Below are 245586 nucleotides of genomic sequence, written 5' to 3'. Positions count from 1 at the left end.
CTCACTGTCTCCTGGTGATTGGTCCAAAGTCATCCCGTCAGCTTCCATGCCGAAGGGAGAACCAGAACTCGCGGTCTTCCTGCTTTGTATTCTAATACTTTAACCATTACACCAAACTGATTTTCTAGATTTTATTGAACATTTTTTTCTTGAGCTGATGCTACCTCAGAATCCTCTCTGGTAGTGGTAAAATTCAATTTTTTTTACTACCGGTTCTGTGGGCGTGGCTTGGTGGGCGTGGTGTGGCTTGGTGGGCATGGCAGGGTGTTGAATGACCACACACACAAAGGTTGAGGACATATGTGGTATATTATTGCTTTACAAAATGACATTATATAGTTTGTTATTTCCAGTCACAGAGTACTTGGCAGCATATCATTGGCTCACAAAAGTCTTCCAAGTAACTAAAATCTTTGGTTAACCATTACTGCTTGCTTAAGCGCTTATAATATTTAGCTATAGTTAAAGTATAACATATATCCCACTTCCTCTTCTCTTACTCCTCTTATTTACAGATTTAGGGTCTTATTTCCTAATGCCATTTCCTGGCGCCTACGTGCATGTAACCTTCCTTATCTGAGGTTTGCCATCCAAGATAGGAAAATTCCTGCACGTATGCAGACTCCTACAGCAGGGGAAGGATACTGCAAAATTCCCATTCCCACCCCACTCCTGGGGGAAGGATATTGCAAAATCTCCATTCCCACTCCACTCTGGGACCAGCCAGAGGTGGTATTTGCCGGTTCTCCGAACTACTCAAAATTTCCGCTGCCGGAAATCTCCAGAACCTGTCAAAACCTGCTGGATTTCACCCCTACTCTCTGGGCAGGAATCATCATGAATTTAGAGAACCGAATGAAAAGGAACTTTCTGAAAATTACAAGATAAATCACCCCTAGTCCTTCTCTTAGTTAGAATAGACCCGTGATGGTGAACCTATGGCATGTGTGCCTGAAGTGGCACATGGAGCCATGTCGCCAGGGGTGGGTTCTAAATTTTTTTACTACCGGTTCTGTGGGCGTGGCTAATTTTGTGGGTGTGGCTTGGAGGTCATGTGACTAGGTGGGCGTGGCTAGCTGGTCACAGTCATTTCTGGAAGGTCCTCACACTTACGACCAGTCCTCGCACTTATGACCCAACTCATTTGTTTGCTTTTAACACTGATCAGCTGTAGGATGGCCCTTTGAAGCCCCGCGGCAAGAGTTTAAACAATTTTTTTTCCCTCTAGTCATCAGCTGGGACTCAGGAGGCAGCAATAGATTGGGGGTGGGACCAAATAAAAGGTAAGAATAATGTGGGAGGGCAGGGGGGGTAGGAGAACCGGTTCGGTGATGTCATATCGTCACCGCTACTGGCTCGGCCGAACCGGACCGAACCGGGAGGAACCCACCACTGCATGTCGCCTGGCACACCAGCCGTCGCCCCAGCCCAACTCTACTGTGCATGCACACGTGCCTCCCGTCGGCCAGCTGGTCTTCAGATCTCTGCCGCGCATGCATGGAAGGGTGGGGTGCATGCGCAGGGGATGCTCACATTGCATTTTGGGGGTTTGTACATGTGCCTGTCCCCCCCCCTGCGCCCCATTTTGGGTCTGGAAGGCCTCCTGCACCAACCTGGAAGCCAAAACGGGAGGCCAGGGTGCATGTGCGCGGAAGCTCTCACATTGCATTTTGGGGGGGCTGGGCACACGCGTGTGCATTCACACATGCATGCGTGTGCTTTAGGCACTCAGCACCAAAAAGGTTAACCAACACTGGACTAGACAGTCCCAGTTCCTGCAACTGCCCCCAATTTATCCTATGTTTTAGCCTCCAGTCCTCTAATCATCTTTGTTGCTTTTCTCTGCACATCCTTTTTCTGTCACGGTGACCAAAACTGGATGTGATAGTCCAAGTGTGATCTAATGGGTGCCGTATAGAGGGGTACTAATACTTTACACGATCTTGATCTTATTCTACATTGTTTAAAAACATGTTTGTGTCAAAGCTGGCCAGGTTCTGGAACCCAGAGGTATGAGCGTGTCCAGAAAACACTGTGATATTTCTCACACTTTCTGTGATTGAATCGAGCTTTTTGCTAATCATAGCTCAGCAAGCCAGCGATGTGTTACCTGCATTGCCTATTCATTGCCACCACTATTTCAGATTCCTGCAGATTGTACATATAGGTGTGTGTGTTTGTGTATGGTGGGATGCAGTGGCTCAGTGGCTAAGACGCTGAGCTTGTCGATCGAAAGGTCGGCAGTTCAGTGGTTCGAATCCCTAGTGCCACGTAATGGGGTGAGCTCCCATTACTTGTCCCAGCTTCTGCCAACCTAGCAGTTCGGAAGCACGTAAAAAATGCAAGTAGAAAAATAGGGACCACCTTTGGTGGGAAGGTAACAGCGTTCTGTGCGCCTTTGGCGTTTAGTCATGCCAGCCACATGACCACGGAGACGTCTTCGGACAGCGCTGGCTCTTCGGCTTTGAAACGGAGATGAGCACCGCCCCCTAGAGTCGGGAATGATAGCACATAGGTGTGAGGGAAACCTTTACCTTATATATATATATGTATATGCACACACAAACATATTCTGAAGGGGTATTTGCTTCTGTAATTACTTAATTGCTTCTAAGAACAGAAAAGGGAGTTTACAAAATGTCCATTACAAAAAGACTACCCATCATTAAGTAAAAGCTAAGAAAACTTTTAAGGTTTTTGAGGACTAGAGCTTTGGTTTTTTAAAAAAAGAAAACAGGACACATTTCAGTTGATCGATGAAGCCAGTGCCAGACTTTCGAAACTTTTTCGTTTTATTTTTAGTACTGTTTATTTTTTTTTATTTTTCTCTCTTTTCTGTGGTGGAAAAGTAGGCAGTTCACACCAAGATCTGAAACTAATAATTGCTGAATTTCTTCAAGCTGTTCAACTGAGTTACCCTAAAATCAATTACTTTCTGGAGCCCAAAAGTTATAAATTTCATGGAAAACAAGCAACTAAATATTAAAGGGTAACATTTTCACTGTATTGGCTGATCCAATCTTGGCCCTCATGCAGCAGAATTGTAATAAATATGCAACCTTCATTTAAAAAGATTGCCAAAAAAGAAAAGAAAAAAGAGTCATGGGCCAATTAATGATCTGTATTCGGGGGAATTTTTTTTTTTCTTTTTGCTGGAAAAAAGAGCTAATGTCACACTCTAAGGGTTGGAAAAGATTCATCCCAGGTGCGGAGCAGCTGAGTATGTTTTATGCAGGCTGGTAGCGGGCGAGTTCATTAATGCACCAGAAAAGCTGCCTCCTGCTTGGAGGATGCTGCAGCATAATGAGCAGATCGTGGTTAACGGCCATCCATACAAAACATCCAGCAACCTCTTTGACAGCTTGGCATCATTAGTCGGGCTTCGCTGAAGAAGTTCAGTGGGAAGTTCACTGAACTCTAGAAGAGGCAGGGAGCAAAAGCTGATCCTGGCCCAAGTTGGCTTGGAAGACGGCTCCCCTCTCTTTCCCCTCTCCCTCGTTCCTCTTTTTTGGTCCCTCCCTATCTCTTCAGCTCCTTCTGCATCCATCCTGCATTCTCTCCTCCCCAGGGGTGGGCTTCAAAATTTTTAGCAAGGGGTTGCTGGGTGGGCGTGGCCATGGTGGGCGTGACCTAGTCGGACTCCTGCAATATTGCAGGGGGGGCATTTTTGCCCTCCCTGGGCTCCGAAGGCTTTTCTTGAGCCTCCGGGAGGGTGAAAATGGCCTTCCCAGGCTCCGGAGGCCCTCTGGAGGCTGGAAATGGGCTTCCCGAACTTCCGGTAGTCCTGTTTTTCGCCCTCCCTGAACCTCTACGTGTGCCCTGCACTTACCCGCATCCAAAACGGGCCGTGTGGGGACTCTTGGGAGGGGTGGGGCAGGGTGGACGAGGCCAGTCAGGAGTGGAATTTGGGGGTTCTCCAAACTGCACAGAATCTTAGTTAGAGGTTCTTCTGAACCCCTACGAAACCCCAGCAGCCCATCCCTGGTCTCCCCCTCCTTCTCTCCCCATTTCTTCCTCCTTCTCCTCTCTCCCTTTTCTTTACTCTCTCCATGTTACTCTCTCCATATTTCCCTCGTGCTCTTCCTTTTCTTCTTTCTCCTCTCTCCCTCTTTCCTTCCCTCCGTTGGAAGAAATATCCATCTGGTTCAGTTCCAAGCGAAGTGAAAGACACTGGAAATATGGAGGCTGATTGGAAAGATGGTTTATTGATGAACAGGACCACATGGGTTTGAGGTCCTGGGCAGCTGACCACATGGAGTTGAGGGCGAGGGGTATTTATACCCTCTCTTGGGCTTTGAACTTGATCTAGCGCAGGGGCAGGCAGGCTCATCTGATCATCGGAGCTACCAGTTTTCCCAAACCGGTCTGAACCAGCTGAATCCCATCCCTGCCCATGGGGATTTTAATGCAGGGGTCATAGCTGAGGTTGTCTGGTTGAAGTGTAGGAAGTTAGCACCCACCCATCTCCTAGAAGAATGAAATATTCTAGGAAATATTAAAAAGGCAGGATATTATATTTTCTCTAAAGGAGAAACATGTTTCTAAAGACATAAACTCAGAGCCTCAGCTCCTTGCCCACCAGCAGATATTTTGGTGCCAACCTATCTACAAGACAAAAGACCTCAGCTCCAGGATGATGGGATTATCCTTCAGGGCAAAACCATTCAGCCACAATAGGAAATTGCCCTTCATTGAATCACCCAGCAAGATTCAACCAAGCCTAAAACACAGACAATCTCAGCTATGACTGCATATAGCCCCACGGGAGTCTGACTGCAACCAATAGGAAAAGCTCAAATTCAAAGCCCAAGAGAGGGTATAAATCTCTCTCTCTCTCTCTCTCTCTCTCCCTCTCTCTCTCTCTCTCTCTCTCTCTCTCTCTCTCTCTCTCTCTCTCTCTCTCTCTCTCTCTCTCTCTCTCTCTCTCTCTCTCTCTCTCCCATGTGCTCAATTGCCCTTCAAACCATGTGGTCCTGACCACCATTAAACCATCTTTCCAAACAGCCTCCATGTTTCCAGTGTCTTTCTCCCCACTTGGAACTGAACCCAGATGGACATTTCTTCCAACAGAAGCTTGCTGGGTGGTGCAATGTCCTTAGATTTTGCAATGCAGTGAGCCCTGCTGCTAGATAATCCTATAATGTCCTGGAGGGTGATGTCTTAATCCCATCACCCTGGAGCTGAAGGACTTTTGTCTTGTAGATGGGTTGGCCCAGTCCTCCTGGGGCTATTAAGAAAGGTGGGGGCTGCTTTCCAAGAGCATGTTTCTCCTTTAGGGAAATACAATATTCTGCCTTTTTTTAAATATTTCCCAAAATATTTCATTCTTCTAGGAGAGGGGTGGGTGCTAACTTTCTACACCTCTTTCCCTCTCTCCTTCTGGCTTCCTTTTCTTTTTCTTCTCTCCTTCCCTCTCTCTGTTGTCCTCTTCCTTTTCTTCTTTCCCTCTCCTCTTTCCCTCCCTCCTTGTTCCTTTTTTCTCCCTCCCTCTTTCCCTAGCTCTTTGTTTCCCTTTCCTTCCTCTACCTCCTGCTTCCCTCTGTTTCCCTCCCACCGGGGGTGGGATTCAAAAATTTTAGCAACCGGTTCTCTGCCTTGTTGTTGGATGGGCGTGGCCATGATGGGCAAGGCCTACTAGGCTTCCTGCATCACGGTGGGAGTGTTTTTGCCCTCCCCAGGCTCCCCAGGCTTTCCTCAAGCCTCTGGGAGGGTGAAAATGGGCTCCCCCAGGCTCCGGAGGCTCTCCGGAGGTCAAAACTGGGCCCGTTTTCAGACTTCCGGTAGGCCCATTTTTTTCCCTCCCCAGGCTCTGGAGGCTTCCCTTGAGCCTTTTGGGAGGGTGAAAATAGGCTTCCTCGGGCACCGGAGGCCCACCAAAGGCTGGAAACTTCTGGAACTTCCAGGAGGCCCATTTCTCACCTTCCCAGAGCCTCCATGTGGGCCCTGCACTTACTTGGCTTCCAAAATGTCCTGCGTGGAGACTCCTGGCAGGGGTGGGGTGGGCGGGACCAGCCAGTCCTTACAACTACCGGTTTGGTGAACCAGATGTAAAATTAGCAACTGGTTCGCCCAAACTGGTCCGAACTGGCTGAATCCCAACCCTGCCTCCCACCCTCCCTTTTCTTCTTCCTCTCTCTCCCTCTTCTGGTTTCCTTCTCTCTCCCCTCCCTCCCTTTCTTTCCTTTCCCTTCTTTCTGTGTCATCCTTTGGCGTCTATAAGTCTATCTGACCACATGTTGGACAAATGGCAACAGGTAGAGAAGGAGAGGAGTTTGTCTGTTTCTCACCTGCACTGTTGTTAGTCAATCGATCTCAGTCTTTAAGGCATGAAAGGACTAGCTTCTCTCCATCCAACCTCCTTCTGTTTTTGTTAGTTCTCCCAAATACAGTCGATTTCTAAGCACTGGCTTCTTGATTGGAGATTCCAGGAATGTTTTTAACACGTTCCACAGTTTTTTAAAAAAAAAAAAAGGTTGAAACCACATGATCTCTATTATCAGACAACCCCAGAATGGGTCTGGTTGCAATTTTTCCAACTAGCACCTTTTATTACAGTTTGCAGCTCACAAAAAGCTTTTGCTTTTGAATAAAATGTGTTGGAAAAGGTGCTTGCAGCCTCTATTAACCTTCAAGCGGTACACTAAATTATTCTATTCTAGTATGCCTGTGTGAACATCTACCTGGTCAGCTCCTCCCGTGAAATGAAACGAAGCAGCTGAGAACAGCCAACAACCTGGGACCAGATATGCATCAGTTGCCCCCCCTCCCCCCAGATCTGCTATCAGAATGACTGTTTCCTCACATTTTCCTGAATTCAGTGAATTTCTTCATGGCGATAAGATGGCAAACCTGATTAGTCCCAGCAACAATAATAGAATAGTAATATCATGGGGTTGGGAGGGACCTTAGAGGTCTTCTAGTCCAACCCCCTACCCTGGGAGGAATACAGACAAATGCCTGCTGAATTTATGCTCAAAAACCTCCAGTGATAGAGGTCCCATGATTACAAGAGGCAGACTGTCCCTCTGCTCCATAGCTCATAGTCAGGAAATTCTCCCTTATAGATCAGGAGTTTAGATTATCCCTTTTTCAAGCTTCCGGCTGTTTGTTCTTAAATTACCCTTGACCACTGAGAATAATTCCATTTCCTCAACATCCTTCTTGTAGTATAGTGACCGTGGCCAGGGGGGCTTTTTATCAGGTTCGCCTGATACGCCAGTTGCGCCCCTTTCTAGATCGGGACTCTCTACGCACAGTCACTCAGGCACTAGTCACTTCCCGCCTGGACTACTGTAACGCTCTCTACATGAGGCTCCCCCTGGGGTGCACCTGGAGGCTCCAGCTGGTCCAGAACGCGGCCGCGCGGGGGATTATCGGGGCGACAAGGCGCTCCCATGTGACACCTCTCCTGCGCGAGCTGCACTGGCTCCCGGTGGTCTACCGGGTGCGCTTCAGGTGTTGGTGACCACCTTTAAAGCGCTCCATGGCTTAGGGCCGGGGTACTTACGAGACCGCCTTCTGCCACCAATAGCCTCCCACCGGCCAGTACGCTCACACAGAGTGGGCCTCCTCAGGGTGCCGTCCGCCAGACAATGTCGGCTGGCGACCCCCAGGGGGAGAGCCTTCTCTGTGATGGCGCCCGCCCTCTGGAACAACCTTCCCCCAGAGTTACGTACAATAACAGACCTCCGGATTTTTCGTCGGGCCCTGAAAACCTATTTATTTCAACTAGCTGGGCTGGCTTGAGTTAAATTTTAAATTGATTTTAAATTGGGTTGTTTTAATTTACGGCCAAAATATTTAATTATTTTAATACTGGTTTTAAATTTTGTATGCTCTGTTTTTACTTTGGCTGTGTCCTATTTGGAGAAGGGCGGTATAGAAATTTAATAAATAAATAAATAAATAAATAAATAAATAAATAAATAAATAAATAAATAAATAAATAAATAAATAAATAAAAACTGGACTCTGTTCTAGGAGTGGTCCCATGATTTCAAGATTATACCACTATTGATGCAGTCCAGAATCGCATTGGCCCTTCGGGCAGCTGCTGCACACTGTTGGCTCATGTTTTAATCTGTCAGGGATAATGCCTCCATTATAAAAACTGTCTTGAGAATGTAGAGCGCAGAAGATCTTCCCCATTCACTAAATCATGTCCAGTTCTTCGTGACCCCGTGGATCATAGCACGCCAGGCCCCCTGTCCTCCACCGTCTCCCTGAGTTTACCCAAACTCATGCTCACAGCATCAGAGATACTAACCGTCTAATCTTCTCATCCAAGAAGCTTCTTCAGCTCTGACAGGATGGTGGGGAATGGAAGGATTTATATTCCTTGCAGACAGCTGGTCATTTGCATCCTTTTAGAGGGTCGTTGAAGCCCTTGGAGGTTTATCTGTGTCCTCAGGGTCACCTGAGTAGTACTCCTAGTTTCTATAGTTTGCAATTTAATCAGCTGTCTGTAAGGAATATAAATCCTTCCATTCCCCACTGTCCTGTCGGAGCTGGAGAGGTTTCTTGGATGGGAAGCGAAATGTCTTCAAAGAAAGGGACAGGAGAGTCTAGTAGCCTCCTGAAAAAGCACCATTGGGACAACCATGACCTGGACTATGGAAAATTTCTACAGGCTCCCTTAAAGTGCCAGTCTGATCTATTGGATAAGCCCCCAATAACAGAAGGCAAGACAAGAAAGAATGGATAGAAAGTCACCAAGGAGAGAAGCAACCTAGAACTAAGGAAGCATTTTGTAATAGTGAGAACAATTAACCAGTAGAATGATTTGCCTTCAGAGGTTTTGAGTGCTCCATCACTGGAGGCTTTTAAGAAAAGACTGGATAGCCATTTGTCTGGAATGATATAGGGCAGTGATGGCTAATCTTTTTGCCGTTGGGTGCCAAAAGCAGGGGGAGCATGGTGGGGGGGGGTCGAATGCTTGTGTGCCCACACCCATGATTCATTGGGCCCCACCCCTGCGCATGCGCGCGTGACCCCCCGTGCTTCCCCCGCTTTTGGCATGTGATGGCACAGTGGGCCTGATAGGCCCATTTTTCACCCTCCCCAGGCTCCAGAGTCTTTCTTGGAGTCTGGGGAGGGCAAAAATGGCCTTCCCCACCCCCCGAGGCCCTCCAGAGGCCGGAAATGGCCCGTATCTCGACTTCCGGTGGGACCAGAAGGCCAATTTTCCCCCCTCCCCAAGCTCCAGAGGCTTTCTAGGAGCCTGGGGAGGACAAAAACGGCTTTCCCCATTCTCCTGGAGGCCCGCTGGAGGCCAGAAATGGTTTGTTTCCCAAATTCCAGAGGGACTGGAAGGCCAAAAATCAGCTGGCCGGCACGCACATATGCGCTGGAGCTAGGGCAACACTCATGTGCCCACAGACATGGCTCCGCGTGCCACCTGTGGCACACGTGTCATAGGTTCACCATCACGGGTATAGGGTTTCCTGTTTGAGCAGGGGGTTGGGCTAGAAGACCTCCAAGGTCTCTTCCAACTCTGTCATTCTGTTATATTCTGCTAAAATCTTCTGCCTTCCCCTTCTCCTTTTGTCTTCCAACTTTCCCAACATCAGGGTCTTTTCCAATGATTCCTCTCTTCTCATTGGGTGGCCAGAGCATCTGAGCTTCAGCTTCAGTGTCTGTCCTTGCAAAGGACAGTCAGGGTTGGTTTCCTTTAGGATCGACTGATTTGAGCTCCTTGCAGTCTGTAGGACTCTTGAGTTTTCTCCAACCCCACAATTCAAGAGCATCCATTCTTTGGCATTCAGCCTTCTTTGTGATCCAGCTCTCACAGCCATACAAAACCAGTGGTGGGTTTCTGCTGGTTCAGACTGGTTCGGGTGAAACCGGTAGTTCCGACAACCAGCTGGCCCCACCTACCTGCCTATCCTGTCCCCTATTTCATTCTTTCTTGCTCAGCTGATTCGTGCGGCACAGCTGATTTCTGCACCTCCACTGTTCTACTTACCGGGGCTGCCTTAGAAGGTAAGCAGCTGAGCTTCAAATTGCTGTATTTTGAACACTGCGTGCAAGCGCATTAGGCACACGTGTGCGCAAAGCGCATGTGTGAACACGAAGCACACAGTTAACAACGAACCAGTTGTTAAACCGGCTGCAGCTCACCACTGTACAAAACCATAGCTTTGACTTTGTCGGCAAGGTGATGTCTCTGCTTTTTAATATGCTTTTGCCATAGCTTTCCTCCCAAGGAATAAGCATCTTTTAATTTCATGACTGCAGTCTGCAGTGATCTTAAAGCCCAAGAACATAAAATCTGTCACTGCTTTCATTTCTTCCCTTTCTATTTGCCAGGAATGATGGGACCAAATGCCATGATCTTAGTTGTTCAAATGTTGAGTTTCAAGCCAACTTTTGCACTCTCCTCTTCCTATGATGGAAGACTCAAAAACTGGCTCAGGCTTGTGATATGGATCCTAGAAAGAGGGTTTGCCTAGATTTCAGATTCTCTCCCCCCTTTCCTCCACTTTTTGAGCTCATTTTCCCAAGAGTTATTTGCTTATCCATCTTTTGCAATTCATTTCGCTTCCCCAATCCCTGGGACTGCATTATGCCAAATAATGTTTGCATTGGTAACCCTAATCAAATCCCACGTAAAAATGATTTGCAGGCTGCATTGCTGTTTTCTCATTCTTGTCATTTATTATACTTTAAAAGGGACATTGGTGGGAAATGAGTTTCATTGCCAGCCGTGTCTTGCAGACAGATATGGTCCTATATGTTTTAAGTCCATTAAGCCCTGGCACTTTTCTGCAGGAAACGCAGCTCGTGTGCACGTTTCACACAACCGCCACTTTTAACCTGGAGGCGAATCTTCTGGAAGAGATAGTGATGATGGAAGAAAGCAGACCGCGGTCTTAGGAACTGTTAAAAATTTTTATTAAAATGTCCAGCAGTACAGAAACCGCAAGGGGCCTTGTTTTCTCTCCCCCACTTCCCCCCCTTTTTTTGGGGGGGGGGGAAACCACCCAAGGGGCAGGAGGGAGGGGTTACACACAGAGGAGGACTGGACACTGCAGTTATGTTGAAACAGCAGAGGTTGGAAAGGTGCTGACTGCACACAACCACACTCACACTTTTTGTGTATCCACACATCCACACATGTACATACACCCACAAGTCAAACCCAGCTTCAGATGTGACACATTTCGCTTGTGCAGGGAAAACAGTTCAAAAAAGCAATTGCATTCGCTAAGGATGTGGCTGGCACAGAAGTCTTCTGGGTTGTGCAGATGGCCTCAGGAACAAAAACACCCACCAGAAGCTTCCAGCAAGATCATTTTAAGGGAACAGGATTAGATTTCCTGCTTCCAATTCCTGGGTTGTTCCTCTCTCTAGTATTGAGGGGGACCTCAAAGGTCATCTAGTCTTAACCTTCTGTCAGTGCTGGAAAACAGTTCCTCCAGTATGACTGCTCAGTAATTCTATGGTCTGCTTTTTTGAAAGCCACCAACAAAGACATGTCCACCACTTTAGGAACTCTGCTTTTTCCACTGAGTGGACTACAAAAAAAAAATTGAGACAAATAAAAAGATTTCCTCAGTTGAAATCCTTCCTGTCAAGGGCATCCCTGTGGTCAGAAAAATTAAGATGGCAGCCATGGCTTCATGGCACAACTACGAGTGTGGCCACCATTTTGACCCCTTCTTCTCTGCAGCTGCCACCCGATACAATTTTGCTTCACCAGAACTTTATATTCATTCTTTAGGCCAGGGGTGGGGAACGATGGCCCATTTATCATTTGTGGACATCAACTCCCAGAATTCTTGAGCCAGCACAGGGAATTCTGGGAGTTGAAGTCCACAAGTCATAAAAGGGCCGTTGTTCCCCACCCCTGCTTTAGGCCTTGACTTGGAAGCAAGCCCCAACTGAAATCAATATAGGTGGGTACAAGGAGTACAGGAAGACCTAGTCCTACACCTACAACCATTTAATGATTGAATGACGTTACAATGGCACTGGAAAAAAAAGTGACTTACAACCAGTCCTCGCACTTACGACCACTGCAGCATCCCACAATCACGTGATCAAAATTTGGGAGCTTGGCAACTGCCATGTATTTACAATAGCTGCAGCATCCTGAGGCGATTTGACTGTGATTTGCAAACTTCCCAGGGGGCTTTCAACAAGTAGAGCCAATGGGGGAAGCTGGATTTGCTTAACAACTATGGTGATTCGCTTAACAACCATGGCAAAAAAATGACGTTAAAAATGGGTCTGGCTCACTGAGCGACTGCATCTCATAGCGAAGGAAGCTGCAGTCCCAGCTGCCATTGTTAAATCGAGAACTACCTCTACTCATTTTGGAAAATCTATCCTGTACGTAGTATAATTTGTGGCAAAGGAAGCCTCCCTACGGGGTGCCTATAAAACTTTGTACACTTTTTATTTTTACTAACTTCAATTCCATATAAAATATAAGCCATCTCTGGAACGCAGAGGAGGAATTTTAGCATTTTTATTTGCAGGAATGTTAACTTTCAACATCTCTCCCACCCTTTTGGAGGCCAAACTTAGCACAATTTTGACTATGGATATTCTCAGTCATCCAGGTCACAGTTGTCCCAAAGGTGCTATTTTTCAGGAGGCAACTGGACTTCCTGGTTTTTTCTTTGAAGACGTTTCACTTCTCATCCAAGAAGCTTCTTCAGCTCTGACTGGATGGTGGGGAATGGAAAGATGTATATACGTCTTCAAAGAAAAATCAGAAAGTCCAATTGCCTCTTGAAAAAAAGCACCTTTGGGACTGCACAATTTTGAGGTTCTCCAAACACGTTCTGCAGTGGTGTTTGATCACATTGCTTAGCCTAAGTTTTGGTTCAATCCGCATTTTATTGAAATCGTGAACAAATTCTTGTTATACCTTACAGAGAGGTGAGTAGAAATGGAAGCTGCCAAAAGCTTTTATAGATATCTTCCATTTCACAGCAACCCAGGGACAGTAGAATCCAATTTCATTTTGCCCCAAAGAATTTGGCCAGATCCCAGAAGATAATTAAATCAAAAACAGCTGAAAGTGTCCTTGATGATCTGGAAGTGCCCTGAATAGCCAAGATATGGGGGAGGGGAGAAATCTCATAAAGACTGAAGAAAAAGCATTCCAATTTTTAGAAGGGGAAGGGGTTCTTTAACACTTCCGGTGATGGAGAAGCTCTGGAGGTTCACCCAGAAACCTTATCTTCCTCTCTTGTATTTATCTGATCTCCTTTACAAATGCTTCTTTCCTTTTTCCAATCAGAGAGATGCAAAGTATTTCAAAGAATCACAGATGTAGTGATATTGAAACCCTAGGAGGAACGATGAAAAGGCTGACTTATGTTTTGCCCGCAGGGGTATCTGATCCAAAGGACCTGTGAGAATGCTTTTCTTCCCACCCACCCAAATTAGCATTGTAGATGTTGGAGCAAAACGTGGCTGATGATTGCAGGGCCACAGATTTTAATGCTCCAAAAATGCCACGCGGACAGGGCCACCTTCCAAAAGTGGTATCCATTAAGGGAAGGGGACAAAATGGATTCCTTAGGCCTTTGCATCACTTAAGACGTGCATTTTGCCCGTTGAAATCCTCCCCAAACCCTCCAGCCACCTCCCCCCCAAAATGGGGACATTTGGGGTGGGTCTATTCTAAAAGGTATTGCTGCAACCTGGGACAATAATCTTTTGCATCGTTTTGTTAGAGGGAGATTCCTAATTGCGAGTCCTTTGATGGAGGCATACATTTTTTCTGGGGCTGGCAGAAGCTCTTTTCAGTGGAAAACAGTTAAAGCCATCTCCTTGAATTCTGCTTTGATGTTCTTGCATGGAGAAGGCCCAGGGTTGGACTAGATGACCTCTACGTTCCTTCCCACTCACTGCATCAATATCAAGGTGGGTGGGTTCTCTGCTCTTATTGCTCTGTAAATCTGCTGGAAATCCACAGCAAGAGACCAGGAGTTAAATATCTTTTTTTCCTCCCCTGTTGCATCTTGTTTCCTCAACCCAAAAGTTATTTTCCAAAATGCAACTGGACTTTCTTGGTTTTTCGCCTTGAAAACATTTCGCTTTTCATCCAAGAAGTATCCAAACTGAAGAAGCTTCCTTGGATTAGAAGCAAAATGTTTTCAAAGGAAAAAAAAAAAACCCCAAGAATGTCCTGTTGCCTTCTGGAAAAGTACGTTTGGGACGTTATTGTTGTGAGCTGCCCTGAATCCATTGGAGATAGGGCGGCATATAAATCGCATTAAACTAAAAACCATGACTTGGATGATTGAGAATTTCCATAAACACTTGTTCCCTCAACTACACATCCTTGCAAATGTGTCTCAGCCAAAGATGTCCAGATTGAAACATTAAGAGCCATTTTAAAAAGATAAAAAAAATGAAATGAACTTTCAATCCATCCTGACACACACATCCCCATCCCACCCACCCCCGCCATCCTGTCCCTCAACTTTCCTCTTTGACTCTGAATGAGCACCGAATGGGGCTACTGATAAGAGCAATGATAACATTGAGTATCGGCATACCGTTTTTCGAGGGTTCAAAGGCATAGCCTGACAACTGTCCTGTAAACTAGGCCAAGACCAGAATTAATCCTGTTCTGAAATTGAGGCTGAGAGAAGATGGCTTTTCACCTGGTAAATCTGGGATGAGGTTTGAAACAGGACATGGCCCTCCTGGTCACTTTGCTCAGAGACATGTGCTGAGGGCAGAGAAAGAGTCAAAAAAGTCAAAATGGCATCTTCAATTAAAGCTGCCATCTTCATTCCCCCCCCCCCTCAGGTGTCTCAGACTTTCCTGCAACACATTTTGATCTTGATTAAGTGTCAGAGGATGATGTGTCTTGAATTAAAGCAGAGTTTCGATACCTTGGCAAGTTTAAATTGCGTGGACTTCAGCTTTCAGAATTCCCCGGCCAGCCATGCTAGCCGGGGAATTCTGGGAGTTGAAGTTCACAGGTCTTAAAGTTGTCACGGTCGGGAAATCCTGAATTAAAATGTACTTTGCAGCCAATTCAAACACATCTCTAGGGCTGTGCCCTGCTCACAAAACACCTATCGACTGAATTTTATTTAGTGGCCACCGATGATGGGAGTTGTAGTGCTCACAGATCTGGATGGCCACAGTTTCACCGTTGTGGCCTTAGGATGCAGAGCAGGGGTGAAATCTAAAATTTGTTACTACCAGTTCTGTGGGTGTGGCTTGGTGGGGGGGGGTGTAATGTGACTGGGTGGGCATGGCCAACTTTTTTTTTTTTTTACTTTTAAAAGCATTTTTTCTACAACCTTAAAAGGTTGCAGAAAAAAATGCTTTTAAAAGCCTCTGACGATCAGGCAACTCAGCTGGGATCGCCAGAGGCTTTTAAAGGCATTTTTTGTTTCTACAACCTCCTTAGCCGAAGAGGTTTCAGAAAAAAATGCTTTTAAAAGTTTTTAAAAAACAGCCTCTGATGATCGTGCGGCTCAGCTGGGCATGAAGGGGGGGGGGGCCGGCAGGGATTTTTGTTACCGGTTCTCCGAACCACCCGCTGCCATCGCTACCGGATCGGGCGATCTGGTCCAAACCGGAAGCATTTCACCCTTGATGCAGAGGCCACTGAGAGATTTTTGTCAAGGCTGGCCTACATCTCCTTGTAGAGAAAGCCATCACGGCAAACAAGCTTCTGATTAACGCATGCAGCAACAACCACCAAGGATGTCCCCAGGGAGGGTCAAAAAAGTCAAGATGGCAGCAGCAGCTGCATGATGCGTGTAAAAAGTTATGTCTACCATTTTGAATTTGTTTTTTTTAATCCTCCTTGTGGACAGAGCCAGATGCAAAAATGGATGGAATTATAGGTATAATGAGGCAAAAAAAAAAAAAAAAGAACAAGGGGAAGGAGAATCAAGATCTTCTATTATAACCTATAACAACAGAGTTGAATTTTAGCATGCCTTGTGGCATCTGGTTCCTGACCTACAAGGAGTCCTCATTTAACAACTGTTCAATGTTACAACGGATTACTTATGACCCATTCTCAAAGTTATGACTATTGCACCCTTGTTGTTGTCACGCCTGACATTTGGAGAACTTGGCAATCAGCTTGCATTTACAACCTTTTACAATGTCCTGCACTGCATGATTACATTTTTTATCCTTTTTTTTTTTTTGCCATTTTCCAGCAAAAAAGATGCATTGGATATGCTGGATTCGCTTAACAACTACTTCATTTGCTTAATGACTATGGAGACTCACTTTACAACCACTGTAAAAACTGGTTGTAAAAATCAAGTTAGATCACGTGTTAGTCCATTTAACAACCTCAATGAACAAAATCCCGGGCCCAATTGTGGTTGTTAAATGAGGACTACCTATAGTCTACCTCAAAGGGCTGATGTCGAGGAAAGTGGGCTGTGACACAGAGAAAAATTAGATATTTTGGTTCAAAAGATTCATGTTTGATTTAGAGATCTGACTCAGCAGTGTCACCAAGGTCAAAAAAGTCAAGATGGTGGCTACACTTATGCTATTGAGCCCCTTCCTTCCATTTTATTGCCTGTAAAAAGAGCCAGGGCTTTGATCACAGACTTCTCTGCAGATTGAATCCTCTGGATTGAAAGTTTCCCATTTCTGATTTAAGGTGAAAATATTCCTTTCCTTCCATTGGTTTATTCTGGGCATATTCAGTTTGCCTTTCAAAGCTGCATCCAGCCCCAGACAAATGTTAACAAACTATTATTATTATTATTTTAACGTGACCAAAAGAGACATTAATAAATGCTTGGGGAGTTTTAGTCAGGTAATTTAAATTATGTTTGAATGAAAAATAAATTTAGATTAAGGGGACTTTGCTGACAGGGGGGCCTTGTGCTTACGGGGGCGAAGAGAAGCAAACAACCAGGATTAGTATTTATATGGGTTGCCACATCATTCATGGCCATCAGATGGCAGCAAACAGCAAACCCAAGCATCTTCCTGCCATCTAGTGGGTTACTTGAGTTTTGCAACCTATATATCCTAGTCCTAAGAACAAGAACAATACAGAATTGCTAATATCTGCAAAATTTGAGCAAAAGAAGAATTGAGGAGAGGTGGGAAAGCATTGCTAAATCTGACATCTTCACGACCTGTTTTAAGATCATGCTCCAGGCTCAGATTTCCTAAAGCCAGTTATGCATGTGAATGTAGCTGCTGGGCTGGGCAGCATCTGTTTTAATCTTCCACCAGTAGCCCAAGATTGTGCTATGTCAGAGCTGTGGGACATGATGGGAAATTCATGACACCTTGGAGCAGTGCTTGTCAACCTTGGCCATTTTAAGATGTATGGACTTCAATTCCCAGAATTCCTCAGCAACCAGCCAAGCTGAAATCGATGAATCCTAAAGCTGCCAAGGTTGAGAAACATGTACTATGTTCCTTCCCCATCCTAACGATGCTTCAGAAAAGCAATAGAATAAAAATGAGATCAGAAAATGGGGGGTGGGTGGTTTCTGGGGAAGAGACCTAGTTCATGGAGAATCCCAGATCATGTTTGAAGAAGAGCTCTGTTTCCCTGGAAGTATTTGCAGCCTAAGGAACTTAGTCTCCTAGGTGGTTTATGCAACTAGCCTGTGATGGTGTGTGAGAATGGCTTTGGGAGACGGGAGAGGGAGCTGCAGAAACCATTTCCCAAGGTTTCTGTCCTTCTGTGGACTGAGACATCTTTTACAACCTGGTTATCCAGTCTGTAGCTCTCCCTGCGGTCTGCCAAGGTCATTCCCACATACCAGGGGTCTCCAAACATGGCAACTTTAGGACTTGTGGACTTCAACTCCCAGAATTCCCCAGCCAACCATATCTCAGGGCACCTATTTCCTTAAAAGTGGGAATGACAAATATCATCCATCCCTGGAACAGATGCCAATCAAATAGAATCAGCCTCCCTCTTTCCCCTTGGATAAATCCTTTCAGAAGCTGGCTAAAGTAGTAGCAACAAGAGAGAACTGGCAGCAAAGAAAATGTCTTAAACCAGTTATGCTCAATTCAGCTGCCTCCAGGTAGTTCGCACTACAATTCCCATCACCTGATCAGGCCCATCCTGGTGGGACACCAAAACCTTCGGCAGAGGCAAGATAGGCTACCTGAATCTTGTGCTGAGAAAAAATGTCTTCCTTTCTCTCTTCTAAAATTACGCAAAAATTTGCAAAGCATTGTTCTTCTTTTGTTAATTTTTAGAAGGTTCTAATGTGGGGAAGGGGGAGAGGTTCAGGGTGAGGTGGGGGGAGGCTGAGAAGACCAAAGCAGAACCAGTCAACTCTCCTCCAATCACTGGGCAATTTGATTGCCCCTCTGAATTTTAAGGCCCAGTGGTGGGATTCAGCCGGTTTCTCCAAATTGGGCGAACCGGTAGCGGCGACTGTGGGAGACTCCGCCTACCCACCCTGACATAATGTGCACCTACTGCTCATGCGCAGAAGGCCACACGCATGTGTAGATGAGGCATGTGCGCACGTGCGCTCACATTTGCGAACCGGTAAGGAATGTAAGTGAATCCCACCGCTCTTAAGCCCCCATTTTCCAGAAGATCTTTGTAACCAAGACGAGCTTTTGCAACTTCTCTTTTAAAAATGAGAGTTAATTCTCAGAAATCTGGGCTTTGCGCCCCAATTTTGCTAGGGTGGGGGGGGGGGTGAGGCGGGAGGAACATGTCAACCTGACTGGAATCAATTTTTTTTTTTTAAGTGCCAGGTTTTCAACATATCTGCATAAATGCCTAGTGGGTATGCGCTGCACGCAACTGTGCCATCCTGCAGTGGGCCCTGGGAAGAGATACGAGAGGGGAAGAAAAGGCGATCAGCCATTCCCATCACACATGGAAACCCCGTCACATCCTGGATGGTCGGGAGGAAGATGGGGGAGGAAGGGGCTGGAGATACGGGAAGGGGGAGGGGTCAAAGCTTGTGCTTCCATTGGGGTCAGAGGTTAAAAGTAGTTGCTGCCATCCTCTGCCCAGTCCAGCTTTGGACGCTGCTTCTGGTGTTTCCTCCGGTCCTTGCGGGATTTGCGATGGTGGTGCTGCCGGCGTTGGCGGTGGTGACGATGGTGCCGCCGGGTTCTGTGGGACCGTCTGGCTACAAGGAATCAACAGCCAGGAAAGATGGAGGCATTAGTCACTCAGCCCAGACTAGGTGGTAAATGCAACAAGGAGTAGTTCTACATGCAGATAGTCCTCGTTTAACAATTGCCTCATTTAGTGACCACTTGCAGTTACGGAGGTGATGAAATAAGTAACTTTGCAACCAGTCTTTTCCTTTATGACCTTGGCAGGTCTGTAAAGCCACAGAAAGCTGAACTACGATTATAAACATAATTGCGGTTTCACTTAGCAACCATTTCATTTAGTGACTGAGTAGTAGGTGCCAATTGGAGTTGCTAAACGAGGACTGCCTGTACTCAACTTTTATAAAAGGCATTGCCTGCACAAACATTACCCGTCCAGAGCCAGTTTGACAGAAAGGCAAAAAACTGCTGGACTAGCAACCAGTAGATTCTGAGTTCTAGTCTCTCCTTTGGCAGGAAAGTCAGCTGGGTGACTTTGGGCCAGTCCCTCTCTCCTAGCCCGTCCTACCCCACAAGACTGTTGTAGTGGGAAGAAGAGGCAGAAGCCTTATGAGTGCCATTTGCAGCTGTTCAAGCAAAAGTGGAATATAAATCAAATAAATAAGAAACTCACTGATCCGTACCACATATTCATTTATCCTCCTATATTTCTCCCAATGCCCTCTCCCTTCCAATATGTTCCTTCCTGACCTAGGTGTGAGTACCCAGCTGCCCTTGGCTAATCTTGAAGGCAAGTCAGACTTGGTCACACCTTGAGAATGGGAGACCACTAGGAAATCCCATACTTATTGCAGCAAAAGTGGAGAGAAGGACGGGGCAAGGCAGCGAAGGGCAGGGAGGGAGGGAGCAGTGGCGGGATTCAGCCGGTTCGGGCGTGTTCGAGCGAACCGGTTGTTAAATTGCTGGCTGGCCCTGCCCTGCCCCTTCCAGTAGTCCTCACGCGCCCCATTTTGGCTCCCAGGTAAGTGCAGGGAGGCCTACTAGGCCCAAAATGGGGCACGGGGAAGGGTGCAGCATGCCCCCCCAGCCTGTTTTTGCTCCCAGGAGGCTGCAGGGAGGCCTACTAGGCCCAACATGAATCCTACCACTAGGAGGGAGGGAGGGAAGAAGGATAAAAAGAAGAAAGAGGGAGGGACAAAGGATAAAAAAGAAGAAAGGGAGGGAGGGAGGAAGAAAGAGATAAAAAAGAAAAAAGAGGGGAAGTGAGGAAGGAACATGTTCATTTTTTAAACAAGAATTGAGCTGGTTTATCTGGAGGATATACTTTTCAAGAACTTTTCTCCCTGTATCGACATATCCTGGTGCCCTTCTCCCATTCGTTCCCCCCGTCCCCCCCGAATCCCACCTACCCAATTCTTTTTTCAACCCAAGGAGCAAAAGAGCTCTCCCAGTCCGACCCCGGGAGGTGCTGGTTCTTAGCGCAATTCAAAAGGCACCGTGAGCCCTTTCCCAGGTTTCCTTCCCCAGACCACCTGAAGTCCTGCCCAGCCAAGAGGGCAAGCGGGAAAGGGGAAGAGAAAAGGAGAGATTTCCTAGCCATCCGTTTCCACCCTCATCCCTAAAAGTGACTCACGTTTTGTGCAGAGGACTTTGGGGTTCTCCCACAGGCCGTTGACGTGACATTTGATGGTGGGCATATGTCTTTGGAGGAAGCCTTCTGCGCACTGGTATCGGACGGTCGAGTGAACGCTGTACCTCTCCTTCTTCTTTCCGATGGGGGAAGCGTTTTCCACCAGAGGGGGTGGCCCACACAGCACTACAAAGACCATACAAGTTGTAGACAGGGAACAGAGGTAGGTTTCAGCAGGTTCTGACCAGTTCTGGAGAACCGGTAGCGGAAATTTTGAGTAGTTCTGAGAACCGGTAGTAAAAATTCTGACTGCCCCCCCCTCCAATCTATTCTCTGCCTCCCAAGTCCCAGTTGATTGGGAGGAAATGGGGATTTTGCAGTAACCTTCCCCTGGAGTGGGGAGGGAATGGAGATTTAACAGTATCCTTCCCCTGCCACACCCACCAAGCCACACCCACAGAACTGGTAGTAAAAAATATTGAAACCCACCACTGACAGGGAAGGCATAGAAAAGCCCCCCTTTGCAACATCCGGGGGGATTGATTTCGTTAGGCATTTCAAAAAGGCGGCCTTCTTGTTACTGTTTTTTTTTCCCCTTTCAATTTTTCAGTTTTTAGGCTTATGGTTTCCAGCCCAGGACAATTTATTTTTTTCCCTTGGACATTTTCACCCGATTTACTAGGAATCACAATTTAAATCATCTCAGCATCCGTGGGTGCCATAAGGCAACAATTCTGCAAAGCTCTATTTAACCCTGGAGCAAGCGCTGTGGGGCGCTGAGTGAGCTATTGCCGCTTATAACTTCAATAAGCTGATAGTCACGCAACTCGCTCGCTCATTACCTCCCTGATAGACCTTTGTTCACTCCGGTAACATGATCAGTTTCCTGAAGTCCCCGGCTGTAATAATAATTCCTTTTTAGTGACTCGCAAGGTCTGATTGTTCACTGCTCAACTGACTTTTGTGGAGACGATGTTCTTGAAAGGTGTAGAAAGAAAACGTTCTACAGCAACGAGCAGACATGATCAAATTTTATACTCATCGTGTATTTCGGAAGTCTTTTCAAACTGATGCACGACCCTCTCCTTTGAGCTGAGGGGAGCACCGTGTCCCCCCCTGAGAATTCAGTTTAATTATTTAAAATAATTAATAGGTTATTTTAATTTTTGTCATTCACATTTCGTATTGTCCTTCCTTTGGCACTTTTTCTTTAACAATTCTATTCCACCATTTTTTTTTGATATTAGTGTAACTCTTGTCCCACCATGAGTTGTCCTGTGGCGAGTTGGCCATGGCAAGTTGGCCGCAGCAAGTTGGCTGTGGCGCGTTGTCATAGGCCCCCTATAGATAGTCCTCGGCTTACGAGCACAATAGAGCCTGGAATTTGGCTGTAAGTCATTCTGGTCATTAAGTGGATCACCATGTGACCAGGGGTGCTATTCAGCAGGTTCTGACAGGTTCTGGAGAACCGGTAGCAGAAATTTTGAGTAGTTCGGAGACCCAGCAAATACCACCTCTGGCTGGCCCCAGAGTGGGGTGGGAATGGAGATTTTGCAATATCCTTCCCCTGGAGTGGAGAAGGAATGGGGATTTTGCAATAGCCTTCTCCCAGGAGTGGGGTGGGAATGGAGATTTTGCAGTATCCTTCCCCTGCCACGCCCACCAAGCCACGCTCATCAAGTCACACCACACCCACCAAGCCACGCCCACAGAACCGGTAGTAAAAAAATTTGAATTCTACCACTGCATGTGACTGTTTTTACAGTGAGTAACTGCAGTTGTTAAGCAAATCACATGGTTGTTAAATGAGTCCAGAATAGCCAATGAGCGATTTTTGTCATCTTCTGCCAGGAAACAGCAAAAAGAGACTGGAAAACGTGGTCAAATGACTTCAAGATGCTACAACCGATCATAAATGCGAGCTGGTTACCAAGCACCTGAAATGAGATCACATGACCAGGGGGGAGGGATGTGGCAGTTGTAACTTCGAGGATGAGACGTTAAGTACAAATCGTCAACTTACCACAGTTCATTTAGTGACTGTTCAAAGTTACCACGGCATTGTAAAAAGTAACTTATGACTGTTTTTCACACTTACGACTGTTGCAGCATCCCCATGGTCACTTGATCAAAATTCAGTCACTTGGGACCTGACTCATAGTTATGACGGTTGCAGTGTCCTGGGGTCATGTGATCCCCTTTTACAACCTTCTGACAAGTAAAAGCCAATGGGGAAGCCAGATTCACTTAACAACCATGTTACTAACTTAACAACTTCAGTGATTCACTTAACAACTGTGGCAAGGTAGGTCTTAAATTGGGGGGGGAAATCACTTAACAAATGTTTCACTTAGCAACAGGAATTTTGGACTCAATTGAGGTCATAGTCAAGGATTACCTTTAACATTTGTTGAGTCTGTCATAATTTTGAACGGTTGTTAAGCCACCAGTTGTTAAATGAGGACGACCTGCTATCACTGATGAAATAACCTAGTTGGGTAATGAAATGTCTGCCAAAAAAACAGCCAAGCTCAGAGAGCACCAAGAGACCCCACATATTCATGCTGTTGCCCCCTAAAAATGACATTGAAGTGTCCCTGTAAGACACCAGAGATGCTGGATTTGATGTTCCCATCACTATTTTCCTCCTGAATTTAATCAGACTCTCTGTGGATATTTCCACGTTCAATGACGCTGATTCAAATCTGAGATTGCTCGGCTTTTACAAATACAATAAGGGAACAAATTGAATCTCCTCAGAAGGTTTACAATCTGTGCTTTATCACTGTAAGAGATGCAAGGAGAGGGAACTGCATCCTTTACAAATCTGGCATTAAAGGAAGCAACAATCTGAATTCTGAAGATACACTCAAGGGACTTTTTTTCTGCTGAAGCAATTTATTTATATCTTCAGATGTTCTAGGAGGACCTTTTATAAATCCAACCGATGCTAAAGGGCCCATTTGGGGATGAAGTTATACTCCAGCACTTGGGGTACATGGGAAAGTGAGATTTCTATATTTAATTAACAACTTTTATCAGAGCTAATATATTGTTAGGATATGGTTTGAGCCTAACAAGTTGTCCAGGCAATATATGTGTACTGTAACTTTAATCTGTAAATGTATTGTGTTACTTTAAAGGTTTTCTTGTTGATTTATTGTAATGCTGAGTCATGCTGTAATTAGATAATGACTGGTTGTGAGAGTATTTAAGCAAGGTATTGTAACGTATTCAGTTTGATGATGAAGCTGAGGTGATATGCTACCATTGTGTATGGAGCTGAGATGATATGCTACCATTGAGAGGAGTTGATATCTGCTAATCATCGTTGGATGGATCTGCTACCATCGTGGTTGGTGAACCAGAGTGAGTTTGTTATTCTAACCAACTACTGTTTGTGTGGTAAGAAGCTTTTTGTATCACTGGACTGATTTAACTGGCAAAGACTTGGAATTTGTTTAAAGACTATGAGACTGTTTTTCTACTATAAAGTAAGCTTTTGATAAACCAGTTTGCATATCTCTTATTCATTGCTCTCAGCAACGTTTCCTTGTGCATTTACTCTGCTGGTTGGTAACACAACACCAATATCCTTAACATATATCATTAGCCCTGGAAAAGGAAGACCCATTTCTCGAGCCTGTCACAAACAGCTGGAGGTTAATGTGACTTTTCCAACAAGCAACTTGGAGGGTCTTAATAGTTTTAATGGGAGAATTTCAAAGGCAAATTAACGAAAGTGGGAGAAAAAAATGGCCCCAAAGGGACTCATTTCGTTCCTGCCTCCTCCAGCTGGAAAACAGAGAAATTAGGATCCCTGAGTAAGAACACTGTGGTTTTTTTAAAAAAAAAAAATCTCTGATGTGGGGAAAGCCACAGCTTTAGTTACCTTTTCTTTCTTTCTTTCTTTTTTAAAGAAGCTGTTAAGTATGGATTAAGTACAGTATTAAAAAAAATCTCATTTCAACTAATCCAAGTTGGGGTTTTGTTTTATATTTCCTTCCTTCTAGAGCAGCGGTGAGTGACAATGACCACTTTACAACCTGTGGACTTCAACTCCCAGAATTCCTGAGCCGGCTGGCTCAGGAATTCTGGGAGTTGAAGTCCACAGGTTGTAAAGGGTCCATAGTTGCCTACCCCTCTTCCAGAGACTCTTTTCAACAATCTGAAACAGTGGCCTCTTGAATACACACACACACAACTTTCCACAAGCACAGGTTGAATAGAAATTAGAAGGTAAGACAGGCAAGCTCAGAGACTGACAATATTTGCTTCTAATACGGATAGTCCTCGAATTTACAACCGGTCGAATTTGGCCTCGACTTACGACCTGTGAGTTTGAAGTTACAATGGACATCCCTGGCGGATATTTATGATCTGGATTCAAAGTTACGACAGTTCCTCATCCCCTGCCCCCCCCCCAGTGTGGTCACTTCGGACAGTCAACAACTGGCCTGCATTTATGGACATTTGCAGCATCCCACAATCATGTGACAGTGTTTTATGAGGGTTTGGCTGAAAACCAGCCTTGACTTCCAGTTTTTTGCAAAGCCGCACCCATAGCGAACCATCGGTTCCAGTGGTGAAATCCAAATTTTTTTACTACCGGTTCTGTGGGTGTGGCTTGGTGGGCGTGGCAGGGGAAGGATATTACAAAATCCCCATTCCCTCCGCACTCCAGGGGAAGGATACTGCAAAATCTCCATTCCACCCCACTCTGGGGCCAGCCAGAGGTGGTATTTGCCGGTTCTCCGAACTACTCAAAATTTCCGCTACCAGTTCTCCAGAACCTGTCAGAACCTGCTGGATTTCACCCCTGATCGATTCGCTTAATGACTGCAGCATTCACTTAATAATCATGGGTTTGTTTAACAATTGCTGTAAAAAAAAATCGTGTTTAATCATGTTGGTCATAAGGGAGACCTGATTTATGACCATCATGAGTTATGAGCACGATGGACAGGCTCTATTACGGTCATAACTTGAAAACTCCCTCTATTTGGATCCAGGCTTTTTTTTCGCCCAATAGCTGATTGGAATGTAGGACATGGGGGTAAGATTGAAGAAAATAGGTGATAATATGTGAAACGTAGCCCAGGAAAACAGGAAGTTGTGAAAAAGAAACTCTGCTTTGATTTTTTTTGATACAGGTAATCCTAAATGTACGACTGTAATGGAGCTTCCCGATTCAGATTATAAATTGCGGACAGTCGTAAAATAAGTCACCACATGACAGGACCTGTTTTTAACAACATTTTTAGGGACAGTTGTTAAACGGACGCTACAGTTAAGTGAACCCATTGTTCACTGTGGGCTATTTTTGCTGGAAAGTAAGAAATTGAAAGACGCTTGCTCCTGGGGAGGAAAGCCATGGCAAATCTGGCAAATAAAAAGAGCCGAGGTGGCGCAGTGGTTAGAGTGCAGTACTGCAGCTACTTCAGCTGACTGCTAGTTCAGCAGATCAGGGGATCAAATCTCATCGGCTCAAGGTTGACTCAGCCTTCCATCCTTCCGAGGTGGGTAAAATGAGGACCCAGATTGTTGGGGGCAATATGCTATTTAGTATACTGTCTTTGATGTAAGCCGCCCAGAGTCCTCGGAGAGTGGGCAGCATAGAAATACGAATAATAAATAAAAATAAATAAATAAATCTAAACAGCATACTAAAAAGCAGAGACATCACCCTGCCAATAAAAGTGCGCATAGTCAAGGCTATGCTTTTCCCAGTTGCAATGTATGGCTGTGAAAGTTGGACCATAAGAAAAGCTGAGCGACAAACAATTGAGTCCTTTGAACTCTGTTGCTGGAGAAGACTCCTGCGATCCCTTGGACTGCAAGGCGATCCAACCGGTCAGTCCTAGAGGAGATCAACCCTGATTGCTCTTTAGAAGGCCAGATCCTGAAGATGAAACTCAAATATTTTGGCCATCTAATGAGAAGGAAGGACTCACTGGAGAAGAGCCTAATGCTGGGAACGATTGGGGGCAAAAGAAGAAGGGGACGGCAGAGAACAAGATGGCTGGATGGAGTCACTGAAGCAGTCGGCGTGAGCTTAAATGGACTCCAGAGGATGGTAGAGGACAGAAAGGCCTGGAGGAACGTTGTCCATAGAGTCGTGATGGGTCAGACGTGACTTCACAACGAACAACAACAACAACAAAAGTAGAAGAAGTAAATGCTATTTTGGGACAAAAATATTGTAAATTGCAATCACGTGACTGTGGGACACTAGAAACAGTAAATGCGGGTTGGTCACTGAATACCCAAAATGCAGTTATGTGACCACAGGGAGGAGGACCAAAGGGACCCTAACAGAATTGGGTCACAAGAACCTTTTGGGTGGTACGTCATAACTTCAAACAGTCTTTAAGTGACCAGTCATAAATGGAGGACTACCTGTTTAAGGAGGGAAAAAGAAATGAAGGGCTGACAAAAAACACAAACATGATCCTGTGAGCAATAGCCAATGGGGTTTCTTCAAGCTGGCCTTGAAGAAAGAATTTAAAAAAAACCCAGAATGGATGCGTATCTGTATCTTTTTTTGCAGACGTACAAGGTATTTTACCTGTATCTTTTTTGCAGACGTAAGGAAGTTTGTAGTTACATGGGACATCGTTCCATTTCCCAGTCTCGTGGGATACCAACACCACGCAGTCCTCGCCGCCGGCAAAGAAATTATCTGGCTGGTTTTCACGCCAATTCTCGTATTGCTAGCAAACAACAAAGAACGACACGGAAATTTTAAAAAATAGTTTCCAAGATTGCACGTTTGTTGCCTCTTCCTTTTAATTTATTTGTTTTTATTTTTGGATCAGGGATGTCCAATCTTGGCCCCTTTAAGACTTGTGGACTTCAACTCCCAGAATTCCCCAGCCAGCCATGGCTGTGAGTTGAAGTCCACAAGTCTTAAAGGAGCCAAGATTGGACGTCCCTGATTTAGATCATGCATGCACAAAAGGAGTGGAGCTGGCATTGCATTGGGACAATGCTGCTTTTATAATTTGCGGCTTGGGTTGTGTACCTCCTCGGACACCAGCGGTGGGTTCTAAAAATTTTTACTCCCAGTTCTGTGGGGGTGGCTTATTTTGTGGGCGTCGCTTGGTGGGGGCGGGCTAATGTGACTGGGTGGGCGTGGCCAACTTTTTTTTTTTTTACTTTTTACTTTTAAAAGCATTTTTTCTACAACCTCAAGAGGTTGCAGAAAAAATGCTTTTAAAAGCCTCTGACGATCAGGCAACTCAGCTGGGATCGCCAGAGGCTTTTAAAGGCATTTTTTTTCCTACAGACTCTTCGGCCGAAGAGGTTGCAGAAAAAATGCCTTTAAAAGCCTCTGACAATCCCAGCTGAGCTGCGCGATCATCAGAGGCTTTTTTTTTTTTTTTTTTACTTTTAAAAGCACTTTTTTGGCCGAAGAGGTTATAGAAAAAATGCTTTTAAAAGTAAAAAAAAAAAAAAAATCCTCTGATGAAGTGGGTGGGGTAAGCGAGCGGGGACTGGGCCGGGGACCGGTTTGGGGGCGTGGCCAGCCAATGTTATTACCGGTTCTCTGAACTACTAGAAATTTTTACTACCAGTTCTTGCGAACCGATGCGAACCGGGAACAACCCACCACTGCTGGACACCACTATTCTAGTGGGAAAATGTGTGTCATTTCCAACACTTAGTGATTTCTACAGGGTTTCAGCAAAAAAGCCAAGCTGGCAACTCGAAGAGTAGGATTGAAACTTTGCCTGTTTTTTTGAATGTGCGTTGCACATAAAACATGCAACTCACATAAAAACCGGCAGATCATACGATTGCGTCTGCCGCCTGGACTGTTTCACTGCACACCTGGCTTCATTGCGGTTTCCATCTTTTATTTGGATTGATTTTATTGTAGTATCTTTGACTGTTGCGAGCCACTCAGAATGGTTGACAGTGGAAAAATCAATTTTTGCCATGCATTCCAGTATTCTGTCCATTGATTGCAGTTTGCTACTGATTCAGGTAGAGAAGAGCTTTTTCGTGGCCCTTTTTAAAGCTTAAATCTAGGGACAGTTATCTGAAAGGGAGGAGTCTAGCTTGGTGTGATCTGTTGCCTGTTGCAACAGATGTCAGGCACACATATTATTTTGATTTATTGATTTATAAAATGTATATGGCTGCCCATTCACTTTCAGTGACCCTAGGCAGTTTACAAACAATAAAAACCGTATATGCAAAGAGTAAAACCAATACCCCCCCCACCTCCTTTGAAAGGAGCTCTTCGGGATAAGATTAAAAATTACTAGGAATTTATTTCATGCTACCCATGCATAAGAATCTAAACTACTAACAGTCAAAGTGAATTGGCACCAGATTAAGAGTCATTGCAGAATAACAGAGTTGGAAGGGACCTTGGAGGTCTTCTAGTCCAACCTCCTGCTCAAACAGGAGATCCTATGCCATTCCAGGCAAGTGACAGTCAAGTATCTTCTTGAAAACCTCCAGTGTTGGAGCATCCACAACTTATGGATGCAAGTCGTTCCACTGATTAATTGGTTTCACTATTGGGAAATTTCTCCTTAGTTCTAGGTTGCTTCTCTCCTTGATTAGTTTCCATCCATTGCTTCTTATCCTGTCTTCAGGTGCTTTGGAGAATAGGTTGAACCTCTCTTCTTTGTGGCAGCCCCTTAGGTTTTGGAAAACTGCTATCAAGTCATCCCTGGCAATCAACAGACTTCAAGGGGGTCTGGATTTAGGTTTCTTACAGGGGTGTAGAGATTCCAAAGTCATGATGTGTTTGATCCTGCCCTTGGGCTCAGCCTGGTCATCTCCTATTTGGAAGAACTGGGAAAATTTCCCAGCTCCAGTCTTGGCTGCTTGAATTGGCAAGAATCAACCCAGAGACCTTTGGCACTCAAAAAAGGTTGCACCGACTCAGACCGAATCTCCTCTTCCACAGACTCACCAATCCGGTGTTGTCCGTCCACTGGAAATCCTGTTCCACGATGCGATCGTTGAGGCCGATCCAAGTGTTCTCGTGGCCAAAACCTGAGGGAGAGAAGAGCTTGGCGTAAGAAAAATGCATTTCTTAGAGAGGCTTGAGTCCTTCTTGGATTATTGATTTCCTTCATTGATCAGTAGCTATCTATAGGTTGTTCCAATATTCCAAATGGGGTATGGTGGATTGGGGTGGGATTTTGCAAGAAAATGGCCTTGTGGGATTGGGGTGGGTGGGTGGGATGGACAACATGCACAATTGCTAGGACTGCATATCAGGATTGCAAAACAAGACAAGTACTAGATGGCAGCAAAGAGAACCTCCTAACTCTTTGCTGCCATCTGGAGGCGATTGGCCTCATCACTCAGTACTGCTCTACAAAAACTTTTCTCCCTCCCTCCCCTCTAAGGTGTGATAGCATGTGGGAAAGACCCTGGGACACAGGGTGGAGAGGCCACTTCCAAGGGAAGAGTAAGATTATAATGAGCCTTGGTGGCGCAGCAGACTAAAGTGCTGTTAAGTAGCACCAGCTGACTGCAATTACTGCAAGTTCAAATCTCACCAGGCTTAAGGTTGACTCAGCCTTCCATCCTTTCGAGGGAGGTAAAATGAGAACCCGGATTGTGGGGGCAATAAGATGACTTTGTATAAAAAAAAGAACACTGCTTGGGGGGGGCGAAAGCCCTACTAAGCAGGTATATACAAAAGTATGAAGGCTATTGCTTAACGCATTGTAAGCCGCCCTGAGTCTCCGGAGAAGGGCGACATATAAATCGAACCAATAAATAAATAAATAAATAAATAAATAAATAAGATTAGTTATTTCGGTGTGTGTGCATTTTTTTCTAAAATGAGGGTCCTTTCTTTCTGTTTGTTGGCAAAATGGGGTTATCAACCCACACGTTACTTCCTGGTGTTCAATTCACATGAAACTTCAACCAGCTGAGTTAAAAACGTAGGAGCTGCACTTAATACGACCTGCTAAGCTTGGTTAATGAAGTAAAGTAAGTTGGTAGCTTAAATTTGCCTGTTCTGCAACTTTAGACTGTTTGGTGGGTTTAGGATTTCATGTCTTAATGTGAACCTGAAGTAGTGGCAATGCGGAAGACTGTTGTTATTTCGAGAAGTTTGGTGACTTATTTTGATTTCTCCTTCATATTAAGAAACGTCTAGAGATTTAGAACTCATTCTGAGCTAGATTGCTTGGGTTTTTTTTCTTCTCTTTAACTCTTGTTTACTGAATAAAGTGGGGGGTGGGAGCAGGGGTGGGTTCTAAATTATTTTACTACCGGTTCTGTGGGTGTGGCTTATTTTGTGGGTGTGGCTTGGAGGTCATGTGACTAGGCGGGCGTGGCTAGCTGGTCAGAGTCATTTCTGGAAGGTCCTCACACTTATGACCAGTCCTCGCACTTACGACCCGACTCATTTGTTTTCTTTTAACACTGATCAGCTGTAGGACGGCCCTCTGAAGCCCCGCGGCAAAAGTTTAAACAGTTTTTTTCCCTCTAGCCATCAGCTGGGACTCAGGAGGCAGCAATAGATTGGGGGTGGGACCAAATAAAAGGTAAGAATAACGTGGGGGGGGTGGGAGAACTGGTTCGGTGATGTCATATCGTCACTGCTACCGGCTCAGCCGAACCGGATCGAACTGGGAGGAACCCACCACTGGGTGGGAGGGATCTTCACATAGCTTCAAAGTTTTTTTTCGCTGTGAAAGCCTTAGACTTTTGAGTCCCATCCTAAAGTCATGTGCCACTCAATCTTGCAGCCTCCTGACCAGTGGTGGGATTCAAATTTTTTTTTACTACTGGTTCTGTGGGTGTGGCTTGGTGGGCGTGGCTTGATGGGCATGGCAGGGGAAGGATATTGCAAAATTTCCATTTCCTCCCCACCCCACTAATCTGCTTTCCAGCTCCGTTCTCCTGTGCAGGGCAACAAAAGGAGACCCAGCCAATCAGCTGGGACTCGATCAGCTGGGACTCAGGAAGCAGCAAATAGATTGGGGGCAGGGCCAGCCAGAGGTGGTATTTGCCAGTTCTCTGAACTACTCAAAATTTCCTCTACCGGTTCGCTAGAACCGGTCAGAACCAGCTGAATAACACCTCTGCTCCTGACCATAGCAAAGCCACGGTGCCAGTGTTTTTAGATAAAAACCTTCGGATGGTTGTTGCTCATTGGAAGCTTCTGCACAGAACCTGCTAGCATTAAGTATGGTGGAAACTGCCCACCCATTGGGGTATCTCTGCTATCGTTATTAAGGCGTTCCTGGGCAGCTTGCAAGAGGTTTGGGCTTAAATCCTTTCATTCACTGGAGTGTTAATTGTTTCTGGATCCAAAATAACCAGTTGCCTGGGCATTAGATTACCGCCCGGACATCTGGCAAAACTCCCCAAAAATTACTTTTATACAGACTTAATACAGACCTTTAGCTATATACAATAATTTGGGATTATCACCCTTGGAATGGTATGGGAGTAGGAATGGATTTCCAGAGGAAAAATTTCAGACTACAGGAACCAGGAGCATCACTCAGGTGACCCTGAGGACACTGATAAACCTCCAAGTGCTTCAATGACTCTCTAAAACTTAACTTTCGGGCCAAAATTTATATATATTTTTAAATGTTTTAATATTTGTATTCTATGTTTTTTATCTTGGCTGTACACCGCCCTGAGTCCTCAGGGAGAAGGGCGGTATATAAATTGGAAATTAAATTAAATTAAATTAAAACAGAGGTCTTCAAACTTGGCAGCTTTAAGACTTGTGGACTTTAACTCCCAGAATTCTCCAGCCAGCATAGCTATGCATAGCATAGCATAGCTGGCTGGAGAATTCTGGGAGTTGAAGTCCACAAGTCTTAAAGCTGCCAACTTTGAAGACCTCTGCTCTAAAAGGATGCAAATGACCAGCTGTCTGCAAGGAATATAAATCCTTCCATTCCCCACTGTCCTGTCAGAGCTGAAGAAGCTCCTTGGATGAGAAGCGAAACGTCTTTCAAAGAAAAAACAAGACAGTCCAGTTGCCTCCTGAAAAGCACCTTTGGGGGGTCCCCGGAAATGGGCGATGCAATGAACACATTCTAGGTTCACACATCACAAGAGCCGTGGTGGCGCAGTGGTTAGAATGCAGTACTGCAGGCTACTTCTGCTGACTGCCAGCAAGTTTGGCAGTTCGATTCTCACCGTCTCTCCTCTGATTCTCACTTTCCATCCTTCCAAGGTCAGTAAAATGAGGACCCAGATTGTTGGGGGCAATATGCTAACTCTGTATACTTGTGTAAAGAGGGCTGTGAAGCATTGAAGCGGTATATAAGTCTAAGTGCTATTGCTATTTTGCACTGTCACTCGGCCTTCCTCTCTTGCCGTGGCTCCCTTCTTCCCTTCTTCTCCCAGAGTTCCAACTTACTGCTAATGAAATTATGTTCTTCCCAGGAATGGATGCTGGTGAGGTGTCCTGACCGACGTCGGCAATCCCTCTCCGCGTCTTCCCATGCGCGCCGATGGGCGAAGTAGCGATAGCAGTGACCCTGGAATTTACGCCACATGTGGTCGCAGCCTTCTGTGTCTGAAGGGAGGAAAAAGCATCTAATGGGGCGCAACCAAAAGGTCAGCTTTAACTTCTTTTTAACGAGCATGCCAATTTACTTATTATTATTATGTTATTGCTTATTATTATTATTATTATATTATTATTATTATTATTATTATTATTATTATTATTATTATTATTATTATTATTATAAGAGCCTTGGTAGTACAGTGGTCTAAGGCACCCTGTTATTAAGCTGGTTATTAAGACCAGATGCCTGCAATTACTGCAGGTTCGAATCTCGCCAAGGCTCAAGGTTGACTCAGTCTTCCATCCTTTCTAAGGTAGGTAAATTGAGGACCCAGTTTGTGGGGGCAATAAGCTGACTTTGTATAAATATACAAAAGGATGAAGGCTATTGCTGAGCACATTGTAAGCCGCCCTGAGTCTCCAGAGAAGGGCGGCATATAAATCAAATTAAATATATATATATTAATATATAATATATAATATAATAGTTAATAGCTCAGCAGCTCTAGTCCTAACCAAGGATCTAGGAACTGTTAATTATTATTATTATTATGTTATTAGCGGCCTCCAAAGGCTGCTTGGGCGGGAAGGAAATAGGCTGTCAAGGGCCACGTTGGATTAATGGCGTTCTTTCTCTCCGGCTGCTGAGCTGGTAGTTTCCCACACAAAGGGAATTTCTCAGCTGGAAAGCAGAGCAGGAAAAAATATGGAGGCTCCCATCCTTCACTCTCAACATCCCTCTGAGTTTGGAAGGAGTGAACGTGTGTGCTAGGCACACTTGAGTGTTCTCACAAAAAAGCCATGTTTTCTTTTTATAAAAAAAAAAACCGGATTCTGGGTTCAATAGGCAGCTTCTGTCAGGAGAAATGGATGCAATATTCACGATGTTTGATGTCTGTTTGGATTCCTAGAGCTGACTTAAACCACGTTGGTTCAAGAGGCAATGGCTGCCTTTGCGCAGAGGGCGAAGTTTGGCTGATGGTCAATATGGTGTAGTAGTGTGATGTGCCTGCTTGATTAATTTAAGATTCAGTGAACACAGAAGGTGGACTAATTAATTGACCAAGGTAGTAGTGTGAGGTGAATTCAGCCATTTAGCATCCTTGCCAAACCTATTAAATGCAGAGTGCAGTTAAGAAAATAAGATTCACCCAGACCTTCTTGAATGAATTTTAATGCTAAGAATTAAGAGTTAGAGTACAGAATCTGGAGAATCCGTGATAGGAACCTCTCCTGTCCTCTTATAGTGAGTTCAGTAAGGTGAAGCTTTCAAAACTTTTCAATCTTTTTTCCCTCTGGGATGATTGATTGATGGACTAAAGAATAGAATAGAAACGAAACAAACAGAAACAGAAACAATAAAATAGAATAGAATAGAATAGAAGAATAGAATAGAATAGAATAGAATAGAATAGAATAGAATAGAAAGAATAGAATAGAATAGAATAGAATAGAATAGAATAGAATAGGAAAAGAACAGAATAGAATAGGAAAAGAACAGAACAGAACAGAACAGAATAGGAAAAGAACAGAACAGAACAGAATAGAAAAGGAAAAGAACAGAGTAGAATACAGTAGAATAGAATAGAATAGAATGGAATGGAATGGAATGGAATAGAATAGAATAGAATAGAGAAAGAATGGAATGGAATGGAATAGAATGGAATAGAATAGAATAGAATAGAATAGAATAGAATAAAGAATGGAATGGAATGAAATAGAATAGAGAAAGAATGGAATAGAATAGAATAGAATAGAATAGAATAGAATAGAATAGAATAGGAACAGAACAGAACAGAACAGAACAGAACAGAACAGAACAGAACAGAACAGAACAGAATAACAGAGTTGGAAGGAACCTTGGAGGTCTTCTAGTCCAACCCCCTGCTTAGGCAGGAAACAATTAGTTTATGTCAGCCTTCCATCCTTCCGAGGTGGGTAAAATGAGGACCCAGATTGTTGTGGGGGGGGCATATGCTGACTCTGTAAACCACTTAGAGAGGGCTGTAAAAGCACTACGAAGCGGTATATACTGTAAGTCTAAGTTCTAGTGCTATTACTATTACAGTCAGTCCTCAAGTTACAACCACAGTGGGGACCACAATCTGTACAGGTAGTTGACTGATGACAGTTCACTTAGTGACTGTTTGACTGTTTGACACAACAGCACTGAAAAAAAAAAGACTTATGACTGTTTTTCGCACGTACAGTATGAATATTGCAGCATTCCCATGGTCACGTGATTTACATTCAAATGCTTGACAACTGACTCACATTTATGACGGCTGCCATGTCTGGGGGTCATGTGATCACTTTTTGCCCCTTCTGACAAGCAAAATCAACGGGGAATCCAGCTTCACTTAACAACCGTGTTACTAATATAACAACTGCAGTGAATCCACTGAACAAACGTTGCTAAGCAATACTGAGTAATGCCTGATTTTATGGTCTCTTCTGACATGACTGTTAAGTGAGTCACATGGATGTTAAGCAAATCTGGCTTCTCCTATTGACTTTCCTTGTCAAAAGCCGGCAGGGAAGGTGGCAATTGGAGATCACACGACCCCAGGATGCTACATGCCGGTTGCCAAGCAACTGAATTTAATCATATGGAACAGGGATGCTGCAGCAGTTGCAATTTTGAGGACTTTTCAGTGGTCTTGTAACTTTGAAAGATTGCTAAATGAATGATTACAACTTGAAGACTCGGTGTGTTTATGTATATACACATGTACACACACATACACATACAATTGTGTGTGTGTGTGTGTATCAAATTTATATTTCGCTGATAAAGAAATAAAGGGAGACTAGTATAGATCTATTTCAAGCTATTTAGCTCTCATCAACTAGCCATACCCTTACTCGGATTCGAGTATGGCTAGCTGATGAGAGCTAAATAGCTTGAAATAGATCTATACTAGTCTCCTTTTATTTCTTTATCAGCGGAATATAAATTTGATATAAAATGGTTTGTCGTGAATGCGACTGCTTGAGGGCTCCTGGATTGGAGCTGAAAGGCAAAAGGGAAGCAGTATGCTCCCTGCCACATATTGGGATAGACCAGGTGCTTCAATAGAAAAACACTTTATATATATATGTATATATATATATATACACACATATACATACAGTATGTCACAGAAGTGAGTATACCCCCTCACATTTTGTAAATATTTACTGTAAGTATATCTTTTCATGTGACAACACTGAAGAAATGACATTTGGCTACAATGTAAAGTAGTGAGTATACATAAGTGCTTGGTCTTATTTTTGGGGAGGTCTTATTATTTTGGGGTGCGTGGAGCAAGATGGGGCTCCTCTTGCCATCTTACCTGATTTTCAGCTCTGTCTCCCTAACCCTAACCAGACCAGCTGTGGATGCTTTTAAATATTTTCGGGAAGGGCTTATTTTCAGGGGAGGGCTTATTTTTGGGGAAACACAGTACACACACACACACACACACACACACACACACACACACACACACACAAAGGTACTGTCCTTGCCCACCTTCTCTGAGCTTGAAAAACAAAATAGGACCCCATTTGACGAGCGGTTGGATGGGAGACCACCAAGAGATCCTCTTAGCTGTGGACTACACTGGGAAGTTAAAAAAAAAGCCATCCAGGTAGATGGTGGCCTCCTCCTCCTTCACTATTACATCTCCACGGAGGCATCAGGATGGAGCTCCACTTTATTTCAATGGCCACGAGTATCTACGGGGTTGGGGAATGCGACAACCTGCGTGTCCTTGCATCGGCAGCGCAAGTTCTGCATCTCTGTCATTTCATCTCACGCCGCAGTCGACTCACTGCATAACGGTGTGATTTGCACAGTGAGGCCACGACATGCATGACATCGTTTTGACATGGCTGTGGTTTTCGGCCAGACACACCTAGAGAAGCTGAACCTGCTCTGGGATGCTTTATTCCTCCGTGGGAATGATTTTTGGAAAAAGTTGTAGAGGGCCCTTCTCACCTCGGCTGCATAAGCTCCCTCCGTAGCTGGGCAAGCACAGGCAGACAAAGGCGTTGATCTCGTCAATGCAGGTCCCGCCATTTTGACAAGGGTTGGATAAGCAGTCATCGATATCTGTGGGGACAAGAGCATGCGTGAAGGTGGGGACTCCGTCACATTATGGATGCTGGAATTCACAAGTCCCTCTTCCGACTGTCTGGGTTCTGTTTATCAGGAAACCCCAATACACTTTTTATTTATTTTAATTTATTTATATCCCGCCTTTACAAGTAGTCCTCGACTTACAATGGTTCATTTAGTGACCGTTCAAAGTTACAATGGCACTGAAAAAAAGGTTGTAAAATGGAGCAAAACTCACTTAACAAATGTCTCACTTAACAGACATTTTGAGCTCATTTGTGGTCGTGAGTCGAGGACTACCTATATTATCTTTACAAATAAATCTAGGCAGTGAACATATCCAACACACTTCCCTCTTCTTATTTTTCCATTACAACAACAACCCTGTCAGGTGGGTTGGGCTGAGTGAGAGGGACTGGCCCACCCAGCTGGCTTTCATGCTTAAGGCAGGACTAGAACTCTCAGTCTCCTTATGATTGGCCCAATATGATCCAGTTGGCTTTCATGGCTAGGGCGGGATTAGAACTCTCAGCCTCCTTATGATTGGCCCAATATGATCCAGTTGGCTTTCATGGCTAGGGCGGGATTAGAACTCTCAGCCTCCTTATGATTGGCCCAATATCACCCAGTTGGCTTTCATGGCTAGGGCGGGATTAGAACTCTCAGCCTCCTTATGATTGGCCCAATATGATCCAGTTGGCTTTCATGGCTAAGGCAGGACTAGAACTCCTAGTCTCCTTATGATTGGCCCAATATGTCCCAGTTGGCTTTCATGGCTGAGGCAGGACTAGAACTCCCAGTCTCCTTATGATTGGCCCAATATGATCCAGTTGGCTTTCATGGCTAGGGCGGGACTAGAACTCTCAGCCTCCTTATGATTGGCCCAATATCACCCAGTTGGCTTTCATGGCTAAGGCAGGACTAGAACTCACCTCTCCTGCTTTCTAGCTGGGTGCTTTAATCATTAGATGAAATTGGCTTTTTGCATATACAGTAGCAGGCAAAAAATGAACTTACGATTTATGGTTTTGTTGATTAAAAAAACAAAATACTATAAAAAGGGTGGATTTTTTAAAAAAATTACCATAGTATAAGAGGTAACTTTGTGTTTGTACTTATAATTGCTGTAAAGAAAATCAGAAACTATTTTTTCTATTTCATGGCTGGCTGGGGAATTCTGAGAGTTGAAATCCACACATCTTCGAATTGCCAAGGCTGAGCTACACTGCCCTAGAGAAATAATACCAATGGATGCACTGAACTCTCGCGGGAAATATAGTCTGTGCATATGAGTTGGCTCGGAACACAGACAAGCTCAGGGCTGGGGATGAATCCTCAGGGCTTATCTGGGTTGGAGGAACAACAGCCAGCTGCATCTGAAGCAAAGATTAAAACATAGCAATCCAGCAGATAAATGCAGCTACATCCATCTGGGAGCCCGACAGCCGAGCATGTGCATAAAATTAGTGTGAAACTTCATGTCTCGCTCCTTTGGCTGACTGTAGCCATTCTGGTTCTTTCTCAGAACCTAGAATGAAGGGAGGATTGTATCAAAAAATATCTGCAAAAATGATACCTTCCAAAGTATTTGCCAACAATTTATTGTTAATTGTGAAGTTGTGTCCGACCCATTGCGACCCCATGGACAATGTTCCTCCAGGGCTTCCTGTCCTCTACCATCCTCTGAAGTCCATTTAAGCTCACGCCGACTGCTTCAGTGTGTCAAGTTTCGAGGTCGTCTCAAATAAATTGCACTTCAAACAAAGTCTTTGAAGAAAAACTCCTATTTATTAAGCACGGCATTCTAAACCCGACTCCATCGAAGCCAACACTGACTTCCAGCCCCAAAACCCTCCCTTTCCGTTCCCCACTCCCCGGCACTCATTGGCCATCTTCCAAGTCATTCTACCCCTAATCTACTCCAGCTCAAAGGAATTTCCCCCCTCCCATCCCATCTCCTAGGGGATATTATCTCCAGGGAAAATAAGTAGGTGAAAAGTCAAACGTCCCTTTCCAGACACCTTCGCTTCTCCTTCTTATGTCAGCACTAGAGTAAATGCAGCTTGAAGTGCTGACACAGTGACTCCATCCAGCCACCTCGTTGTCTGTCGTCCCCTTCTTCTTTTGCCCTCCATCTTTCCCAGCATTAGGCTCTTCTCCAGTGAGTCCTTCCTTCTCATTAGGTGGCCAAAGTATTTGAGTTTCATCTTCAGGATCTGGCCTTCTAAAGAGCAGTCAGGGTTGATCTCCTCTAGGACTGACCGGTTTGATCGCCTTGCAGGCCAAGGGACTCGCAGGAGTCTTCTCCAGCACCATCCTTCAAAGGCCTCAATTCTTTGGCACTCAGCCTTTCTTATGGTCCAACTTTCACAGCCATACATTGCAACTGGGAAAACCATAGCTTTGACTACATGCATTTTTGTTGGCAGGGTGATGTATGCTGTCTAGCTTTGCCATGGCTTTCCTCCCCAGGATCAAGCGTCTTTTAATTTCTTGGCTGCAGTCCCCATCTGCAGTGATCTTGGAGCCCAGGAAAATAAAATCTGTCACTACCTCCATTTCTTTCCCCATCTATTTGCCAGGAATTGAGAGAGCCGGATGCCATGATCTTACTTTTCTTAATGTTTTGCCAACAATAGCAATAGCATCTAGACTTAATGCAAGTAGTCCTCGACTTACAACAGTTTGTTAAAAAAAAGTCTACAGAGATTCTCAGTCATCCAGCTCATGGATATCTGAAAAGTGCTTTTTCAGGAGGCCAACTGGGCTTTCTTGTTTTTTTTTCTTTTGAAGACATTTTGCTTCTCATTCAAGAAGCTTCTTCCGTCTTCCTCTATCCTGTCAGAGCTGAAGAAGCTTCTTGGATGAGAAGCGAAATGTCTTCAAAAGAAAAAAAACAAGAAAGTCCAACTGCCTCTTGGAAAAAAAAAAACACCTTTGGGACAGCAGTTTGTTTAGTGACCGTTCAAAGTTAAAAAAAGCGACTTATGGCCGTTTTTCACAGTTACGACCTTCGCAGCATCCCCTTCTTGATCGTGGGATCAAGATTCAGGTGCTTGGCAACTGTTTCACATTTATGACCGTTGCTGTGTCCCAGGGTTATGTGATCCCCTTTCGCGAACCTTTTGACGAGCAAAGTCGACGGGGAAGCCAAATTCACTCCACAACCAGGCTACTAATTTATTGACTGCAGTGCTTCATTTAAGAACTGAGGCAAGAAAGGTCATAAAATGGGGCAAAACTTACTTAACAAATGGAGGAAGGAAGAGAAGGGGAGGAGAAAAGGAAAGGTTGTGGTAAAATAAATAATAATAATAATAATAAGTTAATAATAATAATAATAAATAATAAATAAATAAATAAATAATAATAAAAATGCTGAGTACAGCAAAAACCACTGGGAACATCAGATTGAGAAAGTTTTAGAGAATGAGAAACTCAAGATCTTGTGGGACTTTAGGATTCAGACTGACAGGCACTTGGTCCACAACACACCTGACATAACAATAGTTGAAAAGAAAAAAGTATGGTTCATTGACATTGGAATACCTGGTGATGCACGAATTGAAGATAAGCAGCAAGAAAAAATCACAAAGTACCGGGACTTACAAATTGAAGTTGAGCGACTGTGGAAAAAGAAATTGTGTGTTGTCCCAATTGTAATTGGAGCCCTTGGAGCAATACCCAAAGGGCTACCCCGCTATTTAGAAATTCTAAAATTGCCGGACTTGAACATTTTGATTCTACAAAAAACCACCTTACTCGGAACAGCTTACATCCTCCGACAATACCTTAACAGTTCCTAGGTCCTTGGTTAGGACTCGAGCTGCTGAGCTATTAACCAGCCTCAAAGGCTGTGAATCTCACTAAAGATTAACATCATCATCATCATCATCATCATCATCATAATTTTATTTCTATACCGCCCTTCTCCTGAAGGACTCAGGGCGGTGTACAGCCAATTTAAAAACACAAAACACAACAATGATTAAAAATTAAAATAATAATTAAATAGATAAATTAAAAAATAAAGGAGGGTAAATGGTAAAAGAGCATCCCCGAACAACTAAAAATGAAAGTTAAAAGATAAGATGAATGGAAAATGATGGATAAAAGATTGTACATTTAAATATGTTTATGAGAAATAAAAACTCTTTGAAAAAGAAAAACTCATTTAACAACAGAAATTTGGGGCTCCGTTGTCGTCGTAAGTCGAGGACTACCTGTATACCGCTTCACAGTGCTTTGCAGCCCTCTCTAAGCGGTTTACAGAGACAGAATATTGCCCCCAACCATCTGGGTCCTCATTTTACCCACCTCGAAAGGATGGAAGGCTGAATCAACCTTGAGCAGGTGAGGATCGAACCGCTGGCAGTCAGCAGAATTACGGAGGCTCCCCACCCCATCTCCTCACCTATTTCACAGTTTTCGCCTGTGAATCCTGGCAGACAGTGGCAGCTGGAAAGGTTTCCACTCGACTGGCAGGTGCCCCCGTGCAAACACGGATCGTTATCGCAAGGGTCAGTTTCGGCTGCAAAAAAGAAACGAGGAGATGAGGAGAGAGGGACATGTGTTTCATGCCCACGGCATGAAACCTACGACATGTGTTTCATGCCCACCGCAGGACTATAATTCAGTCTCCTGATGACTGGCCAAAAGTCACCCAGCCGGTTTTCATTTTATTATTTACTAGCTGGATACCTGTGCTTCGCTACGAAACTATGTAATCAGGCTTGATAAATCGACACTTATAGCTTGAAAATTAATGAGTAGTTATGATTGGCCTCTCTTCTCCCCTTCTCTCCCTCAGCCTTGCCCTACAGAAACATCTCCTATCCTATCCTCTTCTCTCCCTCAGGCTTGCTGTACAGAGGCCTCTCCTGTCCTATCCCCTTCTCTCGCTCAGCCTTGCCCCACAGAAGCCTCTCCTATCCTATCCCCTGTTGCTGCTGTGAAAGTAAAACTGAAAGTGAAACTCCTCTCCTCTGCTTGTGTTTTGTATTTGGAACAGATTTCTTTTCAGGTGGGGAGGGGCATAGAACTCCTTAGCATCAGAGCGTGGAACAGATTTCTTTTCAGGTGGGGAGGGGGAGTAGAACTCCTTAGCATCAGAGGGCTGTTTGGAAAGTGAAACAGTATTTGCTTTGTGAGCAAGAAAGAGACAGGAAGGAGCCTGGCCGTGGCTTAGCTCAAGTGTTCTGTATTAAAGCTGCTTCCTGCTGTGAAAGTAAAACTGAAGGTGAAACTCCTCTCCTCTGCATCATCCCTGTGAGGTGGGTTGGACGGAGAGAGGGTGATTGGCCCAAAGGCTGGCTATCATAGCTAAAGCTGGACTTGAACTCACTTCATGTCCATGGCGGGACTAGAACCCACACTCTCCTGGTTTCTAACCTGATGCCTTAACCTCTAGACCAGACTGGCTCTCTGTGTTTACTGATTTTCATTGTACAGGTAGTCCTCGACTTACAACTACAATTGAGCCCAAAATTTCTGTAAAGTGAGACATTTATTAAGTGAGCTTTGCCCCATCTTACGATCTCTCTTTACACCATTGTTAAGTGAATCACTGCAGTTGATAAGTTGGTAACCCGGTTGTTAAGGAATCTGGCTTGCCCCATTGGCTTTGCTCATCAGAAGGTCACAAAAGGGGATCACGTGACCTTGGGACACAGCAATGGTCATAAATATGAATCAGTTGCCAAGCATCTGAATCTTGATCACATGATCATGGGGATGCTGCGAAGGTCATAACTGTGAAAAATGGTCCTACGTCCCTTTTTTAGTGCAGTTGTAACTTTGAACAGTCATTAAACGAACTGTTGTAAATTGAGGACTACCTGTATTCCTTAATTTGGCTAGTGAATTGTAGGGAGCAGCCAGGGGTGGTATTTAGCCAGGTCGGACCGGTTTGGGCAAACCGGATGCTAATTTTACATCTGGTTCGCCGAACCAGTAGTTGCAAAGACTGGCTGGCCTCGCCCACCCCACCCCTCCCCTCCTGGGAGTCTCCATGCGGCCCGTTTTGGATGCCAGGTAAGTGCAGCGCCCACGTGGAGGCTCTGGGAGGGTGAAAAACAGGCCTCCCAGAAGTTCCAGAAGTCCAAAAATGGGTTGTTTCCGGCCTCCAGTGCCCGGGGAAGGCAGTTTTTGCTCAAGGAAAGCCTCTGGAGCCTGGGGAGGATGAAAACGCTCCCCTCTCCCCCCTGCCATGGTACAGGAGGCCGAGTAGGCCACGCCCCCATGGCCACGCCCACCCAGCAACCAGGCAGAGAACTGGTTGTAAAAAATATTCAATCCCACCCCTGGGAGCAGCTATGCTAGGAGGTCAAATGAAGGAGATGCTTCAGGGGCTGGGCCGAGGTTGGCGTTGAATTGCACTCAGTTGCTTGTTTCCCTCTTGCCTGCTTGACATAGAATAACTGTTCCAGCCCTCTGACCCAGATTGGCACCTCTCTGCCCCCCTCCTTTATTGGATTCCCATTATATCTAGGCAAGCACTTTGCTCTGATGAGTGACATTGCGGCTGAGTGGGTTGCTTTGCCCTGCCTCAATTGGCCCTCTCTTGCTCAAAGGCCTTTTTTGATTTTTTTGCAAATGCTGGTGGAGCAAACAACGCGAGCTCAAGTGCTCTGCTGTATGTGCCAGTGTGTCCCCTCTTTGCCTCAATGAAAAGCACAACATTGCTTCCACCGTGTCAAGTGGTCTTTCACAAGCCCAATTTCCACCGCAATGCACTGTGAAACGGCCATGGCATCGGTTTGGAGAGTCAATTCCAGGTGGTCACCCTGGAATTCGTTACAGATTGTCCTAAATTTACCACTACAGATTATCTGATTAACAGAATTGGAAGGGTTCTTGTAGGTCATCTAGTCCACCCCCCCGCCCTACACTGTCCCGACAAATTGCAGTCCAATCTCTCCTTGAAAGCCTCCAGTGATGAAGCTCCCATAACTTCCGAAGGCAACTTCTGTTCCATGGGTTGATTGTTCTCACTGACAGAAAATTTCTCCTTATTTCTAGGTTGAATCTCTCCTTGATACGATTCCATCCATTATTCCTTGTCTGGCCTTTGGGTGCCTTGGAAAATAGGTTGACCCCCTCCTCTCTGTGGCAGCCCCTCAAATATTGGAAGACTGCTATCATGTCTCCCCTGGTCCTTCTCTTCACTAGACTAGCCATGCCCAGTTACTGCAACCGTTCATCGTATGTTTTAGTCTCCGGTCCCCTCATCATCCTGGTTGCTCTTCTCTGCACTTTTTCTAGAGTCTCAACATCTTTTTTATAGTGTGGTGACCAAAACTGGATGCAGTACTCTAGGTGTGGTCTTACTAAGGCTTTATAGAGTGGTATTAGTGCCTCAGTTGATCTTGATTGTATCCCTCTTTTAATGCAATTTAGGATTGTATTGGCTTTTTTGGATGCTGCTGTGTACTGTTGGCTCATATTTAATTGGTTGTCCACTAAGACTCCAAGATCCGTCTCACAGTTATTACAATGGAGACCAGAATTGCCGTTGCTAAGCAAGGCAGTTATGTGAGTTTCAAGCCCGATCTTTATTACTTTTTTGTCTTGGTTTTCTTAATTGTTAATTGTTAAGAAAATCATAGGTCTCTATGGAGATTCCCAGTCATCCAGTTCATAGTTGTCCCAAAGATGCTTTTTCTAGAGGCAACTGGACTTTCTGGTTTTTCTTTGAAGACATTTTGCTTCTCATCCAAGAAGCTTCTTCAGCTCTGTGAATCCAAGAACTGAAGAAGCTTCTTGGATGAGAAGTGAAACGTCTTCAAAGAAAAACCAGAAAGTCCAGTTGCCTCTTGAAAAAGCAGCTTTGGGACAAAAATCACAGTTCACTAAGCGAATCTGGCTTTTCTTAATGACTTTGGAAGCTGGCTGGGAAGTCCCAAATGGCAGTCAGATGAACATGGGATGGTGCAATTGTCATAAATACATACTGATTGCCAAGAGCCCAAATTCTAATCTCATGACTGCGGAATGCCACTATGGTTGAAAGTTGAGGTCACTTTTTTCGGTGCCATTGTATCTCCGAGCAGTCACTAAAGAAATGATAGTAAGTTGAGGATTACCTGTACTGGGATCTTTTAAAGCAATTGCAGTTGTGTGACCAGAGAGTGAATTATGGCACTGTGATTGCCAGAGAAAGGGTAGAAGGGAGGAATCTCATGGAAATAGATCTCCCTGTTTCAAGTAACAGGTCATAAGAACATAAGAAGGAATCTGGAACTACCGTGTTTTCCCAAAAATAAGACCATGTCTTATATTTTTTTGAACCCCGAAATAAGCGGTTGGTCTTATTTTCGGGGAGGTCTTATTATTTTGGGGCACATGGAGCAAGATGGGGCTCCTCTTGCCATCTTACCTGATTTCTAGCTCTGCTTTTGAATATTTTTGGGGAGGGCTTATTTTCGGGGGGAGGCTTATTTTAGCGCATGCGCTCAAAAGCCCAATTGGGCTTATTATCAGGGTTGTCTTATTTTCGGGGAAACAGAGTAGATCAGACCAAGGATCCACCCACTTTGGCATTTGGCATCTCATAAGGATCACCAGATGTATCTCAAGTATAGGTAGTCCTCGACTTACAACAGTTTGTTTTGTGACTTTTCAATAGCAATAGCACTTAGACTTATATACTGCTTCACAGTGCTGTTACAGCCCTCTGCAAGTGGTTTACAAAGTCAGCCTCTTGCCCCCAACAATTTGGGTCCTCATTTTACCCACCATGGAAGGCTGAGTCAACCAGTTACAACATCACTGAAAAAAGTGACTTATGACTGTTTTTTACACTTACAACTGTGGCAGCATCTCCATGGTCATGTGATCAAAAATCAGATGCTTGGCGACTGATGGGCTCACCCGCTATTTTAGGCGGCCCGGTTTTGAACAGCTCACAACCCGGTAGTGGCCCATGGCCTGGGGACCTCTGCTCTACCATGTTTCTCAAAAAATAAGACCCTGTCTTATATTTTTTTGAACCTCAAAATAAACGCTTGGCCTTATTTTCGGAGGTCTTCTTATTTTGGGGCGCTTGGAGCAAGACGGGGCTCCTCTTGCCGTCTTACCTGATTTTCAGCGCTGTCTCCCTAACTCTAACCAGAAGAAATTTATTTTATTTTATTTTATTAGTCATATTTCCATGCCGCCCACTCTCCAAGGACTCTGGGCGGCTTACACCAAAGATAATATACTAAATAGCATATTGCCCCCAACAATCTCGGTCCTCATTTTACCCACCTCGGAAGGATGAAAGGCTGAGTCAACCTTGAACCGGTGAGATTTGATCCGCTGATCCGCTGAACTAGCAATCAGCTGAAGTAGCTGCAGTATTGCACTCTAACCACTGCGCCACCTCGCAGTGGCACAGTGGTTAGAATGCAGGGGACTGGCGGGGACTGGCTGCACATGCATTTAAATATTTTTGGGGAGGGCTTATTTTGGGGGGAGCTTACTTTCAGGGGGGCTTATTTGAGCGCATGCGCTCAAAAGCCGATTGGGCTTATTATCAGGGGATGTCTTATTTTCGGGGAAACAGGGTAGTACCTTAACCATTGCACCGAATTCTAGGTTTTTCCTAGAATTTGCAGGACTAGAACTCACAGCCTCCCAGTTTCTAGCCTTGTGCCTTAACCACTGGATCCAACTGGCTGTGTAGTATCTTCTTTCGGCATCGCACAAAGTTGTGGAAATCCAGTGGAAAAAAAATTCCTTTTAGTTAAAGTCTTCCAGGCAGGGGCTCGATGGGGCTACGTCTGCCCTGATTCACATTTTGCCCTGAATCCCTCCAGAGTTGTACAACTTCTGGGTAGAAGCTGTGTCGTAATTCCTGATGCACCAGCAAGAGGCAGGTTATTCAGGGCTGGGGAGATCATTTTATGCAGATTCAAAGGTGTTTTACTATTTTCCTGAAGCAGGTCATTCCATCCTAACAATCTAGGGCAGACAGGGGCATTTTACAGATCGTGGGCCACAACCCACAGGCTGTTCCTATTGCTGCCTGTGGCAGCGTCAGTGTCGGCAGAATGGCAGAGTTGGCAGGCGCTGGAGTGGTGTCATCAAGGGTGGGGGGGCAGCCCTCCACAACATTCCCAGTTTCTCATGTGGCCCATTGAGGATATTAATTGCTCACCCCCGATCTAGGGAGTAAAGCATAAATTCTTACTTTTGCAATGCAGTCTTAACGTTCCTATCGAAGTTAAGTATGTAATCATTGCTCTCATGACACACATGCATTTTGCAGTACAGGTAGTCCTCGACTTACAACAGCTTTTTTAGTGACCATTCGACAGCACTGAAAAAAATGGACTGATGACCATGATGACTTATGACCGTTTTCCACACTTACGACCACTGCAGCGTCCCCATAATCACGTGATCAAAATCCAGACGCTCGGCAACTGACCCGTATTTATAACGACTGGGGTGATCCCCTTTTGCGACCTTCCTACAAGCCAAGTCAAGGGGGAAGCCAGATTCGCTTTACAACCAGGTTACTAACCTAACAACTGGTGTGATTCACTTAACCACCGTGGCAAGAAAGATCGTAAAATGGGACAAAACTCACTTCATAAATGCCTCACATAGCAATAGAAATCTTGGGCTCAATCATGGTCGTAAGTCAAGGACTACCGGGACTCCCAGCTCTGTGGTCTGAAGAAATACAGGGGAATTTCGGGGTCTCTGGGGGGGTAAGGAAACTGTGGGGAAGCATTTTGTATATTTAGCTGGGGGGTGGGGCAGTGGTGAAACGCAGCCGGATCTATCTGGCTCGTGTGAGGCGGTAGAGCTGGCAGTGGAAGGCTCCGCCCACCCGCCGGGACATCATCACCAGTGGTGGGTTGCCTCCGGTTCACAAGAACCGGTAATAAAACTGGCGGGAGGCTCCGCCCACCGACCCGGATGTCATCAGGAAATTTCTGTGCATGCACAGAAGTGTGTGCGTGAGCAAAATGAGCGAACGTGTGCAGTCCCATTGCAAACTGGTAGTAAAGATAAATAGAACCCACCCCTGGTCATCACGACCCGTTTTTGACCCTCTGCGCATGTGCAGAAGAGGCACGCGCACTCACATTTCCAATCCAGTAGCGAAGGTAAGTGCATTTTACCCCTGGGGTGGGGGAATCTATGGAGTCGTGTTAGGCGTCTGGGCTGCGTGAGGAGGACATGCTCTGCTTTGTAACCACATTAGGAACAAGAGAACAAATCCAGTTAATCAATACCCCGAATGTATTTTCCGCAAAAGTGCATTACAACGAGCTTTGCAAAATACAAGTTAGAGCCTTTAGGATGGTTGTGTCAAAAGCCCCGTTTCGAATCGTCATGAGTGACAGTCCCAAGGGTTTAGCTGTTCGAAGCCTTTGTAGTTAGAGGGGGGAAAAAAAGTGACATCCAAAAAATGCTTTTGGGGGAACAGGATTCAGTTAGCTGCAATTGTTGCTTGACACAGTGGGGAGCCTTGAATAGCGCAGCCCTTCCAAGCGAAGAACACATTATGCCAACTGCCAATTTTTTCTCTCCTCTCCGGCTCTGGAAAGGAAGGGAAGTCCCCCTGTTCCTTCCTGCAGCTGGAGAAGACGTTGCAACTCAACTTGCAACCATTCGTTTGGTCGCTGTTCAGGGTTACAACAGCACCGAAAAAAGTGATTTATGACCTCTACTCACAGTTACTACCATTGCAGCAACTCCATGGTCACATGTTCAAAATTGGGGACTCTTAGTAACCACGCAGTTGCTCAGTGGCAAAGACGCTGAGCTTGTCGATCAAAAGGTCAGCAGTTCAGCGGTTCGAATCCCCAGTGCCGCGTAACAGGGTGAGCTCCCGTTACTTGTCCCAGCTTCTGCCAACCTAGCAGTTCGAAAGCACGTAAAAAATGCAAGTAGAAAAATAGGGACCACCTTTGGTGGGAAGGTAACAGCGTTCTGTGCGCCTTTGGTGTTTAGTCATGCTGGCCACATGACCATGGAAACATCTTTGGACAGCGCTGGCTCTTCGGCTTTGAAACGGAGATGAGCACCGCCCCCTAGACGGAAACGACTAGCATATAGGTGCGAGGGGAGCCTTTACCTTTACCTAGCAACCATGTATTTTCGATAGTTCCAGCATCCTGGGGTAACATGATCACATTTTACAATGGTTTTGCCAAAAACTGGCGTTTACTTCCATTTTTTTGGCAGAACTGTACTCACAGCGAATCATTGGTTCACTTAACAATCGCAGTATTCACTTAACAACAACAGCTGCTTTACTATCGTAGTGGCTGCTTAATAACTGCGTGAAAACGGTTGTAAATTTTACAACCATCAGGACTTACGGCTGTGATGGACAGGCTCCGTTACAGTCGACAGTCGAGGAATTTAGTCTTTGGAATTCTTGTTCAAAAGGATCACATAACAGGGATCAGAAAAGACCCCTGCTTGCCTAAGATCAGAGCGTGGTAAGTTGTATCTGTGATCTATTTACTAGGATCACCAGGTATCTCAAGGGCTTAGTGGCAGGACATTAGCTTTGCATGCTAATCAGTTCCATCCTGAACTTCACCAATTTAAAATAACAGAAACAATCCAAGACCATTCTCGTAAAAGTACCTCCGTTCTTGAATTCAGGTATTCTCCTGACCTTGGGTGGGCCTTCAACTTCCAGAATCTCAGTAGCTAGCTAGTATGGCTGTGGCTGGGATTTTTGTGAGTTGAAGTCTATTCATTTTTTTCTTACCTCAAGCACAAAGTCCAGAAGTGGTTTCCAAGTGAAGGTAAAAACAAAGTTACTGTATTTTTCGGACTATAAAATGTACCTGACTACAAGACACATCTAAATTTAGAAGAGGAAAACAACAAAAAAAAGATTTTGGCTTCCCTTTTTTTGGCCCTTTTCCAGCCTGTTTTTGGGGCTTTTTTCGGCCCATTTCCCCCCCCCAAAAAATGGGCTGAAAAAAGTCCCAAAACAGGCCGGAAAAAAGCCTCAAAAACAGGCCAAAAAAAGCCTCAAAAATAGGCCAAAAAGCCTCAAAATTGGGCTGAAAAAAGCCCCGAAAGCAGGCCCAAAAGTCTAAAAAATGGGTCAAAAAGCCTAGAAAACAGCCCCCCAAAAACCTTGAAAATGGGCCAAAAAACCCCTCGAAAATGGGCCAAAAACAGGCCTAAAAAAGGCCCCAAAATGGGCATGTGGAAGCCAAAAAACGGCCGGCAGATGGGCAGGGCTTTGGCAATATTCTGCCTATAAGACGCACAGACATTTTCACCCCCTTTTGGGAGACAAAAAAGTGTGTCTTATAGTCCAAAAAATACAGTAACTATACTCTTTTCTTTGATTAGGGTAGTCAATTTAGTCATCTCTGTTAATTCAAAAAAATGAAACTTTGACTTTGAATGAAACCCTTCCTATGGCTACGTAAGGATGGGGATCTCCTAAGAACTTGTATACCCGAAGGAGCAGAGCTGATGTATGTCTGGTGGCCTATCTGTCTTCACATCACATCTTCTTCCCACCCCACAAAGAGGCTGTACAAAGGGGGTGGGATTCTTACCAAGCAAGGTGTCATTCATCTCCTGGGCCCACACCAGACGGGGGATTCCTTTGAGTGCTGGTGCATCTTCTTTCTCTTCTCCGCTCCCACTGTCGCTCTCCATTGGGAGAAAGTCTCCAGGGACAGAGGGGATGTACCCTTCCTGGTCCATCTTGGCTTCCACCTCTCTCTCGGTGGGATAGATGGAAGGTAGTGAGCTTGGAACCACAAGCGAGTTGTCAAAGGCAGCTGGCTGAGGTATGTGTATAAACTCTGAGGTGCCATGGAGTATGAATGGAGTCCTCACCTCAGGCAAACTCACGGCTGTGGTCTCCTCTCCATCCTTGGCCTCATCTGGAAGGGATTGAGCAGAAGAAAAGAAGACGGTGTGATTGTGAGCAGGAGGTCCTGCAGTGGCACCATCTGGCCAATGGTAGTCACCATTGTCTTCCTCCGAGCTTTCGTGGTAACTTTGCTCGATCGTGCTGGATTCAAGGTGGCTCTCCCTGCTTTGAGTAGCCTGTTCCCAGCTACCTTGTGCCTCAGAAAGATCTAGGACTTCAGTGAAAGTGGAACCATCTGGAGGCCCCAGGATTGCTTTGTTTGTTCTGGTGGTCTCCATACTATCTTGATTGTCGTGGTCCACCAACCATGCCTCAGTTTTCTCAGGGAGGAATTGAGCTTCCTGCAAATACACATTTCCTGGTGTTGGGGTGATGATGTCTTTTGGGGAGAGTGTCACAGCTTCTTGTCCCCTCAGTTCAGACGCTTCTTCTGAACGTTGGCTGCCCTGTTTCAAGACGGTGTCTTTCCCCGCAATATTGAGGAGGCTCATTGTTTCCTCTTGGTTAACAAAATGCAGAGTTTCTGGCTCCGTTTCTCCTTCGGCATCCTCTGGAAAGTTTTGGTGGCCCTCAAAAACAGGTCCTGGAAGCTCTTCGCCAAAGCTCATGGTTTTGACGTGGCTTTCTCGGGAGCTGTAATCGTATTCTCCACTTGACTCATCAATGTGTGGCTTGTTCCTCCGGTGGTCAGAGGACAGAAGGGATTCTGCTGGAGTAACCACCTGTCCATGGCCAGAAAAGTCATCTTCACGGTCTCCAGCTTGGGTCATCCCTTGAAGATAGTCGCTTCGCATGCTGGTCCCCACAGAAGCAACTTCAGGATCGTATCCTGTAGTCACAGCAATTTTCTGCAGATCAAGTAGAACATTAGCCGAGACCGGCAATGATATGGGAACGTACTCATTGTATACGTCCTTCTCCTGGTTTCTTGGCCCAGAAATGGTCCAATATCCTTGCTTGGTTCTTTCAGTGCTTGCGTTTTCCAAAGAATGAGGTGTTGATGCAGGAGAAAATGTGGTTTCCTTGGCGCCTCGATTCTCAAGTAACGGTAACCCTGTGGAGATATGCACAAGATTAAAACATATGCATATATTAGGAGTGTACAGTGCTTCCAATTTAATTCTCAAAAATGTTTCAGAACATGCAGGGGTGTGAATACAGCATCTGTCGCTAACTTCTTAAAGTAGCCCTGTCTTTTCCTGGAATCACACACCCAGGACAGCTTCAAATCTTAGGACAAGATGCAGCTGCTTTAAAGAGTTGCAGACAGATGTTGGGTTCATATCCCCATTTATAGACCCTTTGCATCCTGGACATAAATTGTTTCAACTCCTACCCTCAAAACGATGCTATAGAACATTGCACACCAAAACAACTAGACACAAAAACAGTTTTTTCACGAACGCCATCGCTCTGCTAAACAAATAATTCCCTCAACACTGTCAAACTATTCACTAAGGCTGCATTACTATTACTATTCGTCTTCTCATCGTACCTATCACCCATCTCCTCCCACTTATGACTGCAACTTTGTTGCTTGTATTCTTATGATTTATACTGATTGTTTCCTAGTATGATTTGATTGCTTATTTGTACTCTATGACTATCTTTAAGTGTTGTACCTTATGATTCTTGATGAATGCATCTTGTCTTTTTATGTACACTGAGAGCATATGCACCAAGACAAATTCCTTGTGTGTCCAATCATACTTGGCCAATAAAGAATTATGTTCTGTTCTGTTCTGTTCTGTTCTATTCTGTGTTTCCCTGAAAATATAGACCCTGTCTTATATTTTTTTGAACCCTGAAATAAGCGCTTGGCCTTATTGCCATGCGCTCAAAAGCCCGATTGGGCTTATTACCAGGAGATGACTTATTTTGTGGGAAACATGGTATTCTATTCTATTCTATTCTATTCTATTCTATTCTATTCTATTCTATTCTATTCTATTCTATCCTAAAGCACAGTTTGAAACAGAATCCAAAGTATTGCATATCCGTGATACACACAAGTGGGCTCCTATCCAGTAAAAAAAACACAGTGAAACCTCATTTTAATGTACAGGTAATCCTCGTTTAGTGACCATAATTGGAATTAGCAAACCTGGCCATTAAACAAAACGGCTGCAACTGTGCTTACCATCTTACTTCAGCCTTGCTTTGCTCCGTAAACCTGCAAAGATCATTAAATGTATGGATTGATCATAAAGTTACTGTCAACCCTGAAGCGAACCAGGCTGGAGCGATCTTTTGCTGCTTCATGGTTGCCACAAGGCAGAAAGGAGAAAGGGAGGGGTGGGGGGAAGTAGATAGCCTGGCTTGGCAGTCAAAACAAAAAGTTTCCTGTGGGAACCAAGGTCATTTCAACAGGTGGCTGAGAGAGGAGGAGTGGTGGAGTAACCAAGTGACCAGCCAGCACCTCATTGGACCATGTGACTGATGACCTGGGGAAGGGGGGGAACTTTCACTTTTTAATTAGGTGAAAAACCGCGGGAACTTTTAGAGTCGGTTTTCACCAGTTGTGCTGATATGATGTATCCAATGAACCTGTTCTTTGAGGAATCTACCTGCCTCGGAGTTCTACTTTCAATGGGTGCATTACTCGGAACGCTGACAGTTACATTTTCATCACCATCATAACTGTCAATGGTCAGTAAGTGAGGCAGTTATAAAATAAGGACTACGGGTACAGTAAGGGTGAGGGGATATGATATCTCTAACTTGTGGGGCATGGTGGCCTAGCGGTTAAGATGCTGTTTTTGTCAACCGGAAGGTTGGCAGTTCGAGACCCAAGTACCGCGTGATGGAGTGAGCTTCCGTTATTTGCCCCAGCTCCTACCATCCTAGCAAAAGCATGTAAATGCAAGTAGATAAATGGGTACCATTTCAGTAGAAAGATAACAGTGTTCTGTATGCGCCTGTTGGCCACATGACCACAGAAGCATCTTCGGACAATGCTGATTCTTCGGTTGTGAATCAGAGATGAGCACAAACACACACACACACACAGAGTCGGACACAACTGGGCAGGGGAAACCTTTATCTTTTTGTCGCTTAGAAAGGTCCATGAAATTGAAGCGAAGGGCACCATGGTATTTTCATCATATAACAGTGCTCTCATCATGCAAATAAAATAGACCATGTAGAAATTTACTCCATGGTATGCAAAGTTCATTGCTGGCTCAGGAATTCTGGGAGCTGAAGTCCACACGTCATAAATTTGCCATAGTTACCCACTATGATTGTGATGAACTTGACTTAAAGTCTGTTGAATCAAGATTTCAGACTCTATGCCACCTTCTATTAAAGTTTCTTCCCTTCCCCACTTGCTCACTCTCCCATGGCCAGCCCATCTGTCTGGGTGTTAATAACTACAGGAAATTGGCACCTCTCCATCTGGGCCTCCGAAAGTGCCTGCGTGGAAGGGCTGCATATCATAGGCATTTGGCAACGGTTACAATGCCAAGGAGCATGTGGGAATGGTTTCTGTGGCAACTGCCTCCTTATTAGCTGCATCGCCTAGCAGCTATGGTCCTTTGAGCTAATGGGGTTCAGCAGGGGGATTCCTAAATTTCTAAGGTTCTTAATCTCCCTGGGAGGGTTAGAGGCTGGGGTTGAGAGTGGGGGGAGAGAAGGAGGGCTAGGATAAGCAGAGCAAGATGAAGAGTCTGTTGGAACACCCTTGAATGTTGTGGAGTTTGTAGCAATGAGAGAGAGAGAGAAAGAGAAAGAAAGAAAAGAAAGAAAAGAAAGAAAGAAAGAAAGAGAAAGAGAGAGAGAGAGAAAGAAAGAAAGAGAAAGAAAGAGAGAGAGAGAGAAAGAAAGAAAGAAAGAAAGGAAGGAAGGAAGGGAGGGAGGGAGGGAGGGAGGGAGGACAGATTCTATAGCAATTAAAGAATTGGCTTTCAGTATTTATATATCTACCTATTAATTGCTCTCTAATTTCTTCTCTGTACGTGTCTGTGTCTATGTCTATGATAGGTTTGCCTAGCTATTTACTTCTCTATGGTTGTCTACCTCTCATGCTCCTTTCCTTTCCTTTCCTTTCCTTTCCTTTCCTTTCCTTTCCTTTCCTTTCCTTTCCTTTCCTTTCCTTTCCTTTCCCCTTTCCTTTTTCTCTTTTCTTTTCCTCTCCTCTACATCTTTCCTTCCTTCCTTCCTTCCTTCCTTCCTTCCTTCCTTCCTTCCTTCCTTCCTTCCTTCCTTCCTTCCTCTCCCTTTTCCTCCCTTTCTCTCACTCCCATGAACAATGTATTCCCCTCAGTCCAGAATACTTAGTCAGTTTCAGCACATGCTTTTTGTTTAAAATTCAGAAAGATTCTGGTCAAGACTCTGTCTGTCTACAAGACAAAACAGCCCGACTTTTTTTTGGCAGGATTACTGGATGGGTCTTTTGTTAAGAGAAGCCCATGTCAGAGCACAGCGAGGAGGGCTTTTTCTACAGAAGGATCGTGACTCTGAAATGCCTTCCAAATGTGTCAAGATATCAAAGCTGTGCCTTTTTATACACCAGCATGAAAAGCATCTGTGCGCGTTAATCATTGGCTTTTCCTACGTTCCAGCAAGCAAAAATTTGTCTTTATCCTTTTCATTTAGGGATTTATACTTTATTATTTCATACCGTTTGTGGCACCTGATCCCTGTATACTATTTTGAGCGCCCACTGGAATGAGGGATGAAGCATTAATGGCCATAAATATATCACTTTTTCCAGGGGCCGTAAGAATGCAAAAAAATATAGCCAGATTAATAAAAACAAAATAAAACAATAATCATTCCATCTGGTTCTTTTTCCAAAATGCCCACAACAGGGCATGGTTGTCTGCCCAAGTTCCTGAACGGGATGACTCAAAATATTTGGACATTCACACTGTCAGTGTTTATTTAAAACAACAACAACAACAGAAATCTCCCCAAGGACACTATTAACAGGATCAAGAGAACTCAAAAGATTTGCAGAGAGATAAATCTCTTAGGATGGTCAAACTGCCTTCTAGGTTTGTACAGATAAAACCTCAATTTAAAACCATTCATTTAGTGGCCATTCAAAGTTACAACGGCATTGAAAAAAGTGACATGACCGTTTTCCCACACTTACGACTGTTACAGCATCTCTGTGGGCCACATGATCAAAATTCAGATGCTTGGCAACTGACTCGAATTTATGACGGTTGTTCCTGGGGTCATGTCAGTGGTGGGTTGCTACAGGTTCTCCCCAGTTCTTGCGAACTGGTAGTGGAAATTTTGAGTCGTTCGGAGAACTGGTAAATACCACCTCTGCCTGGCTCCGCCCCCAATCAATTCGCTGCCTCCCGAGTCCCAGCTGATTGGCTTGAAGGAAAAAGATCAGGGCTCACTTGACAAAGAAGAGAGAAAAAAAAACAAGACACCGTAGCTTTAAATTGAGAAGCCAAGAAGCCTCCCAACTGATTGGCTAGAACCGATCCACTCCTTGTAAACCGCTCGGTGGTGGTAGATTGGCAATTGAGGCTAAGCTGCCTGAAAGCGGTTTCCGATGCTCTCGGTGGTGGCAGAGTGGCAAAAAACTGTTCAAACTCTTGCCGCGGCGCTTCAAAGGGCCGCCCTACAGCTGATCAGCGGTAGAAGGCAGTGTGCTGGTAGACTGGAATGCTCCAAAAACAAATGGGTGGACCGGTACGGCTATGCAAGCAGTTAAAAGGCTGGTAGACCAGTACCTCTGCTAAATCCTAAAGAATTGTTTGTCACATGACCATCAAACCACACCCACAAAATAAGCCACGCCCACAGAACCGGTAGTAAAAAAATTTAGAACCCACCCCTGGGTCATGTGGTTATCTTTTGAAACCTTCTGACAAAGATGGGGAAGCCAGGTTCACTTAACTGTGTTACTAATTTAACAATTGCAGTGGTTCACTTAACAACTGTGGCAGGGAACGTCGTAAAATGGAGCAAAACTCACAACCATGGTCTCACTTAGCAACAGAAATTTTTGGGCTCCATTGTGGTCGTAAGTCAAGGACTCCATGTAGAGGTGAAATTTGGCTGAATGGAAGGCTCCCTGGACCCTTTTCCAAGAATCCAATTTAAAGCCATCCATCTTGACGTGCGTGTGATAAACCTAATATTCTTATTGGGGTTATCAAGATATCAGCTCCAGGTTTTGATGGAAGGGAATCGAAAGCAAGAAAGCTGAAGAGAAGTACAAGTAGTTCTCAACTCACAACCTTAATGGAGCCCGCCCATTACAGTTATAAAGTCGTACAGGTCGTAAAACAGATCAGTCATGTAATCAGCTCAATTTCATCTGTTTTGCAGCGGTCGTTAAGCGAATGCCACGGTTTGCTACAACAGGGATTTGTTGAAAACTCGTAGGTATTTTCAACATGTAGATGTTCAGCAAAAACATCGTAAATCATGGTCATGTGAACATAGGATGCTGCAAATGGACGTAAATGCAGCTGAGGGCCATAATGCGGCCACATGACTGGGGGAGGACCATTGGTACTTTGGGTCCAGGTCATAAGTCCTCTTTCCAAGGTAGGTCATAATTTCGAATAGTTGCTAAGTGACTGATCCTAAGGGGAGGACTACATGTATACCAAAGCAGGTTAACTTTCCAGAATTCAGTTTTTTCTACCCTGATTTCTGGTCCTTTTCTCCCTCCCTTCCCCTGCCAGCTCTGGCAGCTGCCATCCCACAGCTCAGCGTTGTACCAGATGCTTATTCTTAATTTGAGCATCGGCAAACGATTCACCCAACCCTCTGTGCAGCCGTAAGTGTCAAAATTATGCACACTTGCAAAATAACTCTGTCTTCAGAGACTCCGCTCTCTCTCCTCCCTCTCTTAATTGGTGCTAACACTTTTCAGCCGAAAATTATGCCTGAGTGCATTACATCAGGTTGCAAACATGTGCTAATTGGCACCAATGGCTACTTAAAGCTCTTTCAGGAGACAGAGTTTTAAAGCCAGATTTTTGGAGCAGAGGGAAAGAGAGTTTTAAAAAATCCACACAAAATCAGCAGCCCAAAGGCAGAGTGGGTCTGAAATTGGAAGGCTAAGAGAATTCCATCTGATCCCTTAAACATAAACACAGAGATCTTCCTAATATATATATATATATATATCTCCCATAATATATATTATAGATGCTACTAATTACATTAATAGGATTAATAAGAGTGATTCTGGGTAGCTTGATATAGGAAATAGGACAGCAGAAACCTATTTTCTATATCAAGCTACTCAGAATCGCTCGCTAGTGAGATGGGCGGCATATAAATTTAATAAATAAATAGCAATAGCACTTAAGTCTTCTCTCAAAGGGGATTTTTCAAAAGGCAACTGGACCATCCTTCCTTGAGAAAGAAGACATTTCACTTCTCGTCCAAGAAGCTTCATTAGTTAGTTAGTTTCTTTCTTTCTTTCTTTCTTTCTTTCTTTCTTTCTTTCTTTCTTTCTTTCTTTCTTTCTTTCTTTCTTTCTTTCTTTCTTTCTTTCTTTCTTTCTTTCTTTCTTGGTTCAATTTATATGCCGCCCTTCTCCGGAGACTCAGGGCAGTTTACAATGCGTTAAGCAATAGCCTTCATACTTTTGTATATACCTGCTTAGTAGGGCTTTCACGCCCCCTAAGCGGTGTTCTTTTTTATACAAAGTCAGCTTATTGCCCCCACAATCCGGGTCCTCATTTTACCCACCTCGGAAGGATGGGAGGCTGAGTCAACCATGAGCCTGGTGAGATTTGAACTCGCAGTAATTGCAGGCAGCTGGCATCTAAGTGCTACTTAACAGTGCTTTAGTCCGCTGCTCCACCAAGGCTCCTCGGTGGAGCAGCGTTCATGGATGAGAAGTGAAACATCTTGCTCAAGGAAAAACATAGTCCAGTTGCCTTTTGAAAAAGCACCTTTGAGACAATCATGACATGGATGGATGACTGAGAATCTCCACAGACACGTAGATTTATATATCGCTTCACAGCTGTCTCTAAGTGGTTTACAGAGTGAGCATATTGCCCCCCCCCCGGCAACCATCTGGGTCTTCATTTTACCGACCTCGGAAGGATGGAAGGTGGAGTCAACCTTGAGCCAGTCAGGATCGAGCTTCTGACAGTGGGCAGAGTCAGCCTGCAATATTGCATTCTAACCACTGTGCCACCACAGCTTATGTTAAATCAGGGGTGTCAAACTCAATTTCATTGCGGGTCGCATCAGGGCTGTGGTTGACCTTGGGGGGCCGGGAGGGCACAGCCAACTGGGTGGGTGTGGCCAGCTTGATGCCACTCCCCAAACTGCTGACATGTTTCCTCTTTGCATTGGGTAGACCGGGCCGAAGCCACAGTGACCTAATGTTTCCTCTTCACATTGGGTAGACCGGGCCGAAGCAATGCGGGCTGGCCTCTTCCATTTTTTAGGATGGCCCCACAGAGACCCCTGAGCCTTGTGTTTGACATCCCCGTGTTAAATATTAAGGCTGCACAACTGATAGAGGAGATTGCTTGAAAATCTTCTCGACAACCTCGTGAGGTAGAGCAGGCGAGGGATAAGATTTGCACAGAGCTTCAGGGCCAAATGGGGATTTGAACCCAGCCAAATCAGGAAAGCAGTGATTATTTCAGAGAGGGCTCTGTGGGGTAAAACTCTGAACACGGCTATCCCAGATTGCGTCAGAGTTTTCTGCAACAGGGACTAATGTAAGCAATTCATTAGCATATGGAGAGTGAGTCAATTCTTCCACACCTACCCTGGCACTCCCCATGTGTTCTCTTAACTTTAGCAATTAATGTATATGAAAAATGTTATATAAAAAAGAAAATTCTGCTCCTTTTATTCCCTCTCTTTTTAAATTAGATTTGGTGGCCACGGGCAAAGAATGCTACAAAGAAGTAAACAAGCTGCCATTCCCTTATTATCTGGAGATGAGGTAAGACATAAAACTGAAATGCAGTGTTTGATCGAAATGCATACACGTAGTCCTCAACTTACGACCACAAGGGAGCCCCAAATTTGTCGTTAAGTGAGAAATTTGTTAAGCGAGTTCGCTCCATTTTGCAACTTTTCCTGTCACGTTTGTTAAGTGAATTACTGCAGTTCTTAAATTAGTAATGCAGTTATTTAAGTGAGTCTGGTTTCCTTCACTGACTTTGCTTGTCAGAAGGTTGCCAAAGGGGATCACATGACTCTAGGACACTGTGACCGTCATAAATGTGAGTCGGTTGTCAAGCATCCGAATGTAAATCACGTGACCATGGGGATGCTGCAACGGTCATAAGTGTGAAAAATATATGTCACTTTTTTCAATGCTGTTGTAACTTTGAACGGTCACTAAATGAACTGTTGTAAGTTGAGGACTACCTGTACTTAACCAATATACTGTACCCCTTCTGTGGCTACAACCAGTATTATAGGTAATCCTTGACTTATAGCCCATTCATTTAGTGAGCATTTGAAGTTACAACGGCACTGGAAAAAAATGATTTATGACCAGTCCTCACACTTAAGACTGTTACAGGATACCCATAGCCACGTGATTGTGATTTGGGCACTTGGCATGCAGCTCACACTTACACTCGTTGCACTATCCTGAAATCATGTGACCACCATGACCACACTGAGTGCTTCAGTACCAGAGGCAAATTCCTCGTATGTCCAGTGTTGGGATTCAGCCGGTTCGCACCTATTCGGGAGAACCAGTTATTAACTTTCTAAGCAGTTCAGAGAACTGGTTGTTGGAAGAAATCTTATTTTGTTTTTTTTCCACTTTACAGGGCTAATCCTGTAAGGAAGGCAGGAAGGAAACATTCTGGTGATGTTTCTAGCCTAATCTTTATTGCCCTGCTTACAGAAACTGCCTCCCTGGTTAACCCTTGTTACATTGTAACAGCTAAGGCGAAGCGCCCATCAACGTAAGTGATGTTGAGTTGGCCACACCCACACGGTCACATGACCACCGAGTCACGCCTACCCAGCTGGTCATTAGGGCAGAGAACCGGTTGTTAAATTATTTGAATCCCACCACTGCGTATGTCTAATTGCACTCGGTGAAATAAAGTATTCAATTCCGTTCAAGTTCACCATTTGTGACCTCTCAACCGGCTTCTGACAGGCAAAGTCAATGGGGAAGCTAGCAGGGAAGGTCACAAGTTATGGTCCAGCAATGACCATGGCAAAAAAAAAGTTCATAAAATGAGGTTGGTTTACACGATACCTCACTTAACATCCACACTGCTTAATAATGAATGTTCTGATCCCAATTGGGGTTATAAGTCGAGGACTTCCTGTCGGGTACCAAGTCTAGCTATTGTAATACTGTCCCGCAATAATCCTGATTTGGTATCCCTTCACAGTACTGTGGGGATATGAACAGCAATAGCAATAGCACTCACTTATATACCGCTTCACAGTGCTTTACAGCTCTCTCTAAGCGGTTTACAGAGTCAGCATATTTCCCCCAACAATTTGGGTCCTCATTTTACCCACCTCGGAAGGATGGAAGGCTGAGTCAACCTTGAACTGGTGAGAATCGAACTCCTGGCACTAGGTAGTGACTCAGCCCGCAATACCGCATTCTAACTGCTGCGCCACCACAGCTCTGGAAATGGGATCTAAGCCCAGCCACTCCCATTAGAAAAGATCCTTCTTCTTAAGGTGCTTCCACAATTTACAGGCTCCCTACGCTCAATGGAAGAATGTTTCCAGCAGAAACCAAATTCCAAATCAACTTACTGTTTCCGTCAACTTCGTTGGACAGCGAGTAGCTTATATCTCCCTCAAGAGGAGAGGCAGGGCTTGGGACCATACCAGCTGAAGTCTCAATGGCATTGTCTACCATTTCGCGCCCTGCCAAGGCCAAGACGGTCAACGTAGTGGGTAGCATCGTGCTACCCTCTGGGTTCCCATCGACAGCCAGCTCGTCTTTCCACTGTTCCTGGAAGTACTGCCCGTTCAGTCCCGTGTAAAGGCTCTGATTCGATTCAGGGTTGCCAGCCAAAGCTGGTGTTGCCCCAGTGGCAGCGAGGTGGCCTTTTGGAGAAGTGGGGGAAGGAATTAGGAAAGGAATTGTTGGATCCTCCTTTCGGATTTGAACTTGAGATGGTTGTGGAGAAGCAGTATCCTGCGGGAATAAACCCTCCGTGTTTCCCTGCAACCAGGTCGGAGTGACCAGATGAGGAACTGCTTCTGGTGAGATGCCATCTTCAGCGTCTCCCTCCAAAGACATCTTGCCCAACATTGAAACCACACTCAGTGACTCTTCAGTGACGTTCACCTTATCAGCATCATCAACTACAGCGAAGAGTTTGCCGTCGTGAAGAACATCTACAGAGGGTTCTGTGGAAGCCCCTCGAACTTCTCCATTTAGAAAAGAGATGTTGGGTACCATGGACCTCTCTTCCACGCTTTCTCTTCCAACTGGGAAAGCCGTTACCATCTGGAGCTGCTCGTCTTCTTCCAGTAATGGCACTGCCACTTTGTGTAAGGGGCCGTAAAGATCCTTGGCTGATTCTTTGGAATCTGCTGACATGATCGCTTCCTCGTTTTCCCTGGGGAATAGCTCATTCTGGCTCAAATAGGACAGGTCAGAATCGTGCTCCACCAAGATGTTCTCCATTCCTGATTCGTGGCTTCCCTCTGAATATTGGTCCATGGGCTGATGGACAGTTTCTTCTACAAAGGGTGCCCAGTCTGGTATCTTGGCCAACTGATGCCCTGCAAAGGGATACAAAAGAGAATTGTGGATTCAGGAAAAACTCAACCCCTAAGGGAAAGCCTTTTCTGAACAGATGCTTTCCAAATTGACAGAAAAACTCTAGAAAAAGTGCAGAGAAGAGCCACAAAGGTGATTAGGGGACTGGAGGCTAAAACAACATATGAGGAACAGTTGCTGGAATTGGGCATGTCTAGTTTAATGAAAAGAAGGACTAGGGGTGACATAGAGTAGAGTAGAGTAGAGTAGAGTAGAGTAGAGTAGAGTAGAGTAGAGTAGAATAGAATAGAATAGAATAGAATAGAATAGAATAGAATAGAATAGAATAGAATAGAATAGAATAGAATAGAATAGAATAACAGAGTTGGAAGGGACCTTGGAGGTCTTCTAGTCCAACCCCCTGCTTAGGCAGGAAACCGTACACCACTTCAGACAAATGGTTATCCAACATCTTCTTAAAAACTTCCACTGTTGGAGCATTCACAACTTCTGCAGGCAAGTTGTTCCACTTATTAATTGTTCTAACTGTCAGGAAATTTTCTCCTTAGTTCTTTTTTTTTTTTCATTAAAAAGCCCACATTTGAAATTTAATTCTCTGAACCAAACCAAGCACAGATGTATCTGCACACAAACACACACACACACACACACACACACACACACACACAGAGCCCCACAACTGGCACATGGGGAGGTCTCTGCCGTTGCCTCCGCTCTGCCTGGCTGTCCTTAGTTCTAAGTTGCTTCTCTCCTTGATTAGTTTCCACCCATTGCTTCTTGTCCCGCCCTCAGGTGCTTTGGAGAATAGCTTGACTCCCTCTTCTTTGTGGCAGCCCCTGAGATATTGGAAGACTGCTATCATGTCTCCCCTCGTCCTTCTTTTCATTCAACTAGACCTACCCAGTTCCTGTAACCGTTCTTCATATGTTTTAGCCTCCAGACCCCAAATCATCTTTGTTCCAGTTGCCACAAAGAAGAGGGAGTCAAGCTATTCTCTAAAGCCCCTGAAGGCAGAACAAGAAGCAATGGGTGGAAACTAATCAAGGAGAGAACCAGCCTAGAACTGAGGAGAAATTCCTTGTCAGTGAGAACAATTAACCAGTAGAATGGCTTGTCTCCATAAATTGTGGGTGCTCCATCACCAGAGGTTTTCAAGAAGACATTGGACAACGATTTGTTTGAAATAGTGCAGTGTTTCCTGCTTGAGCAGGGGGTTGGACTAGAAGACCTCTAAGTTCCCTTCCAACTCTGTTATTCTGTTCCGTGTGCCGGACTTCAACTCCCAGAACCTTTGGTCATGGCCGCCCTGACTGAGGTATTCTGGGGATTGAAGACCAGCCCACCTGAGGTAGAGAATTGGCAAGGGCTGTTCTAGAAAAATTAAAAGAGAGAAAAGATAGATTAAAAAAACAAATCAGCCAGCGAGGCATGCAAAGATTGGATAGAAAGCATTTATATTCAAAATAGGAAAGGGGGAGAAGGGAGGGGAGAAACATTCACTCGTGCAGCTCAGACAGATGCGTCCAGGCAATGCCTCCGGCATACTAATAGGCATTCCCTGGAGCACAGAGTGTGGGTGTGCATGTGTGAGCATTAAGAGTGAGCACAGAGAAGGCTGGCGTGGAAATATAATTAACTTAGAAACGATCTTCATCATTATTCCAGTCTATCTTGGACAAGCTGTCCCAGGAATCTTGGTCCCTTATATGTCGAAAGCACAACTTTGAAGCTGAATCAGGACAGGTGGTCCTTGACTTATGATGGTCACCTAGCTACGGCTTCAACTTATGGCAGAGCTCCCCAGGGCTTCTTACAACCCAGATTCAACATTTTGAGCACTTGGCAACCAGCCTGCATTTATGGCGGTTTGCAGTGCCCCACGTTCATGTGACTGATTTACGTTTTTCGCCAGAAAATTGGCATTCTTGTTTCCGCTCCCCACCCCCCAAAAAAAGAGAGAAGAGAAAACTCATCATTTAGTGACCATTCAAAATTACAACAATACAAAAGAATAGTGAATTATGACCATTTTTCACAGTTTAGAAAAATGGTCATGTGATCAAAATTCAGGCACTTGGCAACTGACTCATATTTATGACTGTTTGCAGGTGCATCATATGATTCACCTGTTATGACTTTTTCTTCAAGCAAAGTCAATGGGGAAACCGGATTTACTTAACAACCGTGTTACTAATGTAACAACTGCAGTGATTCACTTAGCAACTGTGGCAAGAAAGGTCGTAAAATGGGGCAAAACTTTCTTAACAACTGTGTTGCCTAGTGACAGAAATTTTGGGCTCAACATTTCGGGACTATCTGTATAGCCCTTAAAGAGGTAGTCCTCAACCTTATGACCACAACTGAGCCCAAAATGTATGTTGTTAAGTGAGACATTTGTTAAGTGAGTTTTGCCCCATTTTACGACATTTCTTGCCCAAGTTGTTAAGTGAATCACTGCAGTTGATAAGTTAGTAACCAGGTTGTTATGTGAATTTGGTTTCCCCATTGACTTTGCTTATCAGAAGGTCGCAAAAGAGGGAATCACATGATCCTGGATCGCTGCAGCCGTCGTAAGTATGAACCAGTTGGCAAGCATCTGAATTTTGATCATATGACGATGAGGATGCTTCAAAGGTCGTAACTGTGAAAAATGATCGCAAGCCAATTTTTTTCAGTGCCATTGTAACTTCGAACGGTCACTAAATGAACTGTTGTAAGTCGAGGACTCCCTGTATTCTTCTCCCACCATTATTTTACCATCCTTTTGAACTCAAAGAGATGGGGAAGAGAATGGTTAAATGTACTCCAATAGGTGAACTCAGGGGTGGGCTTCAAAAATTTTAGCAAGAGGTTCTCTGCCCGGTTGCTGGGTGCGTGGCCCTGGTGGGCATGGCCTAGTCTGCCTCCTGCACCACGGCAGGGGAGTGTTTTTGCCCTCCCCAGGCTCCGGAGGCTTTTGTCAAGCCTCCGGGAGGGCGAAAACGGCCTTCCCAGGCTCCGGAGGCCCTCTGGAGGCCAGAAACGGGCCCGTTTCCAGCCTTCCCGAACTTCCACTAGGCCCGTTTTTCACTCTCCCTGAGCCTCCACGCCAGTGGTGGGTTGCCCCCGGTTCAGACGGTAGTAAAACCGCCAGGAGGCTCCGCCCACTGACCCGGACATCATCATAGGTGATCTGCGCATGCATGCGATGCAAAACGGTAGTAAAGGTAGGTAGAACCCACCCCTGCTCCGCGTGCATCCTGCACTTACCTGCATCCAAAACAGGCTGTGTGGGGACTCCTGGGAGGGGAGAGGTAGGGTGGGCGTGGCCAGCCAGGAATGGGATTTTGGGGTTCTCCGAACTGCACAGAATCTTAGCTAGAGGTTCTCCCGAACCATGGGTGAAATGCTCCCGATTCAGACTGGATCACCCGATCCGGTAGCGATGGTGGCGGGTGGTTCGGAGAACCAGTAGCAAAAATCCCTGCCTTCCCCATGCTCAGCTGAGCCGCACAATCATCAGACGCTTTTTTTTTTTTTTTTAAAGCCTCTGATGATCGTGCGGCTCAGCTGGGATTGTCAGAGCCCTTTAAAAGCATTTTTTAGAATGCTTTTTGTAGAAAAAATGCTTTTAAAAGTTAAAAAAAAAAAAGTTGGCCATGCCCACCCAGTCACATTACCCCCCCCAAGCCACCCCCACAGAACCGGTAGTAACAAATTTTACATATCACCACTGTCCCAAACCCCTGCTCCAGCAGCCCACCCCTTTGTGAACTCCACAATGCCTCGGTTTGTATGACATATTAAGCAGGCGTGTTAAACAACCCCATCTGGACCAACATGCTAAGCTTGATGAGTTTCAACCGAGCCTGCTGGTTAGTTTATGCTTCAATGTATACATGAGCCGAGAAAATGAGAATGCAGTAACTAACTTAAACATATTCAGTGAGCACAGTTGGGGATAGAAAACAGTCCAAAGTGGATGACACACTTCAATGGGTCTTTATCGGGAGGATTAGCATATTGGGGTTCTGCGGGGGGTTGATTTAGCTTCAAACAGACCCTGGGATGCTGCAATCGTCATAAATACATGCATGTTTTTTTTTTACCAAGAATCCAAAATTATCATGTGGCCTTAGGGATGCTGCGATGTTGTAAATGCAAGAGCCGGTTATAAGTCACTTTTTTCAGGGCCATTGGAACTTAGAATGGTCACAAAATAAATAGTTGTTAGTCAAGAACTATCTGTATTATTTCTATGGCTGTGGGCTTTTTGCAGAACACAGAATAACAGAGTTGGAAGGGACCTTAGAGGTCTTCTAGTCCAACCCTCTTCTCAAGCAAGAAACCCTATACCGTTTCAAGCAAACGAGTATCCAATCTCTTTTTAAAAACCTCCAGTGATGGAGCACACACAACGTCTGGAGGCATGTTGTTCCACTGGTTAATTGTTCTGTCAGGAAATTTCTCCTTAGTTCTAGGTTGCTTCTCTCCTTGATTAGCTTCCACCCATTGCTTCTTGTCCTGCCCTCAGGTGCTTTGGAGAATAGCTTGACTCCCTCTTCTTTGTGGCAGCCCCTGAGATACTGGAACACTGCTGTCATGTCTCCCCTAGTCCTTCTTTTCATTAAACTAGACATACCCAGTTCCTGCAACCGTTCTTCATATGTTTTAGCCTCCAGTCCCCTAATCATCTTTGATACACATGATAAGAGTTGCCACAAAGAAGAGTGTTAATGGTTGCCACAAAGAAGAGGGAGTCAAGCTATTCTCCAAAGCACCTGAAGGCAGAACAAGAAGGAATGGGTGGAAACTAATCAAGGAGAGAAGCAACTTAGAACTAAGGAGAAATTTCCTGAGTTAGAACAACTAATAAGTGGAACAACTTGCCTGCAGAAGTTGTGAATGCTCCAACACTGGAAGTTTTTAGGAAGATGTTGGATAACCATTTGTCTGAAGTGGTGTAGGGTTTCCTGCCTGGGCAGGGGGTTGGACTAGAAGACCTCCAAGGTCCCTTCCAACTCTTCTATTCTATTCTATTCTATTCTATTCTATTCTATTCTATTCTATTCTATTCTATTCTATTCTATTCTATTCTATTCTATTCTATTCTATTCTAGACATACCCAATTCCAGCAAGTGTTCTTCATATATTTTAGCTTCCAGTCTCCTAATCAATTTTGGGGTGTTTTGATTCTTATTTTAATTTTTATGGAGCTGCAATTGAAGGCCTATTCTCTTAAAAAACACTCCTAAAACAGAAGGCTAGGAGAGGGGAGGCACCCCATTTTCTCTGGGTGAAACCCACATTCTGCTTCCCCCAGCCAACTCCTCTTCCCTCTCCGCCTCTCTGATTGAGAAGGCAGGATTTAAGGGGCAATTATTGCAAAAGCTCTGAGCTGCAAGCTGGTCGGGGGTCCCAGGGACTCAATTTTCCTTTTGTCAGCCAAAGCGGCTAACGTACTCCCTGGCCAGGCGGGCTGATTTATGAAGGGGCTGCTGGAAAGAGGACAGAGACATGGCAGGCCGCCTCTTTCAAGTCCTTTAAATAAAACAAAATGCCTGCCCTTGTTTACTACTGGTATCTCAGGCTGGGCTATAAATCCCGGCATGTCCCTTTTCTCCTCCCTGGTTGTTATCCCAAGAAATTGTTTAAGGGGTGGGGGGGTAGATGCCATGCAGCTGCAAATAAGCAATTCACAACTTCCGGGGAAAGTCTTCTGCTCCCCAGAAAGGCACTGGGGAAGCAGCACAAAAACTCCAGCTAATTAAGGAAGATGGGTGAGCAGCAGGAAATCCCAAACTGAAATAGTAGCAGTTGTGCAGACCCCACAAAGAAGAAACAACCGATGTAAGCGGATTTCATCCCTGGATGTTTTGAAGATCGGAGGCCAGGGGCGTTTGCGGCTGCAAGCCACACCAGCGCCACATGTTCATTACGGCATTGTCATGCAAATACAGGTTGTTCTCGACTTACCATCATGAATAGAATAGAATAGAATAGAATAGAATAGAATAGAATAGAATAGAATAGAATAGAATAGAATAGAATAGAATAGAATAACAGAGTTGGAAGGGACCTTGGAGGTCTTCTAGTCCAACCCCCTGCTTAGGCAGGAAACCCTGCACCACTTCAGACAAATGGTTATCCAACATCTTCTTAAAAACTTCCAGTGTTGGAGCATTCACAGCTTCTGGAGGCAAGTTGTTCCACTGATTAATTGTTCTAACTGTCAGGAAATTTCTCCTAAGTTCTAAGTTGCTTCTCTCCTTGATTAGTTTCCACCCGTTGCTTCTTGTTCTGCCCTCAGGTGCTTTGGAGAATAGCTTGACTCCCTCTTCTTTGTGGCAGCCCCTGAGATATTGGAACACTGCTATCATGTCTCCCCTAGTCCTTCTTTTCATTCAACTAGACATACCCAGTTCCTGCAACCGTTCTTCATATGTTTTAGCCTCCAGTCCCCTAATCATCTTTGATACACATGATAACAGTGTTCCAGCTGCCACAAAGAAGAGGGTTAATGGTTGCATAATGGCATCGTCATGCAGATACCACCATAACATACATGCAGGGGTTGGATTCAGCTGCTTCGGGTGAACCGGTAGCTCCGACAATCAGCTGGGAGCGAACCGGTTCGCTTCAACGATCAGGTGGGCCCACCCGCCCGCCCTTCCCCTGCGCTTTACTGACCTATATCCTCCCAGCTGATTTGTGTGGCAGAGCGGATTGCCGCGCCTCAACTGTGTTACTCGCGAAGCGCGCTATCACTGAACCGATTGTTAAACTGGTAGGATTCCACCACTGCATAGATGCCTCCTGACATCTGATGCAGGTAGAGAAGTTGGGACATTTACATGATGACATCCCTACACGTGTCATCATTGTCTCTCCCCCATGCATGTCTCTGCTGTAGACACAGCCTGCAGATGACCAGAGACAAAGCAGTCCCTAATTCTGCTTTGGGGCGAGAATACAGGAAATCCTTGTTTACAGTCATTTGTTTGAAGTTACAATGGCACTGAAAAAAGTGACTTACGACTGGTCCTCGTACTTACAACCGTTGCAGCATCCCCATGGTCACGTAATCAAAATTCAGGTTGGATGGCAACTGGCATCTACAGGGAGTCCTCGATTACGACCACAAGGGAGCCCAAAATTTATGTTGTTAAATGAGATGTTGGTTGTGTGTTTTGCCCCATTTTACGATCTTTCTTGCCACCATTGTTAAGTGAATCACCGCAGTTTATAAGTTAGTCACTCCGTTGTTAAGTGAATCTGGTTTCCTCCTTGGCTTTGCTTGTCAGAAGGTCACAAAAGGGGGATCACATGACCTTGAGACACAGCAACGGTCATAAATGTGAACCTAGCATCTGAATTTTGATCATGTGACCATGGGGATGCTGCCAAGGTTGTAAGTGGGAAAACCAGTCATAAGTTATTTTTTCCATACGGTTGTGACTTTGAACGGTCACTAAATGAACTGTTGTAAGTCAAGGACTAGCTGTATTTATAATGGTTGCAGTGTCCCGGGGATGCACGATCAACATCTGCGATCTTCCCAGTCAGCTTCCGACAAGCCAAGTCAATGGGGGAAGCTGGATTTGCTTAATGATTGCGTGATTCACTTAACACAGTGATTTGCTTAACACCTCCAGCGAAAATCAGACATGACTCGCTCACTGATGGGTTTGTTTTCCTATGTTGTGCCGTCCTATGTTTGTGAAGTGGTTGTTTTGTTTCTCCAAAGTACAGATCTGCACAAGCCTCACTGCACTGTTCTGCATAGATCACATTGCTCAGTTTGTGTCTGGGTGCTTTATCCTTGGGGTGGACAACCTTCTGCCTTTGTGTTTTCTTGAGTTTGAAGTTTGTCTGTATGCTGTGTGGGTTGAAAATCCTCCTGAGCTTTTTTAGATAGTCCTGTAACGTATGGAATGACAACTTTTTGCTTCGATTATTGCTCTCTTCTTTGTTATGGAGTCCAATTGCATTTTGAAAAAGCACCTTTGGGACAACCATGACCTGGATGACTGAGAATGTTCATAGACATTTAGACTGGTTGCCACTTATTTTCCAAATACAATTCAATATATTGGCTTCCCTCTTCAAAGTGCTCACTAATTTTAAAGCCTAAGTACCTTAGCAACCTCTCCAGACACTAAGATTGAAAATAGAACCCCTGGATATAAATTGTTTCAACTTCTACCCTCAAAATGATGTTATAGAGCGTTGCACACCAGAACAACTAGACACAAGGGCATTTTTTCTCGCATGCCATCACTCTGCTAAACAACTAATTCTCACAACACTGTCGAACTATTTACTAAGACTGTATTACTATTATTATTCTCATCATTCCTATTACCTATCTCCTTTCTACTTACGACGATAACCTTGTTGCTTGTATCTTTCCAGTTTATACTGTTTTATTTAGTTTCCTAGTACGATTTTGATTGCTTATTTAGTATCCTATGACTATCACTAAGTGTTGTATCTTAAGATTCATGATGAATGTATTTTTATGTACACTGAGAGCTTATGCACCGAAGACAAATTCCTTGTGTGTCCAATCACACTTGGCCAATAAAGAATTCTCTTCTATTCTGTCTATTTTACAAGCTCTGTTTGTCAGCAAGCAGGAGAAAGCTTCATCCTGAATTGTTTCTAAACTTGAAAATCTGTTTTCATTGCATTCAAATAAGTCAAATCCATATCATTTGGACACCTTCTGGACCAAATCTTATTCTTAAAGAAGGTTTTGAGCTTCGTCTTCTACTTTTCTCGATTTATTGGTTGATTAATTGGATTTACATCCCTCTTTCCCCCAGCAGGTCTATGGAACTCTGTAGGATTCTGCCTTCCAATTATATATCCATAAAAAAAAAGAAAAGAAAGAAACTTCAGAGGTAGGCTGGGCTGAGAAACACTGACTGGCATTAGATCATTCTTTTCTATTTTGTGCGCCGTCTCTTTGCTTCTATTTGTGTCACTGCAACTTTGATGGTTTTGCCAAGCTGGAAAGCAGGGTATAAATTAAATCAATCCATCAATAATAGGGATGCTTTTGAGAGATGCTGACAGAGAATTGCTCACATTAACAATGCTCTTTTTCCCAGAGACTTGAAAGCCCAGGCACCAACAGGCCAATTGTGCTTTTTTGCAATGCAGACACAGGGACCAGAGAGGGGCCATTTAGGCTGGCTTTTGCGGAGAAAATAATTGCAACCATTACTCAGGGTGAAAACCAGCTTCTTAGATAAAAAGTTCCTAGTTCACGGTTGTGAATAATAGAGGGTAGCTGAAAACAATTTCTGCCTTCAGACTGGAGAAATCTCTTAGCCTACGCTGACCTCATGGATTTTGATTGCATTCGCCGTTTCTTCAGAAACTTATGGACTAGAATCTTTGCACTTAAGGTGGGGGGGGGGATGTCTGTGGCTCAGGAAAGAGAATCTCTGCCTGCAGATCTTCACTAGTTCAAATGAAGATACCTCCCGTTGAAAGAATTAGTTATAGCACGTAATGTTCAGCAGGTGAGCAGGGCTGGCCAGTATTTGGATAGGAGAGAGCTGGGAAGCCCATATATAGAGTATCCTGGAAAATTGATAAACCTTCTAGAGATAGCTAGATAGGTAGGTAGATAGATATGATAGATGGATGGCTAAAGATAGATATGATGGATGGATGGATGGATGGAAGGATGGATAGAAATAATATTTATTTATTTGATTGTTTGTTTGTTTATTGATTGATCGAATTTATATTGCCACCTATTCACCGATGGCGACTCAAGGCAGCTTACAGAATAAAAACCACATTTAAAACAATAAAAACTAACAAAAAGAATCAAATAAATTAATATAGTACAATATAACAAGATCACCCCACACCCTGGCAACAGCAGATCACATGAGCCATTTAATGGGCTCCATCCTGCTCTGTGTTCCCCAGGCCCGCTGGCAGAACCAGGTCTTCAGCGCCTTCTGGAAGAGTGATAGACTAGGGGCCATTCTAATCTCTGGGGGAATGGTGTTCCAGAGAGAGGGAGCCACCATGGAGAAGGCCCTTCCTCTGGGTCCTACCAGGTGTATCTCCTTCGGGGCCTGCAACATTCCCTGCCTCTCCGCTCTGATGGGTCAGGTAGATGTGACCGGCAAGAGACGGTCCCTCAGATAACTTGGTCTCAAGTCATGAAGGGATTTAAAGGTGACAACCAGCACCTTGAATTGCACCCGGAAGCAAATTGGCAACCAATGCAGCTCCCACAGGAGAGGTGATACATTTGCACACCATATAATAGATGATATATAGATTGTAGACGAGATAGATAGATGACAGAGAGAGAGATGATAGATAGATAGATAGATAGATAGATAGATAGATAGATAGATAGATAGACAGACATATGACAGAGAGAGATGATAGATAGATAGATAGATAGATAGATAGATAGATAGATAGATAGATAGATAGATAGATAGATATGATAGATAGTTATGACAGATGGATGGATGGATAGAGATAGATAGACAGACAGATAATAGATGACAGATAGATGGTAGATGATAGAGATAGATAGATAGATAGATAGATAGATAGATAGATAGATAGATAGATAGATAGACAGACAGACAGACAGATGGAGATAATAGATGATCGATGATAGATAGACAGACAGAGATGGCAGAGAGAGAGAGACAGACAGAAAGAGAGATGATAGAGATAGATAGATGGGTGGGTGGATGGATAGGTAGGTAGGTAGGTAGGTAGGTAGGTAGATAGATAGATAGATAGATAGATAGATAGATAGATAGATAGATAGATAGATAGATAACACATATTCTGGAAGTATCTATAAAATCTGTGCAGCCCCTCTGTGCTTTTAAACTCTTTTTAAAAAGGAGATTGCATCCTGCTCAGGACATTTCAAGCAAGCAGACTCCAAATCAAGTAGAAGAAACAAAAATTGAGATGTAATTTTTAAAAAACCACCAAATCCTACAAACCTTTGTAGCAGTAAGCATCGAATTTGGATGCCGGATCCGGGAAGCCAGTCCGGTTTGAGAATTGGTAGGTTGTCCTTACACCAGGTTCATCTCCGCCACATTTCTTCCGTGGGGTTCGGATTGGATAGCGCACACTTCCATCAGCCAGCCACCCTGGGTCACACTGGTCCAGCCCTTCCTGCCAGGCGAGGTATAACTGCCCCGTAGTTGCTAGATGAGCCCCTCGACTCAGGCAATGTTTCTGGGCCATCTGAAATGTCAGCCGACCGGGGCTGGTTGCATAAAACACTTTTCCTGAAATCACGGGAAAAACATCACTCTGTTAAACAAATAATTCCCTCAACACTGTCAAACTAGTTACTAAGTCTGCGTTACTATTAATCTTCTCATCGTTCCTATCACCCATCTCCTCCCACTTGTGACTGCATGACTGTAATTTGTTGCTATATCCTTACGATTTATATTGATTGTTTCCTAGTATGATTTGATTGCTTATTTGTACCCCATGACTATAATTGAGTGTTGAACCTTATGATTCTTGACTAATGCATCTTCTCTTTTTATGTACACTGACAGCGTACCAGCGCACCAAAGACAAATTCCTTGTGTATCCAATCACACTTGGCCAATAGAGTATTCTAATCTAATCAATTGTGGTCGTAAATCGAGGACTTCCTGTAAAGCAAGTTCAACTTGTTGCCGGACAGAAAAAAGTATTTTTTTCAAGTACTTTTCAAAGAGGTTCCCTCGGCTCTGGTTGTTTAGGTTAAATCTGTCTTTATTCTTGGTCTGTTCAGCTTCAAAGAGGCATCTGGGTGTTAAGGGATGGGGAAAAAACTTCATTACTTAAGGAACAAAGCCCAGTGAAGATAAGTTGCCCAGCCTTCTTCTCTCCAGAAACAGACGAGAGAAAAGTAGCTAAGCGGCAGGCTGATTTATCAAAGCAATCCTGTCTTTCTGAACTTCCCCTCAAGGCTCTCGGGAGACAGAACAACAGTTTTGATGGCCTCCTCTTTCATTTCATGAGGAACATTTTCCGCCCAAATTGGCCGCGTCTGTTCCTTTGGATGGAAGAAGCAAGAGAGGTCGATGCAACAACAATCCTTCAGGATTCACTGTTGGTCAACGTGTGGGTTTGCGTGTCAGTGTCACCTGTTTTCAAACAAAGCTCGAGCACCATTTATCAGCCCGCCACAGACATTTTGGGGATTGTAAATTTGCCTGCTGGCATCTCAGGATCCCGAACAATAGTGAGAAGATCCAATTTCAGGTTTGAAAACGTGATTGATCGGTGGTAAATAAAGAAAGGCTCAATGGCAAATCAATCCACTAATGTTGCATTAAATAGGGAGAACAAATGATAATTGCCAGGGAAGTGGATTAAGGACATCTTGCACTGAGTTTGAATTTTTTTCTTTTTTTTTACAGCTTTTCTTTTCAAATGTGTTCCTGAATCCTGTTATCATTATATTTCACGAACAGCTTTTGTTTGCTGATTTCATTCCCCCTGGAGCATGTTTTTTTCAAGATTTGAAGTTTTGGTGACATGTACAAGAATCAACATTTAAATCAGGGGGTTACATGAAAGAGCAGCTGATGATTCTGGAGCTTCAACTTCATTTTATTTCCAGACCTTATTTGTTTTTGGTTTTTTAAGTTTTGATTCCAAGGATTTTGTTTTTAGTTTTAAAGCTCACATTTTTGGTTTTCAAGCTGCCTCTCTGTTTTCCCCATCAACTTCTTCCCATTTCATCCTAAGGACATTCTCTTCTTCCTACTCTTTTCCCCTCCTTCATGTCCTCTCTCTGCTTTTCTTCTTTTCTCTCTTCGCTTCCCTCTCATCTTCATTCCCTTCTATGTCTGCTTCTCTCTCTCCATCTTCCTTTCTTCTTCCTCTTCCTCATTTCCTCCCCCTCCCCAATTCTCTGTTCTCCATCAACTGCTTCCTGCTTTTCTTTCTCTTTCTGGTCTTCTTTTCTTCCCTCTCTATATCCCATCTTCTGTTCAGCTTCTCTCTCTCTCGTCTTTTAACCAACCCTCCTTCCTTATTCATTGCTCGTTGGACAAAGGGTACTTGGCTAAAACTATTACCCGTGTTTCCCTGAAAATAAGACAGGATCTTATTTTCTTTTGACCCCCGAAATAAGCACTTGGCCTTATTTTCGGGGAGGTCTTATTATTTTTGAAGTGCAGGAGGCAGCGAGCGTGGTCACCTCATGGCTGCTGTTGTGTTGCGCTGCTGCTAGGATTGTGGGAGCGGCTGTTAGGTAAGGGTGTGTGGAGTGCGTGGGGCATGTTCCCCCTCCCTTTCCCCCCTTCCGGCCTCGCCTCCTCACTTCGTGTTGTTTACACAGCCACTCGTCAGCTGTTTGCCCCTGCGGCGGTAGATGAGGAGTGGGGCCTGCCGCTCTTTTTGCGGCAGCCATTAGTGTGACAGAAGGGGCGCGGTGGCTAGGATTGCAGGAGCGGCCATTACTGGTAGGTAAGGGCGTGTGGGGCACATGGGGCAAACAGCGAGGAAGTCCAGCAACGGGTGGGCCGCATCACTGGACCTCCTGCTGCTTTTGCAGCTGCAAAAGCAGCCACGGTTGCTGGAGGTGGCGGTAGGTGAGGAGTGGGGTGCGAGGCGTGACAGAAAGAGTGCGGTGGCTAGGATTGCGGGAGCGTGTGGGGTGCGTGGGGCATGTTCCCCCTCCCTTCCTCCCCCAGCCTTGCCGCCTCACCTCATGTTGTTTACATAATAATAATAATAATAATAATAATAATAATAATAATAATAATAATAATAATAATAATAATAATAATTTTATTTCTATACCGCCCTTCTCCCGAAGGACTCAGGGCGGTGTACAGCCTACTCTGGCAAGCAACCAGAGGAAATGGCGGGGACTGGCTGTGCATGCATTTAAATATTTGGGGGGAGGCTTATTTTCAGGCAGGGCTTATTTTTGCGCATGCGCTCAAAAGCCCAATTGGACTTACTATCTGGGGAGATCTTATTTTCGGGGAAACACAGTATTTCTCATCTCTGAAGCACCAGCCAACCCAGGGTTTCTTCTACATCATCAGTGTTAATGGCTGGATTTTCTAGAAGAGAATGCGGTGGCCACCTGGTCAGAAACCTAGTCCCTCTTAGGTCTATTTCTGTTGCTGAAGCAACATTCGAATCTCTGTCAAAATGGCCAGACAGATCTTTGTATTAAGCTAGCCAGGATAGGCACCCTGCGGGAAGCCAAATACTTGCTTGGGGCCAGCAACAAACCCAGTTTTGAATGGAACTTCATTCCTTGTCCCCTTCTAAGTTTTAATTAACTGTAATTTCCCAAGGATCTGGGATTTCTCATTTGTTTATGTTCCTCTGTAAACACAAACAAGGGATGTACACAAGATATGTGAGGAATGGATTCAGCAACTTGCTTAAGCCAACACCTTTTGGGTTTAGGCAGGACTGGGACAGAAGGAACTCCATTTTGTACCACAAGTGATGCTCAATTGGGTTATTCAAGATCAAGCCAGCCCCAGCTCTTTCCTAACAATCACCAACAAGAGTTTCTAAGGAGCCTCTAAGAGAGTGGCATTTCATTTGCTTCTGGCAGGTATCATTCAATCAACAGCCATCTGCTCCAAATAGGTCCTTGAAGTCCATTTCACTGCTTCCCAGAATGACCAATAAAATGTCTCCGAGAAGCCTCAATAGCCTGTCCTACTAGAGCTGCTAGAAAGTGGCTTTTAGAGGCAGATTAATAAATAGGGAGCAAAATGTATGATAAAACCCCTTTCCAGTTTTGGAAAAACAGCACAGGGTCATTTCCATGAAAAATATTTGAGTTTTATTCAGCTCTGTGTTTTAGCTTAGCTTAGAACGTGCAGAAGGGATGCGGTGGCTCAGTGGGTAAGATGCTGGGCTTGTCGATCAAAAGGTTGGCAGTTCAGCGGTTCGAATCCCTAGTGCCACGTAACGGGGTGAGCTCCCGTTACTTGTCCCAGCTTCTGCCAACCTAGCAGTTCGAAAGCACGTAAAAAATGTAAGTAGAAAAATAGGGACCACTTTGGTGGGAAGGTAACAGCGTTCTGTGCGCCTTTGGCGTTGAATCATGCCGGCCACATGACCACAGAGACGTCTTCGGACTGCGCTGGCTCTTCGGCTTTGAAACAGAGACGAGCACCGCCCCATAGAGTCGGGAACGACTAGCACATATATGCGAGGGGAACCTTTACCTTTACCTTAGAACGCGCAAATTCAAACAGTATAGGTAGTCCTCAATTTACATCCTGTTATGACAGACTTCCCTGGGGATAGTTACAAGCCAGTTCCAAAGGTCTGATGGCCACTATCCTCATAGTCAGATAACCACATGTTGGGTGCTCAGCAAACGGCCCACATTGATGGCTGTTTGCAGTGAGGAGTCATGTGTGACCACGTTACAACGTTGTTGCCGAAAAACCAGCATTAACTTCTGCTTTTCAGCAAAAAAAAACCATTGGCTTGCTTAACGACTGCTGCAAAAAAGGTCATAAGATTGGATCAGCCACCCAGGTGACCTGATTTATCACCATCACAACTTATAACCGTGATGAGCTGGCTCCAATATGGTCATAATTTAAGGACTAATTGTAGGGCTAAAGAGATAAGCCAAAAGAGGCAACTGGATTTTAAAAGCTGTAAGCATTTGCATTTATATTTGCATTCCTGCAATCTTCAAAGCGTTCCTTTTGGATGGAAACCTCAAAACTCCCCAACCCTAATAATTAAATCAACAATATTTAATGAATTTAATGGAAATGAAACTCAGTTAATTCAATTGGGGTTTTTTTCCCCTCCTAGTTCCACTCACTTTTTAGTCTCTCCCTTCCTACCTTTTAGCAGACAGCCTGTGGCCTCCTAATTTGGGGAATTAGCTTTACATGTTTTATGCATTTTCTGCCTAAATTCCATCCATTGGAGTTCAGGGAATACGAAGTCAGAGATACGGAAAACATTCCAAATTCAAAATATTTCAAGCTTGAAATGCCCTATTTCACAGTCAAAAAGAATGATTGAGAATTTAAAATACTGATTTCAATTGTGCTGGAAGTGATCTGGTACCATTCCAACCATACCAGAAAAATCAACGGGAAAGCTAGATTCATTTAACAGTGGGGTTACTAACTTATCAACTGCAGCGATTCACTTAACAACTATGGCAAGAAGGGTTGTAAAATGAGGCAAAATTCACATTACAAATGTCTAACTTAACAACAGAAATGTTGGGCTCAATTATGGTCATAAGTCGAGGACTATCTGTACTGATTCCAGTTGTGCAGGAATTGGTCTAATACCATTCCAAACATGCCAGAAAAGTTCTGAACTTGAAAATGGACCATTTAGAGCCTTGTAGCTGTTCTCAAAAGAATATGTGTGGTCCTCGACTTACAACCATTCATTTACTGACCGTTCAAAATTACAACAGAACTGAAAAAAGGGACGACCGTTTTGCACCCGTACAAATGTTGCAGCATCCCCATCATCACGTGATCAAAATTCAGATGCTTGGCAACTGGTTCACATGTATGACCATTGCTGTGTCCCAAGGTCATGTGTTCCCCTTTCGCGACCTTCTGACAAGCAAAATCCATGGGGAAGCCAAATTCACTTAACAACTGTGTTACTCACTTAACAACTGCAGTGCTTCACTTAACAACTGGGGCAAGAAAGGCCGTAACCTGAAGCAAAAACACACTTAACAATTGTTTCGCTTCGCAACTGAAAATTTTGGACTCGATTGTGGTCATAAATTGAGGAACACCTGTAGTGGAATATTTGCAGGAAGATCAGAATCCCTGTTTTTAATCCCGAACAGGGGATTCCAAGTGAGAGATCTTTTCGGCTCTGTTACACAATCCTACACCAGTGGTGGGTTCTGCCCGGTTCGGACGAGTCGGTAGCGGTGACAATATGACGTCACCGAATCGGTTCTCTTCATTCGGGAGCTGGGCCCTCCCGCCGCCCCCGTGTTATTCTTACCTTTTATTTGGCCCCACCCCCAATCTATTGCTGCCTCCCGAGTCCCAGCTGATCGGCTAGAAGGAAAAAAACTCTTACCCTTCAAAGGGCTGCCCTACAGCTGATCAGTGTTAAAAGGCAGTGTGGTGGTAGACGGGGGCCTCCAAAAACGAATGAGTAGACCGGGGCCTCCAAAAATAAAGGGGTAGACTGGTACAGCTCTGCAAGCAGTTAAAAGCCTGGTAGACCAGTACCTCTGCTAAATCCTAAAGAATTATCACATGACCATCAAGCCACGCCCACAAAATAAGCCACGCCCAGAGAACCGGTAGTAAAAAAAATTAGAACCCACTCTTGTCCTACACAGGTTCCAAATCCACTGGTGCACTAAGCACAACATTCTCTTTCCCCCCCCCCAAAAAAAACCAACCATGCATTTTGCCCGTGGAAAGAGTTCAGCAAATACAGTATATTCTGCTCATAACTTGCCTTGGAGTTCTCTGGAGTAGCAGTAGACATCGTATGCTTCGCTGACATCTCTCTTGCCATAGCTGCGGACTCCTGGGAGGCTGTTGCGATCTCCATAGCAACCAGGTCTTGACAGGGTGATGGGATACCTGTATGAAAACGGGGGGGGGGGGAGGAGATGCAGCTGCTTTAAACTCCATCACTAAAGGCTTCTTTCAAGCATGAAGGAAAGCCATACCGTAAACACTTCAGGAAAAGCATGGAAGGGTTTAAAGGACAACAACAACAACAACAACAACAACAACAACAACAATAACAACAATAATAATAATAATTGGAGCCCTTGGAGCAATACCCAAAGGGCTACCCCGCTATTTAGAAATTCTAAATTTGCCGGACTTGAACATTTTGACTCTACAAAAAACCACCTTACTCGGAACAGCTTACATCCTCCGACGATACCTTAACAGTTCCTAGGTCCTTGGTTAGGACTCGAGCTGCTAAGCTATTAACTAATCTCAAAGGCTGTGAATCTCACTAAAGATTAAATAATAATAATAATAATAATAATAATAATAATAATAATAATAATAATAATAAGAAGAAGAAGAAGAAGAAGAAGAAGAAGAAGAAGAAGAAGAAGAAGAAGAAGAAGTTGCAGCTTCCTGCAATAACACCAGCGGAACTGCAAAAAACTGCGCTACTCGGAACATCATATATTTTAAGAAGACACTTGCTTGATACCTAGGATGCTGGCAGCAACCCGTATCAATCATTAGCACCAGTCAATGGTATTTGTGATGCATTTTTAAATATTCAGTTGACTGAGTTTCATATTTAATGGATAAAAGAGATAATAATAATAATAATAACAACAACAACCTTTATTGTCATTGTACATATAAACAACGAAATTGATTTAGCCTCTACTGGTGCAATCCATAACAAAATACAAAGCAACATGAATAATATAGAAAATGGTCCTTATATAAGTAATTAGGGAGAAACCAGTCATATGTTTCCAGGTATGTGTCGATCCTTGAGGTTCTGGAAAGAGTGCAGAGAAGAGCAACAAAGATGATTAGGGGGCTGGAGGCTAAAACATATGAATGGTTGCAGGAATTGGGTATTTCTACCAGTCTAGGGAAAAGAAGATTTAGGGGGTGACGTGATAGCAATGTTCCAATATTTGAGGGGCTGCCACAAAGATGAAGAGGTCAAACTGTTTTCCAAAGTACCTGAAGGCAAGACAAAAAACAATGGATGGAAACTAATCAAGGACAGAAACCACCTAAAACTAAGGAGAAATTTGACTGACAGTGAGAACAATCAAAGCAATGGAATGGGTTGCCTTCAGAGGTTGTGGGTGCCCCAATATTGGAGGCTTTCAAGAAGAGACTGGAAAACTGTTTGTCTGAAATGATATAGGGTAGTGATGGCTAACCTTTTCCAGACCGAGTGCCCAAAGCGCGTGCCCAAATCCCCAGAATGCAATGCGTGCGTGGCCCCCAAGCACTTGCCCACCCCCATGCATATGTACCCCTGCATGCACCCCCGCATGCGTGCCCCCTGCATGTGTGCCTGCACGCACATGCGTGCGCAACCCCCTGCATGTGCCCACCCTGTGCATGCGTGCGCACTCCCCACATGTGCGGTAGAGACCTGAAGACCAACTGGCCGACAGAAGGTACATGCGCATACGCGGCAGAGCTGAACTAGGGCGACGGCTTGCATGGCCCCAGAGAGGGCTTTGCGTGCCACCTCTGGCACGCGTGCCATAGGTTCGCCATCATGGATATAGGGTGACCTGCTTGAACAGGGGGTTGAACTAGATGACTTCCAAGGTTGCTTCCCATTCTATTCTATTCTATTCTATTCTATTCTATTCTATTCTATTCTATTCTATTCTATTCTATTCTATTCTATTCTATTTTCTATTCTATTCTATATTCTATTCTATTCTATTCTCAATTCTATTATATTTTCTATATACTATTCTATTTTATTATCTATATTCTATTTTCTATTCTATGCTATGCTATGCTATTTTCTATATACTATTCCATTCTATTTTCTCTATTCTATTCTCCATTCTATTCTATTTTCTCTATACTATTCTATTCTATTTTCTATTCTATTCTACTCTACTCTACTCTATTCTATTCTCCATTCTATTCTATTTTCTCTATACTATTCTATTCTATTTTCTATATTCTATTCTATTCTATTCTTTCTACTCTACTCTACTCTATTCTCCATTCTATTCTATTCTATTCTATTCTATTCTATTCTATTCTATTCTATTCTATTCTATTCTATTCTAGTCTAGTCTAGTCTAGTCTAGTCTATTCTAGTCTATTCTATTTTCTATATTCTATGCTATGCTATGCTATGCTATGCTACTCTACTCTACTCTAGTCTTCAAGGTAATGTAATGGCAATGAGGAAGACCATTGCTATTTCGAAGAGTTTAGTGACATGTGTTGATTTCTCCTAGTAACAAAAGTCTAGGAGTTTAGAGCTTATTCTAAGCTAGCCTGCTTGTTTGTTTTTTCTAACGCTGGCTTACTGACTAAAGGAGACGGTGCGTGGGTGGGATCTTGACATAGCTTCAAAGCGTTTCCCGTTCTGAAAGTTTCAGACTTTCAATCCCCATCCCAGAGTCATGTGCCATCCAGTCAAGGTCAGGAGGCTCCTGACCATAGCAGGGTGACAAAGGCCTGGTGCCAAGTTTTAGATAAAAACCATGGGGTAGTTGATGTATGTCGGGAGTTTCTGCACAGAACCTACAAGCATTAGGTAATGTGGAAACTGGCCATCCATGGGGTCCGTCTGCTGTTGTTATTAAGGAGCTTCTGGCAGCTTGTAAGAGATTTGGGTATCATATTTGGGTACTTATGAGACCGCCTTCTGCCACCAATAGCCTCTCACCGCCCAATACGCTCCCATAGAGAGGGGCTTCTCAGGGTGCCGTCAGCCAAACAGTGTCGACTGGCGGCCCCCAGGGGGAGAGTCTTTTCTGTGAGGGCACCCACCATCTGGAACGAGCTCTCCCCAGAGATACAGAAGATTCCGGATCTGCGCACTTTCCGCCGTGCCCTCAAAACATTCCTATTTCAGCAGGCCGGCCTGGCCTAACTTTCCGTTTATATTGCTTTTTGATTTTATTTTAAACTGGGATGTCTTGAATTATCTAGGACCAGAGTGTTTAGTATATTTTAATTGGTTTTTTTAACGTTTGTATTACATGTATTTTTATCGTTTGCTGTTCACCGCCCTGAGTCCCTCAGGAATAGGGCGGTATATAAATTTAATAAATAAATAAATAAATAAAATATTGTTTGATATGTATGCTTTTTTATGTTATGCTATGCTTGCTTGACCTAACCCAGGTAGTCCTTGACTTACAAGCATTTAGTGGCCGTTCAAAGTTACAACGGCACTGAAAAAAGTGATTTATGATTGTTTTTCACACTTACGACCCTTTGCGGCATCCCCATGATCATGTGATCAAAATTCAGACACTTGGCAACTGTCTCATGTTTATGACCGTTGCCACATCCCGGGGTCATGCGATCCGTCTTTTTATTGCAACCTTCCGACAAGCAAAATCAACGGGGAAGCCAGATCCCCTTAACAAGCACGTCACTAACTTAACAACTGCAGTGATTCACTTCAGAATCATGAAAAGAAAGGTCATAAAATGGGTCGAAAACACTTAACAAATGCTCAGTTAGCTGCATAAATTTTGGGCACAATTGTAGTCATAATTCAAAGCATAATAAAATTTAAAGTCCTTTCATTTGCTGGAGCAGTCATTGTTTCTGGATATAAAAGAACCAACTGGGCACCCAAACAGTGGATTAACATCTGGCAAAACAGGCAGGCTAAGTTAAGAAACAAACATAGCCAGGATTTTGCTATTTTATTTGTGCAAGGCAGGGGTGGGTTCTAATTTTTTTTTACTACCGGTTCTGTGGGCGTGGCTTATTTTGTGGGCGTGGTTTGATGGTCATGTGACAAGCAATTCTTTAGGATTTAGCAGAGGTACTGGTCTACCAGGCTTTTAACTGCTTGCAGAGCTGTACCGGTCTACCTATTTGTCTTTGGAGTGCACCAATCTACCCATTTGTTTTTTGAGCGCACTGGTCTACCACCACACTGCCTTTTACCGCTGATCAGCTGTAGGGCGGCCCTTTGAAGTGCTGCGGCAAGAGTTTAAACAGTTTTTTGCTGCTCTGCCACCACCGAGAGCATCGGAAACCGCTTTCAGGCAGCTTGGCCTCAATTGCCAATCTACCACCACCGAGCGGTTTACAAGGAGCGGATCGGTTCTAGCCAATCAGTTGGGAGGCTTCTTGGCTTCCCAATTTAAAGCTACGGTGTCTTGTTTTTTTCCCCCCTCTTCTTTCTCAAGTGAGCCCTGATTTTTTCCTTCTAGCCGATCAGCTGGGAGGCAGCGAATAGATTGGGGGCGGGGCCAGGCAGAGGTGGTATTTACCGCTTCTCCGAACGACTCAAAATTTCCACTACCGGTTCGCAAGAACCGGGGAGAACCGGTAGCAACCCACCACTGGATGGGGGGCAATTAATTTTCCCAAGGGGCAACATGAGCAACTGGGAATGTTGTGGAGGACCGAGTTAATAAGGCTGTGAAAGTGTGTAAGCGTGCACACTTGCACATACGTACATTGAAAAAACAATAGTCACCTTCAGAAGAAAAGCCATGCAATTGTATTGAGAGTCCTCGATTTACAACAGTTCATTTAGTGACCATTCAAAGTTACAACAACACTGAAAAAAGTGACTTATGACCGTTTTTCACACATAAGACCATTACAGCCTCTCCATGGTCACATGATCAAAATTCAGATGCTTGGAAGTCAATTTATTTATTTATTATTTATTATTAATTAAATTTCTATACCGCCCTTCTCCAAATAGGACTCAGGGCGGTGCACAGCCTAAGTAAAAACAGAGCATACAAAATTTAAAAAACAGTATTAAAATAATTAAATATTTTGGCCGTAAATTAAAACAACCCAATTTAAAATCAATTTAAAATTTAGCTCAATTCATCTTTATGATGGTTATACTGTCCCAGGGTCATGTGATCACCTTTTGCGACCTTCCAACAAGCAAAGTCAATGGGGAAACCGGATTCATTTAACAACCGTGTTACTAACTTAACAATTGCAGTGATTCACTTAACAACTGTGTCAAGAAAGATTACAAAATGGGGCCAAATTCACTTGACCGTCTCGTTTAGTAATGGAAATTTTGGGCTCCATTGCGGTTGTAAACCAAGGACTACCTGTATTGCTTGCGTGATGTACGTTTATTTACATTTGATTTCTAATTTCCGACTGAGCTCATAAGAGCCCGGACAAAGACAGCCAAAGGACCAGATGTTGGCTGGGGATCGTAAAATGCCTCTGACCTCACTTAATTCGCGCCTTGACTCTGACCCTGTTTCCCCCTTCCCCCAAGGTATGTCATCAGTCACATTCCCCAACGAAGCAATTTCGCGGGTTGTAGAAGTCACTCCCTCCGGTCACTGTTGGTCACTCTGGAGATGACCATGATGTTGCTGGCTGGAATGTGCTTTGTTTTGACTGAAATGCAAGTTCCTTGATGCAGTTGCGAGGTTTGATTCCCCATCCCGCTGCCTATGGCAACTCAAGAGCAAATCAGGAATGCTTTGCGATTTGACACTTGCTCTGTTGAAGAACAAAATTCAAGGCACAGCTGTTCTGTGTCTTTTTTCTCCCACACTTCCTCTTTTTCCAGAGCTGATTTTTTTCTTCTCCCACCTTTGTCTCAAGACCAGACCTGAATTCTTCTGCAAAAGGACCTCAGTGGCAAACTGCCCTTCTCACCTTCAACACGCCTTGTCACGAATTGTCAAGTGTCTTTCTACTAATCTGCATCTTCAAAATAGCAACCCCCGAATCGGGGCTCTTGCAGTGAGCAACGAGCGATTTCCCCCCGGTTCAGTTCTTTTATTGCTCTTTTGTGCCGTTCTGCTCAATTCACTTCTCTTCCCTAATTCCAATTTAACTAGGAGAATTTATAAAATTAATTCCAGTATTGGGTGTTCTATATGGTCTTTTTTGCCGCTTAGTTACTCCTATTCAGTAGCAACTTCCAGGGATTCCCTCTCTCCATTACAGATGATTGCAGGCGCGTTGATAAAATAATACAGGATACCAGGAGGAGAGAGGAGAAGCAAAGTTCCTGTGTTCGTGCAGACAATTGCAACAAGGTTTTTTTGCGTGCAGCGAATGTCGCTGCACAATGGGAAAGGGACGCATCGAAAGAACTGATAATCCAACTGAAATATCTGAAGGATGTAGACCAGGGGTGTCAAACTCGATTTCACTGAGGACCGCATCAGGGTTGTGTTTGACCTCAGGGGGCCCGGGTGGGCGTGGCCAGGGTGGGCACGACCAGCTTGACATCATTCGTGTTGAGGGCGCCTGTGGTGGCCGAGCACTCTGCCAGCGAAAATGGGCTCCCGAGCTCCGTTTTTGGCTGCAACGGCCTCCTGCAACCCTCTGCCAGTGAAAACGAAGCTTGGGAGAGCCATGCGCGGCCCTCCCGAGCTCCATTTTCACTGACAGAGACACCGTGGGCCGATCCTTCGCTGTTTCCAGGGTGGCCCCGTGGGCCAGATCTAAGCACCCTGAGGGCCGGATCCAGCCCGCGGGCCTTGTGTTTGACACCCCTGATGTAGACAGTAGAATAACTGCCATTCTTTTTTTTTTTTTTTTAAATTTTTTATTGTGAAAGTATTATAATACAATTTCAACATTTCCGGTTTCATGGTGTTAATACATATATACATATTATTTACTTGTTATTTACATAATATTACCTCGTTAATTTGAAGGGTATTACCCATAGTAATGCATAATTCTTTGTAGACATATATCCATATTATTCACATGTAATTTACATATTCTTACATCTATACTCAATTGCAGTTGGTACTACAGGTAGTACTGCTCATTTCTATATAACCATTATAAATTAATTATTGAATTAAACTTTAAGCTCTCTCGAGTTCACTTTTGTTTTCTTTTCTCTAACCACTCAACCACATATCCCACACGCTATAATAATCCGTATCCTCTCTATCATTGATTTCTAATGTTAGAAATAACTGCTATTCTAATGCACTGGCTAACATTTATAGTCTGGTTGTTGCTGAACTATAATTCCCAGCACGCCTCCCGTTTGGCCCTGCAGGTAAGTGTTGCGGGGACCCTGAAGTTCATTGACATTTGGAAGGCCACGGATTACCTGCTAGGGGGATATATAGGGATTGTGGTTGGACTGAAAGTAGTGTCTTGCTTTGGGTCCATATGTGTGAAATTGCAAATTCAAAAGTTGAAGTTCATAGCATGCTGTACAGGTAGTCCTTGACTTACAACTAGAATGAAGCCCAAAATTTTTGTTGCTAAGCGAGACATTTGTTACGCGAATTTTACAGCTTAGTTATCACTCAAAGTTCTGACAGACCTCCCCGGGGGGGGGGCACTTGCAACCCAGTTCTAAAGTTTCAATACCATCACATGACTGCATTTCAGGTGCTCAAAAACTGGCCTGCATTTATGGCCATTTGCAATGTCACATCCTTGCCAAAAATTGGCAATTACATTTACTTCCAATTTTCAGCAAGACTGACCTGTAATAAATAATTGGTTGCCTTAAAAACTGTGGCGTTTCCTTGAAATCCACCAGAAAAAAAGATAATAAATTCAGGTTAGTCACAATGATGTCCCATTTTACCATTGTTATGACTTACGACTGTAATGGCGGGCTCCGTTATGGTCATAAGTGGAGGTTTACCTGTAGGTTTAGGTCAAGGCAACCTAAAGTCCTATTAGTTTAGCCTGCAATTATATTTCGCTGCAATAAAATCATCAAAATATACCTGAGCACAACTTTAGCAGTGTAACATTTGGAAATTCACCAAATTTGCTGTACGGAAGTCATCTCCTCTTTTTTCTTGAAAGGAAAAAAAAAATCCAGAATGAAAGCAGATTACATCTGGTATTACCGTAATTCAGAGCAGAAAAATTGGATCAGCCCCTCCTGAAACAAGCGAATTAGACTGTACATTCTTCCACGTACCTAACGGTGTGGTCGGAGAGCCATCCAGCATCACAGTTGTCGTAGCCATCCTCAAAGGCCACCTCAAGGTGAGCAGGAGAAGCAACCACAGCCGAGTTCTCTTCGCAGGCCTTCTGCGCCTCTGAGAAAGTCAAAGCGTAGCGGTTGCTAGCCGCTCGGTAGTGAAAAACCACACCTAAGTAGGGTTGAAAAGTGAGAAGACAAGGAGATGTGAATTAGAATAGAATAGAATAGAATAGAATAGAATAGAATAGAATAGAATAGAATAGAATAGAATAGAATAGAATAGAATAGAATAGAATAGGAAGGGACCTTTGAGGTCTTCTAGTCCAGCCCCCTGCTTAAGCAGGAGACCCTGTACCAGTGATGGCTAACCTTTTTGCCATCGCATGCCAGGAGGGAGTGGCGGGGGGGGGTCGCGTGCGCACGTGCCCACACCCATAATTCTATGCGCCCCGCCCCCATGCATGCGCGTGCAACCTCCCCACGCTCCTGGCACGCAATGGCCCAGTGGGCCTGTTTTTCTCTCTCACCAGACTCCAGGGCCTTTCTAGGAGTCTGGGGAGGGCAAAAACGGCCTCTCCCCCCCCCGAAGGCCCGTTTGCCAACTTCCAGTGGGACCGGAAGGCCCGTTTTTTGTTGTCCCCAGCCTCCAGAGCCTTTCTAGGAGTCTGGGGAGGGCGAAAACAGCCCGCTGCCGGTCCACTTCTTCTGCAGCCGCTTGTTGCGGTTTGCAAGCTTCGCTCCCAGCCTCTGTTTCACTGTCAGAGAAGGAAAGGCCTCTGACAGTGAAATGAGGCCATGGGGCGCAGTGTGCGTCAATCCGGAGCCCGTTTCTTGGCTGCAGAAGCCTTTCCTGAAGGCCTCTGACAACAAAACGGAGGTCAGGGGTGACGCGCACAAGCGGCGACAAGCAGCCACAGAAGAAGTGGGCCAGCAAGGCAAGGAAGGTGTCAGGGCACGCGAGGCCTGGCTGCAACTGTCTGAAGGTAAGTAGGGCAGCTCCACCACCACCCGTCCCCAACCTAGCTTGATTTTTACCCAAGCGTCTTGCCTCACCCCGTGCACCCCGGAGTGGGCGGGGTCTTAACTAGGGCTTATTTTGGGTGCAGGGATTATATTGGACACACATGTAAAAATCAACCTAGGGCTTATTTTTGGATAGGTCTTATTTCCAGGGACACATGGTAGATTCCAGATTCTGGAGTGAGGATAGGGGCATATAGACAGTCATTAACAGGTAGTGCCAGTTTGGTACAATGGTTAAAGGCACCAGACTAGAAACTGGGAGACTGGGAGTTCTAGCCTAGACTTGGAAACAACACCTGCTGGATGAATTTGGACTCATGACTTTCAGCTCAGCTTGCCAAGAAAAATGCAGGGACTTTCCAAGCAGTTGTCAGGAGTAAAAGAAAAAAGAAAATGACTTTCAAGTGTGAAAAAAACAAACAGATAGAGCAGCACTTAATCAATCTTGGCTGACAAAAACAGATAGAGGGTGTCTAACTGTCCTTGGTTGATCTCTAAAGCTAAGCAGGGTCAACCGTGGTAAGTTCTTGGATGGGAGAGTGCCTGCCTAAATGGGAAATTAAATTCTTGGAAAAAGGCTAGGTCAAACCACTTCTGGGCTGCAATGTTGCTAGGATATTTGCGATGGAGGCAATCGCGCAACTCAAGGGCATCTTCTCCTCTCCTTTTAATAAAAAGTATTGTGAAATACAACCTTTGATGATTGCTGTCTGAATTCTTTCCGAAGGAGCTCTTGCACACTGATTGAGTGCAGCACAACCTTCTCCCTCCTTCCTTTTTTTTCCCTTTTGTGTCATGTCTCTTACTTAGAAAGCTCCGTGATACAGGTTGTCAAATTATTGAACTTCGTAAACCACCATGATGTCCTTTAATTAGCATACAAAGGAGGCTCAAAGTCTATGTGCAATCACAACCGGATTGGTTTTTTTTTGTAGTCTTTCATTAACGCACACCTACACACCCCTTTGATATAAAAGCAAGGGAGGAATACAATTAAACCAATGGGAACGAAAGCTAAGGCTGAATTGTTTCTCACAATGCCCTGTATCAAATTCAAATCGAGGTTCTGTTTTTCGCCGTGACAGCCTCCCTTTTCACTGGCAGAGTGCTGCAGGAGTCCCTCACGGCCGAAAACAGAGCCCGGAAGAGCTGGGAGCAGCCCTCCCGAGCTCCGTTTTCACTGGCAGAGGGCTGCAGGAGGCTCTCACAGCTGAAAACAGAGCCCGGAAGAGCTGGGAGCAGCCCTCCCGAGCTCTGTTTTCACTGGCAGAGGGCTGCAGGAGGCTCTCAAGCCGAAAACAGAGCCCGGAAGAGCTGCGAGCAGCCCTCCCAAGCTCCGTTTTCACTGGCAGAGGGCTGCAGGAGGCTCTCACAGCTGAAAACAGAGCCCGGAAGAGCTGGGAGCAGCCCTCCCGAGCTCTGTTTTCACTGGCAGAGGGCTGCAGGAGGCCATCATGGCCGAAAACAGAGCCCGGGAGGGCCATGTGCGTCCCTCACGGGCTCCCTTTTCACTGACAGAGGGCTGCAGGAGGCCCTCACAGCTGAAAACAGAGCCTAGGAGGGCCGAATGTGGCCCTCCCGAGCTCTGTTTTCGCTGGCAGAGACACTGTAGGCTGGTCGTTCGCTGTTTCCAAGGCGGGCCCGCGGGCCAGATCTAAGCACCCTGAGGGCCGGATCCGGCCCACAAACTTTGAGTCTGACACCACTGAACAAACTGCTTCGGCCTGCCAACTCCATAAATGTATGCTGAAGGAACCGGCATTAAATCAGGAAGAATTTCATAGCATCTTTTAAGAGCCAGAAATATTTCTCAAAAGACAAAAGGCATTTCGGATGAAATGAGTTGTGGCTCTCGAAAGCTTCTGCCTTTTGGGAAAAAAAAAAAACGTTTAGTTGAAAAAGTGCCCCCATACAGGCGGTCCTCGACTCACAACCATTCGTGCAGTGACTGTTCAAAGTGACGTGCAATCATTTTTCTCACTTACGATGGTTGCACCATCCCCAATCATCGCATGATTAAAATTCAAACGCTTGACATCTGGCTCATATTTATGGACGGTTGCAGTATGTTGGGATCCCTTTTGCGACCTTCTGACAAACCAAGTCAATGGGGAAAGCCAGATTCACTTAACTGTGCCACTTCAACTGTGGCAAGAAAGGTTGTAAAATGGAGCAAAACTCACTTAACAAATGTCTCGCTTAGCAACATAAATTTTGGTCTTGGTTGTGGTCGTAAATCGAGGACTATCTCTATATGGCATTAATGCAATGCTTCCCAATTTTTTCCCTTTATTATCCAAAATTGCTTATCAGAAAGTTTTAAACTTCAAGGACTGATTGCAAGGCCTTTCCTTCAGCACCTCTGTAGCTTTGACTGGTTGCTGAATGAATGTTCGTAACTTGAGGACTACCTGTATTATAAAAACCCTATCACTGAATGATAAGGTTATGTTATTTCAACAAATTATCATTGGTAATTTCATCGGTTTTCATCTTCGTGGGAATCCTTTGGGGGGGATATTTGAATGTATTTTAGTACATGTGGCAAAATTAAATCAGTTTAAATCAATTAAAAACAGCTGTTCTGCTTGGGTAATGGGCTCCTGTGTTATTATCCAAAGAAAAAACAATTTTACCCAATTTTAAGTAATTTACCCAGGCATGGCAAGCAATGCATAATAGCATCTTGTCACATAATCTTTGGTGATTATTTTACAGTTTTGATCAGAGTTTAGAAGCATTTTTGCCTCCCTTCCATCAGTCACCAAATATTTCTCATCTCTTTCTGAGACATAAAAGCAGAGCCCTGCAACTGTCTTCCCCCCCGCCTCTTTACTCTCGCCTGACAATCAGGAGACTGTGAATTCGATCCTGGGTAGAAGCAGATATTACTCTCTCTGGGCACACTGAGAAGATATCTGCTGAAGAAAACAAGAGCCTTGGTAGTACAGTGGTCTAAGGCACCCTGTTATTAAGCTGGTTATTAAGACCAGCTGCCTGCAATTACTGCAGGTTCGAATCTCGCCAAGGCTCAAGGTTGACTCAGCCTTCCATCCTTTCTAAGGTAGGTAAAATGAGGACCCAGTTTGTGGGGGCAATAAGATGACTTTGTATAAATATACAAAAGTATGAAGGCTATTGCTTAACGCATTGTAAGCCGCCCTGAGTCTCCGGAGAAGGGCGGCATATAAATCAAATTAAAAAAAAAAAAAAACCTCCGCATTGGCAACAGGAAGGGCATCCGGCCAATAAAACACTCTGCTAGCTCCATTCAGTTGCCCAGATTCCACCCCACAAGGGATTATGGGGTTGTTACATGACGATGATGATGATATAATCAGAGGTGGGTTTCACATAATTTTACCTCTGGTTTGCCGTGCACCAAAAATGTGAGTGCACAGTTTTTGCGTATACACTTTGCCCATGCAAGTGGCTTGTACACATGCCCACGGCTTGGAAAATGTGGCTAAATAGGGCGGCATAGCACCAGGGCGGGTGGGTAGGGGTGGGCCCAGGGCAGGCCCACCCGCAGATCGCCACTACTGGTTTGCCCAAACTGGTCCGAACCGGCTGAATACCACCACTGGATAGAATGTAATATTATGGTGTCGTTAAGATAGATAGATAGATAGATAGATAGATAGATAGATAGATAGATAGATAGATAGATAGGGAGGGAAGGAAGGAGGGAGGGAGGGAGGGGCCAATCACCTCCAAGGTGTGGCTTTACTCCTAAGTCAACCCTGCTTTCTTAGTTGTTCTTGTTTTCTGGCAGCTCTGTGCGCACACTGGGAACAGGCTCCAGCTGTTCCTCTGCCTCACTGCTGTTTATCTCCCTCTCTGACTCTGATGCAGAGCCCTCATCTGAGCTTTCCCCAGCTCCCAGGACTGGCCCATATTCCTCCCCAAACTCCCCACTGTCTGACTCTGGTGCCAGCTCCGCTGGCTGCCGGTGAGCCACAACAAATAGATAGATAGATAGATAGATAGATAGATAGATAGATAGATAGATAGATAGAGACAGACAGACAGACAGACAGACAGACAGACAGACAAATAATCTGGATGTCCTGCTTCAGAGATAGATAGATAGATAGATAGATAGATAGATAGATAGATAGATAGATAGAGAAAGAGAGAGAGAGACAGAGACAGACAGACAGACAGATAGATAAATAATCTGGATGTCCTGCTTCAGAGATAGATAGATAGATAGATAGATAGATAGATAGATAGATAGATAGATAGATAGATAGAGACAGACAGACAGACAGACAGACAGACAGAGAGACAGACAGACAGACAGACAGACAGACAAATAATCTGGATGTCCTGCTTCAGAGAGAGAGAGAGAGAGGCAGACAGACAGACAGACAGACAGACAGATAGATAAATAATCTGGATGTCCTGCTTCAGAGATAGATAGATAGATAGATAGATAGATAGATAGATAGATAGATAGATAGATAGATAGACAGACAGACAGACAGACAGACAGACAGACAGACAGACAGACAGACATAGTTATATAGATATAGTTATATAGATATAGATATAGATCAGTGGTGGGTTTCAAAAATGTTTACTACCAGTTCTGTGGGTGTGACTTGATGGGCATGGCATGGCTTGGTGGGTGTGGCAGGGGAGGGATACTGTAAAATCTCCATTCCCACCCCACTCCAGGGAAAGGTTACTGCAAAATCCCCATTTCCTCCCAATCAGCTGGGACTTGGGAGGCAGAGAATAGATGGGGGCAGGGCCAGTCAGAATTTTTACTACTGGTTCTCTGAACTACTCAAAATTTCCACTACCGGTTCTCCAGAACTGGTCAGAACCTGCTGAAACCCACCTCTGATATAGATATAGATAGAGATGAGATAGAGAGATATAGATAGAAAGATAGAGAGATAGAGAAATAGAGATAGAGATAGAGATAGAGAGATAGAGAGATAGAGATAGATAGAGAGATATAGATAGAAAGATAGAGAGATAGAGAAATAGAGATAGAAATAGAGATAGAGATAGATAGAGAGATAGAGATAGAGATAGATATACTGAGTCTTTTTCTTACCTGTGACTTCCAGAGGGACCAAGTCTTGCTCATCATGAATCCCAGTGACAATCTCACATCGATAAAGTCCCGCATCGCTAGCCCGAGCTGACAGAAACAAGAGGGTGGCATTTTCTCGGTGGTGGGGGTATCCGGGCAAGGCAATTCTACCCTCGTAGTTTTTGGAGATCTTTATCACGTTATCCTTGGCTACCAGCACAGAGAGATCTTCTGGCTGTCCCGTGGCAGACTGTACTTTGCTCCACTTGATACGGGGGGGATCAGACAGTTCACTAGAGTTGGGGGCGATGGAGCCTTGCAAGAGAAACAGGCAAGGCAGGGACACCGGTTCTGCCAGCCCGACCCTCACTGGCTGGTGGCTGACTTTGTTGATATGGATCACTTTCCCAGGATCCTGGGAACCTAGAACAAAAGTTGGCCATGAATTAGAGGAGATGCATGCCCAGATCAAGGATAATTTCTTCTTGCAAGACTAACTTTCCAACCTGGTTAACACACAGCCCTGGCTATTTTCACATATAAGTAGTCTTTGACTTATGACCATTCATTCAATGACTGTTCAACGTTACAACAGCCCTGAGAAATGTGATTTATGACCGGCCCTCAAACTTATTTATTATTTCAGGTAGTCCTTGACTTAGAACCATTCATTTAGTGACCATTCAAAGATACAATAGTGACTGACAAACATTTTTCACCACTTATGACATCCCCGTGGTTAAATGGACAAAATTCAGATGCTTGGCTACTGGATCGTATTTATGATGGTTGCAGTCCAGGGGATACGTCATCACCTTTTGCAATCTTCTGACAAGCAAAGTCAATGGCGGCCAGATTCATTTTATAACTGTGTTATTAATTTAGCAGCTGCAGTGATCCACTTTAACAACAGTGGCAAGAATGGAATGGAGAATAGAATAGAATAGAATAGAATAGAATAGAATAGAATAGAATAGAATAGAATAGAATAGAATAGAATAGAATAGAATAGAATATGGAAGGGAAGGGAAGGGAAGGGAAGGGAAGGGAAGGGAAGGGAAGGGAAGGGAAGGGAAGGGAAGGGAAGGGAATAGAATAGAATAGAATAGAATAGAATAGAATAGAATAGAATAGAATAGAATAGAATAGAATATGGAAGGGAAGGGAAGGGAAGGGAAGGGAAGGGAAGGGAAGGGAAGGGAAGGGAAGGGAAGGGAAGGGAAGGGAATGGAATAGAATAGAATAGAATAGAATAGAATAGAATATGGAATGGAAGGGAAGGGAAGGGAAGGGAAGGGAAGAGAAGAGAAGAGAAGAGAAGAGAAGAGAAGAGAAGAGAAGAGAAGAGAAGAGAAGAGAAGAGAAGAGAAGAGAAAACAGAGTTGGAAGGGACTTTGGTGATCTTCTAGTCCAACCCCCTGCTCAGGCAGGAAACCCTATACCCATGATGGCAAATCTATGGCACGTGTGCCAGAAGTGGCACGCAGCTCAGCTGCACATGTGCGTGCGCCTGCCACTGGCCAGCTGTTCTTTGGATCTCTGCTGCTCATGTGTGGGGGCTGGGGCATGTGCAGGGAGGACGTGCATTGCATTTTGGGGGTGCACACGCTTGCGCTTTGGCTACTTGGTCCAGAAAAAGTTAGCCATCACTGCCCTATACCATTTCCGACAAATGGTTGTCCAATCTCTTCTTAAAAACTTCCAGTGTTGGAGCATTCATAACTTTTGGAGGCAAGTTGTTCCACTGATTAGTTCTGTTAGGAAATTTCTCCTTAGTTCTAGGGTTGCATAATGGGGCAAAACTCACTTAACAGCTGTTTTACAGAAATTTTGAGCTCACCTGTGGTCTAGAACTACCTGTACAGCATCCCAGCAGTCATGTGATCAAAATTTGGCTACTGGGCAACCAGCCAGATTTGCTTAACAACGTTATGATTCGCTTAACAATCACCCCAGAAAAGATTGTAAAATCAGGCATGATGAGTCCCTTAAGGATCGCATCACTTAGTCTTGGATGTTTGTTTGTTTGTTTGTTTGTTTGTTTGTTTGTTTGTATGTTTGTTTATTTATTTTTACAGATTTCTATACCGCCCTTCTCCTTTCAGACTCAGGGTGGTGAACAGCCAAAGTAAAACACTTTAATACACAAAAGTTAAAATAGATTTAAAATAATTAAATAAATTTGGCCATAATTTAAAACATTTCAATTTAAAACCAATTTCAAATTTTAAAAACCCATGTTCTGGTCCCAAGTGTGATTGTTGAGTCAAGAACTACCCATAACTTGTTACTCCCTCCATAAACAAACCACTTTTATCAGATTGTACAAGACGCAAAGACAATGTGCTGAACCACAGAGGAGAGAATCCCCTTTTATCTTAGCCTAGCATGTTGTAAGGGATGTGGTGGCTCAGTGGCTAAGACACTGAGCTTGTCGATCGAAAGGTCGGCTGTTCAGCAGTTCGAATCCCTAGCGCCGCATAACGGGGTGAGCTCCCGTGACTTGTCCCAGCTTCTGCCCACCTAGCAGTTCGAAAGCACATAAAAAATGCAAGTAGAAAAATAGGGACCACCTTTGGTGGGAAGGTAACAGCTCTCCGTGCCATTTCGGCATTTAGTCATGCCGGCCACATGACCACAGAGACGTCTTCGGACAGCACTGGCACGGAGATGAGCACTGCCCCCCTAGAGTCAGGAACGACTAGCACATATGTGTGAGAGGAACCTTTACCTTTACCTTTAGCATGTTGTATGAACCTAGGGAAAATTTCCTGCCTTGAAATTCGGCTCAGGACCAGGCAGAAGTTTGAACAAGATCTTTTTGCGCTTTCTAGAGTAGTAGTTTTCAATTGGCTTCACTCCTCAGAGTTTAATATATCAGTATTTCTTTTTTCCACCCTAAATTTAGTTAAACACTTGAAATATGTACACATCAGATCTCTCAGCCTCCTCCCCTGCACAGATTATGGGTCAACTTCTTCACCCTGATGAAAAAAACTGTTTTCCTCTCTCCAGATTGGTCTATGCTGAAATCAATCATCACTGCGGAGAGGCAGTTATTTGCTCATCTTTCTGATTGATTTTTCTCTGCAGCCAACTGGAACCAATTATAGCAAAAGGAGACAAATGGGGAGGAAAGAGGAAGGGAAGGGAAACAGCTATTCTCAGGGACCCAACTAATGTGTGTGTCAGCACTTCAAGCTGCATTTACTCTAGTGCTGACATAAGAAGGAGAAGTGGAGGCGTCTGGAAAGGGACATTTGACTTTTCACCTACTTATTTTCCCTGGAGATAATATCCTCTAGGAGATGGGATGGGAGGGGGGAAATTCCTTTGAGCTGGAGCGGTAGATTAGGGGTAGAATGACTTGGAAGAGGGCCAATGAATGCAGGGCAGTGAGGAATGGAAAGGGAGGGTTTTGGGTCTGGAAGTCAGTGTTGGCTTCGATGGAGTCGGGTTTTAGAATGTCGTGCTTAATAAATAGGAGTTTTTCTTCAAAGACTTTGTTTGAAATGCAATTTATTTGAGACGACCTCGAAACTTGACAGTGTGTCTATGGAGATTTTCAGTCATCCAGGTCATGGTTGTCCCAAAGGTGCTTTTTTCAAGCGGCAACTGGACTTTCTGGGTTTTCTTTGAAGAAGTTTCGTTTCTTATCCAAGAAGCTTCTTCAGCTCTGACTGGATGGTAGAGAATGGAAGGATTTACATTCCTTGCAGACAGCTGGTCATTTGCATCCTTTTAGAGAGTCATCGAGGCCACTTGGAGGTTTATCTGTGTCCTCAGGGTCTGTTCAATAAATGTATGTCAAAATTGTATGGCACAGCCTTCTTTCAACAGAGGGGGAGGGGGAGGGATATCTACAATACAATCCTTTCAGCAGTTCCAAGAAGGTTTCACACCAATTTGCACCACTCAGGTGACCCTGAGGACACAGATAAACCTCCGGGTGGCCTCAAGGGCTCTCTAAAAGGATGCAAATGACCAGCTGTCTGCAAGGAATAGAAATCCTTCCATTCCCCATCATCCAGTCAGAGCTGAAGAAGCTCCTTGGATGAGAAGCAGAACGTCTTCAAAGAAAAACAAGGAAGTCCAGTTGCCTCTTGAAAAACCACATTTGGGACTAACTGAAGGGTCCTGTTGTCTCTGCAATCCTGTTGAAGGTAATGAGCAAAAATAATTCACTTTCAAAATCCAGGTTCACTGACGTTAGAAACCAAGCTCAATAAATTGATCAGGAAGAGTAAGTAAGCACTTATTCTTCTAGAGAAACTCTACCCAGAAAGACAGTGCGGAGCAGTGGTTAAAGCAAGTGGTTGTCTCCGACCACAAACTGAATCCCGAAACTTTCCTAAAAGTGATCTCTGACCAGAGATCTTCTCCCTGGAAACCTGCTGAGCAGAATGGAAAAACGATGAGACTTTCTTTTAGTCCCACCCACCACTGATTTTGGCTCCATCCGTCTCATGGTTCCTGAGAATTTAACTCCAAGAGATTGTGATTCTCCATTAGAGCTACTAGACATCCAGCAAAAGGAACATAGAACATAAAATCATAGGGTTGGAAGAACCCTTGATGGTCTTCTAGTCCAACTCCCTGCTCAAGCAGAAGACCCCCTACCATACTGGACAAATGGCTGTCTAGACTCTTCTTGAAAACCTCCAATGATGGAGCACCCACACCCCAGGCCACCTCAGCGATGCCCTTGAAGTGATGGCCCAGTGCCTGGAGGCTGTACGGATCTGGATGGGGAGGAACAAGCTCAAGCTCAACCCTTCCAAGACTGAGTGGCTGTGATTCCCGGGATCCCAATATAGTCAGCTGACTCCATTGCTGACTATCGGGGGCGAGTCTTTGGCCCCCGTTGAGAGGGCGCGCAATCTGGGAGTCCTCCTGGATACGCAGCTGTCTTTGGAGGAACATCTGACGGCTGTTGCCAGGGGGACCTTTTGTCAGGTTTGCCTGATTCGCCAGTTGCGCCCCTTTCTTGATCGGGATTCCGTGTGCACCGTCACTCATGCCCTCGTCACCTCTCACCTGGACTACTGCAACGCTCTCTACATGGGGCTCCCCTTGAAGAGCACCCGGAGGCTCCAACTGGTCCAGAATGCAGCCGCGTGGGTAATTACAGGAGCTGCATGGCGCTCCCGCATAACACCGCTCCTGCGCGAGCTGCACTGGCTCCCAGTGGTCTTCCGGGTGCGCTTCAAGGTGTTGGTTACCACCTTTAAAGCGCTCCATGGCATAGGACCTAGTTATCTCCGAGACCGCCTTCTGCCACCGACGACCTCCCATCGACCCGTGCGCTCCCACAGAGAGGGCCTCCTCAGGGTGCCATCAGCCAAGCAATGCAGGCTGGTGACCCCCAGGGGGAGGGCCTTCTCTGTGGGGGCTCCCACCCTCTGGAATCAGCTGCCCCCAGAGATAAGGAGAATCCAAGACCTCCGTGCCTTCCGCCGTGCCCTTAAAACTTTCCTTTTCCAACAAGCCGGGCTGGCCTAACAAATCCTTTTAAATGATTTTAAATTTGTATGTTTTTTAAATTTTTGGCCAATTTGAGATATTTCCTTTTTATCTGTTCTTAATGTTTATATTATGTGTTTTTATCTGGCTGTACACCGCCCTGAGTTCCCAGGAAGAAAGGCGGTATATAAATTCGAAGTAAAATAAAAAAATAAATAAAACTTCTGGAGGCAAGCCGTTCCACTGAATAATTGTTCTCGCTGTCAAGAAATGTCTCCTTAATTCTAGGTTGGCTCTTTCTTTAATGATCTTCTACTCGTTACTTCTTCTCCAGCCCTCGGGTACTTTGGAGAATACTCTGTTTCCCCCAAAATAAGTCATCCCCTGATAATAAGCCCAAGCGCTCCATGGCATAGGACCCGGGTACCTTCGAGACCGACTTCTGCCACCAATAGCCTCCCACCGACCAGTCCGCTCCCACAGAGAGGGTCTCCTCAGGGTGTCATCGGCCAAGTTATGTCGGCTGGCGACACCCAGGGGGAGGGCCTTCTCTGTGGGAGCCCCAGCCCTGTGGAATGAACTGCCCCCGGAAATACGTAAGATCTCCGACCTCCGGGTGTTTCGCTGCGCTCTGAAGACCCTGTTGTTCCGCCAGGCCGGGCTATTAATATAACGTTTTAAATTGGGGTATTTTAAATTTCTGGGATTTTAATTGGAGCCTAATTATTTAATGATTTTAAATTTTAATTGTTGTTTTGTTTCTGTGCTTTTAAATAGGCTGTACACCGCCCTGAGTCCTTCGGGAGAAGGGCGGTATAGAAATAAAATTATTATTATTATTATTATTATTTTAAGCGCATGGCAATAAGGCCAAGCACTTAATTTAGGGTTCAAAAAAATATAAGACAGGGTCTTATTTTCGGGGAAACATGATAGGTCAATCCCCTCTTCTCTGTGACAGCCATTTAAGTACCCCTTTTTGTTCTCATCTCCTTTGTCCAACAGGCATACAGCAGCCTTGCAATCAAATACTGTCCATTTTCTGAGTGACTTTAATTTATTTATTTATTTGCACTGTTTCCCCAACAGTAGTCATTTATAATTGTCTGCTTCTTTCTTCCCCTTTCCCATGTCCAGCGACAGATCCGACAGCCTAGATTTATGTTATTCAACTGATTTCCTGATTCCAGTAATTGGCTTCAATCCAGCCCATTCAAATCTATGATCACTGTAATCTGTAGATCACACGACACGTCGTATGATTTTTTGGTGAAGTTTGAAAAGCACTTTGTTGTCAACCCTATATTACTGCTAGCATAGGTTTTTGAAGATAAAAGATTTGTTGGAAAAACATGGGGATTGGAAAAAACCAGGTTTTTTGGTGCTGGAAAAAGGTAATTTCATATATAGTGTGGTGGAATGTAGTCTGGATTTCCAGGAAGGAGGGGCTCATTTAACAGGGACAAAGAGACAGTGAAGTTTAGATAGGTTGGTCAGAAATTCTCACAGTATAACTTTAATGATGCAAGTCGGGGTGGGTTCTAAATTTTTTTACTACCGGTTCTGTAGGCATGGCTTATTTTGTGGGCGTGGCTTGATGGTCATGTGACAATTCTTTAGGATTTAGCAGAGGTACTGGTCTACTAGGCTTTTAACTGCTTGCAGAGCTGTACCGGTCTACCCATTTGTTTTTGCAGGCACTGGTCTACCCATTTATTTTTGCAGGCACTGATCTACTCATGTATTTTTGCAGGCACTGGTCTACTCATTTGTTTTCTTTTAACACTGATCAGCTGTAGGGCGGCCCTTTGAAGTGGCAAGAGTTTAAACAGGTTTTTTCCCTCTAGCCATCAGCTGGGACTCAGGAGGAAGCAATAGATTGGGGGTGGGGCCAAATAAAAGGTAAGAATAACGCGGGAGGTGGGTGAGTGGGCGCGGGTGGGTGGGTGGGTGGGCAGGGGGGGAAGAACTGGTTCAGTGACGTCATTATCGTCACCGCTACCGGCTCAGGAGAACCAGGCCGAACCGGGAGGAACCCACCACTGATGCAAGTACAGGTAGGCCTCGACTTAAAACAGTTCATTTAGTGACTGTTCAAAGTTACAACATCACTGAAAAAAGTGACTTTTGACCATTTTTCATACTTACAACCATTGCAGCATCCCCTTGGTCACATGATTTACATTCAAATGCTTGGCAACTGACTCACATTTATGACAGATGCAGTGTCCAGGAGTCATGTAATTGCCATTTGTGACCTTCTGACAAGCAAAGTCAGTGGGGAAACCAGATTCATTAACAACCATGTTATTAATTTAACGACTGCAGCGATTCACTTAACAAATGTGGCAAGAAAAGTCGTAAAATGGGGGCAAAACTCGCTTAACCAATTGGTCACTTAACAACATAACTTTGGGGCTCAATTGTGGTCATAAGTTGAGGAGTACTTGTAGTTTCTTAAATTTGGCAAGATTCTGTCTATAGGAGACGAGCAACTCTGTTTGGAAGTAACTCTGGAAGTCTTTTTTGGTTTTGGAACCTGACAACAGTACACATTTGCCTAAGTACCATATTTTTCGGAGTATAAGATGCACTTCCCCCCCCCTAAAAGGGGGTGAAAATTTAGGTGCGTCTTATACACCGAATGTAGCCCCACCCATTCATTGCTCCTCACCCTTTGGACTCTGCCTCCCAGCAGTTTACCTCCTTGCAGCAAGCAGCAAGAAGAAACAGCTCCTTTCAGCTTCAGCACAGCCTAATTAGCACAAGTTGATTGGCTCAGCCTCCTGACTCTCAGCTGTTTTGCTCTCAACTGTTTTGCGCCGGCCTCTGCTGCTTGCTGCAAGGAGGTAAATTGCTGGGAGCAGATTTTTTTTTCTTGTGCTAATCAAGCTATGCTGAAAGCGAAAATGAAAGTAAAGCAGGCTGTTTGCTGTTTGTTGCAACGAGGCAAAATTGCTGGGAGGCAGAGGCAGGTTTCTTTTTCTTGTTTTCCTCACCAAAAAAGGTAGGTGCGTCTTATACTCCGATAAATACGGTACTTTTTTTTCCCACTGTTCAACAGTTAGTATGTCCTCCTTTCTCCCCAATCCATGCCCTTCTTTGCCTGCTCAGATATCTGGTTCACCATAACCTTCATCAACCAAAATTAGTGTTCTGTTTATAGAATCATAAACGAAGCAAGTTGGTTGGGTTTGTCCAACATGTTAAGCCTCCAAAACACATGCATGCACACAATCCTAACTAGGAGTAAAAGCAATCTTTGCATCTGTGAAGGTCTCTACAAGTGTTAAGAAACAGTGGTCTCTAAGCCCAACCTGTTTTGGAGTGGTGCTATGAGAATAAAGCCAGAAGAGAATTTACGTGGAACCAACTTCCAGCTGAGGTAGCGGGCCAGTATTTGTAAAGGTAAAAGTTCACCTCGCACTTATGTGCTAGTCGTTCCTGACTCTAGGGAGTGGTGCTCATCTTCGTTTCAAAGCTGAAGAGCCAGTGCTGTCCGAAGACGTTTCCGTGGTCATGTGGCCGGCATGACTAAACACCAAAGGCGCACGGAACACTGTTACCTTCCCACCAAAGGTGGTCCCTATTTATCTACTTGCATTTTTTTTAACGTGCTTTCGAACTGCTAGATTGGCAGAAGCTGGGACAAGTAACGGGAGCTCACCCCATTACGCGGCACTAGGGATTCGAACCGCTGAACTGCCAACCTTTCGATCGACGAGCTCAGTGTCTTAGCCACTGAGCTACCGCATCCCTTATTAGTAACTGCGTCCCTTATTAGTTTAAATATGCTTGGGATAAACACATGTCGATCATCTGGCAAAATTTTTTAAAAAATCAAAGGGCAGGCTTGATGGATCACTCGGTCTTTTTCTGCTATGACTTTTCTTTGCTTCTATGTCATCTTGGGCATCGTGAAATGAAGCGTTGGCTACAAGACAGAGAGACCCCAGTTGCAAATGAAGCAATTTTTTCCCCAGCACTTCAGTGCTTTAGTGTCTGAAAAGATGCCTCAAAATAGGTAAGGCGTGTGAACGCAGCACCTGTTGCTTGAGTTTAGAAAAAGACACAGCTGCTTAATGAGTTGCTTTATTGTTGCTTTAATGAATGCCAAGAGTTGCTGGAAGTTGGCAGAATTTAATATGTTAAATTCTTTTCTGTTCCCAGCAATGTGAAGACACAGCTGTTGCCAGTTCATTAACTGGTATTGGCCTTCGTACACATTGATTTCTTCCCAAGAACTTGGGATGTTGTAATGTATTGGTGGAGCACATGTGAAGATCTAAGCAGTATGGCCTTTTGTGATTGACACATGGAAACATTGTCAATGCATAGATTTTTTAAAAATTTCTATTTAAAATTTTGAGGTATGGTACCCATTGTGCCAATAACCACCGGGACCACCGTGTCTGGGTTATGCCATAATCTTTCAATTTTGGTCTTCAGATCTTAAATACTTTGTGATCTTTTCCAATCCTTTTGTCTTCTATTCTACCATCTCCTGGTATCTACATATCAGTTACCTACACACATTATCCACGCATTTTAGTTTGGTGTATTATGAGCCAAGACTTTTATCAGTTTGCATTTGGAAATGCCACAATATTTTGCTCTGCTCATTTTCAACTACTTTTTCAACTCTTTTATGTTCTCACCAACTTTTTATTACCAACACATGATAATTTTTACAGATGTTCCAGGGAATCATTTGGGCAACTGTGCTATGTTGTTGTTTATCATCAGTTTCTTCTTGCACAAGCCGAGTATCGGAATCTATTGTTCCTTCTGCTTCTTTGCGCAATCTGCACTTTGAATCATTTGATGATTTTTTTCCCCCAGTTCTGGACTTGGTTGTATTAGTTCGAATAGATTGCTCTTGCACAGCCAAAATCAAGCCTTCAGTTTCTTTTTCTTTTAAAGTCCCGGTTGCAAAACATTGCCAAGTTTTATCTTCATCCACTTTCCCCTTGATCTTTTATAGAAATTGACTCTGTACTGCATTCCTCCAAGCAGCCTGGTTTATTGCCTTCCTTCAGACTCTAATTCCCTAATCTTTGCCAGCTTCTCTGCAGCATCTCTTTTTACATTAAGGATGAGGGTGGGGAAGTGAGGGGCATTTATTGCTAGAAAAGGGGATTGTGAATAATAGAATAGAATAGAATTCTTTATTGGCCAAGTGTGATTGGACACACAAGGAATTTGTCTTGGTGCATATGTTCTCGGAGTACATGAAAGAAAAGATACATTTGTCAAGATCCTTGGTGGCGCAGCAGATTAAAGTGCTGTTAAGTAGCACCAGCTGCCTGCAATTACTGCAAGTTCGAATCTCACCAGACTCAAGATTGACTCAGCCTTCCATCCTTTCGAGGTAGGTAAAATGAGGACCCGGATTGTGGGGGCAATAAGATGACTTTGTATAAAAAAGAACACCGCTGGGGGGGGCACGAAAGCCCTACTAAGCAGGTATTTACAAAAGTATGAAGGCTATTGCTTAACGAATTGTAAGCCACCCTGAGTCTCCAGAGAAGGGCGGCATATAAATTGAAATAATAATAATAATAATAATAATAATAATAATAATAATAATGATGATGATGGTGATGATGATGATGATGATGATGATGATGTACAACACTTAATGATAGTCATAGGGAAACAGTCAATATGGCTCAGGATCTGGGTACTTGCGGGACTGCCTACTACCACCAATAGCCTCCCACCGGCCGGTACGCTCTCATAGAGAGGGGCTCCTCCGGGTGCCGTCGGCCAAACAATGCCGACTGGCGGCCTCCAGGGGGAGAGCCTTCTCTGTGGGGGTACCTACTATCTGGAACGAGCTCCCCCCGGAAATATGGAGGATCCCGGATCTGCGCACCTTCTGCCACGCTCTAAAGACCTTTTTATTTCACCAGGCGGGCCTGGCCTAATTTTCTCCCTCTCTTATAAAAGATTTTTAAATTTTAATATTTTTTAGTATTTTATATATTCAAATTTTAAAATTGGTTTTAAATTGATTGGGGTTTTAATTTGTCTGGGCCAAAACTATTTAATTTGATTTTAATTCCACTTTTTAAAAATTTTTATGTGTGTATTTTATTGTTTGGCTGTGCACCGCCCTGAGTCCTTCGGGAGTAGGGCGGTATAGAAATCAAATCAAATACATAAAATAAATAAATATAAACCTTAAGGATACCAGCAACAAGGTTACAGTCATGCAGTCATAAGTGGGAGGAGATGGGTGATAGGAACGATGAGAAGATTAATAGTAATGCAGACTTAATAACTAGTTTGACAGTGTTGAGGGAATTATTTGTTTAGCAGAGTGATGGCGTTCGGGGAAAAAACGGTTCTTGTGTCTAGTTGTTCTGGTGTGCAGTGCTCTATAGTGTCGTTTTGAGGGTAGGAGTTGAAACAGTTTATGTCCAGGATGTGAGGGGTCTGTGGATATTTTCACAGCCCTCTTTTTGACTCGTGCAGTATACAGGACCTCCATGGAAGGCAGGTTGGTAGCCATTGTTTTTTTTCTGTAGTTCTATCTATCCATTGAAGTCTGAGTCTGTCTTGTTGGGTTGCAGAGCCAAACCAGACAGTTATAGAGGTGCAGATGACAGACTCAATAATTCCTCTGTAGAACTGGATCAGCAGCTCCTTGGGCAGTTTGAGCTTCCTGAGTTGGTGCAGAAAGAACTTTCTTTGTTGTGCTTTTTTGATGACATTTTTGATGTTGGGTGTCCATTTTGGTCATGAGATACGGTAGAAACTAGAAATTTGAAGGTCTCTACTGTTGATACTGTGTTGTCTAGTATTGTAAGAGGTGGTAGTATGGGAAGGTTTCTCCTAAAGTCCACCACCACATCTAATTGTGAAAAGTTTTAAAAGAGCTAATACTTTTGCCCCCTTTAACACCAGGCTTTAAGCTTCAAGAGGAACTAGCCAGGACCATCCATGGGAGAGGAGTTGTCCAAAAAGTCAAATTGGCAGCTATGATTGGGTGATTAAAGCCCTGCCCCGTTTGCATGTGCGTCACATTTAATCTAACCTTAATTTAATTTAAGTTTCATTTCATTTCAATTTAATTTAATTTAATTTTAATTAGGGTTTAAATTAATTAGAGTTTAATTTAAGTTTAATGTGCTAATTTTAATTTATGAAGCTTTTTATGGCTTGGCACTTGGTTACCAATAGAGCCACATTTCCCCAATAAAGTTGCCCCAACTACTGCATTTGGTATTCAGCTGGTTCATACCGGTTCGCCCGAAATGGTAGCAGAGATCATGGGTGGGCCTGCCCACCTGCCCCGGCTCTATGATGTCCTATTTAGGCATGTTTTCGAGGCCAGGCGCATGCACGGAAGGCGCATGAGCGAGCAAAGCACATGCGCGGAAGGCGGGCATGTGAAATGAGCGTGCGTGCGCGGGACGAACCGGTGGTAAGAATATTGGAAACCCACCACTGCATTTGGGCTAGGAAAAACATCCGACTTCAGCAGTCAGGAAGATTGAAATCCAGAATTTTATTTCATTCGTTTGTTCGTTCATTCATTCATTTATTGGTTCGATTTATATGCCGCCCTTCTCTGGAGACTCAGGGCGGCTTACAATGCGTTAAGCAATAGCCTTCATACTTTTGTATATACCTGTTTAGTAGGGCTTTTGCCCCCCCCCCAAAGCGGTGTTCTTTTTTATACAAAGTCAGCTTATTGCCCCCACAATCCGGGTCCTCATTTTACCCACCTCGGAAGGATGGAAGGCTGAGTCAACCTTGAGCCTGGTGAGATTTGAACTCGCAGTAATTGCAGGCAGCTGGCAGCTAAGTGCTACTTAACAGCACTTTAGTCCGCTGCTCCACCAAGGCTCATTCATTCATTCATTCATTCGATGTATATGCTTGCCTATCTCACTATCATGTGACTCTGGGTGGCTGACATGATAAAAACGGTATGATTTTCAGTGATGGGGACAGCCCACTGGAATCACCTTGTTAGAAGTATGTCTGTGGAGATTTTCAATCATCCAGATCATAGTTGCCTCAAAGATGTTTTTTTTTAAAGGCAATAGTCCAGTTGCCTTTTGAAAAAGCACCTTTGAGACTTTCTGTTGGATGTTCTTTGGTTTCCAACAGCCTCTGTGTTCTGGATAACATTGAAGACAGCTTTGGAGGACATGGGAGGCCAATGAAACATACTGTTGGAGGTTATAATTGTACTGCGTTTTTAAGCTTAAATTCCAGGGACACGGTGGCTCAGTGGTTAAAACTCTGAGCTTGTCAATTGAAAGGTCGGCAGTTCAGCGGTTCGAATCCCTAGTGCTGCGTAACGGGGTGAGCTCCGGTTCCTTGTCCCAGCTTCTGCCATCCTAGCAGTTCGAAAGCACATAAAAAATGCAAGTAGAAAAATAGGGACCACCTTTGGTGGGAAGGTAACAGCGTTCCGTGCGCCTTTGGCGTTGAGTCATGCCGGCCACATGACCACGGAGACGTCTTTGGACAGCGCTGGCTCTTCAGTTTTGAAACGGAGATGAGCACCGCCCCCTAGAGTCGGGAACGACTAGCACGTATGTGCGAGGGGAACCTTTGCCTTTACCTTTCACCTTTTATGCTCTTATTGATATTGTGTTTGTTTGTTTTTGTGAGCCCCCTGAGAATCGCTGAGACTGCAGCAGGCTATCAATCTGATTAATAAATAAAATTAATCAAACAATTGGTGAGACTGGACTTTTGGGATACTCTCCCCAACGAGGATGCCCCTATCACCCATATAGTAGCTACCAAGGAAGGAATTGGAATAGAATAACAAAGTTGGAAGGGACCTTGGAGGTCTTCTAGTCCAACCCCCTGCATAGGGAGGAAACCCTATACCATTTCAGACAAGTGGTTGTCCAATCTCTTCTTAAAAACTTCCAGTGTTGGAGCATTCACAACTTCTGGAGGCAAGTTGTTCCACTGAGTAATTGTTCTGTCAAGAAATTTCTCCTTTGTTCTAGGTTGCTTCTCTCCTTGATTAGTTTCCACCCATTGATTCTTGTCCTGCCCTCAGGGGCTTTGGAGAATAGTTTGACTCCCTCTTCTTTGTGGCAGCCCCTGAGATATTGGAACACTGCTATCATGTCACCCCTCGTCCTTGTTTTCACTGGTGCAGTTTCTTTTCCTGTCCCAGGATCCCCCTCCCCAAAATTGGAGGTCTGATTGGTGAAATGATGGAAAGCATCTGGGTATGTCAAGAAAGGGTCTATGACAAATTGCCACAGCCAACTTGCCATTACCAACTCGTCGCGAGACAACTTACTGTGGAACAAGAGTTACACTAATATCAAAGAAACGGGGGAATAGAATCATTAAAGAAAGGATGCCAATGGAGGGATAGAATCAGGGGTGAAATCCAGCAGGTTCTGACAGGTTCTGGAGAACCGGTAGCGGAAATTTTGAGCAGTTTGGAGAACCGGTAGCGGAAATTTTGAGCAGTTTGGAGAACCGGTAGCGGAAATTTTGAGTAGTTCAGAGAACCGGCAAATACCACCTCTGGCTGGCCCCAGAGTGGGGTGGGAATGGAGATTTTGCAATATCCTTCCCCTGGAATGGGGTGGAAATGGAGATTTTGCAGTATTCTTCACTTGCCACGCCCACCAAGCCATGCCCGCCACGCCACGCCCACCAGGCCATGCCCACAGAACCGGTAGTAAAAAAATTTGGATTTCACCACTGGATAGAATGAAATGTAGATGACAAAAATTAAAATGCATTTTTATTTATTTTAAATAAATAGTCTGCTGGTGGCTCAGCAGACTAAAAGCATTGTGATTAACACCAGCTGTCTCTAATTACTGTAAATTCGAATCTCGCCAAGGCTCAAGGTTGACTCAGCCTTCCATCCTTTCTAAGGTAGGTAAAATGAGGACCCAATTTGTGGGGGCAATAAGCTGACTTTGTATAAATATACAAAAGTATGAAGGCTATTGCTTAACGCATTGTAAGCCACCCTGAGTCTCCGGAGAAGGGCGGCATATAAATCAAATTTAAAAAAAAAAAATGAAACTGAATTGTTAAATTATCCTGGGGGGAGTTGTCCTGGAGCAAGGTGACCGTGGCGAGTTCGCCACAGGGAGTTGGCCGCAGCGAGTTGTCCCATTCTGTGCAAGAAAGCTTTAACACTATTTAAACAATGCAGCTGGTGTGCCTACTATGATCTTGGCTGTGATGTGTCCTGATATTTTCTTTTCCCTGCTGGGCAGGAAGACCAGACAGGAAACACGACCGGAGGAGCTGAATGTCTATGGAGATTCTCAGTCATCCAGGTCATGTTTGCCCATAAAGGTGATATAACATCAACTATCTCCAGTCTACAACACAGTCCTTTCAACAGTCCCAAAAAGGCTCCACACCCATTTGCACCACTCAGGCGACCCTGAGGACACAGACAAACCTCCAAGTGGCCTCAACGACTCTCTAAAAGGATGCAAATGACCAGCTGTCTGGTCATGGAATATAAATCCTTGTCAGGGTTCCAAATAACACCCCCAACGAAAGAAACCTCCGAGGCTTGCGTTTCCTCAAAGTTCCATTTTATTACAGATGTCATATTGACACATCTGGGAAAACCCGAATCTGAAAGCTTCCAGGTTTTCTCCACCCAAAGGAAAGTTCAAGTCCCTGCCCAGCACCCACAGGTCCATCACATGATCCAATCAAAGCACCGTCCCAACTGGAGATGCCTCCCAGTTTCATCCGTCCAGGTGCAAGGCAAGATGTCCTTGACTCTCTGAGAAAGGAATGTTATTACGACTATATATCACCCTGGCTCCATACAATCCCCCCTCCCAGTTTCCCATGAAGGTGGCAGGCCTGAAGATCCAACGAAAAAGATGGCTTCCAGGCTTGATAATCCTTCCATTCCCCACCATCCTGTCAGAGCTGACGAAACTTCTTGGATGAGAAGTGAAACGTCTTCAAAGAGAAACCAGAAAGTCCAGTTGCCTCTTGAAAAAACACCTTTGGAACCAGAAGAGCTAATTCTACCTCATTGTAAGGCTACATTAACAAAATCATGGAAGTCTGAACGTTCAAATCTCCAGCTGACTCCTTTACAGCCCTTGAACTGCCCCGTGGATCCCTTTTTAGCTTTCCCTCCACCCATTATGCAGCTGCGGGCTATGCCGTCTCTTTTCTGACTGTTCCCTAGACAGCAGTTTCTTCATCCCGATTCTCAAGGTCTTTCTCATATATCACTGCAGGTTGTCATGAGGCTGTCTTATATCTTGTCCCCCCCCACGCTCGAGGGAGAGAGAACGGTTTAAATTATCCCTAGCTGTACAATGATAAAGTTGTCTTTTTTTTCCCTGACACTCTCCAATGACAGTCTCCAGAGAATAAAATCTGTTTGGCTTTGACATCCATTACCCTGAGGGAAGTCACGGGTTGCCTTCAAACACCACCGGTCTGGAATGCGATGACACAAGAACAGGTATTCCTCCACTTACGACCATAGCTGAGCCCAGAATTTCTGTTGCTAAGCAAGATGGTTGTTAAGTGAGTTTTGTCCCATTTTATTTATTTATTTATTGGTTCAATTTATATGCCGCCCTTTCTCCGGAGACTCAGGGCGGCTTACAATGCATTAAGCAATAGCCTTCATACTTTTGTATATACCTGCTTAGTAGGGCTTTCGCCCCCCCCCCAAGCAGTGTTCTTTTTTATATAAAGTCAGCTTATTGCCCCCACAATCCGGGTCCTCATTTTACCTATTTATTTATTTATTCAATTTATATCCCGCCCTTCTCCAAGTGGACTCAGGGCGGTGCACAGCCAGAACTAAAACACATACCAATACAAAATTTAAAATTTTAAAAAAGAATTATATGACTTTGGCCCAAAATTTAAAACATTCAAACTAAAACCCATTGACAATTTAAAAAGCTAAAAAAAAGGGGGGGGTTTCACGCCAGCCCTATTTGATGGAAAAGAAAAGTTTTTAGGGCACGGCGAAAGACCCGGAGATCCGATATCCTTCGTATCTCCGGGGGCAAATAGTTCCAGAGGGCAGGAGCTGCCACAGAGAAGGCCCTCCCCCTGGGGGTCGCCAGCCGACATTGCCTGGCTGACGGCACCCTGAGGAGTCCTTCTCTGTGGGGGCGTACTGGTCGGTGGGAGGCTATCGGCGGCAGAAGGTGGTCCCGCAAAAACCCAGGTCCGATGCCATGGAGCGCTTTAAAGGTGGTGACCAACACCTTGAAGCGCACCTGGAAGACCACTGGAAGCCAATGCAGCTCATGCAGGAGAGGCGTCACATGGGAGTGCCCCCTCGCTCCCATAATCCCCCACGTGGCCGCATTTTGCACCAGTTGGAGCCTCCGGGTGCTTCTCAAGGGGAGCCCCATGTAGAGAGCATTGCAGTAGTCCAAGCGGGAAGTGATGAGTGCCTGAGTGACTGTGCGTAAGGAGTCCCGATCCAGAAAGGGACGCAACTGGCGAATCAGGCGAACCTGATAAAAAGCCCCCCTGGCCACGGCCGTCATATGCTCTTCTAAAGACAGCTGTGCATCCAGGAGGACGCCCAAGTTGCGAGCCCTGTCCGTGGGGGCCAATAACTCGCCCCCAATAGCCCCCAACCTCGAAAGGATGGAAGGCTGAGTCAACCTTGAGCCTGGTGAGATTTGAACTTGCAGTAATTGCAGGCAGCTGGTGTTACTTAACAGCACTTTAGTCTGCTGCGCCACCAAGGCTCATACAACCTTTCTTGCCACAATGGTTTAGGGAATGGCTGCAGTTCAGTTCAGTCATTAACACGGTTGTTACAGGAATCTGGCTTCCCCCTTCTTTGCTTGTCACAAGAGGTGATTGCAAGACCCTGGGACACTGCAACCGTCATAAGTACATGCCAGTTGTACAGTGTTCAAATTTTGATCACATGACAATGGGGATATTGCAACGGTCATAAGCGTGAAAAATGGTCATAAGTCACTTTTTTCAGCGCCGTTGTAACTTTGAATGGTCAGTAATGATCATAAGTCAAGGACTACCTATAGTTATGGGTGCACTTCAATATACCCATATAATGCTTCTACTCGGTGAGCTGTACTGGTTGCCAGTTGCCTTCAGGTTGCAATTGATGGACATCTCTAAAGCCGTTCATGGTTTAGGACCGTGATGGTGAACCTATGGCACGTGTGGCACAAGTGGCACGCAGAGCCCTCTCTGCGGGGACGCTAGCCGTCGCCCCAACCCAGGTCCACCTTGCATGCGCGCACGCCCCTCCTGCCGGCCAGCTGGTCTTTGGGTCTCTGCCACGCATACACGGGGTGAGACCCCTGCAGGGGACATGCGCATGCATGCACAGGGGGTCGGGCACTGAGGTTTTCATTCCCCCCACACACACACACTTTGCCTTAGAATCTTCCTAGGAATCTTTGGGCCAATCTATCCTTCTCAGCTTTAGAACAGGAAATCGAAAGGTGGCCCAGAAGTGGATAAGGGTTAACCACTTCTGAAAATTTAATTGAAATTAAAGTAATTCAATTTAGGTACCAACTTCAGGCGGTGTTTATATCAAGTAAATTAAATTAAAATGTTGTCAAGACAACTGCCTGCACCTGTTGACACAGTCACCAGAAAGCAAGACGGCCTCAGAAGACCACAACAAGACACAGGAGTTGTAAAAAACAAACAAACAAACAAAAAAACAAGTGTGGAAACTGGTTATGACCAAGAACAGAGGCCACTGAGGCAAGAAGGACCCATTTAGTTATTTGTAAAGGCAAAGATGGCATGTGTGTGTGCAAACACTTCAGCCACTTAGAAAAACGCAAAGGCTAGATAGATGCTAATTTTACATCTGGTTTGCCAAACCAATAGTTGCAAGGACTGGCTGCCCCCCCCCCTCTCAGTAGTCTCCACACCAGTGGTGGGTTCCTCCCGGTTCGGTCCGGTTCGGCCGAGCCAGTAGAGGGGACGATATGACGTCACCGAACCAGTTCTCCCCCCCGCCCTCCCACCCACCTACCCACCCACGTTATTCTTACCTTTTATTTGGCCCCACCCCCAATCTATTGCTGCCTCCTGAGTCCCAGCTGATGACTAGAGGGAAAAAAACCATTTAAACTCTTGCCGCGGGGCTTCAAAGGGCCGTCCTACAGCTGATCAGTGTTAAAAGCAAACAAACGAGTGCGAGGACTGGTCGTAAGTGCGAGGACCTTCCAGAAATGACTCTGACCAGCTAGCCACGCCCACCTAGTCACATGACCTCCAAGCCACACCCACAAAATAAGCCACGCCCACAGAACCGGTAGTAAAACAATTTAGAACCCATCCCTGCTCCACATGGCCTGTTTTGGATGCCAGGTAAGTGCAGGGCCAGGTATGCAGGGCCAGGTTTGGATGGCAGGTAAGTGCAGGGCTCTGGGAAGCCGAAAAACGGGCCTCCCAGAAGTTCCTGAAGTCCGAAAATGGGCCCGTTTTTGGCCTCCGGTGGGCCTCCGTAGCTCGGGGGAGGCCGTTTTCACCCTCCTGGAGGCTCGAGAAAAACCTCCGGAGCCTGGGGAGGGTGAAAAATGGGCTTACCGGAAGTACTGGAAGTCCAAAAATGGGCCCGTTTCTGGCCTCTGGAGCCCAGAGGAAGCCGTTTTCGCCCTCATAGAGGATCGAGGAAAGCCTCCGGAGCCTGGGGAGGGTGAAAACGCCCAACACCCCCTCCCCCCCACCGTGGTGCAGGAGGCCAAGTAGACCACACCCCCATGGCCATGGCCACCCAGAGAACTGGTTGCTAAAATTGTTCAATTCCACCCTGATTATATCCGACCTTCTGAACATTGGGGGGGGGGGGTAGGACATTCCTCTCTACGTGTGTGATATGACACCCCCACTTTGGATTTTTTGACTCAAAAGATTTGCTGTGGGACTGTGAATACCGCATGCTTTTCTTTTGAAGAAACAAAACGTAGCCAAGGACACTTACCAAGTGGTATGATCTGCTTGCAAATATGGTTATTAAGGAACATAAAATGCAAAAAGGCCTATTTGGTTGGTAGGTATATTCATTCCGTTAGTTATTAACTTGATACATGGCCTCTTCCTCTTTTAGCAGGCAATTGGGGCTACATTCAATAAAATGTTGATTAAATTTTACCTCCATGCAACCAAAGAGGGCAAAGAATTCAAAAAGGAAGTTTAGTTCCACCTTAGTACAATTAAAGGGTGATCCTGAAACATCATGCAGCATTTTTAAAAAGCTAAGGGGTCAAGGAGAGTTTTTATTATCTATTTAAAGCAGAGCAAGGAGCGGAGGAAACCGCTGAACTGTTCTTGCTAACCTCTTTCAAATCAACTGCCTAATAAATTACATGTAGTCCTATTCGTTTAGTGACCTTTCAAAGTTACGACAGCACTGGAAAAAGTGACGTATGACCCAGGGGTGGGTTCTAAATTTTTTTACTACCGGTTCTGTGGCCGTGGCTTATTTTGTGGGTGTGGCTTGGAGGTCATGTGACTAGGTGGGCGTGGCTAGCTGGTCAGAGTCATTTCTGGAAGGTCCTCGCACTTACGACCAGTCCTCGCACTTACGACCCGACTCATTTGTTTGCTTTTAACACTGATCAGCTGTAGGACGGCCCTTTGAAGCCTCGCGGCAAGAGTTTAAACAGTTTTTTTCCCTCTAGTCATCAGCTGGGACTCAGGAGGCAGCAATAGATTGGGGGTGGGACCAAATAAAAGGTAAGAATAACGTGGGTGTGGGGGGGGGAGAACCGGTTCGGTGACATCATATCGTCACCGCTACCGGCTCGGCCGAACCGGACCGAACCGGGAGGAACCCACCACTGGTATGACCGGTCCTTGCACTTATGACTGCAGTAGCATCCCCCACAGTCATGTGATTAGTATTCGGGGGGTGTGATGATCCGAGGCATGGCACGAAAGCAACACAGCCAGAGAACAGGTCTAACTCCCCTTTATTGCTCCAACTTTGCCCCCAAACGTCCCCACGTTTACTACAAGTTCTAGACCAAAGCTCTCACACGCATCTTCAGCAACCTCTGGCTGCGAGTAGTCCAGTAAGCCAAGTTATCCAAACAGTAACCAGGGCCCAGCAGTCTAGTAAGACAGGTTAGCCAAACAGTAACCAGAGCAAGAAGTTCAGCGAAGCAGGCAAACCGGGCAAGCCTCACAAGACAGAGCACAGTAATCTCCAGGCGTCGGCAAGTGCACACGTTTGTTCAACGCTTGTTCCCGACAAATGCCCCTCCCACCAGCATCTCCTTACATCTCAGTCCCCAGATGTGCCTTGTGAAGGGAGGGGGCGGGGCACTCTCCTCTCGTAGCTGACTGAGTCTGCGTTGTTCTCGCCTTCTCTCTTCTCTCCATGCTCTAGGATCAGGAGGGGGTGGTCCTTGCTCTTTGCCTGAGCTCTGTCTCTCCTGCTCCTCCATGTCTGCAAGCCTTTCTAAACCTGAAAGGCCTTGCCCGGACTGACTCTGCCCTTCCCCAGTTTCCTCCAAGGCCAACGGAGCCACCCTCTCGATCTCTTGTCGGCTCTTGTTCCAGCTCATCTTCCCCCGTAGATTCATACTCCAATGGGGGCATGACAAGTGGTGGGCAACCAGCATATATTTACAACAATTCCAAAATCTCAGGATCACATAAATCACCATTTGTGACCTTCCTAGCCAGCTTCCAATAAGTAAAGTCAATGGGGGAAAGCTGAAATTGTTTAACAACCATGTCATTCATTTAACAATAGCAGTGATTTGCCTAAGAAGCATGACCATGGAGATGCAGCAATGGTTGTAAGTGTGAAAAATGGTCATACGTCCAGGGGTGGGTTCTAAATTTTTTTACTACCGGTTCTGTGGGCGTGGCTTATTTTGTGGGTGTGGTTTGGAGGTCATGTGACTAGGTGGGCGTGGCTAGCTGGTCAGAATCATTTCTGGAAGGTCCTCGCACTTACGACCAGTCCTCACACTTACAACCCGACTCATTTGTTTGCTTTTAACACTGATCAGCTGTAGGACGGCCCTTTGAAGCCCTGTGGCAAGAGTTTAAACAGTTTTTTTCCCTCTAGTCATCAGCTGGGACTCAGGAGGCAGCAATAGATTGGGGGTGGGACCAAATAAAAGGTAAGAATAACGTGGGGGGGTGGGGAGGTGGGGGGGCGGCAGCGGGGGAACCGGTTTGGTAATGTCATATCGTCACCGCTACCGGCTCGGCCGAACCGGACCGAACCGGGAGGAACCCACCACTGCATACGTCACTATTTTCTGTGCCGTTGTAACTTTGAACAGTCATTAAACTAACTGTTGTAAGTTGAGGACTACCTTTTATTTAAAGCAAGCTGGAGTCTATGGGATTTTCCCAGAGCATGAAAACATAGAGGTTTTTTCCCCTCTACAAAAACCATAATCTCTCATGGAATATGACAGCTGTGTTTGACAGTGGGGCAGAGATCAAGACGGACAAGACCATCTCATTTCTCCTTTCCTCCCCACTTTCCCCACTCAGAAGGCTTTTGATAGAGGGTACTGACTCATAGCACTTAGCAATAGCAGATAGATAGATAGATAGATAGATAGATAGATAGATAGATAGATAGATAGAAGATAGGTAGGTAGGTAGATAGGTAGATAGGTAGATAGGTAGATAGGTAGATAGGTAGATAGCTAGATGGGTGGGTGGGTGGGTGGGTGGATGGATGGATGGATGGATGGATGGATAGATAGATAGATAGATAGATAGATAGATAGATAGATAGATAGATGGTAGGTAGGTAGGTAGATAGCTAGATACATAGATAGATAGATAGATAGATAGCTAGATAGATAGATAGTAGGTAGGTAGGTAGGTAGGTAGATAGCTAGATAGATAGCTAGATAGATAGATAGATAGATAGATAGATAGATGATAGGTAGGTAGGTAGGTAGGTAGATAGCTAGATACATAGATAGCTAGATAGCTAGATAGCTAGCTAGCTAGCTAGCTAGCTAGCTAGATAGATGATAGGTAGGTAGGTAGATAGGTAGATACATAGATAGATAGATAGATAGATAGATAGATAGATAGATAGATAGATAGATAGATAGAATTCTTTATTGGCCAAGTGTGATTGGACACACAAGGAATTTGTCTTTGGTGCATATGCTCTCAGTGTACATAAAAAGAAAAGATACATTCATCAAGAATCATAAGGTACAACACTTAAAGATAGTCATAGGGTACAAATAAGCAATCGAATCATACTAGGAAACAATCAGTATAAATCGTAAGGATAGAGCAACACTCATGCAGTCATGAGTGGGAGGAGATGAGTGATAGGAACGATGAGAAGATTAATAGTAATGCAGACTTAGTGAATAATTTGACAGTGTTGAGAGAATTATTTGTTTAGCAGAGTGATGGCGATCGGAAAAAACTCTTCTTGTGTCTAGTTGTTCTGGTGTGCGTCATTTTGAGGGTAGACTTATATAGAGCTTTACAGTGCCTTACAGCCCTGTCTAAGCCGTTTTTACAGAGTCAGCCTCTTGCCCCCAACAATCTGAGTCCTCATTTTACCCACCTCGGAAGGACGGAAGGCTGAGTCAACCTTGAGCCTGATGAGATTTGAACTGTCAAATTGCAGGCAGCCGGCAGGTAGCAGAAGTAGCCTGCAGTACTGCACTCTAACCACTGCGCCACCGAGGCTCATCCTGGAGATTTGAAATGAACTTTGGCAGGGAGAGACTGTTGGAATCAGACCAAGATCTACACAGTACACTATAAATAGAAGCTAATTGATCCTATTAATATAATAATCCTCTTTCTAAGAAAAAGGCAGGTGAAAGTGGGTGTGTGAGTGTGTGTAGTCAGCGCAGAATTGTGCAATTAGGAACCTAATATTTTGAGCCAGAGGGTGGTTTGTCTGGTATTGAATGGTAACAAGAAAAGGACGTCCAGCTGACATTAGTGGTGAGTATTTTGAAGCTGTGTTTCCTTTCTTTTACCTTCATTCTTTATTTATGCTTTCTTACAGTTACCATTAATAATTAATTGCCTGTATATTATTTGCAACTTGGAGTTTACTCCTTGTGTATGGCTTGTTTCCTCTGAGTGGTTTCAGAAGGAGAGAGCTTTGGTCATATGTAGCGGGCAGCTCTTGGCCCATGGGGATGAAAAGGAGATGCTGGTTGCTGAAGGAGTCGGGGCAACCCTGTAGATTAGGGGTGGGTTCTAAAATTTTTTACTACCGGTTCTGTGGTCGTGGCTTATTTTGTGGTCGTGGCTTGATGGTCACGTGACAATTCTTTAGGATTTAGCAGAGGTACTGGTCTACCAGGCTTTTAACTGCTTGCAGAGCTGTACCTCTCTATTCATTTGTTTTTGGAGGCACCGGTGTACTCATTCGTTTTTGGAGGCACCAGTCTACTCATTTGTTTTTGGAGGCACCGGTCTACTCATTTGTTTTTGGAGGCACTGGTCTACTCATTCATTTTTGGAGGCACCAGTCTATCCATTTGGTTTTGGAGGCACCGATCTACTAATTCGTTTTTGGAGGCACCGGTCTACCATCACACTGCCTTTTAACACTGATCAGCTGTAAGGTGGCCCTTTGAAGCCCCACGGCAAGAGTTTAAACAGTTTTTTTCCTTCTAGCCAATCAGCTAGGATTCGGGAGGTAGCAATAGATTGGGGGCGGGGCCAAATAAAAGGTAAGAATAACGTGGGGGGGCAGGGGCAGGGGGGCAGGGGGGGCCAGCTCCTGAACAAAGAGAACCGGTTCGGTGATGTCATATCGTCACCGCTACCGGCTTGGCCGAACCGGGCCGAACCGGGAGGAACCCATCACTGCTGTAGATCTTCCCATTGCTAAACCAGTCTAATTTGGGGAGCAGGGAGAGGATTGGGGGCAATCTGTACAAAGGGGTGAGAACAAAGAAGAAGAGGGTCAATCTATTTTCCAAAGCACCAGAAGATGGGAGAAGAAATAATGGACGGAAACCGATCAAGGAGAGAAGCAACTTAGAACTAAGGAGAAATTTCCTGACAGTGAGAACGATTAAGCAGTGGAACGACTTGCCTCCAAAAGTTGTGGGCGCTCCAACACTGGAAATTTTTAAGAAGAGATTAGACAAACATTTGTCCGGAATGGTTTAGGGCAGGGGTCAGCAATCTTAAACACTCAAGAGAGCCATTTGGACCCGTTTCCCACAGAAAAGAAAACACCGGGAGCCACAAAACCCTTCCTGTGCCTGACTATTTCTCGAGCGGCCACAAAACTAGCATATGTAATTGAATTAAAGATTCTGTTTTCTTCTGGAACTTTTCTTTTCTTGGATTTATCCATGGTTGGCCTACCGGGGGTTGAAAAGCTTAATAAATTGTGCATCGGTGGGTATCGCACATTGGCAGTTGTGACGCATATTTTGAGCGACAGGGAGCCGCAGCAGAGGGACGAAAGAGCCACATGTGGCTCCAGAGCCACGGGTTGCCGAAACCCTTGATCTAGGGTTTCCTGCTTGAGCAGGGGGTTGGACTAGAAGACCTCCAAGGTCCCTTCCAACACTGTTATTCTGAGAATATTCTTCTTAAATTCAAATTGAGATGAGCATTGAAGCAATTGGACTTAGAAAAAGCAGGACAGAAAATGATGTCTGTATTCTGGTGTTGGAGAAGATTTCTCACCGTACAAATGGACAGCCAACAAATAGAACATAGAGGAAATCAACTCAGATTCTCATTTAAGGCACAAATGATCAGGCTCAATTTATCCTGTTTTGGATACATGATGCCAAGACCTACCTTTCTGAGGGGTCCATATTGCTGGGAAAGATGGAAGGGAAGAGAAGAAGAGGGCAACCAGCAAGGAAGTGGATGGACTTAACAGCAATAGATGCTGGAAGGAGCAGTTTTAAGGCAGATCACCACATGGGGAAAATCTCTTCATGTGGTTGCTAACAGTTGGCACCACTTGATGGCATGTAATAAAAAATTAAGCAATGCTTCATTCTTTCAGCTTGTTGGAACCTCTCCTTCTTTATGTACTTTAGTCAAAATGTTTCCTTGTGGCAACCATAGTCCCACTTGAGTGTTAAAGGATGAGGAGGATAATGAGACATTTACACAAGTGTCCATCTGCTTCATTGTGGCTCTCGTCTGTCTCGCTAGAGCCATACATTAGCAGTAAAGGTGGATAGCGGAGGTGACATTATACATGTATATATATATATATATATATATATATATTAAAAACGACCACAAATTTCCTTGGAAATAAATCTGGGCATACCAGTCATCTGCACTTCACAACAGGTAAAATGCTTGTCTTAATCAAACACTGCTACAAAGAATAGAATAGAATAGAATAGAATAGAATAGAATAGAATAGAATAGAATAGAATAGAATAGAATAGAATAGAATAGAATAGAATAGAATAACAGAGTTGGAAGGGACCTTGGAGGTTTCTAGTCCAACCCTCTGCTCAGGCAGGAAACCCTATACCCGTGATGGTGAACCTATGGCACGTGTGCCACAGGTGGCACGCAAAGCCATATCAGTGGGCACGCGAGTTCAGCTCCGGCATGCATACACGCGCCAGCCAGCTGATTTTCAGGCCTTTTGGGCCCACCGGAAGTCAGGAAAAAGGCTGTTTCCGTCCTCCAGGGGAGTGGAGAAGGCCATTTTTGCCCTTTCCAGCCTCCTAGAAAGGCTCTGGAGCCCGGGGAGAGCGAAAAACGGGCCTACCTTGCCATGGCATGCCAAAAGTGGGAGGAGCATGGGGGGGTTGCACACGCATGCGTGGTGGCGGGGCGCATAGAATTATGGGTGTGGGCACATGCGCGAGCAACCCCACACACACACTCCCCCCTACTTTTGGCACGTAATGGCAAAAAGGTTAGCCGTCACTGCCCTATACCATTTCAGACAAATGGTTGTCCAATCTCTTCTTAAAAACTTCCAGTGTTGGAGCATTCACAACTTCTGGAGGCAAGTTGTTTCACTGATTAATTGTTCTAACTGTCAGGAAATTTCTCCTTAGTTCTAGTTTGCTTCTCTCCTTGATTAGTTTCCACCATTGCTTCTTGTCCTGCCTTCAGGTGCTTTGGAGAATAGCTTGACTCCCTCTTCTTTGTGGCAGCCCCTGAGATATTGGAAGACTGCTATCATGTCTCCCCTAGTCCTCCTTTTCATTAGACATACCCAGTTCCTGTAACCGTTCTTCATATGTTTTAGCTTCCAGTCCCCTAATCATCTTTGTTGCTCTTCTCTGCACTCTTTCTGGAGTCTCAACATCTTTTTTACATTCATGGCAACCAAAACTGGATGAAGTATTCCAAGTGTGGCCTTACCAAGGCATTATAAAGTGGTATTTATGCAGCCTAGAACTGTGTTGTCTTTTTTTTTTTTTGGCAGCTGCTGCACACTGCTTTTATGTTTTTCTAATCAAAATAATCCATGACAAAGTCATAACCTCAATCTTGCCGAGATGTTCCAGAATGCTATAGACTTCAAAAGCGCTACAGGTAGTGTTCAATTTACGACCAAAATTGAGTCCACAATTTATGTTGCTAAGTGAGAAATTTGTTAAGTGAGTTTTGGCCCATTTTATGATGTTTCTTGCCACAGTTGTTAAGTGAATCCCTGCAGTTGTTAAATTAGTAATAGGGTTGTTAAGTGAATCTGGCTTCCCCATTGACTTTGCTTGTCAGAAGGGCGCCAATGGAGATTACGAGACTCTGGGACACTGCAACAGTCATAAATATGAGTCAGTTGTCAAGCATCTGAATTTCAATCACATGGCCATGGGGATGCTACAACAGTTGCAAGTGTGAGAAACGGTCATAAGTCGCTTTTTTCAGTGCCGTTGTAACTTCGAACAGTCACTAAACAAACTGTTGTAAGTCGAGGACTATCTGTACTTGTTCAACGAGTGTCATAAAAGAATTCCCAACAGATCAAAGAAAGATCCATCAAAAAAGAAAAATTTTCAGAAGCAGAGAGCCCAGCACACAGGTTCAAATAACATCCGAACAGATTTTTCTAGGAACCTAGAAGCACCTGGGAAGAGCAGGAAGTCAATAGAATCCCCCCCCACAATAGTCCATCATTGGGGGTTCAGCATTACAGGCAGACAAATAAATTCTGTCCAGATAAATCAAGCTATTGACACACCCCTATCATTTCACACAATTGTTTCACTCACCCAGAACTGAGAGAGGGAGGAGATAGGCAAGCAGGAACCAGCAGCCAACATCTTGCATTAGATGGACCATCCTTAATCTGGAAGAATAAAAGGAGTGGGAGAGAAATATGAACCTCCAGTAGCATAAATTGTTCTCTTTGTATGTATTTTTCCTTCCCTAAATACCCCTCTTTCCTTCTACCCTCTTTTCTACCCTGCATTGCATTTTCTTCCTTCTTTCTTGCATTGCACATCTTTCTTTTTTTCCTTCTTTACCTTCAAAATGTTCTTTTATTTCCTCCCTCGTTTCCTTTTTTCCTTCTTTCCTTCTCATTCCCGTCTTCCCCTTTCCTTTCCTCTTTCTTTTCCTTTCCTCTTTCCTTTCCTCTTTCCTTTTCTTTCCTTTCCCTTTTTTCCTTTCCTTTCCTTTTCCTTTCCTTCCTTCCTCCCCTTCCTCTTTTCATCTCCACCCTCTTTCTTTCTTTCTTTCTTTCTTTCCTCCTTCCTTCCCTCCCTCCCTCCCTATTTGCTTTCCTTTTAATCTCCCACTTTACCCACTCATTACTTTCTTCCATACTGCTCCTCCTCTTCCTCCTTTATTTTCTCCAGCAACCCCCTTTCCCACCCATTTCCTTATCCTACCCCCCATAGATGCCCAGGCTGGGCTCTGCCTGTTGCAATCCCATTTGCCCTCAGAAGGAGCCATGGATGCAAATGGATTTCTTAAAACGAGCCAACCCATTCCCCCAAACAGTCTTAAAGGACTGAAAGGCCTGGATATCATTCCTGCTTCTAGCTTTCAGCAGTTCTTTTACCCTGGAGGGGGTAAAATGAATAACAACAACAATAACAACAATAATACAACAACAACAACAAAATCTGTGTCACTTTTCACACCAGGGTAAGTATTTCCCTCCCAGCTTGATCTCTACCTGGAGATTGTTTCAACCCTCCAAATGTCAGTCACGAAAACATCTGAATAATAAGTTTCTCCATGGAGCCCTTGGTGCTCTCTGAGCTTGCAGGCTGCTTGCAGGCATTTCATTACCTGACTAGATAAATATCATCAGTGCTTGTGAAGTGTCGGGCTCACTCCCTGTTTATATATAGTAGTTTGCCCTGCCAATGTTGGTGGAGGTGGTTTTCTCCTTGGTAGTTCCCTGATTAGAGTAGTTTTCTGATTGATTGTTTGTCTGGTGTTAATCCCTGCTTATCTGGGTATTGGTTGCTGGAAAGGATATGTTCTGGTCTTTCTGTTTCCTTCCTAAATTCTTATTGGCTCTTTTAAATAGTATATAAGTGTGGTTTATCTCTATAGAAATCAAGGAACTACCAAGAAGAACTAGTTGGGTAATGAGACACCTGCAAGAAATCACCCAAGAGAGCACTAAGGACTTCACAGTTCAACCATGAGCTACAGAAATCCTCTTTTATCGGAATACATTTCTCTGTGTGTGAGCTGATCGGGTGGGTTGTTAGTTGTTTGAATAGATCAGGGGTGTCAAACTCAATTTCATTGATGGCTGCATCAGGGTTGTATTTGACCTCGGAGGGCCGGGGGAGCATGGCTGGGAGTGGGAGTGGCCATCAAAGGCATGGCCGGGACATGGGACTCGTGTCAGAGGCACCTGTGGTAGCCAAGTGCTAAGTCAGGATTTACCTGAGACCATGGTGGGTTGCTACCGGTTCTCCCCGGTTCGGGAGAGCCGGTAGTGGAAATCTTGATAGGAGAGCGAACCGGTTCGCTCCGAACATCAGTTGGGCCCTCCTCCCCGCCCCCGCGCTATACCTACCTTTATTTCTTTTGTTTTTAGGTCAGCTGTAAGGCGTAGCAGAGTGGATTGCCATGCCTCAGCTGTTTTTTTACCCAATGCGCTTGCGCAAAGCGCAAGTTCAGCGATCGTGCGCAAAGTGTGTGCACGATGCGAACTGGTGGTAAAACTGATTAGAACCCATCACTGCCTGAGACCCTCTCTCACTCTCATTATAACCTACCTTCCTTCCTTCCTTCCTTCCTTCATTTGTTCGTTCGTTCCTTCCTTCCTTTTCTTTTTCCTTCCTTCTTCCTTCTCATTTCTTCTTCCTTCCCCTCTTTCCTTATTTTTCCTTTCTTGCTCTCTTCCCATCTTTTTCTTTTTCTTTGTCTTTCCTCTTTCCCTTTCTCCTTTCCTGTCATTTTTTGCATGCTCAAATGCAAAAGGGGAAACTTTTATCTTTTTGTTTTGTTTTTAGTTTATTTTGATAGCCCTCTGCCAGCAAAAATGGAGCCCGGGGGGGGCACATGCCTCCCCCCTCCCCATCAGCTCCATTTTTGCTGGCAGAAGCACTGTGGGCCAGTCCTTTCCTGTTTCCAGGCCGACCCCATGGGCCAGATCTATGCACCCCACATGTGGTCCGCGTGCCTTGAGTTTGACACCTCTGGAATAGGTGGTCTTTCATAAATGTAGACACCCTGCCAAAAAGAGCTTTATAGGTTTAAACCATCACCTTAAACTTTCCAGAAACGCACTGGTGACCAATGCAGAGTTTAAAACAACGGTGTTATATGCTCCAAACAGTAAAATGCTAAAAAAAAAAAAAAAAAGTAGGCTGCTGCATTTTGGACTAATTGAAATTTCTTCAAGGGCAGCCCCAAGTAGAGTGCTCTCTAGTAGTCCAACCAGATGGTGACCGAAGCATGAAATTACTGTTACTATCGCCATCGCTGACTATTGGGGGTGAATCTTTGCCCCCCACAGAGAGGGCTCGCAATCTGGGCGTCCTCCTGGACGCACGGCTGTCTTTAGAAGAGCATATGACGGCCGTGGCCAGGGGGGCCTTTTATCAGGTCCGCCTGATTCGCCAGTTGCAGCCCTTTCTGGACCGGGACGCCCTGCGCACGGTCACTCATGCCCTTGTCACCTCCCGGTTGGACTATTGTAATGCTCTCTACATGGGGCTCCCCTTGAAGAGCACTCGGAGGCTCCAACTGGTCCAGAATGCGGCCGCGCGGGTGGTTATGGGCGCAACTCGTTGTGCCCACGTGACACCCCTCCTGCGCGAGCTGCACTGGCTCCCAGTGGTCTTCCGGGTGCGATTCAAGGTGTTGGTCACCACCTTTAAAGCGCTCCATGGCACAGGACCCGGGTACCTTCGAGACCGTCTTCTGCCACCAATAGCCTCCCACCGGCCAGTCCGCTCCCACAGAGAGGGTCTCCTCAGGGTGCCATCGGCCAAGTTGTGTCGGCTGGCGACACCCAGGGGGAGGGCCTTCTCTGTGGGAGCCCCAGCCCTGTGGAATGAACTGCCCCCGGAAATACGTAAGATCTCCGACCTCCGGGTGTTTCGCTGCGCACTGAAGACCCCGTTGTTCCGCCAGGCCGGGCTATCAACATAGTAATTTTAAATTGGGGTATTTTAAATTTCTGGGGTTTTAAATTGAGCCAAATCTATTTAATCATTTTAAATTTTTAATTGTTGTTTTTGTCTTGTGTTTTTAAATAGGCTGTACACCGCCCCGAGTCCTTCGGGAGAAGGATGGTATAGAAATAAAATTATTATTATTATTATTATTATTATTATTATTATTATTATTATTATTATTATTATTATTATTATTATTATTATTATTATTATGTCCTCCTTCTCCTCCCAGAAAAGAACAGAGGCTGAATGTGACAAAAATTGTGCTAAACCTGAATGATGGCCCTTCCTTCTATCCCTGCATCTGGGTTTTCCAAAATCAATTATGAGCGTAACTGAGAAATGTTTACTTTAGAGGGAATTAAATGAACCGCAGCCTTTTTCATTAGATAAGCCTATATGTTGGAATTTGAAAGCAGGAGAGAATGTATCTTTTCTCTTCATTCATCAAATTTGTGAATCCCCGACTGGGCTCAGGTGTGCAGGCACTATTTCTCTTCCAGGAAACAACTTCCCTCCGGAAATTTAAATGGCCCCAGCCCTGCTGGGTTTCCAGAGAGCATTAAAGACCCTTTTCTCATTTATTGGGGGCCAGAATGTTAATTGGGTCTGGTATATATGGTTTATGATGTGCTTTGGGTGAGGTTTCCAGCCACAGTTACATTGAATTATATTGTATTACATTGTATTATATTGTATTGTATTATATTGTACAATATAATAAGATAACAGATAACCAGATCCAGAGGTGTAGAGTTCAAATGGGTTACTTTATTTTTCTCAGCCTATAATATAGGAATCTCCCCATATTGGCAGTTCTCACCTGGGGAAGGCCAGGTAAGGCTCAAAGCAGGGGTGAAATCCAGCAGGTTCTGACAGGTTCTGGAGGACCGGTAGCGGAAATTTTGAGTAGTTCGGAGAACTGGCAAATGCCACCTCTGGCTGGCCCCAGAGTGGGGTGGGAATGGAGATTTTGCAGTATCCTTCCCCCAGGAGCGGGGAGGGAATGGGGATTTTGCAGTATCCTTCCCCTGGAGTGGGGTGGGAATGGAGATTTTGCAGTATCCTTCCCCCAGGAGTGGGGAGGGAATGGGGATTTTGCAGTATCCTTCCCCTGGAGTGGGGTGGGAATGGAGATTTTGCAGTATCCTTCCCCTGCCACACCCACCAAGCCACACCATGACCATCAAGCCATGCCCACAGAACCGGTAGTAAAAAAATTTGGATTTCACCACTGGCTCAAAGGTATTCAGTGGGAGGTCAGACTGTGCCCTCTTGTGTTTGTGTGGTGAGTCTATCTAGGCTAATTCCCTGTTTGACACCCCCGCCCTCCTCCCATCTGGGATGCTTGTTCTCCAACATCTAGATTGCATTTTTTTTTTAATTTGATTTATATGCCGCCCTTCTCCGGAGACTCAGGGTGGCTTACAATGCGTTAAGCAATAGCCTTCGTACTTTTGTATATTTATACAAAGTCAGCTTATTGCCCCCACAAACTGGGTTCTCAATTTACCTACCTTAGAAAGGATGGAAGGCTGAGTCAACCTTGAGCCTGGTGAGATTCGAACCTACAGTAATTGCAGACAGCTGGTGTTAATCACAATGCTATCAGTCTGCTGAGCCACCAGGCCCTTTATTTATTTTATCTTCATCTGTTTTATGTTTTTATATTTTGTTAGCCACTTAGAAGCACTAGACTAGGGCACAATGGACAGTTTAATACAGGTAGTATAAGTATATTAGAGCTGTGGTGGCGCAGTGGTTAGAATGCAGCATTGCAGGCTAATTCTGCTGACTGCCAGTGGTTCAATCCTCATCGGCTCAAGGTTGACTCAGCCTTCGATCCTTCTGAGGTCAGTAAAATGAGGACCCAGATTGTTGGGGGCAGTAGGCTGGCTCTGTAAACTGCTCAGAGAGGGCTGTAAAGCACTGTGAAGTGGTATATAAATCTAAATGCCATTGCTATTGCTAGTCTTCAACTTATGACCGATTGCTTAGGGAACCATTGAAAGTTCAACAGACCTCCCTGGGGGTACTTATGACCCAGTTCCAAAATTGTGACAACTGTCTCCCACCCACCCCCACCCCCTCAGCATTTACTTCCAGTTTTCAGCAAAACCGGCCTTAACAAACAATGAATTTGCTTAATGACCATGGCATGCATTTAAAGACCACCACAAAAAGGTTGTAAAATAGGATCAGTCAGACTACCACAGCATACAACCATAATGAGCAGGATTCATTATTGTCATAAGTCAAAGACTACCTGTAAACAAAATAAATAAAATCCCTCGAGTCAAATTCAGCTATTGGTGTCTTCAGGGCTAGCACTAGCTAATTTTTGGGCCGCAAGACAGAAATTGTTTGCAGATTTTATTTACTGATTGCCCATCTTTGATGGAGCGGGCCTGGTGGCTCAGCAGACTGATAGCATTGTGATTAACACCAGCTGTCTGCAATTACTGTAAGTTCGAATCTCACCAGGCTCAAGGTTGACTCAGCCTTCCATCCTTGCTAAGGTAGGTTAAATGAGGACCCAGTTTGTGGGGGCAATAAGCTGACTTTGTATAAATATACAAAGGTATGAAGGCTATTGCTTAACACCTTGTAAGCCGCCCTGAGTCTCCGGAGAAGGGCGGCATATAAATCAAATTAAAAAAAAAAAGCTTGCTGGGTGGGGAATTCTGGGAGTTGAAGTCCACACCTCATAGAGTTGCTACGGTTGAGAAACACTGCACTAGGAATAAAAAAGGACCCCATATTTTAAGATTTGGTAAGATTTTAAAAGTAATCATAGAGTACCACCTGATAAAATGGTCACTACAAGCCAAAATACATCCCTCTTATTTTTGGGTCGACTTAAAGAGGCACACACTTCAAATATACCTTCCACCAACACGATCAGGTGACGATTACAAGTAGGCCTTGATGTACGAGCACAACTGAGCCCAAAATTTCCATGGCTAAGCAATGGTTGTTAAGTGAGTTGCGCCCCATTTTACAACCTTTCTTGCTACAGCTGTTAAGTGGATCACTGTTAAGCCAGTAACATGGTAGTTAAATGAATCTTACTTTCCTTGTTGACTTTGCTGGTCAATTATCCTATTTTACGACCTTTCTTGCCACAGTTATTAAGTGTATCACTGCAGCTGATAAGTTAGTAACCCAGTCATTAAGTGAATCTGGCTTTGCTGGTCAGAAGGTCATAAAAGGGGATCACATGAACTTGGGACATAGCAACCGTCATAAATATGAACAAGTTGCCAAATATATGAATTTTGATCACATGACTATGGGGATGCTGCAAAGGTTGTAGTTCTGAAAAGCGGTCATAAGTCATATTTTTCAAAGTACCATTGTAACTTTGAACGGTCACTAAATGAACTGTCGTAAGTCGAGGACTACCTCTACAGGCCAAATGCCAAGCGTCTGAATTTGGATCATGTGAACCTGGGGAATGCTGTGATTGGTCGTAAGTATGAAAGCGGTCCTAAGACATTTTTTTCAGTGCCGTTGTAACTTCAAATGGTCACTAAACAAATGGTTGTAAGTCGAGGACTACTACCTGTACAGAACTATGTAACTGTCAGGGTTCCAAGTAATACGCCCATAGCAAACAGAACTTCGAGGCAGGTGGGTTCCTCAAAGAATAGTTTTATTGGACTTATCATATTGGCACAGGCTAGTGAAAACCGACTCTGATTGTTCCTGCGGTTTTCACCTACTTACAAGTAAAAGTTTTTCCCCTTTCCCAAACAATCAGTCACATGGTCCAATCAAGGCACCCTCTGGTTGCCTGGTAACTTCACTCCTCCTCTCTCTGACCACCTGTGGGAATGTCCTTGGTTCCCAGGAGAAAGTATTTTGTTTTGACTACAAATCCCCGAGCTCTCTGTAGTCTCCCCTCCCTATCCCTCAACTCCAATGTGGCAACACTGAAGCCTCAAAATGGCCTCTGCCAGGTCAGCTTCAGGGTTGACAGTAACCTGGAGAAGTAGGCAGAAGCCCAGGAAGGAATGAAGTCCCATGGCCTCTTAGCAATGCTATTTCCTCCTTCCCATCACAGCTAATTATTTCTGATGGCAAAGCCAAGATGTCTCCCTGTCTGGGAGAAAGTCAGAATTTGCATTTCAATGGAATGGATCCAGGCATTCAAGTGTGCAATAATGTCACACTGATTTTCCCTTGGGGAGGAAAGGGAGCGGGGGCTCACCGAGAAAAGATTTCTCTGTATTCAGCTTGTCCTTCCCCTCCCTGTCAAGAGAACTGTCTGGTTCAATAACAAATCCATAACCCAGCCATCAACAATAAATGGCAGAGGAGGAATTATAAGCACCCACAAGGGTCCTTGAGCAGCAAATGGGCTCAGATTCAAATATCCGGGTTGGAATTCGTCAAACATAGTATCTCTTGGCTTCGAACTCCCTCACAGGGGTGTTGGGAGTATAAATTGCAGGCAGTGGTGGGTTCCTCCCGGTTCGGCCCGGTTCGGCCAAGCCGGTAGCGGTGACGATATGACGTCACCAAACCGGTTCTCTTTGTTCAGGAGCTGGGCCCTCTGCCCCCCCCCCGCGTTACTCTTACCTTTTATTTGGCCCAGCCCTCAATCTATTCGCTGCCTCCCGAGTCCCAGCTGATCGGCTAGAAGGAAAAAAACCGTTTAAACTCTTGCCACGGGGCTTCAAAGGGCCGCCCTACAGCTGATCAGTGTTAAAAGGCAGTGTGGTGGTAGATCAGTGCGTTCGAAAAACAAATGGGTAGACCGGTGCCTCCAAAAACAAATGGGTGGACCGGTACAGCTCTGCAAGCAGTTAACAGTCTGGTAGACCAGTACCTCTGCTAAATCCTAAAGAATTGTCACATGACCATCAAGCCACGCCCACAAAAAAGCCACGCCCACAGAACCGGTAGTAAAAAAATTTAGAACCCACCCCTGAATACAGGCATTCCTCAACTTACAACAGTTCGCTCCAAAAGTGCTTTTTTCAAGAGGCAACTGGACTTTCTTCTTTTTCCTTTTCTTTGAAGATGTTTCGCTTCTCATCCAAGAAGCTTCTTCAGCTCTGACTGGATGGTGGGGAATGGAAGGATTTATATTCCTTGCAGACAGCTATGCACCAGTCAAAGCATAGTTGAAGTCCACAAATCTTAAAAGTTGCCAAGGTTGGAGAACCCTGGGTTAGACAATGCAGATAGTCCTCGACTTATGATCACAATTGGGACCGGTGCTTCAGTCGCTAAGCGATGCCATCATTAATTGAGTCATTGTATGACTGTGCCTGTTTTTATGACCGTTTTTGGTCACAGTCGTTAAGTGATCCCAGTTTCCTCCATTGACTTTGCTTGTAGGAAGGCAGCAGGAAAAGTCACAAATGGCGATCATATGACCCATATGCAACAGGCAGTCCTCGACTTACAACCATTTGTTTAATGGCAGTCCAGTTACAATAGCACTGGAAAAAGTGACGTATGGCTGTTTTTCACACTTATGACCATTGCAGTATACCCCATGGTCAACTGATCACAATTCGGACACTGGGCAACTGACTCATATTCATGACAGGTACAGTGTCCAGGGGGGGTCACACGATCCTTTTTTGCGACCTTCTGACAAGCAAAATCAACGGGGAAGCCACTTAACAACCCTGTCAGTGATTCACTTAGCATCTGTAGCAAGAAAGGTCATAAAATGGAGCAAAATTCACTTAACAACTGCCTTGCTTAGCAATGGAAATTTGGGGCTCAGTGGCGGTCCTAAGTCAAGGATTGCCTGCCCTTGTGCCCTGATAAGAGTAGATCTCCTCCACAAAATGGAGTCAGTCTAAATCAGGGGTGTCAAACTCAAGGCCTGGGGGCCAGGGGTGTTTAGATCTGGCCCACAGGACTGCCCTGGAAACAGTGAAGGACCCGCCTTCGGTGTCTCTGCCAGCAAAAATGGAGCTTGGGAGGACCGCATGCAACCCTCCCGAGCTCCATTTTTTGCTGGCAGAGGGTTGCAGGAGGCCGTCGTAGCCGAAAACAGAGCTCGGGAGCCCATTTTTGCTGGCACAGCACTCAGGCCACCATAGGCGCCCCCGACATGAGTGACATCAAACTGGCCACACCCACCCTGGCCACACCCACTCCAGCCCTCAAGGTCAAACACAACCTTGATATGGCCCTCAATCAGGGATGAAATGCTCCCGGTTCGGACCGGATCACCCGATCCGGTAGCGATGGCAGTAGGTGGTTCGGAGAAAAAAAAAGCCTCTGATGATCGCGCGGCTCAGCTGGGATCATTAGAGGCTTCTAAAAGCATTTTTTTTCTGCAACCTCTTAAGGTTGTAGAAAAAATGCTTTTAAAAGTTTTTTTTTAAAAAAGTTGGCCACGCCCACCCAGTCACATTACCCCCACCACCAAGCCACACCCACAGAACCGGTAGTAACAAATTTTAGATTTCACCCCTGCCCTCAATGAAATTGAGTTTGACACCCCTGGTCTAAATGGCCTTCAAGGCCCCTTCCAATCCTGGGATTCTAGTGACTGGCCATCCCTGGCACGACCCAGAGCACAAAAGCCACAAGATGGACTTATTTTATCGCACCTTTGAAAGAACCAGAGGGAAAAAAAAAATCTTCCCTAGCACAGCTGTGCCAGCTGGTGTTTGACTTCTGTTTGCTCAGCTAGGAGGCCCCGGGTGCCAATACGGATGAGTAAATAGCCCATATTTTATTTAAATGACAAACATTAGCCTCTGCTTTTTCAGTTCTTAAAATGGAGGCCATGGAGTAGATTAGGAGTAGAATCAATTCAAACCATCCACTAGGCTTACAAATTTGAGTTTGTTTGTTTTTGTTTTTTTTCCCCCCACTGCAATATTGTCTTTCGAACTTCCCCGAGGCCACTCATGGAACCGGAGTTTAACTTAATTTTTCTTCTCTTCTCTTCCTTTCCTTTATCACTAATCCTACATCTTATCCAGACATCGCAATATGCTTGGCGAAGAAGTGATGTTGTTTGTGTGTCAATGTGCACTGGTGCGTATCTCTGCATTGTTATATTCGTCAGAAATGGCAAATAAAAAAAGAAGCACCGAGGAACAAGGCAGCCACAAACAAGAATGAGTCAGAAAACAAAACGGGGGGGAGGGGAGGGACAAAACGATCAAAGCAACTTCTTCAAGCATTTTGTGTTTTTTTCTAATTAATTTTACTTTGCCAGGAAAATCCATACTTGTTCTGCTGAGCTAATAGGAGATTCAGGAGGAGCAGGAATTGTCTACCAAGGGATGCAAGTCAACTTTTACTTGAGTGTTGATTAAATTTCAATGGAGTGATTTTTCGAGTTGGAGAATTGGCCCAGAGTGAGCAAGAAATGGTCCAAAGCCTTTAAGGCAGTGTTTCTCAACCTTGGAAGCTTGAAGATGGGTGGACTTCAACTCCCAGAATCCCCCAGCCGGAAGCGCTGGCTGGGGGATTCTGGGAGTTGAAGTCCACCCATCTTCAAGCTACCAAGGTTGAGAAATACTGCTTTAAGGCATTTGTGATGAGTACAACACTTTAAATTGTGTTTGGCAGACAACTGGCAGCCAGTGGAGGATACAACACTAATCCCGGCACCTTGTTTGGACTTTAGCTGCTGCATTTGGGCTACTCCTTGAGTTACAACCATCATGGAACCTGCCCATCATGGTCATACTTGTGACCGTCGTAATTCGGGTCACCCACATGACCGACTGATTTTACGATTTTTGTTGTGTTGGTTATTAAGTGAGCACTGCAGCCGTACTTATGGTTCACTATGGGCTGATTTTGCTGAAAACTGGAAATAATATTTTTGGGGGCGGTCAAAATATCATAAAATGCAGTTATGTGATCATAGGACGCTGCAAATGGCCGTATATGTGGTCATGTGACATCAGGTGAGGGAGAACAAGCTTTGGAACTTTGAATCCAGGTCCTGTGTACTGGTCATAAGTCAAGGACTACCTATACATGATTTTACCCAATGAGAAGTCTCTACAAGATAGGATCAAGGGATGGCAAATTATGACAGCAGCATCACCCCAATGCAACAAAAATAGCAATAGCACATAAGACTTATATACCGCTTCACAGTGCTTTTACAGCCCTCTCTAAGCGGTTTACAGAGTCAGCCTATTTGCCCCTAACAATCTGGGTCCTCATTTTACCGACCTCGGAAGGGCGGGCGGCTGAGTCAACCTTGAGCCCGCTGAGATTCGAACTGACAAATTGCAGGCAGCTGGCAGTCAGCAGAAGTAGCCTGCAGTACTGCACTCTAACCACTGTAACCACCGAGGCTCATATTCTACCCCTTTCGTATGTGTAATGTCACATGCACACATGAAAGGAACGGAGTTTGTATATTGCAATGATGCAACCTTAATTTTGTCATTTGGCTAGGGGAAAAAAAATGTCATTTTTCTCTTTGAAAAAGCTTCCACACCCATTTACACTCTGTTTCAGGTTACTCTGAGGATACAGATAAACCCCCAAGTAGCCTCAACGACTCTCACAGAGCTAATGGTCAGATGTCTGCAAAGAATATATAAAGCCTTCCATTCCCTACCAGTCGGTTAAAACTGAAGAAGCTTCTTGGATGAGAAGTGAAAAGGGGAAAGAAAAAAAATCAAGGAAGTCCAGTTGCCTTTTGGAAAAAGGATATTTGGGACTTTGGTGCCATCATATGACCTTGATCCATGGCTCTGGAGCTTTCAACACCACATCTGAAATCTTGTGAGATCTCACACAAAATCACCGGGGTCTCATAAGATCTTTCACAAGGGATCAGCTGCGTATTACAAGGTGGCTGTAATGTCAGCATTTCTACAAGAATAGTCCAGCAACGTTGCAAAAAATTATACAAATATACTGGTATAGGCTTCCCTGGCTGGTACCTGTCGGGCAGTGTTGGGCTTCAAAATTTGGTAACTATGGTCTAGAGCAGGGGTCTCCAACCTTGGCAACTTTAAGCCTGGAGGACTTCAACTCCCAGGAATTCCTGGGAGTTGAAGTCCGCCAGGCTTAAAGTTGCCAAGGTTGGAGACCCCTGATCTAAGGGATGCAGACAGCACACGAAACTCTTCAGTCTATATCTATCTATCTATCTATCTATCTATCTATCTATCTATCTATCTATCTATCTATCTATCTGTGATGTTTTGTTCTGGATTTTCATCATTTAAACCCTCCTGTTCCTTAACCAAGGCTGAAAAGAGAGAAGTTATTCTGTGCGGCTCCGCTGCTGAGCCAACCTGTGTAGGTGTAAGTGACCTCCAACACAAGCGTTTTTAAGTTTCCTCCAGATAAGCTTTCCTTCTATTCTTCTTTTTTCCTCCCACCTCCAAGCTGGCCAGCCAACGCGTTGATGACGATGGGGGCATTTGGTTTTCTTTTAAATTTAATTTTATCTATCGTATGTATTCCACGGGAGAAATCACGTGGGGCTCAGATGCCCGCTGGGTTCGGGGCTGATGAAATCTTTCTCCCCCACTCCCAAAAAAACTTCGGTAGTCCAGAGAATTGTGTTACTTGTGCAGTTTTTTTTCTGGCACTCAGGCAAAAGAAAAAAAAGGGGGGGGGGAAATGCTAGGCTGCACCTTATTAATCACAGGCTTGGCTGCAGAGTCTTTAAACTGTGGAATGGGCCACAGGGAGGGAGGGAAAGATGGTCTTTCATGTTGATAAATGAAGTGAAGGCTTCCTTGCGTTTTCCACCAGAAAGGTGGCAATATCAATGTTTTCCAGTTGGCAGGGCTGAGAAAGTGCCTGCACATATATTCATATTTTCTATTGTTTAGATTCATAGCAGCTTACGCTCTGGTTTAAAACGCCGTTAGCAACGCAGCCGTCCTGCACACCACAAATCGTTCATCAAAAGACCGCCGTTACCTTGCTAGGATACCTGGCTGCAACCCGGCACAGAGGGAGAAGCTCTCCTGAATTCAGGGGTGATTGCTTTAAAAGACATGCCAATCAGGCTGATCAGGAGTCAGGACACTTGGCTATAAAGACATAACCCCGGTCAGTCCTTGCTCAGTTTTGCCTGTGGTTTGGATTCTAGGCCAGGTGATGGCTAACCCTTTTTCTCGTCGTGTGCCGAAAGCGCGACCCCCTGCCCAAGCGCGCACAACTCCCCTCATGTTCCTCCACACACACACCCCGCACATGTGCACACGACCCCCTGCCCCCCTCCTTTTTTGGCCTAGCAGGCCTCCCTGTAGCCTCCTAGGCCGAAAAATATGCTGGGGGGGATTGGCCACACACACACACCGCCCCCCATTTTTGGCCTAACAGCTTCCCTGCAGCCTCCTGGGCTGGCTGGGGAATTCTGGGAATTGAAGTCCGCCAGGCTTAAAGTTGCCAAGGTTGGAGACCCCTGGCTTAGATGGGGTTTCGCTTATTTGCGCAGCCCAGTTTCTGGCATGCCACGGAACAGTGCCCGCAGACCAGGTGTTTTGAACACCTGTGGTATGATACAAGTAGTCCTCAACTTACAATCATTTGTTTAGTGACTGTTCGAAGTTACTACAGCACTGAAAAAAGTGACTTACGACCGTTTTACAAATGACCATTACAGCATCTCCATGGTCACATGATCAAAATTCAGACCCTTGGCAAAGGACTTATATTTATGACGGTTGCAGGATCCTAGGGTCATGTGATCCTCTTTTAGCGACCTTCTTACAAACCAAGTCAATGAAGAAGCCAGATTCATTTAACAACCATGTTACTAACTTAACAACCGCAGTGATTCACTTAACAACTGTGACAAGAGTTGTGTTCTGACCCAGCTACGGACCCCAAAGAACGCAGCACACACAAAGTCCGTTCAAATCTTAGTTTACTGAATAAACCAGTCTTTTACAACAATGGCTGTTAATTAATTGCATTAAAAGCCACCAAGAATTCAAAGAATAATAACTGAAAGCTTACTATGGTTGGCAGAATGTCCAGAAGCAATTTGCAGGAAGCTGATAAGATAAGCAAGACAAGACATGAAAGTATGTGAACGAAGTTCTTCCCTGCAAATTGCTTCAGTCGGCGTTCCTCCTTAAATAGGCTAAGGGAGTGGCCAATTAGCCCCAAGCCTTACTCTCGAGACCTCCTCCTGAGGAGCCACTCCTGCCTTTTGGCAGTTCTGCACGCCCGTGCATCGAGAAGAGGCTCCTCCTCTTCTTCCTCTTCACTTAAGGGAGTTTCTGGAGGTTCTGAAGGCCTTGGCTGAATCCCTGCCTCTGGCACCACCTCTTCTCCAACCTCCTCATTGTCCGACTTGAGTGCCAGCTGCACAGGCTGCTGGCGCAGCACCACACCAGCCTCCTCGCACGGCCTCCTTGTACGGGCTACAACAAGTTGTCTGAAGTGGTGTAGGGTTTCCTGCCTAAGCAGGGGGTTGGACTAAAAGACCTCAAGGTCCCTTCCAACTCTGTTGTTCTGTTCTGTTCTGTTCTGTTCTGTTCTGTTCTGTTCTGTTCTGTTCTGTTCTGTTCTGTTCTGTTCTAGTCTAGTCTAGTCTAGTCTAGTCTAGTCTAGTCTAGTCTAGTCTAAGAAAGGCCATAAAATGGGGCAAACTCACTTAACAACTGACTCATTTAGCAATGGAAATGTTGGGCTCAGTTGTGGTTGTAAATCAAGGACTAGCTGTATTTCATGTAATTTTTAGCCCACATCCACTTGGTAGCTAGTTCTACTCATTACTTCTAGCCCTGCCTTTGATAAGAAAAGAAGAAAAAAAAAACAGTCATCAGCCCTTCAGATATTTGGAAACTCTTAACTGCAGTCATTTTCTTCTGCTCTTGAGGTTAAACAGGTCTTTCAATTGTTCCCTTAAGAATTGGAGTTCAGAACCTCCCTTTTTTCTTCTTCTCCAGTGCTATGCTAACACACCAATCTCAAAAAAATATATGACTTGAAGCCTCTTTAGACTGAGGCAGTCTATACATTCTTTTTCTCTATCCATCCATTCATCCAGCCACCCATCCATCCATGCATATAACACTGTCAAATAATTTACTAAGACTGTATTACTATTATTCTTCTCTTCCTCACTAGTATCTATCTCTTCCCACTTATTACTATAATCGTGTTGCTTGTATCTTTCAATTTATATTGTTTTTATTTGTTTCCTAGTATGATTTGATAGCTCATTAGTAACCTTAACTATCACTAAGCGTTGTATCTTTTATTCTTGATGAATGTATTTTATTCTCCTTATGTACACTGAGAGCATATGCACCTAAGACGAATTCCTTGTATAGAATAAAGAATTCTATATTATTATTATTATTATTATTATTATTATTATTATTATTATTATTATTATTATTATTTGGACTTATATGCCGCCCTATCTCCGAAAGGACTCAGGACAACAATAAAACACACAAAGTTCAATTTTTTAAAAATACCCAATAAAACTATAAAAACCATTAAAATCCCCTCTAAAACCCCTTCAGTCCAAGCCGGCCAGGCGGAATAGCCATGTTTTAAGGCCAGGGAGGAAAGAGTGAAGGTCAGGGGCCACCCGGAGCCCCAGGGGGAGCTGATTCCACAGGGTAGGTGCGCCCACAGAGAAGGCCCGCTCCCTAGAGGTCGCCAGCCGACATTGTCTGGCCGACGGCACCCCAAGGAGGCCCTCCCTGTGGGAATGTATCGGGCGATGGGGAGCAGTCGCTGGCCGCAGATGATTCGCCAAATACCCCGGGCCTAAGCCATGTAGGGCTTTATAGGTGATTACCAGCACCTTGAATCTCATACATACTCATATTCATACATACACACATTCACTCAACCATCTGTCTGTCTACCTATCCATTCATTCACTCAGTGCTCTCTCTCTCTCCTCTCTCTCTCTCTCTCTCTCTCCTATCCATCCATCCATCTATCAATCTCGCTCTTGCAGTCACTGACTGCACCCCCATGGATCTCAGTCCCTCCCCTCCCAATTCTTCGAAAAGGGACATTCTCCAACCAGAACAAAATTTCTCCGTCCTGTTATAAACTTTGGCTATAGACAAAAGATTGAATGTGCACTTATCATCATTTAAAATCAATGTTCCTTACCCCAAGTGCTTTCCAGCTGAATGGACTTCAGTTCCCAGAATTCTCTAACCCACAATACCATTTGCTGGGAATTCTAGGAATTGAAGCCTAGATATCTGGAGGTCACGACCGATGGAGAAGATGACGCTAAGCTCTAAACCAGAGGTCTTCAAACTTGGCAGCTGGCTGGAGAATTCTGGGAGTTGAAGTCCACAAGTCTTAAAGCTGCCAAGTTTGAAGACCTCTGCTCAAACCGTGGTTTGCCAATGACAAGAGCTCAGTTCACTCAGCATGCTGTAATGATATTTTGGCTATGAGTCCAAAAGAGTTCAATCCATTTTCTCACACGTGGAGATGTTATGGGTGGATTAGGAGATGAAATTCACCAGCAGACTACTCTCCTTTCTACCTTTAACTCCTCTCATCAATTCAGGGATGATGTCAACTTTTTGTGGTAAACCAGATCAGGAAACCAAAGTTATAAATACAAGGGGGGGCGGGGGTGGGGAAACCTTAATGTTCTCTGAGCTTGGTTGTTTTCTTGCAGATGTTTCATTACCCAACTAGATAATATCATCAGTGCTTGTGGGTGCCCGTCTGCTCCCTGTTTATATACAGTAGTTAGTCCTGCCGATGTTGATGGGGGTGGTTTTTTTCCTTGATAGTTCCCTGATGAGAGTAATTTTCTGCTTGATTGTTTGTCTGGTGTTAATCCCTGCTTATCTGAGTGTACCAAGTTGCTGGAGAGGATATGTTCTGGTCTTTCTGTTATCTTCTTAACTACAGGTAGTCCTCGACTTAACAACAGTTCTTTTAGCGACCGTTCAAAGTTACAACGGCACTGAAAAAACTTTTGACTTATGACCATTTTTCACACTTACAACCATGGCAGCTTCCCCAGGGTCGCATAATTTACATTCGGATGCTTGGCAACTGGTTCATTTTTACGAGGGTTGCAGTGTCCCGTGATCATGTGGTGGTCCCCTTCTGCGACCTTCTGACAGGCAAAGTCAATGGGGAAGCCAGCTTCACTTAACAACCGTGTTACTAACTTAACAACTGCAGTGCATTCACTTAAAAATGGGGCAAGAAAAATGTGGCAAAACTCACTTTAACGAATTTCTCACCTAGCAACATAAATTTGGGCTCAATTCTGGTTGCAAGTCAAGGACTGCCTGTACTACTTTTATTATAGAGAATAACCAAGCCCAAGGATGCTTCCCTCCTCCCTGCCTTTAAATACAAAAGAACTCAAAGAGGTCAAATCTACAACGTTTTCTCAGATTACATCTCTGCCCTGGACCCAGGTTTCTCTTATCTGCCCATTGTCTTGGGTTGTGGCTTTTCCTCCTGCTCCTCAAAGCTGTTCTTATGATAGCCCATTACATCGTCTTCAGCTCCCAAATGAGAGAATTTCAAGGGTACAATAGGTCTGGAAAAAAAATTTTTTCCAGGGTTTCTGGGGAAGTGAAAGGTTGACAATGGAAGCAGGGCCTTTTGTTCTGATTGCTACCTTTAGATGAGAGGAAGAGAAAGGAAACAAAATGCTATCACTGAACCTTAATGATTTTGCCACTGAATGGGGGCAGCTCTTTCTCCCCCTTGCTTCACACAGTGCTTTGCGCCTGCTGTGCCAATGTCTTTTGGCAAAGGCCTCCCACTTTTGGCCCAGCTCCAGGCTGTTATCAGCTCCTCCAAAATGGAAATCCTCTGCTTTTGCTTCAGCCTCAAGGTTTGGAGGTCGCCGGAACCCTTTCATTAGCCTGGAAGCTCAACAATCCTCCCAGGTCAGGAATGAGCCAGGGAGAGAAAGAGAGAGAAAGAAAGAGAAGGGGGAGGGAGGGAGGGAGGAAAGAAGGAGAGAGAGAGAAACAAAGAAAGAGAGGGAAGGATGGAAGGAAGGAGAAAGAAAGAAAGAAGGGAGGGAGGGAGGAGAGAGAAAAATGCAAAGAAAGAGGGAAGGATGGAAGGAAGGAAGGAAGGAAGGAAGAAAGAAAGAAAGAAAGAAAGAAAGAAAGAAAGAAAGAAAGAAAGAAAGGAGGGAGAGAGGGAGAGAAACAAAGAACGAGGGAAGGACGGAAGGAAGGAGAAAGAAAGAAAGAAAGAAAGGAGGGAGGGAGGGAGGAAGGGAGGAAAGAGAGAGAGAGGCAAAAACAAAGAAAGAGGGAAGGATGGAAGGAAGGAGAAAGAAAGAAAGGAAGAAAGAAAGGAGGGAGGGAGGGAGGGAGGAGAGAGAGGGAAAAACAGAAAGAGGGAAGGATGGAAGGAAGGAGAAAGAAAGAAAGAAAGGAAGGAAGGAGGGAGGGAGGGAGGAGAGAGAGAGAGAAACAAAGAAAGAGGGAAGGACGGAAGGAAGGAGAAAGAAAGAAAGAAAGAAAGAAAGAAAGAAAGAAAGAAAGAAAGAAGGGAGGGAGGGAGGGGAGAGAGGGAAAAACAAAGAAAGAGGGAAGGATGGAAGGAAGGAGAAAGAAAGGAGAGAGAGACAAAGAAAGAGAGGGAAGGATGGAAAGAAAGAAAGAAGGAAAGAAAGAAAGAAAGAAAGAAAGAAGCAAGCAGGGAGGGGGGGAGTAAGGAAAGAAGGAAGTAGGCAGGGAGGGAGGGAGGAAAGAAGTCTTGAAGTAGAAGCCAACCTTAAGATGGAACATGAGAGGAGGGAAGTGGAGCTTGCAACAAAAACGGGATCCCACTTTTCAGTTCAAGCGGCCCCACTCCGTTCTTCTCCCCACGCATCATCTGTTATCTTCCCTTCATCCACGTCACGGACAGTGAAAATGCAAAGCCCCTGGCAGAACTCTTTCAGAGGTGCAGCTTTGCTAAAGATTTTTGCAGCTTTTGCCGTTCTTTCCATTCTTGTTAAGGGTGGCTCCATCCTTAACGAAACAATTGCTTCAAGCGGCAGACAAGGCTGGAGAAGACTGAACCCCAATGGCAACTCTTCCAAGGGGCAAGGGGGACGGGGAGGGGAGGGTGGCAGTTGAGATCCTGGAGGTGGTTTTGGTTGTTATATTTGGTTCTCTGTTATGGATTCATCCGATTTGAAGGGAGGGGAAAGGGGAAAGGAGAAAGAAAGAAGGAAGGAAGGAAGGAAGGAAGGAAGGAAGGAAGGAAGGAAGGAAGGAAGGAAGGATAAAAAGAAGGGAGAGGGAGGGAGAGGAAGGAATGGTAAAAAGAAAAAAGGAAGGAAGGAAGGAAGGAAGGAAGGAAGGAAGGAAGGAAGGATAAAAAAGAAGAGGAAGGGAGTAAGAAGAGGGGAGGGGAGGGGAGGAAAGAATAATCTTGGTGAACGAGAAAAAAAGATGCTGCCTAGGAAACAACCAGACAAGAGAGGCAGGACCCACAATCACTGAACGCTCAGAGAAAGAACCTTAGGAAGGATCCACTCTAAGGGATCAACCAGTTAAAACTGGTGGCAGGAGATGTTTATGTCTTCAGACTTTCCAGAGTCTGCTAATGTAGCCTCCCAATCAAGAAGTTCACCTAATCCTCTTTCCTTCTCTGCTTCACCTGGAAGGGCTGACATCAATCTTGCAAGTCTGAAGGCGCAAACGTCCCATCGCCGGCTTTTAACTGCTTTATTTACGTATTAAATTTAGATGTCGCCCATCTCACGCTTCGAGGTGAGACTCTGAATGGCTGACGATCCATTAGAGGGCAGGTCGTTCCTAAGTTTCTTGCTCTGACCATTAAGCTCCTGCCTCTCTTGTTGGGGGGTAGGAAAGACTGGGGGGGAGGGGGAGGGACATGGCTAACTTGGTTTTCTGCATGTTATTACTCAAGGTTCAAAAGTGGTGCGGTGGCCTAAAAGTGAAGCTCTCGCCTCACAATCAGGAGGCTGCGAGTTCGATCCTAGCTAGAGGCAGATATTTCTCTCTCTGGGCACGATGACAATATATCTGCTGAATATAACTCCGCATTGGTGACAGGAAGGGCATCCGGCCAGTAAACACTCTGCTCCATTCAGTTGCCCAGACTCCACCCCGCAAGGGATTATGGGTCGTTAAAAGATGATGATGATTACTCAAGGTTCAATTCAAACCATCGGAGAGCCCTGGATGCATTTGGAATAGTGAGTCCTTGTGATAGGCATTTTGCCACTCAAACAGCATCCAGGATAGGTGTGGCCTTCACAAAAGCTGCCTTTAAAGGTAAAGGTTCCCCTCGCATATATGTGCTAGTCGTTCCCAACTCTAGGGGGCAGTGCTCATCTCTGTTTCAAAGCCAAAGAGCCAGTGCTGTCCGAAGACGTCTCCATGGTCATGTGGCCGGCATGACTAAACGCCAAAGGTACAAGGAACCAGGGGTGAAATGCTCCTGGTTTGGACCGGATCGCCCGATCCGGTAGCGATGGCGGCGGGGGATTCGGAGAACCGGTAGCAAAAATCCCTGTGCGACCCCCCCCCCATGCCCAGCTGAGCCACAGGATCATCAGAGGCTTTTTTTTTTCTTTTAAAAGCATTTTTTCTACAACCTCTTCCGATGAAAAAATGCTTTAAGTAAAAAAATAAAAGCCTCTGATCATCGCGCAGCTCAACTGGGATAGTCAAAGGCTTTTCAAAGCATTTTTTTCTGCAACCTCTTGGCCGAAGAGGTGGTAAAAAAAATGCTTTGAAAAGTCTCTGACGATCCCAGCTGAGTTGCCTGATCAGCACAGGCTTTTCAAAGCATTAGAAAAAATGCTTTGAAAAGTTAAAAAACAAAAAAAGTTGGCCACGCCCACCCAGTCACATTAAACCCTCCCACCACCACCAAGCCAAGCCCACAGAACCGGTAGTAACAAATTTTACATTTCACCACTGCCCTTGCACATACGTGCTAGTCGTTCCCGACTCTAGGGGGCAGTGCTCATCTCCGTTTCAAAGCCGAAGAGCCAGTGCTGTCCGAAGACGTCTCCGTGGTCATGTGGCCGGCATGATTAAACGCCAAAGGTGCACAGAACGCTGTTACCTTCCCACCAACGTGGTCCCTATTTTTCTACTTGCATTTTCTACATGCTTTCAAACTGCTAGATTGGCAGAAGCTGGGACAAGTAACGGGAGCGCACTAGAGATTCGAACTGCTGAACTGCCGACCTTTCGATTGACAAGCTCAGCGTCTTAGCCACTGAGCCACTGCGTCCATCCTAAACTGCCTTTAGCCACATGAAATAGCCAAGGGGGTTTCTTTCCTCTCTTCCTGCCCAGAATGTTCTCAATCCTCAGGGCTCCTCTTGCCTTCTATCTGGGCACTTCCAGAGCAGACGCTGGACTGCTGCTCCTCTCGTTTCCATCTCTTAAATCTCCCATGTGTGTCTCTGAGCCACTTGGAGGCAATGCTGGAAACCCCGATTACGCTGGTAGTTTGCAACATGCCAGCATCTTTTTCATTTTTTAAAAAGTTAAAAATTAAATACAGGTGGTGCTTGACATACGGCCGCAACTGAGGCCAAAATTTCCGTGGCTAAGCGAGACATGTGTTAAGTGAATTTCGCCCGCTTTTCATGGCCTTTCTTGCCACCGTTGTTAAGTGACTCGCTGCGGTTGTTAAGTTAGTAATGTGGCTGTTAAGTGAATCCGGCTTCCCTGTTGACTTCGCTCATCAGAAGGTCCCAAAAGGGGGATCACATGATCCGGGGACGCTGCAAATTTCATCAATGTGCACCACTTGCCCGGTGTCCAAATTGTAAAATAAAATAAAAATAAAACTTTATTGTCATTGTATGTATGGGTATGTATACACAGTATACCCATACAACGAAATTCACTTGACACCCAAAGACCAGGTCCAACACACATAGCAATCCCCAAACACACTCCCACCCATCACAAATTCCCCACCCGTAAACCACCCAAACATCCACACAACAGACCAAGTAATGCTGTCCAACAGCTCACTGATGAACTAAAGCTCACCCTTTAGTTCATTGTTGACTGCAATTATAGCTCTGGGATAAAAACTATTCAGAAAACGTGTGGTCTGAGTTTTAATTGTTCTGTATCTTCTGCCAGAAGGCAACAGTCCAAAAAGATGATAAGCAGGATGGGAAGAGTCTCTGAGAATGTTATGCAACTTTCTCAAACAAGCGAGATTCGAAGATGTCATCCAGGGCTGGTAGCTGGAGCTCGATGATATTCTGGGCAGTTTTAATGATTCTCTGTAGAGTTTTTTTGTCCGCTACAGAACTGCTCCCATACCATGCAAGAATGCCGTATGTCAGGACACTCTCAATGGTGCTGCAATAGTAGGACAGAAGTAGATGCTGAGATAGATTTATCTTCCTGAGCATTGTGATCATGCTGCAACAGTTGTAAGTGTGAAAAACAATTGTAAATCACTTTTTTCCATGCCACGTTGTAACTTGGAATGGTACGTCGAGGACTATCTATATTCAAAGGTGCTTTTTTTCAAGAGGCAACTGGACTTTCTGGTTTTTTCTTTGAAAACATTTCATTTCTTATCCAAGAAGCTTCTTCAGCTCAGAGCCGTTTTTCAGTGCCATTGTAACTTTGATCAGTCACTAAAATGAACTGCTGTAAGTCAAGGACGACCTGCAGAGTCAAGAGCATTGGGTGAGTGTCTGTGATGGCACGCGTGCCAGAGGTGGCACACAGGCGCCCTCTATGTGGGCACATGAGCCATCGCCCCAGTTCAGCTCCGCCACGCAGGCACACACGCCAGGGGTGGGTTCTAAAACTTTTTACTACCGCTTCTGTGGGCGTGGCTTATTTTGTGGGCGTGGCTTGGTGGTCATGTGACAATTATTTAGGATTTAATAGAGGTACTGGTCTACCAGGCTTTTAACTGTTGCAGAGCTATACTGATCTACTCATGTATTTTTGCAGACACTGATCTACCCATTTATTTTTGCAGGCACTGATCTACTCATGTATTTTTGCAGGCACTGGTCTATTCATGTATTTTTGCAGCCACTGATCTACTCATGTATTTTTGCAGGCACCGGTCTACTCATTTGTTTTCTTTTAACACTGATCAGCTGTAGGGCGGCCCTTTGAAGCTCTGCGGCAAGAGTTTAAACAGTTTTTTTCCCTCTAGCCATCAGCTGGGACTCAGGAGGCAGCAATAGATTGGGGGTGGGGCCAAATAAAAGGTAAGAATAATGCGGGGGGGGGCGGGGGGAGAACTGGTTCGGTGATGTCATATTGTCACTGCTACCTGCTCGAGAGAACCGGGCCGAACCAGGAGGAACCCACCACTGACGCACACCTCCCGCCAGCCAGCTGGTCTTCAGGTCTCTGCCATGCATGCGCGGGAGGCATGTGCGCATTAGGCCACACATGCATGCACTTTGGGCATCAGTCTAGAAAAGGTTACCCATCACTGCACTAGGGTATTTGTACCCCTTATCCTGGCCAAAGAGCTACTCCTTTGCTCTGACTTTTGCCACAGCCTGCCACCTCTGGAGAGCCCCAAATGGAGATGCAGCTGCTAAACGGCCTGAAAACTGTTGTTTGAGATGACATGAATATTTCGCTGGCTTCTCTCTGCCGTGGATTTAAAGAAAAGGTATGGAAAGAACAATAAAACGAGAGAAAGGCACGCATGCTTGTTTCCTTGACTGCAATTTTTCAGCAGCTTCTCAGAAATTGTCACTTGTGGGGGAGGGAGAGGTGAAACATCAGAAAGAAATCTTTGAAGCTCAACTGCCCGAGTCTTTCCTATGGCCGGAAAATATGACAATGAGTCCTGCAGATTTTTCACAACGAGAAGGAACTGGGTTTCCAATCCAAGGCTTGCAACCTTCTTCGTCAACACAGACCTTTCCGAGGATGGGACATAGTAAGCCCCCTCCTCAAAGTGGGGTGGGAAAGAAGCTTTGCCTAGCTCCAAAACAAATAAATTTGCTTTCTGGAGAGAGAAGAATGCATTTTGTGGCAGATAAAATTCCAAGTTACCCAGTGGGTTTTTAGCTGCAAGGGGATAGATAGATTTCACAGGCAAGGCCTCCCCCCACCCCCGGTCTCCATTCTCATCTCCCCCCCCCCATCTGTTATCTTTTGAATAATTCATAAGCCACATGAATATGTCAATCTAATGAGGGGGGATTAGCATCACATAAAATGCAATTTAAATCTTGGCAAGATATTAAAATCTCCCGCCCACACCAAACATCTATTGCATCTTTCCTCTTGATGTCGGCAGGAACAATTTGTGCCCGAGAGCCATGCCAGGGTCTAAAGGGAAGACGGTGGCTTAGCCCAGATTTTGTTTTTTCTGTCTGGGATCTTGAGATTGGTGTCCTTAAGGCCCTCCCCACCCAGTCTGTCAGCATGGTGATGAGATCTGGAGTTCAATCCAAGCCAGTTTGGTCTAAGGGTTAAGACACCAGCCTAGAAAGCAGGAAATGGTGAGGTCTAGTCCCGCCTTAGCCACGAAAGCCAGCTGACTGATTTTGGGCCAATCACCAGGAGACAGTGAGTTCTAGTCCCGCCTTAGCCACGAAAGCCACCTTGGTGACTTTAATTTTTTATTAATTTTTTTATTAGTCATATTTCTATGCCAATCTGGGTCCTCATTTTACCCACCTCGGAAGGATGGAAGGCTGAGTCAACCTTGAGCCGGTGAGATTTGATTGGCTGATCTGCTGAACTAGCAGTCAGCTGAAGTAGCTGCAGTACTGCACTCTAACCAGTGCACCACCTCGGCTCTTGGTTGACTGGGTGACTTTGGGCCAATCACCAGGAGACAGTGAGTTCTAGTCCCGCCTTAGCCACAAAAGCCAGCTGGGTGACTTTGGGCCAATCACCAGGAGACAGTGAGTTCTAGTCCCGCCTTAGCCACAAAAGCCAGTTGGGTGACTTTGGGCCAATCACCAGGAGACAGTGAGTTCTAGTCCCGCCTTAGCCACAAAAGCCAGCTGGGTGACTTTGGGCCAATCAACAGGAGACAGTGAGTTCTAGTCTTGCCTTAGCCACAAAAGCCAGCTGGGTGACTTTGGGCCAATCACCAGGAGACAGTGAGTTCTAGTCCCGCCTTAGCCACAAAAGCCAGCTGGGTGACTTTGGGCCAATCACCAGGAGACAGTGAGTTCTAGTCCCGCCTTAGCAATGAAAGCCAGCTGGGTGACTTTGGGCCAATCACCAGGAGACAGTGAGTTCTAGTCTTGCCTTAGCCACAAAAGCCAGCTGGGTGACTTTGGGCCAATCACCAGGAGACAGTGAGTTCTAGTCTTGCCTTAACCACGAAAGCCAGCTGGGTGACTTTGGGCCAATCACCAGGAGACAGTGAGTTCTAGTCCCGCCTTAGCCACAAAAGCCAGCTGGGTGACTTTGGGCCAATCACCAGGAGACAGTGAGTTCTAGTCCTGTTTTAGGCATAAAATCCAGCTGAGTGACTTTGGGCTAGTCCCTCTCCCTTAGCCCAACTCACCTCATAGAGTTGTTGTTGAGGGGAAAATAGGAGGAGGAAAATGTGTTGGTTATGTTTGCTGCCTTGAGTTATTTGGAAAAAAATAATAAAGATGGGATATAAACAAATAAGTAAAGGTGTAAAGAATAGCAGTCCTCATTCAGTCTGTGCAGGGAGAGTTTCCCTGCCTCTCTCTGGTCCCTAAACCCAGGGCCATGAACTGGAGATGAGTGGAAGGAAACGGAGAACATGCGGAAGGCATGCTTCAGGCACTTAGCAACAGAAATGTTGGGCTCAATTGTGGTCATAAATTGAGGACTACCTGTAGGAAAAGGCATATTAACGGGCATAAGCGTTTATGCCTTTTAATAAAATTGCAAGTCGGAAGAGATGCTACCAGATTATTCACATCCACAATCACCTAGACTAACATGGTTTCCTCCTACAATGTCTGGTTCTCCCCGTGGCTTTTCGAAAATATTTTGCATCTGTGGGGTGGGTGGCTATTTCCCCCTCCCTTTTCACCACAATTCCTCTCAATATGGTGTGAACGTGAACAATCTGCCTCTTTTGGATGAGACCGGCATTTCTAAACTAAATTGCAAAAAGGTAGCACATTGTAGCCGTCCGTGCTGAAAAGTAAACATCATCAAATGAAGCAGCAGATCCAACAAAAATTCGCAATTGGCGGTAAATAGATGGCTACAAATTTTGAGAAGCCACAAATTTTGAGAAATAAAAGGTGCAGGGTTAATTGGAAGAGATGTTGCTTTTCTGAGCCTAGGCAATCTGCAAGGGCCTTGGTGGCGCAGCAGACTAAAGTGCTGTTAAGTAGCACCAGCTGCCTGCAATTACTGCAAGTTCAAATCTCACCAGGCTCAAGGTTGACTCAGCCTTCCATCCTTTCAAGGTAGATAAAATGAGGACCCAGATTGTGGGGAGCAATAAGCTGACTTTGTATAAAAAAGAACACCGCTTGGGGGGGCTGAAAGCCCTACTAAACAGGTATATACAAAAGTATGAAGGCTATTGCTTAACGCTGTTCTGTCCCCGTACCACGCACACACCCAACCAGCCAGCCGAGGGTTAAATAAACTCTTCAAACACTCAAGGTCAGTGATAAGGAACTTGGCAGCAACTCCGTGGCTGCCTGCCAAGAACTTTTACTCCGATAACACAGACAAAAATACACACAGTTTGAATAGTCCAGTTTGTAATTAAATCCACAGCAAATAGGTGTTGTGTCCGAAGGTGCAAAGTGCCTCGCCAGAGATTAGCTTTGTCCGTCACAGAGTCCGAATGGCCACCACACTCTCTTTTATAGCCTGTGGGGTGTGGTCCAGTGACTCAGCTAATCTCTGGCACGCCTTCCCCTCTGCTGCGCACGCTTCTCCCTGCGCCTCTGTCGAGGGTCCAGCCAGCACTTATTTTCCTCGTCGCTGTCCACCTGTGGCTGCGGGGACGTGCTTGGCTCTGAGCCTATCGTTTGGCCTTCGGTGTCCTCCGGAGGCATTGCCAGAGAGTAGGGTCCTGGAGAGGGAGGCCTTGCCAACTCCTCCCCTTCACTCTCAGAGTCTGCATCTGTCGATAGCCCAGGCTCAGGCAACGGAGCCACAACAAACACATTGTAAGCCGCCCTGAGTCTCCGGAGAAAGGGCGGCATATAAATCGAACCAATAAATAAATAAATAAATAAATAAGGGGGGAGGGTCAAAAAAATCAAATGGCAACCCCCAACCATATAACGGAAGCCCAATTCTTTTTTTTTAGGTACGTTGCCATGCAAGAGAACCTGTTGGGTCTGGTAGGTAAGGCACTGGGCTAGAAACCAGGAGACAGTGAGTTCTAGTCCTGCCGTAGGCCTGAAAGCCAGCTGGGTGTCAGGTGCAAGAAGTTAGGAACCAAGATAGAGTTCAAAAGTGCTACAAGTTTATTTCATGCTACCTAGCAGTTTGAAAGCACGTAAAAATGCAAGTAGAAAAATAGGGACCACCTTTGGTGGGAAGGTAACAACGTTCCATGCGCCTTTGGCGTTTAGTCACGACGGCCACATGACCATGGAGATGTCTTCGGACAGCACTGGCTCTTTGGCTTTGAAACGGAGATGAGCACCGCCCCCTAGAGTCAGGAACGACTAGCACATATGTGCCAGGGGAACCTTTACTTTTTACTATGCCTAAGAATCTGAATTAACGGTTACGGTGAATTGGCACCAGATAAGAGTCAACAAATTTCAAGGAGGGAGCTGGTCTTATAGGGGCTTAGAGACTTCAAACTGATGATGTCTTTGACCCCCAACCCTTGGGTTCCACCTGATCATTTCCTACATCGGGTGACTTTGGGCCTATCATCAGACGACCATGAGTTCTAGTTCTGCCTTAGGCATGAAAGCCATCTGGGTGATTTTGGGGCAATCACCAGGAGGCTATGAGTTCTAATTTCGCCTTCAGCGTGAAAGCCAGCTGAGTGACTTGAACCAATGCCTCTCTCTCTCATCACAACCCACCTCACAGGGTTCATGTTGTGGGGAAAATAGAAGGAGTATTAGATATGTTCTCCACCTTGAGATGTTTACAAAAATAATAAGATGGGATATGAAATAAATAAAGTGAAAAAAAGAAATGGACTTTGATCACACAATTGCGGTCATCCTCTTGACTTTTAGATCCGTCATCCTACGGGCACTTCTGATTATCTATATATATATATTTATTTATTTTCTTCTCTTTTCGTAGGCCTTTATGTGTATTTTTCTCTCAGCCGGGTTTTTTTCCTCAGTAAATCAAGATCTTTATACAGCCATAGCGCAGTGAAATCCCATTCACTAGTTTCTAGGTTCCTTCAGACATCAAACCAGCATTTTGCTGTCTATTGGGAGACTCAAGGGAGACTAAGATAGATCTATTTCGGACTAATTAGTCCTCATCAGTTAGCCACACCCTCATCAAATGTCTCCTCCCCGTAAAGGTCAAATATTTATTTTCTTCTCTTTTCGTAGGCCTTTATGTGTATTTTTCTCTCAGCCGAGTTTTTGCCTACATATATGAAGATCTTTATACAGCCATAGCTCAGTGAAATCCCATTCACTAGTTTCTAGGTTTTTTCAGACAGCATTTTGCTGTCTATTGGGAGACTAAAGGGAGACTTTCGTGCCTCAGAGAGGTCCATAGACAGGATTAAAAAAAAATCAATATATTGACATTAACCACACAGTCAATGTTTTCAATTAAACAGCCACCACCTTGACTCTTTCAATGTCCCTGATCAAATAAATCTCTCATTAAGCGTCTCAAATCTTCCGAACTTTCAGATACCCTTTGTCTAACCTGAAAGATCCAACTATTTTGAGTTTTCACATGCATGAACTTCTTGGTTTCTACTGGTTTGGGATATATTTTCTTGGAACCCTCATTCTTAAGACAGCACTGCAAATTCTCTCTTAGTTTCTTGGCTCTCATCTTCAATTAGAAATCAAGGTCTCTTAGTCCTCTTTTGCTCTTTTACCTCTCCCATCTCCCCAATTTTTCTAAACATTTTTTCTACTTCTGCAAACCTTAGCTTGCCTCTGAAATTTGGCCCTCATGGATTTAGACACACTGATCATCAGGATACATAGAAGAAAACAAAGGGACAGTTTGCATTGAAATAATTTGGCCTGGTTGCAGCAGGATTTACTTATAAAGAAATAGATCTCCAATTGGAATCTTGTTGAGCCAGAACAAAATTCATTAATTCCCTGAACATTTCATAAATTGCAAAGCAAATATTTGAGGGCTTGCAATAAAAAAAGGCAGAATCAAACGAAAACCTTGCAAATCAACAAATGTTCTCAAACTGAATCATAGTGAGTCACTTTAACATTTGCATTGAATTTGATCATAAAACTGATATAAATTTATAAATGCCTTTGGCTCGATATAGTCTTACATTCCTTGGCTGGTTGATGGCCCAGGTATTTTTTCCCAGACTCTCAATTTCCCAGGGTTTCAGATATGGAATTCTTTGGAAGTCTTGCTGGAAAATCCTCCAATTCTATATAGATGAATTAGGCTGTTCCATTCCTAAATAAATTTTTGAAAAGATTCCCATTCTAATATTATTTAGTTCTGGAAGTTTAATCGATTCCGTGTTTTTCAAACTTGGTAACTTTCAGATGGGTGAGCTTCAACTCCTAGAATTTTTCAGCCAACACCAAAATTTTGATCACATGACTGTGAGGATATATTTTATTATCCTTTTCATTAATTTGTAATATGAAATACAAAAGCAAATAATAGGAAAAATAGGGGAGGGAAAAGAGAAGAAAAAAGTGTAGAAAAGAAGGGGAAAAGAAAGAAAAGGCATGGATTTCCTACTCTCCTTGGTGCAGTAGAATAAGATAGTAACATCAAACCTCAACTTTTTATTTTTACGTGATAATATAAACTAGCCATTTCTATAACAACAGATCTATCTATTTAGTAAAACCAATTACTAATTTTCAGTGGTGGGTTTCAAATTTTTTTACTACCGGTTCTGTGGGTGTGGCTTGGTGGGCGTACCATGGCTTGGTGGGCGTGGCAGGGGAAGGATACTGTAAAATCTCCATTCCTACCCCACTCCAGGGGAAGGTAACTGCAAAATCCCCATTTCCTCCTGATCAGCTGGGACTTGGAAGGCAGAGAATAGATGGGGGCGGGGCCAGTCAGAATTTTTACTACCGATTCTCCGAACTACTCAAAATTTCCACTACCGGTTCTCCAGAACTGGTCAGAACCTGCTGAAACCCACCTCTGCTAATTTTACTAATTGGTAAAATCAAACTTTCATTTTTCCCACCTCAAGCACAAAGTCCAGAAGTGATTTCCAAGTAGAAACAAAAGTAATTGTATTTTTTTTCTTTTATCGAAACAGTCGATTTAGTCTTCTCTGTTAACTCCATCAGCTTTGGCAACCATTCCTCCACTGTGGGGATTGGAGCATCTTTCCATTTCGGTGCATAAAGTAATATTGCTGCCATCAACATATATAACATCAAAGTTCCAATTTTTTTCCCCAAGTCTTTTTACATTAAAGCCCCAAAGAAAGGTTTCTGGTTTTATCTTTATATTCACTTTAAGAATCTTCTGTATTAGAATATGAATCCTAGTCCAATATATATTTGCTTTAAGGATACTGCAATGCTCAGAAATGTGAGGTATGGTCATAAATCATTTTTTTTCATTGTAACTGTGAACAGTCACTAAATGAATGGTCGTAAGTCAAGGACTATCTGTACAAAAAAAAAACCTGCATGTTTTAATGTAGATTAGAATCATATCAAGATTGGTTTTTGATGGCGTAGTAGAAGCATGTTCAGCCACATCACATGTGGAGACATCAGTATTGAAGAAAAAGGATAGTATAAAATCAGGCAAGGCAGTGGATGGACCACTTCAGCCGTAGCCCAATTTTGGGTTTCTACCAGGGGTGGGCTTATGGGGGTTCACGAGAACCTCTACCTAAGATTCTGTGCAGTTCGGAGAACCCCCAAATCCCACTCCTGGCTGGCCCCGCCCATCCCACCTCGCCCCTCCCAGGAGTCCCCACGCAACCCATTTTGGATGCAGGTATGTGCAGGGCGCATGTGGAGGCTCAGGGAGGGCGAAAAACGGGCCTACCAGAAGTTCGGGAAGGCAGGAAATGGGCCTGTTTCCAGCCTCCAGAGGGCCTCTGGAGCCCGGGGAGGCTGTTTTCGCCCTCCCAGAGGCTCGAGGAAAGCCTCCGGAGCCTGGGGAGGGCAAAAACGCCCCCTCCGCTATGGTGCAGGAGGCTGACTAGGCCACGCCCATGACCACACCCACCCAGCAACCGGGCAGAGAACCCCTTGCTAAAATTTTTGAAGCCCACCCCGGGTTTCTACCTACTCCTCACAAAACATGCCAACAAGCTCTGCAGATGTGGTTTTTTCTTGGCTTTTTCACAACTGAATCAGAAACAGGTGTGATTAGCCCTTGCTGGCCCTAAGGTACCCATGTACAGGAATCTTTCATCGTCATCCTGAAATTTATCTCAAAAAGGCTCAAAAACTTATCTCTGGCTGCTCTGCTTATGGTGAGGATGCTTCTTTTCTCCCAAAAGACAGCAGCCCAGTAGGTAGAGATCAAATGTGGATGAAATGATGCATGTTCAGTATTCTATCTATCTCCCCGGATCTATTTATTTATTTATGGAATTAGAAAAATGTCTTCTCTCCCCCCCTCAAGTACTTCCCTACAAATTCTAAAACTTTTGGAATCCGCAGCCTGATTGGTAGGAATGGCTCAACCTTTATACTATAGAGATTTCTATTGGATAAATTCCCGCCTGATTACGGGAGCTGTCCACGGTCCTGAACGAGAGAAGAAGCAGCTGGATTTTCCCCTTAAGAATGAGCTTCTCCAAAGGGCTTATAAGAATCCTTTTAAAAGTAGGAATGTCCCACCTCCTTAGCTCAGGTTATTTATTTATTTTATTTATTTATTATTTAAATTTGTATACCGCCCTTCTCCCGAAGGACTCAGGGCGGTGCACAGCCAAAATTAAAATACATACAATACAAAATTTAAAATAATTTAAAAGCAGAATTAAATCGAATTGGCATCCCAAAACATTAAAACCCATTACCCTAAAAATAACCCATTAAAATTTTAAGCCAGCCCAGCTTGCTGAAATAGGAAGGTCTTCAAAGCTCGACGGAAGGTCCGGAGGTCCGGGATTAGTCGTATTCCTGGGGGTAGTTCGTTACAGAGGGCGGGTGCCCCCACAGAGAAGGCTCTCCCCCTGGGGGTCGTCAGTCGACATTGCTTGACCGACGGCACCCTAAGGAGGCCCTCTCTGTGGGACCGAGTTGGCCGGTGGGAGGTGATTGGTGGCAGAAGGTGGTCTCGCAAATAACTGGGCCCTAAGCCATGGAGCGCTTTAGTTCCCTAGGTTAGTTCCCTTTCCACGTGTGGGGTATAGTGGTGAAGGTGCTGTTAGGAGTGGGGAGACCTCACTGAACCACAGAAACTTCTAGTCCCCCCTAGACCACAGAAACTTCCTGGGGGACTTTAGGCCAATCTGTCTCCCTCAACTCTAGAGATAGTGTAGGATAAGTGGTGAAAGGTTGAACTGTGAACAGGGACACCCAGGCTAAAATTCCCTACCCTTTAGCTACAGAAACCTCCTGGCAATTTTGGGCCAGTCCCTCCCTCTCAATTCAAGAGCCAAGGAGCTTCAGAGGTGAAAATGTTGGACTAAGAAAAGGGAAACCAAAATTCTAGCTTTCGTTCAGTCGTGAAAATCCACCATCTGACTTAGGGCCAGTCTGTTTTGCTTAGCTCAGCCTACCCCAAAGGATTGTTATGGGGTGAAATACCATAGAACCATGAAGGCAAACCTATGGCATGCATGCCACAGGTGGCACGTGGAGCCGTATCTGTGGGCACGCGAGCATTGCCCTAGTTCAGCTCCAGCGCGAATGTGTGCGCCAGCCACCTGATTTTTGGGCCTTCTGGGCCCACTGGAAGTTGGGGAAAAGGCTGTTTCTGGCCTCTGGAGAGCCTCCGATGGGGTGGGGAAGGCTGTTTTCACCCTCCCCAGGCTCCAAGAAAGACTCTGGAGCCTGGGGAGAATGAAAAACAGGTCTACCGGGCCCACTGTGCCATCATATGCCAAAAGTGGGGGGAGTGCAGGGGGGGTCGCATGTGCATGTGTGGTGGGGGCGGGGCACATTGAATTGTGGTTGTGGGCACACCCACACACGATCCCCCCGCGCGAACCCTGCTTTTGGCACGTGACGGCAAAAAGGTTAGCCATCACTGCCATAGAAGAAAGAAGAGGGAGCTCTACATGTGAACTCCTATAGCAGTGATGGTGAATCTTTTTGGCACCAAGTGCTGAAAAGGTTTCGTGGAAACGTCGCACGTGCCCTTGTCGGCACTGCACTCCAAAAAAGGCAAACTTCCAGGTTCTAGAGTGCATGCATACCCAACGATCAGCTGGCCGGCGCACATGCACACACCAGTTTTCGACACTGCTGCGTGCACAGACAGTTGATCGTCGTGCGCACATGCACACCAGAAACCCGGAAGACAAACAGGCAAGGCTGCGCGTGCCAGATGACATGGCATTGCGTGCCACTTTGGGCATGCGTGCCATAGGTTCACCATCACGGTCCTATAGGAATGATGGAATATCGATTTAACCAACCAATATTTATACGGCATCTTTGTGTCCCTTTGTCATTGAGTTACTCCCATTCAATGGCCACTCTTCCCTTTCATCCATGTCACTGTGGTTTCTACTTGGGGAGAGCAAGAAAGAGAAGAACGAGGCAGTGTTGCTGCAAATGTGGTCAAAAATCATGGTCATAAGTCGAGGACTATCTGTATTCTTTTTGTGCATCTGCTACTGAGGTATTTATACATGTAGTCCTCAAAGAGCCAAGGTGGCGCAGTGGTTAGGGTGCAGTACTGCAGCTACTTCGGCTGACTGCTAGTTCAGCAGATCAACGGATCAAATCTCACCAACTCAAGGTTGACTCAGCCTTCCATCCTTCCGAGGTGGGTAAAATGAGGACCCAGATTGTTGGGGGCAATATGCTATTTAGTATACTGTCTTTGGTGTAAGCCACCCAGAGTCCTCGGAGAGTGGGCGGCATAGAAATATGAATAATAAAAAATAATAATAATAAAACTTACGACCAAAATTGAGTCCAAAATTTCTGTTGCTTATCAAACATTTGTTAAGTGAACTTTGCCCCATTTTACAACCTTTCTTGCCACAGACGTTACATGAATCACTGTTAAGTTAGTAACACGATTGTTAAGTGAACCTGGCTTCCCCATTGACTTTGCTTGTCAGAAAGTCACAATAGGGAGGTCACAAAGAATTGAGGCCTTTGAACCAGTGGTGACGTCCACATTTTTTTACTACCATTTCTGTGGGCGTGGCTTGGTGGGCGTGGTTTGACTTGGTGGGCATGGTTTGATGGGCATGGCAGGGGACGGATATTGCAAAATCTCCATTCCCACCAACCTCTGGCTGACGGTTCTCCGAACTACTCAAAATTTCCGCTACCAGTTCTCCAGAACCTGTCAGAACCTGCTGGATTTCACCCCTGCTTTGAACTATAGTGCTGGAGAAGACTCCTGTGAGTTGCTTAGTCTGCAAGGCGATCCAACCGGTCAGTCCTAGAGGAGATCAACCCTGACTGCTCTTTAGAAGGCCAGATCCTGAAGAGTACTTTGTCCACCTAATGAAAAGGAAGGACTCACTGGAGAAGAGCCTAATGCTGGGAACGATGGAGGGCAAAAGAAGGGGACGACAGAGAATGAGGTGGCTGGATGGAGTCACTGAAGCAGTCGGCGTGGAGGAACGTTGTCCATGGGATCGTGATGGGTCAGACACGACTTTGCAACTAACAACAACGACAACCCTGGGACAATGCAACTATCATAAATATGACTCGGTTGCCAAGCATCTGAATTTTGAGAATAAGGATGCTGCAAATGATCATGGGTGTGAAAAACGATCATAAGTGTGTTTTTTTGTTGTAAATGTCAATGGTCACTAAATGAACTGCTGTAAGTCAGGGACCATCTATATATTCCTGCTGAATAGAAAAGAATCTCAACTAAACTGCATTGATCAAGTTAAAGGGGATGGACAATAGAATTCCTGGGAATCCAGTACGTTTCTCAATATTTAAAAATTGGCTTGATTAAGACCGGGTAGGTAACCTGAGCTCTTTAGGATGCTGCCTGACTACAATTCCCAGCATTCCTCTCCCTTCTGACTGTGCTGAATGGAGCTTCTAAATGCTGCAGACCAGCTCCATCTGAAGGGTGACAGATGCCAGCCTAGAGAAGGTTCATCATCAGAATTTGTCGCCAAAAAGAGACACCGCGGCTGCCCTTGAGTGGCTGCAGCTGATACTCTAGTCAATTGCTCCCAATTGTGGCTGGACACCTTGCCAGCTAATAGCTTTGCCAGAACAAAGCAGCCAGAAGCCACATTCAACCCTTCGGCTTCTCCAGCGGGAACGGTGCGCATTTTATATTACTCAGCATTTGCTCCTCTGATGTTACCTGGGAAAGGTGACTTAAAAGGGAGAGGGCTATTTGATGGACTGAGCGATGCCTCTTCATCTCCTCAGAGGCCATGCGTGAAAACCCCATGCAATTTATTTCAAAGAAGAAATCCTTCACTGAGAATGAAGAGTGGTGGGGACAACAAAAAAGATTATTGGTAGTTCATTCCCTTCTATCTATCTATCTCTGAAGCAGGACATCCAGATTGTCTGTCTGTCTGTCTGTCTCTCTCTCTCTCTCTCGCTCACTCTCTGAAGCAGGACATCCAGATTGTCTGTCTGTCTGTCTGTCTGTCTCTCTCTCTCTCGCTCACTCTCTGAAGCAGGACATCCATTGTCTGTCTGCCTGTCTGTCTATCATTCTATCTATCTATCTATCTATCTATCTATCTATCTATCTATCTATCATCTCAGGGGTGGGTTCTAAATTTTTTTACTACCGCTTCTGTGGGCGTGGCTTATTTTGTGGGCGTGGCTTGGTGGTCATGTGACAATTCTTTAGGATTTAGCAGAGGTACTGGTCTACCAGGCTTTTAACTGCTTGCAGAGCTGTACCGGTCTACCCATTTGTTCTTGGAGAGTCCTGGTCTACCCATTCATTTTTGGAGGCACCGGTTTACCACCACAGTGCCTTTTCACACTGATCAGCTGTAGGGCGGCCCTTTGAAGCCCCGCGGCAAGAGTTTAAACAGTTTTTTTCCTTCTAGCCATCAGCTGGGACTCGGGAGACAGCGAATAGATTGGGGGCGGGGCCAAATAAAAGGTAAGAAGAACGCAGGCGGAGCGGGAGGGCCCAGCTCCCGAACAAAGAGAACCGGTTTGGTGACATCATATCGTCACCACTACCGGCTCGGCCAAACCGGGCCGTACCAGGAGGAACCCACCACTGATCGATCGATCGATCTACCTACCTACCTACCTACCTACCTATCTATCTATCTATCTATCTATCTATCTATCTATCTATCTATCTGTTGTGGCCCGCCGGTAGTCAGCAGAGCTGGCACCAGAGTCAGACAGTAGGAAGGTTGGGGAGGAATATGGGCCAGTCCTGGGAGCTGGGGAAAGCTCAGATGAGGGCTCTGCATTGGAGGCAGAGAGGGAGCTAGACAGCAGTGAGGCAGAGGAACAGCTGGAGCCCGTTCCCAGTGTGCGCATGTGCAGAGCTGCCAGAAAACAAGAACAACTCAGAAAGCAGGGTTGACTTGGGAGTAAAGCCACACCTTGGAGGTGATTGGCCCCTCCCATAGCAAACAAAAGAGGAGCAAACGGGGAGTGGGCTTTTGCAGGAAACAATTCATTTGTTCCGTGACTCTGAGAGACTCTGTACCAAGTTTTGCCTTGTACTGCGTTTGGAAACTACGGTAGTTACCTGGCAGCTTTCCAAATAAGATAAGGTCAGCGTTGATAAATATTTCTTTGAAAAACTGTTTGAACAAGCCTTGATGACTGAATGAAAGGACTCACAGTCGTGTAAATAAAAGAGGTTTTGACGGGAGCTTCCTGCTTTTTAAGGGAGCCTAGGTCAGAACATTATCTATCTACATACACACACACACACACACACACACACACACACATAGGTATATATGTGAGTATAAAGCAGGCGTATACTATGTGTGTTATATACGTATATGGATAGATGTATACTTTCTTTTGAGAGCAGGCAACAGAATTTCATTTTTAATGTGTGCCAGTGTGCTCACAGTAAAAAATGACAATTTTATTTATTTATTTATTTTCATATTTGACAATAAAGGTTTATCTTAATCTTATACACCTTATCTAATGAAAAGAGATGAGGGATGCACATTGTTTCAGGCAACTTATCTTCCAAGGCGCCAGAAGGCCAGACAAGAAACAATGGATAGAAACTAATCAAGGAGAAAAGCAAACCTGGAATTAAGGAGAAACTTCCTAACAGTGAGGACAATTATCCAATGGAATGAATGACTTGCCTCCAGAAGTTATAGATGCTTCATCACTGGAGGTTTTTAGGAAAAGACTGGACTGTCTGAAAGGGTAGAGGGACTCCTGTTTGAGCAGGGGGTTGGACTAGAAGACCTTTAAGGTGCCTTCCAGCTCTATTCTGGTTGAATCTGCCCCATCAGAAGTTCATTACGCAGGACCTAAAAAAAAAACAGTAGCAGCAAATAGGAAGGAACCTTTTGCTCTTTAACAAAAGCCTTACTGGGAGAATGAACCTGGGAGAGTGAGCTTTGTTCACAGTGCAGGCACTGGAGCAGAACAGCAGAAATAGCGATCTGATAATTTAAAGAAAAACACACACGCTAGCTGGGGAGGTGAAGAAATGGCAACCCAGAATGAGGCTGGTTGCAACAGATTTACTCTCCTATCTTACTGAGAGCAATATCATCTTTGCGTTAGGACTAACTGTGGCATATGAGCAATTTGAAATCTAGATTTAAAATATGATGTAATCAAAAGCAAAGTAGCCTCCCCCGAATCTCCCGATCAACAGCTGCATTCTGGCACCCAGGCTTCTCACCCTGGTTGCTAAATTAAACCGTGTCCTGGGTTCTTTGGCATGATCCGTCGATCAATAACCCAATGGATTCGCATACCAGCGCAAGCCACAAAGCTGTGCAATCCAAGTTGATGTTTGTACGAATGGGGTCTCTTGGTTTTCAGCTAACCTGGTTCTCTGTATTATGCTAATGCAGCCCCCGTGTGTTTCCTAAACCAGTGTTTCTCAGCCTTGGGAACTTGAACACATGTGGATTTCTTCAACTCTTGGAATTCCGCAGCCAGCAGAGCTTCAAGTTCCCAAGGCTAAACCATTCTAAACCATTTTTCACTGGACCTGCACATAGAATAGAATTAGGATAGGATAGGATATAGAATGAAATAGAATATAGAATAGAATATTGAAATAGAATAGAATACAGAATAGAATATAATATTGAAATAGAATACAGTAGAATAGAATATAGAATGAAATAGAATATAGAATAGAATATTGAAGTAGAATAGAATATAGAATAAAATATTGAAACAGAAAAGGATAGAATATTGAAATAGAATAAAATAGAATATAGAATAGAATAGAATATTGAAATAGAATAGAATAGAATATAGAATGAAATAGAATATAGAAGAGAATATTGAAATAGAATAGAATATAGAATGAAATAGAATATAGAATAGAATAGAATAGAATAGAATAGAATAGAATAGAATATAGAATGAAATCAAATATGGAATAGAATAGAATAGAATAGAATAGAATAGAATAGAATAGAATAGAATAGAATAGAATAATAACTTTATTGTCACTTTGAATGTATACTAATTGGCATACATTAAAATGAAATTTCATTGCATACAGCTCTCAAAGGGTCACCACCTCCAATATACACTACATAAACATGACAAAACAAACAAACAAACAAATAAATATAAAATTATGTATACAAAGAGCATTCGCAACTGCGTATCGTGCGTATCTCCACGTCTATGTCTATGGCATAGCTGCTCTGGGTTTTCTCCCTTTACCACTCCAAGCTCAATGTCTGTGTGGACCAAGCCATTGTGCTTTTAAAATGTTGGGTTTACCCAGCCAGAACCTTTGGTGGTTTGTTATTCTAGAAGTCCTGGTTTAGGACAAGGGTCCGAATGTCCGGAACCATCTGCTTTTGAAATTCCGTGGTTTCCTCAGCGTCTTTAAGCTGAGGAAGGAAAGGTTAGGATGCAAATAAGGGGAGAAGAGCTGATGTTCACCAACTTTTTTTTGTTGTTGGGGGGGAATTGAAAATACAAGTAGTCCTCAACTTACAACGGTTTGTTTAGTGACCGTTCAAAGTTGTAACAGCACTGAAAAATGTGTCTTATGACCGCTTTTCACAGTTGTGACAGATGTGAATCAAAATTCAGAACTCTTGGCCACTGGTTCACATGGATGACCGTCGCAGTGTCCCAAGGTCATGTGATTCCCTTTTTGTGACTTTCCGACAAGCGAAGCCCATGGCGGATGGTGGGGGGAGCCAGATTCACTTACCAGCTGGCTTACTAACTTCTCAACTGCAGTGGTTCACTTGACAGGCAAGACAAGAAAAGTCGTAAAATGGGGCCAAACTCACGTAAGAAATGTCTCACCTAACAACACAAAAGTTGGGCTCGATTGTGGTCGTAAGTGGAGGACTAACTGTATCAACTGAAATTGCCTGTTCCTCATCTATATAGGGGCAGGGGTGGGTTCTAAATTTTTTTACTACCGGTTCTGTGGGCGTGGCTTATTTTGTGGGCATGGCTTGATGGTCATGTGACAATTCTTTAGGATTTAGCAGAGGTACTGGTCTACCAGGCTTTTAACTGCTTGCAGAGCTGTACCGGTCTACTCATTTGTTTTTGGAGGCACTGGTCTACCACCACATTGCCTTTTAACACTGATCAGCTGTAGAGCGGCCCTTTGAAGCCCTGTGGCAAGAGTTTAAACAGTTTTTTTCCTTCTAGCCGATCAGCTGGGACTCAGGAGGCAGCAATAGATTGGGGGTGGGGGTCAAATAAAAGGTAAGAATAACATGGGGGGGGGGAAGGCGGGGGGGCAGGGGAGGCAGAACCGGTTCGGTAACATCATATTGTCATCGCTAACGGCTCGGTGGAACCGGGCCGAACCGGGAGGAACCCACCACTGGAGAGGGGAGAGAGATCAACAGGAGAAAGATAACCTATATTCACCGTTTTAAGTTTTCTGCTGCGAACAGATCCATCTTTGAAATACGGGTAGTCCTTGACTTACGACCACACTTGAGCCCAAACGTTTTTGATGCTAAGTAAAACATCGGTTAAGTGAGTTTGGCTCAGTTTAACGACTTTTCTTGCCATAGCCGTTAAAAGCGAATCGTTGCGATTGGTAAACTAATAAGATGTTGCAAATTTAAACTGGTTTCCCCGTTGACTTTGCTTGTCAGAAGGTCGCAAAAGGACCCTGGGACCCTGCAACCGTCATAAATATGAGTCAGTTGCCAAACATCTCAATTTTGATCATGTGACCATGAGGATGCTTCAATGGCCGTTAAGTGTGAAAAACGGCCATAAGTCACTTTTTTCAGTGATGTTGTAACTTCGAATGGTCACTAAATGAACTGTTGTAAGTCGAGGACTACCTGTACTGACTTCTTTTTCAAGCAATTGCTAAGCTATTCTTTTTGTTTGTTTGTTTGAGTTATATGCCGCCCTTCTCCAGAGACTCAGGCTTACAATGCGTTAAGCAATAGCCTTCATCCTTTTGTATATTTATACAAAGTCAGCTTATTGCCCCCACAAACTGGGTCCTCAATTTACCTACCTTAGAAAGGATGGAAGGCTAAGTCAACCTTGAGCCTGGTGAGATTTGAACTTGCAGTAATTGCAGGCAGCTGATGTTAATAACAGTGCTTTAGTCTGCTGCGCCACCGGGGCTCCTTAAGGCTACAAGAAGAAGAGCCCTTCAAGAATCTCTTAATGTTGCAAATGTGGGCAGCCAAATCCTTCCTGAATTTCTCCAGAGATTCAACAGAGCATTCCCGATGGCCATTTGTCTATTTGAATTCATTTAGAGCTAGATGTTAATAGGGGCTCCATTAGTTTTTGTTTTTGTTTTTTTTTAATTTGATTTATATGCCACCCTTCTCAGGAGACTCAGGGCGGCTTACAGTGCGTTAAGCAATAGCCTTCATACTTTTGTATATTTTATACAAAGTCAGCTTATTGCCCCCACAAACTGGGTCCTCATTTCACCTACCTTAGAAAGGATGGAAGGCTGAGTCAACCTTGAGCCTTGGAGAGATTCGAACCAGCAGTAAATTGCAGGCAGCTGTGTTAATAACAGGGTACACTAAACCACTGTACTATCAAGGCTCCTATCAAGTTTAAGATTTGTCCTGTCAAGAATGCTATGGCTCGATGCATATCCATACATGACAAAGTTCAAAAGGCTACAGTCATTTATGTTTCAGCTGGTTGTGTGAACCAGGTCATCATATTAAGAATCCAATGTTTTCCTTGTTTGGCTCCAGTCTCTTTTCTGATCATAGTAATAATGTTCCGTTAACCCTGAAATCTTGTTCTTTTCATCTAAGGTGTATTTAAATCCCGCCCATTTCAGGGAACTGGTATTAAAATACAGAGCATCTGACGTAGAGGTTTCATGTAGCTATTATATCTAGTAGCAGTTGATAAATGTAGCTCCCTTCCCAAATTTGTTTAGCTTTTTATTTCCTTTAATTAATTTTGCAAACAGCCATATAGAAAACAAGCAGCAATTAGGGGCTAATTAACAGAACAATGTTGTTGCAATAATATTGTTTTAGCATAGCAAAATTGGTATTTTTTATTTTTATTTTTTGTTTAACCCAAGGCGGATATTGTAGAATCACGCAGTTTGTGTTGGCAAACAATTTATTCATTTCTCATCGAAAGGCTACCTATCTTATCTTTTACAATTCTGTCTTCCCTCCATAAAATTCAAGACGGTAAATTTCTCTCCTCACAGGTAGATGAGACTTAAAATATGGCTCATTCATTCATACCACACTGTAGTCAAATTGGGAACCTGTCACTCTTAGTGGAAATAAATTTCACAGACAAACACTTCCCAAATGCAAAACTCCACACTTGTGCAACAGATGAGAAGAAACACGCTTGGATACTCTACCTATATCCCCAGGTGCCATATGGAAATTGTAAAATGCAGGTAGTCCTCTAGTTTCAACAGTTCGTTTAGTGACCATTTGAAGTTACACCACCACTGACAAAAGTGACTTTAGACTGTTTTTCACACAACCATGGCAACTTCCCTGCGGTCAAGTGATCAGAATTTGGATGCTTGGCAACTGGTTCATATTTACGACGGTGGCAAGTGTCCTGGGGGGGGGGTCATGTGACAGCCATCAGTAAACCTTCTTACAAGCCAAGTCAACGGGGAAGCCGGATTCACTTAGCAACCTTTTTACTGACTTCACCACGGCAGCGATTCGCTTACCTGTGGCGAGAGAGGTCGTAAAACGGGTGCAAAACTCACTTAGCAGCTGTCTTGCTTAGCCCCAGAAAGTTTGGGCTCCGTTGTGGTCGTAAGTCAGGGACTACCAGTATTAGCAGCAGCAGGACAGAATTTTGAAAAAAACCCTTCCTAACTGTCCCATCATATTGCATGAGAAAAGTTTCATTTTGCAAGGACGCTGAAAGAAATTTAAGATTTGTGCAATTTACAACGCTTGAAGCTTAACCTCAACAACTCTGGGAGAGTTTTTTTCAACTTTGTCTTGAGGTATGCAAAACACAACACTCCTGCAGAAAAAGAGTACCTCTGCCCATGTACAAATTTTGCTCCTTATCCCATAGCCCCTTGCACATATTTGGGGTAGTTTAAGATAGATAAGTCAAATTCCAGGGCATGTGACCCTAATTCTCATCCTTTTAGACTAAAAGTTCCTCATATCCTAAGAAGCTGGGGATGGACTAGGGAGGACCCTTGTTCTCAAATCACAAAAACCGCAACTACGCCATTGTTTGAATAAAGTAAGAAAGGACAAGTTGGGAGTGTGTTTTTAATACACACACACACACATACACAACTTCCAACACACACACACACCGAGATAGCTGCAGAAGACCATCCAAATGAAATAAAAATCTGTAACCCAGAATTTCTTTTGCATCCCAGAAGTAAAGGGAGCTAAATCACCCAGTTTTCTCCATTGTGTCTCCTCGTTGTGTTGCTATTGTTAGACAACTGAGAAACGGAATCTCACTGATTTTCTCCAGAGTCACTGAAGTTCCAGATTCACCTTTTTGCCACTTTGGGCTAGAAAGCTAGTTTTAATACAAGCCACCACTCGGTTTTAATGCTTATCTTCCAGCTTGGGCAGTTTTTTGCAATCCTTGCTTGGCACCAGAGAGCCTGGGCAGCCCCTGGTGGGCATATCGTATTGCCAGCACTCCGCCTTTGAGGCGTAAACCCCAGAGAACATAAAAAGGCTCATTCCACACAATAATATATACATCTCCATGTTTCATGGACTCCCGGTTTGCTTAATCCAGTTTTCAGGATTCACACGATATCCTGAACCATAAATGCATCCAAACTAGTTAGGTTCAGACCATCCACTAAAGTACGGTTGACTGATTGATGGGTGTTGTTACAACCAATATGACACAATAAGATATATGTTCATCGCCTTGCCCAACCGCATTTGCTTAGGCACAGTTTACTGAACAAACCACTCTTGGTTTCAAAGAACACGCTGAGCCCTAAATCTTGGTTTACAGGCTAAACCCCTGAACCCAACTGTGGTTAATTCCTGTAGAAATTCTGCCAAAGGCCCCTACTGCACAGCCCTGATTTTCAGCAGATTCATCCTTTGTTCCTCGTTTCCTCTCCCGCCCCCCCCCCCTTTCCATTTATCACCTCTAGACTGTTGAAATTAAGCCTTCCTTTCTCACCCCATTAATGGCCACTTCACCCTGGAAGAATGGCAGAGATCCATTTAGTAGAAACCAGGATTTAAATATATCTATATATCTATATATTGTTCCCGTCAAGACTGCCGACATTCCGTCACATCGTAAGGTGTCCATAAAATGGAACTTCATCTGACAATCTTGTCGAAAGCCTCCAGCTTATTTCTGAGCGGAAAGTGGATGGAACTCACTCCTTAGTAATGCAATTATTTTTATTTTTTTTGCAATTAAAACATTAAGGATCAGGGGTCGGCTTTCATCTCGTGGACGATGAGGAGAATGAGGATAAAATCATAATAGCCAAGTGTTACTCCGACTCTCTGCCCACTCTGGAGGGTCTTAGCATTCCTTCTGTCAAAGGGGATTTTCTCTTCCACCGAACACCCAAACCCAAGACAATCTCTTCAACCATTCCTTCATTCGTCTAATTATCCGCTTTTCACGGAACGTCTCCATCAGTTACTCTATCGGTTCTTTTTTTTTTTCTTTTCTTTCTCCAATGCCCACTTTGATGGGAATCTCTCCTGTCCTTCTGCTTTATCTTGTAAATCCTGCACCCCAGGCTGTTCATACCCCAGGGTATTTGCTCTCTAGGTTTTTGACTTCCCTTTGGTGTCTTTGTAAAACCCCTTGGTCGGAAGCTCACCTGTTTGACGTGCCCTCCCTTCACACTTCCTATGCCTTCGCCCCGCTCCCTCTTGACTTCCCCAAAGGGGCCGGGTACACTTCCTACCTCCTTCCCCAATCTCAGCCTCTCCCCCCCCCCTGCACCGGACTACAGTTCCCATCCACATGCGAAAAACTCCACAGCTGTCTTACAGCACCTCTATAAAAAAAAATATTGAAATAGTTGGCACCCACAATAAATAAATAAATAAATAACAAAAAAACCCCACCACCCCTTTTTCCTTCCTTCCATCTTCCAATTCCGGCAGCCGTCAACGTACTTCAGCGGAGTCCCCTTCCTTCTCTCTCTTGCGAACTCTTCACCTCCCTTCTCTCCACCCCCCCACTCTGCTTCTCTTCGCCACCTCCTCCCACCCACCCCCAAAAAAGCCTTTTCTTTTCTATGGGTTTTTTTTTTTTTAAAAAGGTGAAAGGCAGCCTACATTTTTTAAAAAATGAAAAAATAATAAATAAATAAAACACTTCTTTGTCCCAGTGCTAAAGGGAGGGGGGAAAAAAAGAGAGAGAGAAATTCTCGGGTGGTCTTGGTGAGGCTGGGCAATAATGCAGCCGGTCACTTTCCAAAGCGGTGAAACTGACTTGACCAGATCCCCCGGCACAGTTCCAAACCTAACAAAAAAAAAAACGATCTACCGGGTCACCCCCCCCTACTCCCCTCAGCCCCTTATCTGCCAAAAGATCCCTCCCCTCAAAATATAGACTCCCCCACCCTCCCTCTTCTCTTCTCTCTCTCACCATATATACTCTCTCGGTTTTGGGGTTTTCTTTCATTGTTTTTTTCCCGCCCTGAAGCGCCTTGTCAGGCTCGAGCAGCGGAAGGCAAAGGCGCATCCTGAGAGTCCAGCCGGCTTGGGGCGTGCGCGGGTTTGGGCTTAAAACAAAAGCTCGCTTCTAAAGCCAGCCAAGAGATGCTGCCGAAAAGAAACCGGAGCCGGGCGGGTAAAAAAAAGCAAAAGAGTCCGTCAAAAAAAAAAAAAAAAAAACCACCCCATTTTTCTCCCCCAAGTTGGAACTTTCTCTCTTTTTTTTCCCCCTCAAACCCCCCCCCACCTTTTTTTTCCCCAAAGGCAAACGACCAAGAGCAGCCCCCTTACCTGGATCGCCTTCAGACTCTGCAGGAATGCATGGCTTCCACCGCGGTGAAGCAGCCCCTGCCCGCCTGCCTTCCTTCCTTCCTTCCAGGCGAGCGCCGCCAGGGGTTCAAATACCGCCGGCTCCCAGGCGGAGGAAGGGGAGGGGGTGGGAGATTTTAATTTATTTAAAAAAAAAAGAGGTGTGGGTGGGGGCGATCGACCCGCTCAGAGGGGGCTGAGCCCCATCAGTTGCATCCCCCTGCAAAGGAGGGGGGGGAGAGGGGTGTGTTGTGGGGAGGGGGGGTAGGTGGTCTGCAGCCAATCCCAGCGAGCAGCTTGGGAAACAAAGGGGGCACCCGGCGCGATTCAGCCGGGGGGGAGCTGCAGAGAGGTTGGCAGGCCCCCCCTCCCTGCGCCCTGCTTCTCCATGGAGGGGTCTGTGTGGAGGCGTGGGGGGGGGAGAGCCAGACAGGATGCAACCCCTTCCTCCGGCTCTCTCCGACCCTTCCCCGCTCGCCCTGCCTGCCTTGTCCCACCTGCCCGCTCGCTCCTCGGCAGAAAGACGGAGCGAAACGGCATCGCAAGACAAGAAGGGGGTGGGGATGGGGGTGGGGGTGGGGGGTGAGCGGCGCATGCGCTCGTGGGCTCACCCCCATCCTGTAAATCTAGGTGGGGGTGGGAAAGGGGTGGCTGGCAGAGACAATGATCTCCTATTTCTTTCCCCCCCTCCCCTTTTAAAGTCCATCAATGGGGACTTTAATAAAAAAAGTTTAGGGGTGCATCCCATAATGGTTAGATAACTGGTTGTGGGGGTCAGATGGGATCGTTTTAGATCTAGACTGGACAGCCAGATAGGAGATGAATGAAATGGATGAAATGGGAAATAGGGCAGGGATGAAATCCAGCAAGTTCTGACCGGTTCTGGAGAACCGGTGGCGGAAATTTTGAGCAGTTCGGAGAACCGGCAAATGCCACCTCTGGCTGGCCCGCTCCAGAGTGGGGTGGGAATGGAGATTTTGCAGTATCTTTCACCTGGAGTGGGGTGGGAATAGAGATTTTGCAGTATCCTTCCCCTGGAGTGGGGTGGGAATGGAGGTTTTGCAGTATCCTTCCCCTGGAGTGGGGTGGGAATGGAGATTTTGCAGTATCCTCTGCCTGGAGTGGGGTGGGAATAGAGATTTTGCAGTATCCTCCGCCTGGAGTGGGGTGGGAATGGAGATTTTGCAGTATCCTTCCCCTGGAGTGGGGTGGGAATGGAGATTTTGCAGTATCCTTCCCCTGGAGTGGGGTGGGAATGGAGATTTTGCAGTATCCTTCCCCTGCCACGCCCACCAAGCCACACCCACAGAACCAGTAGTAAAAAAATTTGGATTTCACCACTGGGATAGGGTCTCCTGCTTGAACAGGGGGTTGGACTAGAAGACCTCCAAGGTGCCTTCCAGCTCTATTCTGATTGATTGATAGATAAAGGGAGGGCAGATACAGCAGTTATTGATAAGGGGGAGGAGAGATTCTTCTTCTTGTTGTTGTGCCATATCCGTCATCGGACGTTGGCGATCATCTTGGCGATCCTATTTTTATCAACAGCCGCACGAAAAAAGTGCTGCTGAATTTTATCCAAACCAGTCTCTTTAGATTTTGAAGCCATCTTCTGCCTGGACCTCGTTTGCCTTCAATGTTTCTTTGGAGGATTAAGCGAAGGATGCCGTATTTTTCGGGCGTCGCATCACATGTCCGAAATATTCTAACTTTCGCTTTTTTTATGGTTTTGAGAGATAGATTTTTGAGAGGAGAGATAGAAAGAGAATTGCACACCATGCCTATTTCTTCTTATCTGGAAGTTTGGGTTGTGACTCCAGCTGTGCTGGTTTTTGTTTTTTTTTTAAATAGGCAACTTAAGATTCTAGTCCTCATGACTGGAATAAATTAAGCCTTAAGAAACTACCTACAATCCAGACTCTAGCATTTCTGTTGGTTACCTTTCCCCACTTTAGCTGTAAATGCCTTTGAATCTATGGCTGCCCCTACTGTGCCTTGAGCTTTTGCCTCAAGATTGGTTTTCAGAGGTTTTCCCCAGCTGGATTTGAAGATTTATATATAATTATATATTTTATATTTTGATTAAATGTATATGCCTTTTTTCTCTCAGAGTTTAAGGCACTTTGCGCAGGGATGTCACTTCATTTCCATAACAGCAACATATAAATGGGGATGGGCTAGCAGAGAGTGACTAGGCCCAAATCCACCCACCTGGTTTTCATGGCTGATAGTGGATTCAAATCTGGGTCTTCCCAGCAGAGCCGTTTTCCACTACAGGCAGTCCTCGACTTACGACCACAACTGAGCTCAACATTTATGTTCCTAAGCGAGACCGTTATTGAGTTTTGCCCCCATTTTACGACCTTTCTTGCCACCGTTGTTAAGTGAATCACTGCAGTTAGTGACACTAACTAGTCACTGCTAAATTTGTAACATGGTTGTAAAATGAACCCGGCTTCCCCCATTGACGTTGCTTGCCAAAAGGTCGCAAAAAAATAATTACATGACCCCACGACACTGCAATCGTCATAAATACGAGTCAGCTACCAAGCTGCAAAGGTTGCAAGTGTGTCATTAGTCACATTTTTCAGTGCCGTTAAAACTTCTAATGGCCACTCAATGAATGGTTGTAAATTGAGGACTAGCTGTTGTGCCAACCTGGAGCCAGAGAGTGTTTTTCCATGCAAAACCATAAATTTAACCTGAAATTCCTCTTAGTTTTGAGGCTTCCTCTGATATTTTTGATGCCTTTTTCTCCACATTCATGAAATCTACACATTTGAGACACAATTCGGCTTCATTTCAGAAGAATGCAAAATTCAGTCTTGGTTAGGTGTACGTGATTTTGTCTTATGCTCAGTTTTCAGGAGGTTGAAAGCTGCATCTACCGTAAAGACCATTATTACCAACCTTTGCAATTGGGGCCGAACTGCTCCAAAGCAACTGACTCAGTAGAAGGACTCTGACTGCTTTCACTAGAGATTAAATCCACATTTCTATAAGGAAGCAATACGCCTTCTGGTCTATGGAGATTCTCAGCCATCCAGATCATGGTTGTCCCATGTTTTTTCAAGAGGCAACTGGACTTTCTGGTTTTTCTTTGAAGAGGTTTCACTTCTCATGCAAGAAGCTTCTTCAGCTCTGACTGAATGATGGGGAATGGAAGGATTTATACTCCTTGCACACAGCAAGATAAAGAGCCATCTATGTCAAAATTGAACAGCCCTCTTTCAACAGAGGGGGAAGGATATGACATCATCTATCTCCAGTCTACAACACAGTCCTTTCAACAGTTCCAAGAAGGCTCCACACCGGTGGTGAAATCCAAGTTTTTTTACTACCAGTTTTGTGGGCATGGCTTGGTGGGTGTGACAGGGGAAGGATTCCGCAAAATCTCCATTCCCACCCCACTCCAGGGGAAGGATACTGCAAAATCCCCATTCCTTCCCCACTCCTGGGGGAAGGATATTGCAAAATCTCCATTTCCATCCCACTCTGGGGCCAGACAGAGGTGGCATTTCCTGGTTGTCTGAACTGCTCAAAATTTCCACTATCGGTTCTCCAGAACCTGTCAGAACCTGCCCCTGCTCCACACCTATTTGCACCACTCAGGTGACCCTGAGGATACAGATAAACCTCCAGGGAGCCTCAACGACTCTCTAAAAGAATGCAAATGACCAGCTGTCTGCAAGGAGTATAAATCCATTCCATTCCCCACCATCCAGTCAGAGCTGAAGAAGCTTCTTGGATGAGAAGCGAAACATCTTCAAAGAAAAAACAGAAAGTGCAGTTGCCTCTTGAAAAAAAAAAAAACACCTTTGGGACAATACACCTTCTTCTCACTGAAAAGCATCATTCACTTAGGAATCATTCGAAGTTACCACAGCCTTGAAAAAGAGTGACTTACAACTTGTCCTCCCACTTATGACCATCACGGCATCCCTGTGGTCGCGTGATCAAAATTTGGACTCTTGGCCAATGGATGGATTTGTGAAAGTTGCAGTGTCCCGGATCACATGATTTTCATTTGCAACCCATCAGTTTCCAACAAGCAAAGTCAATACGGGGAAACCACACAATTCATTTAACAACCACATCGATTCGCTTAATGACCATGGCAGAAAAGGTCATAAAATCAGGGTGACTCCCTTAACAACTGCTTCACCTAACAACAGAAGTTCCAGTCCAATTATGGTTGTAAGTCGGGGACTGCCTATACTTGTAAAAATATCGGTCATTCCATAGTAAACCTGTGGATCATCAATTTTGTTTAATGTTGCTCACCAACAGAGAGTTTGGGACTCTTTTCCAGCCCTGGACAATCTGGAGATTCTGTTTGGAAGGCATGTGGTTTATATCACCAAGAGTAATTCAAGATTCTGAATAAAGCACTGATTTAAAGAATAACATGAGAAATTGGATACACTTAATCTGAGAACAGAATGCTGTGGGAAAATACAATAGCTGTTTCTTTTGTACCTAAAAGTCTGTTGTATGGAAGATGGAGAATTGTTCAAAATTGTTTAGAAGGTAGGACAAGGAATAATGGTTAAAATTGAACAGAATAACAGAGTTGGAAGGCACCTTGGAGGTCTTCTAGTCCAACCACCTGCTCAAGCAGGAGACCCTATACCAATGATGGCTAACCTTTTTGCTGTCGCATGCCAAAAATGGAGGGAGCGCGGGGGGTTTGCGGGCGGGCGTGGCCACACCCATAATCCAAGGCATCCCGCACCTGCGCACGTGACCCCCCCACTCCCCCAGCTTTTGGTAAACGATGGAACAGTGGGCCCGTTTTTCACCCTCCCCAGGCTCCAGAGGCTTTCTAGGAGCCTGGGGAGGGCAAAAACTGCCTTCCCGACCCCCCCGGAGGCCCTCAGGAGGCTGGAAATAGCCCGTTTCCCAAAGTCCGGTGGGCCCGGAAGGGCTGAAAATCAGGTGGCCGGTGCTACTATTAAGCCTGGTTTCACCCAGTCTATATGTGTACTTTTGGTTTTTCTTGCCTAAGTGTAAGACATTATTTTTCTCTAAAATTGAATTTCATTTTATTAAATAGGGCCCAGTGTTCCAGTCTGTCTTCTCCTTACTTCTTGGTTGCTTCTTTCCTTGATTACTTTCCATCCATTGCTTCTTGTGCTGCCTTCAGGTGCTTTGGAGAATAGGTTGTCCCTCTCTTCTTTGTTAAGAGCCTCTCAAATATTGGCAAGACCGCTATCATTTTAATCAGCTACAATTTTAGCTGGAAGGAAATTTTAGCTGGACTTTTAAGAATATCCAAAAAGTAAGAGCTGTTTAATAATGGAACAGACAGCCTTGGGAAGTGTTTACTTTCTTTCACTAGAGGTGTTTATTTAAACCAGTGTTTCTCAGCCTCAGCAACTTTTAAGATGCATGGGCTTCAGCATCTAGAATTCCCTAGCTAAAAATGCTTGCCAAGCATGAGCGATGCCCAGACAGAAAGCTTTCGTACACCGTCTGGAGCTACCTTACCATTACAGCTAGCTAGTCCTTGACTTACGACCACAACTGGGACCAGAATTTCCACTGCTAAGTGATGCAGTTGTTAAGTGGGTCATCATGCAATGTGGGTCTGATTTTACAGCACTGTCCGAAGACGTCTCTGTGGTCATGTGGCTGGCATGACTAAACGCCAAAGGCGCACAGAACGCTGTTACCTTCCTATTGCTTAACGCATTGTAAGCCACCCTGAGTCTCTGGAAAAGGGCAGCATATAAATCTAACCAATAAATGAATAAATAAATAAAGGTGGCCCCTATTTTTCTACTTGCATTTTTTACGTGCTTTCGAACTGCTAGGTTGGCAGAAGCTGGGACAAGTCACGGGAGCTCACCCCGTTACCCGGCACTAGGGATTCGAACCGCTGAACTGCCGACCTTTCAATCGACAAGCTCAGCATCTTAGCCACTGAGCCACCGCATCCTTTATGCAGTAGGCCCCAAAATGGGGCGGGGTGCAGGGAGGCCAAGTGCTGCCTGTCACACCCCCTGGCTACGCCCACCATGACCACGCCCACCCAGCTGGTCATTAGGGCAGAGAACCGGTTGTTAAATTATTTGAATCCCACCACTGGGCCGGGAGGCGGCGGGGGGGGGGCGGGAGAGGGAGAAACGATCTCCCTCTCCCCCTCTGAGCAAAAGATGACCTGATACAGGATTGCACAGAGGCAGGGGAGGAGATGGGGGTTATTATTACCCTCTTCCCTTCCACTGCCGGGCACACAGATGGGCTCATTCACACAGCATCGTACGGACAGAAGTCTCAATTTGTCTTGTCCTCCAAAAAACTGGGGAGGGGTGGGGAGGGTAGATAGGAAGGAAGAAAGAAAGGGATTCATTTTGCCCGTCTTTGGCAGCATCTCTAGGAAGGGAGACATCACCGATTCATTTCCATATAGGATGTGCGGGAGGGGGAAGGGGGGGGTCCTGTATCCTATAGAGGGGAGGTTTGGCTTCCTAGCCTATTCTATAACTCCTTTGCATATCAAGCTGGGATCTGTTTCCTGCCCCTTTGTGGCATTGAAAGTCTCGGGTTGGTTATTGTGCTCCCTTGGCATTTATTGGGCTCTGGGCAAGCTGATGCAGCCAGGGGTGAGTGGGGTTGTGTGCCGATGAGACATTCTCCCCTGAATGGTATAGAGAAGTAGAGAAAAGGGGGCGGAAGGAGGGAGCAGGTGAACCCAAGAAAAAGGGCTGTTAACAACCTAGCTTCCCCTCCTCACCCTACCCCACAGAAACATCAGCCCACATCTCCCATCGTCCCCGCTGGCCATCGCAAATGGAACACGGAGTCAAAACTAGCGCAAATTTAGGGGTCCGTGAACTGCGACGGGTGTTGGAATGGCACGCATGGGGGAGGACGATCTAAAAATGACCTTTGATTTAACATGAGTCAATTCGATATGATGTGAAAGGAGATGCTGTTAACATGATGGGTTCCTCCTTGATGGACTGATTTCTGTCGGGGTTTTTTTTTTAAAAAAAAGGGCAGTTTGGCAAGCGGCAACTTGAAGTACAGCTTTGACCCTGGGATTTTATTTGTTTAATACGTGTCATTTTTATTTAGAGTTGTTTAAAAAGGAAGATTAAAAACTAGCGGGAACGAATGTAATGTAAGAAAAAGAATAGTAAAAGAAAGAAAGCAAAGGGAAAGCAAGAAAAGAGGGCAAGAAAAGAAAAGATAGAAAAGATAGGGGGAAAAAAATCCAAAGAAGTAGCTTCCAATCTTCTTTAGAGCCGTTAAAAGTGTAATTATAAATGTACCTTTTATTCCATGGTTACAACATCTCTCTGTAATCTATCCTGTCTAATCATCAAAACCATAAATCGTAATTTCATTTTTTTTCTATTTCACGCAAAAAAAAAAATCCATAAGGGGATTTTAGTCAGCAATAAACATGGGTACAATATTGTCTTTCCTCTGATCAAAAAAGTCAATTTAGCCATCTCAGCAAGTTCCATCATCTTCACCAACCATTCCTCCATTGTGGGTAGTGCCAAATCTTTCTATTTTTGTGCATACAGTAATCTTGCTACAGTTATCATGTACCAAAATAAAGTTTTTTCTTTCTTTCTTTTTCTTTTTTCTTTTTTCTCTTTCTTTTTTCTTTCTTTCTTTCTTTTTCTTTTTTCTTTTTTTCTTTTTTCTCTCTTTCTTTTTTCTTTTTTCTCGTCTTTCTTTCTTTCTCCCAATATTCCTAATATTAATTTTCTTTTAGTCCTTCTTTTACTTCCCCTTCCCTTCCCCCTCCCTCCCTCCCTCCTTCCTTCCTTCCTTCCTTCCTTCCCCATTTCCATTCAGGATAACATAGGAGCACACTACTGTATGGACTTCTTTGCTGTTTGTTTCCACCTCTTTGTTCATCGGTCCATCCCTCCTTCCTTCCCCCTTCTCTTCCCACCCGCTCCCCACCCTGCAACATTTCATTGGTTGCAAAACATTGCTAAATTCCAAGGCAGCTTTTCATTTTTCCCAAAGAAGAAAGAGAGAGAGAGCAAAATCCATCAGGAAAGGGAGACAAAATGAACCTGATTCCAGATCTGAAGGAAAGGCTGCAGGATGTGCCTGAAAACTCTTTGTTCTCCAGGCTGCCTTCACACATACACACACGCACACACATACACAGTGACAGAGGGGGGAGGACACAAAAACCCAACCCACCCCTGCCAAGGCACTCTCCCATCCCCTTTTTTCATCTCTTGATTTTTCTAAGCTGAGGATGAAGCTTAGCTGATCTCTGAGTTGTTTCAGGGACTAAAAGTACCTGGTGAGGAGATGAAGGGAGAGCGCAGCAGTTAATGCACAAAATCCTCTCCAAAACACATACACAAAACCTTTAGTATACACCCACACCCACAATTCCATCACAGCCTGTAGAAATTGCATATATTTTCCTGGATCTGCAGGTCTGCTCGGATCTGTTTTGTAACACTCCCCCCTCCCCCGTTTTTAAAATAATGTTCATTCTTCTGGGTATCAAAAACAAAGAAACTTATTTGGGGAATGTGCCCCATAAGTCAACCCTCCTCCTTTTTGGAAACAGCCAGAAGGAATTGCTTTCCTGGTGATGTGATTTAATGCATCTTCCCTTTGGCACAAAAGATGCTACTTGTAGTTTTGCATCATGTCAGACAATCTGCTCATCCTAAAGCAAGGGTGTCCAACCTTGGCAACTTGAAGACTTGTGGACTTCAATTCCCAGAATTCCCAAGCCTGCTTTGCTGCTTTGCTGGCTGGGGCATTCTAGGAGTTGAAGTCCACAAGTCTTAAAGTTGCCAAGGTTGGAGACCCCTGTCCTAAAATCTATTTCTCCCTCTTCATTTGAATTCATTGAACAATAAATCTTAAGACAAAGCACAAAATTTTGAGCAGGCCAATAACATGGTAAACACACTGTTTATATCACATTTAATCAGGTTAGGTAAGGGTCAAGCAGATAGCACAAGTTTGATGTGTATTAGTCTAGTTTAGAATTATGTATGTATGGTTGATTATTTGTGAATTCAGTCCGACTGCTTACAGTTTAACATCTGTTGTAAACCTCCACAATCGAAGCATTCATTAACCAGAACAAATATGCTGTGTAGGGCAACAAATTTGTGCTGTAAAAATACAGATGACTACTAGGTGGCAGTAGAATGTCAAGATGTTCTTTGTCTCTTTGCTGCCATCTAGTGGTTGTCTGATCTGATAATTTAATTAATTAATTTAATATTTAAATTTATATACCGCCCTTCTCCCGAAGGACTCAGGGCGGTGAACAGCCAGAAGTAAAAAAACATCAAATACAAAATTTAAAAACAATTTAAAAATAATTAAACAATTTGGCCCGACAGTTAAAATCCCCCATTAAAAATCCAAATTAAAATACACAATTGGAGAGATTAGGCCAGCCCGACTTGATGAAATAAAAAGGTTTTGAGGGCCTGACGGAAAGTATGTAAATCCAGAATCGTCCGTATCTCCGGAGGGAGCTCATTCCAGAGGGCAGATGCTCCCACAGAGAAAGTTCTCCCCCTGGGGGCTGCCAATCGGCATTGTTTGGCTGACGGCACCCGGAGGAGTCCCTCTCTGTGGGAGCGTACTGGCCGGTGGGAGGCTCTCGGTGGCAGAAGGCGCTCCCGTAAATATCCTGGCCCTAAGCCATGGAGCGCTCTAAAGGTGGTCACCAACACCTGATAGCCTAATGTTTGTCTGAATACATCCACTTTTATGAAAAGTGGGTTTTGTTTAAACCCGGTATAAGTCCTTGACTTCTGACTGCTTCTTTAGTGACCATTCGAAGTTACAACAGATCTCCTCAGGGGTACTAATAATCCGGTTCCAAAGCCTGACGGCCCCTCCATCATCACATGAACACATTACAGATGCTTGGCAGCAACTGACCTGCATTTAGGGCCATTTGCAGTCCTGCATCACCACCTTACAAAAGATCGTAAAATCAGAGAGGTCACATGGGTGACACGCTTTACAACCGTCACAACTTATGATCATGATGGGCAGGCTCCATTAAGATCGTAAATCGAGCACTACTTGTACCGCCTGATCCTAAGTTTAAGGCCAAAAAGGGTCTTTCCCTGCCATCTTTTAAATTAGAGGACAGTCTGAGACAAGCCTCTCGCTAGCAGAAAACTCACCTTTCGTTCTCTTTCTTTAAGTAAGTATCTACTGTACCAATTATGCTATTCGTTTAGGGGTATCAGAACGCAGAAAGCTATTTTATGCAACTTCCAAAAGCCGATGCCTTTTAATAAAATATGCTAGTTGGCAAAGGTGGTATCAGATTCCTGAGGGTTTTTTTTTGAAGCACCGTAGACTAACATGGCTTTTCTCCTACAACGAGTAAGATATAGTAAGCCGAAGAAATCAGATATGAGATCATCTATAAAGAAAACTAATTAAATTTAATTGATACCATTTTTATAGAACTCTGCCTCTTGTCTAGTTTACCAACCATTCCTTGTTTCTGTCAGGCCTATATTCTGGTTTACATCCTTGAAACTTCAATTCATCCTCTTCAGGATTACAACCTGTTCACTCTCCCCGTCCCGCTACCCCGTCCTTCTTTTTCATGTCTTAATTATGCAATTTGATCTTCTTTTGTTGTTTTTTTGATGGGACCCAACTATCTCAACTTCATTCTTTCATACTGGGCCTCGCTGTTAGCTCTTCGAAGAACTGCTAGTCCTCCATGTATGATAGATCATTTAATGACCATTTGAAGTTCCGCCAGACCAACCTGGGGGAACTTATGACCCAGATTTGAAGTCCCCACGGTTGCCTTCTTTGCAGTCACGTGACCATACTATGGGCGCTCGGCCACATTAACGGCCATTTGCAACACCCCACAGTCATCTGACTGCATTTTATGACCGTTATGCTCAGGGGTGGGTTCTAAATTTTTTTACTACCAGTTCTGTGGGCGTGGCTTATTTTGTGGGTGTGGCTTGGAGGTCATGTGACTAGGTGGGCGTGGCTAGCTGGTCAGAGTCATTTCTGGAATGTCCTCACACTTACGACCAGTCCTCGCACTTACGACCCGACTCATTTGTTTGCTTTTAACACTGATTAGCTGTAGGACGGTCCTTTGAAGCCCCGCGGCAAGAGTTTAAACAGTTTTTTTCCCTCTAGTCATCAGCTGGGACTCAGGAGGCAGCAATAGATTGGGGGTGGGACCAAATAAAAGGTAAGAATAACGTGGGGGGGTGGGGGGGTGGGAGGGCGGGGGGGGAGAACCGGTTCGGTGACGTCATATCGTCACCGCTACCGGCTCGGCCGAACCGGACCGAACCGGGAGGAACCCAACACTGGTTATGCTAGAACTTCCAGTTTTCAGCAAAACTGGCCCATATATGACAGTGGAGTTCGCTTAACAACCGCCGCAAGAAAGCTCATAAAATCACACAACCAAGTCACTTTCCGACCATCATAAGTTACGACTCGGTTGGAAGAAATATCCAGGTCCAGATCCAAGCCAGGAGAAAGGCACTGGAAACAAAATGGAGGCTGGAGACTGAAGGACCATTTATTGGTGAACAGAACCACCAGGGTTTGTGGTTCTGGTGCAGCTGACCAAAATGGAGTTGAGAGTGGTTGGGTTTTATCCCTTCTTTGGGTTTTGTATTTGAGCTTCCTGTTCCTGTGTAAGAACATGTCCTTTGATATTCTATTGGCTGTTGTCAGATTTCTATGGGGTCGTGGAGGGGTTATGTAGGGGTCATAGCTGGCTCTATAGGCAAAAGGGGAAATGCAAATCCTAGATCGTAAGGTCATAAAATGGGACAAAGCTCATTTAACAAATGTCTCGCTTAGCAACAGAACTTTTGGTCATATTTGATCAATTATAGTGGTAAGTCGAGGACTATCTGTAGTTGGTTGAAATAACAGACCACACACTCTCCACTCTCTTCCTACCTGCTCTGGGTCATCTTAAAATCTCTCCATCCATTTTCGGTCTTTAGTAAACATTCCAAGGTACACAAATTAATCTACTTCATCCAGTTTTTTTTTAAACCAAACTAGCAATTGTTCACTCCATTTCCCTGTCAAACACAAACTATGCGCCTTTGATATATTATTTTTCCAATCTGCACTTCTCATTACATTATAGAATTTATCTAACATTTGCTGCAAATCATTCTGGTTCTCAGCCAGCTGCAGAGCCTCATCTGCATATAAAAATTTGTGTCCGACTAACAGGCCTCTAATTTTACCACCAAAGTTCCCTAAATACATTGAACAACTGAAAGCACGTTGCACAGCTTTGTCTTCCTCCCTGCTGAATGTTGAACCATTTTCTAAGGCAGGGGTGTCAAACTCAAGGCCCGGGGGCCGGATCCGGCCTGTGGGGTGCTTAGATCTGGCCCACGAGGTTGCCCTGGAAACAGTGAAGGCCCCTGGTGCCTCTGCCAGCGAAAATGGGCTCCCAAGCTCCGTTTTCAGCTGCGAAGGCCTCCTGCAACCCTCTGCCAGTGAAAACGGAGCTCGAGAGGGCTCTGTTTTCACTGACAGAGGGTTGCAGGAGGCCTTTACAGGCAGTGGTGGGTTTCAAAATTTTTTGCTACCAGTTCTGTGGGTGTGGCTTGGTGGGCATGGCATGGCTTGGTGGGTGTGGCTTGGTGGGCATGGCAGGGGAAGGATACTGTAAAATCTCCATTCCCACCCCACTCCAGGGGAAGGATACTGCAAAATCCCCATTTCCTCCCGATCAGCTGGGACTTGGGAGGCAGAGAATAGATGTGGGCGGGGCCAGTCAGAATTTTTACTACCGATTCTCCGAACTACTCAAAATTTCTGCTATCGGTTCTCCAGAACTGGTCAGAACCTGCTGAAACCCACCTCTGGTTACAGCCGAAAACAGAGATTGGGAGCCCATTTTCGTTGACAGAGCGCTCGGGCTATCACAGGCGCCAAAACGAGTGATGTTAAACTGGCCACGCCCCCCCTGGCCCCCCCGAGATCAAACACAACCCTGATGCGGCCCTCAATGAAATCGAGTTTGACAACCCTGTGCTAAGGCATTGTTTCTCAGCCCCAGCAAGTTTTTCAGGTGTGGACTTCAACTCCCAGAATTCCCTGTGGTTACTTTCATCCTATACAGGTAGACTTACAACCAGAGATAAAATTCAGCCAGTTCTATCTGGCTCAGGCAAACTGGTAGTGCCGGCGGCCCATTTTTGACCCTCTGCACATGTGCTCTGGGCATGCACAGAGGAGGCACGCGTGCGCTCACATTTGCAAACCGGTAAAACAGGTAAGTGAATTTCACCCCTGCTTACAACAGTTCCTTTAGTGACCATTCAACATTACAATGGCACTGCATAAAATGCCTTATGACCATTTTTCACACTTACGACCATTTTGGCATCCCCAGGATCACATGATCAAAATTCAGACACTTGGCAACTGACTCATATTTATGACAGTCATAGTGTCAGATAAACCCCCCTTTTGTGACCTTCTGACAAGCAAAGTCAATGGGGAAGCCGGATTCATTTAGCCACAGTATTACTAACTTAACATCTGCAGTGATTTACTTAACAAATGTGGCAAGGAAGGTTATAAAATGGGGCCCAGCTCACTTAACAAGCATCTCACTTCGCAACAGAAATTTTGGGCTCAATGATGCTCATAAGTTGAGGACGATCTGCACTGCTTTTTCTCAAATTCTGCAAGCAACGTTGAGTTCCATATTCATCCCAAACCTCTTCATTCCATCACATGCTTTCTCAAAACCCACAAACATACAATGAACTTTCTTTCCCACATTCAGGCATTCCTAAAAAAAAAGTATAAAAGCCAGACTGTGTATCCTGCGATTTGCATGAAGTCTTTCAAATTTGGTTCATTCTCCCCTCTCGTCAGTCAGTCCCAAGCACACTTCACAACTAGGCTTGTCTACAGCAGGGGTCCAAAAAGCCAAGATGACAGCAATGAACAAATCATTAAAGTCCCATTCCTTTTGTACATGTATAGTCTCTGTGATGCATGCCAAAATGGGCAGAGTGATCACATGATTGAAGCTATCATCTTAAATTCCTTTAAAACCCTCCTCCATGGATGGATCTATTGTATTAACCCTACCTCCCACCTCCCCCCCCATAGTGTTTACATTCACTAGTATATTTCCTGCATATATTATAGGCTTAATTAATGGTCTTGCTCTATCTTACATTTGTGGCTGATTTTAACCGTGTTATTGTAACGCAGGTACTGATGAGTCAATACGAAATGCTTGCATCTACCTCTGTTTGTCTTTTGGCTGTATTGTTTAAAACTATTAAAAGGGACTCATTGTTTTAAATCACTGGTATATGTTCCATTGTCCAACGAACAAAAATGGTTTATTTCTAATTGTCAGGCATAAATAACATTGCACAATCCTTCCATAAGCAGACCACATTCATACTTTACCATTTCCATAATTACACCATCTACACCCACAGCCTTACCGTTATTCAACATAATCACAGCGTCTTCCTTTTCATTTATTCTTTTTTTTTTTGGATTCTGGTAGCATTTGTTTCAAAATCGACTCTTCATTCAACAAATGACTACCATTTCCATATAAATCACTAAAAGAGTCCCAGCATTGTTCCTTGGGTTTCACCCCAAATAATTTGATCACAGTTATTTTTCATCCTATTCATCTGGCCTCTTGTTTAGTCCTTTTCAGCCATTTCTAGAACATCTGTTTATTTCCATCAAAAGCATAACTTTATTTTCTCTCTCTCTTTTAAACTTAAGAATACTTGGCTCAACCTTGTAATTTTTCATTCAAGATGGGTACTTTGTCTTCCTGCATATTTTTCTACTTTCTCCTGACATCCTTTCACTTCTTTTCTTTTCTTTGTCTGTTTCCCCCTCAAATTTATTCTTGACACTATCAAAAACTGGTCTGCTCCACATTTTATACCTCTTCTTTGAATCCTTCACTAAAAAGAAGCAACCTAGAATGAAGGAGAAATTTCCTGACAATGAGAACAATGAACCAGTGGATGGGTTGCCTTCAGAAGTTCTGGATGCTCCAAGACTGGAGGTTTTTGAGAAGAGATTGGACCCCCATTTGTCCAGAATGGTATAAGGCAGTTAACCTTTCGGTGCCCAAAGTGTGCGTCCGCTCGCACGAATGCACATGTGTGTGCCGGAACCCCCCAAAATGCAATGTGAGTGCCCCCTGTGCATGTGCCCCACCCCCCTCAACAATTTTCAGCTTCCAGATTGGTGCAGGAGGCCTTCCAGGCCCAAAATGGGGCATGAGGGGTACGTGCATATGCACCCTCCCCCAAAATGCAATGCGAGCACCCCCTTGCATGTGCCCCCTCCCCCACGCATCCGTGGCGGAGACCTGAAGACCAGTTGGCTGGTGGGAGGACCGCAGGCAAGTGTGGTGGAGCTGGGCTGGGGCGACGGCTGGCGTGCCCGCAGAGAGGTCTCTGAGTGCCACCTGTGGCATGCGTGCCAGAGGTTTGCCATCGTGGGTATACGGCAGGGGTGGGTTTTAACCAGCTTTACTACTGGTTCTCTTTGTGCGCGCGCTTCGTGCGCAATCGCCTCTTCTCCTTCGCTTTGCTCGCACGCGTGCCAAACTTGCGCTTTGCACAAGCGCGTTGCGAATCTGCCCAGCTGAGATGCGGCAATCCGCTCTGCCGCACCTCTCAGCTGGGCGAAAAAAGAAGAAATATAAGGTCGGAATAACGCAGGGGCGGGCAGGAGGGACCAGCTCCCGAAGAAAGAGAACCGGTTTGGTGACGTAATCGCGTCACCGCTACCGATTCGGTCGAATAGGGCCGAACCGGGAGCAACCTACCACTGGTATAGGGCCTCCTGCTTGTGCAGGGGGTTGGACTAGAAGACCTCCAAGGTCCCTTCCAACTCTGTTATTTTGGTTTTTTTTGTTTTGTTTTTTTATTGTGAAAGTATTATAATACAATTCCAACATTTCCGGTTCCATGGTGTTAATACATATATACATATTGTTTACTTGTTATTTACATAATATTACCTCGTTATATTATCTTAATTTGAAGGGTATTGCCCATAGTAATGTATAATTCTTTGTAGACATATATCCGTATTATTCACATGTAATTTACATATTCTTACATCTATACTCAATTGCAGTTGGTACTACAGCTAGTACTGCTCATTTCTATATAACCATTATAAATTAATTATTGAATTAAACTTTTAAGCTCTCTCGAGCTTCACTTTTTTCTTTTCTCTAGCCACTCATACCACACACTATAATAATCCGTATCCTCTCTATCATTGATTTCTAGTGTAAGTTTGTTCATTTCGGCGCACTCCGATATTTTCCTGATTACGTGTTCTTCAGGTGGTAACTTTTTTTCTTTCCAATACTGGGCGAAGGAGATTCTTGCAGCTGTTATTATGTGCGTAGTTAAGTACCTCTTCTTTTTTGCATATTTTGTTTTCAAGATTCCCAGGAGAAATATTTTTGGTTCTAAATCAATAGTGTCTCCTGTTATTTCTGAGATCCATTTCCGTATCATCCTCCAGAATTTTTTCCCAACTGTGTTATTTTGTTATTCTGTTAATCCTTTCAATCTTTCATCCTACACTCTCATGGTATTGAATTTATATGTATTCCTTTTCTATACATGCATATGAATAACATGAGGTTTCAATCACAACTTTATAACTAGCTGCAGGCTAGCTTTATAAGCAGGCTAGCTTTATAGCTATTACTCCCTGGGTCTTCAAATGACCCAGTCATTTTTTTGTGTGTGTTCTCGCCCATCTTGTTCCCAAACATTCATTCTTGATGCTATCTAGCAGAATAATGTTTCCCCTGGATCACATTTGATTCAGAAAGTTGCACAGTTTCCTCCAAAATTCATATCTGGTCCTGCCATTATTACATTCACTAGAGACAACCACCAACCTATAAATTCCTACTTTCCTGTGCACTCAGAACAATGTGGATGACTTCCGAAGATGCTATTTTGGCTATATTTATTGATCTATGTTCTGATTTTCTTCAGGGGTGTGTACAAAATTTAGTAAACGGCAAAAAACCCAAACATCGATATTAAAAATACAATAAATGCAATTGTCTAGCTAAAACCTTATCACGTTATTTAAAGCTGATCATTAGCTGTTGAAATACTGCAGAAACGTGGAATGTTTAAAGGGGCAGAAACGTGGAATGAAAAAGAATGCATGTTCAGAAAATAGAAATAGAATAAACAGACTTGGAAGGGATCTTGGAGGTCTTCTACTCCCACCCCCCTGCTTAGGCAGAAAACCCTATACCACTTCAGACAAATGGTTATCCAATCTCTTCTTAAAAACTTCCAGTGTTGGAGCATTCACAACTTCTGGAGGCAAGTTGTTCCACTGATTAATTGTTCTAACTGTCAGGAAATTTCTTTTTAATTCTAAGTTGCTTTTCTCCTGCATTAGTTTCCATCTGTTGCTTCTTGTTCTGCTTTCAGCTGCTTTAGAGAATAGCTTGACTCTCTCTTTGTGGTGGCCCCTGAGATATTGGAACACTGCTATCATGTCACCCCTAGTCCTCCTTTCCATTAAACTAGAGATACCCAGTTCTAGCAACTGTTATTTATATCTTTTAACCTCAAGTCCCCTAATTATCTTTGTTGCTCTTCTCTTCATTCTTTCTAGAGTCTCAACATCTTTTTTACATTCATGGTGACCAAAACTGAATGCAAAATTCCAAGTGTGGCCTTACCAAGGCATTATAAAGTGGTATTAACACTTCACGTAATCTTGATTCTATCCCTCTGTTTATGCAGACTAGAATTATGTTGGCTTTCTTTTTTTTTTTTTTTTTTTGGCAGCTGCAGCACACTGCTGGCTCATATTTAAGTGATTGTCCACTGCGATTCCAAGATCCCTCTCACAGTTACTACTATTGAGCAAGGTACAATCAGTGTCAGCACACAGGATTTTAAAGAGTGTTGCTCCAGTTAGGATGCAGATCACTGAAATGATTGATCTTTTCAGAAAGCGATGGCATTACAGCGATCCTCTAATAAAGCTGAGAAAAAGCAAAACCCTTTATTTATTTATTTGTCGCATTTCTATGCCGCCCAACTCCCTGGGGACCCTTAATATACAATGCCTGGCTTTGCACATTGCAGCCACACAACAAAGTAAGCCACAATTACTGGGGTCACACAACAGTTATGCTGATGACGGCTGCCAAGATTTTGTTTGTTTGTCATTCATTAATTCATTCAATTTGATTACAGGTAGTCAAATTGCAAAGCGAGGATGCAGTCTCCCACAAAACATGCATTTTCCCTTGAGGTACAAGCACTCCTCGACTTGCAACCACTAGAGCCCAAAATTTCCATTGTTAAGCAAGACAGTTGTTAAATGAGTTTTTGCCTCATTTTATGACCTTTTCCTCCCACAGTTGTTAAGCGAATCACTGCAGTTGTTAAGTGAATGATGCAGTCCTTAAGCAAACCTGGCTTCCCCGTTGCATATCAGAAGTCGGCTGGGAAGGTTACAAATGGCGATCACACAATCCCAGGACAGTACAACTCTCACAAATACATGCCAGTTGCCCAGTTCCCCAAATTTTGATCACGTGACCCTGGGGATGCTGCAGTGATCCTAAGTGTGAAAACTTTTTACAAGTTACTTTTTTCGGTGCCGTTGTAACTTCAAATGGTCACTAAACAAATGGTTGTAAGTCAAGGATAAACTCTATTTACTTCCTCAATTTATGTTATTGACATCATGATGCCAGGACATGCATCGCATTGTTGTGGCTTCTAGCAAGGTAGCTTTTGGCTTTGCATTGTGATATCACACGAGTGAAGGACTACCTATTGTTGTGGGCATCAAGGGTGCACCTAAAAAAAAGGAGTGGGGCTTCCGTTACATGGTCTTTTGTTGGCTCAGGAATTCTGGGAGTTGAAGTCCGCAGGTTGTAAAGTTGCCATAGTTGCCGATCCCTCCTGTATATGTATGAAGGCTATTGCTTAACACACTGTAAGCCGCCCTGAGCCTCCGGAGAAGGGCGGCATATAAATTGAACCAATAAATAAATAAATAAATAAATAAATAAATAAATAAATAAATAAATAAATAAATAAACAAACAAACTCTTCCATCAGTGGTGAAATCCAATTTTTTTTACTACTGGTTCTGTGGGCGTGGCTTTGTGGGTGTGGCTTGGCGGGCATGGCAGGGAAAGGATACTGCAAAAGCTCCATTCCCACCCCACTCCAGGGGAAGAATACTGCAAAATCTCCATTCCCTCCCCACTCCAGGGGAAGGATACTGCAAAATCTCCATTTCAGTGGTGGGTTGCCCCTCGGTTCGCACTGGTTCTATAGAACTGGTAGTAAAACTGGTGGGAGGCTCCGCCCACCAACCCTGATGTCATCAAAACGCTTCTGCGCATGCACAGAAACTTCTGTGCTTGCGTAGAAGAGCATATCCGTGCGCGAGTGAAGCAAGTGCGCGCGTGCGGCCCCATTGCGAACCAGTAGTAAAGGTAAGTAGAACCCACTCCTGCTCCATTCCCACTCCACGCCAGGGGAAGGATACTGCAAAATCTGCATTCCCACCCCACTCCAGGGGAAGGATACTGCAAAATCTCCATTCCCACCCCACTCTGGGGCCAGCCAGAGTTAGTATTTTCCAGTTCTCCGAACTGCTCAGAATTTCTGCTACCGGTTCTCCACAACCTGTCAGAACCTGCTGGATTTCACCCCTGTCTTCCATCTACCAGATGCCTGGATGTTGACCTCCCTCAAGACTGCAGATTCCCTTGGGACTACAATTCCCAGCATTCATTGTTAGCTTCCCAACTGAGGCATGCCCGCAGCAGTTGTTTTTTTCCAAGCTTAGGGAAAGCTGGCTTCCACACTTCTTACCTGGTGGTAAGGCTGCTGGAACCATTGCTCAGTCCATTGCCTCGCTGAGCTTCATTTCCTAATTTCAGCCCTGACTTCCCTGCTTCTTTATGTATTTATTTAGCGCATGGCAAATCATATTTATTTATTTATTTATTACATGTATTTATATGCCACCATTCTCCCGAAGGACTCGGGGCGGCGAACACAAATTAAGAAACAAGTACAATAAAATCCCATTTTAAACCAAATAACTAATTAATAGTAAATAATAAAACCCGGAATCAGAGTCAGCCTAATTGTTTGAATAGCCAAGTCTTCAGGTCCCGATGGAAGGAATGGAGATCAGGAGCCGTCTGGAGTTCGGTAGGTAATTCATTTCAGAGGGTGGGAGCACCCACAGAGAACGCCCTACCCCTGGGCACAGCAAGACGACATTGGCTCGCCGTCAGAACCCTGAGGAGAGCGGCCCTATGTGAGCGAACAGGACGGTGAGAGGCAGGCAGGAGAAGGTCCTGCAAATATCTCGGACCTAAGTCATGTAGGGCCTTATAGGTGAGAACTAGCACCTTGAAGCGGACCCAGAGAACCACTGATAACCAGTGCAGCTCACTGTTGTGGCCCTGCCCTCTGAGCCTGTCCCATCGGAGGAAGAAAGCTCCGAGCATGAGGAAGAGGAGTCAGCCAGGCCTCCCTCTCCAGGCCCCTCCCCTCTGGCACTGTCTCAGGTGCCGGCCGAGGGAGAGGAGATTAGCAGGGAGACAGGTGTCTCAGATGAGAGTGAAGGAGAGACATCATTCCTGGACACACGCCTCCGAAGGCGTGATAAACGATTGCAGCAGCTCAGGAGGCATGCTAGGGATTAGAACTGAGTCACTGGACCACACCCCAGAGACTATATAATAGAGGGTGGTGGCCAGTGATCCCTGTGACGAACAAAAATAAACCTTGGATAGTCACTAAAGCCTCGTCCGGAACTGCTGAGAGGAATATTAATTCTGTTGGACTCTTGTACGCTGAGTATATTATCTTTCTGTTTTCTGTGGAAATAAAAGCACTTGGCAGACGGTGTGTATATCACTGCCAAGTTGGAGATAAAGACCTGGGTGTGTTCCAAGTGCTTCCTTAACCCTCGGCTGGCTGTGTTTGTGTGTGTGTGTGTGGACGGGAACAGATCACTCACGCAGGAGGGGTGTTATATGGGAGTAACGAGGGCCTCCTGTAACAACCCATGCGGCTGCATTCTGGATCAGCTGGAGTCTCCGGGTGCATCTCAGGGGCAGGCCCATGTAGAGGGAATTGCAGTAATCCAAGCGGGAAGTAACCAGGGCATGAGTGACATATATGGAATAGATTCCACCAAGTAGTCAATACTATCAGAGACTCGTGAAGGCAACCATCGACATAGGCCTGGAGGATTTAGAAACGAAGTACATTCCCAGGAGAGAATGAAGAGACTGAAGGACTCTACAAGTCAGAATAACAGAAGTGGAAGGGACCTTGGAGGTCTTCTAGTCCAACCCCCTGCTCAAGCAGGAAACCCTATACCATTTCAAAGTGGTGGCAGTCCAGTCTCTTCTTTAAAACCTCTGGTGGGGGAGCACCCACAACTTCTGGAGGCAAGTCGTTCCACTGATTAATTGTTCTAACTCCTTAGTTCTAGGTTGGTTCTCTCCTTCATTTGTTTCCACCCATTGCTTCTTGTCCTATCTTTGGTGCTTTGGAGAATAGATTGACCCCATCTTCTTCATTCTCATTCTTTGTACCCCCAATCTTGTCCCTGCTCCCAGGTGGCCTGGTTCAGCAATGGGAAGATCTACAGGTTACCCTTCAGCAACCAGCATCTCCTTTTCATCCTTAAATTGCTTTGGAGAATAGGTTGTCCTCCTCTTCCTTGTTGCAGCTCCTCAAATACTGGAAGAATGCTATCATGTCCCCACTAGTCCCTCTTTTCATTATAGACATACCCAGTTCCTGCAACCATTCTCCATATGTTTTAGCTCTAGCCCCCTACTCATCTTTCTTGCTCTTTTCTGCATTTTTCTAGACTCTCAGGATCTTTTTTTAAAATATATTTTGGCAGGTGCTTTGGAAAATAATTTGACCCCCTCATCTTTGTGGCAGCCCCTCAAATATTGAACCACTGTTATCCTATCATCCCTAATCCTTTTCACTAAACTTCAATCCCAGCAACTGTTCTTCAAAGCCCTGCTAAGCAGGTATATACAAAAGTATGAAGGCTATTGCTTAACGCATTGTAAGCCGCCCTGAGTCTCCGGAGAAGGGCGGCATATAAATTGAACCAATAAATAAATAAATAAATAAATAAATAAATAAATAAATAAATATGTTTTAGCCTCCATCCCCTAATCAAGTTTGTTGCTCTTCTCTTTATGCTTTCTAGAGTTTCGACATCTTTTTTTACATCTTGGCGACTTTCCTACAGAGCGGTGATCCGGAGATCGCCGACGATCTCTTACACAGCTTGGATGCAACTTGACGGAAGACATGAGAACAATACCAAATTTCAGCAAACCCAGCAGGAAAGTTTGGAGCCTATTAAGGAAACTGGGTGGAGTTAGACAAGGACAACAACAAATACCCAATGTAACTCCTGCCACAAAGAAGAGGGAGTCAAGCTATTCTCCAAAGCACCTGAGGGCAGAACAAGAAGGAATGGGTGGAAACTAATCAAGGAGAGAAGCAACCTAGAACTAAGGAGAAATTTCCTGACATTTAGAACAATTAACCAGTGGAACAACTTGCCTCCAGAAGCTGTGAATGCTCCAACACTGGAAATTTTTAAGAAGAGGTTGGATAACCATTTGTCTGAAGTAGTGTAGGGTTTCCTGCCTAAGCAGGGGGTTGGACTAGAAGACCTCCAAGGTCCCTTCCAACTCTTCTATTCTAAATTCTAAATAGCCTCTGGAGTTACATCTCTCTCGAAAGCTCCTAGGGTGAAAGGACACTCCACTCTCATCAAGAAAGCTCTTTCAGCTTTTCCACGGTCACGTCCAACGCTTTCTGAGTACTCATGTTCCCTTCTCTATAAAGGAAATTGATACTGCCAATGGTAGTCTGAAAGGTGGTAGATTACCAGGCTTCGGTGGCATTCATCCAAAATTCCTGATCAACTTCAGGATAGAATTGGATTGGCAAATTCCCTGCTTGAGTGAAAGCCAAAGCAAGTGAGCAAGGAGGATGCCTTCACATTGGATAAATACAGATATTCCTTATGAATGAAGGCAAATATACCAGTGGTGAAATGTAAAATTTGTTACTACCGGTTCTGTGGGCGTGGCTTGGTGGTGGGGGAGGGTAATATGACTGAGTGGGCGTGGCCATTTTTTTTTTTAACTTTTAAAACCATCTTTTCTACAACCTCTTTAGCCAAAGACGTTGTTAAAAAATGCTTTTAAAACCCTCTGACGATCCTAGCTGACTTGCCTGATCGGCAGAGGCTTTTTTTTTTACTTTTAAAAGCATTTTTTCGTCGGAAGAGGTTGTAGAAAAAATGCTTTTAAAAATAAAATAAAAAGCCTCTGATGATTGCGCAGCTCAGCCGGGCATGGGGGTGGGGCGCAGTGATTTTTGCTACCGGTTCTCCGAACCACCTGCCGCCATTGCTACCGGATCGGACGATCCAGTCCGAACCGGGAGCATTTCACCCCTGGTTTGAACGGTCGCTAAACAACCGGTTGTAAGTCGAGGGCTACCTTTACACCAGGCAGGTACCTCAGCAGGTGCGGAGAAAATGATGTTTTTTTTTTTTTTAATCCTACTGCCTCTTTCTGCAAAATTTCAGCATTCCAATCTTAGTTGTTCCCCCCTTCCTCCCCTTTGTCAGGGTCTCCTTCCATCAAACCAAGAAGACGTGTGTGTGTGTGTGTATGCAGGCATGTGCGTGTGTACGCAGGGGACACTCATTATATCCCCATCTATAAGCAATGATGTCTGGTGGGCGCTGTGACATTTCTCACCGTTTGAGAGCCGGAAAAGACAATAACTCACGTCTGGTCCTTTCGTTCATGAAGACAAATGGCTACGAGGAGATTAGTTTCTTAGCATATGTGCGTGTGTGGTTGCCGTCTGGATCTTTCGCAGCCATCTTGCGTTTTCTGGGTTTGCCAGAGAAGAGCGAGAAAGCGTGAGGAGATAAATGGATTCCTCCCCAGGCCCAAGGGCCGCCATATCTGAACTTCCTTCCAAGAGGTGCTTGGCAAGTCGATTGCCTCAAGTGGGCAGCCTGGAAACATATAATAAATAAACAACTTCTATACATTTTGAGAGCTCCCCAGTGACTTTAGTGGGGCATCTTCCATCATTTTATCCCTTGGGGGGGCGGGGGGAAACTAGAAGATAAACATTGCTCACAAAATGAACTCCGAGGGTTGGGGGGGGGGAGTTAAGTAGGACTTTAACTAAGCCTTCTTGCTCGGTATTCAGAAAATACAGGTAGTCCCCGACTTACAACGGTTCGTTTAGCGACTGTTCAAAGTTACAGAGGCACTGAAAAAAGCGACTTACGACCGTTTTTCACACTTGCAACCGTTGCAGCATTCCCCATGGTCACGTGATCAAAATTTAGATGCCTGGCGACTAATTCATATTTATGGTGTTTGTGGGGTCATGTGACCAGTTTTGGCGACTTTTCTAACAAGCAAAGTCAATGAGGAAGCCAGGTTCACTTAACAACCATGTTACTAACTTAACAACGGTGGCAAGAAAGGTCGCAAAATGGGGAAAAATTGACTTAACTGTCTCACTTAGCAACTTAGAAATTTGGGGCTCAGTTGTGGTCGTAAAGTCGAGGACTACCTGTATCCAGCAAATACTTGGACCTCTAGAGTACTCGCATATGCATACACAAGGAACACATGCAGGTAGTCCTCGACTTACGACCACAATTGAGCCCAACAATTTATGTTGCTAAGTGAGACATTTGTTAAGTGAATTTTGCACCATTTTACGATGTTTCTTTCCTCAGTTTTTAAGTACTTGTTAAGTTAATAACCCAGTTGTAAGGTGAATCTGGTTTCCCCCTTTGCTTTGCTTGACTTTGCTTGTCAGAAGGTCACAAAAGGTGATCACATGACCCCGGGACACTGCAACCGTCATAAATATGAACCTGTTGTCAAGCGTCTGAATTCTGATCATGTGACCATGAGGATGCTGCAATGGTCATTAGGTGTGAAAAATGGTCCCAGGTCACTTTTTCCAGTGCTGTTGTAACTTCAGTCACTAAATGAACTGTTGTAAGTCAAGGACTATCTGTATTCTCCCCTATGTATCTCCCTGATGCAAAGTCATCCAACTGGTTTTCTTTTCTCATTTATTTCCTTCCTAGCAAAAGTAGGAGGAGTAATAACATCATCATCAGTGGCTGTGGACTGTGCAAATGACCTTGGGAAGCAGAAGAAAGAGGCACAGCCTAGACAACCATCACACAAAAGGTACTTTCGCCTCCCAGGAAGAATGGGGAATGTGGGAAAGGACCCTCTCTAATTTCCAGAGAGCAAAAAAGAAAGAAATGGAGATATAGTTTCAGTCTTGCAAGACTCTGCTAATGTAATTTCATAATGCAGGTAGACCTTGACAACAGAACAGAACAGAACAGAACAGAACAGAACAGAACAGAACAGAACAGAATAGAATAACAGAGTTGGAAGGGACCTTGGAGGTCTTCTAGTCCAACCCCTTGCTTAGGCAGGAAGCCCTGTACCATTTCAGACAAATGATTATCCAATCTCTTCTTAAAAACCTCCAGTGATGGAGCACCCACAATTTCTGGAGGCAAGTTGTTACACTGGTTATGGTGACTTATGACCATTTTCACATTACGACCGTTGCAGTATCCCCATGGTCATGTGATCAGAATTCAGACATTTGGCAACTAATTCATATTTATGAAGGGTTTGTGACCTTATGATAAACAATGTCAGTGGGGAAGTCAGATTCACTTAACAACCGTCGTATTAACTTAACAACTGCAGTGAGAAGTGTGGCAAGAAAGGTCATAAAATGAGGCAAACTTCATTCCACAAATGTCTCACTTAGCAACATAAATTTTGGGCTCCATTGTGGTCGTAAATCAAGCAGTACCTGTAAAGATAGAGCTAGTAACTCCGCTTCTTTGTCTGGACTACCTCGCAAGGCTGACAGGCAGAGATCCTAAGGTTTGGATAGCGACAGTCTCTAAAACCAGTTCTCTACAAGGCACCTACTTCCATGTATGGTGGCTTTGCCCAGAAGTTTAAAGTTTAAAAATTCTGGATTAAAATACAAAAATGGCTAAAAGAAATTACACATTATAAAATAGAATTTAAACCTGAACTGTTTCTTCTGGGGATTATTAAAGAAAATTATCCTAAAAGGATAAAATATTTAATTATTCATATAACTACAGCAGCTAGAATCATATTTGCACAAGCGTGGAAAATGTCCACTATTCCAACAGACTGTGCAATAATCCAGAAAATTTTCGAAAGTGCAGAAATGGACAAACTTACTTTAGAATTAAACAATAAGGAAGACTCGGAATATTACTTAACTTGGGATAATTGGTATCAATGGATAGAAATGAAAAGTAAGGAACGTATAGAACAAAATAAGATATAAAATGTGATTAAATATGTCGATTAAGTAGGAACATGTGGGAATAGATGAAGAAAGTGTAAGAATTAAGTACTGACAGAAAGAAGTTGAATTGTATAATTATTACGGATGTATTTTTGTTATAGAGGTATTTTAACTTGTATTTTTGGATTTTAAGTGTTAATAAAGGTTTTTCAAAATAAAAATAAATAAATAAAACCAGTTCTCTAAAGGAAAGGGAAGATTTTAATCCATGCTCAGAAATAAATGCCTTATTATAACTTAATAGTCAAGAAATCTCTTGAAAGACCCCTCACCTGAAATATTTCAGCTTTGGGAGTAAGAAAAATCTGCTCTGTTTGACATTTTGATTCCCGGCTCAAATGTTCCATAGCAGTTTGCCACTAACAAAATGTCAGCACTAAAACATCTGCACTGGGGGTAATGCTTCAGCCCCAACGTATTTGGTTATGTCTCCTGGGAAGTCCTGCCACTAATCTCTCTCTCTCTCTCTCTCACACACACACACACACAAAGAGAACCCCATAGAGATCTGATTGCAAATGGTGAGAAACAGAGCAATATTTGCATCCCCAATATAAACTTTCTGTTCTGGGAATCCCAGCCGTTTATGATTCAGCTGGCATTTTGTTGGAATAATTTGGTGGAGTGGAATTATACAAAATGTCAATTGAATTCGCAAAATTGGATTTGCTGGTGGCTCAGTCTTGAGTGATCAAACTCTTCCTGAGGAACTGGCTTTCTTTGGGATGAACGCTAATTCCACCTCCTACGGAGTATCCCGTGGCTTCTCAGTAGGTGTCTGAGCTGGCCTCTTTTTGACCTGCCTCTGAGAATTGAGGATTTTTTTTTTTTGATGAACCATCTTTAAGCTACCAATTTAAGCCAAGGATACCACCAGGCAGAACATGGCTACTTTGGGTCATGTGACTGGGAGGAAGGGGGACATAGAATGGAGGAGTCAGCAAAATTCCAAGTTGCTGCTGCATTGCTTGTGTGGGAAGAAACATCAGGTTCAGTTCCAAGCTGGGAGGAGACACTGGAAACAGGGAGGCTGATTGGAAAGATGGTTTAATGATGAAGCAGAAGCACATAGTTTCTGGGCAGCTGACCACATGGAGTTGAGAGTGGGGGGTGTTATACTTTCTCTTGGACTTTACACTTGAGCTTCCTGTTCCTGTGCAAGAACATGTATTCTATTGGTTGTTGTCAGATTCCCATGGGGCCATTTAGGGGTTATGTAGGGGTCATAGCTGGCTCTATAGGCAAAGTACAAATCCTAGGTGTTTGTCAGAGCTACATTTGGTTGAGGTTTCTGAGGGTGATGCAATAATTCCTATTGTAGCTTAATGGCTTTTTCCTGCGTTGGATCTTGGGTGATGGTATTTCGGGTGTGAAATCCAGCACGTTCTGACAAGTTCTGGAGAACCGGTAGTGGAAATGTTGAGTAGTTTGGAGAACCGGCAAATGCCACCTCTGGCTGGCTGGCTCCAGAGTGGGGTGGGAATGGAGATGTTGCAGTATCCTTCCCCTGGAGTGGGGTGGGATTGGAGATTTTGCAGTATCCTTCCCCTGCCATGCCCACCAAGCCATGGCCACTAAGCCACACCACACCCACCAAGCCATGCCCACAGAACTGGTAGTAAAAAAATTTGGATTTCACCACTGGGGTATTTGCTTATGAATAGAGCTATCTCTCTCTCTTCATTTCTTAAGTGCTGACATCTGTGGGCTATTAAGAAAAGGTGAGGGCTGCTTTCTCCCTCTTAAAAAAACATGTTTCTCCATTTCTCATCCAGGGAAATATAATATTCTGCCTTTTTAATATTTCTCAAAATATTTCATTCTTCTAGAAGAGGGGTGGGCGCTAACTTTCTACACCTGTTCCTCAGGAATGCATTGGAATACGGTTTCAACCTTAGCCACTCTTAAGATATGTGGACTTCAATTCCCAGAATTCCCTAGACAGCCATGTTGGCTGGGGAATTCCGGGAGTTGAAGTCTAAACATCTTAGAGTGGCTAAGATTGAGAAACACTGCACTGGTGGATTTTTTTCGGGAATATTCTTTTTTGCAGTCCTTTTTTTAAAAAAAAAAAACTTTATTAAACATTTAAAAGCGAAATACTATACCATGTATACACTACACACATATATATCAATATCATTTTTTTTGCAGTCCTATTTCAACTCAATTTTTCTGTTTCTTTCTATTTCTATTGCTAAGCAAGGTGATTGTTAAGTGAGTCGTATCTGATTTTATGACCTTTTTTGCCACAGCTGTTAAGTGAATCATGAAGTAGTTGTTAAGTAGATCACACAGATGTTATGCGAATCCGGCTTCCTTCATTGAATTTACCTGTTGGAAGCCGGCTGGGAAGGTCACAAATGACGATCACATGATCCATTTAACTGTCATAAATACTTGCTGGTTGCCAAGCACCCAAATTTTGTACACGTGACTGTGGAGATGCTGCAATGATTATAAGTGCAAGGACTGATCACAAGACAATTTTTTCAGTGCGACTGTCATATTGAAAGGTTACTAAATTAATGTCTGTAGAGATTCTCAATCATCCAGGTCACAGGCATCCCAAAGGTGCTTTTCCAAAAGGCAGCTGGATTTTCTTGGGTTCTTTTTCCTTGGACATGTTTCACTCCAGGGGTGAAATGCTCCTGGTTCGGACCGGATCGCCCGATCCGGTAGCGATGGAGATGGGTGGTTCGGAGAACCGGTAGCAAAAATCCCTGCCCCCCCCATTGCCCAGCTGAGACACGCAATCATCAGAGGCTTTTTTTTTTATTTTTAAAAGCATTTTTTCTACAACCTCTTTGGCCGAAAAAATGCTTTTAAAAGTAAAAAAAAAAAAGCCTCTGATGATCGCGCGGGGATCATCAGAGGCTTTTAAAAACATTTTTTCTACAACCTCTTCAGCCGAAGAGGTTATAGAAAAAATGTTTTTAAAAGGAAAAAAAGCCTCTGCCGATCAGGCAAGTCAGCTGGGATGGTCAGAGGCTTTAAAAGCATTTTTTTAAAAACCTCTTCAGCTGAAGAGGTTGTACAAAAAATGGTTTTAAAAGTTAAAAAAAAAAGTTGGCCACGCCCACTCAGTCATCTTACTCCACCACCACCAAGCCACACCCACAGAACCGGTACTAACAAATTTTACATTTCACCACTGCTTCACTCCACATCCAAAACGTTTCTTCAGTTGTGACTTCAGAAGCTTCTTGGATGGGAACCAAAATGTTTTCAAGGAAAAAATCGAGAGAGTTCAATTGCCTTTTGGAAGAGTACTAAGTGAATGATTGTAAGCTGAGGACTACAGGTAGACCTTGATTTACAACCACAATTGAGCCCAAATTGCTCTTGCTAAGTGAGACGTTTGTTAAGTGAGTTTTGCCCCATTTTATGACCTTCTTGTCCCAGTTGTTAAGTGAATCCCTGCAATTGTTACCTTAGCAACATGGTTGTTAAAGGAATCTGGCTACGCCGTTGTCTTTGCTTGTTCACAAAAGGTGATCGCATGACCCCAGGACACTGTAACCGTCATAGATTTGAGTCAGTTGCCAAGCATCTGAATTTTGATCATGTGACTATGGGAATGCCTCAACGGTTGTAAGTGTGAAAAACGGTCATAAATCACTTTTTTCAGTGGCCGTTGTAACTTTGAACGGTCACTAAACAATGAACTGTCGTAAGTCGAGGACTACATGTACCTGTAATTGAAAGGCATTGTAAAAATCTTCTGAATTATGGGAAGTCGACCTATATTTCTAGGTTTAGGAGAAAATGCAGGCCTTTCCAGAATTCTTCAGCCACTCAACTGTTTGAAAAAGCTATGAGCCAATATTTGCAATGACTCTTTCATTTGGAATTTCCTACCCAATTCTAGGCAGGGAATTTTGTTCTTACAAAGGCGCTGCTGTTTCAGCTTCCCCCTTCCAGTTTCTGGACCAGGTTGGCCTTTTCCCCTATTAGAGGTAGGAAAAAGGACCGGGTACGGAGGAGAAAGACGAGGCATCTCCATTGGAAGGAAGGCCCCAGGCCCCAAGCCCCAGCTGCAAAGCGAATCATTAAGGCATGAATGCAAATCCTTCTTCAGCCACTGGATTCATTAGCAATTGGGACTTGCCGGGAATAGCAATTAATCTTGACGGGGGAGAAGAAAAGGGGGAACAAGGGGGTGGCCAGAAGAAGCATGGAAAGAGAGAAGGGGGGAGAATACTTAATTGCTTGTGGGGAAGATGCTGCCTTTGTATGATATACTGTACATACTTCATGTTTAAAAACTTGACAATCATAGATGGAGACCTATCAATGGGGGAGTGGAAGATGAGAGGAAGAGGGGTGGTTTGGGCTCATTCTTTCCATCCAGCCGAAGTATCTGCTTCTAATTTTAATTAATGGCCAGGAAGTTCTCTCCCTCCCTCCTATAACTTATAATAAAATGAGATTCTGATCCAGGAGGTGTTGCTAATTCCTTCCTTTGTTTAAGTCGTATCTCATCATCGGCGGGCAGGACATTTTTCAACAGCAAAGAGACAGATTCTCCCTCTTCAGAACTTACCAGCAAAATCCATGGCCTAAAGGAGCGAAGGGAAGGAGAAGGACAAAACTGCCACAACAACAACAACAATGCAACAAATGATGCTACCTTTATTTCCCATCTGGAGAATGATGATGAAAATTTTATGATGTTTGTGTGTCTATATTTTTCTTGACTGTACACCGCCTTGAGTCCTACGGGAGAAAGGCGGTATAGAAATATAATAAACAAACAAACAAACAAACAAATAAATAAATAAATAAAATGATAATTGCTTGATTAACACAACACAGAATTGCCATCTCTCTGTCTGTTTTTCTTTGGTGTGGCACTGGGGACATCTGCTTCTGTAGTAAAAGCACTATCCAGGTAGTCCTCAACTTACGACCACAATTGAGCCCAAAATTTCTGTTGCTAAGGGAGACAGTTATTAAGTGAGTTTTGCCAACGACCTTTCTTGCCACCGTTGTTAAGGGAATCACTGCAGTTCTTAAGTTAGTAACACGGTCGTTAAACAAATCTGGCTTCCCCCATGGACTTCGCCTTGGTTCTCAAATCTGACTTAAACCAGATTTGCCATGTGAAAAAAAAATGGAATTCCTTAAGAGAAAAAGGACTTTCACTTCTGCAAGGCCAAATATTGGTTCATTTTTTATTCATTGAATTTATCCAATTTCAAGGCTGCCCAGCTTCTTAATAACTCTGGGCAGCTTACCAATAAAAAGAAGGAAAAAAAAATCGGAATAAAAAGAGATCCTCACTGACCTGGTGTTCAATACTTCCACGTCAAAAGGCAAAATTACTCAAGGGAGCTGCACGACCATTTTAGCCCAAGGCCTAGCTAGCCAGAGGTGGGGAACTATGCTGCTCAAAAAAATAAAGGGACCACAAGCAGAAGACATCCGAGATCTGAATGAATGAAATAGCCTTATTAAACACTTTGTTCTTTACATACAGTAGTTTATACACTGCTCAGACAACTAAAGGGAACACAAAACTACTGTATGTAACGAACAAAGTATTTAATAAGGCTATTTCATTCATTCAGATCTCGGATGTCTTCTGCTTGTGGTCCCTTTATTTTTTTTGAGCAGTGTATATAAGCCCTTTATGATTTGTGGACTTCAATTCCCAGAATTCCCGAGCCAGCACAGGTGATTCTGGGAGTTGAAGTCCACAAGTCATAAAGGGGCCATAGGTCCCCACCTCTGGCCTAGCAGAAAAACAAGGCTTTTAAACAATTGATCAAACATCACAAAGATGGAAGCCACACTAATCTCAGGCGGTGTCATTCCAGAGGGCAGGTGCTGTTGCCCCAGGCTAAGCGCATTCCAGTTGCCCGGAATGGAGTCGGCCCTGAGCCGGCTTTCTCCCGAGGACATCAGATCCAATCAGGTTGTAAATCCTTTACAAGACAGAGTTCTTGTTTCCACCTTATTGTTCGTATCAAGTGATTTCAGCAGCAGAGACAAAGACAGCAGATTTATGTCCCAAGAGGGAGAGAAAGAGAGGGAGATTGCAAGCGGAGTGGGTGAGGGTGAGGAAGAAAAGATGTGATGTTGTCATAAAATACAAGCAGTGGCAACTGAAGTGTGATGGAGAATCGGAGGCAGGCAAACAAGTGTCCTGACTAGGAAATGAGTAATAGCATCCTGTAGTAGACGGGTGTCTTATACCATCAATGTTTTTGTGGTTGTTACCTTCATTGTAAAAGATACTCCCATGTGTTGAAAATCCATCCTCTGGATCTGATTTTTTTTTTTTTTGCCTGGGGCATTTTTTTCCTGTTGTAGCTTCAGACTTTAAAGGCAACCAAGGCATTGTTGGAACTAATGGCACACACTTATTTCTCCTCTTCTTCCTCTTCCTCCTCCTCCTCTTCTATCTCTTTCTCCGCTTCTTCCTTCTTTCTCCCTCTCTTTCCCTTCTTTTTTCCCTTTTCCTCACTTTATGACCAGCCTTCTTCTTTTCTTCTCTTCTTTTTCATCTTCTTTCTTCTCTGCCTTCGCCTTCTCTTCTTTCTCCTCCTTCTTCCCCCTTAACAGTAACAGAGTTAATATTATTATTATTGGTTCGATTTATATGCCACCCTTTTCCGGAGACTCAGGGCGGCTTACAATGCATTAAGCCTTCATACTTTTATATATACCTGCTTAGTAGGGCTTTCGCCCCCCCCCGCGGTGTTCTTTTTTTATACAAAGTCAGCTTATTGCCCCCACAATCCGGGTCCTCATTTTACCTACCTCGAAAGGATGGAAGGCTGAGTCAACCTTGAGCCCGGTGAGATTTGAACTTGCAGTAATTGCAGGCAGCTGGTGTTATTTAACAGTGGTTTAGTCTGCTGCGCCACCAAGGCTCTTTTTGGAAGGGACCTTGGAGGTCATTTAGTCCAACCTCCTGGTCACACAGGAGACCTGTACTAGGGATTTGAACCGCCGAACTGCCGACCTTTCTGATCGACAAGCTCAGTGTCTTAGCCACTGAGCCACCTGAGCCTTCCTTCTTTCTCCTTCTCCTGTTCCCTTCCTTCTTTCTCCTTCCCCTTCCCTTTTTCTTTATACTTTTCCTCCTTCTCCATTCTCATTCAGCTTGACGAAAGAAAATTGTTTTCCAAATGGCTATCAAAAGAAAAGAGAACTTTAGAGAATCTAACAGGTGGCTACCCAGATATTCCTGTGCTCTTTTAGCGATGATGTGACCAGGCTCTGTAGATGGATAGCCTGCTTTTCAGTGGTTTACAGCCTCCCTGGCTTTCCATACTTTCATTCAATACAAGGGGAGAGAAAGGTAGTCCTCAACTTACAACCATTCGTTTAGTGACCATTTGAAGTTACAAAGTTACATTGAAAAAAATGACTTATGACCAGTGGTGGGATTCAAATAATTTAACAGCCGGTTCTCTGCCCTAATGACCGACTGGGTGGGTGTGGCCATGGTGGGCATAGCCAGAGTTGTGACAGGCAGTACTCAGCCTCCTGCACACACGCTGGGAGCAAAAACGGGCCACGCTGCCCTCCCGTACCCCATTTTGGGCCTAGAAGGCCTCCCTGAAGCCTCCTGGGAGCAAACACGGGCTGTGGGGGGGCACTGCACCCTCCTGCCCCCCAATTTGGGTCTAGGAGGCCTCCCTGCACTTACCTGGAAGCCAAAATGGGGCTCATGGGGACTCCCGGAAGGACGGGGCGGGGAAGGTTGGAGCCAGCCACCAATTTAGCTACCGGTTCAGCTGAACCGGCCCGAACCGGCTGAATCCCACCACTGCATATGACCCGTTATCACACCTACGACCATTGCACCATCCCCACGGTCATGTGATCAAAATTTGGACGCTTGGCAACTGGCATGTAATTAGACAGTTGCACTGTTTCAGAGTCATGTGATCACCATTTGTAACCTTCTCAGCTGGCTCCCGACAAGCCAAGTCAATGGGGGAAACCGGATTTGCTTAACAGCATTGTGATTCACTTAACAACCCGCAGTGATTCACTTAGCTACTGTGGCAAAAAAAGGTTGTAAAATGCGATGCAATTCACTTAACTGTCATGCTTACTAGCAATGGAAATGTTGACCTCAATTGTGGTCATAAGTCAAGGACTACCTGTGTCAGGCCTTGGGATTGCATGACTGAATGTGAACCTGTGGAGGCAATGGAGGGATTCCTGGTAGCACAGAGCTTTCCCAAGAAGCCTTAATAGCAATAGTAATAGCACTTAGACTTATATACCGCTTCACAGCCCTCTCTAAGCAGTTTACAGAGTCAGCATATTGCTCCCAACAATCTCGATCCTCGTATTACCGACCTTGGAAGGACGGAAGCCTGAGTCAACTTTGAGCTGGTGAGAACTGAACTGCCAAACTGCTGGCAGCTGGCATCAAACTACCAGCAGTTGGCAGAATTAGCCTTGCAATACTGCATTATGACCACTGCATCACTACTGTTTTTGTCCCCCTAATCCTTTCCTTAGCAATAGCAATAGCATTTAGATTTATATGCCGCTTCACAGTGCTTTACAGCCCTCTCTAAGCGGTTTACAGAGTCAGCATATCGTCCCCCAATAATCTGGGTCCTCATTTTACCCACCTTGGAAGGATGGAAGTCTGAGTCAACCTTGAGCCGGTGAAAATTGAACTGCCGAACTGCTGGCAGCCGGCAGTCAGTAGAAGTAGCCTGCAGTACTGCATTCTAACCACTGTGCCACAACTCACTCACAGAGTTGCAATTGCCACCTTAATTTTTTAACCCCTTCTTTGGCACGCTCCCCTGGAAAAGCCTTGTCCATGGCATTGAAGCCTGTTTGGCCTGTGTACTATAGGTAGTCCTTGAATTACAACAGTTCATTTAGCTGCCGCTCAAAGTTACAACAGCACTGAAAAAAATTGACTTATGACCGTTTTTCACACTTTACGACGGTTTCAGCATCTTCTTGGTCACATGATCAAAATGCAGGCGCTTGGCATATTTATGACGTTTTGCCGTGTCCTGGGTTCATGGCTCCCCTTTTGCGACCTTCTGACAAGCAAAGTCAATGGGGAAGCCGGATTCACTTTTTTTTTTTTTTTAATTTGATTTATATGCCGCCCTTCTCCGGAGACTCAGGGCGGCTTACAATGCGTTAAGCACTTAACAACTGTGTTACTAACTTAACAACGGAAGTGATTCACTTAACCCATGGTGGCAAGAATGGTTGTAAAAGGAGGCAAAGCTCATTTAACAACTGTCTCGCTTAGCAACGGAAATTTTGGGCTCAATTGTGGTTGTAAGTCAAGGCCTTCCAATAGTTCCTCAGCTACAGCAAAAGAAAAAAAAACATCATACCCGATTCTCAAGAAGCCCTTGGCTGAAAACACACTGTTCCTGTTACACACAGAGTTTCTTTTCCGATTGACTGCTTTCAGGTCTCACCCCGACATGCACATATGTGACTCCTGCTTTGCCAGGCACCCTCCGAAGAGCGTGAAAACTTTTAATTGGACTGTCTTCTCCCTCAGCCCATCACCTTTTCTCTCCTGGAGTTAATTTCCGAATCTGGAGCTGTCATATCAACAAGGCTCACCTTCCCTTTTGGATGCAAACCAAGGAACAATTATCGGAGTTGACAGATGAGAAGTCGCAACCATCTGCCCTTTGGCCTCTGCAAATCAACCATCACGTCTCAGCCATCTGGAAGGAGTTCCCCAGCCTCCTACCTTGGTACCCGCCTCCCCCCCCCCAAATGGTGTGAAAGATTTCACCTGTTTCAAACCTATTGTTTTGAACAACGTCAGACGAGCCATACGCACCAAACCATCCATGTCAGACTCCTGTCTCTCTGACTAAAACGTTGCAGCCAGAAAGTCCACCAGGAAATGATGAAGGCCAACTGGTGTTTCCCATGATAGTGTTGGAAGAAAAATCTGGTCCTGTTCCAAACCGGGAAAAGGATGCTGTAGAAATGAGCTAGAAGCAAGCTGCATTTTTTTTTTTTTTTTGGGGAAAGGAGATCTCTGTTTATTTGGTAGCCAGAAACTGCAGTGAAAAGCAGCATGTTTCTGGGGTGGCTGACAAAATAGGGTTGAGAATAGGTGGGTTTTTATACATCCGTTGGGGCTTTGTGATTGAGATGCCTGTTCCTCTGAAAGAATATGTCCTTTAATATTTTAATGGCTGTTGCCAGATTCCTCTGGGGTCATAGAGAGGTCATGGCTGGCTCTACAGGCAAAAGGGGAAATGCAAATCCTAGGTGTTTTGTTTGTCTGAGCTAATCTTGTCAGCTTTGGCTCCTTGCCTATTGTGTTGCTTGTTCAGAGTTTCTGGCTGCGCTTGGTTTATGAATAGAGTGGCCCAGTCTTTCTGAATGGGGTACAAAATCTCCATTCCTAAAAACTGGCCTCTTCATGCTTCTGCTTGAGGCTATTTTTCTTTAGACTGGGGCTGCTTTCGGCCTTCAAGAAAATGCCTCTCCTCTTTTCCTTTAGGGGAAATATTCTATTCTGCCTCTTTTTAATATTAAGAATAAATAATATTTTATGCTGGGGAGGGGGGTATTTCTTACAATAGGTACTCCTCAACCTATGACCACAATTAGAATAGAATAGAATTCTTTATTGGCCAAGTGTGATTGGACACACAAGGAATTTGTCTTCGGTGCATAAGATCTCAGCGTACATGAAAAATATAAGTGATAAATCATGATCATAGTCATCATAAATACATTCATCATGAATCATAAGATACAACACTTAGTGATAGTCATAGGATACGATAAATAATCATACAATCAAAACCATACCAAGAAAGTAAATAACACAGTATAAATCGTAAAAATACAAGCAACAAGGTTATGTTCATAAGTAGAAAGGAGATAGATAACAGAAAGGATGAGAAGAATAATAGTAATACAGTCTTATTAAATAGTTTGACAATGTTGTGGGAATTAGTTGTTTAGCAGAGAGATGGCATGCGGGAGAAAACTGTCCTTGTGTCTAGTTGTTCTGATGTTCAATGCTCTATAACAGTGATGGCTAACCTTTTTGCTATCACGTGCCAAAAGCGGGGGAAGCGGGGGGGGTCATGAGTGCACATGCCCACACCCATAATTCTATGCGCCCCAACCCCCCACTTGCACGCATGACCCCCCCATACTCCCCCTGTTTTTGGTTTGCCAACTTCCGGTAGAACCGGAAGGCCCATTTTTTGCTCTCCCCAGGCTCCAGAGCCTTTCTAGGAGCCTGGGGAGGGTGAAAACAGCCTTCCCCACACCCCCAGAGTGCCTCCAGAGGCTGGAAACAGGGTGTTTCCAGACTTCTGGTGGGCCCAGAAGACCCAAAAATCAGCTGGCCAGCACACACATGTGCACCGGAGCTGAACTCGCGTGCCCACTGATATGGCTCTGCGTGCCTTCTGTGGCACGCATGCCATAGGTTCGCCATCATGGCTCTATAACAAGGCCCGGGGGCCGGATCAGGCCCATGGGGTGCTTAGATCTGGCCCACGGGGCCACCCTGGAAACAGCAAAGGACCGGCCCGCGGTGCTTCTGTCAGCAAAAACAGCGCTTGGGAGGGCTGCGTGCGGCCCTCCTGAGCTCAGTTTTCACTGGCAAGAGGGTTGCAGGAGGCCATCACAGCCGAAAACGGAACTCACAAGGGCCACGGGCAGCACTCCAAAGCTCCGTTTTTGCTGGCAGGGGGTTGCAGGAGGCCATCACAGCCGAAAACGGAGCTTGGGAGCCCATTTTCACTGGCAGAGTGCTCCGGCCACCACAGGCACCCCTGACATGAGTGATGTCGAACTGGCCATGCCCATCCTGGCCCTCAAGGTCAAACACAACCCACATGTGGCCCTCAATGAAATTGAGTTTGACACCCCTGGTCTATAACATCGTTTTAAGGGTAGAAGTTGGGATCCTTGTTAAGCAAGGTGGCTGATAAGCAAGTCGCACCTGATTTTATGACTTTTGCCTCCATTGATGAGCAAATCACTGCAATTGTCAATGAATTGTGTGGTCCTTAAGTGAATCTGGCTTCTCCATGGACTTTGTTTGTCAGAAGCCAGCTGGGAAGGTCGCAGATAGCAATCACGTGACCCAGGGGACACCGCAACGTCCATAAATACCTGCCGGTTGCCAAGCAACCAAATTTTAATCCTGTGATCGTGGAGATGTTGCGATGGTTGGAAGTGCGAAGTCCAGTCGTAAGTTACTTTTTCCAGTGGATGGCTGTAAGTCAAGGATTACCTATACAGGTAGTCCTCCATTTACAACAGTTCATTTAGTGACCCTTTGAAGTTACAACAACATTGAAAAAAGCGACCAATGACTGTTTTTCACACTTATAACCATTGCAGCATCCCTACAGTCACGTGATCAAAACTCAGATACTTGGCCACTGGTTCATATTTATGAAGGTTGCCATGCCCTGGGGTCACGCAATCCCCTTTTGCCACTTTCTGACAAGCAAAGTCGACGGGGAAGCCAGATTCACTTAACAACCCATATTGCTGACTTAAGAAGTGCAGTGATTCACTTAACAACTGTGGCACGAAAAGTTGCAAAACGGGGCAAAGCTCACTTGACAAACGTCTCACTTAGCAACAGAAATGTTGGGCTCGAATGTGGCCGTAAGTTGAGGACTATCCTGTTTTCCAGTGGTGGGATTCAAGTAATTTAACAACCGGTTCTCTGCCCTAATGATTTCTTCCAACAACCAGTTTGCCAAACTGCTCAGAAAGTTAACAACCGGTTCTGCCAAAGTGGTGCGAACCAGCTGAATCCCACCACTGCTGTTTTCTGAGTGGCTAGGATTCAGAACTGGGCTGCCTCTGAACAGGAATCCGCCACACCTCTGTATTTAAAGAGATCTCAAAAGCTTTCCAGGAGGTCCACCTATTTTAAGGACCAGATTTTGACAGTGCAGAACTTTCAAGGTATCTCTGAGCATCCAGGCCCAGCAGGGAGAGCTGGTCTCTATTCTTTCCTAAAGAGGATCATGTGAAGCCTTCCTCCATTTTGCATTGACGTGCTCAGTTCAGCAGGGTGAAAAGAGGGCCCTAGGACCGTGATGGCGAACCTATGGCACGTGTGCCACAGGGGGCACGCGGAGCCATATCTGTGGGCACGCAAGCGTTGCCCTTGCTCAGTTCCAGCGCGCATACACACACCGGCCAGCTGAATTTCAGACCTTATGGGCCCACCAGAAGTCAGAAATTACTGGTGGGGAAGGCCATTTTCACCCTCCCCAGGCTCCTAGGAAGCCCCTGGAGCCTGGGGAGGGCAAAAAATGGGCCTACTGGGCCCACCAGTAACCTTTTTGCCATCGCGTGCCAAAAGGAGGGGGAGCACGGGGGGGGGGGGTTGTGTGCCCATGTGTGCGGGGGCATTGAATTATGGGTGTGGGCATGCATGCACGCGACCCCCGTGCTCTCCCCACTTTTGGCACGCAACAGCAAAAAGGTTAGCCATCACTGCCGTAACAGATAGAAATAATTTTTATCTAATAATTTCATTAAGAATTATACATGAGGATAAAATAAAATGCAAACCGGAAAAAATACAAAAAGAAAAAGAGGATGTGAAGAAGGAAAAGGAAGAAAAAAAGTAAGAGAGAAAGGGGGAGGGGGGGGTTGAACCGTAACCTCTCTCTTCATCCTAGCCAGCAGGAAAAAAAAACAGTTTTAATTGCTTATCTCCATCTCTAAATAAAACATAACCTCTCTCTTCTCCCTCATCTCTTAGATAAGGAAAACAAAACCAAAATGCTATGTCAATCAAACCTTGCCAGCCAGAGCCCAGTAAGGGCAACCAGACAGAATCATTTGCTTCATAATCTCTCTTCTCCCAATAGTTGCTCTCTTGTGCATGGACAGAATTTTAAAGGATGACAAATTGTATCTGCTCTAATTCCAACATTAATATTCAGGCACAAGTGAACCTGCACCAACATAGTCCTCGACTTATGACCACAATTGGGAACACAAGTCCTGTTGTTAAGCAATGGCGCCCCTCCATCAGTGGTGGGATTCAAATAATTTAACAACCGGTTCTCTACCCTAATGTCCGGCTGGGTGGGTGTGGCCATGGTGGGCTTGGCCAGGAAGTATGACAGGCAGCACTCGGCCTCCTGCACCCCCTTGGGAGCAAAAACGGGCTGCGGGGTGGGAGAACGCATCACCACCCCCTCATGCCCCATTTTGGGCCTAGGAGGCCTCTCTGCAGCCTCCTGGGAGTGAAAATGGGGCTCATGGGGACTCCTGGAAGGGGCGGGGTGGGGGAGAGGTGGGGAGGGGAGGGACCAGCCAACAATTTAACTACCGGTTCGTTTGAACTGGCCCGAACCGGCTGAATCCCACCACTGCCTTCCATGAGGGAGATGGATAGTTATTAAGTTTGAGATTGCCATATCAATAGCAATTAAACTTATATACCACTTCATAGTGCTTAACAGCCCTCTTTACAGAGTCAGCCTATTGCCCCCAACAACCTAGTCCTCATTTTACCGACCTAGGAAGGATGGAAGGCAGAATCAACCTTGAGCCGGTCAGGATTGAACTCCTAATTAATATTTATTTATTTATTTATTGGTTCGATTTATAGGCCGCCCTTCTCCGGAGACTCAGGGCGGCTTACAATGCGTTAAGCAATAGCCTTCATACTTTTGTATATACCTGCTTAGTAGGGCTTTCGCCCCCCCCCCAAGCGGTGTTCTTTTTTATACAAAGTCAGCTTATTGCCCCCACAATCCGGGTCCTCACTGGAGGTTTTTAAGTAGAAATTGGACAGTCTGAAATGGTATAGCACCGTGATGGCGAACCTATGGCACGCATGCCAAAGGTGGCACACAGCGCCCTCTCTGTGGGCGTGCGAGCCATCACCCCATTTCAGCTCCGCCGCACCTGTGCTCATACCTCCCACCAGCCAGCTGGTTTTTGGGTCTCTGCTGCACATGCCCAGATGGGCGGGGCACATGTGTGGGGGACTGCCCGTGCATGTGCAGGGGGTGGGGTGCATATGAGGGGCCCAACATGCATGTGCAGGGGGAGTGGGGGGGCACATGCAGGGGCATGCACACATGCAGGGGGAGTGCATGCAAAGGGGGTGCATGGGGGGGGGGCTCGTGCTTTGGGCACTCGGTCTGGGAAAGGTTAGCCATGACTGGTATACCATCTCCTGCTTGAGCAGTGGGCTGGATTAGAAGACCTCCAAGGTCCCTTCCAGCTCTATTCCGATTCTGATATAGCAATTGTTAAGCAAATTGCACCCAACTTTATGACCTTTTTTTGGCCATGGTTGTTAAGCAAATCATTGCCGTTGTTAAGTAAATCATTTAGCAAATCTGGCTTTCTGTATTGATTTTGCTTGTCGGAAGCCCGCTGGGGAGGTCGCAAATGGTGATCATATGCAGGGGTGGGTTCTAAAATTTTTTACTACTGGTTCTGTGGGCGTGGCTTATTTTGTGGGTGTGGCTTGATGGTCATGTGACAATTCTTTAGGATTTAGCAGAGGTACTGGTCTACCAGGCTTTTAACTGCTTGCAGAGCTGTACCGATCTACCCATTTATTTTTGCAGGCACTGATCTACTCATGTATTTTTGCAGACACCAGCCTTTGAAGCCTGGAGCAGCAAGAATTTAAACAGGTTTTTTCCCTCTAGCCATCAGCTGGGACTCAGGAGGCAGCAACAGATTGGGAGTGGGGCGGTGGTGGGTTCCTCCCCGTACGGTCCGGTTCGGCTGAGCCAGTAGCGGTGAGTCACCGAACCGGTTCTTCCTCCCCCCGCCCTCCCCCCCCACCCACGTTATTCTTACCTTTTATTTGGTCCCACCCCCAATCTATTGCTGCCTCCTGAGTTCCAGCTGATGACTAGAGGGGAAAAAACTGTTTAAACTCTTGCCGCGGGGCTTCAAAGGGCCGTCCTACAGCTGATCAGTGTTAAAAGCAAACAAATGAGTCGGGTCGTAAGTGTGAGGACCGGTCGTAAGTGCGAGGACCTTCCAGAAAGGACTCTGACCAGCTATCCACGCCCACCTAGTCACATGACCTCCAAGCCACACCCACAAAATAAGTCACGCCCACAGAACCGGTAGTAAAAAATTTAGAACCCACCCCTGGAGTGGGGCCAAATAAAAGGTAAGAATAACGCGGGGGATGGGGGGGTGCAGGGGGAGCGCGGGGGGCATAATCGGTTTGGTGACATCATATCGTCACTGCTACTGGCTCGGGAGAACTGGGCCGAACCGGGAGGAATCCGGTCTGATCATATGACCCCGGGACCCTGGAACCATATAAATAACATGCTGGTTGCCAAGTGCTTGGGTTTTGATCATGTGACTGGGGAAATGCTGCAATGGTCATAAGTGTGAGGACAGGTCATAAGACATTTTTTTCAGACCGTAACTTCCAATGTTGACTAAATGAACGTTGGTAAATCAAGAACTATCTGTATCGCGTTATAGCCTCTGTAATAACGTTCCTGCCGGCTACTCAGCCAGCCGCTGCTTCCTTACGTCTCTGATTTTTGTTCTATTTTGTTTTTCTTGCCTGGCTGACGTTCAGCATTCTGTCACTAATGAGTATTCTCTATTCTTACTGTTGTTCGGAGAAGGGTGTTATTCTTATTACTATTATTATATTGCTATTATTATAATATTTCTGCAAATCTTAGGTTTTCCCCGAGCATGTCAATAACTCCCTCTTATTTCTCAGCAGACAGATTTTTGATTACCCCAGACATGTCAGCGTGCGCTAGCTGGGTTTACTATTAAAAGGAGTGAAAACAGAACACGGTGCATTTCCAGAAGAATAAAAGAACAGAACAGCAAACCTGTTTGCTTTGATTCTGGGGCCATAAAGCTCAAAAGAGCTAACCCTGTTGCAAAGAAAAGTAACAGAGAACAGCCAGCTAAAACAGGGCATCCATGTTCAGATAAGAACAGCAAATTGTGGGTTAAATTTATGGTTACATTTAGGGATTAAATTAAAAGTAGGAAATAAATTAGGGTCAAATTTAGGGTTTGGTATCAGTCAGCCATATATATTTCCACTGAAGTGATACAGCTAATCCCCGACTTATGACTGCTCACTTAATATCCATTAGAAGTTACAATGGATTTACTACTAGAATAGAATAATAGAGCTGGAAGGGACCTTGGAGGTCTTCTAGTCCAACCCCCTGCTCAAGCAGGAACCCTAAATCATTCCAGACAAATGGCTGTCCAATCACTTCTTAAAAACCTCCACAACTTCTGGAGGCAAGTCGTTCCATTGATTAATTGTTCTCACTGTCAGTGGAGAGTCTCCATCATCCAGGTCATGATTGAACATGTTCCAAACATGCTTTTCCAAAAGGCAACTGGACTTTTTTGGTTGTTTTTTTTTTTTTCTTGAAAATGTTTCGCTTATCCTCCAAGAAGCTTCTTCAGTTCTGACGTAGTTCCCCACCATTCGGTCAGAACTGAAGAAGCTTCTTGGATCAGAAGCAAAATATTTTCAAGAAAATCACTTAAGTTCTGTTGCCTTTTGGGGAAAAAAAGCACCTTTGGGAGTTTCACTGTCAGGAGATTTCTCCTTGTTTCTAGCTTGGATCTCTCCTTCCTATGTTGCTTAAACATGACTGATTCAAGTTGGGCAGAAAATATGGTCATTTTAGTCCAGGACTTTTAAAACTTTTTTCATACCATGGAACATTTATTGTTTTTAAAAAAAACAATTTATTGTTGTTGTTTTTAAAAATCCAGACTCCCTGCTCTATCGACCAAGTTCTAGTAATAAAAAATTGTCTACGTTTGGTTTCTTACCCCCTCCCCCGCTTGGGTCTCTCATTGAAATCCTATAAATGACTGATGAAACCCTAAGGGGTTGTAGTCCGCCAACAGCCTGTGGAGCTGGCAGCGGAGTCAGACAGTGAGGAGGCTGGGGAGGACCATGGGCCAGTCCTGGAGTCTGGGGAAGGCTTGAATGAGGTCTGTGCGTCGGAGGCAGAGAAAGGGCCATCTGGGAGGTACGTGCTGCCTCCAGAGCCTCCAGAGTTGGACCTCAGTGAGGCAGAGGAACAGGGGGAGCCTGTTCCCAGTGCGCGCATGCGCAGAGCTGCCAGAAGGCAAGAACAGCTAAAACAAAATGGACGACTCAGGAGTAGGGCTGGGAGATGATTGGCCCCTCCCATAAGACTTAAAAGAGGAGCAAAGGCACGTGGGCCTTCGCAGGAAGCAACGTTTGTTCATTTGGTTCAGCTTAAAGCCTGAAGCTCTGTTTGATTCTGGACTCCGTGTGACTTTGCCAATTAGGTCTTTGGCAGCGTTTCAAGGGAGATAAAGGTGGGTGATTATCAGCCTTATCCCGAAGGACTCTTTATAACTAATTGGGATTCGTGTGTGAATGAACAGAATTCACAGCTGCTGCAATAAAAGAGGTTTTTGGGACTACTCGTGTGTTTTAATGACTCAGGAAGCCTAGGTCAGAACTTAAGGATTGGTGGACACAGTTCGAAAAACTAAGTTTCGCTCAGGCTCGTGGCCATCTTTCAACTGCATATCTTTCAAGGACCAGAACGAAGATGCTGTTCAAAAGACAACTGGACTACCTTGTGTGTTTTTTTTCCCCTTGAAAATGTTTCACTTCTCATCCAAGCAGCTTCTTCATTTCTTGGATGAGAAGCTAACTGTTTTCAAGTTAAAAACCAAGAAAGTCCAGTTGTCTTCTGGGTAAGAAGAACCTTTGGGACAACCATGGCCTGGATGAATGAGAATCTCCATAGATGTTCAAGATTACTCTCCAGCTATTTCTTTCAGCTCCTTCTGGGTTTCCTCTATTTTACCTGTTCCCCAGTTGCACTCCAAGTAGTCCTCAACTTACAACCACAATTGGAGGCCAGAATTTTGGTTGCTAAGAAGGCGGTTATTAAGCAAATCATATCCGATTTTACAACCTTTTTGCCACAGTTATTAAGCAAATCACTGCAGGACCCATCATAAGTCACTTTTTCAACTCGTTTCAACTCCTACCCTCAAAATGACGCTAATTTTTTATTTATTTATTTATTTATTATTATATTTCTATACCGCCTTTCTCCCATAGGACTCAAGGCGGTGTACAGTCAAGAAAAATATAGACAAACAAACATCATAAAATTGCTAATTAAAATTATTACATAGTTTGGTCAATTAAATAAAACCCAGAATTAGATAACATTTAAAAAATCATTCACATGTTCATATGTTTAGCCCCGCCTGTTGGAACATCAGGGTCTTGAGGGCACGGCGGAAAGCACGGAGATCAGGGATATTCCGTATCTCTGGGGGCAGTTCATTCCAAAGGGTTGGAGCCCTCACAGAAAAGGCCCTCCCCCTGGGAGTCGCCAGTCGACATAATTTGACTGACGGTACCCTGAGTAGAGGTATAGAGCATTGCACACCAGAACAACTAGACACAAGAAGAGTTTTTTCCCGAACGCCATCACTCTGCTAAACAAATAATTCCCTCAACAAACTATTCACTAAGGCTGCATTACTATTAATCTTCTCATCATTCCTATCACCCATCTCCTCCCACTTATGACTGTATGACTGTAACCTTGTTGCTGATATCCTTAAGATTTATGTTGACTGTTTCCCTATGATTATCATTAAGTGTTGTACCTTATGATTCTTGACGAATGTATCTTTTCTTTTATGTACTCCGAGAGCGTATGCACCAAGACAAATTCCTTGTGTGTCCAGTCACACTTGGCCAATAAAGAATTCTATTCTATTCTATTTTTACAGTGTAACTTCAGTCACAAAATGAACAGTTATAAGTTAAAGGCAATCTATATTGTTTAATTAAGAGCGATGGGGATTATACCCCAAACACTCTCTGCAGACTATAGATCATTGCTTCTCAACCTGATCAACATTATTGTCAGCTGGGGAGTTCTGGGAGTTGAAAGTCAACACATTTTAAAGTTGATAAGGTTGAGAAACATTGCTATAGATTATAAAAGGTTATGTCCATTTCTTTTATTACTTCACAGCTTTGATTTTTCACTGCATTCCAGTCTCCCATATTGCTGTTTCAGGAGGAGAAATTCAGCCATTCGTTCCAGAACTTCATGCTGCAAAAGATTCGGTCCTTTCTATAAAGGGACACCGTCTTGCTCCTTAGATGATTGATGCATCAATCATTCTTGCCCGGATGAAACATTGTAACAACAAAAAAAGTAATCTATATTTCCTATATAGATAAAAAGCAATCTATACTACTTCTTTTTAACATCTACAAGAAACTCCTAGCAGACATAATGCATCAGTTTGGGCTGAAATATCATCAGTATCTGATGATACCCAACTATACATCTCAACCCTGAGCTGAGCAGAGATGTGGTAGAAGGTCTTACCTGTGTCTGAAGACTGTGGGACAATGGATGGGAATAAATAGACTTTATTAATTAAATAACGGAGAGCTGTTTTTCAGAACCCATTTGTTGGAGTGAAACTGTCCTAGTCAGAAGGAGGAGTCAAGCTGGAGTAGAAATTATAGCTGGCCCAAAGAAAGCCAGCTAACTTTCTTGCCTAAGGCGGGACTAGAACTCACAGTCTCCTGGTGATCGGCCCAAAGTCATCCAGCTGACTTTCATGCCTAAGGTGGGACTAGAACTCACAGTCTCCTGGTTTCTAGCCTGATACCTTAACCACTCAACCAAACTTACAAATTGGAAGATTTGAAATGCTTCATTCTTTCCTAAATAGTCAAAAATTACATCACCAAAATAAAAAATCAGTTTTTTTTCAGATCCCAAGAATGACCAATTTCTGATTTATTCTCCAGTTTCAGTATACGAATTCTGTTCTGTTTCTCTGTTTTAGGGGCTGTCCATTTTTATTTCACAAACTGTAGTCATTTGAACGCATTCTTGGACAGTTTATTAATACACATAATTATCATAATACCGTAGCTTATGTTACCCTTTGAATATAGATATAGATATATATATTTTGGCCAGGCTGGCATGGCACTCTATCCATTTGATTCGATCCGTGCATATTTTGTGAAATTTGTTGGTTCTTGACTGAATAAAAGTTACCACTCAGGTGTCTAGACAGCACCAGATATGGGAACGCTTAATCCTGACTTAAGGGAGGAATCCAACCTGAGCTAAAGGCCTCCAACTCTTACAAGAATAGTGAAATAACTCCTGCCAGAGAAAAGCCAAGTTGCCATGGCGATGGAAAGAAGAAGGAAAAATCAATTCATTCCCCCCCCTCTTCTTGTCCCCTCCAGCCCCTAACCCCAGCTCTTCCATTCCGCTTGAAGATCCAACCTAAGAGGAGCTGAAAAGGGCCTTTTCTGAGTACGATCCGGACAGAAAACCGGCTGCCTTTTGTCCGGCTTCGTAGTCACCTGGAGCCAGCTGCTGCTCCATCAAAACCACCACAGGTGACAAGCCAAAGAGCTGCAGAATCCCTCCCCACCTTGCCGTCCTCAAAGAGAGCAGTACCCTGGCTCATTATTATTATTTTTTTCTGATTTAAAAAGCTACATCTGCCATGCCCTTTGCTTCCTAGTTCTGGACAGTTGTCAAGAGAAGTTATTGCTGAGATGAAACACCTTAATCAAAAGAAACATGAGAACAGGGCGGATCTGAAGCGCAAACACAAAAACAGCAGAGAAGGATGAAAGGTGTGTGAAAACAAATACCTGTGGGTCCCTTTCCTGAACAGTTGTAAAGAGGGGTCTTATTTATTCGTTAAATGTACGTGCTGCTGCCCATCTCGCTGTCGGCGATCCTGAGCCTTGGCTCGGTTTCAGAGGATGTGTCTTCTATTGTCGAGCCTCTTTGACAACGGAGCGAGATGAAGGAAGCAAAATCTACCCAGATTTCAGTACGGCATTTAAGTTATCATTCAGTATTTAATACTCATAAGGTACATATAGAACAGGGGTGTCAAACTCAAGGCCCGCGGGCCGGATCCGGCCGATGGGGTACTTAGATTTGGCCCGCAGGGCCTCCCGAGCTTTGTTTTCGCAGGGTTGCAGGAGGCTGTGGCAGCCAAAAATGGAGCTTGGGAACCTGTTTTCCACTGGCAGAGCCAGGGCCGGATTTAGATGAAAAGAGGCCCTAGGCTATTCCACTCCTGAGTGGAATAGCCTAACCTATAGTGAAAGTGTAATTTTAATTTTGCTAACAATTTGAATGTAGGCCCCTCTTGATCTTGAGGCCCCTCTTGATCTTGAGGCCCCTCTTGATCTTGAGGCCCTAGGCTGAAGCCTAGTTAGCCTATAGGAAAATCCGGCCCTGGGCAGAGCACTTGGGCCACTACAAGTGCCCACAACAGGACTGACGTCGACCCTGGCTACACCCCCCCCGAGGTCAAACACAACCCTGATGTGGCCCTCAAAGAAATTGAGTTTGACACCCCTGATATAGAATCTTTTAGGGCAGGAACTGTTCTGAAGTAGGCTCCCTTGAAAAGCAGGAAGCAGGAATTGGCCCCGGCAAAACCTCTTTTATTTACATGACTGTGAATTACGTTCATTCACAGTCAGCAAGATTTGTCCATACAGTTTTTCAAAGGAATATTTATCAACACATCTTATCTCATTTGGCAAGTTGTCAAGTAACTTGTTTCCAAATACAGAGTAAGGCAAAACTTGGCACAGAGTCTCTTAGTGTCATCAACAGAATTTTCCACACTTGAAACTACCGAACTAATTGTTTCCTGCAAAAGCCCACTCCCCATTCGCTTCTCTTTTGTTTCCTATGGGAGGGGCCAATCATCTCCAAGGTGTGGCTTTACTCCCAAGTCGACCTTGCTTTCTGAGTTGTTCTTGTGTTCTGGCAGCTCTGTGCATGCACACAATGGGAATGGGCTCCAGCTGTTCCTCTGCCTCACTGCTGTCTATCTCCCTCTCTGCCTCTGACACAGAGCTCTTGTCTGAGCTTTCCCCAGCCCCCAGGATTGGCCCATGTTCCTCCCCAACCTCCTCACTGTCTGACTCTGCTTCCAGCTCCGCTGGCCGCTGGCGGGCCACAAGAGAAGTACAGTTTCCCAACCTCATTGTTAGGCCCCCAAAACTGAGAAAGACAAGGGATAATTCTTCTTTATTGCTCTGTCTGTACCTATAGGCAGAATCTTGCCAAATCAAAGCATTCTGCTATCTACACAAGCCCACGTACTGTAAACCATTAGGGAGAACCCGGGGGGTTTCAACAAATGGGTAACCAAGCCGGAGGGTTTCAACAAAAGATTGGGTAACCATTTGTCCTAGATGGTATAAGGACTCCAGCCTTGGGCAAGGTTTGGACTAGAAGACTCCCAAGTCCCTTCCTTACTGAACAGAGAAAGAGTATGACCAAGGTTGGGCAAAAATTGCAGTGGGAACAGAAACAACTTCTGACTGGCTTTCCCACTGAGTTTCCTTATGGGAATCTGGTAGGGAGCATTGGAACCAACTTTTCTTCCCTCCCTTCCTTCATTTCCTCCTTCCTTCCTTCCTTCCTTCCTTCCTTCCTTCCTTCCTTCCTTCCTTCCTTCCTTTCTGTGGTGGGTTGCCCCTGGTTCGTACCGGTGCTATAGAACTGGTAGTAAAACCGGTGGGAGGCTCCGCCCACCGACCTCGACATCATCGAAACACTTCTGCGCATGTGCGGCCCCGCTGCGAACTGGTAGTAAAGTTAAGTAGAACCCACCCCTTCTTCCTTCCTTCCTTCCTTCCTTCCTTCCTTCCTTCCTTCCTTCCTTCCTTCCTTTCCCCCTTTTATTCCAGGTAACTGCCTGCTGTTGGGTGGGGGAGGGAGCAAGGGATTGCAAGACTGGCTGGGAAACTGTCATGCAACATTGAAAATTAAAATTGTGTGGCCATAGCGCCAGCACAGCAGCACAGTAGCACAACAGCAGCCAGTAGCACTAAAGCAGCCACAAATGTCCCCAAATTTCATTTCCTCAGGAGTCAAAAATCCCAGATTTTGGACACACTCTGTAAGTTAGCCCTGTTAAGGTATCCCGGTTCAAAAATTGTTGCCTTGTGATGCACCATTTCCCCCAGTTAAAAGTCACAACAACAGGAGTTTTCTAAGTATGTAGATAAAAAAATTTCCTCTGGGCTACTTGTGCTACTTCTCCATCCAGCATCACTGATAGATCCTGAAGGAACAAGTTGAAGAAGTCTATTGCCCAAATTCATCTCATTCAAAAATAATAATAATAATTCCATCTGGAACTTCTGGAACCCTCCAACCATGAACTCCTGGGAAAAGAGACATAACCTTAGTATTGCTGGTATAGTATAGGTCAGTGATGGCTAACCTTTTTGCCATCATGTGCCAAAAGTGGGGGAGCGTGGGGGGGTTGTGCGTGCACCTGCCCACACCCATAATTCTATGCGCCCCGCCCCCTGCGCATGCACACAGGGCTCCCCCTGCTTTTGGCACGTGATGGCACGGTGGGCTCGGTAGGCCTGTTTTTTGCCCTTCCCAGGCTCCAGAGCCTTTCTAAGAGCCTGGGGAGGGTGAAAATGGCCTTCCCCACCCCCCTGGAGGCCAGAAAAGATCCGTTTGCCAACTTCCGGCAAACGGACCATTTCCGGAGGGCCTCCAGGGGGGTGGGGAAGGCCGTTTTCACCCTTCCCAGGCTCCTAGAAAGGCTCTGGAGCCTGGGGAGAGAGAAAAACGGGTCTTCCCCACACCCCTCAGGCCCTCCGGAGGCAGGAAACAGCCTGTTTCCCTACTTCCGATGGGCCCAGAAGGCCTGAAAATCAGCTGGCGAGCTGAGCTCACATGCCCACTGATATGTCTCCGCGTGCCACCTGTGGCACACGTGCCATAGGTTCGCCATCATGGGTATAGGTAGTCCTTGACTTACAACAGTTCATTTACTGACCAAAGTTACAATGGCACTGAAAAAAAGAGATATGACCATTTTTCACATTTAGCAACTGTTGCAGGATCCCCATGATCACATGGTCAAAATTCAGATGCTTTGCAACTGACTCATATTTATGACGGTTGCCGTGTCCTGGGGTCATGTGATCTCCTTTTGCAATTTTCTGACAAGCATAGTCAAGGGGGAAGCCAGATTCACTTAACCACCTTGTGAATGCAGTAATTCACTTAATAACTATAGCAAGAAAGGTCGCGAAATGGAGCAAAACTCACTTAACAAACTATCTTGCTTAGCAACAGTAAGTCTGGGCTCAGTTGTGGTTGTAAATTGAAGACTACCTGTATCTTCCCTTAGCTGACCCCAAAGAGCACAACAGTGATGCAAAGATTGAGCCAGATTTGGGGTGAGAGCCATTTTCTAGATGCATTTAATTTATTGGCTGCCCAAACAGCTCTGTATGGGATGCAATTAAGTCCCTTTTCCAATTTCACTGCTTATGAAAAATACAGAAAGTCCTTTAAGAGACCCCCACTCCAACGCTTAGATGCACGGCATTGAGATTAAAAGCCAGTCTGCCCCAGAACAGACGGCAACGTTGGGAAAGCCAAGGCCAGATCCTTGGCTGAGGCTCAATTTGGCAACTGCAGGGTTGTTCCCACTAACAGCATCGGAAGGCACTGATTCATACGGAGAAATATTATAAATAAATTTCACATTTACGGGCGCTTCCCTGAATACTAAGTTCTGGCTTAGACGAAGTTAAGGAAGTCATTCAACAATGTTAGGGTTTTGTTTTGTTTTTTTTACCTGTTGTAATTTGTTGTTGGCAAGTGAACCGCTCTAGAAATTGACTAACTAAATAAACAAACAACAGATTGAGGATGTAAGAATGTAAAATCAGCCAAACCTCCAGATGTTAGAAAAAGTCTGTTAAGGATATTGTTGTTGTGTTACCAACCAGCAGAGTGTAGAACACAGAGAAACGTTGCTGAGAGCAATGAATAAGAGATGTGCAAACTGGTTTATCAGAAGTTTACTTTATAGGGAAAAAACAATCTCATAGTCTTTAAATCAATCCAAGTCTTTGCCAGTTAAATTAGTCCAGTGATACAAAAATCTTCTTACCACACAAACAGTTGGTTAGAATAACAAACTCACTCTGGTTCACAAACCATGATGGTAGCAGATCCATTCAAGGATGATAGCACAATGATAGCAACTCCACACACTATGGTAGCTTATCATCAACTGAATACTTTACAGTACCTTTCTTAAATACGTTTACAACCAGTGATCATCTAATTACAGCATGACTCAGCATTACAATGAATCAGCAGTAAAACTTTAAAGTCACATAATACATATTTATATTAAAGTCACAGAACACATATATTGCCTGGACAACTTGTTAGGCTCAAACCATATCCTAATATTCTCCCCTTTGGACAGGTCAATATATACAGTTTAGATTCTTAATCCATAGCTTTCACAACACATTTTATGTTTGATAGCACCTTGCACTTTGGTAAAATTATCAGCTATATTGTCTTCCAACATACAATATTCCAACTTAACCATGTTGCTTTGGATACACTGCCGAACATTCAGATACCAAATGTCAGTATACTTATATCTAGTTTTAACTGCTAAATTTGTTGCCATTTTTATAGCAGCTTGGTTGTCCTCATGTATTCCAATTGGATAATCCATCTTTAAACCAATATCCATCATTAGTTGTTTGTAATAAATCAGATCAGTACAAACTAGTGACAAACATGAGAATTCCACCTCCATAGTAGAGAGATGTTTTTGACGAATTGATTTCCAGCCAATCAAACAATTGTCTAACATGATAGCTATACCCGATGTGGACTTTCTGGTGGTCAAATCAGTAGCAAAACTGGCATCAGCATATGTGCTCAGTACTAAATCATTGTTAGGTTCTAGATACAATGCATAATGCATCGTCATTTTCAGATATCTTAATACGCTTTGTGGCCTGCCAATGACTATCAGTTGGCTCTGCATTATATCTCGCTAATTGGTTTACTCCAAATGAAATATCAGGTCTCGACCAATTGCTTATATAAGATAGACTACCTATAAGAGACTGGTAGATCTCCTTACTAAATTTAGGACTTTGGATTTCTCCTTGTTGAAAATCCTGTGCCATAGGCGTTTTAGCTGGCTTACATAGCTCCATATCATAACGTTTCAACATTTGGCTTATTTTGCTAGATTGAGATATTTTATAACCTCTAGCTGTTTGATTGATATCTAGACCCAAATAATGCCTAATATTTCCTAAATTTCTGATCTTAAATTTGGTTTGTAACTGTTTAACAATATCTATGGCTTCCTTGTCAGTTTTAGTTATTATGGCTATATCATCTGTAAACAATAACAAAAATGATACTAACCCATTATTATTTTCTCTTTTAAAGAGACACTTATCCGCTACACCTTCATGAAAACCGATCTTATTTAGCTCTTTAACTATACATTGGTTCCACTCAAACCCTGATTGTCTCAAACCATAAAGGCTTTTATTTAACTTCCAACAATCAGTGTGGTTTTGTGTTTCAACTCCTAAAGGCTTCCTCATATAAGATGGTGTGTCTCAATGGAGCATGCAAGTATGCTGTCTCTACATCTATATGGTTAATACTATATTTATACTTAGCCGCTCACACTAGCATTGTTCTTAAAGTACTAGCACGTAAACTAGGAGCAAAAACCTCATCGAAATCTGTTTCGGTCTGAGAAAAACCTTGAGCTACAAGGCGAGCTTTATGGGTTACTGTCCCATCTATGCTTTTCTTAATTTTGTAAACCCATCTACAACCTATTAATTTTTCACCAGGTGGAAATTTCACAGTTTCGTAAACACCTAACTCAGTTAAAGAATTAATTTCCTTACTCATTGCCTCCTTCCAAGCATTCTGCTCCTTTTCAGGATAAAGCTTGATATCCTCATAACTTGAAGGTTCTATGTTAACCTGGCAAACTACGGTTGCTTTATATCGATCAGGTGGATGCCTTTCCCTAGTAGATCTCCTAGGTAATACAGGATTTACTGCAGATGGTTCATCTGACTCCTCCCCTAAAACTACCTCCTCTAAACCTACTTCCTGTTCTTCTTCCCTTCCTTCCTTCATTCCTTTCCCCCATCTCCTTCCCCCTCCTTCCCTCCCTTCATTCTCTCCTCCCTTCCTCCCTTCCCTCCTTCCTTCCTTCTCTCCCTCCCTCCCTTTCTTTCATACCCTTCCTCCCTCCTTCCCTTCCTTCCCTCCCTTTCCTTCCTTCCTCTCTCCTCCCTCCCTCTTCCTTCTCTCCTTCCTTCATTCTCTCCCTCCCTCCCCTTTCTTTCTTTCATTCCCTTCCTCCCTCCTTCCTTCCCTCCCTCCCTTCATTCCCTTCCTCCCTCCCTTCATTCCCTTCCCCACTGTCTCCTTTCCTCCCTTCATTCCCTTCCCCATCTCCTTCCCTCCCTCCCTCCCTCCCTTCATTCTCTCCTCCCTTCCCTCCTTCCTTCCTTCCCTCCCTCCCTTTCCTTCCTTCCTCTCTCCTCCCTCCCTCCCTCTCTTCCCTCTCTCCTTCCTTCATTCTCTCCCTCCCTCCCTTTCTTTCTTTCATTCCCTTCCTCCCTCCTTCCTTCCCTCCCTCCCTTCATTCCCTTCCTCCCTCCCTTCATTCCCTTCCCCACTGTCTCCTTTCCTCCCTTCATTCCCTTCCTCCCTTTCTTTCTTTCATACTCTTCCTCCCTCCTTTCTTCACTCCCTCCCTCCTTCCCTTCCTTCCCTCCCTCCCTCCCTTCTTTCCTTCCTTCCTCCCTCCCTCCTTCCCTCCCTCCCTCCCTCCCCAAGTGAAATTGGCCAGAGTCCTGCCTGCAAAAGGAGGCATCAGAAGAGGTGGGTGTCAGCTATGAGAAGTTCCCCAAAGAGAAGGCTATTCAAAAAGTCCACCAAAGTTTTCCCCGCAGAAAGAAAAGCGATTGGTGCTCGCTCTCAGGGAGCCAACTGGGAGGGGCAAAAAACAGAGGATTCCCCCCCAAGCAGGAGCCGTGGGAAAGCAGCGTCCCAGGCAAAGCACCAAACCTTTCCTGAGGGCAAAATGGCGGGAGGGGCTGAAATCCAGAGAAGGCTTTCTGACGTCTTCATTCCCTCCAGTTCAAGGAACACGACTCAAAGAGCTTTAAGGCTGTAGTGAAGAAAAGCCCTTAAAAACCACTTACCTAAACTTAAATACTGTTGGGTCTTCTCCAAAGCCTGCTCTGATGCTCAGCCTCGGCAGCCCCGGAGGGAAGATTTAACAACTTTCTAAGAGTCTCTCTGCCCTTTTGAATCGGGGAAGTGCTGAACTGTGAAGTTCACTGATAGTCACCTGAGGACCTGAGAACCCCCATCAATGGAAATGCCAGGCCCCTTGGCTTCTATCTTCATTACCTCCTTGTCCTTATTGTGGTTGTTCAGTTGCTAAGTCATGTCCGACTCCTCGGAATCCCATGGACCAGGGGTCTCCAACCTTGGCGACTTTAAGGCTTGTGGAGTTGAAGTCCACAAGTCTTAAAGTCACCAAGTTTGGAGACCCCTGGTCCATGGACTATAGCAGCCAGGCTCCCCGTCTCCCCCCCCACTCTCCCGTCTCCCTGAGTCTGCCCAAATTCACTTTCATTCCATAGATGACACTAACCATCTCATCCCCTGCCGTCAGTGGTGAAATCCACATTTTTTTTACTACTGGTTCTACTGGTGTGGCTTGGTGCGCGTGGCAGGGAAAGGATACTGCAAAATCCCCATTCCCACCCCACTCCTGAGGGAAGGATCAGTGGTGGGTTTCAAAAATTTTTTACTACCGGTTCTGTGGGGTGGCTTGGTGGGTGTGGCAGGGAAAGGTTCCTGCAAAATCCCCATTTCCTCCAGATCAGCTGGGACTCGGGAGGCAGAGAATAGATGGGGGTGTGGACAGTCAGAATTTTTACTACCGGTTCTCCGAACTACTCCAAATTTCTGCTACCAGTTCTCCAGAACTGGTCAGAACCTGCTGAAACCCACCTCTGGGAAGGATATTGCAAAATCTCCATTCCCACCCCACTTTGGGGCCAGCCAGAGGTGGTATTTGCCAATTCACCAAACTACTCAAAATTTCCACTACCGGTTCTCCAGAACCTGTCAAAACCTGTTGGATTTCACCCCTGTCTGCCGTCCCCTTCTTCCTTTGCCTTCCATCCTTCCCAACATCACGGTCTTCTCCAAGGAGTCCTCTCGTCTCATCTGGTGGCCAAAGTATCTGAGCTTCAGCTTCAGGATCTCTCCTTCCAAAGGACGGTGAAGGTTGATTTCCTTTAGGATTGATTGATCTGATCTGAAAGTGGCGGCCACCTTTGAATCGTACCCAGAAAGAAAATGAAAGTCAGACCGGTTGAAGTTTCCAGATAGTCTTCAAGGGCAGCCCCATATAGAGCACATGGCAGTAATCCAAACAGGGCCAAGTAGTAAGTGATAATAAGCAAGGCCTATTGTTCCAAGAAAGGGCGCCATTAGCAATAGCAATGTCACTTATACTTATATACCACTTTACAGTGCTTTACAGTCCTCTCTAAGCGGTGTTACAGAGTCAGCATATCGTCCCCCCCCCAACAATCTGGATCCTCGTTTTACCCACCTCGGAAGGATGGAAGGCTGAGTCAATCTTGAGCCTGGTGGGATTTGAACTGCCAAATTGCAGGCAGCCGGCAGGTAGCAGAAGTGGCCTGCAGTACTGCACTCTAACCACAGTGCTACCGTGGCTCATTAGAAGATTGTAATACGGTAGTTACTTTGTTTTTAATTTTAATCTGAATTTTATTAGTTATTTGGTGTTTGTTAAACACCTTTAGGGCTTGCCTTGCTGATGTGGAAGATTGGTTATATAAAATAACATGAAACAAAATGGACCCTAGCCAATATTAGAATTAATTGGCAGGAGAACCACAGTGGTAAAAATGATCACACTTTAAGATGCGTGGATATCCATTCCCAGAATTCCCTAACCCAGCGATGACTAACCTTTTTGCCATCACGTGCCAAAAGCGGGAGGAGTGCGGGGGGGGGTCGCACACACGCTTGCCCACACCCATAATTCTATGTGCCTCACCCCCGTGCATGTGTGTGCAACCCTTCCACACTTCCCCCACTTTTGGCACGCGATGGCATGGGTGGGCCCAGTAGGCCCATTTTTCGCCCGCTCTAGGCTCCAGAGCCTTTCTAGGAGCCTGGGGAGGGCAAAAACAGCCTTCCTCCATCCTCCCCCCGGGGCCAGAAATGGCCTGTTTGCCGACTTCCAGTGGGCCCAGAAGGCCCGAAAGCTGAGCTCGTGTGCCCACCAATATGGCTCCGTGTGCCACCTGTGGCACGCGTGCCATAGGTTCGCTATCACGGCCCTAGCCTGTGTCTTGGGAGTTCTGAGAGTTGTAGTCCACATCTTAAAAGTGAATGAAGTTGAGAAACACTGGTCTACACGTATAAAGCACCCCAAATTTGCTCCTCTACAGATATTATTTCCTGTATCAAATCTGGGTGAAGTGTTTGAATATGGTGGTTTATTTATTTATTTAATACATTTATATAGCTGCCCATCTATTAACCAACTCTGAATCCCAATCAAAGTTTGTTTCCTCTGGGCATGTGGCATTTACAGGTAAACCACCACTAAATATGCAGGTCCTTTTTAATTCACAGCTTAAATAAATCTATCTTTCCCTGGTTAAAAGATGCATGGTGGGACTTCCAAGGAGTTAGTATTAATAAGTGTATATCATTAATATTATGAAGTGGAACAATAGAAGATGGGGAATTTTGCAGAGAAAAAAATCCAGTCCAGAGACATTTATTAATTGCTTAATAAGATAATTAAATTGAGTTGCAGGTTTAAAAGGAAAACATTTAATTGGATTTTAATCAGGGCTTTCCCCATGAAAGCACGTCCACACAAAAGAGACAACTGTTGTAAATAATTTACATAATTCCTTTGATTGGATCATATGCTTGGGGAAAAAAAAAGATTTTCCCAAAATAATAAATCATTCATTTCTTTTTTATTGCCTGCAGACTCTTTGGCATGTCCAAAAGTCGAAGCTTTAACTTCAGCAAAGTCTGCCAGGAGTTCAGCCTAGGACTGAATCCATAAAATCCAAATCATACACTTGGAGGGAGAGATGCCAAATCTACAGAAACGGGATTTCTACAGAAGACTCACAATGGCAATCTGTGTGGTACAATTTATTTTATTTATTTTATTCAATTCGTATCCCGCCCTTCTCCTAGTGGACTCAGGGCGGTGCACAGCCAGAACTAAAACACATACCAATACAAAATTTAAAATTATTAAAAGAATGATATAACTGTGGCCCAAAATTTAAAACATTGAAAACTAAAACCCATTTGACAATTGAAAAAGCTAAAAAAGGCTAAAAAAAAGGGGGAGGGTGTTTCACACCAGCCCTGCTTGATGGAAAAGAAAAGTTTTTAGGGCATGGCGAAAGTCCCGGAGATCCGATATCCTTCATGTCTCTGGGGGCAAATCATTCCAGAGGGCAGGAGCTGCCACAGAGAAGGCCCTCCCCCTGGGGGTCGCCAGCCGACATTGCCTGGCTGACGGCACCCTGAGGAGTCCCTCTCTGTGGGAGCGTACTGGTCGGTGGGAGGCTATCGGCGGCAGAAAGTGGTCCCGCCAATACCCAGGTCCTATGCCATGGAGCGCTTTAAAGGTGGTGACCAACACCTTGAAGCGCACCCGGAAGACCACTGGAAGCCAATGCAGTTCACGCAGGAGAAGTATCACATGGGAGCGCCCCCTCACTCCCATAATCCCCCGCGCAGCCACATTCTGCACCAGTTGGAGCCTCCGGGTGCTCCTCAAGGGGAGCCCCATGTAGAGAGCATTGCAGTAGTCCAGGCGGGAGGTGACGAGCGCCTGAGTGACTGTGCGTAAGGAGTCCCGATCCAGAAAGGGACGCAACTGGTGAATCAGGCAAACCTGATAAAAAGCCCCCCTGGCCACGGCTGTCATATGCTCTTCTAAAGACAGCCGTGCAACCAGGAGGACATCCAAGTTGCGATGACCGTGTGCTTATGAATCCAAAGGCCTGCTGATCCAGAAATAATTCAAATCAACAGAACAGAAATAAACAGAATAATAAGAGTTGGAAGGGACCTTGGAGGTCTTCTAGTCCAACCCCCTGCTCAAACAAGAGACCCTATACCTGTGATGGCGAACCTATGGCATGTGTGCCAGAGGTGACACGCAGCGCCCTCTCTGTAGGCACACGAGCCGTCGCCCCAGTTCAACTCTGCTGCACATGCGTGACACCTCCCATCAGCAAACTGGTCTTTGGGTCTCTGCCGTGCATGCCTGAGGGTGAGGCATGTGGGGGGGGCCATGCGCGCATGCATGGCGGGTTCATGTGGGGAGCGCAGTGGGTGGGTGCATGCTCAGGGCTGCGTGCACATTGCATTTTGGAGGTTTGGGCATTCAGTCCAGAAAAAGTTAGCCATAATTGCCCTATACCATTTGAGACAAATGGTTGTCCAGTCTCTTCTTAAAAACCTCCAGTGTTGGAGAACACATAACTTCTGAAGACAAGCTATTCCACTGGTTAATTGTTCTCACTGTGGGAAATTTCTCCTTAGTTCTAAATTGCTTCTCTCCTTGATTAGTTTCCACCCATTGCTTCTTGTCCTGCCCTCAGGGGCTTTGGAGAATAGTTTGACTCCCTCTTCTTTGTGGCAACCCCTGAGATATTGGAACACTTCTATCATGTCTCCCCTCGTCCTTCTTTTCATCAAACTAGACATACCCAGTTCCTGCAACCGTTCTTCATATGTTTTAGCCTCCAGTCCCCTAATCCTCTTTGCTGCTCTTCTCTGCACTCTTTCTAGAGTCTCAACATCTTTTTTACATCGTGGTGACCAAAACTGGATGCAGGATTCCAAATGTGGCCTTACCAAGGCGTTATAAAGTGTTACTATCACATCACGTGATCGTGAGTTCTCAAAAGTTCTCAAACTTTACAGCCATAGAATTTCCCGTATCAGGGTTGGTTTTTTTTTAATTACCACACACACACACACACACGGTCAAGAGGCAAAGCTCCAAGGGCTAAAAAAATGGCTGCATTTGAGTGAACTGGATTTTTTTTGTGGCCATTCACAGAAGCCCACCAATTTCCTATAGAACCCAACAGGTCCACTCTGGTCTATTTGAAAAGCATCTGGCTGACCTTGCTAATGAAGGAGAAGGAAAAAGGTACCAGTGAAGTCTATTATCCCTTCCCTGAACCTGTTTTCCCACAAGCTGGCAACTTAGCCAAAGTACAGGCAGTCCTCACTTAATGACCAGTCACTTAGCCACTGTCCAAAACTATGATGGATCTCCCAAAGATGTTTATGACCTAATTTTAAAGTTACAACAGCCCCCCCCCACACACACAGAGAGTCACATGATTACCTTTATGGCTGTTTGCGGTGTCCCCGGATCATGTGACCGTGATATTTTTCTGCTGGCTGCTGGTGTTTACTTCCCTAACCCATTGGATAAAACAGATTCGCTTAATGACCACTACATTCTATTAACAACCACTGCCAAAACGGTCACAAGCATGGTGACCCACTTAACAACCGCAATGACTTATGACCAGTGATGGGTTCCTCCCAGTTCCGCCGAGCCGGTAGCGGTGATGATATGACGTCACCAAACTGGTTCTGCCCCCCCGCCCCCCCATCCCCCCCGCATTATTCTTACCTTTTATTTGGCCCCACCCCCAATCTATTGCTGCCTCCTGAGTCCCAGCTGATGGCTAGAGGGAAACAAACTGTTTAAACTCTTGCCACGGGGCTTCAAAGGGCCGCCCTACAGCTGATCAGTGTTAAAAGAAAACAAATGAGTAGATTGGTGCCTGCACAAATAAATGGGTAGATCGGTACAGTTCTGCAAGCAGTTAAAAGCCTGGTAGACCAGTACCTCTGCTAAATCCTAAATAATTGTCACATGACCATCAAGCCATGCCCACAAAATAAGCCACGCCCACAGAACAGGTAGTAAAAACTTTTAGAACCCACCCCTGCTTATGACCATAATTTCAGGCTTAATTATGATAGTAAATTGAGGGCTATGTGTGATGGTCTATGGAAGAGTCTCCAACCTTGGCAACTTTAAGACTTGTGGACTTCAACTCCCAGAATTCCTCAGCCAGCCAAAGACATAAATGAATGAATTTCTGGTCAAAGATACAACATTTTCTCTGTGGAGAGAACTCAGACTTGAATGAAATATCTCCATTTTTAAACACGCCGTGATTTTACCTCAGGTTAAAAAGAATTCCACCAGAAAACCTCTTGAGAACCACTGTGTGCATCCTGTTGTTGGCTCTTCCACAGGGACACGAGAGATAGGAAGGAAGGCTGATTAGGTGTAAACAACCGAGAAAGGGAAGAGGAATGCAGGTAATTGATCTTGTAAAGAGCAACTCAGCCCAGGTGGCAAAAAAGCTGGGAAGAAACATTTGAAAACATTCAGAAAGACTCTGCCTTAATAAACTCAATAAGAGTTGAAAGTACCTCTTGCAGTTTCCATATTCTATTCTATTCTATTCTATTCTATTCTATTCTATTCTATTCTATTCTATTCTATTCTATTCTATTCTATTCTATTTGCCGGGGTGGTACAGTGGTTAGAGTGCACTACTGCAGACTATTTCTGCTGATCACCGGCTGCCAGCAGTTTGGCAGATCAAATCTTACCAAGCTCAAGGTTGACTCAGGCTTCCATCCTTCCGACGTGGGTAAAATGGGGACCTAGATTGTTGGGGACAACAGGCTGACTCTGTAAACCACTTAGAGAGGGCTGTAAAGTACTGTGAAGCGGTATATAAGTCTAAGTGCTATTGCTATTGCTATTGCATTCCATTCCATTCCATTCTTATTTATCTATTTATTTTTTTTAATTTGATTTATATGCCGCCCTTCTCTGGAGACTCAGGGCAGCTTACAGTGCGTTAAGCAATAGCCTTCATCCTTTTGTATATCTTATACAAAGTCAGCTTATTGCCCCCACAAACTGGGTCCTCAATTTACCTACCTTAGAAAGGATGGAAGGCTGAGTCAACCTTGAGCCTAGCAAGATTCGAACTTACTTTAATTGCAGACAGCTGGTGTTAAATTACAGTGCCTTTGTCTGCAGAGCTATCCAGGCTCTTGGATAGCTATTGGATATCTATTGAATTTATAACAGCGGTCCCTAACTTTTCTGGCTCTACAGACCAGCAGTGGGGAGGGGATGGTTTCATGCGTGTGCCCACCACTTGCACAAATGGAGCTTCGCACGCTCGCACACTGGCCCGCTGCTTGCACGGCCCAGTTCCCAACGAGCCGTGGACTGGTATCTGGCTGTGGAGCAGCAGTTGGGGACCCCCGATTTAGATACCGCCCATCTCACTCAATAGAGTGACCCTTCGTACAATGCAGAGTACCAGGTAAAGATGTAGGTGGAGGTTGTGGATTGGTGTCCGAATGTTTCATTACCAGGCTAGGTAGCACCTTTAATGGAATTGTTGCCTAGCCTGGTAATCATATGTTCAGGAACCAATCCACAAGCTTGAAGAATGAACGTCCACCTGACACCGGAGCTATAGATATTTGCCATTATTGCAAGGTAAAGATGACACATACGGGATCACAGAGTTGGAAGGGACCTTGTAGGTCATCTAGTCTAAACCCCCCCCCATCCAAGCAGCAAATCCTACACCATTTCTGACAGATGGCAGTCCAGTATCTTCTTGAAAGCTTCCAGTGATGAAGCTCCCACAACTTCCAGAAGAGCCTGTAGTACAGTGGACTAAAGCACTGTAATTAACATCTGCTGATGTCAGCATCTCAGCGCTGACATAGAAAAGGGAGGATGAAGCCTGAACTTTTGCCTGCTAAATCCCTTTGAAGATTCGGTCTCCTTGGAAATGAGGAGGGGGGAAACATTCCTGTGAACTGACGGGAAAAGGAATCAGGAGAGTGACTTGGAAGATAGCCAATGAGAAGCAGAGAATTGGGGATCGGAAAGGGAGGGATTGGGGGGCAAAGGTCAGTATTGACCGCGAAGAGTCAGGATCCGGTTGCTGTGCTCGAATAAAGAGAAAATTTCCTTAAAGATTGGCAGTTTGGAAGTTCATTTATTTTGAGATAGCATTGAAACCTGACAGCTGCTTGCAATTACTGCAAGTTCGAATCTCGCCAAGGCTCAAGGTTGACTCAGCCTTCCATCCTTTCAAAGGTAGGTAAAATGAGGACCCAGATTGTGGGGGCAATAAGCTGACTTTGTATAAATATACAAAAGTATGAAGGCTATTGCTTAACGCATTGTAAGCCGCCCTGAGTCTCTGGAGAAGGGTGGCATATAAATTAAAGCAAAAAAAAAAAAAAACTTCCAAAGGCAACTTCTGTTCCATGAGTTGATTGCTCTCACTGTCAGAAAATTTCTCCTTATTTCTAGGTTGAATCTCTCCTTGGTCAGTTTCCATCCATTATTCCTTGTTTGGCCTTCAGGTGCTTTGGAAAATAGCTTGCCCCCCCCCTCCTCTCTGTGACAGCCCCTTCAATATTGGAACACTGCTATCATGTCTCCCCTGGTCCTTCTCTTCACTAGACTAGCCATGTCCAGTTCCTGTAACCGTTCTTCATTCAGGGTTCCAAGTAACATCCCCAACGAAAAAAGACTCCAAGACTTTCCTCAAAGTTCCTGTTAAGTCCGGACACAAAGAGAGAGGCAGGACGATCATAACGAAGTAAAACAACCATTTATTGCAGGCAACAGGGAACAACAACAAAATAACTACAACTGAGAACTGCCCGAGGCTGCAGCTCCTTTTACCTGGAGCTGTCCAGCCTGTCAGCCACTGATGCTTATTCATTTTCCTGCCAGCGGGAAAATGAATCAATTAGTGAAGGCTGATGTAAGACTCACTCCTACTTGCATATTCAACAGTTCCATTTTATTACAGATGTCATATTGGCACATCTGGGAAAACCCGAATCTGAAAGCTTCCAGGTTTTCCCCACTCAAAGGAAAGTTCAAGTCCCTGCCCAGCACCCACATGTCCATCACGTGGCCCAATCAATGCACTGTCCCAACTGGAGATGCCTCCCAGTTTCATCCGTCCAGGTGCAGGGCAAGATGTCCTTGACTCTCTGAGAAAGGAATATTATTACGACTATATATCACCCCTGCTCCATACAATCCCCCCTCCCAGTTTCCCACAGCAGTAAATGTGGCAGTCCTGAAGCTCCAAGGCAAAAGGAGCCTCAGCCTCAGCCTCCAAGGAGCCTGAGTGGTGTAGGAGGCTAATGCCTCCTACTAAGGCAGCATTTAACATCCAGCTGCCTGCAATTACTGCGAGTTCAATTCTCACCAGGCTCAAGGTCGACTCAGCCTTCCATCCTTTCTAAGGTGGGTAAAATGAGGACCCGGTTTGTGGGGGCAATAAGCTGACTTTGTATAAAATATACAAAAGTATGAAGGCTATTGCTTAACACATTGTAAGCCGCCCTGAGTCTCCGGAGAAGGGCGGCATATAAAAATAAATTAAAATAAAAAAATAAAATAAAAAAAGATGGCTTCCAGGTCTGACATTTCATATGTTTTAGCCTCCAGCCCCCTAATCATCTTGGTTGCTCTTCTCTGCACTCTTTCTAAAGTCTCAACATCTTTTTACATCATGGTAACCAAAACTGGATGCAGTATTGTAGGTGCGATCTTACTAAGGCTTTATAGAGTAGTATTAGTACCTCATGTGATCTTGACTGAATCCCTCTGTTAATGCAATTTAGGATTTTAGATATTTTACTCACCCAAAACTAATACCTCTTGTCCCCCCCTCCAAGATTCCCACTTTTAAGAAGCCTGCACCCATCTTCCCCTTCCCATGGCTTCATCCCAGTTTCCTTATCTCCCATCCACCCCAGGCAAGCTGGCGATTATGGAAAAGGAAAGGAAAGACTGAAGGTCCTTTCAATAGGCATGAGTTGATGAGCCCATTTATTCCCCTGGCAGCGAGAACACTGGGTTGCATTATGTCTTCTGAATGCAGCCATGGCCCCGGCTGCTGTGCCAAGATGCTGCCTTACAAGGAACAAAGCCCAATGCTTCCTCAGAGTTAATTAGCTGTGTCAATTGATTTCCCATATCCGGGCAGGGAGGCTGAGGGAGGCTGGGCTTAAGACAGCGGTGGGCTTGTCGTGGTGGATGCCGTTCAGTTGGGCTAGCAGTGCCAGGATCTGGGCTCTGCCCATCCCCTCTGCATTCTCAGCTTCAGATCCTTGAGTTGGTCAACGGTCAGACTTCTCCCATAGTCAGAAAAAAAAGGCAACTGTCTCCAGATGTGGAGCCACAACTGCAAACTGCACAGTGATAATAAAAGACCTCCCACTCAAGAATCATAGTATTTCAGATTAAATCTACAAGTTAACAGTAACACAGTTGGAAGGGACCTTGGAGGTTATCTAGTCTAACCCCCTGCTCACGCAGGAGACCTGTACTAGGGATTCGAACCACCGACCTGCCAGCCTTTCTGATCGACAAGTTCAGTGTCTTAGCCACTGAGCCACCTAGTCACAGTAATCTAAGACCAGATACTCAAGAATCATAATATTTCAGATTAAATCTAAGACCTCCCATTCAAGAATCATAGTATTTCAGATTAAATTTAAAACCTCCCACTCAAGAAATGTATTATCTCAGATTAAATCTAAGACCAGATACTCAAGAAACATAGTATTTCAGATTAAATCTAAGACCAGATACTCAAGAAACATAGTATTTCAGATTAAATCTAAGACCAGATACTCAAGAAACATAGTATTTCAGATTAAATCTAAGAAATTGAATGAATGAGCCTGGATAGCTCTGCAGACTAAGCACTGTAATTTAACATCAGCTGTCTGCAATTAAAGTAAGTTCAAATCTTGCCAGGCTCAAGGTTGACTCAGCCTTCCATCCTTTCTAAGGTAGGTAAATTGAGGACCCAGTTTGTGGGGGCAATAAGCTGACTTTGTATAAATATACAAAAGAATGAAGGCTATTGCTTAACGCACTGTAAGCCGCCCTGAGTCTCTGGAGAAGGGCGGCATATAAATCAAATTTTTTTTAAAAATGAAATCATAACTTTCTGAGCAACGATGGCAGGAAAAGTCACTGACTGGACGCTCAAAAAAGCTACAGCTTCAGGCTATTTTGTTTTTTTTTTCTCCATGGGCTTTCAGCTCCCTTGGATCTGTTGTCCCTGAAGGTGAAATCTGTTGTTCTCTTCAGCATCTTCGCCCCTATCCCCCACCTACCCCCCAAAAAACCCAGCCTTGGCAGCCTGCTGGAGGCAATTTTGGCTGGGATCACCGCAAGCAACAGAAAAAGGAAGTCTCAAAGAGATTCGCGAGTTAGGTTGAGGTTAGATGCCGAACAATTGCACCGTCGCTGTTTTGTTACGTGGTCTGTGTTATATTAGCCTTGTGAACTGATGCGTTGGTGCAGAAGGCCAACAGCTGTTTGCAGGGCTGGCAGAAGAGACGATCAGAGGGTCTGCCATCCGAGGCCCTCAGGGGGTAGAAAGCTGGCATTCAAATTGAACACGGAGGACAGGGACTTAGGAAAGGGGAAATTGGCAAATCCATAATAAGGAAAATTAGAGGAATGGAAAATGAACCCCCGGCAGGTGGCTAAAGGAGAAGATTAGATTACTTAAGAGAGACAAAAGGCTCCCTCATTTTTAATTTCATTTATTTGTTGGTTGGTTGCTTCCAATGAATCAGCTGACTCAATTGTCAGAGAAAGTCTAGGTGACATACAACTTAGGTAAACAATAAAACAAATAGAAAACAGTAAGGAATGATACCAAAAACCTCTGCCCTTCCTTCTTCCTTCCTTCCTTCCTTCCTTCCTTCCTTCCTTCCTTCCTTCCTTCCTTCCTTCCTTCCTGTTTTTCCTTTCTCTCCCTTCCTTCCTCTCCTTTAATTGATTTACACAGCTGCCCAACTTATAAAAGCCAACTTAAAACAGAAAGTCAAACAAAATAACCCATAAGAATAAAAAAACCAATAGAAATAAAGTCCCAAATGTGTTTTTCCAAGAGGCAACTGGACAGTAAACAGTAACAGAGTTGGAAGGGTCCTTGGAGGTCATCTAGTCCACTTTCTTGTTTTTCTTTGAAGATGTTTTGCTTCTCATCACAGAATAATAATAATAATAATAACCTTTATTGTCAGTGCACAACATATGTACAATGAGATTGGTGGAGCTCCCTCAGCATACTCCCCCCCACAACACAATACAACTCAGAGTGGAAACAGAAACTCCCTAACCCAATAAATCATATTAACAAACACCCAGTCCAATTACACCAGTGTGAACATGTTACACATTACTTCTTCAGCTCTGACTCGATGATGGGGAATAAACCTTCAGGTGGCCTCAATGACTTCTTTGACCCCTCTTTCAAACCAGCAGTCCCCTCTGTCCAAAATGTGGCCTTTGCTGTCTTCCAAAGAGTGGCCTTTGTCTTTTAAATGCAGATGGACTGCTGAATCTGGTCCTGATGGGTTTGTTCTCCTATGTTGTGCCATGAGTTAATGAAGTGGCTGTTTTGTTTCCCCAGTGTACAGATCTGCACATGGCTCACTGCATTGTATTGCATATACCACGTTGCTCAGTTTGTGTCTGGGTGTTTTATCCTTGGGGTGGACTCAACCGTCCATCTGCATTTAAAAGACAAAGGCCACTCTTTGGAAGAGAGCAAAACTGACCCACGTAGAAACTTCAATTGGAACCCATGTTACTCACCTCTTCTCATTCTTTTTCTTCATAGGGGTTGATTGGATTGGATTGAAGAAAAGTCCTTCTGCTTATTTCCAAAAATAAAAGGAAATGTTTTCTTCCATCGTTTTTAGCGCTCAGAATCTACAGGGGGCTTGCCTTCAACTGGAAGGATTGATATGCACAGTCTGATCTTCTTAGATATTTTTAGTATTAGTAGTAATATTATTTGTATTATTTTTTTTCCAATTTGCCCAGCAAACCCTAACTTGTCTGTATATAAATCATGAAGTTATTAAACGTTCAAAGCAGGAAAAGAATACAAAGTAAACCAGAATATCAAAGAGAAAAGCAAGAAGCTGCAAGATTCAGTCAAAAAGATGCCAAAAAATAAAAAAAAGCTCATGTTTCAATACAATAAGGGGGAATTTTAATTTATCTGAGCTGTCTGTGAAAGTTGCCAGATGATTGAATATGAACAATGAGGGGGAAAAAAAACCCATCCGTTTTCAATTTTATTTTTGATTTATGCTCGGCAGATTCTTACCCCGTTGTGTTACACCGTCATTTTTCTTCCTGTTTGCCACTGTCCTACTTGCCGATGGAGAAAGCTGTTTTCAATGGGGGTCAAGCCAACACAGACAATGAAGAACGACAGACACGCAAGCAAAAAACCCCCATCTTTAATTACCACTATTAAAGACAGGGAAGAAAAGGCAGCGTTCTTTGAAGAAATAGCCCTTTACGGTAGAGAGATTTTAGATTACAGATTAACAGAGTTGGAAGGGACCTTGTAATGTAGGTCATCTAGTCCAACCCCCGCCCAAGCAGGAGACCCTACACCAGTGATGGCAAACCTTTTAGACACCGTGTGCCCAGGGGTGGCCTGCTGGGGGTTCGGGAAAACCTTTAGCTAAGATTCTGTGCAGTTCAGGGAACCCCCAAATCCCACTCCTGGCTGGCCCCGCCCACCCCACCCCACCCCACCCCACCCCGTCCTTCCCAGGAGTCCCCACGCAGCCTGTTTTGGATGCAGGTAAGTGCAGGGCACATGCGGAAGCCCAGGGATGGTGAAAAATGGGCCGGAAACGGGTCCGTTTCCGGCCTCCAGAGGGCCTCCGGAGCCTGGGGAGGCTATTTTTGCCCACCTGGAGGCTCGAGGAAAGGGAAGTCCTTTCCCTTTTGACCAGGGAGGTCAAAAAACCCTCCCCCCCCCGCCGTAGTGCAGGAGGCTGACTAGGCCACGCCCACCATGGCCACACCCACCCAGCAACCAGACAGAGAACCCCTTGCTAAAATTTTTGAAGCCCATCCCTGCATGTGCCCAAACTGCGGGTGTATGTATGGCAAAATTGAAAGGCGTGTGTGTGCGCAGATACATGTGGACGTGTGCATGCACTGACATGCATGCATGCATGCGTGGACATGCGCGCATGTGCAGCAGAGACCCGAAGACCAGCAGGCCAGCGGGAGGCAGGGCATGCCGGCAGTGCGGCAAGAGGTAAGATCTTTTTCTTTTATGAATTTCTGTTTTGTCGTTTGCAGGGAAATAGAAGCTCACAAAAGAAAAGCCACGGAGATCTGGCCTGGGACGACGGTGCGCGTGCCAGCAGAGAGATCCCTACCCCATTTCTGACAAATGGCAGTTCAGTCTCTTCTTGAAAGTCTCAAGTGATGAAGTTCCCACAACTTCCAAAGGCAACTTCTGTTCCATGGGTGGATTGCTCTCACTGAGAGAAAGGCCATTTCCAATGGATCCTGCTGGATTTGGACAATCTCTCCTTTTTCATTTTATTTAACTGAAAGTGGTATGTTAAAGAATGGGAGGAACCCAGGAAGCTGCTATAAGTGAATGGATCATTGGTCCCAGTGGTGGATTTCAAAAATTTTTTACTACTTCTGTGGGTGTGGCTTGGTGGGCGTGGCATGGCTTGGTGAGCGTGTCTTGGTGGGCATGGCAGGGGAAGGTTACTGTAAAATCTCCATTCCCACCCCACTCCAGGGAAAGGTTAATGCAAAATCCCCATTTCCTCCCAATCAGCTGGGACTCGGGAGGCAGAGAATAGATGGGGGCGGGGCCAGTCAGAATTTTTACTACCGGTTCTCCGAACTATTCAAAATTCCCGCTACCGGTTCTCTAGAACTGGTCAGAACCTGCTGAAACCCACCTCTGATTGGTCCATTCAGCCAAATATCATTCAGGAAGGATGAACGATGGGTATTTTAGGCTGAAAGTTTGCAACCTTGCAATGGCCTGGAGTCCTTCTCCATAGGAAACAGGTATTTCCCCTGAAGGTTCACCGTAACTGCCTTTTTTGGGCTCCAGGTTTCGTTCAAAAAAAAGATGCAAAAAAATTGTAATGGAAGCTACCATGCTTTTATTCCCTGATGCATACGTTTTTCTGTTGGAGATTTTAAATTGCAGGATTATCCCAACAGGAGTTCAAATGTACGACCACAATTGAGCCCAAAATGTATCTTGTTAAAGTGAGAAATTTGTTAAGGGAGTTTTCCCCATTTTCTTACCACATTTGTTAAGTGAATCACTGCAGTTCTGAAATTAGTAACATGGTTGTTAAGTGAATCTGGCTTCCCCATTGACTTTGTTTGTCAAAAGGTCACAAAGGGGGAATCACGTGACTCCAGGACACTGCAACCGTCATAAATGTGAGTCAATTGTCAAGCATCTGCATGTAAATCCCGTGACCATGGGGATGCTGCAACGGTCGTAAGTGTGAAAAATGGTCATAAGTCACTTTTTTCGGTGCTGCTGTAACTTTGAACGGTCACCAAATGAACTGTTGTAAGTCGAGGACTACCTCTATGTGTCATTAGCCAAGGGGCCAAATTTTGATCACATGACCATGGGGAATGCTGAGACAGTTGTAAGTGTGAGGAGGACCAGTCATAAATAACCTTTTTCAGTGCCACGGTAACTTCAAATGGTCATTAAAGCAACGTTTCTAAATCGAGAACTAATTGTATTCCTAATTGTAATACGGTTCTCGAATTGAGGGAGTTAGAATTCTTCCAGCATCATCCTTATTAGCCTCCTTCCCAGCCCAGAAGGGAAGTGTTGAGGAGTGTGTAAATAGAGCAGGTTTTTTTTTTTTTTGTGAACTCTCTTTAATCTTTTTAGAGTTTTGCAAATTGATTATGTTGCATATCAACACGGAGTGCAAAAGAAGAATGCAAATGAAGGGTATACAAAACATTTCACGCAGATGGAGAAAGACTTGATGCCAAGGGCGAGCTTTTTGCAGCTGGGGAAAATAAATTGTATTTTCCCGTATTTTCAGTGGGCAAAGAGAAAATGCAGAGGCCTTGATGGTGACAGAGGGACACGGTTGCAACTGCAGAGGGTCAGAGTGTTCGGTGTTCGGTCCCTTGTTCCATGTCACCGCAGCAAAGTAAAATAAAATCGTTACATTGGCTCAGACTTAACCCAGACAAGACCGAGTGGCTGTGGGTATTGCCTCCTAAAGACTATGTCGACTGTCCATCCTTGGTTCTGGGGGGGGGAGAAATTGTCCCCCTCAAAACGGGCTCGCAATTTGGGTGTCCTCCTAGATTCACAGCTAAGATTAGAGCAACATCTGACAGCTGTGGCTAGGGGGGCCTTTGCACAGGTTCGCCTGGTGTACCAATTGCGACCCTACTTGGATCAGGAGGCTCTCCTCACAGTCACTCATGCCCTTGTCACCTCACAGTTAGATTATTGCAACACGCTCTACATGGGGCTACCCTTGAAAAGTGTTCGGAGACTACAGTTGGTCCAGAATGCAGCCGCGTGAGCTGTCGTGGGTGCGCCTAGTTACACCCACATTACACCAATTCTCCGCGAGCTGCACTGGCTTCCTATTGGTCTCCGGGCACAATTCAAGGTGTTGGTTATTACCTTTAAAGCCCTACATGGCTCAGGGCCAGGCTATCTTCGAGACTGCCTTCTACCGCATAGCTCCCACCGACCAGTAAGATCCCACAGAGTTGGTCTCCTCCGGGTCCCGTCAGCTAAACAATGCCGGCTGGGGGCCCCGCGGGGGAGAGCCTTCTCTGTGGCTGCCCCAGCTCTCTGGAACCAGTTACCTCCTGAGATCTGGACCATCCCCACCCTATTGGCCTTCCGGAAAGCGGTGAAGACCTGGCTCTTCCGGCAGGCCTGGGGCCGTTGATCTCGCTGTCGCAATCTTGCGAGATCCGGCCATGAATGGTGTGCATGGGCTTTTAATGTTTTTAAATGTTTTATAAATGTTTTTTAATAATTTTCGCAATGTTTTTTAATAATGTTTGCATTATTTTTGTTGTAAGCCGCCCAGAGTCCCTTGGGAGTTGGGCGGCATAGAAATGCGATAAATTAAATTAAATTTTTGACGTTTAACATCTTTTTTTACTGCTTGTTTTTCAGGAAGGACCTGCTGAAGCATTTGACGCTATGATGCGAGGGCTACTTAAAGTTGGCAGTAAGATCTCTGGCTGTTGCAAAGGAAGGTGTGGGTGGGAGTCACAGTTGTCCTGTCAGTCACCGTTTGGCCACATGCCTGTCACATGCAGACACTCTGAAAATGCAGCCTCTCCATTGGAAGTTAGGTGGTTTTGTCCGCTTTGAGCTACGTCAGTTTAGCTGAGCCAAGAACTAAACACGCATCAGTGGTGACCGGCAGAATCGGTTGTGGATTTGTGTGTAGGTGTGCGTGGGATTTTGTGTCTTTGAATTAGTGTTGGCTCCTGGCAACTATTTGGGCAAATCTCTACAGTTTTCTTGGCAAGGATTTTCAAAAGTGGTTTGCCATTGCCTCCTTTCTAGGGCTGGGGACAGAGAGAAACGGAATGGCCCAAAATCAACCAGTTGGCTTTCATGCCTAAGGCAGGACTAGAACTCACAATCTTCTGGTGACCGGCCCAAAGTCACCCAGTTGGCTTTTGTGCCTACGGTGGGACTAGAACTCACAGTCTCCTGGTGACTGGCCCAAATGGGGCAAACCAGATTCGCTTAACAACCTCATGATTCACTTAATAACTGCAGCGATTCACTTAAATGTGGCAAAAAAAGGTCATGAATGGGGCAAAACTCACTTGACAACTGCCTTGCTTAATAACAGAAATAGTTAGAAATTCTGTTTATATATAGCATCGCAGAGCAAACAAAGAGTACAGTCACCATGTGCTTTACTGCTCAACTATTTTAACTGTAACAGGAAACTCTACTTAGAACAAAAGAGCATAGAGAATATACCATAGATCCAAACTTGTATACACTGCCATCTACTGGCTGAATGCTGCTGTAGTTGTTCCATAAAAATATATTCCAACAACGAATTCCAAGAGAAATTTTGGGCTCAATTATGGTTGTAACTTGAATATTATTTTTACGTGTACTTGCACGGGTAGTTCTTGACTTACAATTACTTAGCAACCATTTGAAACTACAACAGACCTCTCCATGGCTACTTATGACTTGGTTTCAAAGTTACGTGATCATTTCATTTCATTTCAGGCACTCAACTGTGACCCCGTGTTTATGGCCATTTGCAGAGTCCTGCATTCACTTGACCGCAATTTATGACTTTTTTTTCCAAAACCCAGTATTTACTCCCATTTTTCAGCAAAGATGTTCCATTGCAAAGAGTAGATTTGCTTAGTGACGACCACAAAAATGGATGTGAAATTGGTCTGGTAACTTGATAACCATCATGATTTATGACTGTAACAGGCAGGTTCCATTACAGTCGCAAGTGGAGGATTATCTGTATAACTATCTATATAAATATATATATCAGATTATATAAAATAAGTTTTTTTTTTTAAAAAAAAAAGTATTAATAAGATGGCAGTATCAGTCAAGGGAAAAGCCGACAGTGAGAACAATCAACCCATGGAACAGAAGTTGCCTTCAGAAGTTGTGGGAGCTTCATCACTGGAAGCTTTCATGAAAAGACTGGACTGCCATCTGTCAGAAATGGTGTAGGGCAAGGCACGCGGACTGGATCTGGCCCACGGGGTGCTTAGATCTGGCCAGCGGGGTCACCCTGGAAACAGCAAAGGACCGGACCACAGTGCCTCTGCCACCAAAAATGGAGCTCAGGAGGGCTGTGTGTGGCTCTCCCGAGCTCTGTTTCCACTGGCAGAGGGTTGCAGGAGGCCATCGCAGTCAAAAACGGAGCTTGGGAGGGCCATATGTGGCTCTCCCGAGCTCCATTTTCACCGGCAGAGGGCTTCAGGAGGCTGTCGCAGCCGGAAACAGAGCTTGGGAGCCCGTTTTTGCTGGCAGAGTGCTCAGGGCGCCATAGGCGCCCCCGAGATGAGTGATGTCAAGCTGGCCATGCCCACTCTGGCCACGCCTGGCCACCCCTGAGGTCAAACACAACCCTGATGCAGCCCTCAATGAAATCGAGTTTGACACCCCTGGGGTATGGTCTCCTGCTTGAGCAGGAGGTTGGACTAGGTCAGTGGTGGGTTTGCTACGGGTTTGCCCCAGTTCGGCCAAACCCGTAGCAAAGGTAAGTGAAACTCTCCACTGGACTAGATGATCTACAAGATCCCTTCCAACTCTCTTATTCTGTTCTGTTCTGTTCTGTCCTGTCCTGTCCTGTCCTGTCCTGTCCTGTCCTGTCCTGTCCTGTCCTGTCCTATCCTATCCTATCCTATCCTATCGTATCCTATTTTTTCTATTCTAGTCCATTCCATTCCAGCCTCTGAAACAGCTTAGTCTTCAAAGTTTCTAAAAGAGCTGCAAAGAGGGAACCAGCCTGATCTCTATACAGATATATAAATTTGCTAAATAAATATAAATTTAAAATATTAAAACATCTTAATATGCAAATTTGCTCAATAAATAAATAAATAAATTTATTTCTATACCGCCCTTCTCCCGAAGGACTCAGGGCGGTGTACAGCCTATTAAAAAACACAAAGACAAACATCAGTTAAAAATAATTAAAATTATTACATAATTCGGCTGAAATTTAAAACCCCAAAAATTTAAAACCCAATTTAAAAATCATTAAATTGATAGCCCGGCTTGGCGGAACAGCAGGGTCTTGAGGGCACAGCGAAATACACGGGGCAGGGGCTCCCACAGAGAAGGCCCTCCCCCTGGGTGTCACCAGCCGACAGAACTTGGCAGATGGCATCCTGAGGAGACCCTCTCTGTGGGAGCGGACTGGCCAGTGGGAGGCTGTTTGTGGCAGAAATCGGTCTCGAAGGTACTCGGGTCCTATGCCATGGAGCGCTTTAAAGGTGGTGACCAACACCTTTAAATATACATTTAAGATATTAATACCCTGTTTCCCCTAAAATAAGACATCCCCTCATAATAAGCCCAATCGGGCTTTTGAGTGCATGTGCTAAAATAAGCCCCCCCCGGAAAATAAGCCCTCCCCAAAAATATTTAAATGCATGCACAGCTGGTCCCCGCCATTTCCTCTGGTTAGGGTTAGGGAGACAGAGCTGGAAATCCGGTAAGACGGCAGGAGGAGCCCCGTCTTGTTCCACGCGCCCCAAAATAATAAGACCTCCCTGAAAATAAGGCCAAGCGCTTATTTTGGGGTTCAAAAAAAATATAGGACAGGGTCTTATTTTTGGGGAAACACGGTACATATTAATAGTAATGTGCAGATTTGCTCTACAAATATAAACTTAAAGTATTAATACATGTTAATAGACATGTATACATTTGCTTGATAAATAAAATAAATAAATGTCTGCAAGGAAGCTTTTCCACGTCACAAAAAGCAAGGCCTCCTTACCTCGACTCAGAATCTCCCCAAAACGTGGGATTCGCACTCCCTTCCCTCTAAGTCAATTTAGGATTTAGGAAAGTCACAAAGCTAATTTCCGGAGAGAGAAAGATGAGCCATTTCTGAGTGGAGACACAAGGGGATTATTTGGTCCAGAAGGGCATATTTTTTTAAAAAAATAAATAGAAAAGATACATCCTGCGTTCATGTTGTGAATTTTCTAATGAGAAGTACTTGAGCACGAAATGGAATAATGTGGCTCTTTTCAGATACGACGGAGTTCAATTTGCAAGTGGGGTTGGATGGCATGACAATTAAGGAGGCCCAGAGCTTGTTTGAAAATGGCATCCGAGTGGTGCTCTTCAGCAATTTTTCATCAAACCGGAGAGGGGACCGGAGTGGAGGTGCCCCAAGGTTCAATTCCGTAGCCTCATTTTTGCCCCCCCCCTTTTTATTTTAATTGCTCGGTTGAAAAGGCAGAA

The 245586-nt window shown here is 44.7% G+C and overlaps 1 protein-coding gene across 2 annotated transcripts; it reads right to left on the bottom strand.

Moving 5' to 3' along the window:
• Positions 1-18665: 18665 nt before the first annotated feature.
• On the bottom strand, positions 18666-169738 carry NCAN (neurocan). Of its 2 annotated transcripts, none has more exons than XM_034442546.3 (15): positions 169156-169738; positions 123076-123152; positions 94481-94882; positions 88381-88555; positions 80263-80390; positions 73791-74084; positions 61826-62806; positions 50802-52178; positions 41681-41797; positions 37147-37260; positions 33012-33170; positions 29574-29656; positions 27210-27354; positions 20645-20827; positions 18666-19082 (listed from the first exon to the last, which is right to left on the bottom strand). In XM_034442546.3, the coding sequence occupies exons 2-15, from the start codon at positions 123143-123145 to the stop codon at positions 18934-18936; spliced, it is 4377 nt and encodes a 1458-aa protein (XP_034298437.2). In that variant the 5' UTR covers positions 123146-123152; positions 169156-169738; the 3' UTR covers positions 18666-18933. The 2 variants fall into 2 exon arrangements, with proteins under 2 accessions (XP_034298437.2, XP_034298436.2); XM_034442545.3 differs by having other exon boundaries at positions 18666-19078; positions 169156-169716.
• Positions 169739-245586: the final 75848 nt, after the last annotated feature.

The sequence above is a fragment of the Pantherophis guttatus genome, chromosome 1 (genome assembly GCF_059756535.1).
Source record: "Pantherophis guttatus breed Tessera chromosome 1, ASM5975653v1, whole genome shotgun sequence".
Taxonomy (NCBI): Eukaryota; Metazoa; Chordata; class Lepidosauria; order Squamata; family Colubridae; genus Pantherophis; species Pantherophis guttatus.
The sequence above is the reverse complement of the archived record's forward strand: the minus strand, read 5'-3'. Positions and strand labels throughout refer to the sequence as shown.

Coding starts and splice junctions, on each gene's coding strand:
- NCAN (XM_034442545.3), bottom strand. CDS start 123,145: ATGGTCCATCTAATGCAAGATGTTGGCTGCTGGTTCCTGCTTGCCTAT. Junction 74,085..80,262: donor CTACTCCAGAGAACTCCAAG/GCAAGTTATGAG, acceptor CCGTGATTTCAG/GAAAAGTGTTTTATGCAACC. Junction 27,355..29,573: donor GGACGGACAACACCGGATTG/GTGAGTCTGTGG, acceptor GTTGTTTGCTAG/CAATACGAGAATTGGCGTGA.